This window comes from Copadichromis virginalis, linkage group LG6 (genome assembly GCF_057382275.1).
Source record: "Copadichromis virginalis isolate Kocher_CV1m ecotype Utaka linkage group LG6, C_Virginalis_male_GT1.1, whole genome shotgun sequence".
NCBI classification, from domain to species: Eukaryota; Metazoa; Chordata; class Actinopteri; order Cichliformes; family Cichlidae; genus Copadichromis; species Copadichromis virginalis.
In genome coordinates this window covers 15,970,739-16,259,096 of record NC_140623.1, presented here as the reverse complement: position 1 = coordinate 16,259,096, position 288,358 = coordinate 15,970,739, and the positions used below count along the sequence as shown (strand labels likewise).

General features: G+C 41.3%; 4 protein-coding genes and 2 long non-coding RNA genes across 18 annotated transcripts; 4 read left to right on the top strand and 2 right to left on the bottom strand.

The window, feature by feature from the left end:
- The first annotated feature begins 82,141 nt into the window (after nt 1–82,141).
- fat1a (FAT atypical cadherin 1a) lies at nt 82,142–162,839 on the top strand. 8 transcript variants are annotated; one of them, XR_014920846.1, is made up of 31 exons: nt 83,681–84,179; nt 85,652–88,941; nt 101,590–101,904; nt 116,341–116,402; nt 121,534–121,863; nt 122,729–122,945; nt 124,164–124,232; nt 124,812–124,951; nt 133,706–133,981; nt 134,179–134,389; nt 134,857–138,930; nt 139,524–139,720; nt 139,842–139,995; nt 141,365–141,598; nt 146,072–146,458; nt 147,383–147,597; nt 148,971–149,108; nt 149,307–149,450; nt 150,673–150,870; nt 151,477–152,067; nt 153,697–153,919; nt 154,009–154,140; nt 154,235–154,392; nt 155,092–155,560; nt 156,095–156,248; nt 156,432–156,542; nt 156,691–157,334; nt 158,061–158,198; nt 158,519–158,581; nt 160,075–160,110; nt 161,270–161,299. XR_014920846.1 is itself a non-coding variant. In XM_085458930.1 (30 exons), exons 2-30 carry the CDS (start codon nt 85,680–85,682, stop codon nt 161,941–161,943), a joined length of 13,953 nt encoding a protein of 4,650 aa, XP_085315056.1. In that variant the 5' UTR covers nt 82,142–82,562; nt 85,652–85,679; the 3' UTR covers nt 161,944–162,839. The 8 variants fall into 8 exon arrangements, 7 of the variants coding, with proteins under 7 accessions (XP_085315056.1, XP_085315062.1, XP_085315061.1 ...); XM_085458930.1 differs by lacking the exons at nt 83,681–84,179; nt 158,519–158,581 and adding an exon at nt 82,142–82,562 and having other exon boundaries at nt 161,270–162,839; XM_085458936.1 differs by lacking the exons at nt 160,075–160,110; nt 161,270–161,299 and adding an exon at nt 159,602–159,661.
- Nucleotides 162,840–167,860: 5,021 nt separating this feature from the next.
- Nucleotides 167,861–168,857, top strand: LOC146707543 (uncharacterized). Its single transcript, XR_014920845.1, has 3 exons — nt 167,861–168,004; nt 168,088–168,222; nt 168,303–168,857. It is a non-coding gene; the product is annotated as an uncharacterized LOC146707543 (long non-coding RNA).
- Nucleotides 168,858–183,282: 14,425 nt separating this feature from the next.
- mtnr1aa (melatonin receptor 1A a) lies at nt 183,283–244,443 on the top strand. Of its 2 annotated transcripts, XM_085458928.1 has the most exons (3): nt 183,749–183,808; nt 203,291–203,365; nt 242,888–244,443. In XM_085458928.1, the coding sequence occupies exons 2-3, from the start codon at nt 203,353–203,355 to the stop codon at nt 243,754–243,756; spliced, it is 882 nt and encodes a 293-aa protein (XP_085315054.1). In that variant the 5' UTR covers nt 183,749–183,808; nt 203,291–203,352; the 3' UTR covers nt 243,757–244,443. The 2 variants fall into 2 exon arrangements, with proteins under 2 accessions (XP_085315053.1, XP_085315054.1); XM_085458927.1 differs by lacking the exon at nt 203,291–203,365 and having other exon boundaries at nt 183,283–183,808.
- A 10,126-nt stretch (nt 244,444–254,569) lies between these two features.
- Nucleotides 254,570–257,038, top strand: LOC146707541 (uncharacterized). Its single transcript, XR_014920844.1, has 2 exons — nt 254,570–255,940; nt 256,244–257,038. It is a non-coding gene; the product is annotated as an uncharacterized LOC146707541 (long non-coding RNA).
- A 1,941-nt stretch (nt 257,039–258,979) lies between these two features.
- LOC146707540 (E3 SUMO-protein ligase ZBED1-like) lies at nt 258,980–261,672 on the bottom strand. Its single transcript, XM_085458926.1, has 3 exons — nt 260,325–261,672; nt 259,896–260,148; nt 258,980–259,728 (listed from the first exon to the last, which is right to left on the bottom strand). Exons 1-3 carry the CDS (start codon nt 261,440–261,442, stop codon nt 259,312–259,314), a joined length of 1,788 nt encoding a protein of 595 aa, XP_085315052.1. The 5' UTR covers nt 261,443–261,672; the 3' UTR covers nt 258,980–259,311.
- A 5,262-nt stretch (nt 261,673–266,934) lies between these two features.
- On the bottom strand, nt 266,935–272,686 carry LOC146707539 (uncharacterized). Of its 5 annotated transcripts, none has more exons than XM_085458922.1 (6): nt 272,386–272,686; nt 271,886–271,946; nt 271,726–271,774; nt 268,574–268,729; nt 268,278–268,370; nt 266,935–267,351 (listed from the first exon to the last, which is right to left on the bottom strand). In XM_085458922.1, the coding sequence occupies exons 4-6, from the start codon at nt 268,643–268,645 to the stop codon at nt 267,037–267,039; spliced, it is 480 nt and encodes a 159-aa protein (XP_085315048.1). In that variant the 5' UTR covers nt 268,646–268,729; nt 271,726–271,774; nt 271,886–271,946; nt 272,386–272,686; the 3' UTR covers nt 266,935–267,036. The 5 variants fall into 5 exon arrangements, with proteins under 5 accessions (XP_085315048.1, XP_085315050.1, XP_085315049.1 ...); XM_085458924.1 differs by having other exon boundaries at nt 271,730–271,774; XM_085458923.1 differs by lacking the exon at nt 272,386–272,686 and having other exon boundaries at nt 271,886–272,206.
- Between the last annotated feature and the right edge of the window lie 15,672 nt (nt 272,687–288,358).

Sequence of the window (288,358 nt, the reverse complement as noted above, 5' to 3'; positions counted from 1 at the left end):
TGCAGTAATAAAAACCACTGAGTCTTATTTCTGATGAATACTTTCACTATCAAGAAGCAGCAATAAGAAACCTAATTTTGGCATTAGCTCTACATCTGTAAAGAAAGTCACAATTAAACAGTGGAGCTGATCAGTGAGAGAAAGGGATGCCAGATTGCATGCATTGTCCTATAGAACCTTTGTAAAATAAGTGCTTAACTTCTTGAATATCTTTTCAAATTACAATGTTTAAAAAAATCAATCACAGAAATGAACCTTTTCCGTTTCTCTCATTTGCTTTGTTTTCTTAATTAGACTGAAAAGAATCAGAATTGCAGGTTTACTTTAATCTAACACAGATAGATTTAACATGTCTGAGTCTTGGTGTTACTTTATATAGTGTACTTTAGGACTGATAATCAACACCTTTGTTAAATCTGAATTAAACTGAGGTAGTCACCTTAACTTTCTCCATATAATTTGTATGCTGATGACCATCCTTGTTAATGAACCACAGCTGTCAATGGTTTTTTTTAGACTGCTGATGACTACAGCCTTATTGAATGCAATCAATTACTCTCCAAGCGTGTCGATACATTAATCAGGCTTTAGAAGGCCTATTAGTACTCATCAGAGGCCACTGCCTCGTCTTTACCCCATCCAATCAGAGAGAGAGACTGTGAAGCCAGCAGGCTTTCACTGAGCAGTTAGTTTGTCTTTTTCTTTAATAGTTTTTTTTAATAGCACTTCTCTTGTTTGCACAGAGATCAAAGAATGTGCACCAAAACCTTGTTTTGTTTCTTTCTTCTCTTTGTTCTGAGACCATTGTCTTTTTTTTTTTTTGTTGTTCTTTTGTTCGCTCGTTGCGATAAGTGTTTACATGTAGTTATTAATTATCGTTTGAAGGGATATAGCCTTCTTAGTTGTCGCTGTTAATAGTTCATTCATATTAGGGACAATACTTAAGTCATGACTGTCTTTGCTGTGTACTGTCTTTTTTCTTACTATTGTTCCATGTGCTCATTTCTTGTTCTTATTTTTCCTTATCCAGCAAAGTCAAAATCTGCAAAGGGTAAAATATGAAAAAAGACCCAGATTAAATGGCTAATTACAAATAAATCGCTTAAATTTACATGCTGATAAACCATAGAGGCCTATTGTATTTTTAATAGAGTTACCAGTGTAAAAATAGCACTAATAGTTCTTATGTAATTCTGTGATTATGTGGAAATTGAAGTTTCGAGCTGAAACACCCCAGCATGAAAAAACAGCAACAACTACAAAAGTTTTTCTGTGCTTATTTGAGAGAATTAGAAAAAAACTGATTTAATTGTCTGCTTTCACTAAACAAATACATTTTCAAATCACTCTCTGTGTTGAATGTGCCTCCTTTTGTTACTTTACTGGTATATTTCGACTGTGCTTTGCAAAATGACGTGTTTTTAATAGACTGATACTTAGGCAAAAGGTGACATTGAGGATTGTAGACAGAGGCGCTGAAGTTTTTAACAGTCTAAGTATAAAAGTGTCACGACTGTGTTCACACAGGATTCAGACTTGAGATTCTTCTTTGAATTGAAACACAGTGTTGATTTACACTGATAACAAAACACATTTTAAAACCTTTCCCATGTTTTTTTCATTCTGGAAAGCCATTTAATGAAGTTAGAAAGATGTGCTCTGGTACAAATTCTTATAATTAGGTAATGTATCTTTGTTAGTAAAATGACTATTGTTGGTTGTATATAAATCCATTACTCTATTTTTCACTAAAAGCAGTCCCACCATTCATCAGTGATTGTTTCTGTTCCTGTACTTCTACTCCAATCAAGCCTAACAGTTATATACTGTATGCATGCAAAGTGTGGAGGTTTGGAAAATTACATACATTGGAATAAAATGCCTATTTCATTAAGTACACTCTAAAAACGACAGCCTGTAATAATAGTCTAGGGGGAGCTGGAAAGATTGTCATTCACAGTATTGCAGTTTAAAAGAGGATTATTTGGTATTCAGGGAGGTTGATAGAAGCTAAGAAACCAAACGAGTGAATATTGTATAACTTCCTGTCCAGCCTACATGATAAAGAAGAATATGTTTTCCACAGATCTTGCAGGTTAAGCAGATATAGGATGATTGTGGCTTATCGCTTGCCCACACAAAAATGTGACTGATTGAAAGGAACTGAAAGATCAGCCCCAGCAAAAATGACAAAATGTGCTCACACGGATTGCAGTGAGACATTTGTATATAAATTAAAGAAGAGCTTACACTGGAAAGTGCTGTCTATACTGTCTATCAAAAGTGCATAAAAAATGAATAACACTAGAATAGCTATGTTTTCTTTTATAACATATAAGGACTTGGATGGAACAGTAACACCAATAACAGTGTTTTCTGTCTTAATGTAAAGTGTAAGCATAATGAAACTAAGAGAAATGTGTCTCCCAAAGTATAATTTAAAAAGCAATAGGATAAGTCAAAAATTATATATAAATAAATAGCTACGTCCTTACTGAAAGTATATACCATGTGATTTCATTTTAATGAACACAGAGTTTGGTATCTTTACAGGGTAATTGAAATATTTTAGACACAAATTACAGCATGGGGAATATTTCTATGTGTCTTAAATAATATGTCTAAATCTAAGCCCACATATCAGTTTGTCAGCACCTTCCTAAATTGCTAATTTACACTCCTCAGACAGCCACAGTTAAGTTTTGTTTAACCAGAAAAATGACTTGGCCACAGTTAATTTAGACATTATGTCGTAGCTTTAGTTCAATAGCTGGATAAAGCTGGAAAAACATGGTTTGGATTACTTTTTTATTGACATTAAAGAAACTTCATCATCATGGTCAAAGTACTCTCCAAGGAACCGTTGTGGTCATAGCTGAAAGAAACCGCAGCTGTTGAAACAGCCAATGTTAGAAATTGGCCTTTTAGCATGTCCTACTGTTTGTCTCTGCCCAGTCTATCTAGGGTTTCTCTTTGCAAGCATTATGATCAACTTTGAAAACTACTTTTGTGTGTTGAGTCATTTATTCTTCTGAGTGGGATGACAGCAAATGATTTACTGAAATTTTCAGTTTCCTTCAGAGTCAGGACTCGGTGATTTGGTCTGCCGTGAACAGAAAGGCAGTCACTGTCAGCAAGCTAACTACACTCGAAGTGTCAGCATGATAGAGTGGGTTCCCAGTGAGACCAGAAAAATGAAAAGTCGATAATAGGGCCAGAATTACATTTTTCAACCATCTGTCTGGTGCATTTTATTTAAAGTACAGTCAACATGGTGTGTTTTGTTTTCCTCAGTTTGCTTTTTTCCCTCCTGACTGTTTCTTTTCTGTTCAAATTCACGGTTCACTTCTTGCACCCTAACTTAAAACTGATTGGGCTGCTAATCTTCTCCACTTTAGGAATTAGAAATTAAAATTTATTCCAAGCAAATGTAATTTGTAAAATAAAAAAGAATTATATTTATTTCAGTTTTGTGTCTGTTGGAATGAAGCCCACATATTTCAATCAGAATGTAGTTTTTACTCATTTAGAAGTCTTTGTTTATACTGCATTCAGCAGTATGGCGGGACTTGGAGAGCGACAGGTGCAAATCTTACTAAACAAATGGATTGGGAGCTCTGCGCTGGGCTCAGCCCTGATTATGTCCCATAATCCAAATCAGCTGATGCTTTGGATTCAGAGGCATAGCTCTACTGTTCTTCATGAGCAAATCCACAAAGTGGGGGATACAAAGAAGATTTATTAGAGTCTGTTTTGGGTTAATCTATTCACAGGTACACTAAAGTCATTAGCTAATCATTAGAAAGGACCTCTCAGCTACTGAACGGGTTTCCTCATGTGCTGACATCACATGAAGGTCTCTTGGACAAAAAAGTTATAACAACAAGCTGCTTAAGTAGATATTAGCTGTTACTCTAGGCCTAGGTTTCTGTTGCTTCATTTATTTCCGCAAACATTAACAAATTTTTTACTGAATAAGTATTTGAACATCATCACAGCTTTATTTCAGCCACACAGACTAATTACTCACAATAACCTGGAAAACTGTCACAACTGTTTCCAAATCAAAATCCTAGCATCTTCAACTCTTGCACCTCCAGCACTGTTTCCTATCTTTTTGTCAGTGCCACTACATCATAGCAGATCTCTCACTATCACCTTTTAAACTTTCCCTTTCACTCTTTCTGATATCCTTCTGTCACAAATCACCCCTGGACATTCATCTCCACCTGCTCCACCCTACCTGCACTCTCTTCTTGAGCTCTCCTCTGCATTGTCCATTTCTTTGGATGGTTGACCTGAGGTATTTAAACTCATCTACCTTCACTGTCTCTACTCTTTGCATGCTCATCTTTCCATCTCACACACATGTATTCTGTCTTGCTTCTCTGGACTTTGAGAAGCAGAGCCCTAGTCTCTCCAGGGCATACCATCACCTCTCCAGACTCTCTTCCACCTGCTCCCTACTCTCACAATGTCATCTGCAAACATTATAGTCCATGGAGGCTCCTGCCTGACCTCATCTGTCAGCCTGCCTATCACCACTGCAAGAAAGTAGGTGGCTCAGAGCTGATCCCTGATGTAATCCCACACCCACCTCAAACTAATCTGCCACTACTACCACAGACCTCACGACCATCATTGTCCTCATATATGTCCTGCAGTAGCCTTACATACTTTTTGGCCACTTCTTACTTCCTCATGCAGTACCAGAGTTCCTCTCTTGTCATCCTATCCTTTATATGCTTCCTTTTGCCTACAAAGACACAGTGCAACTCTTCCTGACTTCCCCTCACTCTTCAGGACTGTGTTAAACAGAATGGTCCAAAAGGCCACTCCCCTCTCTCCATCTCCATACCACCACAGATGCGTCACCTGGATCAATTGCATTTCCACTCGTCTTTATCTTCATAGCTGCCCTCACTTTTTCCTTTCTCATCTGCATTTCCTAATTTACTAACTTCCTTCCGCCTTTTCTCTCTCACACTCTCTTTACTTGTTAGTTCATTTCCATCTCCAGCCTTAATCACCCTAACATGCTGCACTTCCTTTCCAGCTCAATCTGTCTGCCTAACTAATCGATACAAGTCCTTTTCTCCTTTTACTACAAGCCTTTTCCTTTGCCTGTGTCACCTCTCTTTGCTACTCCTATCTAATTTCTTCATCTCCATAACTATTCTACTTTTTCTTTAATGGTTTTATAACAGAAAATGCAGTTTAAAGTAACCGTATGTATCGTCACTGCTGTCAGTCTCATGCTGACAGACAGACTGGCTATTGTTCAGGCTGCCACAACAGCCTGTAAGCAGCAAGGTGGAGTATATTGCATATTGTAATCTGTCAAGCAAATACACAGAAACTGAATATTTTACTATTACTGTTCAAATCTGTCAATCTGTCATTTCAAGATTAAGATTTTTATCCTTATCTAATGTAGCAGATTGTTTAATTTGTTGTCTGCTCCACAATGCATAGTCTTCACATGCATCAGTGTAGAGAAACGGAGGGAGGGAGGCTGATGTTTGGGTTTCTTACCAGTTTTGCAATCTCAATTCTCATTATAGTGGAATTAACAAAACTTGTCTATTGTCTGGTACGTGAGATGAGTTTTAGGGAGACTGAATGTGCAATGAAAATAAATTTTTTATATATTTAGAGTTTCCTAAATACTCCCCCTGCATAGCAGTTGTTAAATAATAGCTTAGGCTTAACTGTTCAGAGCCTTTTTAGAGGTTTTAGAATTTTGCACACATGTGGGGGCAGTTAATGATTAGTGTCAAAAGAGTTTAGGTCTTTTAAATAAATAAATAAATGGATTTTAAAAAGGATAAAATACAGTCTGTGTTGTGCTCCATAATGGACTTCTGTGGAAAACACATTGATTTGTTCAAGTACAGCTAACCCTTTGTCCCATTTGTACAGAGATCGAAGCTAAATTTGGTGACGTTATAGTAAATGTTACACTGAACTCATAAAGCACGCGTGAGATTTTTCATAATATTTTTACCTTACACGTATTAGCTATACTATTTGCCAGGGAACTGTTTAGCTTCATACGTTGGCTCATAACCAGATGGGAGGTTTGCATGTCTAACCTAAAAATAAGTAGTTGTGACAATACCAGGAATAAATAAGCATGTGACTTTAAGGTCCAGGTGACCAGGATTCAAAATTGTGTGAGATTTTTAGTAGATACACCTATAAAGCTCCTATATTACCTCATTTTCTACATATTGCATCAGCAAATATTGGTATCCACATGCCCACCCGCCTTCCCGGTGGGATGATAACAATACCCCATCAGCCTTTTACCGCTGAGGGCTAAAGAAGTGATCACAGGGTGAAACAGTACTTGTTTAAATGAATCAAAATCTTTCTTTGAGTCAGCAGGGTGTTTAACTGCGCTGTATTTGGATTCAGCTCACTTGAAATATGAATTTACAAGGTTATTTACCATCTATACATTTCCACACTCTAAAAGCACTGAAAACCTTAATAACCTGGACGCTCTTTCAAAGAAAAAAAACAGGCTGATGATCCTCTGTCGCAGACCTCGTGTGATGGATTCGGTTGAATAAAATAAACCCCCCAACAAAGCAAAACACTGTTAACAGTTGCTTTGCTCCAATTGGAAAGCTCCACTAAAGGTGCTCTATCTGCAGTGACAGCTGTTTGGAGTTTCATTTGTCATCATCCATCTGATCCTGTTTGCCTTCTAATTAGGAGAGTACAGAGCTTTACTGTGTGCGAGAAAACAGAAGCAAAGAACAGAGCCCAGCGAGCTTCTCTCTGTTCTTTTCTGCAGAAAAATAGACTGGGGAGCTGTTTGTGTCAGGTCCCAGCATCACAGCCATTGTCTGATTAGCCATCAGGTCTGATAAATAACTCTCGCCATTCAAATATTCTCCAACTAAATGGTTGCTGAGCAGGTTGGTCATGGACATGGAAGAATAACTGTCCATTAGTTGAAGTATCCATGCACGTATGAAGAGCTCCATTTTAAAATGCATTGGTTTCTTAATGCACTGAACCATGAATTCACAAATCTGTATTCAAAATACACAGATGTGTAAGACCTGCGCCGAAATTGAATAAAATGAATATATGAATATATTACAAAACCGTTACCGAATTAAAATAAAATCCAAAGTCTTGTATATATGAACTATATGGATCTGCAATGACTCAGTGTAACTGCACTGCACAATAACACATGTACTGCTGTATATGCAGTTTATAAGTGTTCCCTATCTGTTGTGTAAAGCTTATATTTGGATCAGTGTGTTGTTACTGCATCTTCTCTCCAATCACCACAGGTTTTCCTGCTGTTTTGTTGCAGCTGTCCCCCCCTCAGTGTTTAGCGTAATAGTGGGCAATGATATTGGTTCCCTGCCGTTTCAACTGACCTCTCTGTCTGTCAGACACTTCACACCTGACTGCCAACTGAAATCCCCAGATTATGGCCTGCAGATCCCAGCTGTGTCTTGAAATGCTCCATTGAACATAAGGTGGGGGTGGGGGGGGGGGGGGGGGGGTGTTTAGAGGAGTATGGTGTCGTTGTAACCAATCTCTGCCTTTTCGCACACCCCCACTGAGATTGTAATGGACTGATGGTTCAACTAAAGAAAAATTACATTGCAGGGGTATCTAAATAAAAAGAAAACTGTGCAAGTTCAAGACAAAACCTGTAGGCAGTGTCTTTCCAATCGTAGACCTTCCCCCACAGTTTAAGAAAATGCTTTCTTCCACCTGAAAGTCATTCAGATGAAGGCTAGTTTAGGTAAAGTCCTTAAACAGATGGTGTGACATAAAATGTGCCATCCAGTGCAGTGCTATAAATTTAAACATTGCAGATGAAGCTCTGCACATAACATACTGGAAATACTGATAGACACTGTATAGATCTCCAGATTCCACATTGCTGAAAACACATTTACTTTGGAGCTCTAATGAACCTGAGGGTCAAGACTTGGCATGAGCTCCTTTATTCTTCAGCACAGCCTGAACTCAAGCTTTCTTCGACTTTTTTTTAGTAGTAGAATAGTTCTCCAGACTTCTTGAAGGACTTTCAAATCTCTTCTTTGGAGGTTGACTGCCTTTTGTTCTCTTCTCTGTTCAAATGGTTTGACACTGCTTCAGTAATATTGATTTCTGGATTTCTTATAAACGTGACTTTTAGAAATCGTGTATCTGCTGTAGATAATGGTTTTTAGACCTGCCACTTTTTCTTTTGTATGTCCATTTGTCCACTTTAGTCAGATTTTTTTAAGGGCATACTGTACACCATGCAGAGATATGCCAGGTTTCCTGCTGATAGTGCTTTTGAAATCGCCTTATTGCTGCAAATTACGCTTTTATCCTTGTCAAACTGTGATCTTTGGCATTTTCCACAGATTCAGTTAAAGAAATGAGAGCAAAGTTTGTGTTTTTGTGGTAGGCTGTTAATAACATAAGAAGAAACTAAACATACAATTTAAAATTGGTTAATTGCTAAGTTGTCTTTTATATGTAGAATCAGCACTGGTGCCTCACAGGAAGGTGTTGAGTGGCTTAACAAAAAAAGGTTCCTATGGAAATGGTGTCGGGTATATAGACTGGGCTGAAAGTGATTGACAAAGCAGCCAAGTCCAAAGCCTCTGAACTTTTGATCAAGAACACTCTAAATATTTACAAGAATTTTTGGCTCCTTAGACGCTAAATATAAAGAAAGGGGTGGCTGAAGACCTTTGGATAGTGTTATAAAATAAATATATATTCTTAGTGCTTATTTTCTGAGTGTATTGTTTTATGTATTTTAATAATGAAGGCTTGTAAAGCAGGCCGCTTTTGACTCACAAACTAAGTGCTCAGCCAGACTGAAAAACAGTTAGTGTAGAGCTGTACAAGCATATAAATAAAAACAGGGATCAAGACAGAAAAAACAGGAACTAGTAACATATAAAAAGTTGTTTGTATCAAGGCTGTGTGTGACATGTAAAGTACCAAAACAACACCTATATGAGACACTTTTTTAGCTTCTAATGTTAGAGATTCTGCAACTGGCTTTGGGCTGTGCAGGGCTCTCTCTTCCAGAAGATGATTGAATAAAGAATTATAAATGTTTTGACCACTCTGAGTCGGGTTTTCTCTGTTCTATCATGGCGATCAAAGAACCGGGTTTAATAATAGTACTATAGGTAAATGTGTAATAGTAATCACAGTACTGCGGTCTCCAAAGTGTCCATTTTCATACATTTCATACATTTCTAACAGATTTGTCCCAGTGATCAGTGTATATGTGAGAGGGTGCTATTATGATTACTTTTTATTCCATAAGTGGAGCTAGATTAATGCCTCACTCCTGAATTAAATCCAATGTATTATTGTAACAGGAACAATTAAAGTTGAGAGAGCTTGCCACTCTGTGCCGTGTCCATATGTGACCAGGTGGGAATGCAACCATGTTAGCTTTCTCTTCGTCGTCTGTATGCTGTACACTGTGAACCGCTAACACTTCTTCTCTAATAATCAATATTTTTGTACCTCAGCAGTCAAACCTACTTAGTTTTCTCTTCTCTGTCTTAAATACTTTCCCTGACTTTTCCTGCTTGCTTTCCTGCCAGCCAGCTGCCAACTGGAGGCCAGAATTTTGAACAAGTACAACTACTTTAAACAACACCTGCCTGGAGTCCAAGTCTTCCTTTGGGTCCAATTACCTGTTGTTAGTTGACCTAAAGTGTGGCAGTGTTCCAAAGCAGGCAGTAATTGTGGTATCTACATTGTATCCTTAGCTTCGCCAACTAGTAAGCTTGATAGCAGGGAGTAATTAGATTTAAGCCAGTAAGGGGATTAAAGCCAAATTACCTAATCCTATATAAAACAATTTATCAAATACTCATTACAATAACACTGATTTCCTGCAAGAATAAACACAAATTACTGAAATATTTTAAATTGAAATAATAAATAGCATTGCATCTGCAATAACCATGAATTCAGCAGATGACTTACCTGACAACCTGAAAGATTGCTCCTCCTAATGCCACAAAAATGTACTATTTGATTTCTAGCAAATACACATCTGTAAAGGAAATGAGCATAAGCACACATAAGCTGGCGATATATATAATGGGCCAGCTGTTAATGCTGACATCTTGATTTGATTGAGACAGGATGCCTGACAAACTGCCAGATTCAGCTGAGTAGCTAATAATGATCAGTCAGATTTGCTCATGTGTTTGCTTTGTTGTAATTAATCAGAAGTATGTTGCGGTATTTGGAGAAGAATAAAGTCTGTGTTTAATAGAGAGCAGGAAAACGTTGAATCGCTTATACAAACATGAGGCCTGAGCAGAGGAGGGAAAAGTGCACGAGCAAGTGGAACAAATAGTATCATAAGCAATGTCTTATATCTTCATGTGAATGTTTTTGAGTCTCTGACATTTTTGTGCAATTATCATTGGATTTTATCTACTTTGGTGCCTTTGCTCATGTTTCCTAGCAGAATGTAAAGTGTCTATACTGAGGTGGATACATACATACTCATCACCACATACAGCACAAGTTCTCAATATGAGTGACTCCATTATAGCAAAAAAGGAAGTATTACAACCAATTAGTTTCCACTTTAGGGGGAAGGTAGGTAGAATGTAGAATGTAGCTGCTGTCTTTTGGAGGGGTTTCAGTGACTGTTGGTGAGGTTTAGGAAAGGATGAGCCCTTTCTGATATATTCCAATGCAAACGTCTGCCTGCAAAAATTCTCTACTTCATTTTTTTCTTCTGTTGTTACTATGGCGAAACTGAAGCTCTGAGACAATTTGGTGTCAGCTTCAGCTACTCAAGGACTTCCATTACAAGACTACCTTCCACATAGGGCTGTTCGATATAACGATATATACCGGATGACGATATAAAAATGTCTATCGTTTAATTTTACGCTATCATTTATTTCGTGGTGTCGCAAAATAAACTGTTTTTTCATTTTTTCATCGTTTTGATGGTCACTGTAGTGGCTGTATTAATTTCTTAAAGTTCTCTCTTTCTCTTATATTTAATATAACCACACTACAGACGGACAAGCGCCTGTATTTATGCGTTGACGGTGAAACCATCACGTCACGTCTCCGCTTGTTTATGTTCCACATAAACCTTTCACAATAAAGCTCAAGATCCTGTTGAGATTTTTTCAAAATAAACTGAATCACGTGAAAGATGCAGAGTTTTTTCGGATGAGAAGCAAAAAAGAGCCGCCAGGTGCTAAAAAATAAACCTTAGACTCAAACGTTAGAACAGGCTTTTCCCCGCAGCACGCTGTGTAATAAATAGTCACAAAGAAAACGGCGGCCGTTACAACTTATGTCTAAAAATGTATAGTTTCATGCATCGGTTAAAACACTCGACTCCAGCTACACGACGCCCAGCTGGAAACACTTCCAGCAAGACGAGCTGCCCGAGATTCACAGAATTTACAAAAAAAAAAAGTTACATTTTTGTGATTTATATCGTTATCGGACGATAGATGTCTTATATCGGGATATGAGATTTTGGTCACATCGTACAGCCCTACTTCCACACCAAAAACCTTAAGGGGGATACCCAGTGGCTTAAAATGTGATGCCAAGGGTTCCCTGGCCAAGCGTAAATATGCAATGAGTTGGCTGTGAGATCACCCTCCCTGATCCCCAAAAATCCACCCTATAACCCAGAATTTATGGAATCTACAGGAAACACCTTATTATGCTGGAGGAGCAGGTCTGTAAAGCAGTTGTTATTGCTGTTGTAATTCAAAAGTGTGCAAGAAAGTTAGCGTGCTATCCACATCCAAGGTGTTCGGAGAGACACAGCATCCCGAAGTAGTTCCTTCAGTCGGAGGAAAACAGCAATAACAAGCCTCAGATGAAAGCAGAGATTAAGGAAGGAGAGGCTGCAGCACAGGCTCTCTCTTCAGATAATTCAGCTCTAATCTATGCTTTGCAGGCGCGCAGTTTGCACCAAGAAGGTGAGCCAAGCACCTCTACAAAGATTTACTCGCAACGCTCAGCCTGTGTTATCGTGCCAGCTGAAGCCCTGGACACACGGTAGCACACACAAACACAACATTACACAGATGACTTCAGGCCTGTCTCATAAAGTTCAATCACAGCGTTCTGATATTCTCCGCATTTGATCCAGAAAAAAAAGGTATTCCTTTGTGATTTTCTCTTTTTCGTAGCAAAACCAAGGAAATGATAATTAAACTCAACAAACTTCTTTCTTAGGGTTAGGACCATTTGCTTGATCAAAATAAATCAAACAGATGGCAGAAAATGAAAAACATGACTAATGAGCCTTAACGTGCATTCTGAACACTTCTGAGTTATACACAACTGATTAGGAGCATTTGTTTAGAGAAGACAGAGTCTAAAGTGAAACAATACTTTTTATCTATTAAAGGTAGTGGCTTTTCATCTCTGGAAAAGTCCAGTTAAAACCTGAATTTTTACTAACTAGTAAGTGCGTATATTGACAAAATTTGACAAAGATTTTGACTCTTTATGCAAATTAATAATGACAAATATTTAATATTTGTTCATTTAATCCAAATCATTTAGTCTTATGTATGTAGCAGCGAACCCAAGCAGGATGTGTGTCCCTGTGAGTGTAGCAGGCCTGTGCACTGATGGATGTATTGTAGTATATTGTGAAAAACTGCTAGAGGTATTACTTTATTCGAATTGATAAGGAAACTACAGCCTACGTTCAAGTCGGTGGGGACAGAGTGTTTCTTGCTGAAAAGATTAATTCTTGGGTTGAATATCACTTTTTTTAAATGACTTATATGCGCCCACACAGATGTTTTCATTTAGGCTGATTAAACCACTGCTCATGCAAAGCTACAAGTCAACAGAGCGTCATACCACACACTATGCACTATATTCTCTGGGCTGCACTTTGTTTCTGCAGGCACTAACCACAAGGGTGTTTCCAGGATTTTCTAAATGGAGTGGCACAGGATTGACCAAAAATAAGGCAGCGGGTGTCTGCAGGAAATCACAATATCTGATCAGAAAATAATGTAGTAGAAAATTGGTATAGAAAACACAGGGTGCAATGCTTAGATTGAGTGACTGGCTCGGGTATATAGCAGATCAGGGGTGTCCAACTCCAGGCGTCAAGGGCTGGTGTCCTGCAGGTTTTAGATGTGTCCTTGATCAAGCACAGCTGATTTAAATGGGTAAATGACCTCCTCAACATGTCTCTAAATTCTCCAGAGGCCTGGTAATGAACTAATCGTTTGACTCAGGTGTGTTGACACAGGGTGATATCTAAAACCTGCAGGACACCGGCCCTCGAGGCCTGGAGTTGGACACCCCTGCAGTAGATGTATTAAAAAAATTTGTATTGTATTGAAAAACTAGTTTGTGAAGTGGATAAATGAGCATTTGGATCCTTAATTTAACTAAAAGTCATAATCCTACTTATGAAATATAGTGAAAGTATCAAACGTAAGAGTACTGTGACACTTTTGTAATCATGTATATTATATTATTGTGATTATTGACTCATTAATGTTCATATCACTTTAAAATTATCACTAGAGATGTTTTAATTACTTAGATAATACTAGTTAAATCAAACAAAAAAATACACAGTAATATATTAGTTTAAATCTGCAGAGTAAGAAACTACAGCTTTAAAATCTACTTTATCTTTTATTTCATTATATTTTATCTTGTAAAGCACTCTGAATCAATGTGATGTTTGAAAGGTGCTATATAAACTTACTTGCCTTGCCTATTTGTGGAGTACAATACAAGGTGTTTTCACTATAGTAGTAATAATAACGGTAATGGTTAATCCACCAGTATGAAATCATATTTGTAATGCTAATTCTTGTTGTTATCCATGATTTCGTTTGTTTTACAAAAAATCTGAAAAAAACAGCAACGCCGTTGTAATAAGATGCCAAATTACAGTCATTTACTTGCATTCCTTGACAGAAAAATTGGTGGTGTGCACTGGAAAACACAAGTAGATCAGTCGACATCTTTAAGTTGAAGCTGTTAAAAAAAGTGTGGAAAAAAGCTGTGGGATAAAAAGCATTCCTGTGATAGTAACTACATCACTACCACTTGAAATTTTTGAAGCTCTTTGTAGTTTCATTGCCTTGGTCCTAAAGGGACTGTGACTGAAGGAGAGTCCTAAAAATAGAACTGAATGCTGCACACTCAAATACCTGTAATAGCATGGGGTGTGGTGGTACTAACAAGCATAGTAATGATGTAGGTAATACCAGATGCAATAAAACCATGAATGCACGGTTCAAAGGAGGGTCTCATCAGGTTAATAATGAAATACACATGTATGTGGGTGGATGATGCACTTTTATTAATAAAACTGCAGCTCTTAAGTGCTGTTAGCTCGAGTCACTGCCCCCTAACACTCCTAACACTATCTGGAATAAATCACGTCAGACTATCTTCACTTATTTTCTATTAAGCAATAAGAATATCACAAAATCGATAAAGTGATAAAAAGTGTGACTAAAGCTGCATTGAAATGAGGTTCAGGTTTTTAAACATACACTAATTCTGTGACTCGATGCTACTTGGGCAGCTTGTTTCAAAGCCTTTCAACACCTTTAGTTTAAAGCACCCTGAGGATCTGAGGCTGCACGCTGGCTCAAAGAGAATTAAAAATATAGTTTAGGGCCATGTAATCATATTTTAAATGCAAGCGCTATCATCTTGAAATCGGTGCCGAACAGGTAACCAGTGAAAATGAAAAGATGCCCGTATTTCATCTTTGTTATTCTTAAGGACCTAGCGGGTTCATTTGGCAACATGATAGAGAAATGTTGCTGATGCCACTAAAGCACAGGACGGCAGTATGCAAATAAGAAAATAAGGAAGACACACACAAGAAGGATTTGCTTAAAAACAGCTACCTTCATGTCATCAAAGTCATATGCTCTGGACCCATCTGTCATATCAGCACAATAAAGACTAAAATGTGCTTCAGTGTACGCCACTTATTTTTTAATCTATGACTTTATTACAGGATCATTGTCTTTTAAACAACTAACCGAATCCATTTTGTTCAGCAAAGTTGTTTTTTTGTGTGTTTTTTTTAAAGTTCCCCACAAGTCAGCATTTCCTTCACCATTTTTCCTACCAATTGGTTCTCTAAAAACCTCCAGCACATTCTTATGTTCCAACTCAGCAGGATAAGCTATAAAACTGCAGTTCATTTGTCTCCTCCGCAGATGGAGTATGTAGATGGCTACTGCCTCTTTCTGTGCTTTAGTGCTGTGGGCTGTGCTGTGGTATATGGTCGTGCTACTCAGCCTTCTTCTTCTCTGCACAGTTAGCCAGCTCTCAGCTGGCAAACTCCCCTTCAACTTTATTTTCCCCACACAGGAAAGAGGCATATGCCAAATGGACCATACACGGCGTGCTTGTGTGTGGGCGTGTGTGTGTGTATGTGTGTGTCCTTGATAAATGTTCTAGTCACTAAAAAGCTATTGAGATGTCTAGTTTGAAAGTTTATGTTTCAAACTATGATTTGTGATGAAATGGTGAAATAGTGAACAATAGACACCGGTGCAAACTCTTAAACAGTGTAACCATCTCCGTCACTGTCATGAGCAGATGTTCTAATGCCCCTGTGCAGAAGGCGCTGGGACTTTTGTCAGTTTAACTCCAGCACCGGGGCTGTTTGTGATAATCGCTGATAACGAGAATGTGCCATGAATTGTATCACCATCACATTTAAGCTTCGGTGCACCAGAAAACCTGCCTAGACTCTGAGCTCATGCATTTCGCACTGCCAGTTACTGTTCAGGGATGAAAATACTGATAATTTGCTTCACTATTTTGGTACAAATTGGAAATTTCCTGGAAAAGTAGCCCAGAGAGCCAGTCATTCATGCAGTTATGGTTTCATGCTGACTCAGTGAACTACTGCCAAAGAGCAAGAGGGCATAAAAAACAAGAAAAGAAAAAGGTTTTGCCCGCGCACGTCACTCCAATTCTGTAGATGACTCGCCCTGCAGCCACGATTGAATCCACCTAAGGCACGTAGCTCATGCTGGCTGTCTGACTGCTTTGGCTTGTTAACTTGGGTGCAAAAATTAAAAGCAAGAGGTTCTGTGAGCATCACAAACAGAGGGCACAGGGGGGTCATAGCCTGTTGTTCTTTTTTTATCCAGGACTGTAATACGGAGTTTGGAGGTGAACTTCACAAAGTAAATTCTACTAAGCTACCTTTACCTTTCTGTTGAGGTTTGACTTGTGTGTATGTGTGTGTGTGTCTGTGTGCACATTGTCTTTAGTTTTAATGAGCAAATGTTTGCAGACTTTTATCTGTGCACAGCCTCACACGGCGACTAGCTTGTCTGCAGAGTCCCGTTCCAACCGACAGAGTTTAGCAAACTTGTTTTTTAGTCTACACAGTTGATGTCAGGCTCGTTTTAATAAAGTTCAGGATGGATCGCGATGGCAGGTAGTAAACACGACTCAGCTACTGGCCTGAGAAGCGTGCCTGGACATGGAAGTAAGAAAATAAAGAGAACGGGTGCCTTAAACTGAACCTCAGTATCTGCTCCTTTTGAAATGTGTTTTCCAGTCCACTGCACTGGAATGTTCTCTGGACAGGGTGTTTTAGGTGACTTGTACTGTGCTATTATAGGATGTGTTCGAGCACATGTCCTCCTTTTTCAAGCGGGCAGGCTTGATCACAGTCTGGCGAAACTGTGGCACGAGACAGGCATCGTGAAAAAAGCCAAATAAGGCAAACCGAATCATACAATAGAAACACTGAAAAGTCAGATTGTGAGCAAAAAGAAAAAGAGCAGTGGCACAAAATGTGAGGAGCAGGCCGAAGCGCTCTCGCAGCACAGAATGTTAAGCACGATGTGTGCACACGCCAGGGAGGAAAGGGGGAGGGGTGGGGGGGGAAACCGTGCTCCGGCACAGTACAAGCCAACCGCTTCGAGCATGTCTGCGACCATACTAAACTATCGTTTTCTGTTGCCGAAGCCAAACGCTGACCTTTTAATAACACCACTCAGTTTGCAGTGGCACAGACCTCCCTGGAGAGGGATATTTACATTTTTATACCCGCGTGTCACATTTAGAGATGGATGTTTAGAGCCGCGTATTCACTGAATAAATCCTTCAGATGTCAACATACTCAAGGACAGGGATTCCCTGAAGTTATGAGCCATCCTTCTGAAGTGATGTTTACAGCTCTCTTGAGAAAAGCACCAGCTTTTTCCCTTTGCTCAATAGACTTGTAATTTAAACATAAAATCCAATCTGTACATTCTGAGGAGACATATTCATTATAGATTTGTTTGACTTTGAAAATATTTGCTTGGACTGGCAGCCGTTCAAAGGGACACTTTCAGCAAGCATCTTTGAGAGGCTGTCCTTTCTTTCAGGGATAGTTTTGCAGGTGATTCTAGATCAAGCTTAGCTCAACAAACTGAAACCATGTGACTTCCAGTATTAACCCTTATGCTGCTTCATTCAAAAAAATTATATTTATTTATATTAATGCCCAACATGTTGACTTTAAGTAATTTTCCATGTAAATTACTTGAAGCATTTGACTTTTACCTTAATGTTAGCGCCCATATTGAGTAATACATTAAGTAAAATGGCATATGAAAGCGTTTATGTTCTCAATACAACAATGTGACAATGATGCCAGAGCTCGCACTGCATGGATATATCTTAAAATCTCAAGAATCCAAAGACTTCAACCAAATCTGCTCTAATTAAATGATTAACGATAAAGGGTCACAAAAATTATGACGAAACGTCCGAATTTTAAAAGGAATAGATTAGTCATCAGGAGACATAAGTACCTTCTTTGTTTGAGCTCTATATAACATTATTGTTCAATGGAACATTATATGACTTCACAATGACACAAAAAGATTATTATGCAACATTATTTCCATCTTTACAATGGTGACATTTTCACAAATGACCTATAAAAACAATGCAGATATATAACAGCAAAGAAACCTTTTTAGTGTGTGCATATGGAACTATTAGAGGACGTGCATAAGCAGTCTCCATCTTCTAGATCCATAATCTAATAGAAAACATACAGAAACAAACAGGGAAACACAAAAGCTGCTCAATGTGAACTGAAATAATGAGCAAAACAGAACTCGTTAATAGTTACTCTAAATGCTCCGTGAGATGTGTCTCGTGCCCTCCTGGGAAACAGAACCAGAGTTGCCTTAGATATATTATGCACAGAGCTGTTTGTTCCTGAGTCCTTGTACCTTTTCAGATCTCTGGGTGCTGATGAGCTCGGATATGTGCCTGCAGTCAGAACATAATCCAGGTCAAATAACGAGACAGATAAAATGAATCACTGGACCGAAAGGTGTTGGGGCAACTTTGATGACTTTTTATTTTCCTTTCACTACGACCCGCGAGGGCCCCAGTTGTCAGGATTTTAAGGACATTTGATTGACTGCTGATTAGAAGTGTTTTTATTGCAGAGGGCCAACTTCCTGTTACCTTAAATATATATATTTTCCCATTATGGTTGCATTCTGCAAGGCCATCTAACTAAAGAATGTGTTTACAACCTCGCGGGTGAGACGATCTTTGTTTAATTGTCAGTTTTCATTTTATGTAACTCGTGATTTATATTCTATGCTGAAACTGTTTATCTACAGTCCTTGTTATTTCTTATTAAATTATTACTTGTCTGCTCTTGAAAACTAAGGAGCAGCTTGTTTTTAAGCCTGCAGAAATGACACCATTTGCAGTGTTACTGGTCAGCCCTTCGGTATGAACGCCACGTCTGACCTTGACGTCACTGAGCAGTCTTTTTGTTGAATCACTTTAGGCATTACAGCCTCCGTAATGTAAGGTGTTTTACCTTGGTGTGGACAGGCGATGATGACATTCACACGCTTTATTGCACCATAAACAACTTCTACTTATAACAAGTCTCCCCAGAGGATGCTATGGTCCAAATTAGAATATAAAAGAGCTCAAATAGGATCTCAAAAACTTAATTTAAGTGACTTTAATAAAAGTGGTCACATTCAGGTGAGACACAGAGAGCAGCCAAAGCCTGCTAAAAGATTTTCATAGCAACTGAAAACATGCCTGCACATCCAGCGATTGATTCAAAGGGTATATTTCTGCATTATGCTAAAAACTGATCAACCTATTTATTAAGACGTCTCATTATGTGTTTAATTTAATGATGATGGTCTTTATAGCTATGTTAATTAGACCAAGTCTCATCATGATTAAATATTCATTTCTTGGAAATGGTGTAATCAGTTCTTTCCAGAGTGAATGGCATGCATTAAAGTTTCACATCTAGCTCAGCTCAAGCTGTGGAATACCACCATACCTATTTTAGCCTTTTCTTAAGGGAATAGAATGAGTAGCTGTTTTGCTCCTGTGAGCAGCCATTAAGTGATTGAGCCTTGAGAAACAAAGAGAAAACAGATTGTGTCACACACTTTCTGCTGTGATCACACACACACACACACACACACACACACACACACACACACACACACACACACACACACACACACACACACACATTAAATTGCTAAAAGTTATATAGAGCGCACATAAAGCTACTTCTGGCTGCTCCTGGCACCACAACATGTAGCTCCACATGTTTAAACTTTTGTGGGATGAAGCTGTGGGATCTATCGCTTGATCGGCAAACGTGTAAACCACTACACTTTTCAAACAGGGAAAAGAGCAAAAACTCACATGGCTCTGTGAGACAGAGCCTTAGTATTCTGTTTATATTAAGGCTAGTTCACTAGCAAGAACACTAGCCATGTTTACACTGTGTATCGATTAGTTAAACACACAGATCGAATCAGTACCTCACCTTACAGTAGTATGTAAGCTTGCGAACATTTCATTTCAAATTCAGTTAATGAATTAATTTCACCAATTTGGCAGGCAAACTGCTCTTTTGATTACATCATCCCTCAATGTGTGTGGGAGATAAAGTGAGAACACAAGGAGAAGGAGGCTAGCTGACATAAGAGAAATCCTTGGTTCCATAGCATCAGTCTTAAGTGATGTCAAACTGTGCCACGTGTAGAAATCTAGCATTTATACATCACACTGCTTGATGAAAGACTTCACTGTGGAGTACACTTGTGTTTCATCCCTTGAAGCTCCTCCAGAAGGCTTCTCTGTCCTCATCTCCTAAAAGCGCAGTTCAGGAAATGGGGGGGGAAAAGGAGCCATCGTTTGAAATGGGTACAGGAAAAAATAAGTTAGCATAATGAAATCCACCAAGTGAAACAAAGTGTTAGTCATTAATGATCCGATTTATTTATTTCTCAGCAGAAATAGCGTCTCGGGAGGACCAGAGTCACCAGTGCTGAAGGGATGGGAGAGGTAGCCAACCTGGATGTTTCCATTAAAGTGTCAAATAAAGCTTTGCAAAACTTGAATCAAGGCTTTTACTATTAACAAGGAAAAGTAGTTAAATGTTTTGCATTTAACTTCAGCCTTTCAGAACAGAATGTCCTGTTTGAAAAACATGCGATAGTCGTGCTTTATTCTTCTTCAGTAAACGTCCTTTTAATGTTCATTTCTTCTGCCTGTAACCTATTATCGTCACTTTTGAGAAGGCTTGGATGTTTTTGGTATGAACACTCGTGCTTGGGTGGATTTGTTTATATGTGTGGGTGCTTATGGAGCAATAGGTGGACAACTGCCGACTGCATTCAAAAGCAATTAAAATAGTTTGCTATTTGTCACGATCAAGGTTTTTCATTTGGACTTTCGTGCATACCTTTGCAAATATTCACAGGGATATTGATCTTTTCTGATCCTTTCTCAGCGGAAAATTGAATTCTACCAAACGTATTTATTTAGTTCCCGGTTACATCACACCTGGTTGGCCAAAGCCCCCTACAAATATCCCGAATGCTGAATTCATTCTCAAGTGCCTCTGTACTTGAACCATTATGTGAACCACAATACACTTCTTAAAAGGAGATTCTGTACTCCGCAATGGTTGGATAGTCAGGGCAGAAGCCAAATGGACATAGAGCCAAATTGTCTGTGGTGCTCTGGAAAGAGAAAAAGGTGGTATTGTTGTTCACTCTCGCCTCCCCCAGCAGGGAGGCTTTGGGTTTGTTCCTGGTAGATGCGCTTGATGCTGTGCTTTTCTCTTCACACTCGGCTATGGTCGAGAGCTTAAATACAAACAGGAGGTTTTGCAGGAAAGAAAAACATGGCCTCTCTCCATCTTTAGCCACGGGCATTCACATAACTAAACCTTTTAAATGGATTTCTATAACCACTTAGCTGTTCAAGAATTTTTACCAACTATGAATAAGATTTAATTGTTGTTGTTCTGCCAGTGCAAGTTTTTGAAGGAGCTGTGTTTATCTTATGATAACACTTACATTAATATTAATGTTAAACTGTATTTGAAATTCTCTTATATTCTGCTTTGATTTCTTTTTTGTCTCAATTACTTGATACTTTGTGGTATTGTAGGCACACAGTAGAGCTATGCTGGATTTTGCAGCACATTTGGCAACACAAGGCAATTTAATTCCAGTTCAGTTTATTTTGCTTTGCCCATATTGAGGCTTCTTACATGGAACTGTAAATTCAAAACAAAGCAGCAGGTCTTTTCATAAGGTGAGGTGATTACAAGGAGAAATTAATCTATTAAGTGAATGTATATAGTGCTACTGCTACCATGATCAATAATTAATTTCCAGTTTTGTCTATGATATGTTTGAACCCCAGCCCAAGATTTCTAAATCGATTTTTTTTTTTAAATAATTGCTACCACTTAAATCCTCCTTGTAATTAAAATAGCTCAGACTGGATGCCCCCTTATCTGGAGGTCTTTCTGGTCTGGAATTATTATAGAGTCTTTACCTTATGATAGTGGTTTCCAACCCCCGGGCCACGGACCGGTACTGGTCCGTGAGTCGTTTGGTACCGGGCCGCGAGAGTTGAGGCTCAGGTGTGAAATTTATGGTTTTCAAGCATTTTATCGTTAACTCGGTTTCCCTGGGTCTATTCACGTGTTGTAGTTGTGTGTCTTATTTTGAAAGAAATATTTACGTGTTACTATAGCGATCAAAGAGCATTAAGGGGCAGAGAGGAGAATGTTGTTGCCACATTTCAGGAGGACACTGCTAATAAAGTTACACAATTACACAGTGAATTCACGTTCATTATTATATTTACAAAATACCACAGTTTTTGTCTTGGTCGTATCATTTTATTTTGTTGTATTTATGTTGTTTTTGTTATATTTAAACCTTAAAGGCTGTTCCGTGAAAATATTGTCTGACATTAAAACGGTCCGTGGCGCAAAAAAGGCTGGGTACCACTGCCTTACGATATAAAGCAACTTGAGGTGACTGCTGTTGTGATTTGGTGCTACATAAACAAAACTGAATTGAATTGAAAATGCCAGCTTACATGTTTGCAATGACAAAGAAAACATCCTAATATTGAACAAGTATAATGTTTGTCTTACCATCATCCTAGTTGGTGTTGGAAATCCTCGGTCACACAGTGTGGCTGCTGGCAGGTTGCTAGTTTTTTTTCCTTCTCTCTCATTTCTACTATGTTTAGTTTAGCTGTGTTTCACAGTTGGTTATTCCACATCACTTCCTGTTTTATTTTGGTACCATTTGTTGCCTATGCATTGTGTTTAATTTTACTTCCCTTGTCTTGTTATTCTGATTTAGCTTAGGTGTGTTTAGTTCCCCAGCTGTGTCTAATTTCCTGTTAGCCTGTTAGGGTGTGCGTCTGTATTAAAAGCTTCAGCTTCTTTTAGCTCTCTGTTGTGTTGTATTGTTTATTATCCACCATCCACTGTTGTTCTCACCCATGTGTTTTCACTGTCCTCATCCTTGCATGACACCATCAAAATAAAAGCTTCGCCTTACCTTTGAAACCAGCATGTTTCAAAAGGTGCAACTTTTACTTTGAAAGTGCAAAGTCTCCATTTCTGGTCACACAGTTCATGGTTTCACTACTGCTTAACAATTAATTGTTGAGCTTTTGTAGACAACTTATCATCTTCCATGTCCCCGTGGCACCAATTTCACTTAGCAACAGCTAGCAACTACTCTGCAATTCGAGTTAATCAAATGCTGTGGGAATACACATTTTTCCCTGGTAACTGGTGGGTAACAGGGGATCGCTGACCAGTCTCTAGGCTTGCATAACTGGGCCCCATCTCAAGCATGCCAATATTTTACAAACAGAGATAGAAATTAAAAATCTGTTCATTGTCATATAAATGACATTGTCAATGTCATTTATATTGATACAATAAGTACTGTAGCCACATCAGAAAGAAAGAAATTTTAGCAGGCTGATGGGAGGAAAAGGGAAAGAATAAACATAAATTACTGCCCCTTACATCACTGCTAGTCTCTTTTTGTGCCTGCACCCCATAAATGTGTTAAAACTTGCTACTGAGCACATGAGATTACATTAGCTTATCAGGTATTTGATCACAAACCACAAGGCGAAATAAAATTTTGGGGACATGAACATTTAACTATGGTTCTTTGGCAATCCATCCAGTAGTTGAGACATTTCCTCCCAAACCGCAAAACCCACTCTGCTGGTGTTGCCAGAAACTGGGAGATCATCATAATAAAATGTCCATCCTTAAAGAATCACGAGTCTGTATAAAACTGATCATCAGGCTCACTAAAACTATTTTAATTCAAAAACTGTAAAATATATTCATATATGTTGTTCCATATAGACATCAAAGGGTGTTACAATCACATCCTGCACATCCCACACAAAACTGGAGAGGCAGGTCCGGCCGTGACAGTTCTTTAAGCAGTGATCCATGATAGGCATGTAATGGTTTGCAGGTTGAGAGAGAAAGGGGGACCTTCTGGGCGCTCTGTGACCTGAACACGTCTTTCTGATAAACCGTCATGGGGCACTGCTGAAAAATTCGACACAGGTGAGGGATGCTGGTGAGATGGTCTCGCTATTATCATCCATCACCAACAAGCTGTTTTGCAGTATGTATTTGTTTGACACCCATGAATTTATTCTCTGTGGATGAAAACATACACTAGTCTGTTCCACAGATATTGTGTTACAATCTCACTCGCTGTAATAACAATCATAAATGAGCCATTTCAGAAAATATAGTAAGCTTGTAGCCATATACTGTGTTCTTATAAAAACCAGCAATAACACTTGGAAATGTGTTGAGATCGAGTAAGATCAGAAAGTAATGAGCAGAAGGAAAGAAGAGGAAAAACAACCAAACTAAATGTACTCGTGTGACATTTAAACACAATTTGTGATTACATAATAAAACATAACAAGATCACCAAACTATGATGGTGTATTTCCAAAAGCACTTTAAACTGAAAGTCCCTCTGATACCAGACAGCCACCGTGAGCAGTTACTTTGCAGAAAATCTTAGGAGATATTATGTTGTAAATAACTCAAGAGAAGAAAAACTGATTAAACCTGAAAATTTGCACACCTGAAGCAAAAATATCATCAAACAACAGTCTCTGTCTTTGAGGATGTTTTGCTTAAATTTTTGATTAACCATTAAAGACACACCTTTCTTTAGCTTTTTTGATTCAATATTTGCCTTGAAGCAGATGATGTATTTTACGCATCCCATAATGTTTTCCTAAATCGAACTAAACAGTTCTGGTTCCTCAAACTATTAAGACTAAAATGAAAAATATTGCTATTATCTCCTCATCCAGCAAGATACGTTTGTAGAGCGCTACCCTGAAAAATCACGATGAAATGTGGCACATACATAAAATACTTTAATACGTCCTCCACTAATGCAAACATTAGAATTTGGAATTCTGGGAGAAATTACAGTGGGATTGTTGCCACGTGCGGATTTGCAGTTACTCACTGTCGATGGGAGAAACAAGTTGTAGATAAATTGCTCGTTTGTGTAGAGCGAAAACACGTGTGCCTAATAAAGCGTCAGACATTGTCTAATACATGTGTGTTTCTGTTAATCAGACTGTAAGTTCATAATGAGAAAGAGAAAGAGAGCATGGTGAAAAAAGTGTGCCAAGCTGGATTAGATGATAAGAAACAGAGACTGTGGTTGAACTCACAACCTTCAGCTTCTGAAAGATTTAAGGAGCATGAATGAACCAAAGCCAAACAGCAACATATTAAAAACCCAAGCTTCCATGTCCCACATGAGCCAGTGGTCACTGTGCCACAGAGGGCGGCAGCTACACGATAGTGAGACACAGGCCAACCAATCCACAAATGATAGTTTCATTTAAATATCATTTGTGGATTAGTTGGCCTGTGGTTGGGAGTTGTGACGTGAGAAAACAGCCCTCTGTCATGTCTGTGAGAGAAGCACTGCACCATGAAATAGTTTGTTACTGTAGAGTGAACGAACATGTCAGTAACATTACTGTAGTCATTCCAGAATACAGCTCTATGCTGCTTGATCGTGAAAAGCATCCCATGCAGGAAGAAATGAGCAGAGACTTTAAACTACACCGCTGAAGCAGAGGTGAGGGACAACTGTCTCTCCATTCAAAGTCAGTGTCACACTATCAACAGAACAAGTGGGATATTTCAGAAACTGTACAAAATTTCAAAAACACATTTCAAACATAGCGATTTTGATTTCCATGAATCGGACGCTCTCATGACTCAGCGAGTGACACAACTGACAGCCCCAGCCAATCGACAGCATGCAGTCTGGCAACGTCAAGTTTTAGTGCTCGCTCAGATCGCTTTGGAACCACGCCCGAGCAGGTAGTATTTTAGCACCCAGTACCAGGTACTATGACCTAATGGAAAACCCTGAAAACAGTGTAGGACCCTCGTGAATCGATCCGAGCAGGTACTGGTAATGGAAACTGGCCTTAACATGTCAAAATGGCCCCTGACAATAACATACACTGGTCTAACTGATTTGCATTTAAGTCATTTTGTGCATTTTTTCCTCATGTATCTCCCACTTTGCTTTCAATTTAAGAAATGTTAGTGGTGGTGTTTTATGGCATACAAACAGAAAAAGGTGCAGATGAAAATCAGGCACAAAGGGTGAAATCTGTGTTCTGTGTTGTTCCCCAGAGCAGAACTGCTTATCTCATGCACCGAGTAACTAGTGTAAAACTAATGAGACATCAAGCTAAGTCACTTTGGCTATTTTTGCAAGGTCAGAGCAACAGAGCCAATACTGAGGGGGGCCATACCTAGACGTAAGTGCAGGGATTGAGGCTGCTCAAAAAGCAAACATAACTGCTACTCTTCACTGATTGATGAATCGCTGTCATCTATCCATCCATGTAATAATGGTGATTATAGTTATTCCGGTCTGGATGTTGCTGTGTGGCTGTCTGTTGACGTACAGCGATTTTGAGATGTACTTAAAAGCTATATATTATAATTATGGCCTTGTATTGCTGTGTATCCTAAGTAAGCTAATTAGCTTTAGGCCAAAAAAAAGCCGGGACATGCCCAGGGCATATTCCAGTGATGACGTGCATTACTTATGTTTCATAATGTCTCCTGTCCTTGTACATGGACACAAAAACAGCACTCCAAAGGTCTGCCAGCCAGGATAACATGATGAATATTACATGGCTTGTTTGGAGAAGCCTTTTAGGAGTTAATTGTTCCAGGAAAAACTAATATGTCTGCTTAAATCTGAGGCTTCCAATGTCTTTTAGGATATTCAGAGCACGCACAAGCCCTTTGCTATTGTATTAATAATTATCTTACTTCACAGAGTTCTTACTGTCTCAATTTGCTGTGCAACAATGTTGACTTACTATCTCTTAAACAAAGCAAACATTAATTTTACTCTGTAAAGCTGGGGACATGTATGCTGCGGCTGATAAGTAAGCATTAATAAACAATTTTTTTTGCTTTTTTTTAAGTAACTGTTGAAGCGTACGAGCCGGGGTAACTACTTTAAATGAAAATATGTAACTAACGAGGGCTGGTGTTCATGATTTTATGAAGTGACAGTTAATGTGGATCCAAGAGAGTCCAACAAACTTACATAAAACAAGCCAACAACAGAAAGCAACTGACACAGAAAATGGAACAAATTTTTAACAGTTCAGAAGATGGCCCACTTTAACTGCAATATTTCCTCCCCAGAAGGAACATTAGATTTGTTGATATTTTATTAAACCTGACACCTCTGCAGTATTGTTACAGAGATGTACTATTTCTCCATGAAGGGTTCTCTGGGTATCAAGCATAAAAACAAACTGGAGTTGATGTGAGTCATCTGTGTTAAGTGCAATACAAATTTCTCAGAAAATGACCCACATGGGTATAAAAGAGTGGGACTGCTGCACCATGTTGGCCTACTCTCACCCCCCCTACAGAGCTCCCACTCACCAGCACTACACTTTGGGGGTCATAACACACAGGTCTTGGTGTGAGATTAACAGATGCACTACATGTCAGGGTACCTACCACAATGGTGCTTACACGGAGATGATGTACAGCTTGCAATCACCAGTTTGTTTTAAATTATTCTCATTCTGTGAACATGGATAGTAAGGACAGCTTTAAATGCACAGATCTGACACTACTCTAAAGCTTTCATTACTTCTGCATTTTTCATGATTTCATCTTAAGAAATTAGAACAAATGCTTTTGCATCAGCCTGCTAGTAACAAATTGCCTAAAGATACAGTTTAAAATTTGATTTGCCAAGTTGCATAGGTTTTCTGAAGTTGTTTGTTATGTGTAGACACAGCACTGAAATGACAACATTTTTGGCTCCTGAGAAATAAAATATGAATAAACACATCTCAGTAGCCTTTGGCGACTGTATTTTCAAATACATAAGAGAATCATCGGTGTTAGTAATCACTACTTTTGTGTCCCGGGCAATAAAAATGGTGCTTATTTAATTATGTCTCTTATTCATAGTGGGAGGTTTTCTTACTATTAAACAGCCTTCTTGCAAATATAATACCTTTCATGTATTTAGATTTTATTTATAGGGAATTCTTGGGTGAATTTTGATAACCCCTCCACTGCAGAACACAGCCAAAAATGCATTCTTTTTGCAGTCACCTCCAGGTTAATTACACATTGAGAAGAAGCCATCTCCCCTGACTGCCACTCTCTGTACATTCTCCTGCCAAAAGCAGCTGCAGGTGGGCCAACCAATGAACAGAAACAAATCCGGCCTTTGTAGGTTACATTAATTGCATCCCACTCGAACACAACATACAAACACCAGGTGCTGCAACCAGATGGATTTGTGAATGCCGTCTCACAACCCTGACTTCACACTAAAATTCAAAAGTGCCCTCAGTCATAATCATTTGCCACTCTCTTTTTATCATGATGAATTTTCGGTTGGCCGGACACCAAGCGATTATGCTATGGTGTGGCTACTGCAGAAACAAAGGCAATTACAGCCCTATTCGGTTCTGTGGCATGCATTTGCACTAATTTGATTTTCGCTAATTATGCTTTTATAAAAAAGTTTTGTGAAGTTGTACTGCGAAATGTTTTGTTCTTTTTTTTCTTTATCTGGAAATCTACTGAACCTTGTCTGCCTCCTGTGTGTTCGACCTCCGGGTCATGTCTCATTTTTGATGTGATGCCCCCCACACTCCCATGAGCACCTCTGCTGTAAATCTTGTGCTTGGGGGGGGAGGGGTCACCATACCAGAACAGGCAGGTCTGCGGGCAGTAAGAGAGGCGTGCATGAAAAGAACTCACCGTGGAAGGTTTCTATCACTACACTGTCAGCTCTTATCGTTTCTCCCTTTGATGAGAGGAGAGTGGGGGGAGATAATGTCTGAAGGTCAGCTTTCAGCAGAGAGCGGGAGCCTGATAAGGACTGAGAGTATACGAGGTAATAGGAACCCTCCAGTACTGACTGAAAACCAATAGTCTACCCGTGTCACTCAAAGAGAAACAGAACGGCTTTTTGAAAACGCCACTAAAGAAACCTGATGTTATGATATATTTCTTAATAAGACATCGAGCGGGTCAGTGTTCATGACTCTACCATATTTCACCAGAAAATATCTTGATGATCCCCAAGACTTTTGGGAAAATACCCTGTGGACCGACAAGACAAAAGTTAAACTTTTTGCAAGGTGTGTGTCCCATCACATCTCGCATAAAAGTAACACAGCATTTCATACCAAGGAACAACATACCAACAGTGCATATGATGGATGTCCAGCCATCTGTTTGTGACCTCAGGCTGAAGCGCACTTGGGTTCTGCAGCAGGTCAATGATCCAAAACACTCCAACAAGTCCACCTTTACATTTTGTCAGAGTGGCCTCGTCAAAGTCCTGACCTGAATCTGATAGAGCTGCTGTGGCATTACCTTAAAAAGGTGATCATACTTGAAAATCCTCCAACCCTGCAACATTCCTCCACAGCACATGATCTATCGTGGTACAGTACCAAGCTCAGCTTGTTATAGCCCAGCAGTCTACAAACAGTCCAACTTTTCCACCTCTCTTAGTTTCTCTGTTTTATAAGGTAAATTTGGCCAAATGACAAATCAATCCATGCAGAGGTTTTTACTTATGTCTCTTGCAATAAAACAAGCTTCTTTATTACTTATTATTAATCTCTAGCTCTCTTCCACATTATGTCTTTTGTCCTGTCTTCCTCCCCTCACCCCAACTGATCGTGACAGATGGCCGCCCCTCCCTTAGCCTGGTTCTGCTGGAGGTTTCTTCCTGTTAAACGGGAGTTTTTCCTTGCCACTGTCGCCAAAGTGCTTGTCATATAATTGTTGGGTTTTCTGTGTATGTATTATTGAAGGGTCTACCTTACAATAAAAGCACTTTGAGGTGACTGTTGTTGTGATTTGGAACTATATAAATAAAACAGATTTGCTTTTGATAGCTTTTCATTCCTTCCTTCCAAATGTATATTTCAGCCCACAAGTAGCCCCTAAAACCTGAATGGTGCCTGTTCAAGGTGATGATGGATGAAAAGTGAGATACAGCTTGGAAGGGTTTCCAGTCCATCACAGGGCTGCCAAAAAGCCAAACGTTAACTCTCACATTCATGTCACATGCTGCTGTGATTCAGATTTTGTCATTTTGCTTCTGTACAGCATCACAGTGGATTTTAAATCAAATTATCAAGATGTGATTGAAATGCAGGCGTTCGGAGTTAATTCAAAGGATATGAGAAAACTTGAGGAGCAACCCCCACTGTTTTATACATATTCCCCCATTTTCAGAGGTTCACAAGTAATTGGACAATTGACTGACAAGCAGTTTCATAACCAGGTGTTCCTTAATTATTTCATGAGAGATTAAACTGATAAAAGCCTTAGACTTCAAGTGCTGAACTTGCATTTGGTAGCTTTTCACTAAAACTCTTAATATGAGGTTCAAAGAGATCTTGATGTAAGTGAAGGAAAACCAAAGTAAAGACTTTAGGAGTGCCCGAATCAACAATCTGGTACATGCACTGGCAGCTCAGGAACCCCAAAAATCCCAAAAGGCAACAATTTTGATAAGCTAGCCATATTACTGTCAAAGTCTATGACTAACACGCATATTTATGAATAGAACAAGGTGCATACCACTGGTTACAAGCAAGAACAAGAAGACCACATTAAAATTTGCCAGGAGATATCTGAAACAGCCTGCGCAGTTCTGGAAACAGATGAAACCAAGATTAACTTGTATTAACTTGTACCAGAACGATGAGAGGAGAAAAGCATGCAGAAGCAGAGAAACAACTCATGATCCAAAGCATACCACATTATATTTCAAACATGGTGGAGGCAATGTTATGATGCAGGCATGTACAGCTGCCAGTGGAACCAGGTCACTAGTGCTTATTGATGATGTGTCTGCTGATAGAAGTAGCAGGAAGAATTCTGAAGTATACTGGGTAAATGCTGCATAACGATTGGACAGTGCAAATGGATAATGACACAAAAGTATGCATATAAATGTTATTTATACAGCACATTTAAAACCAAAGTATTTTACAGTAAAAATAAACAAGATAAAACATAGTTCCTAATATTCCAAAATTCCACAATATACTGCAAAAACAGCCCAAGAGTTTCTTAAGGAAAAGAAATGTAATATTGTTCAATAACCAAGCCAATCGCCTGACCTCAACTCGATAGAGCAGCTTTTTAATTACTGAAGAAAACATTGAGTGTACAAAGACATACAAACAAGAAGAAACTGAAAGTGGCTGCAGTAAAAACCGAGCAGAGCATCTCAAGAAATTTATTCTGAATCCCATGAGTTCTAGACTTCGGACAGCCATTGAATACACAGGACTTTCATCCAAGTGTTAGAAGCAACTCATGTTTCAACTTACATTTCCAGTTATGCCCCTTTTTCTAATTACTTTTAGCCCTCTGAAAATGGGGGAATATATTTCAAAATATGCGTAATTCCTAAACAGGTAATGCAATACATTTATTAAAGCCCTTGATTTAGAACCAAAAGTCTGCACTTCAATCACCTCTTGATTGCTTAATTTACTCCACTGTGGTGCTGCACAGAGATAAAACGCCAAAAAGGTTTATTGTTAGGTTTAGTTTTAAGTTAGTCACGAATCGATTTTTTCTGTTAATACCCACAGAAAACATTTTTGTATCATCCTACGCCTTTGTCACTGTCAATAGTTAGGATGGACGATACCGTTACAGGTGCAGTGTATTGTCGAATAAGTAATTAAATTCCTCTCTTCTTTAAAACACGTACAGCCTACACATAATGACAAATCCACCGGAACCAATGGGTCGTTTGAAAGAAAATAAGCCACTTATTCTCTAGTTATTGTATCCATATTCAAAGATGTGGGCTGTTCTCCAGTGATAACAGATATTGGTGGAATAATATTATCTCTCCCCTTTGTATTTGAATTTAAATGTATTTGAATCACAATGGAAAGTATGAAATCCTGTTTCCAAAAGATATAAAGTGCATTTCAAAACATTCAGATTTGTGTTTGTTAGCTTCATCTAATTTATGCACGTATTTCAGTGAGTGATTGAACTTTTTTAAATGGTTGGCTTCAATTCGTCTGTCACTCACTTTTTGTATTTTCAATAACACATTTTTTTTTTATCAGTCATGTCTTTTTTTTTCCTTTTACAGTGCCTCAAATTCTTTCAAGCCAAACAATTGTGAATTTAATTAAGTTCTTGTTATCATACTGCTTTTAATGTTGTCTTTGAGGTTTTGCACTATTTTTATTGGAGGAATAGCCTGCTGCGAAAGCTGATGATCACTAGGCTAAGCTTGCATAGTGTTAAACTTACCCATCAAAGCCTACTCAGTGTAAAAAGATGGGCTCTAGGGTCACTTTTAAAGCATAATAACAACTTTCTAAGAGAATCAAGCTTTAGTGTTAAGTGTATGGAGGGATATTGCATCTATAGGACAACAAAATAAATACAATGTATATTTAAAGGAAAGGTTTAGTGCACTTTCTGTTGAACTGTTTGCATTGCAGTACTTGGAAGTTCCTGGTCTCAACTCAGAATCGAGTTCAATCCAGTTCTGTCGTTCAGATCCATCCATTATCAGTGTTGACTGGTTGCTGTCCTGAACTGAGCTGCATGAGTACGAGAACAAAGGGGAAATGTTACATGCAAAATGGTGTACAGAAGTAAACAAACAGGTAGTCATTGGTTATGTGCAGAGATAATAATGAGTATAAGGATAAGGTGTAAGAGAGCCAGCCTATTCATTTATGGTCTTTTGGGAAGAAATGGCGGCTTCATATGGACGTGTGTACGGATGCAGAACAAGAGCTGTGACATAGATTGAATCCAAAATTTCAGGATGTCAAGGGCTATTTTTAGTCGCAGCTGCCAACATCACAATTCTTGTGATAAGGCACGTGAGTGACATTGACTTGACCATTCAGACTGAGGTAGCATTGCAAAAAACAAGACCTGAAGTCTTGTCTTTAAAAAAGAAAAACTCTGGGACTGTTTCACCTAGCACCATTTATGTGACTGCATCTAACACAGTCTTCAGTAAATGCATAACTTCACTCGTTTTTTATTTGTTTTCTGCTGTAAATGTTCTAAGCCTGTCTACAAAAAAGTGAACGTGGACGAGAGAAAAAGAAGCTGTCTGGAAGGGGATGTCAGCCAAATCTGCTGTAATAAAAGTCTAAACCACATAGACTGTATCTGCAAACCATTGTTCAAAAGAACACAAGACGCAATATGTAATTTCTTAACACTTACATCACTTAATCAGCTTTCAGCAAATACCGTCAAACCTTTATAGCCACTTATAAATAAAAAATACTGTTAAGTGTGAGAGATGGTGAAAAAAAAAAAACTAGTTAGAAATTGCTATCTATCTACAGTTCTGGTCAAAGGTTTTCATCCACTCATCGTGGGCACGAATGTAATGGTAATTTTTGAGATTTTAATGATTTCCAGGGTGGAATTAAATGTCTCTTAGCAAGTTGCATCTCATGCTTTTGGTAGCCATCAACAAGTGTCTGGCATTATTCTGGCTGGATTTTTCAATGCTTATCTTGGCACAACTGGTAGAGTTCATTTTAAATTTGCTAGTTTTCTGCCATAAACCTAGCTTTTAAACATATTCATAAAATCCCTAAATTACCATTACGTTCATTCCATCATGACTGTATGAAAATTTCTGACCATAACTGTATCTCTGCACCAAAACTCTTCTAACAACTTTTGGCCTTCAGTCAAAGAGAATTAGAAAATATCAGCCAAACTACCAAGAGTATATTTTGTATATATAGTAGCGCTTTCTATTTTTTTAGGTGTCTACGTGCATGAACTATCTAATAAAGATCAAATATATCAAGCAATGTTAAACGCAATACTGAATTTGTGAGTGGGTACGAGGGAGTGTGGTGAACAATTCCTATTTTTTGGGGAGTTTTTTGGGTTCTGTTTTCTTATTGTTGTTTTTTAGGTATTGTTTTTGTTGGCTTGTTTGTTTGCTTATGATACAGTATAACAAGACACATCACTTATGTAAAATGTTTCTGTGGTCGCCAGCTAAGTTAGTTGAATTAAACCCAGTCACCTTTAGCTGCTGCTTGTTTGCGGTCTTTGTGCATTCAGTGTTAAATTTAATAACAAAAAATCATGCTGTGTTGAGTTGAGATCAGGTGACTGGTTTAGTTATTGAAGATTATCCCATTTATTTTCCTTGAGAAACTCTTGGGTTGCTTTTGCAGTATGCTTTGGGTCAGTATTCATTTGTACTGTGAAGCACCATCAGATCAGTTATGCAGCACTGAATTTGAGGAGGGAGAATTCATCCTGCTGCTTCTATCAGACATCATATCATCAATAAACTATGGTGACCTTATTCCTCTGATAGTCATACATGCTATAACATTGCCTCCACCATGTTTGACTGATAATGTGGTATGCTTGGGATCATTGTTCACCAAGAAGATGTGCCAACATAACATATGATTGACTTAAACCTTTAAAGATGCCTTACATTATTGACACCAGCCCCCAAAATTCAGAATGTGTATGTGTATGCTTCTGTGTAGGTGTGGGCTTTAAATCCTATATGTGGACATATTTTATTCCACCCAAATAAAGTCCATACTGATGCTGCTACATGTGTTCCAGCTGTGGACAACAAAAGTGATTGCCTGCGAAGGTTACATTTAACCAACACTAAAACTTCAAAGAAAAAAGGCAGGCAGGAAACAAGCAGCTATCTGTGAGGCAGTCAGCGCAATGAGTTTCTAACTATGTAGCCAGCTTTTTTTATGAGCTGGAGTGAAAAATAGAGTAGGAAGAGGGAGGTAAAAAGCACCAGCACTTGGACAGACTGAAGGAAATAAATGAGAAAGTAGAGCAAAGAACGAAGGTACACACGAAGAAGAGAACCCGATAATGCCTTATCTCACTGCAGTCAAGGGTACTTTGACCACGAAAACACATACACTGCAAATAATCCCAGCTGGTGACTTTTAAAGTTTCAGTTCTTATCCATGAAACTTTATTTTACAGTCTATGTTATTTACATAGACATTCTTGAAACTGACCTTGCAGTTTTGGCTGTGAGCTCTGTGATGAAATTGGAATTGATTTTATCGATCTGCGGTCCATATGCATCTTGGTTTCACTCTGTTGGAGTTAATATGGACTGCGTTGCAGTTTCTGATTCAGACTGCAGAGCATTTTGCAGGTAATGATCATAATATAGATCTACTGATGAGCATGGGGCTTACAGTAAATGGCCTGTATTTGTATAGCGCTTTACTAGTCCCTAAGGACCCCAAAGTGCTTTACACAACCAGTCATCCACCCATTCACACACTGGTGATGGCAAGCTACATTGTAGCCACAGCCACCCTGGGGCGCACTGACAGAGGCGAGGCTGCCGGACACTGGCTCCACCGGGCCCTCTGACCACCACCAGTGGTCCCCAAGGACACAACGACAGAGACTGTCCAAGCCGGGGCTCAAACCAGCAACCTTCCAATTACAAGCCGAACTCCCAACTTTTGAGCCACGATCGCCCCAGTAATTGAAGACATTACCCTTTCAGTGGTTTAATATGCTGTGCAACAAAAATCTTGTTCCCCTTTTTATAAGGCGATGCTTGTAATGCGATGTGGCTTGTGCAGCAACGTTAGTCTAACAGAGAAACTTTGAAGACATTTCAGCTTGTATCCATATGTGTTATTACATAGGAGAAGCATGTTCATCATTCTCCTCGCTATTAAAAAACGCACTATTTGATCATCAGCAAGACTGACCATCTCTTCTACTTTTCTTAAAGCCTTCACCTCTTCTAAAAACAGAGGTTTGCCCAGTTTGCTGGTCTGGAGCATTCAGGTGTGTGTTAGTTAACACAACTCTACAATCTTCCCAAGAGTGGAAGCCCCAGCAAATTCATCCCAAGGTCAGGCCATGCAAAGCTAAAAGAAAGCATAAAACTGCAAGAGGAACAAACTCGAAGTGCCTCAGTTCAGTCCAGATAATACTTTCCGTGTTCGTGAGTTCGCTAGAGTCCATTCTGGTATCCTCAGGTGGGAGTGATGTAAATTTTGAATTTATCTTAGTCTAACAGGAATGTCTACTTAGCCGCCAGGTCTCCAGCTGTCTATGTCTATGTCTGCAATAGAGTATAATCTAGGCCTAGCATGTATGCGATATAGTTTTAAAAAGGCTGAATGAGTATGGCTGGTTTGGAGAAGTTGCCAGGAGACACGCAGCAACACAGCATAGATTTGCAAAGTTGCAACGTAAAAGTAAACCACAAGACTTCTTTTAGACATTCAAGACCAAACTGGAGATGTTGGCCGTAATGCACTGCACTAAATTCGGTCAAAACAAAACACAGCATATCAGCACAAACACCTCAAACCAACTGTTAACCACAGTGGTGGAGAAGTGATGATTTGGGCTTGTTTTACAGCCACAGGACCTGGCTACCTTGTAGTCATTAAGTCAAATAGGAAATCTTCTGCATATAGAAGCATTTTACAATCAAATGTCAGTTTATCTGTCCAATAGCTAAAGTTTAGCTGATACAGGGCCTTGCAACTGGACAATGACTCCAAGCACAGCAGCAGACCTGCAGCAGAATGATTGAAAAAGAAGAAAATCAAGGTGCTGCAACAGCCCAGTCAAAGTCCAAGCCTAACTGACTGAAATGATGTGAAGGAACTTTAAGAGAGCTGTGCATAAATGAATGCCTAGAAACCTCAATGAACTGAAGCAATGTTGTAAAGAAGAAAGGAACAAAATTCCTCCACAACAATGTGAGAGACTGTAAAAGTCACAAAGAAAACAATTACTTCAAGTTATTGCCCCTAAAGGTGGTTCTACAAGTCACTGAATCATGGGACGCACTTAGCTTTTCACAGGACTGCACAGAGTCCCTCTTTTTTCACATGAATGTGAGTCCAGGAGACATATGTATGAATGAAGGAATCACAATTGATTGTTCTCTTCACAGACCATCTATCCATCTTTAATGAGACTTAAATGAATCAGCTGTAATGAAGATCCCACTTTACTGAAGAGCCATTCTTTCTCTACTTCTGTACTCCTTGAATTTAAATGAATTTACGGCCCAATATTCAGCCCAGCTAGTCTTGTACATTATTGAGGAAAACTGAGGGGGGGAATGAATGAAAAAAAGAACAAAATTTTACTCCCTAATTAAAGTCTGGTTTGTTCTGAAATCTGAGTGTTATCTATTATTAATTTTCAAAAGATCTGTAGGATTTTTATACAGTATTTTAACTGCATGTCACAGAAGAGCTTCTAAAAATAGATTTTTATTTTTTATATACATTAAAGTGAATATTTCCCATATTACCATAGCCCTCATGCCTGACTAGGTCTTTGCTTTGGTGCCCAGGAATGCTTCACAAATCAGTTGAATCTGTCTGTTCATCTGCCTGTATGCCCCTACCCAAACCGTTTGCATGTCCTCACACCCACACACTCACTTTTTTTCCATCAGCTATGAGATACCAAGATCACATATAAGAGGCTCTCTGCACCCCCTCATCCCTAATAACAGCTTGCTCTGTCTCCACTTGATTCGAGTAGTCGGTGGCTGGCAGCGAGGATATTTTCTCTCAGACTGGGCTCGTGCCAGAGAATCTTTGCGGTGGGTATACCAGGCAGCCCATTAGGTCACATATTTATTACTTATGACAGACCATGAAGAGAAGAGAGACAGAAAGAGATGAAATACTTAAAAGTTCAAATTTCAAAAGTTCAAACACAGTAAAAAAGGGAAAAAACCTCAAGCGTGCTGCATCTCTTCCCGGATAAACATTTCTGCTTTCTTACCAGGATGATCTGCGTGTGATTCAGCGACATCAAACCCAGTAAGATCAGTACAGGTCACGGCAAAGTTCTGCATCAAATGACATTTATGTTCCACATTGCACATTTTGCGCGCAGACACTCGCTTATTTATACATCCTGCGACACGCAGAGCAACATTAGCTTTTACAGGGAGCCGCGTCTCTGCCCATCTGCTGAAAACCGCTTCCAGCTGTTCAAAATACCAATGATGCAGGCAGCGAGTGTGAATTAAAAACAGTAAAGTTCTTGATCTTAAAAAAATCAAGAGAAATGCTTTTTTTAAAAAATGCAAAAAGAAGTCTTCCCTAAAGCTGAGAGGATCCTCGGAGGTGGTAATCATTTTTTGAGGTTTCGTCAGTTGTAACACTATCCCATTGTTAACAGAAAAGGATTCATTTGAGCTTCTTTTAAGATGATGTTGAACTTTGGGCCCGCTGCGTGCTATCAGTAGTTTACAAGGCTACAATGGCTTCAACCCACACAACTCATTATTTTTAATTAGCCTTTCCTCTTTTGGTCATTAGAGCTGACCTTTGCCAATGCCCGTGTCAGCAACTGTTTGTGCTGCCAATAATATGACATCCATGGTTTCATAATCACAGCAGTGGCCTGTTTTGATGTAATAGGCCCAGCCTTTAACTTTTGTTATAAGATATAATGGTTCATAGTAATCTGACTGAAAACTACTGTGGACTGCTATCAGGGTAAATTTGGTTTGCCACCTATAACTTAACTTTTAATGTGTAGTCCAGGATATCCCCCAAGAGTACTTATACTAATATAAATTCTAATTTGCTCTATATGTTGCATGTTTCATGTTTTTAAAATATTAAAATGTGGTACAATGTACGTATCATTTTAACTTGTTCATCCAGCTGTCCACTCACACAAACCAAACATTACATCTACTTGTGAAGATTACATCCATGGACTACAACAATATAAACATGAATAGTAGTGATTAGAGGAATTTTGCGGTGGGTATACCAGGTATACAAGCCAAAAACTGGTTGAAGTACCATTGTTTTTAATTCCAATATATTTGGTGTCCATTACCACAAATGATATGTCAAGAGTGTCAGAGGTTGTCTGGAACAAATACGCAGCAGCAGAGATTATAGTGCAATCAGTGTAATGACAAGGTTTATTTTCCCCAAAGTTTTGTTTGGTCTGTTGTATGACATTGACTCATGCAATGGGACGATGACCCCAAGAAGAACTGTAAATCTACACTGAATAGCTGAATTAGAAAAGAGTCAAAGGTATAGGAGTAGATGTTTGAATGATAAAGCAGTACAGATAGAGGTTAGGATAAACAACCTTTGAATTTGTGAAGTTTGATTTGACCACAATAGAAAATTTGCTATGTAAGTTTGAAACATCAAAAACTTCTCAGTTGATATTTATTTTCAAAAAAAAGAAAGAAAAATAGAGAACACAACACATAGTGAAAAATGGCATTTTGACAAATGTTTTGCTGTTCTAATTTGTCCTCAGACATGGTGCTATACAGTGGACTCGACAGCTTCCTGTCGAGCCACTTGGCCATTTGATACACCAGTGAGGAGTTCAAACATTCCTAAATGTTTATGGAGGCAGAGAGGAAATGTGAAGAACTCATTAGGTTTAAACCCAGGGCAGGGAGCAAGGGAGAGAAAAAGAAGAAAAGAACAGGAGAAAGTGGAGGAGGAATGGGGGGGCAGGGAGGGGGGACAGACTTTATAGTTTCCCTGTGACAGGAAAAAATGATCCAAGAGGGAGTGGGAATGGAGAAGCAGGCAGTGAAACTTCCTAGGGGGGAGAGAGATGATTATGGTAAATGATAGACAGCTGCAGGGGTTGGATGAGCTGAAATGATAAACGATACATAATCCGAGGCACATGAAAATCATGGGGCCAATTGATTGACAGATGGGCCAATTGGTGGCGGACGAGTGGGGAAGGCAAGCTACAAGTCATGACTAAGTCAGAGTCCATCATTACGGTTCCAGATTTATTTGTCAGAGATAAATCTGTGTGCTCAGTATGACAGACAGAGTGGGCTGTGTGCAGCTCTCAGAGTGGATAGAGATGGAGGGCACTGACTCGGAAATGTCCACACAGGAGTCTAATTCATAGGTGTAAGTGGGAATTATAGTGATAAACACTTTCCTTGGCGGCCTGTGCCTCTTTTATCAGTAAAGCGGGCCTTTAAGACACATATAATACAGCCATTTCAAATAGTGCTAAAACAAAGATTACTTGTACTAAACACAGACCTGTTTTAGAGATGAAGTGCCTTTTAAGTCATGTAATACAATAAGTGAATGTTATTACAGCCGCTGAATAAAACTAAACATATCATACTTCTAGGGATTAATGGAAGCACTTCAGGTCTGATGTTCCCGATAAAGCCTTTATTAACACAGTGACTCTAAATGTTTTTCATATTAAACTGGGCCAACAGATGCAAGGTGTGCACTTCACACTCCATTCACACGTCCCAGCGTTTTAAGCTTTTATTTTGAATCCATTCACTAAAGGTTTGCACATTAAAAAAAGAAACATTCAATTTGCAGTGGGATGCTGGGGAATTAATCACAAGCTACAGCAATGTCAGCTATATACTTACTCACCACTTTATTAGGTATGCCTGTTCAGCTGCTTGTTAACACAAATATCTAATCAGCCAATCACATGGCAGCAAACCAATTCATTTAGGCATATAGACATGGTCAAGACGATCCCTTGAAGTTCAAACTGAGCATCAGAATGGAGAAGAAAGGCGTGGTTGTTAGCATAACAATGGCTGGTCTGAGTATTTCAGAAAACTCAAAGGTCTAACCCAGTACTAGCAAGTTGTGCCTAATAGCGTTTCCAGTGAGTGTACATACACATAAACAATCCATTCATTGACAGTAGTATACTAGTGATTGTTCCAAGGATGCTTTCTTTGTCAGTATGCCTGATTACTTTGGGGTTGCTTTTTGATGTTCTTAATTTATGTATTTGGCAAGCTGGAAGTGCATTACATGCTGAATGCATCAGTGATATATTCATTAATTACATTTTACAAAATATCTTTTTCTGCCCTACAGTTATTATTGCAGCATTGCTACCATTTCAACATTAGGTTTAAGCTCACAGTGTTTGTCAGAGATCATGGTCTGATTTAAAAGTCCTCACACACAGCATGCTTATTCAAATTTAATCAAAACACAAATCTTTCCCTAACATTAACCTGGTGTGAAAGTTGTGTGCCATCCATTCCAATCACTGCCTGAAAACTCCAATTCACCTCATAAATATGAAGCTGCTTTTTGTTTAAAGGAAATGTTGCCTATGAACATTACACAGCCAGAATTTACACTGCGATCGCAGCTGTGATCAAGAGAGCAGTTTAGATATGAGTATAATTGTAATCATCAATTGTAACTGAGGCAGTGGTCATTTTATTTCTATGGTTCATTTAAACACTATTTAAAATGATTTATGCTTTTTGGTTTCGTCTCTCTAATGGGGGTTGGAATTTTTTTTTTCACATGTTGGAAATGTTTAACAGTGTGTTGCTGTGAGCTGTTAATACGGACCTTATGAAATGGATTACATGTCCAATGACAAAGTGTGCTTAAAAGGTACCTGTCGTTTACCTCTGTTTTTTCCAAGAGTAGGTCCTGGCTTCAATAGTCTGCAAATAGTGGCACACTATTGATCAACAGATGCTCGAACACATTAACAAATGCAGTAAGGCACCAACAAAGACAGCCAAGACAAAGCAGACTGCTACTCAGTGGTTTTAAAATACTAATAACGCTTTAAAAACAGCTTTGATGTTCATAGGAATGTAGAAACAGAGCACAGGTTCATATGAGGTTCAGAAGAAAATGAAGTCTGAAGAGGCTAAAGCTCCTGCAACACTTGTTTTTTGCTTGACCGATTTTACAGATAACACTCTAATTCACATATGCGTGCTAATTATTGGCCTTATAATGCATCACCATCCAGTCATGCATTATAAAGCCAATAATTGTCCTTGGACATGAGAAATGCCCAGCAGAAAATGTGTGTGATAGTATAGTGGAATGAGGATAAGGCCTATGTGGCCCAGACGCGAACAGGGAACTGTTGGAAGGCTACTATACATGTAACCCCAGTGAAAGTGGTCACATCTAGACTAACAAACAAACAACTAGTTGCTCTGTGAGTCTATGGAATGGGAAAAACAACATCTGGGCAATCAACACCCAAGCACTGCCGGTCATCAAATACCCTGCTGGGATAATAAGCTTGCCAAAGGAGGAGATAGAAGCCACTGACTGAGGCAGAAGCACTTCAGGACAAGCTTATCATGGGTTTCACCCCAAAGCAGCAGCCTGAGACTTTATGCTATACAGAAGAAGGGAGGCCAAGGATTTGTGAGTGTTAGAACCACTGTCCAGGAAGAAACAACAAAGATCTGTGAGTACATCAGGAAGATGGCCACAACTGATCGTGTGCTTACTGAATCTCTCAGGCAGCAAAAATCCAAGAAAAACCAAGGAGCAAAAAGAGGAACTGTGCACGGCACATACCACCGGCAGATGGAAGGAGAAAAAAATCCTACCAATGGCTGGACAAAGCTGGACTGAAAAACAGCACTAATCATGGCAGCACATGAACATCAATAGACAATATCAGTAGAGACTGTGGTCTACCACACCAGGAAAGACCCAAGGTGGAGGCTGTGCAAAGATGCCCCTGAGGCAATCCAGCAGAGTGCATGATGCTAGCAAGTAGGGCATACAAGGAACACCATAGTCAAGTGGCTGGCATAGTAAACAGGAACATCAGGGCTAAATATTGCAGTATGACCAAGCTAAGATTCTTTGGGACTTCTAAATATATACGGAAAAACTGTGGTTGGAAAAGCAGAGGAAGAAGGCCATTGTATTACATGCAGCTATACCAAGTGATAGCAACAACAGAAGGAACATAAGAAGCTTAACAAATACCAAAGGCTGAGAGAGGATCTACAGAAGATGTGGAAGGTAAAGGGAACAGGGGTCGCTGTGATCCCAGCAGATCCCAGGAACGAAATCTGAGATGTCTGTCCAGAAGAGCGAAGTCCTAGGAACAGCAAAGACTTTGTGCAGAACTCTCAAGTTCCCAGGCCTCTGATAGAGGACCAGAACTTGAAGGATAAACTGTCCGCAGGATGAGTGGGGTTTTATACACAAACGATAGATAGATAGATACATACATACATACATACATAGACATAAATTTAAAAAAAAATGCTAAGCTCAAGGATTAACACAGTGAATAAAACTGAAAATAACTATAACTTCTTTACAAGAAAATGGGACAGAGAGCCTTTAACTTGTAATTTTTAATTAACTACCTCCTGTGAATGATGAATGTGTGTCTTGCTTTTCAACCTACGGCTTACAAAAGTTTTAATGTTGAACATATTGTGAAAACTCTGTAAGAACAAAAGAAGGATTAACAAGAAAAACATTGCTATTGTTTAATATCCTAAATATTTGTCTGCAATATAATCTTTCAATTAATCCTTATGACCTGGGATTATAAGGTGGTTATAGATCACTCCAAACCACAAAAATAAATCAATGTGCTTGCCAACTGTGCTCCAGGAAACTAATCCAGCATTGTTAGTACTTTACTCCAGAACTTAAAATAATTAAAATACTTGTTTAAAAACGTGCATATATATTAATTTTAATAAGCCTTGTTACCATAAGAATTTATATTCCTGTCCACCAACACTGGTGGTAATACAAATAAAGAGACCGACAATGTCCTTATGTTGATAAAAACTACTGCTGCTCCTGCTATACTATCAGTGCTGTACTGTGGTACAGTAGTGGAAATGGGCCTTTCCTTGCTTTTTTAGGTGCTGAGTAAACCTTTAACCCTTCCCGTAGTGTGAAAGCAGCTGTGGTCACTGCTGTACAAACAAAACACCCAAAGTCATTAATCAAGCGAAGCATAGTGTAGCAGTGTGATGTCACTGATCATAAATGCGCTTCCTACTATGTTACTGGGTAACACCATAGTCATGCATAGTTAACATGCAAAAGAATAATCCATACTTGTGATGTCAGAGCATTAATTAAGCTACTGATACTGGGAAGTGTGGAATCTCTTTGAGTAAGACATCAAACATCTACACAAAAAAAAAATCCATTGTACTCCTGATTTTTTTTTTTTTAAAGGCTATTGCCTCTGTAAGTAATAGCCTCACCTCTTCAAATTGTCCCTGCCCAAAAGGTGAGGCCCGATTCTTATCAGAGAAGAGAAGAAACTCTAAAGCCTTTCTTACGGGTGACTTGTACTGTTATTTGATTTCTGTGGAAGACTAAATGAACTGTGAAGGTGAGGTAAGAAAAGAGAAGGATTGACACCTTTCTGACCATGGAGATGTGTTTACACTACCCCCCAGCCCCCACTCGTCCAATTCCCCCTCCCCTACCTCCCCGTACATAAGTCAGCAACTGGGCAGGCCACGCAACACACACCCGAGCACGCGCACACTCCTTAGCAGATGGAGACTTCATTATTCTAGAGGAGAAGCAAGGCTTTGTTTCGAGCACAAGCACAGCAATTTCAGGTTACAGTGTAGAGCTGGCAGTCAATTTCCAACAGTAAGTCAGTACACGCCATGCAGGCTCCCTTTTGTGACATAGATGTGATCAATAGAATGCAAAATTATTATTTTATAGTGGGGGTTTTTTGTTAGTTTGTTTTGTCATTTTGGAAGAAAATGAAACATTTGCATGTGATAGAAACATATCATAGCTTTCTCTGCTTGCAGTGGTATTGTTTGCTAAAAAGAAATCACAAAACGGCTTGAAAAGCATGTATTTGTGTATTTCCCAGCCTATCCACAGCTACACTATCACGTACAGCTGACAGTCCCTTGGCAGGTGGAGTAGCATGCAGCTCTGGGATTCTGTTGAGATGTTGTTAACTGGAAATCGGTGCCTATGTAACGGAGCGGAAAGGCTGATTTATTTCCAAGATGTTTTGTGTTTTTAAAGGGAAGGAGACCTTCCTAAAAACGGGCAGAGCAGTGGAGCCGCCAAGGGAAACACACAATTTAAACTGTAAGATTAAAAATAAAATTTATTATATTTAAATAGTTAAAAATGTAAGATAAATTAAAACAACCTTGGCCAAGGGATAACACAATAAAAATCAATAAAACACAACATTAAAAGTCCAGTGGAATCCACCACAGCATAAAAGTCCCAGGGAGTTAAGAAATCCAGCGAAGTAAAAGGGAAACCCAGCGGAGTCCTCTCCTTCCTTTCCGCATTCGCGTCTTGATATGCTAGAGAAAGGGAGGAGCGGCAGTCACTATTCTTCCGGCAGTTTTTATTCAATAAAAGGGGATAAGTCAAAGACTTACCCCGGGTGGGCAGAGCTCTCAACTCCGCCCGCCGCTTCTTAAAAACTGCAAAGGCCACACAGCCGTCCCGTGCCTTCCGCTGGTGCTGTCTCCGCTCTCCCCGCTGGTACTGTCACTCTCTGCACTGATGCCCTGTGCGCTGGTACTGTCCGTTCTTCGTGGAACGCCAAGCTCCAACCCTCTTATGTGTCACTCAGCACTCTGTAAATTACACTCCCTTTCCTCTCAGGTGTGTCCAATTAGTAAAAATGGGGAAAGGCGGAGTCTCTCCAGGACAATTTGCCGGCAACTAAAACATGCAAACTAAATAAAACACTGCACAAAAATATAACCAATGCATGCAATATAAAAAATAAATATGTACACTTCACATTAAAATACAGCACAGCAAAACAACATCCGTCCTTCCCTGGATGACATCCCCCCACACTGAAATATTAGCAGTCCCTGCTAATGCTCCATCTCCCTATAACGCTCTGGTGGAATCCCACGCGTGGCCCTAATGGACCGTCTAAGGGACATACCTGAATCACTCTGGTGAGGTGACACACAGTCAGTAAGGGGTAAAAATCCATAAAACACTGGCGCTGGGAAATCCGAAGGGCCTGTGGTCGGCTCCTCCGTAGGAGGGGTAAAGTCTGTTTGAGGAGCAATGCACACTTTTAAGGCATTCCTATGTAAAGTTTGTATATTACCCCCCTTTTCTGGTTTGACCTTATACACTAAGCCCGTATCTCCCACCTGTTCCAACACCACATATGGCTCAGGAGACCACCAGGAGCACAGTTTTCCTTTGCCCTGTCTGTTTCGGTCACGTACCCAGACTCTCTCTCCGGGCAACAATGGGAGGGTACAGCCTCTTTTCTCATACTGGCTTCTGTGTTGGGAGGCCGCACTATACATCCTCTGCCCAGCCAAACGGTAAGCTAGGGAGAGTTTCTGATGATGAGAATACACCCACTCACTTACATCCTGCCTCGCCTGCTGGGGGGCCACGCCTAACACCACGTCCACAGGAAGTCGCAAGTGTCGACCAAACATCAAATAGGCAGGCGCATAACCTGTGGAACTATGGATAGTATTATTATAAGCATGAACGAGTTCCGGCAGATTTCCTACCCACTGGCTCTGCCTAACTGATTCTAGGAAGCGGAGCATGTTCAATAGGGTCTGATTGAAACGTTCTACACTACCATTCCCTGCAGGGTGGTAAGGTGTCGTACGGCTTTTGGCTATACCATAGGTATCACAAAGCTGTTTCATTAATGCAGATTCGAAATTAGACCCACGGTCGGAGTGGAGTCGGCCTGGGCAACCAAACGGCTGTATCACATACTTCCACAAAGCCTTTACTGTAGTCTCTGCTGTTTGGTTTATTGTAGGGATAGCCCAAGCGAACCGCGTAAACAGATCAGTCACCACAAGTATGTTTTGATAAGTGTCAGTTGGTCGGCCTAAGGACAGAAAATCCATGCCTACAACCTCCAAAGGGTATGAGACTGAAATAGGGTGCAGTGGAGCCCTAGGTGCTACCCTCTCCTTTTGTAGACTACAGGGGACACAACCCAGATGAAACTGACGTACCTGCGCTTCCATATTAACCCAGTAGAACCGCTGCCGTATCCGAGAGAGGGTTCGATCTACCCCCGCATGGGCAGCAGCCTCATGGATCTTCCGCCACACCTCATGGCACCTGGAACTAGGACACACAACTTGATGACGAGTCTCCTGGGTATATTCGTCCGACACTTTACGGCACAATACTCCGTCTTTAATGAAAAGTCTTTTTTGCTGCTGTAGGAGTCGCCGCACACCATGCGACAATGCCTGACGTTCTGACTTTGTAGGTGCGACCTGAGCTTCCAGAAGTTGTTTTACCACTTGAATATCCGGATCGTGAACTTGTGCTTCTGCCCAGTCACTCCCCTCTACCTCACAGGTCAATTCAATGGCTGCTGAAGTGACTCCACGCTCTGATCCAGCCCCCTCCAGGTGCTCTGCTGGGACAGTGGGGAGTCGAGAAAGGGCATCAGCATTAATATTGCTCTTACCCGAACGATACTTGATCTCGTAGTCGAAAGAGGCCAGCTGGGCAACCCAACGTTGTTCTACTGCGCCCAAGCGAGCAGTCTGTAAATGGGCCACAGGGTTATTATCAGTATACACAACGAATCGTGCACCAGTCAGATAGTCTTTAAACTTTTCGGTAACCGCCCACTTAAGGGCTAACAGCTCCAACTTGAAAGAACTATAGTTTGCGTCATTCCGTTCCGTGTGGTGTAAACTTCTGCTGGCGTACGCTATTACCCTTTCTTGGCCCTCTTGAACCTGCGCCAGAACGGCTCCCAGCCCGCGGCCACTGGCATCTGTATACACAATAAAGGGAAGAGAGTAATCTGCGTATGCCAAAACAGGTGCCTGCGTTAAAGCTGCTTTGAGGGCCTCAAATGCCGTTTGACATTCTGGGGACCACTGTACTTTACGACAGTCTGTTCTCTTGTTCACAGGGACCCCTGTCAATAATGCATTTAAAGGGCGTGCGATTTGAGCAAAACCGGACACAAAACGTCTGTAGTAACCAGCCAGGCCCAAAAAGGATCTGACCTGTCTGATGGTATCAGGGACCGGCCAATCCATCACCGCAGAAATCTTATCCGGGTCTGGTCTTACACCATACTTATCCACTACATGCCCCAGAAATTTCACCTCTTGTTGCAGGAACTCGCACTTGTTCGGCTGTAACTTCAACCCGTGACGCCACAGCCTCTGAAACACTTCATCTAGATGCTGTAAATGAGACGAAAAGTCAGGTGAATAAATGATAATGTCGTCTAAGTACACCAATAAAGACTCGGCAATCTGTCCACTCAAACAGTGCTGCATCAGGCGCTGAAATGTAGCGGGTGCATTGCACAGACCAAACGGCATCCGCTCGAACTCAAACAACCCAACTGGGGTCGTAAAAGCAGTCTTTTCTCTGTCCGTCGGGTCCATTTGGACCTGCCAGTATCCACTGGCTAAGTCCAGGGTGGAAAACCACTTCGCTCGAGTAAGGCTTGTCAATGTCTCTTCTATTCGTGGCAAGGGGAAAGCATCTTTATGCGTCACCGCATTCAATTTTCTGTAGTCCACACAGAACCTCCAGGCGCCATCCTTTTTTCTCACCAAAACAATGGGTGCAGCCCATGGGCTACAGCTTTCCCGGATAACTCCCTTTGCCATCATATCTACCAAGAGACTCCTCATTTCCTTATACATTGCGGGGGGCAAAGGACGATACCTCTCTCTAATGGGAGCTGCATCACCTGTGGGGATACAATGATGCACCAGGTCAGTCCTCCCGAAATCTTCGTCATCTTTAGAGAACACCTTCTCCCATTTAAGCAATAGAGCACGTAGCTCGCCCTGTTGCAGTTCAGACAGGTCAGGTCTTTCAATCAGTTTATTCATCTCCCCAGGTAATCTCTCCTCCTCCGTGGGGGCGCCACTATCGACCAGGGCCACCTCCACCACACCGTCCGTCCCAAGGGACAGGCTCAGGTCCTGTGAGCCATGTACGTCAGCTTCATCCACGCAGGATAGCTTTCCCAGTTTCTGGTAGCGACCTATAAAAAGAGGATAGGGGTGTGGGTTACAAATCCTCACTGGCACTCTCCCAGCCCTTACCATGACAAGGGTTCTCGCCACCCCCACATCAGGGGTTTCAGGCAGTGCCTCCACCAAGGCACAATAATCTGTTCCTTGCGGACCCGTCTGAGTCCGGCCCCACACCATTATTTCACTCCTCGGGGGAACTTTAATTTTGCGTCGGCCAGCTAGCCGTACATACCCCACCATTCCGTCCTCCACTGTACTTGCTTCTATCCGTCTGCATGTTGCGAAGGCAGTCCTCCAGGCCTGTTGATTCGTTAACTGCTGTGGGGCAGGAGTAGTCTTTTCTGGCCACTTAAATACATTCCAACAGGCAGTCACAACATTCATACCAATAATCAATGGGTGAGTGCAATGGTCATCTTTTACCACCACAACCCCGCATGTCCAGGACAGCATAGGTGGTATAGGGAATTTCCAGACCATTGGCGGCTCTCAGCCTAAAGGCGGTTGGAGTTTTCTCAAGCCTAGCCTGGGAAAAATGCTCATTAAACAGACTCTCCTGTATCAAAGTCACTTGTGACCCGGTATCCAACAAGCCTTGAAGCTCCACCCCTTCGATCACTATCTTCACTGTTGGACACTGCCCAATAAATGTTTCTGTGGCCCTTAATTCCTTAGGTGAACCAAAAAAAACCCGCCCCTCGGACCTCAGCAGCAGGGTCGTCTAGTTTAAACTTGGCTGGGAAGACATGGAGGTCTGGCAAAACCTAGCTATATGTCCTGCTTGTTTGCACCTCCGACAGATAGGCCGACCTTGTGCATCCCAGCTAGCATTTGATTGTCGCGGTCTTCTCCTAAACTGAGGTGCAGGCGGAAGAGTAGCTACAGCTGGCTGAGTGGAGCCTCTAATTTCCCTTACTAGCTCTTGTGCCAATCCTTTAATTTGTGCCTTAACATCCTCCAGTATCTCCTGTTTTAACACCTGCCTCCAATCTTCTTTCTGTTCAACCTTAAAAGGAGCATGAGACTTATTTACAGACAGGCAGGTTACCTCAGACTGGGGCTGTACATGTTCTGAGTCTAGGAGCAGTGCCTCCTGGCGTATGGCAGCAAAATCTTGGTCTGGATTACGCCGCACATAGACCTTCAGTGCCTGACTTACAGGGCCCTCCCGCAATCCTAGCAACAATTGATCTCGCAGGGCTGCATCAGAGGGGACATTATCTGGATCATGCTTTCGCAACCTACAGTATAATTCTCTTAACCGCAAGATAAATGAAGATACGGTTTCACTTGAGTTCTGAGTGCAACTAAAAAACTGTGACCTAAGAACTGGGGTGGGGACACGATCACCATATAAAGAGTCTAAAAAAGAAAAGATTTTTTGTACTTGGTCTCTTTCACTGGTTTCAAGAACACTGACCTGACGTTTAGCCTCACCTGCTAGCGCTCCCAACACAATAGCAACTTTCCTCACTTCAGGCAAGTCCTGAGATCCCAGCAGCCCCCGCATCTGCTCCTTCCACTCCTGATATTGCACATCCTGATCAGGCCCTTTAAACTTCCGCAGCCACGGGGCTCCGGGATACACAGGCATCATCATATTTGCTATTCCCCTGGCTAACCCAACTGCTCTTGGCTCCGTATTCTGTCGACAACGCCAATTATGTAACGGAGTGGAAAGGCTGATTTATTTCCAAGATGTTTTGTGTTTTTAAAGGGAAGGAGACCTTCCTAAAAACGGGCAGAGCAGTGGAGCCGCCAAGGGAAACACACAATTTAAACTGTAAGATTAAAAATAAAATTTATTATATTTAAATAGTTAAAAATGTAAGATAAATTAAAACAACCTTGGCCAAGGGATAACACAATAAAAATCAATAAAACACAACATTAAAAGTCCAGTGGAATCCACCACAGCATAAAAGTCCCAGGGAGTTAAGAAATCCAGCGAAGTAAAAGGGAAACCCAGCGGAGTCCTCTCCTTCCTTTCCGCATTCGCGTCTTGATATGCTAGAGAAAGGGAGGAGCGGCAGTCACTATTCTTCCGGCAGTTTTTATTCAATAAAAGGGGATAAGTCAAAGACTTACCCCGGGTGGGCAGAGCTCTCAACTCCGCCCGCCGCTTCTTAAAAACTGCAAAGGCCACACAGCCGTCCCGTGCCTTCCGCTGGTGCTGTCTCCGCTCTCCCCGCTGGTACTGTCACTCTCTGCACTGATGCCCTGTGCGCTGGTACTGTCCGTTCTTCGTGGAACGCCAAGCTCCAACCCTCTTATGTGTCACTCAGCACTCTGTAAATTACACTCCCTTTCCTCTCAGGTGTGTCCAATTAGTAAAAATGGGGAAAGGCGGAGTCTCTCCAGGACAATTTGCCGGCAACTAAAACATGCAAACTAAATAAAACACTGCACAAAAATATAACCAATGCATGCAATATAAAAAATAAATATGTACACTTCACATTAAAATACAGCACAGCAAAACAACATCCGTCCTTCCCTGGATGACACCTACAAGCAAGAAACAGCAAGGAAATAGATTTGCTCCTCGTTCAGCACACCGGGATATACAGCGCTGGTGGCTGTGTGTGACCATATAGATCATATTTTAGTAGAGCCATACAGGTTCTGTTGCAGCGCCTCAGTGTAGCCAGACCTGAATTCAGACGTTCAGTATTCAGGAGCAGCTTAGAAATGCAGTGGCGCAGGTGTAAATTAGGTGTAATTATCAGTTAGTTCAGCACAACGTCAGGAATAAATTAACTACTATATAATATAAGCTTTTATCATGCAATGTAATGAGCATGGGTGCGATCAAACCTGTGATTAAGCATTAATGTGTTGTCTGTAATTCTCAAAATTAAGGGAAAAAAAATCTTCAAAGTGTAGTTTGTCATTCATTTACTTTGACGTGAACAAGGAAACCTTTGGTGAGATCTAAAAAGATCTAAGCTCAAAAAGGAGAGAACTCCTCGCATTCATCACGCGCATCAGCATTGTTTACATGTTCTCACCCTCTGCATGTCGGAATCTGCACCAGCCGCCTCCACGAGCCTACAAAGGAATGAATGTGGAGGGAATAATGCATAATAATATCCCTTTCTCAGCATATTCATAATCATTCAAATACAGCCAGTCGTGGCATGGCAAGAAGAGACAAGCATATTTATGAATTACAGGCAAATTTAAACCCAAAGTGCATTAAAATACTAAACATGAAACCAAGCGTTAAAGGGATAGAGCAACAAAAAAGAAAAACGGAGCAAATTATCAAAAGCGAAGGGTTAAGAAGACAGCGAGGAGCACAAATAGATTTTATTTTTAGTTAAGATTCAAAGCTCCGTGAAGGCATCTTCATTATTTTTCCATGAACTTGGAGTAGTAAATAAAACTCCTCTTCATCTCCTTTGGTACTAAAAATGCTTATTTCAGCTTGACGTTTCGCTGGAGGCATATAAGAATATTCATTTGTTCAATTCACTTGAGATAAAAGGCAATGGGGTTGTTGACATTGCTGTAGAGCAGTTGCAAATGCAATATAAATATACTGTATGTATAGTAAGTATCATTGAAAAGCATGTGACAGTAGTTATACATCAGAGAGGAGCCCACAGGTTTTACACTCAATGACACCATACTGACCAAAATCCACCTTAAGTGAATCATACAGGGGAATGTCAATGTCTCTGTTAAACTGACTGAGATGCACAAGGGACATTTCCACATAGCGGCTGTATGACTCTGGCTCCTGTAAGTAATATAGTGGTGGTGATAAAGGCCAGAGACACCTGCCAGTAGAAACTTCCACACAACATATTTCTATCAGAGCCAAACAGCAGGAAACCTTCAGAGCTAAATGTTCCCCCTGAAAGTCTCACTTTAAGTCTGAAGTGAGGCAGTTTTTGCGCTGACGGCAAGTCTGATCCATTTACCCTTGGTATATTTTTAAGATTAGATTGCCAGAGTGTGGAAGCTACGCTAAAAATAATCCTGCTTTCTAGCCCAGTGATAAAATATGAAGCTGCTTTTTACCCAGTACACAAGGCATGGTCCCTACCCTCAGTAACCCTAACTAGGTATAAGAGGGAACGCGGATTGATGGATGGATGAACAAACAAAGAACACACAGCTAAACAGATGAAGACCAGAAATAGTTATGTTGGAGTTGACAGACAGAAGGATAGATACAGGTGGATATATATGAGTGGCTGGCTGGCTGGATAGACAGATGAATAGAAGGACGGATTGATGGGCAAGTAATGGAGGCATGGATGAATAGACAGAGGAATGAAGGGACAGTTGTACAAATAGATGAATGGGTGGATGGAAGGTGAACTGATGAATGAGTTAGTGAATGGAAGGATGGACCAATATAAATGGACTGGCAGACAGATGATGGACAGATTCGTGAGAGGTGCCTGTACAGGTGAATGAATAAATTGATGCAGTAATCCAATCTCAAATATCACTGTGGCTTTTTGCAGCAGGGATGCAGTGCCACGGGTGTGTGTACTGGGTGTGTTTAGCCCTCTCGAGAACCACTGTATCTTAACAAACCTCCCTTCAGAGGCAAACAAGTGATTATGCAGCTAACTAAGCTTACAGGCAGGATGAAGAAGAAGAGTCTCTGAGGATGTGCGTCTCAACACACAGAGCAAAGCTTTTGCGGTTTCAACACGAACGACACAAATGGAAGAGGGTTTTGTTATAATAGAACAGCGTAATAAAAGCTCGGAGAAAACGGCCACGCACATTTTTCTGATCACATTATTTTTAACAGATATGCTGGCGCACTTTTGTATAATACTGCCCGCTGAAGTATTTTGGATCTTCTGGGCTTTTTTTCTTATTTTTTTAAAAAATTTTTGCAATGGTAATAAACAAAAAAACAACAACCGATAACTATACACCGCAGTGTTGTTATCTATTTCTTCACATTTACTAGTGCAAGATAGATGCAGTGAGCTTAATGGTTCAGTGGAAGTAGAGATTCAAAGAGGTCACCAGCAATGCCCTCTGATTGTTTTTCAACCTCCTTCGCAGCATACACATGCCAACAAGCCACGCCAGCTGCTCTCTGCCAGGACTACTCGGGGATTCTTTTGTGTGAGAGTGTGTGCGTGTGTGTATATCTATAAGTGTGTGGGCAATGTGTGTAGTTTACTACTACATTCAAGGTAAACAACTGTATTTGATCTTAGCTTGATGTTGTAATATGCAGAATCTTTCCAGAATGGGATTGGTTTTAACAGCAAAAGCCTTAAAACTGTGTATGAGTGTGTATGTGCATAAAGAGTCTACTGTGTGTGTTGCTGAAAAGCAACAATACATAAATCTTCTCATCCTAATTGGCTCTTTTACAAAAGGAAATTGGATAGTCTTGAAAACTGTTCGCAAAAGTAGTTGTTGAAATAAATTTACTACTCATGGAAAAAAAAAAAGTCCGTCTGAATAACTGTGTGTTTTTTTTTTTCGTTTTAATAAATTAAATGTTTCCAAGATGTGCAGCAACAAATATGTGACATATTGTTATACTAATAACAACAGCTAATAATTCCAAATGTTGCAAGGCAGCTGGCTAGTTCTGCGGATGAATAATATAAACAGACTGTCAAAGTCAACATGCATTAGGACTGTCCTTTGATGTTGTGCCCTTCAGCTGTGATTCTGTGGTCCCCGCGGCTCAGCCACAATCATAATTCATTACATTTTTTTTTTGTAAGTTGAACATGTTTTTGATCATATGATATTTATAACTTGTGAGTTGAAAGCACTGAAAATAAATTTCACCTTGCCTCCTTTTGAGTTTAAAAAGCCAAGATGAAATAGTCCTTTTGATTTAAAAGAGAAAAACACTTTAGTAAACAAACTCTGGCTATTTAATGGCAAGATCATATTCCAATAAAATCCAGAAATAAATTGATTTTACTAAGTCAGAAGGTTTTAGTCCCCTGTGCAACAGAGTCCTCACACACTGTTTCACTGGGTGGTATATTCCTAAATTAAGCTGAAGATCAGTTTTCCACAAACAACCTACAAACACCATAAAGAACTGGTGCTGACTGGTAAGTAAGCATCTATGAATGAAAATAGTCTTCAACAAGCTTCATCTGATTTGCTAAAAAACTACTTACATGTACACTTTTTGGTCTGTTTTTAAAACTTTGTCTTTTAAGTAAAAGAATACGCTTCTTACATCTGTGCCCACAAAGCAAACTGACTGACCTGGTTGGGTTAAAAAGAGAGTGTCCTGTTTAAATGGCAGTTTTGGTCATTGCACAGGTGTCTCATGAAACAATATTTTGTATGCAAATCTGAATTTCAAATGCACATCCAAGTCTTTTTTTGGATTTAAAAAGACTGTCTTACCACAGTAATGTATTCAGAACATTGTGTAGCCTTGACAGAGATATGCAGTGTTTCACATTCTGTGCTCATGGTCTTATTGGCTTAAAGGGGACCCATTATGCTCATTCTTGGACACTACTACAGTAGCCGTGTATGATTCACAGTTCATAAAATCCTTTGTTTATCCCATCCAGGTCTTATGGAGCCGCTGACTCCAATCTCCATTTGCAAGCTCTTTTTGCTGGGGTCTCATAGATCCACCCTGCCCATCAAAAGTCCACTTTTTATTCTGATTGAATGTCTCTAATCTGGCTTCTGTAAACAGGATCTGGTGGTTGTAGGCATTAGCTGCTCTGCTTGTTCTTGATGATGTTCTAAAAGTAGATTGAAAACCTATTTAAAAACACTAAAACACAGCAACTCCAGTACATTTTCAACCTGAATGAAGGATCCTATAGGCAAAACTGGGGTGCTTGAATGTGAGTTAAGCAAATATGGCCTCATTAGCTTGTTACACTTAAATACATTTACACAATGTTGCTAATGAAATGCATTAATACAAGACAAATTTCAGAGATATGTTACCTACAGTTGACTGGCCGTTTTTAACACCTCAGTATTGCTCTTCTTATCAATGGAATATTTATTTTAGCATTAACCTAGTTAATATTGTGATCATTGATTTATTTATTTTAGGGCATTCGGAGCCTTTTTAAACTTGCATATACTGACCTTATTATTTGAAACTTGCAAAATTATGATCGAAATTAATACAGTTTTTCTTTGAAAACTGTTAGGGAGTTTTTATTGTTTTATTTGCTTATGCTTCAAAAGTTATGTTATACATATTTCACCAGACAGTTTTCTGTAGAAACAGGAAGCTGACCCTGTGACACTGACAAGAGACCAGCACAGAAATACATATCCGCAGAAGTTGACTTGCATTATATTATTCTTAGAAATTGACCTGCAACACACATACTTTGTGACACACACACACACACAGCTTGCATGCAGACAGACATCAGGACCTGCGTGACAGGAAATGTGATTATATTTGCATATTGACGATGTAACCTATAAAAATAAACGAATACTGCAGTTCGGTGTGATTTGCTCTGAGCTTTTCACCCGTGCAGCACGTTAACCTACACAAGTGTCTCATTGTTGTTTATTCACCTGACTGTTTGTTAACTGTATATCTCTGACAAAAACACAATGACAAACTACTACTGCACAATCCCATAATGGCCTTTAGCCAGAGAGCAACTCCTTGGGGAGATTAAGAATTAAGTTGCTATCAATATTCTGGCTGTGGGGTGCACTTGACAATCAAATATGATTACTGCTGCTCAGATTTAGAATCACTGTCCCACCCCTCTCATTTTTCCCATCATCCCCTGGCACCACCATCAACCCCATGCACTCAATACATATTATGTCCCTTAAGTCATAAACCACCAAGGCTAATTTAATGTCTCTGCATGGCGGTTTAAGATCAGGTCTATCAAGTCAAGTTGTAAAATAATGGCCTAAAGGAAAGTCCTGATGTGCATTCCCGTAAAAGATATGAATGTCCAGCTGATATATCTGTGGGATGTAAGATTATAGTACACGCATACACATGTAGGTAACCATGACCGGCACAATTACAGCAGCAATCAAGTGCAATGGGGTGTAACACTGCGCTTCTCATAGTGTAATAGTGTACAGGATGCAGGATGCACCAAATGGCCAATGCTTAATTTTCTCTAATAATAACCAGCACGTGTGGGTCATAGTCCCAACCAGTCTGACTAAGCATGCATGCATGCATGCACACACATGCTCACATGCAAACACATGCACAAATACAGAACATACACTGAACAGCTGTCTTACGGTTTCACACTCCCTCCAGGCTTGTAGACTGATACATGTAAGCAGAATGTAGCCTTACTCAGAAAGCAAACACCATTATCTAGATGTGGAAAGTCTGATGTTTTCACACTCTTAACCTTAATCTTTTAATGTTTCTTTTAAGCATGATGTCAGCATCACTTTCAAGATGTATTACTAACACTGTCTAAACAATGGATATGAGGCTTGACACATTTTGTAAGAAACTGTGAGTATGTTTAGGTTAGTTTTTAGGGTTGATAAAACTAATTCTATCCTTTCATCTCACAAACCGGGTTTCACTGTGAGTTTACATTTTGGTGACAAAGAAGGATAAAATTAAAACCTTATGCTACATAAATGCTTTGCAAAAAAGAAGTGTTAAGGTTTTTTTTTTTTTTTGGGGGGGGGGGGTTAAATTTCTGACAGAAAAGAACACAAATTAGAATTTAGCATCTTGATTTTGCTGGAAGAGAAACTCAAACCTGTCAATCAAACTAAAGTAAATCAAATCCCACATCACCACATGATGTGTGGAATCAAATTCAATCAAGCTTTACAGCACACCGAATGGATTTTTTTCCATAGATCCTTATTAATCTCCTTTAATTAAAATTTTTCTATCATGCATTTGGGTTTTTTTTTTACCTTTTTCTTCCATCTACTGTGTAGTCTTTTTGTGTCTGTAAGGCCAACATCCACACCAAAGGTAGGTCACTGCTGGTGAACTGTGTGAAAACTCCTTGTTTGTAGCCCATGCTTTGCTTTCCGTTTCATATCTAGGTCACTATGTAACACACTGGCATAATGCCCACGTCAAAGAACGACTGAGCAGCTGCCACAACTAAATCCAGATGCAGCCAGCTGCCTCAGAGTCGGCTTTTACCTTGCTAGCATTGACTCTAAAATGTCTCAGCTATGTGAAATGTTCTCTTATTAACTGGAAGAGCAACAAATAAAAATAAGTCAAAAGTTGATATTTTCTCGACTGAGATGTGCCCACAACAACAAATCTTTTTATGTTAAGTATTAGCACTACGCACAGCTAATGTAGCTAACATTAACTAATGTTGCTTCTTGACTACTCTCTGGGCTATTATATATATATATATTTTTTAATACTGCTGAATTTCTAATAAAGGAGTTCTTATTAATTTAAGTTTTTGTTACTTTTGTAAGACATCAAAACAATCTTGAAAAGTGACACAAACAGGCTAAGGCTATGGTAAACTAGATACTTTAGCCTTTTAGCTAATTTTCCACTCACTGTCCCGAATTGCCAAAACCCAGTGCACTGTTGATAGTTTTTCTAATTTTTTAATAGCTTTTCACAAGCATATTATAGTTTTTCATTTCATTTTTACCAATTATAATAGATATAACTTCTCAGGCAGGCCCATATGGCGCTAAAATACTCAGTTTTAGCTCCTGTTTCAGAGCACAGACAGATGGTGATTAGATGCGGGGCTGCAATGCACAATATAACATGATATAATAATATTACTAATAGCATTAGGGATCAAGCAGGAAAAATGTGGTGTTTTGAATTCTGAAACTGTATGATTTTCTTTAATTCATCTTTTTATCTGCACCTATTCCTTCAGTATTCTTGCTAATGGTTCTGCTATTAATGATAACTAGCAAGCCCACTGAGCTGATACTGCTGTATTCTTTATAGGATAGCTTTAAAGAGCTGATCAAGGGATCAGAGCACCGAGTACACATTAGAATGAATTGATAATTAATTACGTTTGTTTGTCATTGCCATGAATGTACTTGTTGAATTTGGTAGCTGCAGCTGTGGGGGTATCCGATTTCCCCAGAGTGTCCATGTGGTGCAGCCAGGCTGAGAAAAGAGTGAGTGTCTGGTGGCTGCGGCGCAGACAGACCCGGCCTGCTGACCTTTGAGCCAGTTGCTGATTCTGCGGGTGGCGGCATGAGGCCTGTCACCTCAGGGTACAACTGCTCAGAAGTTTTGGGGGGATGAAGTTGTCATAAATCCACCAGGGGCCAGATTGGGTGGTCTGTAGGCTCAGCTAAACAGCATTTACATTTGTTTGCAGTAGAAGCTTAATGAACTGAAAGCAATGACAGGAAAAGTACAGAGCATTTTTGTTCATTAAACATAGCTGCTGCGATAGCAAATAGATTGGCAGACTAAAGTCCAGTGGCCTCCAGGGAACTCACTTGAACAAACTGCATACGTTCTCATTTCATTTTTTTCTGTCATTATCTGAAGTTCAATGAACCAATATATTTTATATCAACTCTGGATTTCATTATTAGGGGTTAGTGGTGGAAAAACAAATAACACTCAGCTGTGCAGGTTTTGGAGGTTTTGCCTTTTTCAAGCTCATTGTTTTGCTTTTAGTGCATGGTTGGGTCACAATGTTATCATCAAATCCATTTTTCAGCAGCAACAGGCAGCTATTTTCAGTAAACAAGCTCCTATAAAGCCAAACTACAAGGTGGACAAGTAAGGCTGGAAGCTTGGTGCAGAAGGAGACATTAATCATATGTACAGTCATACAAATCATACAGCACACTGTGTACATCTAGAACATCTGCATTCTATCAAAGTGAAGAAAGACGGTCAGTTTGAGACCACCAAGGCAGACATTCAATATTGCAGGTTTTGCTCTATACCCTCCATAAATACCTGTTATTCGGAAAATCAATGTAGTTCATTTGTCTCGTTCTACTCTTAGAATGGTCCCAGCACCAAAATGCTACTTAGCAACTTAAGGGATCAATAGAAAATAAAAGCCTGACAAGGATTTATGGTGGAAGCACCATTTTCAGAATAAATGAGCCACAGGAAGGAAAAAAAATTAAAATGAACCGTGTGCCTTTTGTTCACAGATGTGACCAGTGTATGGGAAATATATCAGCTTCTGGTGACAATATAATTATATTGTGGCAAGCAAATAATTTATTTTTCTCATATCAGTGGAAACTCTAAGTTGTAATTTCAGATTCTTACCACTGAGATGGCTGAAGTGGTGTTTCTAATTATATGACTTTTATTTATATATATATATATATATATATATATATATATATATACTTTAGCTGATGTAATCTTAATAAACACTGATAAGAAAAAAATCAGTTCTCAGCATCCACAGCAGTTTACGTAAAAGGCACATTACTGGTGTGGAGTACAGCAAGATTTAGTGCTACTTATTTAGGGTGAGTGGGCTACTACGGTTTATTGCTGATAGAACAGCTGATGACCTCACCTTTTAGGGTGCTATTATTTCCCACAATGGGGGCTAGTAGACAAATATGTGGCTAGAAGCCAAACCTATTAATGGTTTCTGGACATTTTAACTTTTATTGTGCATAAATACTAACCTACTGAGAGTTTTAGTGGTATATGGTTACAGTCCTTTAAAAACCTGTTAAATCAAACCCCAGGTTGCATTGATGGTCTTGATTTACAAAAAAAAAAATGTAATTCCTTGTTCTATTTGGAAGGTTTTATTGAAAGTAAAAACTTATCCAAGGAAGCTTATCTAATTCAGGGTTGCAAAAGGACGGGGAACCTACCCAGCTATCATAGAGTTAGAGTTAGAGTTGAGGTATATCCAGCACAAGTCGTTATTACGGTTTAAGTTAACGCTATAATATTCTTCTTTTCCATACTGTATGTTGCTCTTGACAGTTTAACTTTACATTAAAATATTTCTGAAGAAACAAATGGAGTTTTTATTATTCAGTATTCACCAGATGTTAAACCAACTTTGATTGGCAATGACAGTGGTTGTTGGTTAAAAACACGCATCTATATTTTCCTTCTAAATGTGTTCCACATCATTTGATCAACAGTGAGCCAATTAATCAACTTTCTGAGGTCAAATATTTAGGTCTAAAGTGGGGATTTTAACTGACATTATATATATATATAAATATATATATATATATATATATATATATATATATATATAAAGATGTGTCATAATTTCAGCTAATGACATATCTGCTTTGCAAAAATGGATGACCATCAGTTAGAAAGGTTATAAAAGTATGTAATCGAACTAAAGTTTATGCAGGTTGTCCAACTGTCATGGCTGAGAAATGTGAACCTGAACTGTTTTATCTTAAAGGCCCTTTAAGGTGGAAAAACACAAAGAATTTGAATTAATGCTACGTCATTTATCTTCTTCAGAACTGCATTTGATGTGCAGTTATCAATTCATACTGCGTCTGCTCCTATCAAATAAAAATTAATTACCCTCCCACCATAAGTAATCTGCTGAGTTTGCGCTTCACAGTGCAAACGTGAAAATAAATAAATAAACATATCAAATTTATTGTGGCTCCGGAGGGAACCACCAGGCAAAATCTGAGAATGATTTAAGCGATGTCATTTGAGTCCGTTTAGCAATGAAAAACATCTGGGTGTGTGCAGTTGGGAATGAGTGAGATTACCAGTCCTTTATTAATGCATTTTATTAAATAGTCCCAGAGACGTGTAGCATTTAAATGTGCTGTTTTTGTATAAGGAACCCAAAGAAACATAATACCATATGGCCAAACATCGTGCCCTGATGTCATCACAGAAGCGTTCCCCTCCATTTGACTTATGGGTCACAACATCAGCATCTGCGAAATGAATAAATGTATAAATATGCTTTATGCGCAAAAGTGCGCATCATGTGACATGGCTTGGTGAATGAGACCCAGCTATGTCTGTAGTCTTTAGAAAAAACTGAAGACATTAATATGCCGGGGATGTTAAGAGGTTGAAGGCTGGACTGTATGTCTCTCTAGCCAGGGGCAGTTTTCAGGCTGGAACAAAATGATGATGATAATATTGTTCCAGGTCATCCCCGGAGTTGTGTAAAATATTTCTGTCCTATCTAATGCATTTTTGATTCTCCGGTATCAGCCATGTCCACGGGCTCGTTAGTCACTGGTGCCCGGTTTACTTTATATTGTCAGGCTGTGATGAAATGTGATGAAATGAAAGAAGGGAATATTCACTTTAATTTCACTGACTTTGAAAAGATGGAGCAATTTTCATGATTTCTTTACTGCTTATGATAAAATAGTCATATTATTCTTTATCAATATTTTACTTCCTTCTGATGATTTTCCATGCTTTTTGCAAAGAGATTAAGATTCACATGCTGCACACATTATTTTAAGATTATTATTCCTTTAGGCTGAGCACATAGACGTTATTGCATTGTGTACTAATGACCGTGTGGGTGAAATAAAATCCATTCATTAATTCTGACAGTTTAATACAACATATATAACTGCAATGATTCTGGACCGCACTACATTATGTGTGCACCCCATTATCCGAGTATAAAGATGACTTCTTGTCTCCCTCTTTTTGGTTCGGATCTCCTCAGTTTGTCTTCAGTCTCAGAGGAGTTGGGAGATAACTCGGACTGATCAAAGAATTTGAAAGAATCATTCTGTAGTCTGTGGGCCTTTAGCTCCATGGAGAGTCACAGCCTGATTGGATTTTCCACTTTCAGGAGCAATCCTATGTAATGTCACTGACACCTCACTAAAGCAACACTGTCATAGTGCGTTATCTGGTTCAATATTCTCCTATTGGCATTTTCCTGTCTGTGAAGATTGCGGAGCATACCAAGAAAATGAGACAAGTGATGGAATATTCTCCTTGTTATTTCCAGCTGGTAAGAAAGGAAGGAGAAGAAGGAGGAAAAGAAAAGTGTTTTTTAACCTTGACAGAAATACGAATTGGCCTTTCTCTGCAGGGAACCGACTGTAACGGCATTTTGATACAGGGAACATTACTGAGAGCCATATAAAACAGTTAAATCCACAAATACAACAGCTCTTCATCAGTTATCCTCAGAGGCTAAGCATGTAGACTCACTGACTCATGGGAGAACTGCCTGTTCGGTTAGTTTGTGTATTTGTGCTTAAAGTAGAATATTATACAGTTGACTGCAGGTTCATGAGTATTTGGACAGTGGTGTAATGGCTGTAATCTTACTTTTGTATGTCTGTGGATTTTAACTTGTAACTGTAATTCAAGGGGTTTAACAAACAACTGCATGAGCTGTTTAGGAATTATAGTCATATTGCTACATAGTCCCTGTTATCAGTGGATCAAATTGGACAATTGATTGACAAGCAGTTTCGTGGCAGGTGGATTGCTCCACGACAAATTAAGCAGATAAAAGCTCTTAAGTCAGTTTGAAGTGTTGGACATGCATTGGCAGCATTTCATGGACCTCTCAATATGAGGCCCAAAGTCAAACCTATGAAAGAGATAGAAATCTCTAAGAGCAAAACACCAAAACAATAATCTAGTACATAAAAAAAAAAATTACATTTTTTAGCACAGCAACACCAAAAGGCCAAAAAGACCACAAAAGTAAACTAAAGTGGATGATCGCAGAATTATTTCTGTGTTTAAGAAAAACTGCTTCATAACATTTAAGTCAAGGAGGTGCATATCATTTTTAAAGTTAACAATCAAGAGATGGGTTTCATCCAATTAGTAAAACCAAGCCTTAATTTTCCATAATGATCATAGCATATGCGTGTATATATTTCTGCCTTTGTTAATATATATATATATATATATATATATATATATATATATATATATATATATATAAACCACCCAGCACGCCCCTGCGGGCGGTTTATCCTTCAAGCTCGGGTCCTCTACCAGAGGCCTGGGAGCTTGAGGGTCCTGCGCAGTATCTTAGCTGTTCCCAGGACTGCGCTCTTCTGGACAGAGATCTCCGATGTTATTCCCGGGATCTGCTGGAGCCACTCACCTAGCTTGGGAGTCACCGCACCTAGTGCTCCGATTACCACGGGGACCACCGTTACCTTCACCCTCCACATCCTCTCGAGCTCTTCTCTGAGCCCTTGGTATTTCTCCAGCTTCTCGTGTTCCTTCTTCCTGATATTGCTGTCATTCGGAACCGCTACATCGATCACTACGGCCGTCTTCTTCTGTTTGTCTACCACCACTATGTTGGTTAGCCACCACCATTTTGTCCGTCTGTATCTGGAAGTCCCACAGGATCTTAGCTCGTTCATTCTCCACCACCCTTGGGGGCATCTCCCATTTTGACCTCGGGACTTACTGTCATGGTCCTGGGCCATGTTGGCCCAGTGTTCTTAGTTTCCTTGTATGTTTATGTTTTATTCCACGCTTCCCCTGCCCATCATGTCTAAGTTCTCCCCGTGCTCTCTCTTCCCCCTGTGTGCCCTCTATGTATTTATGAGCCCTCGTCCCCTTTCGTGTTTATTCCATGTCTCCCCTGCCTGTTACGTTGGTGTTCTACTCGTGCTCTCTCTCCTCCTGTACTTCCTGTTTCACCTCTCCCGTCAGTGTTCAGTTCACCCCGCCCTGTCTCGTTATGATTATCAGTGTCACCTGTGTTCCCCGTGTGTTCCCACTTCCCTCGTTAACCCTCTGTGTATTTCTGTCTGCGTCTCCCTCTGTTCAGTGTGACGTCGTCCCTCATGCCGTGTGTGGATCTCCCTGTGTCTCTCTAGTTTGTGGTTTCCCAGTTTAGTTTAGTTTGTATATTTGTTCTGCCAGCGAATAAAGCTGAGTTTTGAGTTCATTCCCTCGTGCCTGCGAGTCCTGCATTTTGGGTCCTACTCCTGCCTGCCGCACGGCGATTCATGACAGTACGACGTCACCAGATATGGACCCAGCAGCACTCAACCCACCAGAAGAACTGCGTCTGGACATAATCTACTCCGTGGAAAGACTCCTGCATCTGTGGCTCGAACATGAGGGGAAGGAATTTCGCCGTGCTGTGGAAACCAAACTACAGCGCTTGTTCTCTGGTCTTCCCTGGCTACTCAGTGCGCTCCACCCACTCGAACAGGATTTAATCCGCAACGAGCTCCACCTTCATCCCCCAGCTGCTACTACCCACCTGCCTGAAGGGCCGGATGTGGAGCCGCTCGGCCCGTCAGAGCCATCATCAAAAAAGAAACGGCATTCACGCCGCCGACGCGCCACCCCACAGCCGGACATTCGGCCTTCTAATTCACCTTCTGTGCTGCCAGAAGCTCAGTTAGCTCCCTCGCCGCCACCCGCAGCTCAGTTAGCTCCCTCGCCGCCACCCGCAGCTCAGTTAGCTCCCTCGCCGCCACCCGCAGCTCAGTTAGCTCCCTCGCCGCCACCCGCAGCTCAGTCTCCTGTGTCCCTGCTAGCTCAGCCATTAACTCCACCACAAGCTCCATTTTCACCTCTACCATCGCTTCAGTCATCAGTTCGGTCTGCCACTCAGTCGCCCTTAGCTCCATCATCCACACTACCACCTGTTTCTCTTCCACCACAACCGTCACTACACCCAGCCACTCAGGCTGCTACTCAGTCAGTCATTCAACCCATAGCCCTGCCATTAATATGCTCTGTAGCTGAGCCACTAGCCGCCCGACCCGCAGCCACTTCAGCCACTCCTCCACCCGTCACACCTCCACTACAACCATCACTGCAGTCTCTAGCGCAGTCACCTGCAGCTCTGCTTTCCCCAGTGCAGTCTCCAGTGTCCCCAGTGCAGTCTCCAGTGTCCCCAGTGCAGTCTCCTGCAGCCCTGCTGTCCCCAGTGCAGCCTCCTTTAGCACAGTCACCCACTCAACCACCAGCACCACAACCGTCACTACCTCTAGTTCATTCCCCTGTGAAGTCATTAACTCCACCACCTACTCCACTCTCACCACCACCGTTACTACAGACATCAGTTCAGTCCCCTGTGCAGTCATTTACTTCTCCACCGTTAGCAGCTCAGGTCCCCGTGTGTCCAGCAGCTCAGGTCCCCGTGTGTCCAGCAGCTCAGGTCCCCGTGTGTCCAGCAGCTCAGGTCCCCGTGTGTCCAGCAGCTCAGCTCCCGCTCTCACCCGTGTCTCCAGTAACTCAGTTAGCTGCCCAGCAGCCACTCTCCGCTCAGTCTCCTGTGTCGCCAGTTTTGCTCATTCACTCCATGCAGAGAGGTAACTGGATTTCTACTCAGGGTACTTTCCATGGTTTAGCCGCCGTTGGCACAGTTTGCCACTCCAGGGCTTCCCCAGAGGCTAGGTCTCAGTCACCAGCTGATTCCGGACCCCTGAAGTGTAAGCAGCCCCCTAAGAACTGCACCATGTTCGCATTGCCTGGGCAGAGTCAGTGCTCAGTGCAGCGCCAGTTGTCCTCATGTCGGCCGAAGGACTTCATGCCTGTTGGCGTTGTTTTGGTCTCCGCTGGAGGGTCCGAGGGGCCCGTCCAGCCTCCCGTCTCCGCTGGAGGGTCCGAGGGGCCCGTCCAGCCTCCCGTCTCCGCTGGAGGGTCCGAGGGGCCCGTTCAGCCTCCTGTCTCCGCTGGAGGGTCCGAGGGGCCCGTTCAGCCTCCTGTCTCCGCTGGAGGGTCCGAGGGGCCCGTTCAGCCTCACGCCGCATCTGCTGGAGGGCCCGAGGAGCCTGTCCAGCCGCCATCTGCGACCGCCTCGTCATTGCCTGGCCCGGCCTCAGCCTCTGCAACCTCGCCTGGCCCGGCCTCAGCCTCTGCAACCTCGCCTGGCCCGGCCTCAGCCTCTGCAACCTCGCCTGGCCCGGCCTCAGCCTCTGCAACCTCGCCTGGCCCGGCCTCAGCCTCTGCAGCCTCCTCAGAGCCTTCGCCTGCTGCAGCCTCCTCAGAGCCTTCGCCTGCTGCAGCCTCCTCAGAGCCTTCGCCTGCTGCAGCCTCCTCAGAGCCTTCGTCTGCTGCAGCCTCCTCAGCCTGTGCTTCGCCTGGTCCCGCCTTGACTGGTCCCGTGCCCACCGGGCCTCGGCCAGTACGCCTGACACTGGAGAGCCGCCGCCGCTGCCTTCCGCGCGGCCGGCCCCCGGACCGCCTTCGCCTGAGTGGCCGCCGTCGCCTTCCGCGCGGCCGGCCCCCGGACCAGCGCTGTCATCGTCGCCGCCGCCTCCCGCGCGGTCGGCCTCCTGAACTGCTCCGTCGTCTCCTTCACCGCCGCCGTTGCCTTGCGCACGGCCGGCCTCCTGAACTGTTTCCACGTCGCCGCCGTTGCCTTGCGCACGGCCGGCCTCCTGAACTGTTTCCACGTCGCCGCCGTTGCCTTGCGCACGGCCGGCCTCCTGAACTGTTTCCACGTCTCCGCCGTTGCCTTGCGCACGGCCGGCCCCCTGAACTGCTCTGTGTTTGGGTTATTTTCTTGGGCTCCGGTGTTTGCTGTGCTCTTCTTTTTTTTTCTGTTCCGGGCCCTCCGTCCTGGGCCCCCGCCGCCCGCCCTGGGTTGTTTTCTGTTTGGTTTTGTTTTTCTGTGTTTGGGCTGTCTGGAGCCAGCCCTTGAGGGGGGGGTACTGTCATGGTCCTGGGCCATGTTGGCCCAGTGTTCTTAGTTTCCTTGTATGTTTGTATTTTATTCCATGCTTCCCCTGCCCTTTATGTCTAAGTTCTCCCCGTGCTCTCTCTTCCCCCTGTGTGCCCTCTATGTATTTATGAGCCCTCGTCCCCTTTCGTGTTTATTCCATGTCTCCCCTGCCTGTTACGTTGGTGTTCTACTCGTGCTCTCTCTCCTCCTGTACTTCCTGTTTCACCTCTCCCGTCAGTGTTCAGTTCACCCCGCCCTGTCTCGTTATGATTATCAGTGTCACCTGTGTTCCCCGTGTGTTCCCACTTCCCTCGTTAACCCTCTGTGTATTTCTGTCTGCGTCTCCCTCTGTTCAGTGTGACGTCGTCCCTCATGCCGTGTGTGGATCTCCCTGTGTCTCTCTAGTTTGTGGTTTCCCAGTTTAGTTTAGTTTGTATATTTGTTCTACCAGCGAATAAAGCTGAGTTTTGAGTTCATTCCCTCGTGCCTGCGAGTCCTGCATTTTGGGTCCTACTCCTGCCTGCCGCACGGCGATTCATGACACTTCCAGGTTATACTCGGCACAGATGTTCCTGTACACTATGCCGGCCACTTGGTTATGGCGTTCCATGTATGCCTTGCCTGCTAGCATCTTGCACCCTGCTGTTATGTGCTGGATTGTCTCTGGGGCATCTTTACACAGCCTGCACCTGGGGTCTTGCCTGGTGTGATAGACCCCAGCCTCTATGGATCTTGTACTCAGAGCTTGTTCTTGTGCTGCCATGATTAGTGCCTCTGTGCTGTCTTTCAGTCCAGCTTTGTCCAGCCACTGGTAGGATTTCTGGATATCAGCCACCTCCTCTATCTGCCGGTGGTACATACCGTGCAGGGGCCTGTCCTTCCATGATGGTTCCTCGTCTCCCTCCTCTTTCTTGGGTTTCTGCTGCCTGAGGTATTCACTGAGCACTCGGTCAGTTGGGGCCATCTTCCCAATGTATTCTTGGATGTTCGTTGTCTCATCCTGGACTGTGGTGCTGACACTCACCAGTCCCCGGCCCCCTTCCTTCCGCTTAGCCTATATATATATATATATATATATATATATATATATATATATATATATATATATATATATATATATATATATATGCTAAGCGGAATTTTATATATATATATATGCTAAGCGGAATTTTATATATATATATATGCTAAGCGGAATTTTATATATATATATATGCTAAGCGGAATTTTATATATATATATATATATATATATATATATATATATATATATATATATATATATATATATATATATATATATATATATATCATTACATATGTTATAGAAAACTTGGCAAACTATGTCAATAGAGAAACACTTTGGGGTGGAGAATGGACAAACTACCAGATCATCTTTTGTCTCCAAAGCAGATGGTACTGTAAATAAGTTGTATTTTTCTCTTTCCTGAATTTGTTCATCTGAAATGTACTGCAAGTTTAATGAAAATAATAATGAAAATATTGAATTCTGCAATCTCAGAGGGCAACATCTCTTTGCTGTAGCTATGAGTGCACTTCTTGTGGGCGATTTTAGAATACAGTGAACATGGCTTTTTCATTTCCCAAGGAACATCACTGAAACTTATCAATGGAGGACAAAAGTGACTTTGTTTATATTTCAACCACACCAACAACAAAGTAAGTTCTTCATGTGTGATTGAATGGTATTTTTACTTCATTGCAGCACTGTGCAAAAGTCTTGAGCCACACTTCATTTCTTTATATTTTGCTAAGTGGGAAATGTGCAAACGTACTGGGAAATACAGCATATCAGGCAAAAGCAGACTCTGTACAACTTTAAAGAGCTTTAAACGCTATATATAATATAATTATATTGTGGCAAGCAAATAATTTATTTTTCTCATATCAGTGGAAACTCTAAGTTGTAATTTCAGATTCTTACCACTGAGATGGCTGAAGTGGTGTGGCAATTTCACAAAATGAGCATAATTTCTTATAATGTTATTTTTTTCCCCCTAAAAAAAAAGAATCACTTTTTCCAATCCTAATACGATGTCACAACAGTGCTGCATTTTGCAAAAAATCTGAAAGTGGAGCAGAGTGGTACAAAGTAAGGATAACTGATGATTTCAGTAATACATTCTATACATATAGTTGAAAGAAAAAGTTTGAAAACCCTAAGGAATTTTCCCGTCTGCCTCGATTAATCATAGTATGCAGTCTGACTTCCATCTATATACGCAACAACCTCCAGATGTTTCCTGTAGCTCTTTGTGAGACTTGAATGATGATTAGGAGAAATTGTGGACCGTTTTTTCCTACAAAACTGTATTAGCTCATCAATATTGCTGGGATGTCTTGATTGAACAGCTCTTTAGGTCATGACATTAAATCTCAATTTAAGGTCAAGGTTTAAAGCTCTTCTTCCCGTTTGCTAGTAAGAAGAGCAGTGACAATTTCACACATGCTTGGTGGAGTTAATGGACATTAAAATGTGACTTGGGTCACCAAGACTAATTGTATAGGTAATGTAAACAGTCTCTTCCAAACATTTTTTCACAGAATATTGTTTCAAAAATGCGATGGACCAATGTTTGTTTGTATGTTGTTCTGAGACCAATGGTTTCCATCATGGTATCTTCTCTTAGGACAATTCTCACAGTGAACACATGCACACAACACAAATGTTTTGCTAAGTAGAGAGATTTCTGCAGGTTTTGTACATTTGACATGACTTTGGGTTTTTCTGTTTGTCTCTTCAAAGACTGGATGTTGTGCTCCTAGAGTGAACTCTGCAGGGTGCCAGCTCCCAGAGAGAGTAACAATACCCCTAATTTTACTACATTTGTAAACAATTTGCCATATTATGGACAAAACCCAGGCCTTTAGAAATGATTTTCAGTTTTTCTAACTTTCAGCTTCTCTATAATGCTTCACATCTGAGACAGAGTTGTGTTTCCTATTTTCAAGCATGGTGCACTTGCACAGAGCCCCACATACACGCCGAGGACAAAATTAGCAATGCTCAGACCCCTGCATATACAAAGACAGGAAGGCATGACACCTGTGGAAGTGTCCTGTGAACAAGGCATGGTTTACACCCACCTCACAGATTCATCTCTTTAACCCTCTCAGGCTCAAATTAGGTTTATGTTGCTAATGCACAAAAGAATACCTGCAGTGGTACTTCTGAGTAAAAAACTCATAAAATATGCATGTGGAGTAATCAGGTTGTTAGCTTTTAACTGTTGCAAATCTGCAACGCCTGCCTTGAGAGGGTTAATTGGCACACCTAACTCCGAGTTAAGTTTGGAAAAGTTTTTACCTCAGAGGATAGTTACTTTGTCTCGTTTGCACAGACAGTAATAACTCACCGTGTTCATTGAAGTGAAAGTGCTCAGACCACATTTTGTGGCACACATACATTATTTAAACAGTACAGAAAAACAGAAGTTACAAAGTTTCTCAAGCTGCAGATATATTTTTTTTTCTTTTTAATTAATTCATGAAACTATTTTGTAATAACGGTTTCTTGTACATTTTGCAGTTTAGCTTCATTTCTCCTATTCTAATGAGACTTTGTGGACTCACAGTAGGCTACAGCTCCTGTACTCAGGAGAAACAGCACAGAACAGCCTGTTCCCAGGTGCAGTCATATCAAGGCTCACACAGGACAGCAATGTTTGAACACCCTAATCCTCAGCCTTCATTCTTCCCAAACTTCAATAGCTGCCGCTGTTGCCACTTCCCCCACAACAACTGCCTCTGTAATGTTTTGCACACAAACTCAAAGAGGGCCCCGACTGGAAGAAAAATTCGTTAGACCTTCAAAGGGGAGTCAAACCTGCTTGATGATAAAACACTGTTTTGACCTATCTCTTTGAAGAGTGTTTCAGTACATGAACTGTACCAAAATCCTGCGCACACAGACTTTGTACAAACTCTCCTGTCCATGCGCAGAAACACGCACACGGCTACATGGCCTTACATACAGAACGACAGAGAGAAGATGGATAGCAGGAGCGAGTATAGTCCATTTTGTGGGAACCCTTCAGATCAATCCAAAAAGGAAAGGGCAGGGTTCTCGCCCCATCAGAATAACAGAGTCCGTTGACCTTTTTAAATGACTGAAAGATACGCTAAGGTAAAGTAAACAGTGGTTTGCTTGCAGCATCATGGCAAGCCGTATTGATCCCGCTTCTCAGAAAAGGTCATGCACATGAGAGGTGATTGTTATTAGATAAGCAAAAAACAGACTGTGAACTTTTCAGTTTTGCACGCACAAAGACAGACAATCCATGTAATTTTGTTAGCTCGGTATTATTTCAGCGCTGGAAGTTTGTTCATGCACAGAGCTGTGTTATGTGTGGCGCAGCACTTTAGCTTGGCTTTGGTTGGACATCTGTGCTGAATCAGCAGCCGAGCCGTGTGTGGCAGGTCATTAGCTAACGAGGGCCAGTCTAATGTCTGTTAAATAGCTAATAACTGCAGTTAGAGGGAAGGCAGCCAGAAGGCTTGCCTTGGATGTACTTTCAGCAGTCTCCATGAGAACCTTTTTTAAGTCTATCATTTTTTATAGTCCCTTTGGTGATCGGGTCAGGGTTTCATAAAATAAAATAAAATAAAATAAATAGTTGAGGGGGGTCTGAAAGTTCCTTTTCAAAAAAAAAAAAAACTGTCAGCATCTTTCATCTATCTATATGGCATCTATCTACCCCCCTGCCTGCTTCTCTCTTTCATCTTGTCTTTTCTTTTCAGAAGTGGAGCTCAAAAACCATAAATAATTCATGAGTGCGAAATTGTTCAATAGACATGTTAAGGTACCCAGAGTTACGCTGTATCTTCTATTCAGCAGACGCCCTCAGGTCTTGCTCGGTCTTTGTACTAAAATGCAATTGGTGATCCTGTCTCAGGTGTATACGTCTATGCATACTTTTCAGTCATGTGACCTGCACAGTGTCCGGGACGGCAAAAAGACAGTTAAAACATATCAAACACTGGGAACTCCACATGTTGGGATTTGTGAAAAAATTCCAAGTTTGGGGACTTTCAATACACAGCTCCCACTACAGAATTTTATTTATTAAAAACTCCAAAATTCCCGCCAGAATTATATGCTTTCTTGGCAGTTCTGAACAGACTAAGCGAATGGTTCACAACTGCCTGAATAGATCTAATAAAAAAAAAACCTAGCATGCAGCAGAAGAAAGCCTCACTTCCCAGTCTGGTTAAGTGTTCTTATAATGGGAAATCAGTGTGTACAAACTCCTTGTATACAAAGCATCAAGAACTCGTATTCAATTACCTTGGGCTTCTATTACTTATTTTAACTTTAGGCGTGCTTATTATGTCAACTATTGCTCCAAAAAGAAGATAATTTGATTTCCAAGTATCTCTCTCTCTATCACACATCGGTTTGGTACTTGTCCTTATTACTAAATTTTCATTTTCAGACTTTCACTGCCAAAATGATGGCAACTGCATCAACTTGAGTGCGAAGCATCTGTTCAAAAAGATGCATTAGCTATCACAGATCCTGAGTTTTATCATGTGTTTGACATAAGACTCATTGTCACACCACATGTGAGCAGCTGTCCCCGTCAGCTGGATCTGAGCATAATCTTGATACAAGCCGTGGGAGGGCCACCGTATATCTTCATATACGATTGTGCATTTCAGCAATGTTAAGGATTTTGGTTTTCATCATCATATTATGACTCAAAGAACTTCTGCATTTGAAGAGGTCGAATTTCATTATTTTCCAGGCTTTAAAATTCTATTTGTTTTACCAACAAATCAAGAGCTTCAGATTAAAACTGGACTTTAAAAGCGACAAGTCATTTCTGCAACAGGTGTCAAAATATCAGCAAGTCTTGTATGTGAAGTCATTCTTCGAAGGACCAGAGGGTGGAAATTGATGTCTCAAAAATAACCCTGAGCACTGCAAGCAGGCACATTTTGCCCCATTATATTTAATTGAATGACAGACAGCAAAAAAAAAGGGCTTTCACTCACAGAGGAGCAGACAGCTGCTTCCACGGCGACAAAGACATTTATGAAAATGGATTGATTTATTCTTTGCAGGTCTTTTTATTCTTTTAAATGTTTACTACATATGGAATATTGATTTAGATGGAACGGGATGTGATAATGAGCCTCTGTGTTGGGCTTCGACTGTGCACATTTGCCTCTTCTCGATTGCTCTGTGCCGCGTGAGATCACCAAACTGCCACTAAGACAGATAGAAGCCCATCAAACATTGATGGATGCCACTCTCTGCCTCGTTCTCCACAGCTTTGCATCTCTGGTCTGGCACTGATTGTAATCTCTTGGCCTTGCAGAGGGGACTTAAACACAGAAATGTATCCCATTTAGAACAAACTGAGCAGCTGATTCATATAAAGTGTTATCCTTTTAAAGCACCCCCCCCCCCCCACACACACACACACACACACACACACACACACACACACAGAGGAACATATTGCCTTATTATAATAGCAGCACAGCTAGGGCTAACTCTCTGTACATATCCTAAGGGCAGAATATTTGCCACAGAAGCACTTTACAATTTTCCTCCTGTGAGTCAGTGAGGACAGGCAGAACTGATGTCAATCTCACACTGTCAGTTTCAAGCACATAATACACCGTGAGCATACATCTTTCATGTCCCCTGAATGTTTGTAATTCTGAGGAGCAGGAGAAGCGAGCATGAAATAGCATTTTGCCTCTGTGGAAATCAAAAACCAACCACAAGTTAATGTAAAAATAACTGAATAACTGTGATGGTTCGCTTAACCCTGCCCCACTTAGCTACTGCTGCCACACCTGTCTAATCCCCGATCTCGCATGCAGAATGATAACGGGAACAGATTTGCCCATGAAACATTTATCAAAAATGGCTGGTTGATTTCAGGCCAGCAGCGGGGAGAATTATTCTTTTTGGCGGGCAGATTCATGATGATTTGCTCTCTAACTCGTTCACTTCCTATCTGCATAAGCAGTGTTAAGCTGTAAGCTGAGTATCACCAGTAAGTCAAGTGAGGCGGCGGTCCCTCGTTTAGTGATGGCCACGAGCTGGAGGGCCCTTCTCTGAGTCTCTCCTTAACTCACTAACCGTACTTGGTCACTCACCAGGTGACTCCTTCAGCGCTGCTGTCTCATTAAAGTCTTGTTCAGCAGGCGTATATGCTCAATCCCAATTAGTTTCCAGCTAATCCACTTACAGCACGTCACCACATGTGCCACTGACTCACTGGCCTTCGTTGGGGAGAAAAACAGCTTTTAAAGTCTGATGAGACAAAGAGACTTGAAAGACATTCAAAGCTCTTCTTTGGATGCAGGCTGCCGTTTTTGTTCTGTTCTCTGTCAAAGATGATCCCACACTGCTTCAATAATCTTGAGGTTCAAGCTCTGGGGAGGCCAATCCACAACTGATTGTGTGTTTTTTCTATCCAAGTATGCTTTTACTCCATTGGCAGTGTGTTTGGAATTATTAATGAAGTTGTTGCCACACAGATACTTCCCAAATGGTTTTACACAGTGGATCAAAGTCTGACAGTACTGACAGTACTCTATATTTATGATTTGATTAATTCTGAAAAGATCCCCAACATCACACATGACAGACCCTCCACAGTGTTTTACAGATGGCTGTACAGACTCACTGTTGTACCTCTCTCTTGATTTAATCCGGACTTACTAATGACACTTTGGAACAAAAACTTTCAAATTTGGATTCATCACTCCACCGGACCTGTTGCTGCTGATTTTCAATCCAGTTCTTGTGTAAATATGCATACCTCAGCCTTTTTCCCAGTTTCCCTTGCTTAAGAATAGTTTTTTGACAGCCAACCTTCCACTGAGACCATTTCTGATGAGGCTTGAACTGCCAGTTGATCAGGTCCAGTGTCAAGTCTGTGCTCTACAGGAGTCTTCATATTTCTTAACGACATGACTTTCAGATACTGTTTGCCACAGATCGTTTTTTAGGCCTGTCCCATTTCCTCAATGTTCTGGCTCTACGACTCCACCCTCCCATTTCTGATGAGACTTCAGCTGATGGGCTAGATGCCTCGCTCAGGTCCTGTGTCTGGTCTTTGTGGATTATTGTCTTGTTTCTTAAAGAAAGCATGGAGAACTGTTGCTCAAGGCTGGTTGAATTTAATTACACTAAAGTCTGACTCTTTGGAAGGAAAATACAAATAAATGATAAGTGGATAAATACTATTGCATTAGATTATATATAGGACAAACACAGGCTACTCCAATGTACCCTAGGAAGGTGATAATTGTTTGCTAGCTAGCTGTCTACTTTTTTTTTCATTACAATTGTAGCTGTGTTTAACAAATGCTAACACTTGCTAAGGTAACAATAGATCTTGGGTGCCGACATCACCTTCCAAAATCCCAGCAGGAGCCCGAAAGGCTTCATTCCAAACCGCATGCCACATTCCGGGCATATTTTAGGTGGATGTACCATTCCTAAAATGTCTTTCCCAACTGAATAGTTTGAAAGTGTAAAAGTGACCCACAGTTTTGGGTTATATGCAACAAGGAACTGGTGATTCACAGATTTTAGCAACAAAACCTGTAATTACACGTTTAATTTGTACCCGCTGCGAAAAAGGATACGGTCTGAACATGGTGGGTTGCCTGTTTGCCACAGATGTGATTACTCAAAATAGTGTCTGCAGGCATAGACCAGGCACAGATTTTTGGCTCTGACTGTGCCAAGGCATACACACATTATTCCAGCACTTAGTCACACAAATGTTCTCTGTTTGGTACACAAGATGGGAGAAACAAGAACGGGAGAAACTTTGGTCGTTATATTGTTAAATATGGTCCTTTTATTTGCTCCCGGTAGTGATTTGACATCCCCCAAAACGTGGGATTATAAAGCAGCATGAGGACCTTAGAGCATTTCCTAAGCTGTATAAATCTGAGACACGATATGGCTCTTATTAGATAAGCAAATGTGTATGTAAATACATAATACATGACTGCCGGTGTCTTGTGGTGCCTAAATGAGTGTAAGCAGTAAGCACTTAATGGTTTTGTTTTATTTGCAATTTTCTGTTTTATGAACACCAGCTTGTTCAAGAGAAAATGGGGGCTGAGTGACAGTAAAAGGCAGCATCATCCTCAGGGGTTCAAAGCACTCCCAATCCTCTGTATCACTGTCTGAAAGCCCTTAGCTACAAATGAACACATAACATTTGGTGTCTGTTGTTTTGAGTGGCTTGTTGACGTGTGAAACTGTCCTTGTGAAGCCGAATATTTCTGACTTGGGCATCTGCTTCTTGCTGATACATACAAACTCCCAACTTTTACAGCAATGAGAAATTATCTGGTCTCCCAGGGCAGGAGATGAGTAATGTGTGTTAACATAAAGCGGAGCCCCGCATCGTTTTAATGTGCAACAGCAACACGAAGACGGAGGTTTCTCTACCAACACGAGCCTCCATTACAAGGCCTTACTAATCCATCCATGCAAATCCATGTCCAAAATGCGCCTTTTGTGTATAATCCCGACACAATTTCTGTGGGATTAGGATTTAGCAAGGAAAGGGGGGCAAAAAAACTGACTGGTGGAATGCAGTACATCAAAAATATCAGTGAGTTGTGTTCAGTTTGTTTATCCCTCGCTGCTTTTACATGTTACACCACATCAAAGACCTGGCGCCTTGGAGGAGGACATCTGCTTCAGACGTATTTCGACCAACTTCTGTTTGTTACTGTGCGGCTTGTCTGTGTGATAAATAACGTGTGCGCCGCAGAACCCGAGTGGTGTCCTGCGTTTACAGATTATTTTACTGACTGTATCGCAAGAGTTTACCCTACTTCAGCCCCCGCTCCGCCAATTCACTGCCTTCTTTAGTACCCTTCAAAGATTTTATCTTCAAAGCCATCTGTACTATAGTCGGTCAAAAAGCACACCCAAACTCGGCCTCTCTGGAGGAGAGGAGGTGAGGGGTTTTCAATAAAAAAAAAAAAAGATGTTTCTGTGCATCTAAATGCAGCTTTGTCTTCAATTCGTCACCAAACTCACTACAGCCTGTACATACTTATAGTTATAGAATATTCACAACATACTTCATACCGTGTACATTATAACATACCATAATAGACCCATTTCTGTAATATACTCACATATCTATATTATTGCTAATATATATTGTAATATATCTATATCACTAAAGCACTTCTGGATGGATGCAAACTGCATTTCGTTGCCCTGTACCTGTGCATGTGCAATGACAATAAAGTTGAATTCTATTCTATTCTATTCTAAACAGTTGATTGTTTTTTGTGATAGACTTAAAGTGACCATTTGATATGGCATTTGCACTTTTTCTTAGTTTTCTGTTATGAATAGCTTTCTTTAAAATCTGCTGTTACTGCAGCCAATTAGCTTAGCTTAGCTTAGCTTAGCTTAGCATAAAGGTATGACTGTCTCTCAGCATCCAAATAGCCCCTTTAGTGAAAATTAGGTTTTTCTACTTTCCTGTGGTTTTCAAGCTGATGTTACTGATATTTACAGCTGGAGTTTGGAAGCAGACTGATAGTATGACAAAAATGTAAGAAAATATTTTTGAAAGCACTTTTATTCATTCTCTTGTGGTGAGTTGGTTAAGCATGTAAAGACTCCTAACCACCTGTAAAACCACAACAGCATTTTTGTTTTTTATACAAAAACCTAGAGCCTATTACTTAAGAAAGATGTAAAGATTCTTGCAAGCTAATTGATGTGTTTTCAGAAAGCCAGACTAGCTGTTAACATCTTTCTGAGGGGTATAATACAAACAGATTAATGGATTTGCTTTTTTGAGTATAAAGTTAGGATTAGCTTTTCATCCAGGCTAAATCATCACAGTGATTCATGCCGAATTTATAACCTAGGTGGGAGCAGGTTATGTTCAGAGTTTCCGTTTGAAGGTGGAATCACCACATTTTCACTAATTTCACGTATTATGCTTGTTTTACTGCATGGTACACTAAATCCTAAAATTAATTGTTTTCTGCAATATTGTTCGCTTGTTTTATTTGCAAAAGTGTTGCATTTTACTCTAAAAGTTTTTGGTTGTTTATGGATTTTTTAACATTTTATTATCCTTTTCTCAAATTGTCTCCAGTTGGAGTTGGTGGCACTCGTAGGGATCATTTTGTGTGGAAAAAGAGTTGTGTGATGCTTTTTGTGAGTCTGCACAGAGGCTGAAACAGAAACCCCAGCAAAGCAGAAAAAATTTGATAACTACCAGCATGAAAAGTGTTACCTCTGACTTACCTCAGACAGTTTTCTCAAGCCAGCTAACGCAGTGAAAGCCCAGTTGTGCTGAATTTCATTCATAGTATACTCCTCAGGTCTTTATGCTAAGCTACGCATGATGCTCATGGAAGATTTTCACTGTACATTTCTTCAATTACAACCAAAGATATATTATAACAAACTAACATTATTAAGATGTTTAGAATTGTTCTTCATTAAAATAACACATTGTTTTGATATGAAATACAGTTATTTTAAAACTCAGTCTGAATCATAGGAGTGGTTCATTGTGTTCTGTGAGGATTTATAGCAAATCAGTCACATCAGACAGAAGGCAAGACCATCCAAACCCAACCCAACCATCAGCATCGCTCTGGCTTTCAGCTATGTTCTCAGTGCAGATGTGGCAGATAGCCTGTTTACAATACACCTAGAATATGATCCACCTGGTGACAACTCAAGGAATGACCATCTTCTTTGGATTATGACCCAGTGGATAACAAAAAGCTGCAAAGTGCAACACAGTCTGAAGTTTATAAGCAGGAAAAGCCAGCCTGTTGATTTCCCCAAGGACACGGTACAGCTCTTCCTGGTAGCCATGCATGAGGAAAGAGGCACACTAATCTATTTCACACTTTCCATTTTATTTTTCACTTGCATGTTCTCCTGAAGCAACGACGCCAATAAATAATGCAGTAATGTTAACTCCCCAAACAGGTTGCCCCAGAAATAGCACAGTGTATTCTTGTGTCATTTTAGGTTATTAAGGAAGCTTCTACAACCAGTGGGCTTTGCTGAGATAATCTCCTGCTTTGCTTGAGGCAGCAGAAGACTTTATTTTCAGACCAAAGCCGTTTGTCTCTCGCTTCAGGGGAAATGTCAATTGTTTATTATTACTATTTCCCCTCATATCTCATGTAGTACTTTTTAAACTCCTTACATCACCATGTAACACAGCAAAGCTTAATAGGGGAGTTACTGCTCTTTGTGCATTAATAATGCAGTCTCTTGTTGCACAGAGGGTCATCTTAAGTACACCGGCACCAGCTGTGGGAGGGTCAATGCCTTTACTGGAGAACACGCTGGCAGGATTGATATTGAATTATTCTAATCTGTTTTACAGTTAAGCTGCGCCTCAGGATCCAGATTCTACACCGATTGGGTGGCAAGAGAAACAGATACCTGGGTGCTCTATTGCTGCAGGCGCACTACAAATCATCTGTATCTCTTCCTGATCTCGATCCAGTTTCAAGTTGCAGGGAACCACAGCTTAGGACATTAGTCACAGGAAAAGAAGAAGTAACTCGCTCAGCAAGCTACAGTGCGCCTGCTCCTAGCTCCTCTGAGACACGGGGAGAATCTGCGGCAGATTAGTGTGGTTTTAAAAGGAAATGGAGCCTGCAGTGTGCTACTCTGGAGAAAATATGTGGAATTTGGTGAAATCTGTCATAGTGAGGCATTGAGACAGAAGACTGTGTCTTTCATGCCGGTAGGGCACAGGATGCAGAGGCGCGAGTCACTCATCAAGCTTTCATACTGTATGCAGAGTGGCAAAGAAAGAAAGAACAAAAGTGCAGCGTCATTCCTTTGTGTACTTTAAAGCTAGTACTGTTTTTGGTGTATTTAAACAGATTAGCTTTATTAGGCCGTGTCATTTTTAAGTACTTAAAACTTGATACGTTCACTTTTTATATTTGTGTCATATTAAAATTCTGAAAGTTGTTATAAGCCTGAATTGGAACATAAATTGGATAAAAACGAGATGGATGAATGGATGCAAACATTCTAGGACACACTATTTATGACACAGGTTAGGATACTATACTATCTAATACAACATAAATTAGTCATAAATCATAATAATGTCCTATCGTTTGCATGAACAGGAAAATTAGCTAAAGAGGATAAAACCTTTATATATACCACACTGTAAACATGTTTGTTTCTGCATTTTATCACGAAGATTGTTGGAGATTGATTCTTTGAAACTGGTTCCTCAAGTGGTCTTGAGAAGAAGTGTGGAGTTTGGGATTTCAGCAGCCCATTCCTGCATGTGTCAAACATATAGTTAGCAAAGAATAAACAGCATACCTCTGCTGTACAGAGCTTTCAGCTACAGAGATAACAACCCTTTAAAAAAAACTTCAATCTATAATCTGCTCAGTTTTAAAAGTTAATCCCTTACATTAGCCTACTCATGTGCTTACTTGTGTGGGCTGCGCATAATTTTGTGTGGCTGTTTTTTCAAACATTCGTATGTTTACATTTGCATTTGTCTCATTTTTTACTTCCCAAGGCTCCTAATACCTGAACAATCGGATCAACTTCCTTGAAGCACAGGTGCGCGTGTCCTCTGCTGCATACTATCTGTACCGTCCAGTTACCCATAACGCCTCACTCTGCTTATGTTTGCGAAGATGTTTGTGTGTCTGGAGAGGCACAATCCCCTCCCTGCATGCCTACTGACTTCCAGTTTATCTAAAAGTCTCTATGTGTTTGTTATTTTGTTAGGGTTAAGGGTTAGAGAGCTCCACCAGTGCTAACACTGCATCTATAAGGTCTATAAGGCACGAATACCTGCCCCCAAGCAAGCCGGACTGCAAACAGTTTTGTGAGATCAAAGCAGAGGAACCAGGCCTGGACATCACCTGACCTGAATTCAATTAAAGCTTTACAGGCAGATGAGAGGGGAGGCTAAACGAGATGGGGCTGTTTCACAACATTGTTTCAGACAAAACCGATGGAGAGAGAGAGGAAAGACAAGCAGAAGGAAGTCAGATGACACTTGCTCTTTGGGGAGAAATCTCAATCTTTTTTCCTCCATTCTCTCTCTTTCTCTCTGTACACTGGCAGACACACACTAGGCCCATAGGTCTCATTCGTTTACTCAGCCTGTGGGCATATGCGACTTTAATGAGCCGGTGCTGAATGGACATTAGGCAGAGATTCTCATGCTGGACCGCTCTCTGCTCGGGCATTTTTTTTTTTTTTGGCAGCCACTTCACAGCATGGTGTCGAGTTCAGTTGTTAACCACATGTTCAGAGACATTTGCCTCGTTTTAAACGCGTGTTCGCGAAGGTCACGAGAACACAATTAATAAACAGGACGAGCTGAGGAGGTGGACGCTCACACTGTGGACAGAATAAACACCGCAACGCTCCGCTGTGCATGCACTGAATAGGAGAGGAGTCCATGACGTCAGAGCTGAAGGTGGCAAGGTCAGGTCCTGGGTGCCCTCGCGGAGAGCTGATGTCCTTACTGGAAAAACTCTCCAACAAATTCAGAGTGCATTTGTCGCAGAGGAAATGCTTCAAATGCTATGTTTGTTTGTTTTTTATTGTAAGGAACTGTGCTCGATCAGGAAATCTGCAACAGACAATTTGAATTAAATCATTACGCTAAGTTGGATTTATGTGCGTAACAAATAACTAGATAAGCACAGAGCCCAAAACAAACAAACTGAGAATCACACAGACATCACTTTCACCGTCAGCTGTTGTTGGTGTGTGATCCCCCCACCCCACTCTCGTCTAGCTCGTACCGCTACTTTTCCGAAGGGGAGAGCAGCAGGCAAGAAAATCGCCAGTCATTTCTCTTCTCGTGCGCTCTTCTATAAGATTCCGATTTTTCCCGATATCACCTGAAGGCATCAGCAGCATGCCGGCACCTGAACCGTTGTGGAGTGGAGCAGCGAGGCAAACCATAGCCCATAGCTTTTTTCTTTTCTTTTCTCCTGCAATAAGCCACCATGTGTGATGCCTCCGAGCATATCGGAGCTGAAGGCAATAAAACTGTGAGAATAAGCTGAAGAGGAGAAAAGTAGCGGATTGCCATCAGCAGAAGCTCCCTCCCGCCTCATCTGAGAGATCCTCGCAAACGAGATTTAGAAAGAAAAAAAGGAAAAAAAACGAACAGATTTATGTGAAGGGAAGTTTGGGAACGACAACCAGCGCTGGTTAAGCTGGTCTGGTGAGTAGTCTCGAATCGTATTTCAAGAGCATGGCACATGGTTTGATTTGATTTTTTTTTTCTTTCAATCGACTCTTGAAACTTTGGACTGAACTCAAAGCACTTTTCTTTTAGTAAGCGCTAAAAAAGTGAGTATTTTGTCTGACTTGTGCCAAAAAAAGAACCAAACGCGCAATTACGCACGCTCACAATCGCGCGCATTGGGTAGTAGTAGTAAGTAGGTTGCATGTTGACAAGTTGTCAAGCTCCATGCAGCACAGGCTTTTTTTTTTCCTGCAGGCGCACCAGCTGGAGCTCTGCAGTCCGGGCAAGAGCAGTGAGACAGCGCCATCAATCGCATGGCAGCCACACTCCTCTGTGCGTAAAGTGCAGCTTTGGTCTGAGAGGAGCAACGTGTGTGATGATGAGAGGGGTGGTGGTGGCGGGGGTGGGGGTGATAGGATCAGCGCCTTCGTAGCCAGTGTACCAACACTATCAGTCACCCTGCTCTAATGCCCAAACACAGACCCCGGGACGCACTGCTGGCCACTTTATTTCCAGCCGTACCAGGGATATTAAAAAAAAACAATAACACTAGTGAGAGTAATGAGAAGATCATCTCAAGAACTGATGTTTAAAATGCAATAACACACGCGAGGATTATTATTATTATTTATTTATTTATATTTTTTGCATTTGCACGTTTTATTAGCTCATTTGTCATCATCTGGGAATACCTGAACTGAGATTTCATTACCAAAATAAGGTTTGTCCACATTCTTACGCTGACAGCTGGATTATGATATAAAGGCTAAGTCAGATTCTACAGCAGAAAGTGAATATGAAACATTTGTTTGTTAATCATTAGCCAGAAGGCCATGCGCAAAATAACCTGTAACCTAATAAGGCTTGGTCCTTTATAAGGATGTCTCCCACCTCAAAAAAAAAAAAAAAAAGGAAAAAAAAGGGGGTGGGGGGCATTAATTTGTCTTGCTGTAAATAAAAGGAGAATACAGAAACGAGGGGGTGGGATCCATTAGGACTCACACCTCATGAGCCCAGTAGCCTTAATGCTTCCAAACAGCAATTTGGGATAAATTATATAATTATACTGGGATTTGATTTTCTACTCGTGTAGCCACAATCAGAACACCGTGGAAAGTGAACGTTTGGGGGTTGGAAAGTTTTGAATAATTTTAGCTGAAAGGAATAAGAATACTACAAAAAAGGGGGGGCAGGTTACCTTGGGGCTGAAGTGGTAGCTGCTGAATGAAAATTAAAGCGATTCCGCGGAAAGGACCAGGGTTCAGCCTTTCTGGAAATATTTCATATGAGAATACAAGGCGAACCGCATTAAATCAAATCAAATCAAAAGGGTCGCGGGTTCAGAGCGGAAAAGGTCCTATCCTGCTGCCAGCCCGGTAAGTAGATCCGGACGTGCGCAGCGCGGAGAGATACCAGGCAAGTGGAGTGTGGGAGAGAAAGGAAAGGAAAGCAGTGAGGGAAAAGAGTGAGCTTGCCTGCTGGTGGCAGATGGGGTAACGGAGAGGAGAAAAGTCCACGTAATACCATGCCGAGATTTGGACTACATAAACTACATGCAAAACCTCCAAATCTCCGAATTTAATATTAAAAGAGGTACGTAAGTTGTTGTGTTTTTACTCAGTGGGCTTTTTTTGATGGTCAGCGATGTTTAAGCGTCTGCATCTCTGTAACGTGGAAAAAAAAAGTTAGGTCTGCTATTGTGAGGTGCGAAAGAAAAGCAACCGCTGGCTACTTTGGGTGATTCTTTGGAGAACTTTTCGATACAAAGTGAATGTCGAACGTCGTTTTTGATGACGTACGCACACACTTTGTGCTGTTTTGTGTTGGGAATACGTATCTTTTTTCCTACTAACCCCCCAGCAAATCTCTGCTAAGTGCACGTCTGCCATCGTTTCGAAGTGAATGGCTGTAGTTGGGGGATGGGGTTAGACGTGAAATAGTCTCGAGGCACCTAACTCATTTTTTTTGAAACATTTGAACTTTTTTTTTTTTTCAAAATGAAAAACGGCTCGCTGCCGAGAGCATTCAGAGAAACGGAATTTAAACAAATGGATACTCTTCTGTATCGTAAAGAAAAAGGGGAAAAAAGAGCCAGAATTTTAAGTTTTAGTTACAGTTTCTTTTTTTTTTTGCAGCAGTTGTCTGCAAGCAGATGGTTCTTTTGTACCTGCGGGTTATAGTTTTAGATTAAAGGTGATTGGGGCTCAAACCCTGTCATTTATTAACCCCGCATAAAACATTAATAATTAAACTAGTGGGGCTGTTTTGTCACGCCAAAAGTAAATATATACCGGTATATATATATTTGTTTTTTTACAACGTGCGCACACATAGCAGCGTCTTGCTTTTTATTTGTCTTTGTGGACTCCCACACGGAGCCGGGGACGTTGTAAAGCAGTTGTAAACGAATGAATGCGCAATTTGAAAGCACTTTCTCAGTCATCTGGCCTTCGAGTTTAATTCTGATTGTACTTCGACGAGATTATACAGAGATTATTTTATTTACCACACACCTTTGCCATCATCATCTTTTTTTTGCTGCATTTCTGCACGAGTGAAAGTCCAGCATCATTTTGTAGTTACGAGATTGTTCGTAGTGCTCGTGTAGTAATATGTTAATGAGTATAATCAGATTTCTATATGTCTAATGTGCAACCCAAAAATGTAAATTATAGCACTGCAGTTTTCAAAGAAGCCCGAGCTTTTTTCTTTTTTCTTTAGCTCATTATGAGGAGGTTTTGTGACATTTGCGTGTTCAGAAGGGCACCCATGGAAGGCATCTGGCATTGTCACCTGACTGACTGATCTGCTTCATCTTATTTCCACATGAAACCTGTTTAGTCTTTGTCACACTTATCATCACTTGTCATGATATTTAAAGGAGTCTGGGAAAAAAATTGTGCCACAAATAATGTTGTTTTCAGCATTATAGCGGTTTTCCAGCCTACTTAGATGAAGACTGATGGTTGAAAATAAAAACTTCCCCTTAAATGTTATTGTAGGATCCCAATGAAATGTTTCTGCAGGATTATCGGTCTAAAATCCTTTTTTTCTCTCCCTCTCAGGTGGTTCGGTGAAGATCACGGTACGATAATGGGGAAGCACTGGGTTCCACTGCTTGTGCTGCTCCAGCAGCTCCTCTGTGGCTGTGCAGGGAACCAAAGGATGGCGAGGGCCACCTCCATGCAGTTCACACATTCTCTTTACAATGCCACCATATATGAGAACTCTGCTGCTAAGACTTACTTAGAAAGTCACACCAAAATGGGAATCTTTATCACAGACCCAGAGTGGGACATACGGTACAAAATCATCTCTGGAGACAATGAGAACCTATTCAAAGCAGAGGACTATCTGCTGGGAGATTTCAGTTTTTTGCGAATAAGGACCAAAGGAGGCAGCACTGCCATTCTGAACCGGGAGGTTAAAGACCACTACGTGCTGACTATTAAAGCTTCTGAGAGAAACACCAATTTGGAGTGTCGCACTCGAGTGAAGGTACAGGTACTGGACACCAATGACCTCAGGCCTCTCTTCTCACCCACGTCCTATAGCATCGCTCTGCCAGAGAACACGGCAATCCGCACAAGCGTGGCCAAAGTCACGGCAACTGATGCAGACATCGGTACAAATGGAGAATACTACTATAGTTTCCGGGAATGGACAGACATGTTTGCAGTACATCCAACCAGCGGTGTGGTGACACTGACGGGCAAACTAGATTACTCTGAGACGAAGCTGTACGAGTTGGAGATCCTTGCCGTGGACAGAGGGATGAAGCTGTACGGGAGCAGTGGTTTCAGTAGCATGGCCAGACTTACAGTCAGGGTGGAGCAGGCCAATGAGCACGCACCTGTAATTACTGCAGTAACCTTGGCCCCCTCTGATGCAGACCATGACCCCACTTATGCCATTGTGACAGTGGAGGACAAAGATCAAGGACCAAATGGAGAAATAGCATCACTGAGCATTGTGGCTGGTGACCCTCTTCAACAGTTCAAGGCTGTAAGAACCAACCCCGGGAGCAGGGAGTATAAAATAAAAGCAGTCAAAGATGTCGACTGGGATAGCCAACCTTTTGGATACAACCTCACTTTACAGGCAAAGGACAAAGGCAGCCCCCCTCAATTTTCATCAGCTAAATTGGTACATGTCACTTCTCCACAGTTCAAAGTGGGCCCTGCTGTATTTGAAAAGGCCATTTACAGAGTCAATCTGAGTGAATTCGCCCCCCTTCACACACCTGTCACTATGGTAACAGCTGTGCCAAAGTATCCACAACTAAAATATGCTTTTAGGCACAAATCTGACAAGAACAGATTCACCATCAATCCAGATACTGGCTTAATCAGCACCGCAGGGCCAATCAATGCTGATATTTCCTCACAATTTCAGTTGGATGTGATTACAAGTGACAAAAAAGCAACAACCAAAGTGATTGTTGATGTGATTGATGTAAATAACAATGCACCTGAATTCCAGCAGACATCTTACAAAGCCAGTGTTGATGAGAATGTACCCATAGGGACTAGTGTGGTGACTGTTAAAGCCACTGATCTAGACAAAGGGGAGAATGGCTATGTGACCTACAGCATTACCAATGTGAATCCTCAGCCGTTTGTCATTGACTACTTCTCTGGTGTCATCAGTACCTCGGAGGTCCTAGATTATGAGCTCATGCCCAGGATTTACAATCTTAAAGTCAGAGCATCAGACTGGGGATCCCCATTCCGGAGAGAGGTGGAAGCATCAGTCATTATAACGTTAAACAACCTGAATGACAATAAGCCTTTGTTTGAAAATGTGGACTGTGAAGTGACTGTGCCGAGAGATCACGGCGTGGGAGAGCAGATAACAACAGCATCTGCCATTGATGCTGATGAACTGCAGCTAGTACGGTACAATATTAAAGCTGGGAATGATCTTGACCTGTTTGAGCTGAACCCAAACTCTGGCATGCTTTCACTGAAGCACTCGCTGAGCGAGGGAGAGGCAGCTAAGGTCTCGTTTCATAGTTTACAAATCGTTGCATCTGATGGCGAACATGAGACTCAGCCAATGATTATGAACATAACTGTCATCACGGCGCGCAAGCCCGTCCAGTTAAAGTGCGTGGAAACCGGAGTCGCTACTATGCTGGCTGAAAAGCTGCTTCAGGGCAGCAAAATCCACACGCAGAATGAGCCGGATGACAACTTCATGGACTTTCACTCAGTCAACCGGTACACTCCTCAGTTCTCAGAGTCTTTTCCAAGTGTTATTGAAGTCAAAGAAGATCTCCCTGTCGGGGCCCGGATTGTCCATTTAAATGCCACAGACTCAGATAGTGGCTTTAATGGGAAGCTAGTGTATGTTATTTCAGGAGGAGATGCAGAAAGCCACTTCATAGTAGATATGGAAACTGGTTGGCTTTTGGTTTACTCTCCTCTTGACCGGGAAACAGCAGATCACTACACCCTCAACATTACAGTTTATGATCTCGGGATACCACAGAAATCCTCATCGCGTCTCTTGGATGTTAAAATCTTAGACACCAATGACAATAGCCCCCAGTTTTTGCAAGAATCTTATTCTGTTGAAATAACTGAGAGTACACCTGTTGGGACTGAAATCATCCAGGTGGATTCAACAGATAAGGATCGAGGTGACAATGGAATCGTCAAGTACTCAATTTTGGGAGGCACAGATCATTTTGCAATCAATGAAAATACCGGTGTGGTGACAGTGACAAAGCCACTGGATCGCGAGCTCCATCCATTTTATGTCTTGAAGATTGCGGCACGTGACCAGGCAGGAAATGAGCCTCAGCTGGTGTCCACAGTTCCCCTCAAAATCACCTTGGAAGATGTGAATGATAATCCACCCAAATTCTTCCCTCCTAATTACCGTGTAAAAGTGAGGGAGGACCTTCCAATCGGTACAGTAATCATGTGGCTGGAGGCTCATGACCCCGATATTGGGCCTTCCAGTCAGGTACGATACAGCCTTATTGATAATGGAGACGGGAATTTCGAAGTAGACAAACTCAGCGGTGCGCTGCGAATTGTTCATAATCTAGATTATGAGACAAAACAGGTGTATAATCTTACTGCAAAAGCTAAAGACAAAGGGAAGCCCATATCTTTGTCATCAACCTGCTTTATCGAGGTGGACGTGGTGGACGTGAATGAGAATCTTTACAGGCCTATGTTCCGATCGTTTGTGGAAAAGGGATTTATAAAAGAGGATGCGGTCATTGGGACTTCAGTGATGAGTGTAACAGCTGAAGATGAAGACAGAGGCCGAGATGGAGAGATTCGATACTCCATCCGAGATGGGTCTGGCCTGGGGGTATTCTCCATTGATGAGGAAACTGGTGAGTCTCTTTATTCGCTAGATCTATGTGAAGCTTGTGTTGAAAGACCTGCATAAGGAAAGTATTATGCAGCTACAGTTTATTCAGTCATGTTCCACTGTGTGGAATAATGAACTAAGGGAGTCTTCTAAGAGACGGGTGAAGTTCCCTTTTTCAGTCATTTTTCTTCTTTTGGAGATTTTATGGCAGGAACAGATGGACTAGCTCTCTCTTAGACCTGTGTGGACATTCAGAAGTAGGTGCTGGTGTACAAGGAACACACATGGATTCATAATAAAATGGGTTGCATTTGGAAAACGGTCAAATCTGTTTGACCCAAATCTAAAATGTTAAGCATATATATTTTCAGTATAGTACCAATGGCACGGATTTGCTTGTGGATTTCCTATCATGCTGCAGAAAATATGTTAATACACTCTCAGCTGCCCAGAATGAGTCCAACAGCTGACTCAAATTAGCACAAAATAAGCAGTCTGGGATTCTTGGAGTTCCTACCCCAAACACAGCAATCACCTGGGTTGGATGTTTGTGCCTGGCTTCTCTGCATTCCTTTTAAAAGTTAGTAACAACATTTTTGACTTGCTTAATGTGACTTAAATCCCCATTTGAAATTACATTTCTCTCTGCACTTTACATATTTAATGACTAAATGAGGCAGTGAAACGTAATGCATAATGCAGCGATTTTCCTTGGCACATGTAACCTCAAAAGTTTATAGGTTTCTTAAGAAAGCTGGAAACGTGATCTATCAGTCTGCTGCTGACTTTTACTGTTGAGAAAGAGGTTTATATCTTTAGGTTAATGTTTAGTAAGAATTAGATATATGTGAAGTATTCAGTGAGCTGACAGGAAGTCTCCACAGTGAACCTGTTGGGAAATACCTTCGTCTGCCTCGTAAATTTAGCATGAGAAGATGAGCCGTTATGAAGGATGCAACCTTCAGGGCAGTTTGTCAGTTGCTGTGTTTGCGATTGTTTCTGAGGTAGTGGTTGGATGTCTCATTTTAATAAGATTTTTGCTTTATGAAGACAGATGCTGGGATATTTAAAGCTTGAACTAGTGACTGTGCACTTTCATGGATGCATGAAGGAGTTTTCATTGAGTTACTTCCTGTTTTGGTACTTCTATATTAAATGAATTTGGATGCATATCATGGATTTTAAATGGGTTAATGCCTTACCAGCTTTTCACCAGAGTGTACGGTCTGTGAGAATATTTAACAAATATAGCAAGAAAAGTCATTCATGAGCATGCATACATTCTCTAATACCAATTACTTGGACATTTGTTTAGTGATTTCATGCTGTAAGAAAAAACATTGCACAATGATCAGGCCATCAGTCATTAGTACATCCAAATTACTCCTCTCCTATTGTAATAATGGTCATATAAAGGCAGTTTTGTGGGAATTTTGCAGGATCGTTTATATGATTTGAACTTTTTTTAGGTGTAAAATGTCATCACTTTATCATTATTCAGTTCGACATATGCATTGAATTTCATCACATTTATTGTATGAATTTTCTGAATATAGCAAAAAAAGTTTTTGTGAAGTTAAGGTAACATCAACTTTTAACCACCAGCTTTTAATCATTTCAGTACATTGAATTTAAATCTAAAACTTTGCGTCCATGAGTTGAGTCATGTTCTGAAACTTCAGAGATCACAGTGACCTTGACCTTTAACTGCTGGCATCTAATCTGTTCATTGCTGAGTCCAAGGCAGTTTTTGTGCCAAATCTGAAAGAAATCCCTCCATCCATCCCACCGAAAAGGCCCTACACCTTAGTACTGTGATACTACTAATATTACTGTTGATGGCGCCGCATGCAGACCTGTGACTGGCGTCTACGTCTGCCTTTAAAATCCCATGTAGGGCACAGATTCTGGGAGCCTGGTTTGATCTTCTACTTAATCCCTGAGGCCTATATTAAGTGATTATCAGGAGGTGCAATGATAGGATTGTCCTGGGCTGGGTCCTGTTATTATGGATTACATCTGAGGTCAGTAGACAACTAAATAGAGCCAAGGTGGTAATGCCGCTCCTATGATTTCACTAGATGAAGGGTGTGGTGTGCTAAAGCTACCATATGCGTTTAAAATATTGTGCCTCCAAAAGGAAAATATAAGCACGGGTGCGTCCCCACTATATACTCTTCTGCAGCTGCATGTTGTGAATTTTAACCAGGCTGTTTTAAAATCGTTTAAAATTAGAAAACAAGTGAAAAAGTGGTGTGGGGAAAACTGCCAGGAGCCGCACACCTCTAGTTTTGAAATTTGTTTTTCTCAGTGGGAAGTAGTGAAGGCAGAAGTGTTTTTGCGTTTTACTTGATGCTTGTGTTGCTGAACTTGGGCATGTTTGTTAAGAGTACATCAATCACAGTCTTGATCTGCATTGCATTGTTTTGCTCGTTCCATCACCACATGTGTAAAACCCAATGATTTTTTCTTATAGTAACATCCACAGGAAGACTGTTATGTGGGTCACATAGTGTTGCTGTGTAAAGCATAGCACTCTGTAGTGGTTGAGCTAGTCGACAGTGAGTGACTCTTGAAGAGTAGGAGTATCTAACAAATCCAAACAAAGGATGTATTGAGACTTTGAGAGTGACATTCATAAACCATCCAAGGAACAAACAAATTATTTGTTTCAGGCACAGATAAAGTAAAAAAAAAAAAGCTGTCCATTGTTGCTGTTTATTGAACACCATCTTGTCCTCATTTACATCAACTCAAAGTAGGAGGAAACCTCCCATGCAAGCCACGTCGTCTTCTTCTATTATGGTTGCTTTCCGTTGGACTGAGGGAGTCCATGGCAACTGTTTGTCCAGACATTCTCTGTGTTATTAAAAGCTCTGTGGTCACTGGATGAGTGCCATCTTAATTTAAACATACCCTCATGAAGGCTCATTCCTGGGTCTTTTCCCATTCTGCACAACAAATCCATTGCTCATCAGTTTAACTGGAAACTTTGCTGATAGTGACGTGATTTTTAACTAGAAAGGACTAAGAGCAAAATAACTCAGCTTTAGGGCTGTGGGATATGACCAAAATCTCATATACATATAGACATTTATCGTCCTGACAACGGTATCACAAAAATTTTACATTTTCTGTAAATTCTGTGAATCTCGGGCAGCTTGACTTGCGTGAAGTGTTTTCAGCTGTTGGAGTTTTCTTGAAAAAGGTGGCTAGCTACTGTTTTACATGTTGTGGCTCCAGAGGCCAGCTGGTATTACAATTTTGTGGCAAATGGCTCATGCAGTGACTTATTTTTTTATGTATTTTACAGGTTTGTCTTTAAAAAGGCTTTGCAGTTAGTACTCTAAAAAGACTGAAAGCAATTTGAAGAGAGGCTGCCACTCCTGAGCTTTAATTCCTCAGCTGATAATATGGCTGTGGAGAAATCCACTGGGGAAGTGCGTGTGTGTCATAGGAATTTGTTAGGATTATACCTCTTCAAATTTCACACTCATCACAAATTGATGAGTTTCCAAATAAGCCTGTGCCTTTTATAGAGCAAACCTAGATGGCACTTCTGTCCTTAAGAAAGGCTAACAATCATTATAATCTTCATACAAGCAGCTGTAGAAACAGTTACATACTGTTGAGGTGAAAAGACATATAAATTCATATGAGGTCAACTTCCAGTCCTAGTTCAAACAGACTAGCAATAAAGCTATGCTTATCTTGATGAACCTGTGCAAGTCTCCACTCCTCCAAGCACACCTGACTCAACCTGACACACCTAGGCAAGGGTTTTTTTTTATTGCCAGTGAGTAATCGTCTTAATTTTCCTCTGTCTGCAACAATCGAAGAAGAAGGCAGTTTCAGAAAAGACAGAGGTAAATGAGTAATGAGCAATCTTCACAGGAGTCCTTTTCCAGCACCTTTAATGAACCACTGTGTAACTGAGTCTCATGCTGTGGGATTCAGTATTTATTGGTGAAAGTCTTTATGATGGTTTGAATGTAAGAGTTTGGAAGAAGTGACTAGCACAACTTTGGAATCTGCAGTCACTTCTGTGAGCGCTAAGTCGACATCTGTGACATTTGTGCTATTTTGAAAACTCAGGGTTATGGTAGGCGTTTTGACTTCTGATAACTTAGGCCCTGGAGGGTAAAGGTTACCAAACAGGGTGAATAAAGTAGCCTGAGACAATTGAATTGAGTTAGTCTAATACGGAGAAAATTGTAACCTTTCAGAATAGAGCTACTGATTCTGGCATTGGGAGCGACAGGCTACCTGTGGAAAACAGGGGGTTTTAAAAACACCCCTGCATTTTCATAACTTTGGCATTGCCCGGCTTAATGATGACTGCTAGCTTAATTAATGTTTACATTTACTGAACTCTTACTCAGAGCCGGCTCCAGACTGATTGACAGTATGCCGAAGAAGTTGTTCTTGTGCCTGCTTTTTGTTAAAACGGAGGCAATGACTTTAGTTCAGCAAAGTTTTCTGTTTTTTAATAGCTTATGCAGCAGGGAGGGATTATGTACCAGGTCAAGTCTAAATAATTGAAAAGGAACATGCTTGCAACAGGCTAAGACGGCTATAGTTAAAGCTATACTAAGAACCCTATATAATAATCACTATTTATCTCCTGTAGATAGCCAGTGTCTTTAGTGGTAGTATGTATTTTGGGCCATGTATTTTGGGAATATAGATGGAAGATGGAAGTGAACATTTTGATAGGGTAATATAGTTAATAATAACAAAAATTTAAATATTTTACTCCTTTCATTTAAAGTGGACTCTGTCACTGTATGCAGGCATGTAAGAGTTAAACTTTCTTTAAACATAACGCCTTTTTTTGTGCATTGTCAATGTGTTAGTAAACCAAACCATAACCCAAAAGGAACTGTGATTGAAGAGTGTGTCTTTGGTGGCTTTGATGAAGCTCTAGACAGGCCTTACCTTGAAAATCTACTCCAAGGAAGATGTGTCTCTGCTTGAAGTTAAATTGTGCAATGTACAAGTTAACCGAAGCAGTGTGTTGAGTCTACATGAGGCGCAGATGCTGATTGTATAATGTATGCATTGCCCTTTCTTGTTGGATAAAATATGCATTGCCCTTTCACTTGAAGCTGTTTGCAGCCTGTACTGTGAAAGGGTTCTTTGTGAAGGCAAATGAAACAGTTTGATGCATAATGACAAAGTCCTGTTCCATTAGCACAAAAAGTTGCCAGCGCTTCACTTCTTTTTCCATCATGATAAAATAAACAGGTCCTTAACCAGAATAAAAAGATCTACTCTTGTACGTGTTTATGCTCTGGATTTTGGCTTCTAGTTTAGTTTTAAAAGTGCAAACTGTTACCCTCTCACACCTTTAAAAAAAAAAAACTTTTTAAAGCCTATATGTTTGAGATAAAAGTTAGACTGCTAAGTGGCACATGATCCCAAATAGTCTTTGCTTGAGTGCTGTTACTCTGGAGATGGGACCAAGAATGTGCAGCGGGACAAAGTTGATTGTAGGTTACTAAATGAAAAACACACTTTCCCTCGTTAAAAGTATGTTGTTCTCTCAGTCCATTAAATCTTTTTAAAGAAACCTTGAGCTGCCTTGCGCACAGGACATGCTTCATTGTGTGTTTATTCATGTCACGCTAAGACTCGTGAATTAGATCTTTACTTTAGACCTTTTGATGTATTTTAGTTTTCACATTTTTCACTTTGTCTTTAAATAGTGGCCCCCATGGTATACTTTGAAGTCCAGCACAACACCAGTATTGCATTTGTTCAATTTAATAAAAAGTAATGGATTTCCTTGTATGGGTATAGCTACTTTAAAGTCACAGATGCTGAACACAACCACTGTTCCAAAGATCAGTGTAAAGCATAAAGGACTACGAAAACGAGCGATATTTTGAAGCCGTTTGCATCCTTCCTGCAGACACATGTGAACATTTTCAGCATCAGGCTTGCTGTGCTAAATTATTCAAATGCTCTTAGACTTTTTTAAGTTTTAGTATCTGTTTTAGGCCTTTATAGCCAATTTGATTCTACCTGACAAGACCGACCATTAGGGCTGCACGATTAATCGTTAGAAAATTGCGATCTCGATTCATACTTATGTGCGATCTCATTTCCAAATGACAACGATTTTTAAAAAAAGGAAAAAAAAGATGACGATTGTACCGCATTTTGATCCGGGACGTGATCTGCATGAAAACAAGCTCTCACTCTTCCTGCTCAACAAATGACAAGGGCGGAGCCTTATACCACGTGATACAGAAGCTGTGCCGTGTGATGCTAAAATTAGCAGGGAAAAAACAACGGAGAGCACGTCAGGGATGACGAGAAAGTGACAGGAGAAAATCCGTCCCGGTCTCCACCCAAACATCAATAACGGGAACCTTATACAGCACTTCCCTATACACGTCGAACTCCCGCAGGCACAAAGAAATTACGGAGGCTATCACTTATCACCTGACCAAAGATATGGCTCCCATCAACACTGAGCAAAACGAGGGATTTAGGAAAATGATCAACACCCTAGACAAACGCTACACAGTGCCGTCCCGCAACTATTTTTCTATTGTTGCACTACCTGCTCTATACACGCAGTGTCAAGCAACGGTGGAGACGGAATTTCAAGCAGTACAACATTTTGCGGCAACAACAAAACGTGAGACATTTGTTGTTTTTATGTTTATTTATTGTTTTTATGTTCAGTCTCAACTCTTACGAAGTTGATGTGCAGTTAATAAGTGCAATAAATATTTATACTGGAAAAGAAAATCGTGAGAGAATCGTGATCTCAATTCTAAGCAAGAAAATCGTGATTCTCATTTTATGCAAAATCGTGCAGCCCTACCGACCATTGATATACTTGAGTTTAGGGAATTGGGGCTTACAACAGGACTTTAACATTCTCAATAAAGTTTGTAAGGTCATTTTTTGGTCTGACAATTTATTTGACTATTACATATAATTATAGTGCTGACTATCATTTTTGTATTGATTGCCAGCACAGAAATGAGAAGAAATATATAACTGTAGGAGCTGCAGGCGTGAATCATCAGTCATTCTTTGAGGTGTAGTTACCAACACACAGATGCAGCCTTGCGAAGGGCGGCTGTTAAAAGGTATATGGATAGGAGGATGTGCTCATGTTTCACTCTAACAGCTATCCAAATAGGGCAGGGAGCCTTGTAGGAAAGGAAATAAAGGCTTGGTTCATGCAGTATTAGTACATTGTCTCTCTCAGATTTCCCATTATCACTGCAGAGTTGTTCCAAGCTAAAGATCCAGACATTTAGAAGGAAATGCAAGGAGACAGTGGCATAACTTTGTTGTTGTTAAAACCATAAGAAGGCACTGATTTTTCTTTTTAGGTTAGGTTATGTAAAATGAAAATATGGGAAACTAGTTGCTGTGATAGCATATACAATGATAATCTGGGTAGAAATAGATAAATACACCTCCACAGATGTAGATGTAGAGCCTCGTGATGTATAGAAATGAATGGAGATGGTGTCATTGTTATCAGAGGAACAGGCAGATAGCTAGTAGGTATAGTAGCTGATCCTAAACAATACTGTGATATTGAATCAAGGAATATTGCTCTGAGGTCTTTTTGAAAGGCCTTTGAAATAACAATGTTCCCACTAACAATGAAAGCTTTATATCATCTGCTACATCCCAAAAGCTATCTCAGCTGGAATTAATAGACATTTTTTTTAAATGGGAAGAGAAAAATCAATTCAGGTACATATTGCAGATATATAACAAAAGTATCAAAAGATTTTCCCCATCTTAAACATACAACTGAATGATTTTCATGTTTTCTTGATGATTTTTCTTTAGACAATGTTTTCTTTTTTTCTATTTTTACGTCTAAAGAAGTTCTGAAGTCATACCGTCTCCTATATAAAACCATATCCGTCTAACAAACTTCTCCTTAAGCCAGCTGTGGGCAGGAATTTTTCGAGTTCTACAAGTAATTGCACCTTCAGTGATGCATGAAGTAAAATGAATCGGTTCCTCAATAGGTTGTATTAGTTTGTCTGGTATGTTGAATGAGATAAAAAGCATATATTATTTATGTGATGATGTGACACCCTGATAAGCTGTGAGACCTTTCGCAATTATGATGACTGAGAATCTTTGTGAGTCATGTCTGCTTATAACAATGTTATGTAAATGTATTTTATGTGTGCAATTATTGGAAAGATTAGCATGTCAAAGTTTTAACCACAGTCGCTTATTTCTTATTGAATTTAACTATGAACTGCAAGAAAAGTTAGTATTATTATAGTATACATGATAAAATTGTGATAAAATAGTTTAGTAGGTAATAGGTTACATCTTACTATGCAGTAATAATAGAATAGGTAATTTTAGTAAACCACAACTATGAACTATAAGTCAAACTAAACTCTGACTTACAGAACTTTGACGTTTTTCATATTTCAGGCATTTTTAGCATTAAGGCTTAGCATCCTTAAAACAGATCTTGACTACAGATGTCTGGGAACTTTGGGATGATCTGATATCAAGAGAAAGCTTAGTTTGGGACTCTTTTATTACTCTAGACCCAACAAGGAGGTAGTGGAATTTGAAGCATTTTGCCAGGACTGTGGAAAGAGAAGGGATGGTGGGGGTAGGGGGCACTGTGAAAGTTTATGTAAGCTTGGGAGCTCAAGGCCTGAGAAGGCTGAGGAATGTGGGGTAGAGGTGAGACAAATTAATGTATCTAGTTCAAAGCAAACCCCGACTTTTCAGCTGCAGAATAAACGAGGAAGTGGTTCCTGTTTGCTGTTCACAACAAACATTTCAGGTCGTTGATGGTCAAATGCAAACTACAAGAGTCAGGTCAAACATGTGCGAAGAAATCAGCAGTTTCCAACAGCTTTTCCAAAGCAGATTACTCCCCTCTTCATTCAGTGGCTAACTCTGTCTTTTCAGAGAATTCTTATTGAATAGATTCATCGGGTATCTGCACAGGATGTTGATTTAGCAGTGATTTCGATACACAAAATACCCGCTGGTCTCGATAGCTGAAAGTCTTTTGGCTGTCTCAACACTCGACCACACTGCCACTGTGCTCAGATAGCTTTGAAGAACAAAGCCAGAGGGAAGAGAAAAGAGCAAGGGGAAAAAAAGCGGAAAGCAAATCTGGCAGAGGCTGTTGCACAGTCTGTTTTCTTTCTTGTGGCCCAAGGGCAGGTTTTACTTCTGCCTTACTGGGTATGTCAGGTATATGGAATGGGTGTGGCGACTAAATTCTTCAGATTCATTTTTCATGTGCTTTGTTTGAAGCTTTTCACCCAAGGCCATAGCAGAGAACTTTCTTTATCTGCTGTTTCAGAAATTAAAGGTCAAGCCTAGTCAGTTTTCTTTTTAAATAAATACGAAGAAAAACTGTTTACTGTTGCAGTAACTGTAAAAGTGTGGCCTCTAACCCTTGCAGGATCCTCTTTAAAGTTTGTTTATCTTCTAAATATGATGTTAGATTGTGTTTGCTGGTAACTACAAGGTGAAGATCTGGGAGCAAAATGTATGACCCGGGTGAAAGTGGAATTGCTCTGTTACTTTTTTGTCTGCCACTTGTATAGATAGGCAATCACCCATGGGCATCTCTTTGGCTCAAGTACAAAAGATGGCTCATAGTTTCCCAATTGTCTGTTCTTTTCTCTGCTGCTTTGTCTTTTGATGTTCATGTGCATGTGCAAACATGACCTTTCCTCTGCCACACCTCCTCTCCTCACACCAACCTCTTTTTCATTTTACTCTTTAACATTTGCTTTGTAATGTTTTCCTTTCTATTACTGTCCTTAGCAGATGTCTAAAGCATGCATCCCACTATGCTTTGGCGTTTCTGCTCAGGATGCCTCACATAAGTGTTCGCATTTCTTATTTATGGCAAACATTTGCAATTTCCTGCATGTTTTCTTCAAGTAGCGGTGCATTGACATTTCTGAGCTTTAGTGCTCTTATAAATTAGTCATTTATGGTATTTTAATAAATTATGTACTAATTTATTATAATCATTTTACATCTGTTTTTAGGGTATTGTTTAATTTTTCAAAAAGTTTCCCTCCTCTGTGTTGTCAGCTTTAAGTCATTATATATGCTACAATGGGCTCATCTACTTTGCATTCTAGATTTGCTGCCCAAAGTTGTCTTTGCCTGGATTCTCAGCTTTGGGAGCTACCTATTTTCCCTTGCCTGAATACCCCTTCTTATTACAAGCCTTAAGCTGAGAGAGCTGTAATGATGACTAATGACAAGAGAGGATCCCAGAAGGAAAAGGCAGGGAAGCTAAAGTAAAGCGGGGCGTGAGAATAAATTAGCTGTACACCCCCAAACTCCCCGCCCATGGTAAATTTGAGAGTTTTTGTGACAAGTCATTTTGGGTATTATCTCTATTTGGAGGTATCTTATATTACCCAAGGTAAGAAATATGTCTGCTCTCAGTAACACTTACTTCACCAGCACACTGTGTGTGAAGAAAGGCAACAGCAGCACAGAGAGAGCCTATTTAAACTACTTCATAGCGCTGGGTGATGTTTACTTTAAGTTATAATGTGTACATTGAAGGCTTTCAGTAGAAAGCAACATTAGTGTGGTGTTAGTGAGATGTGGGAGGGGATTAATGATCAAGGCTCTGGCCTCAACATCTTGATGGGCATCCGGCAACGACCAAACCGTTTGAACCTTTGAAATTTGCATTTATGATTATATGGAGGCTTCTTATCGGGACCACCAGGAAGTGTAGTCCAAAATGAGTAACCAACCTGATAATGATACAGCCATGATTCACTTTTATTAGCTTCATATAACTGAATCAGAGAAGAACGATAAATCCTCATTGACGTTATCAAGGTTATTGCAAATAATACAGAGACTTAAATAGCTGCTGGTATAAAGGTTTCCATTGTTTGAAAAACATTCTGGTATTCTTTTGCCCTTCAAATATGGTGCTTGTTGATAATAATGGGAGTTCACATGTGCAAGATATCCAGATAATTTACTGTTGCAACATTATTGGCAGGCAGTGATTCATTCCCTGTGCTCTTTGTTTTGGATTTACGGTTCTTAAGAATGTTTGATGTTGATGAAGGAACAGAAAGGTGAAAAAATATCACAATGTAGCCTCAGGATGCATTTACATTGTGTGACTAACCAAAGTGTCTGCTATTAAATGGAATTCACAATGTTTGGAGTAAAGTGATTTGTTTGATTATAAGCGAGTAATCTAAAAAGATGCATTATGCTCACAAAGAACTGCATTACAAAAAACTAATGGTGAAAACTAATGGAAAATAAATTGAAAGCAAAAGCAGTAAGAAAATGGAAAAATTAGTTACACAATCGTTATTTGTAAATGCGGTCATGTTGCACTCGAGAGTCCGGTCATATGTTGGTGTATTAAGCAGGTGTTGTCAAAGATGCATTTAGATCCAGTCTCTGAGGCCACTTTCGGAGGTGCTATTGGCCACGCTTGGCTGCATTCTTCCAGGGGCATTATGTGTCCTGGGTCACACTTAGGACCACCTACTCACCTCGCTACCCTGATGTGCCCACCGCTGGCAAAAAAAAGTTGGATACCATTCATTGTATTAATTGCACAAGTCATTTTAAAGCACTTTTAAATGACTGTAGACTACCTGTGTGTTTTATTTTGTTCAGGTCGTGAGAATTATATGAACAGATTGAGTCGGTGTAGATTTAAATTTGAGGTTATTGTGGAAAACAGGTCAGTTCTGTTAGCCTGCTCAGCTATGTGGGCCTCTGGCATATGGGGCTGGCAAACAGAAATAATGTGGGCTACGTGTTTAATTGCGTATAATCCTAGGAAGTCAGATCTCACAAGGAGTTGACATATTTACAGCTAACTACTTGAGATAACCCAGGACATATGTTAATGCCAGGTGGAAACAGGGTCCATAATCTGTATTTCTTTTCACCAGTAAACTAACACTTAGTCACAAGCACATGTCCTCTCCCCCAAACTGAGACACCTGCCCATACTGAAAGGCTCACACAATAACTTATCCTTTGTTACGGTACATACTGAGAACTTGTGAAGTCAGATGGGGATGAAAAGCTCTGAAGTATATTCACTCATTTAAATGTTGCTGCTAGCATTTTCAGCAAGAACTTTCACACTGCCACTCTGTTTCAGGCATGTTAACATATTAAAACACATGAGGATTTATTGAGTCAAGCAGTTCATTGTTCAAAACATAAGAGATGCACTGTTTATGAACCCAGTGTTACGAAACTAGCTACATAGCATATACACTGTTAGCGTTTTCACAGTGCAGAATCTGTCGATCTGCCATTCTTCAATTAACAGTTGTAAACATGTATAACTCATACATGTCTCAAAGCTCTTTTGTGTTTGCTCAGCTGAAGGTTACAGCCTCCACATGGCAATGAAATGTAAACAGGAGAGCGCTGACTGTTGTAAATATGCCATCCTGACATGTGTCAGGCAGAGTCCTTTCAATCAGCCCTTACATTTGGCTGTTCAGGGGCAGCTGGTGTTTACGCTCCTGTTCTGTTCATCACCCCAAATCGCTTTCAGAGATCACTGATAGCGCCGACAGCAATGTGAGATTCAGGGTCATGTGTTGCATATAAAAATGTTCTGCAACATAATGAAGACTTACCAGTTTCCGTCTTTTTATTTTTGCAGGTATTATCCGAACGCAGGAACTGCTGGATCGTGAAACAACATCGCACTACTGGTTAACAGTCTACGCGATGGATCGCGGTGTGGTGCCCCTCTCTGCTTTTGTGGAGATCTACATTGAGGTGCAGGATGTCAACGACAACGCACCTCAAACCTCTGAGCCTGTCTACTACCCCTCTGTTATGGAGAACTCCGCTAAAGATGTGTCAATCATCCAGATCAATGCAGTCGATCCGGACGCCAAAGCCAGCGATAAACTCACCTACAAGATCACCAGCGGGAATCCCCAGGGTTTCTTTGCTATTAACACCAAGACAGGTAAGATTGCTTTTGCTGGGATAGAAATTCGAGCCACTACAGATTGCATTATTAGAGCAGGAGATCCCTGCTGTTGAGTCATGAGCTTATATTGTGTTTCAGAACAAATTATAACCCTGAATTACAGCTGCTAGCAGACTACTACAAGCGCATCAGCTCATAGGGTAAAAAATATAGACAGCAGCACTGTCTTACCTGGATTACAGTGAGATGATTTTCCTGTAAACGGTGGAGACCCTGAATGATAAGTGATGAACAGGAAATAGCCTAAAACGCCACGTGCATTTTCCTCATCTAAACACGTCTGCTTTAAAGGCCAACTATAAATGTAGCAAACACAAAGTATTAACTTATCCTTTGATTTTGAGACATACTGTGGTGTACTGCCGACAAGGTGGCGAGCTTCTGTGAGGTGTCCTGTTTCCTTTCTTGTGAAAAGGAAGAGCAGTGTGAACACACTCACCCAGAACAGGAGTGGGTTGAGCCTACTGGGGTTTTTCCACTCTAACACTCTAAAGTGTGTACTCATATGGCACTCTGGAAATGGTGTGATGATTAATATTTCATTGGGCTCTTTTAAAGTTGCCCGAGCAGGCTATGTTTAGTTGAATAGCACAAAATATACTTGTAATAGGTGCAAAGTGAAGCTCATGTACAGACAGGGCTCTTCTCTAAATCTGCATTTTTATTGATATTAATCAGACTCTGAATTCAAACACTCAGAAAGTGCGATCTAGGTTTGTGCTAATATGTTGATGCTGCCTTTAAAAAATGTCAAATTAATCAACTGACATCAGTGTAAAGTTTTAGTAATGGGATGGTTACTTCTGGATGTCTTGGAGAAAATGCTTTTTCTTTCTTGCTTAGTCTGCACACAAGTGTGCTATTGATCATTGCATGCTAATGATCATTAGACTGAAAGAGGAACGGATAGGGCAGCAGTTGCTCCAGTTTGTCCTCACTGACGTGTGTGGTCTTGTTTCCCAAGGTAGCCACATCAACAAACTGGAGGTATTTTTGTTGGAAGTGGCAATGTGAGTTTTCTGACCAAATAAGGATTCATCATGTAGCGTGCCTCCCAAACAAGCCTCACAGCAATATGCCGGGCACTCCCCGCTGCACAGGAAGAGAATGAAAAAATAAATGATGCAACAAAAGGATAACTTACGAACATATGGTCAGTGTTTTGTCTGCATGCATGACAGAAATCAGCTTACACCCGCTGATAAAAAGTCTGGGACGGTGAAATAGAAGTGCTGGGAGGCTGAATATTTATCTTGCAACAAAGTCTAACACTGTTTTTATAGTAGATTTTAGACAGTAGAGAATTTTTTTTTAAAATCTGTTATGCCTTTGATATATTTTAACAAGGCAGCATGTTTTATTTATTTATTTCTTCCTCACTGAAGATGACCTTTCTTGATTCAAGCTTCGATATATTTTGGTTTCTGGATTTGTATAAATGCTCATGGTAAAACTTGCAGTGCATCACTTATTTAGCAGTTGAAAAAAGTGTTCTTAGCCCACATATCTGAACTAAATATTTCCTGCTCCGAGGATTACAGCGTGTTTATGAAGCTTATGGCCAAATCCACTGTGGACTAGGGCTGCCACAAACGATTATTTTGATAGTCGACTAGTCACCGATTATTTTTGCGATTAGTCGACTAATCAGATCATCATCCATTGGACGTAAAACTACAGCTTATTGCACCAGCAGCATCTGCTCTTATATAACTATCATTAGCTTACAGCTTTAAGCTTTTAAGGTCTGTGCTAACTAAAAATAAAGACAAGATGATAGTTTATTAAATTTTAATGAAATTTGCAGATTGTTTCGGTAAAGTTTAATAAACTCCTTGCTATCTAAAATATAACAGGACACCGGAGTATATTCTGGAGCATCTCACACTTCTGATAATCAGCTGTCTGCTTGACGTTTATTCAGCTGTGTAAAAACTATAACTTTAATCTCAGACAAACTGATTTACTCAGGAACAAATAAAATACAAAAAAAAAAAGCCAAACAATAACATTTTAAGTTCTCTAAGTGACTCATATATATTTAACCTGAGTAGCGAAAGACGGCGGTGGGTTTGAAAACGATTTGCGGGGAGTCCGGTGTTCTCACGGCGCTAGTGAGCCTAGCCCCCGGCTCGCTAACGAGCTAGTGGGTAACAGATGTCTCCGAAAACGTCGGAGCGCTTTTGAAAATATGTGGTGTCCTGATAAACTGAGCAGATATTTGAGGTTTACACAGCTACATTCTCGCCTGAAAATATGTTAAACGTTTAATTTGTGACCCAGAAAGAATAATAAGAGTAATATTAAAACTAACTAGCTGCCGCCATTGTTGGAAAGTGCGCTGGGCCGCGCTATGAATTCTGGGACACAGCTGCTCCTTCTTCTTCTTCTTCTTCTTCGGGGTTTAGCGGTAGCTGACATCCTTGTACATGCAATGCTGCCATCTTCTGTTTCAGTCCGTTATTACACTCTTAAATCCTGCCACTTATTCCTGCGTCTTTTGTGATCTTACAAAGCTTCAAACGACGCGTCGACTATTAAATCAGTCGTCGACGATTTTGATAGTCGACGTTAGGGCTGAACGATATATCGCATTTGCGATAATATCGCGACATGATCAAGTGCAATTTTCTAACCGCAAAGGCTGCGATTATACTGCGATTATAAGGCTGTCCAAATTACTACCATATCCCAGAATTCATAGCGCGGCCCAGCCAAACTCCAGTTTCCAGCAATGGCGGCCGCTACTAAGTTTTAAAATTACTCATACTAATCTTTCTGGGTCACAAAATAAACTTTTAACATATTTTCAGGCGAGAAAGTAGTTGTGTAAACATCAAATATCTGCTCGGTTTATCAAGATATCCCATATTTGCAAAAGTGCTTCGACGTTTTCAGAAGCGTCTGCTACCCACCAGCTCGACAGCTAGCCGGGAGCTCGAGGATTACTGATGCGGCCGAGAACGGCACAACTCCCTGCACATCATTTTCAGATCACCGCGGAGTTTCGCTGCTCGGGTTAAACGTAATATATAAGTCACTTAGACAACCTAAAAATGTTATTGTTGGGCTTTTTTCAGTGTTTTGTTTGTTCGTGAGTAAATCGGTTTGGCTGAGATTAAAGTTATTAGATTAGATAAAATAAAACTTTATTAATCCCCCGGGTGGGTTCCTCCTTGGTTTTCACACAGCTGACTAAACGTCAAACAGAAAACTTATTAAACAGAAGTATGAGACAGTCGAGAATTTACACCAGTGTCTGGTTATATTTTAGATAGCAAGAAGCAGACGGCCGAGTTTATTAAACTCCACCGAGACAGCGGTGACGCTAATCAGAACTAGCCTTCTGATTAGCTAATCAGAAGGCTAGACCGTCCAATTTCACGCCTTTAAACTTTAAAGGCGTGTTTGTGTGTGTGTTTATACAATTGCTATTATGTTTGCACTTTATGTGTAATGTTACTGACTGCAGAGATCAGTAAGATGTGTGTATTTTTTATTTATTAGTTTTATTTATTTAATATTATTTTTTAATTGAATGACTGTCTAGTAGTTCACAGATGTCGAAAAACTGAGTGTGGTAAAGCCACTGATTTTTTTTTATGTATATTTCTGCAATCTGCACATTGTACTGACTTTCATTTTAATGTTTACACCAGGGTTCCTTGTCAGCACTTTATGCTCAGATGTTTGTAAGCTAAAAATAAACTATTGTGTATGTTCAAATATACTGTTGTGATTGAAGAAGTTAAATAAAAATGTCAGTCATCAATTCATGCATCACCTCATGTCATCATAACAGAGGTCTGTCTTCCAGGAAAGAACAGTTTAAAATTAATGTAATATAGTATTGGCCATACTATATGATGTATTGCTTGTCTTTGTTTAATAATACAGAAGACAAAGACCTTAAAAAATAATCGCATATCGCATCGCAATCGCAATATTGGGGCAAAAAATCGCAATTAGATTATTTTCCATAATCGTTCAGCCCTAGTCGACGTAATCGTGACTAGTCGACAAATCGTGGCAGCCCTACTGTGGACACAACGTTTTTTACAGTATAATTTGCAGTATCATTTTGTGGTTCGTTCTTGTGACTGTCAGAAGAGCTCCTGAAGAAGAAAAAAATGGTTACACTGAAGCAAAAGGATGAGACCCGTTCATGCATATCAAAGCATGTTAAAACTTTTATCAGTGGGACACCAGAGCTCTGTGCGTCAGGTTCAACACAGAGTGGTTTGGACACGGAAAACCTTGAATCACTGCTCTGTGTCTCTGATTTACTTCGTCCTCTCTGTATTTGAAGATGGCAGCACTCAGTGGAAGTGGCGCGGTAGGTGGGCAGTGAGAACATGAGAAAACAGGGAGCCCAGTATAGCTGAGTACTAGAGAGGAAAGCCGTTTTCCCACATGAATCGGATTTTTGTGACATTGTTCAGAGTTGCTTGTTCTCACATGTAGAAACAGGAGGCTGTCTGCATCAGGCGTGCTCTTGCTACTAGAAATCCTCCGTGGTTTAGGCTGAGGTGGCACCCGGTCAGAGTCTGCAAGAGGCAGGACACGTGATGCACACTCAGTTGCCATGAATTCTCCCGAGAATTACCTGCACTATTTATACATTTATACATTATCCAGACATTGCACTAGGGAGCTTGTGATGTGAGGTCCTTTCTTTGTCCGGTTTAACTGATTTGGACATTTGCATTCTCACTTGCAACTGCTCCAAGTAATGTCAGAAAAGCTCAGAGCTGTAGTGCATGTGTGAAAATGACTTGACTCATATAGAGTGCAATTTTAAGTGAAAGACTAGAATAACCGGGCATTCTTTGTAGAAAACCTGGAGCTGTTTTATTTATTTATGCCTGTGGTATTAAACAAAGATCCAAAATAGCCTGATATCGCTCTATATTATCAACTCAGTATGACATTCTAACCGCATATTACAGGTTTTTGAAAATGTTTAAATTTATGCATGCACGTCTCTGTAATTACATGTTCTAAACTTGCATTGGAAGCATAGGCCCTGTCTTGGCACATCTACAAAGCTCTACAAAGGGGAGGGAGAAAGGAAAAGACGTTAAGGCTTGTGTTTTTTGTGTGGGTTTCCAAACTTCATAGGCATGTGTTCCAAGCTAACTATCTAGCCTTCTATCATGGGCTAGGCCTTACGCTGCTTCCAAGCAGCCCTGTCGGATTCAAGCAAATATGATGGCCTCACTTGACGCCTTGTATGGCGTTGGTTGTCCTTTTTTCACACAGACCCACACTGGCTCAGCAAAGCTCAGGATGAAAGGCTTAGGTCTACTTTATTTCTGCCAAGTAAACAAGTCCTGCTGTTTTGGACAATCCCTGACTTTAGTTTGTCATTAAAGTGCAAGGCCAGCTCTTCTCTATAGCAGACAGTATTGCAGTCCCAACATCTGAAAGCTAAGAACTTAACCGCCTGACACAGGCTCACTTTTGAAAGGATTGAAAAAGAGAGAAAGCAGAAACGAGGCAGATCTGCATGGGGAGAAAATTGTGTCAGTCAGCTGGTTGTGAATTATGTCTTCTGTCTATGTCTAAATCAGTATGAGATCAGTGAATTTAAATAATGCTGTGCGGGTCTAAAATATTGAAAAGACGAACCAGCGCTCAGTTGTGTGGTGGCACAGATCTCATCCCTCCCACGGACATGACCACAGTTGTTCCAGGCTCTCCAGGCTTTATTTGGCAGCTAAGAAGAATTGAATTTCCAGGATGAAGACTGTGGGCTTGGAGTGCGCAGATCGCAGCAGAACGTGAGACACATACGTGTGCGCACACATGTTGTTTGTGTAGAATTCCACTTGGTTGTATTACACAGTCAAGCTGTTTATTACGTGGTTGTACATCTAGCATCGTGATAGTTTGTCTACGTATACTGCACTTGAGACAGCCAGCCCACTTGCTGTCTACTTTTATTTTCTCTGCTCAAAGGATTTGTCAGTACTGTGAGCTAGTTCATCAGAGGTTGTTGACACGAGTTGCCCACCTATTCTGTGGGAGAGTAAGCAGCGTTCATTACCTGGTGAATCACTCTCTCTCTTCTCTGAAATGCTGCTGCTGTGCTCTGACTTAGTGGACTTTGAACGAGGGTCTTATGCCAGAACATGCATTTGTTAGAAAAGGGCAGCCAAGCAGAACTTGTAGTCAGAACACACACTGCATGCTCATAAACACACACACAGGAAGATTTACATGTCTAAGCAGAGGAAAGAGTGCCGGAGTAAAGATTGCTATGATAGCCATCTTATCTTGCTGAATGCTCATTACTCCACTTCCTGTTGTACCCATGCAGCCTTTCTTTGTGTAGCCTTGGTACTTTCTAACACGTCCTTAATTGCCCTAGTGTTGTCATCGACATTTTAGAGTAGATTATTATCGGTGTGTGCTAACAGATAGAAAGGCTGCTATCTTGATATTTCTGGTTAATGTTGTAATTTCGATTAGTTAACACAAAGATTTTCTGACTGGGAGCCGAAAAATAAATGCGATTAAGAGGTGAGGGGTGTGTGGGACATAGGAGTTTTAACCTCAAACTAAGTGTGTGAGTGCAGACGGGTGAGAAGAGAGTCCCGGGGAGCAGGACTCTCACATGCCTTTGGGAGGCCTGCTTGGTAGGCACAGGGAGTGTGACAGAGAGCTGAAGCCAGCAGCCAGAGATCACGCGCTGCAAAAAGCTGACCGCATGAAAGAGCGCGCTGGAGAAAAAGGCAGCTTGCAGGCAGCCCTTAAAAATCCTTCCACGGGGTGACCGACAGAAGCTTTGTGAGTTTTACTGCTCTTGTTGACCAAAGACTGCCTTTGAGTTATCAGCTGCACTAAACAAGTTGAAACCTTTAAAGAAAGTACACTGGTGTAAAGAAATGAACGAGATTTATGACACATGAAAAACAGAGAGCTTTGTAGTGAAAATGAAGGGAAAAAGTTTTAACCTTATGATTTTGTTTTCATAATCATTTGAAGTCAAAGAATTAATATATATGAGATTTATGGTCATCACGCTTAAACTTCAATCTATGATAATGGCATCTTATGCCTTGATTATACTCCGTTGCGGATACGGACAGCTGGAGACCCGCTGGCCAAATAGCGATTTCTGTTGTAATTCTTTGAAGTCCGCTTGAAGTCTGCTGCCTGGGGCACATGCATAGTTGGTGCATTGTAATGTAAATTCTCCATGGACAAGTCTGCACAGTCACAAAAAAACAGGCAGGCACATGGATGTACACATGAACCCCTGCACTCCACCGTCTGATGATGAAATTCACATCACTTGGACCTGAGTGGACTCGTGGATGCAGAAAGTAGAATTGAGGCTTAACAAAATTTGCCACCAGACGGTGGAAGCAACAGCTGACTGACAGCTAATATAATATGGCTACCTATGCATGACTGTTTTTACCCTTCATCCCAGTTGTTAAACCCCAATGAAGAGCGATACGCCCAGGTGAATTCTCATTATTGAAATTGTATTGAACAGTTCCAGCCCTTTTCTTCTTCTGAAGCTAGAAGCTCATTGCTAACAACTGAAAGATATACTATAGGTGATGCTTTGGCAAGCTTGGATGCCATGGACCCAGGGGATGAACTAAAAGGTCAGGGAAACAGTCGCTGAGATTTGCTGCTGTGTATCACTCACTTTTTGTGCCACTCATGTCAACTTTCAATAACGCCTGGGATGAGAAGAGAAAACACACATGATGTTATCTATTGTACTTTTTATATTTTACATTTATATTTATTATTTATCTTGCACCAAGGGAGTGGCACTCCAATTTCGTTGTACTCTGTACAATGATAATAAAGGCTATTCTATTCTTTTCTATTCTATTCTATTCTATTCTATTCCATTTTTTTCTATTCTATTCTATTCTGTGGTTTACCAAAGGCCCAACCACTATCAGGGGAAGTGAGATAGGAAATGGTTACTTCCAACAACTTCCTGATTATTTCCTGCGATTCGAGGTCAAACAATTGTCACTGCTTTCAAAGGACAATATGAGAAACAAATCGTGAAAAAGGAGATTTTCCACCTAAAGTGTTTTGGTGAGCTAAGATTTAGATATTTAAAATAAATCCAAACTGGAACCTTTGTGGTATATCTCTGTTCTCACTGTGAAAGTCATTGTCTTTTTTTTTGGCAAATAGTATCAAATGCCATAACCTTGGATTTTCAGAGAAAACAGATTTGAAAATGAAATTGGAAGAAAATTGACTTTGTATGGAAATTTTTGTGAAAGTAGAGCAGAAATGGATGGATGAAAACACCCGAAGAGAACTGCGATTGACTTGGTGCAAAGTGAATAAACAAACTAATGAATGCCAGATGAGCAACCCCATGACCTAAATGCAAGGGAAAAAAAAACATGTCGCTGTAAAATGAAGCACACTAACTATGACAACCACCCGTGTCATTAACACAGATCAGGTGATATCTTTGATTTAATCTTTGAGTGATTTGGGTTTGCAGAAGGCAGCTGAGTAGATAAAATGCTATTCCTGACATTACAGTCGCACAGTCAGCTTAATGTGCATTGTTTTGGTTTGTTGAGTTTGCTTCATTTATATCACATATTTCTTAAGTTAACTGTATAGATGTGGAAGTAAACTTGTAAAAAGCTTAGACATGTGTTACCTCGGGAAGCTCCTGTCCTGTCATAAGGTGATGTGATATAGGACTGCTTTACTTTCTCCCTACATGCATTCACTATCTCAGCTGTGATGTTAAACTGTACCAGCATCATCTTCACTGTTGGTGTGTTATCAGTGTTTTTGTTCAGAAAAACTGAACCTGGTCAGGCTGAATCTGGCTATACTTTATATTCGAACATGTTCTGCTGAACACAGTGTGCGTGTGTCTGTTGTTTGGTCGTAAATGTGAATAAAATGGTCGAGCTGTTAAGTCCTGTACTGCTAGCATCACCTTTATCCTGCTGCCGTCCTCTTTCCTCCTGTGACCTGTGTTTTCTATGCCGAAAACAGTCTTAAGAATCTTTTCATGACAGCAACCTCAGATGCTTCCTTTACTTAAAAGCATTCCTCCAAAGGCAGGGAAAAAATATTTGCCGGTGAGGTTTACCTCAGCCAGTTTGCTTTACAGGTTAAGTCATTGTGATTGGTGGCTACCGGCCCGAGCGGTTACCTGTATGTGTTCTGCCTTGCAGATCTAATTCTTATTAGCCTGAACATTGATTATGTCTATACATTTCACAATTGACCTGTCTTAGTTTCTCTGTTGCATCCTTGACAAAAATTTGGAAACCTTAACCGCCAAATTTTACACAATATGTTTTCAGATTAGAACTACGCCCTGCTGCTAAAAGGTGCTGAGAAATCGCAATCCACACCCTCTTAATCAATTTGACTAAATTAAACAAAGCTCTTATGTTTGTGTCAGTGTGCTTTCATTAGCTTACGTGGCTTCTCTTGGTTGTATTTGTTAAATTCTATCTGGTGAGGAGATTTGTTGAACTATAGCTGCTTTTAAGGAGCATGCCTCGAGAAGAGAATTTTCAAGATATCTTATTCGGCAGCATTTTCCAGACTTTTCTATTAAAAGTGAACAAGGAGTTCCTGTTTTGATGTAACCTTCCTTTATAAACTCACAGTCTGGTTTTGGTTTTTAGTATCAGTGTACCAGATCAATCTTCTTAACAACAACTTCTGGAGTGTATTTCTGTCACGCAAGAGAAACTAGTGCAACCCTAAATGAAAGAAAAACACGGTACACACACCAACAGTGAGCTAAAATGAAATAAGTGAGCATAAATTAGGCAAAAAGCACACAATGTTTTGTTTTTAAAATTAGTTTTTTCCCCTTTGCTTTGTTGGAAAGATGAGGGTCTCGTTAGGGAGGCAGCCACTGTGATGGTAAGGGAAACAATAATGTGCTACATGCCTTATGTGCACAAACGAAATTAGTAATGGCAGCAGGGGCGTGCATGCCTCATTGGCACTGTCAGTCAGACATCGACAAACAAAAGGAGACCAAAATCATAACAACAAAAAGTTTATTAATAGAACTTCTAGGCATTTGTGACATGGCGGTGTCATATTACGCTCTTACCCTTTTTTATCCTTGGCTAGCTCTTTTTTTTCTCTTTCGGCCAGAGCTCAGCGTCAGTTCATCAGCGATACTAAATGTCTCCAGCCACTGCAGACACCCAGCACATTCCTGATTGTCTGGAGTCACGGCTAAATGGATGTCACATAAATATGTGTGTCACTCTCAAGACTGCTAATCTCAACAGCAATTAACCACCCTAACAATGCCCTGGACTCCTTTACTCCCTTCAGGCCACCATTTTGGAGCAGTGGTTGTAGAGCTCAAGGCCATGGTTGAGAGTGCCACTGCTGCCTTTCTGTTGTTTTTCTACCCCTCTCAAAACAGCATGGCTATAATTACTGTCGGCCCAGCTCAGCCCACGCCTGAGGATGGCTTTTCTGTGTGTAAGTGTGTATGAGAGTGTGTGTGTGTTGTGACAAAGGCTGCGGGTTGAACGTGCAGACGTCGTTGGTCAGCTCTGGCTTACTAACTAACCATTTTACAGTTCTTTAACATTTAAGTAGTGACAGAGTGGAGGTTTGTGGAGGTAAGGCCTGCATACAGGGACCACTCCTGGCAAACAGGTTGAGATTTACTGAACATTCAAAGAATTATTTTCTGCAAGTGATATCAGCAGCAGAGTATTAGAGTGGGCGGCAAGTCCCTCGGTCAGAGATCTGCCGGCACGCTGGCAGCATGTCAGACATAAATGGAACAGAAGCAAACAAAAGCTTTTTAAACCACAACACAACTTGCATCAAACAGCTTTTCTCGTCCGCACCAGATGCTACATATTTTTCACATTTAATGTTTGATTCCACTCTCAGACCTCAGAAAGAGCGCTGGTTTCACGCTCCATCAAAATTCTAAAATACTTAGACCTTAAACATTTGAGAAAGACCTGAAGTTTTTGGCTTAACCCAAAGCTTCAAGTCTGTCCACTTCATTGATTTACCAGATTTGTCTGGTATTGTGACACGGGAAAGTGGTTTCTAAACTGGTCCAGTGAACCGTGGAAGGATGAACAATTAGCCATTTAGCTTCCCGGGCGGGGCTAGCATTGTTGTTGAGCTGTTTTCAAGCTGTGTGCTAGAACTAAGGAGGAGTAATACAATAGAAGAAGACAAAGTAAAAGAAACAATGCTGACTGTATGCAGCACCAACGGCACTGTAGTTTGGTTTTTGTGCTTTGCTTTGCTCTTAAACCCTGCTTCGCCAGCTCCTCTGCATGGCTACACATTATCGACTTAAAGTTAGATATAGCTAGTCCACTGTGATTGATCAGGAAAACCAAACACCCTCACACACAGAAATCTGTTACATTTAAGACCAAGTATTAACAGCTCAGGAAACTCGAGATGAGCTTGTAGTTTAAACACTTTCATTAAGATGCATTGCCCTGAAACCGCCTTTGTATTGGAGAGCTGAATTCACTGATTACTCCATTAGCATTAAAAGTAAAGCATCTGCTTTGAGAGCAAATAGTTTCTTTAAAGTCATTTTACTGAAGAAAAAAAATGTAAAAGCATCTTTTCAATGTGACAGTTTTCTGATTTGCCTTTTGTTGACACTAAATTGAATGACTTTGAATTTGTGGCTCACACTGAGGTCTGAAAAACACGAGCATTTAATCAATTAACTGAAAAAAGATTGAATGTTAATAAAAATAATCATTAGGTAAAATCCTACGCACCAGAAAATCTTTGTAAAAGGGCACGAGGTCATACTAAATGATTAAGGGGATTTGTTTACTGTGTGAAAAGGCTTTTTCAATGCAACCTGCTACTGAATGTGTCACCCTGCAGTTCCAGCTTAGTTCAGAAAAGATTGACATTACAGATCATATAAGTTCTTTGTTTTATGTTGAGGTCGACAGAGTCTTTACCACGTGAACCATTTTAGCTCATTTTTTAAACAAAACTTCCATCCCCTCTTATTTTTTCAAAGCAGATTTGGCAGTGCTGCCGGAAAAAAAAGGAAGGGATTATAATAGAACAAAAATATGCACCATTTTTGAAAATGCGCTCGTACAAAAAAGGAAACCAGCAACGGTGCTAAATTTGTGTCATTAAGTTATCATCTTGTGTGCCCGCTGCTGCTGAGTCAATGTTTGTGAGACGGTAGCTCTGGACGGTCTCTACAAAGCAGGACTGAAACTCGGAGTGGGATTGGGATGAAGGCCAGGTCCTTGTTCTTTTCATTGTATTTGGTTTTGCTTTGTTTGTTGCGGCACCGACACATACGTTTACATCACAGGCTGGATTTTTTTGATACCTTGCTCTGGTTCGATCAGGCAGCTGATTTGCAGAGAAATTATAACTTACACATCCAGACGTAATGTGGTTAATGATGCCATCTGTATTCAGCGGTACAATACATACTTAGAGAGAATAGTTACCTAACTCAAGCACGCAGGGGAGCTTAAAAACATTACCATCCATCATCTTCGGCCTCGCCGAAGCACATGAATAATTAGTCAGCGTGGCCTGCTTTGATGATAATAATCTTACAGCATGCAAACCCATCTAACCCATGCTGATTCTGTGCTCTTTTGCAGAAGTCATGCAAGAGTAATCCCAGCAGCTCATATAAATTTACCAAACTTAATTTGTTTTGTCAGTGCTAGTGATGTCATATCTTACACTGGTGAGCAGGGGGGGGGGGGTTAAAAGAGGTGTTAATTTAGAGCCCTCATTCATATGTGCATGTTCAAGATTTTGCTTTAAAGTAAAATCTAAATTGGTTGCCCATTAATATGTATCCACTCCCTGACCAGATATCAGTAGACGTATATCTCTACAGCTCACTGTGAAGATTAAATAAAGCCTAAGAAGAAGAGGATAAAAAGAGGGAGCAGGAGCAGCACTCACTTATATCCACGAATCGCAGAGCTAGGGAGGGCTATTTCAGGAGCTGTAAGTTGTGGCCTGCTATTCTTGTTGCAGGCATATGTGCCATTGATGGGTTTGGGTTTCGGAAATCCTTTGCTTTATGCTAATCAGGCGCAGTGTGGCAAGCAGGCAGCTATGGTGCGGTCGAAGTTGGCATGTCTACTCTATACTCAGTGTCCTTACAAAGTTGCAATTACATTGGGAGTGAGAACAGAATGCTGCCTATAATGTAGCAATACCCTTCCCCCCTTCTTCCTCTTCTCTTTGCTTCTCTTGTTTGTGAACTTGATTGAAAATTGGATTCGTCAGGAACTCAAGATTCCAGCTTGTTTTATTTTTACTTTTGTCAAAGCTCGGCGTAACAAGGTTTCCCTCGTGTGATTGATGTCACACATCATCAATCGTCCTACTTAAACTGAGTGATAGTGCTCGACAAAACTGTTGAAAGGCTTTAAATAGCAGTAGGATCTCACTTTTGCCTCTTGTATAAAAGTGCTCAGACCTGCGGGTGATGTCTTACTGGCTGTCTATTATTCAGCTTGTGGAAAAACTAAAAGTAGGGTGTCAAGCCTGTGCTGCTGTTGGGGTACTATTTTCAGGTCAATGTGATATTTCCCATACACAAGACAGTATACTGGGCTGTCTGGCAACAGGATAGGCCAGGAACAAGGAAGACCACAGGGAAAGCACTTATCCAGACGCAGTCTTTACTCACGGGTGACTGATGACATATCACCAGGGTTCAGAGTATGTCACCCAACAATGAGTGGCAGGATTGTTTTTTTCTTTGGTCAGTCAAACATTTGCTTTGCTGAGAACTTTGGCGTGTTTATAATTTAAAAAGCAGACATTGAGACCAATCTGGCTGATTAGCATGCGGCACATTTTGGACACGGCTCTGTTCATGGTTATTGGTTAAGAATATATATATATATATATATATATATATATATATATATATATATATATATATATATATATATATATATATATATATATAACTAAACACTTGCAATAACAGTAGTGATAATGATATTATCCAGACAGAATTTGAAGGGTTTTTTTTGTCTTTTTCTGACAAATGAATTAAACTCAATATGTTATCATAACTCCAAACAATATGAAGTTACACTCAGATCACAATGAAAAGTCCGCCAGATCAACTGGTTAACTTTACTTACTTTACTTCTGCTGTCATCATTAAGTTCCAGTGTTGAGCGCCAACCAAATAATTGCAGGTGTTCGATTATTTGTGTGCACACTGCCATGCTGCTTTTTAAATGTCACAGTTGTGGTCTTATCTTATCTATGGCATAATCTTTAATTTTGTATTTAAAAAAAAAAAGTGGCAAAATCTGAGCAATGCTTGTTTTCCCTTAATTTTATCGTTATGTCGTTTATGTATTTTTATGTATAATTAATGCTGTTTTTGCCGATTGTCTTTTCCAGGTTTGGTTACAACAACTTCCAGGAAACTCGACAGAGAGCAGCAGGACGAGCACATCCTCGAGGTGAGCACTGCATTTCAGCTCATTTTCAATTCTAAAGAAACCGTCTTTAATTCATGTGAAAATGAATGAGCAGCATGATAATTAGAAACCTTTAAGGTCAACGTGCTCCAGTTTAAAGAAAAAAAAATCACACTAGAGAGCTGGGCATTTTCCCTTCTCTGTGGTTTGGCATTTGCAGTCAACTTTGGCTGCCTGCCACATGTTGCCAACAAAAACGATCTTTTTGGATATGCAAGAGAGCTCTTTCAGAATAATTTCTCCTTGTAGTGATTTCCGGACGGGGTAGGAGGGAGAGGTAGGAGGCGTGTGGGAGATCCTGGTGACTGTTGCTTTGTTCCTTCCCACTGTTCCATCTCGTGGATGGAGCGAGCTGGAACAGGAAGCTGCTGTCAGACCAACAGGCCGACGTCTAAACTTGCGGGTTTTAATTGAGCGCGGCTCCATGCGCTCCCTCCCTCGCGCTCTCTCACCACAGAGCCGAGGCTGATAATAGCTCTTTTAATTGTGTTTCCGGTGGTGGCAGGGAGCAGATCTGACGCCTTTTAATTATTGTTAGAAGTTACACAATTCAGTGAGCTCTGGGTGACATTTAATGTGCTGGTGTATCTGGTGCCTAAGCAGTGTCGTATTTCATACTCCGATTGTACACTACACTGCACTAATTGCATTACATGACTGAGAGTAAATGATAGGGATAAAAGTGGGGGAATAAGGGAGGACTGTATTCCTTTAGGGAGCTGGCGAGTGAACTGAATGTAAGAGAAAAAAAATGCTTTGCACTATATTTGTTGAATGTGGGTGGACTATATGTTATCAAGGTCGAAAACACACAACTCCTGCAGCCATTGTTTTCCGGTAAAAGCTAAATTGCTGCTTCCAACATTTGGGTTTTGGAATTAGGAAGTTCGAGAACCTGTCTGGTGCAAAAAACAAACAAACCCAGAGCCGTGTAACTATAGCAACTTAAGAAGTTTGTGCATGTTGGTTGCAGGTTATTATGAATTCAGCAGGAAGCTCTTTATTGGTGCAGCAGCACAAACCCTTAAACCCTACAATTTGGCATCCGGGCGCAAGCAGAGCAAATCAAATTGAAGTCCTAACTAGTGAAGTTTTTTTGTGCTAGCCTGTTGTAGGAGAAGAAACCAAACATGTGGGACCATGTGGAACATGTGGAGCAATTAGGGTGGGGGCTGTGTCAGCATTGTTTGCTCCAAATGCCAAGAAGAGTTGGAGGGAGCACAGGGGGCCTTCAGCTTTTATGATGAGATGGATGGGGGTTGGTTGTTGTCGTGTGCCTGTGTGTGAAAGAGAGACAGAGAGAGAGAGAGAACTAAAAGCAGAAAGGCAGTGGGGGAATTTGAGAAAAGGCAAAGCTGCTCTTGATAGATCTGAGTGTGGGCTCTAGCGGCAGGATCACAGGCCTTCATCCTAGGAAGGAGGGGGTGGGTAAATAGCAAAAGTGGGACATGCCAGGACATGCCGAGGATTTAGGCCTGGGACTGTAGAGAGCACATTATAATGTAAAAGCAGAGGTGAATGGACTGCTTTCATCAGTTGTTTGTGGCATGTTTAACAAAGTTGTCAAACATGCCACAAACAACTGATGCAAAAAAACTTGTCCTGATTAATCTGTAAATGTATTAAATGTCAATGAAAGAACAAAAACAAAATTCACATCATATATTTTCAAAATACATTATTTATAAATAACCAGCTATTGTGGTGTTAAAATAGGTAATTTAAAGCTTAAATCCATCTTAAAGCAACAACGTGTAACATTAGTTGAGCAGTGGCAGTCACTGGGGTTCCATCTTCAAGGTGGCAAACTTACTAATACAGGACACGTCAGTGGCTCATCTCCATACAAAACAATAATCGTGGTACGTGTGGGTCAGCCAATTAGAACCTTAATCGTTTACATATGATCGCTTCACTTTTTGCCGTTTACTCTCTTCAGGAAATTAAATCCAGGCCACAAACTGTCAAAATGGACTGCCTTGGTCTATGATAAAAGTCACTAAGCTGTTTTCACATATGAGCTCCAGAAACCGTCGGGAGAATCAGCTCCAGACATTTTCTTAAGTTATGTTTTCTCAGATGTAGCACACAGCAGGAGATGGTTTTGTTCATTCCCATTCTCACTAATGGAACCATTTGGTTTTGGTGATGGTGGTGCCTGAGCAAAGAGTGCACAAAGGAGGTCAGATGACAGCCACTCACCAGCTGTGGATAGCTGGTACCTGCTTTATTCTCAAATCAGAGATCACACAAAATCCGAGAACACACAGCCTTGGGGGAAGAATAGGCAGATATGTAAAAAACTGTTTAATGTCAGATGTCTCCTCTCCTTTTTTGGCTCCATCTAAGCTAGAGCAGAGTTCTTTTCTATCCACCAACACAACTTGGAAAAGGAATAGCTGACCCGGTTGTAATAACCTTTAACTTAGCAGCCCGGCTCGCTTGCCCCTCGTGTGCTTTCTTGCACAGTGCTTACTCATGACTTTCTGCAAGATGGAGCTTGTTACACCAGATTCGTGCTGCAGCAGCTTGTGCCCCCTATAGCTGTAATCTGCTGAAGTCTGCTCTGAGTGTCTTTGGCAATTAGGTTTTCTCAGAAGATTGTATCACCCAAGTTACAAACTGTCAGAAGAGGCGTTAATGGGGTCGGGAGTGAGAATTTAAGGAAATGCTGATCTTTCTGCGATTTAAAGGATTTATTTAAATACTTCTAAGATGAAGACAATATACATCTTGTTTTCTACTTACTTTATTTTTATTTATGTAGCGCCAAAACGATGTGACCCTACTACAATACATAAAGAACCCCAAGAATCAAACAACCCTTTATGAGCGAGCATTTGGCAACAGTGGGGAGGAAGAACTTGCTTTTAACAGGAAGAAAGCTCCAGTAGCACCAGTCTCAGGGAGGGCAGATATCTGCTGCGATCGGTTGGGGGTGACGGGAGGAAGACAGGACAAAAGACACAGTAAAAGAGTGAGATTTAGAGAGAAGAGAGAACTTTAACTCATTGTGTACCGGTACATTGTCTTCTATGAATGCTTCAGTTTTTCAAGTTGCAGCTTCACAGCAGTGCTGGATTTGTGCTGTGAACAGACTGCCCCCGGTCTAACGTCTCAGTCTTTTGTCTGCTCGCCTAATTATCAGACAAAGGCTTTTCATGTAAATTTCCCAAAGAGATGCACATTGTGATGGATAGCTGGGTAGCTATAGCTATAGGGTAGCACTTCATTTGACTATTTGAAATGGCACTTAACATAAACAAAGCGCCTTGTTTATGTTTATCCATCACACTCTGGTATTCACGCTCTGGTATCTTGTCATCCACTTTCATAAGTTCTGCTCATTTCAGTAGCATGGACAGCTGCAGACAGTGAGGGGAAAACAAAAACACATTTCTTTAGTAATTGAGTCTATGGTACCAAATGGTATGTCTCTGACCCTGGACTCCTGACTGCTCTTAGTAAAGTACTTAGCAGATGGTTTTAAATGACTGTGACATTTGTTCTGCCCTTCTACAGCGTTTTGCAGCTTGAAGACAGAAATGGTCACTTCTCCTCCAGTGCTCAGATGCAAAGCTCTCAAGCCCATTTTCTGGGACTTTCTAAAAATTGTGCTTGTTTAGGTCAGCCTGTTGCTGTTTGTTTTCGATTAAGCTCCTCAGACTGTGCGCATTAACGTCCAAAGTCATACTGATGTGTTAAGTCACGGCAGAAGTGACAAAGCCTTAGTGTGCCACCAGTAACACTTGATGCAGGGACTTAAATTAGAGCCATGTTAATGATGTAGTTGTTTAACACTGACTTTTATACTGAATGCTTCTGGGGTTTAATAAAACCTCCTGCCTTTAGTTGAGAGTATTTAGACTTAATGTTTATTAGCAGTTCAGAATCTTTGTGTGCATACTTGACACACAGCAGCAGAGTCGGTGCGGCGGGTGCTACCAGACTGAATAGGTGCAGCTAATTAAAAATAATTTTTATCTCACAAGCCAATCTTACCATGATTACAAGGACACATATGAATTTTTTTTTTTTTTTTTTTTTAAGAAATCATGTTTATCTAAACCTAGTAACTCCACACAATAATTTCAAAAATGTTTCTCTGAAGTAATTTACGACCGGAGTGTTGGACTAACCCATCTCCAGCAATAGAAGAATGCCAAACAACTTGTTCCTGCTGGATAATTGGTTTCCTTTTTAGAATAGACTTTCTGACAGCGAATCACAGGGGGAATTGGTTTTAAAAGAATAGTTTGGTTTCTTTGAAATGTGGTTGTATGGGGGTATGTATTGGTAGTCAGCAGATGGTTGTCGCTACACCCACCCTAGTTTGGAGAAACAGACAGGAGTCCATGCACTCAGGCTGTACTGCTGTAGGCGAGGTTAGCAGAAACATATTTTAGCCACTTAGCCACAAATCAGTATGCATTTATCTTGTTTTTCACATTACTACTTTGCTGTCAACTGTCCTTTCCAGCTGGAAACTAAAGCGGCTGTAATCAGAGCCACCAGACTCAGCAGAACATGCGTATTTGTGATGCGCTGTGGTATGACTGAGGTATTTCAATACGCCACTTTGGGTCTAAAATAACCTTTTAAAGCACCGAAATCACAGAAAAACTCAAACATAACGGCTCAAGACAGGAGCAGACCAGCAACTGATTGTTTTGATTGTATTTGATCATAATAATATTTATTTTCTAGTGGTGAAAATTTGAAAACTATTTTTTAGGTCACTGCTGTTTGCTTCTCTAAACTGCAGGCTACTTTAGACGATTCACTGACTAAAAGTACCTCATAAAAGTCCACCTCAAAGAAACCAAAGTATCCCTTTAGTTCACTCACTAAAAAGGAAGTGGAAGAAAAGGATAATAAAATGAAAAAGCATGCCTCTTTCTTTTTTCTTTGTTAATTATTTGGGGCTGCAGTATGATTGTTTTGTAACAGAGTGTCTTAATCTTTACAAATTCCCAGGATACTTACTGTTCTGTTATTGATGCTGATATAATTCACTGCCTTCAGTTTGGGCTGTTGTGACTTGAAGAGATAAGCTCTGTTGAGGGTGATTTAAAGTTCACCTCATCAAATTATACTTTTTCTTTCCTTTCAGGTAACCATCACCGACCACGGCGTTCCTCCAAAATCCACCACTGTTCGCATCATCGTGCAGGTCCTCGACGAGAATGACAACAGGCCGTTGTTCCTGGAGAAAATCTACAAGATCCAACTCCCTGAGCGGGAGAGGCCTGAGAATGAGAGAGCCATGAAGAGGTACCCGGTGTATCGGGTGATTGCGTCAGACCGTGATGACGGACCTAATGCTGAGATCTCATACAGCATCGAGGATGGAGATGAACATGGAAAATTCTTCATCGAGCCCAAGACGGGCCTGGTGTCGTCCAAGAAGTTCTCCTCTGCAGGAGAATACGACATACTTACAGTGAGTATCTATAATCGCAGGCTACCTCTCCGTCCTCAGCTTCAGAGTCTCTCAGCGAGCACTGCGCTTTTACAACAGATGCTTGTTTGTTGCTTTATTGTTGTGCTCTCCTCATCCCCTCAAGTTTTATTTGTCTCCACGGTTCTTTAGTTGTTGTTTTGCGTCTTTGTGTTTAAAGCTGCAGTGTAGTATCTGTAAGAGACACTGAATGCTAATTGGTGCACACACTGCTGGATTTAACTCTTCTTAAAGAAAAAATAATTTATATATGCAATTTTTGGGAGCTTGTTCCATACACTAGCAATAACAGTGAGAAGATATTCTTAGGATTTATGTTTTCTTTTCTTTTTTTTGCTGTGATTCAACAGCTGTGTTTGTAAAGATCCAAATTTTTCAGCCACTGATGTGACATCGAACTTTGGCTGTTGACAGTTTTATCAGTGTCAGAGCATTATGACAGTTGTTTTGTTGAAGAGTATCTTAAGATTTGGTTGAAAAAAAGTGTTATGTGTTTGAAAATGAACGCTGCCTGTCAATCTTCCGCCTGCAAGGTAAACAAAAAAAACCCAAAACAGGATCTTCATGAACACTGTTAGCTGTAAACATTTCATTTGGTAGTGATACTAATTTTCTAATATGCAGACTCAAGTCTCCAAAAGTTGCTCACTGTAGCTTTATAGTACAAAACACAGAATCACCAAAGAAGTCCAGACACAAGGCGTTGCTTATCCTGATGCAGACATCTCAGTGAACTTTGAAGGGTTTCAGGGAGATGAACTCCTCTGGAGCTACACAGAAAGTAATTTGGAGGAAAACCATCACATAACAGTTTGTAACACAGACTTCGATTGTCTGCCTCTCTTAGATTAAAGCTGTCGACAATGGACGACCTCAGAAATCCTCCACTTGTCGTCTGCACATTGAGTGGATTCCCAAACCACAACTGCCAGCCGACGCAGCTTACCTGGCTTTTGAGGAGTCCCCCTTCACCTTTTCTGTCATGGAAAGCGATCCTGTGGCACACATGGTGGGCGTCGTGGCCACTGAATCCTCCGATGTTCCCGTGTGGTTTGAAATCACAGGTAGGGTCTCCTTTACATTCATATTTCATGTTGAGTGCATGCATGCTGTATAAATGCTCAATTACTGCTTTATAGATAGAGAAACACTTTAGTACTAACACAGTGTATGTGTGTAGTGTGGCTGAGCGGATGATTAGAAACAGTAACTTTAAATAGAGATATTTTATAGTGCATTAAGGCTTTAAGTTGTTTCTTATATAAGATTGCATTTGATAACTCATTTGAGCAGCCGGCATTAATCCTTTCGTAGCGATGTTAGCTGTCTTACACACCCAAAATGCAAATAAATAAACTTTTTAAAAATCTTTCTCTATATTTTTCTCCATATTAAAGACACTTTTCCATTAAATGTACACCATATAAAGATGCAAACATCAGGTACATTATGACAGAGAATTCCGGTGTAAATGGTCAGTCATAATAGCGAATAATGCCCGATGTCCTCTTTGATTGCTACTTTGTCTTAGCAACGTAGCAGTGACTGACATTTTGGCTTTCAGCACAAGTTCTGTCTGCCCACTTTTTAACATATGGAAAATGATGTTAGTAGGCATGCAGAAATGAGCAAAACAAGCACATAAACCCCCCCATTTGGACTGTAAATAATCTCAAACAAACAAGCAAAAAGAAAGGTGAATACAAATGTTTCAGCTGAAGATTAGAGATCTTATGTAAGCTCCGTGGCAGCTGTGGTTTCTTAATCAGCCTAAATATGCCTAAAAGGTGTTAGAGCCTGTATTTCTTTAAAGCAGTTTACTCGCCAGTGTGAAAACTTGAGGCCATTTTTCTCCGTTTTATTGCTCGTGCAGTTACAGCTCCCTGTCTTTTGTAAAGCTGTTGGTTGAAATAACCGAATTGCATCATGAATCAGTCGGCCATAATCGATAAATATTGATACTCCTCCTAGCTTCTTTTGTGTGAGGCGGCTGACATGTAGTATATTTCCTTACAGTTTTAATTAGCAGCTGTGTTTTGAAGTGTTAAAACATGATTCATCTTTGTTTGCTTTTGTTTTTTGTATTGTAGGCACTGTGTGCATGAGAAGATTTAAAAAGGCTGTGTTTGGAAATGCCTGCCTCTTCTCCCTTCCTCCCAGCCTGTCTTTCCTCTAATCAATGTCTGACTGACACATCTCTTTTTCTTCTCTTCTTTCTCCGTGCTCTTTCACTGCTTTCCCTTTTTTCTCTGGAATGTTCTGTTTGGTTGGATATTTGCAAGACGGCATAGAGGATACTGAGATGTTTTACATCCTTCAGATGGCTTGTGACCACAACTGTACAGCAGAAGGTATCTGCTGAGATCTCCTAATAGGCTGTGCTATATTAAGAGATCATCCTGCATTGTCTGTTGGTGCTGCCCGTTGGCTGTGGTTGACTTGTGTTGTGTTATGGGATTCATGTTGTGCCACATTTTTCCACTAAAACCTGTGACCTGATTAAAAGTCTCACAGGGGTTAGGAAACCCTCCTCCTCATTCTGTGTGTGAATTAGAGCTTCAATTTGTAGCAAGGTTCACCATTACAGTTCAGAAGTCTTTTTTATAAATGTCTGTCGTGTTGTTATCCAATCATCACTTTGCCTTTTTGTACCCATACTTTCAGCGTTTTGGTTAATTGCATGAAATGGCTATTATGTGGGGAATGTTTAGCTAGAACAGGAAATCTGCATCGATAGCTAATGACATCAGCGTAAGCGTATCTGTTCATTATCTTCGACTCCAGCAGAGCAGAAAATTGATGTTTATGTGTCCATCTCTGTGCCCCCATCTAGTGTTTATATAACCTTGCTACATGCACAGAACTAAGCAGTGATATGTCTCTAATCTTCAGTCTTTCCATGTTTGTGCAAAAAACATGTTCTTCCACAGGTGGTAATTATGACAGCCGCTTTGACGTGGGCAAGGCCAGCGGAACCTTGATTGTAGCGCGGCCCCTGGACGCAGAGCAGAAATCAAATTACAACCTGACAGTGGAAGCCACGGATGGGACACGAACTGTCAGCACCCAGGTAATTGAAACACTAATGAAGCGGTTGGAGGCTGATGAGGCAGTTGTCATGATTCTGTTTTCCTCATGGGAAATTGTAAAGAGGAGGGTAATGAGTGAAGCGGGCGCTAAACTGTCTTGTTTGTTGGGATATGTTGATGTCCTCTCATTGCATTCAGCTGAGCAGGAAAAAGGGCGTTTTGTATGTGTGAACCTCATTATATACCTAAATGACTTGAGACACAAAACCAATGAGACGATATGGGATGTGTTGTGGCGAAGCTGTGAGGTTTTTCCATTATATGGCGCTGCCTGTGTTTATGCATGAGGATTTTTTACTTTTTTGTTTATCAGATATGAAGACAGATGTTTCAACAACAGCAAGAACAAACATTTTAGTAAAGTGGGCTTTAGTCACTTAGCAAGAGTTGAATAAAGGGGATCGATACCCTTCTGCTAACTGCTTACTTAGGGTCTTATGTGGGAATATTATATTTGCTCAGTGAATTTTTAATTTTCTTTTGTTGGCAACTAGTAACTCTGTGACTCCCTTTAATACAGAGGTGAGTGTAGGTGAACTTTTAACCTTTTGCCCGAGCAGCCAGATGTTTTTGTTGCTTCTTTGCTGCTGAAAAGCTTCTGCTAACCATATCCTGGTTGTAAATTTGTATTTCCTGGGGGTTATCTTTTTGGGTTATATATATATATGTACATCCCAAAAAGACAAAAAAAAACTTGAGAAAGAAAGTTTTTGTAATCCACTTTAAAGTCGTCATAGGGGTAGGCGGCATTCCTCTTCTTCCTCTGTTCTCCCCCTTCACAGTTGCGCACTGAGCACCAGGAATCTTCCATTGTCTCATTCCTGATGCGGAGCTGCTGTGATGATGGTGCTGTCTAGCCAAAGTCTTTTTTTTTGTCTTTATTTTTTTTCAAGTGTGCATTCTTGAGCCCGCTCAACTCCTCCCCTCTGCTGTGTCTCTCCCTGAACCTGTGGACCTTCTCTTTCTTTTTTCCGAGAGGAACAAATTGCCTCGGCCTTTTCTGAATGGAATGAATAACTAAATATGCAACAGATACAGTATGCTGCTCCCTGGCTGATACCAAAGCTGAGCTGCCATGATAAAAGCTTTTGAGCATGCAAGTTGTCTTTGTGCAGACGGTCATGCCTTGTCCATGAGATTTTGAACATTTTTACATGGTAGTTTGGGTCATGTGTGATGGCAGCATTCATGATGTTTTGTCCTTTGTCCTCAAAGGGGAGCATCAGAGGACTGTAGCTGGAAAAGAATCTATTTGTTGTCACTCTGTATGAATAAAGCCTTTCATCATCTGGCTACTGTGCTCCACTGAGCCTTGGATGAAGCGCTTCTTTCACTGGCATTTTGCAGCTCATCCACGGAAGCAGCACGTCCTTTAGTTTAGTGCAAAACCTTAAAAAACACTCACAAAGTTGCTGTTTTCTGCATCCGCCTGCAAAGCACTTTCTTAAAAGCCCTGGCAACAGACACTTATTTAAAAGCCTCTCAGTGATATTGTATGCAGTGACATTTTAAGTCAATTAATCACATTCAAAGGTTAACCTATTCAAAAGGTCTAATTCTCAGTGTAGCCTGATTTTCAGCAGGACCTTCTGTACTTGCAGCCCTTTTACAAGTGTAGGGGATGGATTCATTTATGCTTTATATAGAAAACCACACAAAATCTCAGTTTTTGTATATAATTGTACGAATTCCAAGCATCTAGACTTTTGCTAATGCCATGACATTTTTTAAAAGCATATTGCATAAAAGTATATCAGAAAAATATTGTATTCATCAGCTTTTAGTGTTTTTAAGTCGTGCAGTAAAAACTGAACTCTTGGAATGGAAGTCCAGTATATAGTCTCATTTTAATGTGCCGTCCTTCACAAAATCTGAAAAATTTCATGTGCAGCTCGCAGAATATTGAGTGATGATGACTTTGAAGGATGCTCAGCTGTATGATTTATTCCATATTAGCCATGAGTTTCTTTATTTGAAACAGGTTAAAGGAGCATCACTTGTATATCAGAACACACATTTTCTCATTGGCTGCAGGTTTTAAATGTGTTTATTTATGTGACTTATTTGCTGTCTTGCATATGAGTGTTGTGTATGATATTGTATACCCAGCTGGCCACTGTACGTCAGCTGTTTTCTGTTGAGGGATAGGATTTACAGAATGTGTGCGCTCCATAAACCACATTTGTAGGTGGGTCAGCTGCTTTAGATATGCTGACAGGCAAACGGTGACTGAAAGAGGTATACAGACTGTCTGTAAAGAATATTGTTACCAGAGTTTGGCTGTATACTAAAAATAGTTGGATCCATATATGTTTCCAGACTGATGCTTTTTTTTAAAAATGTGTATAGAGACATATTAAGTTACAGTGATATTATGAATATGAGAGTAAAGTGGAGACTCTCTTTTTAATTTGAGAGATTGAACAAAAGTACTGCATTAACTGCATTAACTGCCATTTTTTGCACAGTTTATCAGGGATTTGTGTTTTTAGAAATGTAATTTCAAAGATGTGGGCTACTCGATTATGTAGGGTCAGAATTTGACCCTATGAATTTGGAAGCTGTTGCAGTAAAACATCAACATGTGGTTAAAGGAGCACTGCTTGAGCTGCAGAATCCAAGCAAATTTATCTTAGAGAGAGCAGAAACATTACAAATTGCTAAATCATCAGAATACGGTGGTAGAGTGGAGTTGGCTAAATCAAAAGATCCTGGACATTCATAAAGACAACAGTGGTGGATGATCGTAGGATACTTTTGCATGATAAAGAAAAATTCATTCACACTTCCACCAACAGCAGAACACACTCCATATGGTAGCTATGTTTTTATTTGAGTCCACGATAACGAGGTAGTGTAAGCTTAAGAATAGGCAGCAGCTGTACTTTCTGCCCATTCATTTATTTTTTCAAATGCAGCAAAGTGGTTTAATGGTTTAACCTGATCTCAATCTCATCAAACCAGATTTACTTGCTGAAAACTAAACTAAAGGCAGGAATAGCAAAGAACAAACAATTCATTTGATATCTTAAAAAGCAGGGAAAATATCGAAAATTGAACCAACAGTCCAAAAATATAGATCACAGTGAAAACGAGCAATTATTTTTACTGAATGTTTCTCACACAAAAAGAAGAACAAAAAAACCCCCAAATCATTATAAACAAGACTTGTGTTTGCCTCCGTGTTTTTTTTTTATATTATTGCTATTAAAAAGAACCGCAGGTCCTTGGGATAGGATCAAGTTTTGACATGAGTTAATGAATGAATGCCGGTTGACTGTCCCGTATTATTGGGAATGTTGTAAAGGCCCTGAAGATTTGGAACACTGTGTGATCTGAGTGTTTTGGCTACCACCTTGTTTTGTCATGGCATTCACGCCATTTGCTCTGGCGTCAGGGGATAGTTCTCTTTCACTGTCAGCTCTACTCTTACTGGGAAATGAATGGTTTTTGTAGCTGTTTTATATAATCGTGTTCGATTTTTAAAATAATGTGTCAGGCTACAGTGAAATGTATGAATTTACGCCTGAAGGCAGGTTTGCTTGCTTTTGATGGCCTAGTAATGTAAATCCCCCGGCTAATCATCCCGATTGTACAATGTTGGGATTAAACAGTAATGAATTTGCTCACCTCTGTGCTCGCAACAGTAAAATCAGTCCAAGAAGACAGGATTTCAGCAGGAAAACGTGCAAATGAGTTGTTAATTGTTGAGTATGACTTTGTTTTCTTTGGGGATAATATGTTGCTTATTTCCAAAACAACTCCCACAGAATTTCACTGCAAATTAGATCTGCTCACACACACACACACACACACACACACACACACACACACACACACACACACACACAGCACCTTATGAAACCTCAAAAGTCGGACTTACCGGTATATATTCCTCAAATCAAAGTCATGTGGAAGCTGTGCTGCCAGACGTGCTGGCCTATTTTCTTTCTCCTAGGAATGTTTTTTTCCTTTTCTTTTTGTTCTCCATCTTTTTCTAGCCCCCTTTTGTCTTTCTTTCTGTTTTTTTCAGGTTTTTTTTTCCAGAAATCTTTATCTTTCTTGGCTATGCCTTCAGAGATGATGATAATTCTGTTTGGGTAGAATAAAGTGCAAACAGGAGTGCTGGACCTGTGTGGATAGTGGCCTCTGTTAATCCTGTTTTGGGAACATGTTTGAGTACTCGGTGCCAGCGGCCCCCCTTTGCCCAGAACCTGCCACCTGGCAGGGGGGCTTCCTCTCCTACGCATGGCACAGGAGGACAATGAGCACAATGAAAAGCCCCCCCGTGTCCTGTTCTGAATACCTCACAAAAAAGGTGTTTTGTAATTCAGGCGGCACTGTTTTAAATACGCTTTTGTTCTTGTACATCTTTTTTTTTCAAATTAAAATGACATGATGAAAATTGAAAATGATTTTTAATCCAGCCCACTGGGGACTCCAGTGGTAATATCAGTATGAGGGCCTCTGGTTTGTGGGAGGTCTTTGGAAAACAGTGGGCCAGTCTGTCGTTCTTTCCATATGACCGTTGTAGATCTATGAAGGCGTCGCTGAAGTATCAGCTGATGTAGACGAGGGGTGCCGCATTCCAGCTCGGGCACCTCATAGCCAGGAGCTGCGCCAACAAGGCAGCCTCGGCATGCAGCCCAGTCCCCCCACCCCGTCTCCAGCTATATGGCATCCTCCTTTGGCCGTGCAGAAGTACCTCAAGCTGTTCTGCTCACAATCTGTTCCTGGTCTCCTGTTTCTTCTGTTATCTCAGTCCACATTACAAAGACTCTCTTTATGTCTCACTCGACTGTTGAGTTTATTTACTCATGCTTTTTTTTCTCATAGATTTTTTTTTACCTTATTAAGTATCAAAGCTCATTATTGTATCACTTTTTTCACTCATTTTTTTTCAGTCACATCTTTTATTTGTATTTTTCCCCCCTTCCGCAACCTGGTTTCTAAATTTGACCATTTCCCTTAGCCGCCTTTAGATTTTCACTGTCACTTATCTTCTTTACCATCATCTTACTTAGAGCAGGGCGATATGGCCAAAAATATTTATCACGATATATATTTGAAAATTTGCGATAACGATATAACCGACGATATAATTGATGCGAGACAAAATACAACTCCACAACATTACTAGCGCAAAAAGACAACCTTCCATTTATTTTCACTTAAACAAGAAGCTGGTTTTTATGTACATTAAAAGCTTTATAAAAATGTAACAGTGCAAATGCAAATTCCTTGCTGAAAGTTTAACCAAAAGGCATTTCCAGTAGAAATGTGCTGACATATCCTGAGCATAACCATGTATAATATCCACTGAAGTTAAAAAGAGGTGCTTTGCAACATTAAACTGCAGTGTGCAGTACGCATTTTTCGGACCATAAGGTGCACGGGATTATAAGGCACATTAAGCGAAACAAAGCAGTCAGATAAATCAAACTTTATTAAACTCATTCTTCTTGCTTCCTCCACTTCTGTACCATTGATTCATTAATGTTGAATTCTCTGGCAGCTGCTCTATTCCCATGTTGTTGCAGTATATTAATGACTAACCTCGCATTGTGGATGGATTATCTCAGTTGTTCTCCTGACTGAAGTTTGGTCCGTTTACAGCATCCTGCCATGCGATTGCATTTGTCTCTAACCATGAAGAACCTTCACGTTAACTTTTATAAGTGGAAAAGTGTTAGCGTTCGTCCTCCAGCTTCACTGTTTATGTTATGCTAACATAGCTGTGTCGCTAGCGATCACGTAGCACATCATTATATACCAGCTAGCCCAACTTCAGTAACCCTACAAACATCACTGCTGTTTAGTTTCCTGTCTTCATTTATGTTGGAAGTGATAGCAGAGCTGTACGTTTGATTTTTTCCAGAAATCTCTCAGTCAGAACATGCTATATCATGCTTAGGTAACTAGCGAAACTAGCGAGCTAACTTCCGCTAGCTTCCTGCTAACTTCTAACTCCGTTAAATGTAATAACTTTTGTTTTCATGGATGCCTGGAAGTTAAACTTTATAGTTACACCTGGTAAAGCAGCAATGCTGATCGTTTTATTAAAGATGAAAGAATTTAGACAGTTTTTAACTCTAAGTGATGCTGCAGTGTTGTTTGACCTGAAGCATACGGAGTTTAGGACCCAGATTACTCCCAGATTTAAGAGCATCTTAGTCCGACAAATATGACAATAACAACGGCCGCTTGCATGTTCTGCAAAAAATGTGCTTTGTTGTGTATCTGACGGACAAACACCAAACCAGTTCCACATCACGGAAGTTGCACCGTTTTTACAAACCAATTCTGGTTCATCTGTTTCACTCAACAATCGGCCATGTGCGTATGAAAACAAAGGCACCGCGCATGCGCGTTTTACTCCCATTCTATCGCGAAATTTCATTTTCCTATCGTTGCCTAACATTATACCGGTATTACCGTGAACGGTATAATATGGCCCAGCCCTAATCTTACTGTCACAGCACTTTTTCCTCTTTAGTATCTCCATCTATCACGCCTGTGTCTCAGTCCCAATCGTGTTCCTTCTCAGCTTTCCCAGGGGAAGCCATATACAAAGACTACAAAGTTCCCTTGTACACCAGCGTTTCTGCTGCGGTCAGGCTGTATCGTGATACGTTTGTGATGTTTGGGGGCAAAGTCCCTTTGAAGTGCTGTGGCGCTTTCTTGCAAAGGGAGAAGGAGAGGGAAGTTTGTGCGCATATAGGGGTGTGAGGTGGGTGTGAATAGCTTTTTGTGGGCATTTTAAATGGTATAGATTTGTACACTGTGTATAGATGCAGATACCACTGACCAGATTCCATCCTTTCTCCTTCTCGACGGCGCTATCAGTTCTCGCCACCTTACTCACTCTTCACAAGGCGTGTTATCTGACGCTGGCCAGATTGAGACACATTGGGCAGCCTCTTTGTGTGCATGTACGTGTGGAAGTGTGCAACTTAGGAGCCTCTCCTGGTGTGTGTGCGTGAGTACGTGCAAGCGTTTGCGTCAGAGTATGTAAAAGGTGGATTAGAAGGCATCTGCAATCTTATTCTATATGATGTCTGTGTTTACATGAGAACACATGTTTACAGTGAGATAGTTTGTCATGTTGCTGAGCATGCAACATGCACCACAGGCCTAGATTGATACGTTTTTTTTTTAGATTTGATGTCGCATTAAAAATGATTTTTATTTATTTTTTACCTTCGTTTTTATTAACAGTGTGATATGGATTGCCTATGACACATGACTTGTGGCAAGATTACTGCACTAACAAACAGCAAGCAGCCCAATGCTCCCCCTGCAAGATGACATCTGTGAGCCTCAGCAGCATTGCCAGCATCACAGCACAGAGCAGATTGTAAATGTTATCAGTCCTGTCAGGTTGAGTCTATATTTGTCTCTGATATAGGCTCACAGTGCTTAGCAAACAGTATTATGACAACAGACAACAGCGGGCAGTTGTTTTGACCAGAGATCTGACAAACCCCAGTCAGTTGTGAGCCGTTACCTGGTCAGAGCTTTTGTGATTTAAGCCCCCTTCAGTCTTCCTGCACCAAACAGGTCAGCATCGACTGCTTTCCTTACGGGACATCACCCCCTGGTGTCTGGTATGCAGGTGTCTAATCTGGGCTGATCCCTTTGTTCACCATGTTTGGCAACGGTAGAAGTCCCTCGCTGGTCTGGGAAACAGAGATCGCATTCCAGCAGCTCTCCATAATCCTCTGTCGGAAGTCCAGTAGACGAGTGGCTGGTGTTGATAAAACACGCTCCCAGTGGAATTTTACAGTTTGGGATGTTAGATTCTTTGTTGTTTGTGCGTGTGTTGGGGGAAAAGCACAGTAAACTACACTTTGCACATTATCCAAAGAAAGAAGCGTGCATGTGCAAAAATTAGTTTCATAAAGCGTAGCCTTTGAAAATATTAGGAGGGGTAGCAATATTAGCACAAAAGTAACACTCAGCATATCCTCAAAGTTATATTTGTTTCAGACTTTCTAATACGGAAGCATAGTGGGATCACTGGACTTACTTCAGCACTCCCCGATCATTTGATTTCTCACACATGCACTCTCTCTTTCATGAACTGCTCATGTGTGTAGCTCAGAATTCATTTAGATTAATTGCGGTTATTCAGCATTGATTGACTGTTAGCAGTATCAAGTGGCCATTCAGATAAATTATTGCTTTTGCCATCGCATGGATCGATCGAGTCTGTGTCAACACACTACTGCTTATTTTTGCCGAGATCAGGAAAGTGATTTGAAAATAATATAGTGTATATGTGTGAATGTGTGCAGACCAAAGTGAGAGAAATGGTTAAAATAAAGATAAAAGTGTTACTTGCATATCTTTGGACCATAGTACTGAGCAGTGTTGAAGCATGCACCAGAGCTGTGATATCTAATCATTTACCAGAAGCTTTATTGTTTGGAAATCATTATTTGGTTCTAGACAATCAAATACATTTACAAGCACACAATCGTTTCACCACTGATCAGTTGGTTATTGAAATATAATTTTGAATATGTAAACTTATCCCTGACCCTTGTCATTTGGTTGCTTTAGAAATATCCTCTTGGTGCTTTTTATTGAGTAATGGCTCACAGCACTTTTTGACAAAACCTAAAAAGCCTTACATAACAGCCACTAAAATATTTTTGCATGTATCCTTTGTGATATGAATTAAGTCAAGTGTATAAATGTAACTTTGCATGCAATTTATTTTTCTCCTGTAGGTGCTTATCCGTGTCATTGACACCAACAACCACCGGCCGGAGTTTTCTGAGAATGTTTATGTCGTGAATGTCCCTGAAGACAAACCAGCGGGGAGTGAGGTCCTGCAGATCAGTGCTGTGGACAGGGACGAGAAGAACAAACTGACCTTTACTCTCCTGAGCAGCACTGATCCGTTCAGCCTGAGGAAGTTCCGACTAGACCCAGGAACCGGCACCCTGTATACCACTGAGCGACTGGATCATGAGACCATGCATCGTCACATCCTGACTGTCATGGTATGAATTGGTAGAAACAGACTGAACTTTGTTGAATTCCGAGAAGTTCTAGCATATTGTTTAACAGAGTTCATGTTCAAATTGATTTCACTGTTTTAAAGTTAAACATTCAAGAAATTAGTGTAAGGTTGAACACTAATCGCTGCTCTTTCTCCTCCCCCTGTGTGTCCTCTTTCATAAAAAAATGACCTTTATAGGTTCGAGATCAGGACATTCCTGTTAAGAGGAACCTTGTGCGCGTTATTGTCAATGTGGACGACACCAATGACAATGCACCCTGGTTCATAGGCACACCATACTCCGGTCGAGTGTTTGAATCTGCTGCCGTAGGCACGGCGGTGCTCCAGGTTACAGCTCTTGACAAAGACAAGGGCTCTAATGCAGAGGTTGTCTACCACATTGAATCAGGTGAATGCACGCTACGTTACAATGCTACTCTTTTTAACCCCCATTTTTTTCCCCTCATAGCAAAAATCTTTCATTGCAAAACATTGCAAATGAAATCATCTCATAAAAATGTATGAGTCATCAGTACAGCTGCCCTCTGGATATGAATGAAATACTCTGAGAATATTGAATATTTTGTTTAGGGGATCTTCAAATATGTGGGAGATGGGCACATCCCACTGATAATCTCTCCTACAATAATCTGTTATGTGAAAACAAGAGACATGCTTCAGTTAGACTTTGCGTTTGTATATGTGCATATTTGAAGTAGCTGAGATGGGAATATGATGCATTGTTGCTCCTTCTGTTTTCAGCCAGTTTTATGACTTAGATTGATAAACTGCTAGTACAATCCAGTGCTCATTAAACACATCTTTCCAGTACAACATACAGAAAAATCTATTCTTCTTTTGTCTTTTCTCTCACAGGAAATGTTGCCAACTCATTTGCTATTGACCCTGTCCTCGGGACAATTACAGTAGCCAAAGAGCTTGATCGCAACAGCAAGACAACATTTGAACTCACTGTTAAGGCATCAGATAACGGAGTACCTCCGCTGTCAAATACAACCACCGTACACGTTCTGGTAACGGTTTCTGACAATGCAGTCCCCAGATTTACCGGAGAGGCGTTTTCTGCAGAAGTGAGCGAATCAGCCCTTCCTGGAAGTTTCGTGACCTCGGTCACAGCCGTCAGCCAGTCGTCTGTTTTCTATCAAATAAAAGGGGGCAACATCAACAATGCGTTTGATATAAATCCAAACTCGGGAGTGGTTGTAACACAAAAATCTTTAGATTATGAAACCATCGCTGAATACAAGCTTATCATACAGGGCACCAACATGGCTGGACTTGCCAGCAACACAACACTTACGATTCATCTAAAGGATGAAAACGACAACGCTCCAGTCTTTGACCAGAGGGAATTTCAGGGTGTAATCAGCGAGTCGGCCCTCATCAATAGTGTTGTACTGACCCGTGAAAACACACCTTTTGTCATTCACGCCACTGATGCCGATTCTGACCAGAATGCTATGCTCATCTATCAAATTGTTGAACCATTTGCACATAACTATTTCGCCATTGACTCGAGCACTGGAGCCATCCGAATTACATCACCTTTGGATTACGAACAGAGGAGTGTTTTCCGCTTCACAGTCCAGGTCCATGATCTAGGAATGCCACGGCTGTTTGCAGAGACCACAGCCAATGTGACCATTGAAGTAATTGATGTTAATGATTGCGCACCAGTTTTAAGCCAAGAGCAGTATGAGGCAACTGTTGTAGTGCCAACATACAAAGGGGTAGAAGTCATTCAAGTCAGTGCTACAGATGCAGACTCTGGGCCTAACTCCAAACTTCTCTTCTCCATCTCTGAGGGAAATATTGGTGATAAATTTAAAATGGATCCCATCACTGGAATAATCTCCATTCAGAATGTCACACAGCTTCGGAGCAGATATGAGTTAAAGGTCAGGGTTTCTGATGGTAGATTTGCCAGTGTTGCTGTAGTGAAGATCAGTGTACAGGAAAACAAGGAGAGCAAGCTGAAGTTCACCCGGGAATCTTACAAAGCCTACATCCGAGAAAATTCCTCTGAGAAGAACACTCTAGCGGTCATTGCTGCTGTTGGGAATCAGGTGAATGAGCCTTTGTTCTATAAAATATTAAACCCTGACAGCAGATTTGAAATCAGCCGCACATCTGGAGTCGTTTCAACCACCGGAATCCCATTTGATCGTGAAGTACAGGACACATTTGATGTAGTTGTTGAGGTCACAAGAGAAGACAAATCTGAAGATAAGGCTCATGTTTTAGTAACTGTGACTGTGGAGGACGAAAATGACAACACACCTATGTTCATGAACCTTCCCTATCACGCCCTGGTTCAGATGGATGCAGAGGAAGGCCAGGTCATTCGGCAGGTGACGGCAGTGGATAAAGACTTCGGCCCGAATGCAAACATCCAGTATCAGCTGAAGGAGCAGCATGATCACTTTCAAATTAGCCCATCTGGTGAAATCTCACTTAAAAAGAAATTTGAGAAAGAAGCCCTTAACACAAACTTTGTTATTGTTGTTATGGCAAAGGACAGTGGACAACCAGCTCTGTCAGCAGAAATAGAAGTGCCAGTAAGAGTTGTGAACAAAGCAATGCCTGTGTTTGAGAAACCGTTTTACAGCATTGAAGTCCCTGAGAACATTCAGTTGCGCTCCCCTGTGCTTCACGTACAGGCCAACGATTCTGAAGGCCCTCGTATTGTGTACACCATCTCTGAGGGAGATCCTTTCAAACAGTTCTCAATTGATTTCAACACAGGCGTCATTCATGTGATTCAGCCTTTGGACTTTGAGATGCATCCTGCCTATAAATTAAATGTAAGAGCCACAGACTCTCTAACTGGAGCACACTCCGAGGTCTTTGTTGATATCATTCTGGAAGATGTCAATGACAACGCTCCTGTGTTCCTGTCAAAGACCTACTATGCCAATATTTCGGAAGCCTCTGTTATCGGCACATCTGTTTTGCAAGTTGATGCCAAAGATTCCGATACTGGTAATAACCAAGAAGTATTTTTTCAGTTGGTTGAGGAACGGGGGAAGAGTTCTGATTATTTTACCATTGACCGCAACACAGGAATCATTTCTACAGCTCAAGTTCTCGATCATGAAGAGATCCAGCAACACAAGCTGAGAGTGCGTGTGGTTGATGGAGGAGTTCCAGCACTTTCTAGTGACATCATCGTGACAATAGATGTTACTGATCTGAACGACAACGCTCCAGTTTTTACCGAGCATACTTACAGAACTACCATCAGCGAACTGGCGCCACGTGGGCACTTTGTCAGTCAAGTCCAAGCATCTGATCCTGACAGCTCAGACACAAATAAGTTGGAGTTTTCGATAATATCTGGAAATGAAGATCAGAACTTTGCCATTAACAAACACACCGGTGACATCACCATTTCCAACCACCGCAGGCCACATATGCAACCTCTTTACAATCTTAATGTATCGGTGTCGGATGGTGTATTCAGAAGCTCAGCCCTAGTCACCGTAAAAGTTATTGGTGCCAACTTCCACAGCCCCACCTTTTCTCAGGTGGACTATTTGGCAGAGCTTGTTGAGAATTCCCCTGTTGGTACCTTGGTAGCAGAGGCAAAGGCAACCGATGACGATGAAGGCATTTATGGGCAAATAACATATCAGATTATCAATGACTTTGCAAAGGACAAGTTTTCTATTAATGAAAATGGAGAGATTTTCACTTTGGAGAGCCTCGATCGTGAAAATACAGAAGAGAAGGTTATTCCTATTTCTCTCATGGCTAGAGATGGTGGTGCAAAAGTAGGCTTCAGTGTTGTCAATGTAATTCTTACTGATGCCAATGATAATGCCCCACAATTCAGGGCAGCTGAGTACAAAGCCACCATTGCATCAGACGTCCCAAGAGGAACCTCTGTGGTTAAAGTTGCTGCTTCAGACACGGATGAAGGAAGCAATGCTGACATCGAATATTCAATTGAGGCAGATGCTGAAAATGTTGAGGAAAACTTTGAAATCCACCCAACCTCTGGGATCATTGTAACCAAAGAAAGCCTCATTGGCCTTGAAAATGATATGTATGCGTTTTTTGTGAGGGCAAAGGATACCGGAAACCCACCCAAATATTCTGTTGTACAGGTTTACATCAAGATTGTTGCACCAGAGACGCCAATTCCCAAATTTGCCGAACCACATTATCGTTACACAATATCTGAAGACCTTCCTATTGGCACAGAGATAGATGTGATTCAGGCTGTGAGTGAGCAACCAGTTCTTTACAGCCTAGTAAAGGGCAACAATCCTGAGAGCAATGAAGGTGAAATGTTTGTTGTAGATCGAGATAGTGGAGCGCTGAAGCTTCAGAAGAACCTCGATCATGAGACAACCAAATGGTACCAGCTCACTCTGGTTGCCCAAACCAACTATGAAAATTATGAGATAGTTACATCTGTAAATGTAAACATCCAGGTGAAGGATGTGAATGATAACACACCAGTCTTTGAGGCAAACCCTTATGAGGCTGTCGTTGTGGAAAACCTTCCAAGTGGGACCCAGGTTATCCAGGTCAAAGCCATCGACCAAGACTCTGGAACCAACGGCCGGATCATTTACAGCCTTGACCCCAAACAGAACTCGCCCGAGATCCCTGAGCTGTTTGCAGTCAATAGTGAGACTGGATGGGTGACCACCTTAAAAGAGCTTGACCGTGAAAAGACTGACAAATACAAAATTTCCATCTTAGCAACGGACCAAGGGGAGAAAGTCCAACTAATTACTGGAACCACAGTGGAGGTAACAGTTGGTGATGTTAATGACAACCCACCCCGCTTCACTGCGGAGATCTACAAAGGCACAGTCAGCGAAGACGACCCTCCTCCGAGTGGAGTGATCGCTATCCTCAGCACCACAGATGATGATTCTGAAGACATTAATAAACAAGTCGACTTCTTCATCACAGGTGGGCATTTATTATTTTGTGAAACTGATAATTAGTAAGCCAGGAGTTTACTCTCTACTCTTTTGTGTAGCAGTTTTTCATAAACAGAGCTTAGGGGGGGATTATGGATTCATGCCACTTAATATCATGATAATATCTCATCTTTGAGACATTACACAGTCCCGTTATCTGTTAGGAGTTATTGCTAATCTGCTCAAGCTCTAAACAAATATTTAGGTCATTATACTACAGAAATGTATAATTATCTGAATAGTGCTTTGAAATAGACTGGGCAAAAGTACTTCCTGTGGTGCTAATTAGAAACTGTGAATATGTATGTGAAGTCAAGAGGAATCAGAAACCAGCATGATAATTAGCCAATGTATATTTTCCTCTCCTTAGTTTGCAGATTGCTTGCCTACCAATAATAATATTTGGTGTAAAAATTGGAAATTATTCTGTGAAAGAGCAGAGAATATTTCGATTATGATTGCAGGAATAATTAACTGAGGATAAATCACGTAGCCTTGTTTCTTTTTAACAAGTTAGGTTGCTTTCTGCTTCTTGGTTGCTGTTCATGCTAAAGTGGAATATTTGTCTTTAACCCCAAATAGGAGGAGACCCACTAGGCCAATTTGCCATTGAACATATTCAGAATGAATGGAAGGTCTCTGTCAGGAAGCCCCTGGACCGTGAAGAAAAGGACAATTACCTCCTTAACATTACTGCCAGTGATGGCATCTTCACTGCCAAAGCTGTTGTAGAGGTCAAGGTGCTGGATGCCAATGACAACAGCCCAGTATGCGAAAAGGTAAAGTCCTCTTTGCTCTGGTTCTGCTCTTAATTTCAGTTTGCTGTCTTGTGAGTTTTCTTGGTTTTCACTTTGATTTCTTCCCCTCTTCCGTTTTCCTCCTCCTGTACCTGCCTTCCAGTCTGTGTACAGTGAAAGCGTCCCAGAGGACTCCCCTGCAGGCAGGCTTATTTTGCAGGTTTCTGCCACAGACGCTGACATCCGCTCAAACGCCCAAATCTCTTATGAGCTCCAGGGAGTTGGATCGGAATTGTTCATCATTGACTTTGTCACAGGTGTGTATCTGTGGGGTAAAAGACATTTGCTTAACTACTGCTCTGTGGAAAAAAGAGAGCGTTGATCGTGCGGTGTTCTAAACTCGGTGGAAAAGCATGTGCTCTGTTTATATTTTATGTGAGTAATTTGTCTCTTCTTTCTTTATGAGTCCATCTGTGTCCGCAGTCATTGAGTTAGATTGCTTTCCAGCTGTGTTGAATGCATTTATGATTATTATGGGAACAGTATGCAGGACACTCATGCTAAAGCCACTCATGAAACACGCTTAGCCCTCTGCTTGGAACAACACGATTTGAAAGACAGCTCAGCGTGACAGTAGTTTTATGTTTTACATGAGAGTTGTCGGGGAAAAAAGTTATTGTTTGTGTGTCTGCGTGTGCGAGTTTCAGTGGATGCAAATTACTGTATTGTCAGCATTGGAAGAAGCAAGATGGTTTTCTTGTGCCCTGTTGTTATTTACTTATTCAAGAGCCAAGAACATTTCCCTGCAGGGCAACTGATAGACCCACAGTGGCACTAAAGTACACAGTTGCAATACTTAAGATTGAATTTATGGCCACTATACTTCTTTCCTGCAAATAATTTCTTCTGGGAGACCCTCTAAATCAGAGATTCACTCTGACTGCTGTGTTGAAAAAAGAAACCACAAAAGAGGAAAAAAGAAAAACCACAGTGCAGGTTAACCAAAGAAGTATGCAAACAAAACCACTTGGTTTGAACAGCTATACAGCACATCTGCTGTTTCACAGAATCCTTGAGTATTCTGCCTTAACATGTGGAGGCTGACACCAGAGCAGACAATAAGGCAACAATGTCATCCCGCTGTCTTTTGGCAGCCCTCAATTTCGAGTTTTCCAGCAGCAGGGCTACTGTTATGCAGCGGGAGTGTGATTTATTTATTTTTTTTCAGTGCAGACAAGTAGGATTATTGCTGATGAGACCCGCCAAGAGGCTCTGGAGTTTTCCAGAGCAGTTGTGGTAATGTTGGCTGCTTGGTATCCCAAGACACTTCCAGGCTGCTTTTAGCTGCCAACTCTGATGTTTTCCTTCATCATCCCGCTCCCTTCGCTATCCTCTTCGTCCTCTCTTGCTTCAATTACTTATTTATTCTCCTCTCTACGCGCTTGAAAGCCTTCAGTTGTTCGGATGGTTTTCACTTGGTTAGTAAACAGTAGACAAGAGGGTTACATTTCTTTAAAATGCCTCAGGTTTGTCCACTCATACATAAACTTAGCATTTTGATTGATTTTTTTCTCTTTTTTTCTTGTACACATTTGACTTTTATGTTGTTCTGACACCGACTCTTCCCCAAGAGCCCGTGTCTGCACTTTTGCATTTCTTCTCAAAACCTTCCTGTCTTACCTTCAGGGGAGCTGAAGACCTCGCAGCCCCTGGACCGAGAAGAGAAAGACGAGTACAGGTTTAAAGTGCGTGTGGTGGACGGAGGAGGGCGATACTGTGAATCTGACATTCATATTATTGTGGAAGACGTCAATGACAACCCACCGCAGTTCTCAACTGACCCCTACAGCATCACCGTCTTTGAAAACACAGAGACGGGCACTTTTGTGGCAAAGCTGTCAGCGAACGATTTGGATACTGGTGAGTTTTATTCTCTGGCACATTCTAGGTAGAGGGCAGCTGTTATTTACAGTGAGGTGGAAAATCATAAGAACGATCTTGCGCAACTGTAAAATTGATGCAAGTCTTTATTGATAGAGATGTGCAGCAATAAAGCGATAATTACCCATAGACAAATTTCATTTGAACACAGCAACTATCAGACACTGCTGCTGTAAGTGCCGAACTTTATTGCACATATGAAAGCCATAATTTGACAGATTTAACACTGAAACAGCAGGTCCTTAAGTTTAGACCGTGATTAGTTTGTCATTACACCACTTTGCTGGACCAAAGGATGACGTATAAAAACCCAGCAACTCATGAAGCTAATTTTAGCATCCTGTATTGGTTGATATTTTAAAACTAAAACCCCTGAAAAGGCTGTTTGATATGAAAAAAGTCCCAAGCCAAAAAAATTCACCATTTTCATTTCTACTGATCTATGAAGAAGACGCGGGTCATCACTTCCTGTCGCTTCACACTTGGAGAGATTTAAAAAAATAATTGAAAAAAAAAGAAAAGAAAAGAGAAGCAGCCTTTAAACTCCGAGTTGCTGAGTATCAGTCTTTTCACACTCCTTGCCTCACACACGTTCATGCAAGACTTCAGATCCTTCTATTCTTTCTCATACAGAATTAAGGGAAGAATACATTATATTGAGAATGCTTTAAAAAAAACCTTCATAACAAATCTCTCTGATTAAACCAGCCTATTGGACCAGAACTCAGTAATAAAATGTGTTTTAGGCAAACATTTAAGCTTCCAAAAATGCAATAATCTCAGGAAGCTGGTAAAATGTGCTTAAAATGCAATTAATGGCAACATATTGCATTGCTCACGATCACAATAAAAAAGCATATGCACATGTGATACGGGACTGTGCTTCTGAAATACCCTTTAATGGGTTGGAATAAGCAGTGCTGACTTGCTATGAACAGGTTATTATCTCACCATTGTGGAACAGCATCGCACTAAATGGCAAGAGGGAGGGATAACAAATGTGAATTTTCATGAATGATCAACCCCTCAAATTAAAAGCTCTATTACACTCTAATGAAATTCTTCTCTCTTCAAGTCGAATTCTCAAAAGAGATGATTGCAATTTTCCATTCGCCTGGTGCAAAGCCACAGGGCCACATATTTATCTCAGGCGTCTCCTCCTTTCAGCAAACATTGCCAATCACTAAGAGGCTCACACTCGGGTAGGCCGGAGAGCTTGAAGCGTGCAGTTTAAGTCTTTTTTTCTTTCTCAGGAAACTAGTGGACCTTCCGTTCCAGATTGCACCTTGGGTTTAATGAAGCAGAACACTCTAACTTGAAAAACCATTTCAGCCTGTTAGCTGACTATCGCCACCGTCTCTTTTTGTTTCCCTCCCCTTTTTTTGGTGGGGGGCCGGAGTGACAGCTTGACAGAATGAAAAGGATGCTAAAACTGACTCCCTCAAGGAGAAATGTTAAATGAAAGAAAAGAGAGGGGAAAAAAGCTGCCATTAAGACATTTTTCCCTGGAGGCTTTGATGGCAAAAAATTAACTTTGCATTTGGTACATCTGGGCTAAGGGTACTTGAAGGAAGGGTGGAGGAAAGAACAGTGCTCCCTGCAGTTTAGCCGGGAGCAATAATTATTTAGACATACACTGCATGAGCACAGAGAGGCATTTGATCAATATTTCTCCTGCATATGGGTGTTTCACACATTTCTTTCCTCTCTGTGTGTCGGCCTAGTATATTTGATTTAGTTGCAAGCTTGAAGCACAGCTGGCAAATCCCAACCAGACACACAGGGTGTACAAAAAAAATAGGCTTCATAGCTGACCCAATTCACTCCAGCTTCAGTCAACTGTCTTTGTGGCCGACGCTTAAAATGCAAAGCCTAATGTAACCCTCTTCCCACGAGGAAAGAGTTGCTTTATCTTTTTATATTTTTCACTGAGTGGACTCATTCTTGGCATTTGCTGCTATGTGCCATGGCCTTCGTGATCGCTGTGCGATGTTTGATATTTACCCACATTGCCAAGCCACTATTCGACCCACTGTTACAATCTCTGAGAGGCCGCACTTATCAGTGTGGGATGATTATGAAGCAGACAAAGATTAAGACCCAGACTGATGCCCTTGATCTGTGATAAACTTTGGAATTTCTTCTCTGATTTTGCTTTGTCCTTTTATCACTCTACCTTGGTCAGAGTGTGTCTCTCTCTTTGCTCTCTGCATTGCCCCGTCAGTTGTTTCAGTGTGGGGGCATTTAATTATATTCTGCTTTGCCCACCTTGTTGCTGTGTAAGATTCAGACACGTTCTTCAAGTTTGTTACTAAAATCATTTAGAAAAATAAGAAAATTCCAGGGCAAAGCTAAGGAAACACACAAACACACACAAAACAGCTCAAGTTGAGTCAGATGATTTGTATTTATTAAGCACATTTAAAAACAAGAGTTGACCCAAAGTGCTTTCTAGTCAAGACAGATGAATTTAACAGTCCCGTTGTATGTGAATACAAATAGATGAATACAAGATTTTAAAAAAGATAAATAAAACATGGCACATAAATGAATAAAAGCACATTAAAATGAAGCAAATAGACAAAATTAAGTGCAAATCACACTAAATGGTTGTCTTTCTGACTATATTAGTTCTGAATGTCTGGACCTGTTCAGCATGTGACAGCTGTGATGCTGCAAAATGGCAGGATTGCTCAGCAACCTTGATTTTATATAGGAATATAGCCAGAACACAGCTAGATGACAAACAGAACTGAAATCCTTGTTGTAAAAGAAAATAAGTCGTGGTCATCAGCACAGAGTCACTCAGACTGATTGTAACATGTTGGCACATGTTTGCGTTTCTAAATTAGACACAAATTATTTGCAAGCCTTCACTAGCTTATCTGAGAGTGACTGCATTTGTTTGGAGACAGGTTGCTTACCTGTAAGATCAAATGTGGTCACCTGGAGCTGACCTCCTTCCAACTGGTTGCTGAACATGAAAAAAATCAGTGTAATCACCAGGCAAACACGGATTTCTTTCCGAGTTGCACAGAAGTCTATTTTGCTCTGCCACGACTGAGCCGTAAAACAGATTTATGTGGGTAAAAGTCAGCATTAATGATAACACAAGAAGCAAAATAAAGTCTAAAAATAGAAAGGTAGTGCATGTAATATAAGAAAGTTCACCCGTGATTTAATATACAAATTATACATTTGGTTTGGTTTGGCTTTGGTCAGTGAGCTATATCCAAGCTGCTGTGCAACACATAAACATGCACATCTGTTTAACTGGCCTCAGTAAACAAAACACAGAAAGCACAAACTTCTTGGTCTCTCTGTAAAACAGAGCGGTCATAATACTTGTTAGATATTTACTTTCAAATGCTTGAAATAGCACCAACAGCTCAAACCCCAATCGCGAGCTCCAGCTTTCTGACTCGAGTTAGCAACAATGAGGCCTGTTGCACAGCAGTCAGCCACAGCTGCCTGTTAGCACACCTGTGAACCTGCATGTGCTAACCATTTGAAAACAGGTTAGCAGTATAAAGAGCAAACTCCAACCGTACAGTTATTATGAAGGCTTAGTGACCACACCAGCTTTTTGCTCTGGGCTATAAGCATGTTTGTTGGCTCACTTTTGGAGCCAGACTCATGAGACCATTCAAGGAACGTTTCAGTTTTTACCATTGAAGTGTTGCCTCTCTTTTCACCCTGCTTGTTGCTACTTGTTCACGAGGCCACTAATTAATAAGTTCCACTTCTGGTTTCATATGAAACATTTCTGCTGTGTGACCCACATAAACCCACGATCATAAACATCGGCGGATACAACAAGATAGCCAATAATAATTTAACACAGTTCACTTAACCACTGTAAAGCAATTGTCCTAAAGATGATCAGAGCAGATGAAGGTGATGAGAAATTATATAAGCAGGGTTCCCCTTGGCACTCGCTCCAGCATGGTAATGAGATCAGAGGATGGGGGCACTTACCTGATAAATGGGAATATAATAGCATATTCAAAATGGGGGCCACCTGCAGTAAAGCATTACGATTATTATTGTGATCCGTCTCTGTCTTGTTTCTGGGACCGTCTTGCTTGTGGGAGGACATGAGTTATGACTACTGCATGGATTAGAGATTCAGAGCTCCTGTTTATCAGAGGCTGTGTGAAAGATGGATGTTTTAGAAGGGCATAAGAACGTGACATTTAACTATTCAACAATCAATACGTCTATGTAGAAATCAATATGCTTGTTTATGTCCTCCATTTAAGAGTGTTTCTCTTTATGTGACCATCAGTTTTATGGTGCGTAGCATTTGGCTCATCAGCTCAGATGTGTGGAAGTGAAAGCAGCATGAGCTCAAAGGAGTTGTAACTGAGAAGTGTTGTATGATGACTAATAGGAGTGATTGCCATTGTAATGCAATTTTTAAAAAAAGCATCATCTTTTTTGTCACCCCAGGCCTGAATAGCAACATCCTCTACTCACTGGTTGAGTCCGCTGATGGATTTTTCTCAGTTGACGAGTCCACTGGTGTAATAACCCTGGAGCGTCCCTTGGACCGCGAAGTGCAGTCAGTATATGAGCTGAAGGCCCGTGCCAGTGACCAGGGCTCGCCGCGTCTGTCCTCGCTCTGCCAGGTGGTGATCTCCGTCCTGGACATCAACGACAATCCGCCGGTGTTTGAGCACCGTGAATACACAGCCACTATGTCTGAGGATGTGGCCGTGGGTACTCAGGCGCTCAGAGTGCACGCAGCCAGCCGAGACGCCGACGCCAACGGCGAGATCACTTACAGCATCATCAGCGGGAACGAGCATGGCATGTTCAGCGTGGACCCAAAGACTGGTATGTGGTAGTTTTTTTTTATATTTGTTTTTTGAATTCCTGCACCGGCGTTGTAGGCTTGAAAATGAAATCATCTTTGTTGCAACGTGACAGATGTTGTTGCATTTAACCCTTTAATTCAGTCCCAAACCCCTGGGCTGGTCCATGAGTCGTTTGGTACCGGGCTGCCAGAGTTGAGGCTCGGCTGTGAAATTTATGGTTTTTGGGGTTTTTATTGTTTTTAGCATTAACTTGGTTTTCCTGGGTCTTTCCTGTGTGTTGTGAATAAATCTTCTGTTTACTGGTTTTATTTTGTTGTATTTATCCACGACACCTTAAAGACCGGTCCGTGAAAATGTTGTTGGACATAAACCGGTCTGTGGTGCAAAAAAGGTTGGGGACCGCTGCTTTAATTGTCCTGGGATTGCAATGGCCCATTTGCCAAATGGGTCATTTTGACCATAGGACAGAAGAGTTAAATAGATTTTGCATTTTCTTCCTAACCTTTGTAAATAATTTTGCTGTGGATTTAATATACAAAAAAACCCTTGGTTTGTTTCCAAATGGGCTGTGATTGGCTAGTTTCATGATTACAGTGAAACACCAAAGTAAGAAAATCCCTGGTTATGTTTTAACTCAGTGTAGCTGAACAGGATTTAGTTTTTGAATGCCAACTCAGTGCCAGTGATGGATGATGTTTTGACTTAAGGTGTATTTAAGCTGAAAATGTTTGCATGTGAAAGTATAAACCCACTTTAAAAAATGACAACATGCAACAAAAAAAAGAACTTACCTGCTAGATCCTCTCTACATGTGCAATATTAAACATTAAAACACTGTGGTTGCTGCGAGACAAATATGTGTTTTGTAATATTTAGATGATAAACAAAAATACATTTCGGAGTCTTTTTAACAGCTAGATACATTTCTGGTTTTGTGCCTCAGGTGACGTCTTCGTGATTGAGCCGCTGGACTATGAGGCCTCTCATGAATACTACATTACAATAGAGGCTACAGATGGCGGTTCGCCACCGCTCAGCGACATGGCTACTGTGAACATCAACCTGACAGATGTCAACGACAACAGACCCGTCTTTAGCCAGGACGTCTATACGGCCGTCATCAGCGAGGACGCCGAGCTGGGAAAGACTGTGATGGCGGTAAGAGCGCACGCACTGTCTTTGGTATACAGCAGGTGCTCGTTGTGGGGAAACAACTGTAAAGGTACACACAGGGTGAGAGACATTTTTCATCTCTCGCTCTGGACTTTCCTCCAGCAAAATCTGTCATCTTGTTCACCTTCTCACTCTGTTGCTCATTTTCTCCCTCGCAGCCTTTCTCTTCTCTGCCCATTACTCACTGAATACTATCATATATCTGTGGCAAATCACCATCTGGTGGAACGGCTAAATTAGGACCAATGCTCTTCATGCTCACTGCATCCCTGTTCTCGTGCACTATCTGACACACATGCTCGGCGAGTTTAATTAAAAGCATTTGACTCATTAAGCCCTTATCCTAGATAAGCCATTTGCTGCCTTTTGCAAGTTAAATTCTCACTCCCATCGATTTCTGTCTACCTCTGCTGCTCACCCATTCTTTCTCCCCTCATAAAAGATCTCTGCTTGTGGCCATTTATCTGTGTGTAATGTACCTGAATATAAATTATCCATCAGAGAATTTTAATGCCTGCCATTGTGTCATTCTTGTAAATCTTTACTGTCTGCTGATTTCCCCGGAGATGTGACGCTTGGTCGGTTTTAAGACTTAAGCATGTGTTGATCTTTTTGTGTGTGCGAGTGTAGCAGTGGTGTGAATGGAAGATGTGTAAGTTTGTATGCCCTAGTGTTACATCAGTGGAGACTACAGCTAGCTTCTGTTTTTTAGATTACACAGCACTCTCCCATTAAATATGCTAAAACATGAATGAAAATCACAGCAACTAATCGAATCATTTCAGTGATTTGCTTGAAAGCCCCTTATTTTAAATGTAAACAATGTAAACTCTTTAACAATAAATAAACTAATATAATGTTTACCAAACAGGTTAGCACACCGGTTAATTGTTCATTAGGAGTATCTAATCTTTAGATTTTATTCAAATATTGATAAAACCTGATCATTGGACACCTTTTTTCTACATGTAGACTTGGCCTTTCTGAACTCCCAGGCCAGCGATTGAAACAACTGCAATTGAGTGCAGAGGACACCGCTGATTGACATTTGACCCTGTAGTACATGCATTAGAGTTTTATCTGATTATTCTCATCTGATTATTGCTGATCATTCTTTGAAAATGAGTTTTATTTCACCTCTTTCTGCCACTTTCAACCACTTCAAGACACTGTAGTGTTTGAGCACAGAAAGAAATGCAAATATAATTATCATGTTTTTTTAATGCAGCGGGTAATTGTTTAAAGCTGATTGAGAAACAAGGTTTTCAGAGGTCATGTTAGAATATCATGTACAAGCAGCCTCTTTTCAAGGGCTGTTGATTGATCGATTGTGGTGTTCATGTTTGATTGATTCAAAGGTGATGGCTGAGGATTTTGACGGACCTTCATACAACCACGTGCGGTACTCCATTGTGGCCGGTAACCAAGGCAGCCCATTCACCATTGATCCGGTCAGAGGGGAGCTTAAAGTTGCTCGCCAGCTGGACAGAGAGAGAGTAAGAGAAACCGCAGATACAATGCTGACTGTTCATACACAGTTTAATCCACCTAGGAACTAATTGCAGTCTATGCAGAATCCAATCAAAAGTCATGTCAGGTCTAATAAGGAAGCTTGTTTACCGATTTCTGCTTTATTGCATGCAAAAGCAGCTTCGTCTGTCTATGGTAATTCTCCCTCTCTTTCTTTCTCTCAGACATCGGGGTATACTCTAACAGTGGTAGCTTCAGACAATGGGGCACCCCCTCTTTCCAGCAGCGCCATGATCAACATTGACATCTCCGACATCAACGATAACCCTCCCCTTTTCTCCCAGGCCAACTACAGCCTCATCATCCAGGTGAGAGGGGGAAAGGGGTCAATGCGGATAACTGATTAGAGTTGGAAAGGAAGAAAAAGAGGAGGAGGCGTGGTGGGAGGGGAAGAGGGGTGCAGTGGACACAGAGAGAGGGATTAACAGGGAGTAATAATAGAAGACTGCACGACTAGAATGTCAAGAAGCAAGTTGGAGGATGGAGCAAGAACAGAGGTGAGGAGGGGGATAAAGAGGAGGGTGAGGGAATTGAAAGACACAGGCTGCATTTTAAGTATAAACTGGCAGATGGGGATGGAAGAAAGGGAGGAGTGATGGACAGTGGGAATATGGAAGATACTAAGCTAATAAAGCACGACTGACTGAACTGAGGGAGGTGCCTGTAATTCAGTTTTTGAGATTAAAAAGGAGAAGATTCAAAAGACAGGGGAAAAGAAGACTCATTTCTAGTTTTTCTCTCTATTTAGAAGCCTAAAAAAGATAAATTTGGGAGATATCATGAAGAGGCAAAATATATATTCCAAACAGATCAAGCACTTCAGGATAGGATCTTTATTTTACTTATACCGGAGCCTTGATCAAAGTATGGTACAAAATCCCACAAAAACAGAACAAGAAAAAAAAACCTAGTGTGCAGATACTGTATGAACAATAAAAAGATCCGTAGTTTTTTGCCTATTTTTTTCCCTCAAGAAGAAAAAGTCTAGTTTTCACTCAGGGCTTGAAAGAGTCAACAGAAAGACAGATTTGAAGCTCATTCAAGGACAGAAAACAAGAATTCTGCCTATAAAACTGTCATCTTCCTTTTTATTGTTACTCATGAGAAGCCTACCCGCAAGTTTGTGGACAGGCTCTTAGACCGGGACGATTGCCAGATAAATAAAAATAGAGCTAAGCGTCTACAGCCTCAAATCTTTAGTTAAGCCCAGCAGTACTTGGAGCTAAACGCTAGCATGTATAGTGTAATGTTTAAAATGTTTATCGCCACAGCTGCGAAAGTTAGCTGGTGGCTTTGGAGCTGAGGTTGGTGGGAACTGTTTGGCTGTAAACCAAAAGCATTTTTCAGATACAAGTTTTGACTTTGTGAAGGCGGTCAGAAGGATTTATGGACGCCGAGTCAGCTTCAGTGTTGCAGCACAGTTGCGTTTTCTGAGCAAATATCTAACACGTTTGAAGTTAAACATCACAGCTTCGCCATAACCACGTCTTCTCAGCACAGTGTTAAACACACCTCTGCTGCTTCCCACAGGAGAACCGTCCAACAGGCACGAGTGTTCTTCAGCTCACTGTAACCGATCGGGACGCTTCTCACAACGGGCCACCTTTCACGTTTGCCATCGTCGCTGGGAACGACGGCGACGTTTTCCACATCAATCAGCAGGGAGCTCTAGTGGCCATGGGGGTGCTGAATAGAAAACATAAAGAAAACTACCTACTGCAAGCACAGGTGAGTCGAGGAGTCCAAGGAGAAACCGGAGTTGAGAGGTTGTATCGATTTAACCATCGAGCCACAACAATCTGATCTATCTGTCTTCTCTCTTTTTCCTCTCTGTACCTTTACTGTCACGCTCCCACATTTTGCCAACTACTCAGTGTTCCACCCTGCATCTCCTTCCTTTAAAGCTTTTAAATGTATTCTAAATTCAGCTTTTATAGGGTGGTGTAAGGTGCATAAGGCAGCAGCATCAGAGTGCATCTCACAGGAGAATAGATTTTTTTTGATTTAGCTCGATCACGTGTCACGTCAGAGGAAGGAACAGAGAAGAAATGTGTGGGCAGAAAGGACATGAAATGTGTGATGTCTTGTTACACACAAGATGCACACTCAGATGTGAGTCATCGTTGTTTTTCTCTCACAGAGCTGATGACCATCTCTGTGAAAGTGTGAATGCTAAAATGTATGATGTTGATGGCTTTAAAATGGGTTACACCTACAGTATGGAGATGCAGTGAGATTAGGGATGTGAGCAGCACAAGAGCTTGATTGCCCTCTGCTGTTGGAATAAAGATTAAACTCGGATGCTCTCTCTGTTTTTTTCTTTCTCATACTCAGGTGTCAGACAGTGGCAAGCCACAGCTCTTGTCCACCACCTTCATCAGCGTGCGTATAATTGAAGAAAGCGTCTACCCTCCCGCCGTTCTTCCTCTCGACATTTTTGTGTCGACCGCCGGCGATGAATACCCCGGAGGAGTCCTGGGCAAGATTCACGCCACCGACCAAGACATCTACGACACTCTCACCTACAGCCTCGCTCCTTCATCCTCCTCGGATGAGAGCAGCGGCTTGTTTTCTGTGTCGCCCTCTGACGGCAAAATTATCGCCCTGGGTCCTCTCGATGTGGGGCACTACCCTCTTAACGTGACGGTGACTGACGGACGCTTCACCACGCCGGCTGACGTCACCGTGCATGTCAGACAAGCAGCTCGTCAGGCCTTGGATAACTCCATCGATGTGCGCTTTGCGAATATCGCGCCCGAGGAGTTTATTGGGGACTACTGGCGCAACTTCCAGCGAGCGTTGAGAAACATTGCCGGAGTTAGGAGGAGCGAGGTTCAGTTAGTCAGCCTGCAGCCTTCTGAGCAAGGAGATCTGGATGTTCTGTTGACTCTAGAGAGAGCTGGCAGTCCCTATCAATCTCAGGAGGTAAGACTAGGAAGTAGTCTAACATATTTGCACCGATAACAGTTAATCTGTCATATATGCCCTCGGCTCGATAGATTTTTTTTCCATTGCGGCTATGTTGACACAGAATGGGAGGTAAACACAGGTGATACCATTAATGAGGTACAAGTGACAGGTAACACCTGTGTTTACATACTGTTTCGTGTCAAAATGGTTACTCTAAAAAGGCGCTACTACTTGAAACCGAATCCAAATGATATTAAAAAAAGGGACTTCTAGATCGACACATTAGATCTTGATGAATGCAATATGCTCAAGTTTAAACACTGTGTAAGTTACTGGGATCAAAAGGGCTGATTGAGCTTTCAAGAATGTTGTGCTACTTTTGAAAGACTGACTCAAGAATCCAGAAATTCAGTATTTCGTCAGGTCAAGTCCGTTGTACTCGAAGCTTTTGGGTTCTTCTTTTACAGTGAGAATTAATGATCAAACACGCCTTTCTTTCAAACAGCTCCTTGAGAAGTTTGAACTAACTGTGACTTGTTTTAAAAATGACTAACATGTATCCAATTTTTTTGCTAATTAATGTTGCCAGTTAGGCAGGTGATAGTCACAAGTTCAGCCCCGGCCTTTAACCCTTTAAAACCGGTCGGAGCGGGCAAGCTCCGTTTTGCGTAACTATGTTTAAATCCCGGTAGCTCTGCAACCACGTAAGCTAGCGCAATCATTTTTTTTGCATATGAAACCGTCAGCTTGTTCTCGGTCACGGTTTCCTTCCACATATAGCTTTGCAAAAACTGCATAAAAAGCGCTTGCAGCAACAAAAACATAATATTCCAGAAACACGCTTTGCCGATCCGATCAGCTGATCTTAACACTTCCTACGTTGGAATAGACGTCAGCGCGAACCATCACATGTCCGCCATGACCTGCCCGAAACCGGAAGTGACGTCATTTTTGCGAAAATGTAGTTTTTTACCTTCAGGGCCTATACAAGCATATACTGGTGTTTTTAAAGGTTATGTTTGACTTTATGACTTTCTGTGTCGTTTCTGAGATGCTTAGGACTCATATTGCACTGCTGGAAATAGTTTATTTTGATGCACATGCTGTTTTTTTGCAAATTTGCACTATAAGATTTATTTTCGTTTTTCCTGCAGTGTATAAAAATTGGTGTATTTAAAAAAAATAAAACTATGAAGACACTCAAAATAAATTTCCTGTGGTGGGAAACTATTTTGTGCAACTTTTTTGTATTTACAGTTTTGAGGGATAAGCCTCTTAAATTTCTCTAACTAGAAATATATGTTAAAAAAAACAAAAACATTTTCAATTTTTTTGTAGTTTATTGCACTTTTTTGCAATTTATGTAATTACTATGCACTTAATGAATACATATTATTAAAATTTGGGCTATAATGGTTGTATTGATGTATATCAACTTGAAATGCTCCCAAAAATGGCTCCACAGCATGTAAAAATATAATATAAGCTCTGGCACACTTGGTTCTATGGTAGGTCTTAAAGGGTTAAATGACTTCAGCTATTAATCACATATCAGAACTGATTAATTTTCCATTGACTAGTGAATAATTAGAGCACTCATTTGAACAGTTTATCGAGTGTTTTGTTTTTTCCAATTTTCCTCAGGTTGTCTTCCGGAAGCTGAACTCCTCTGCGGCTGTGATTGAGGAGATGACGGGCATCCGCATCGTGCGGGTGGCGCAGAAGCTGTGCGCGGGCCTGGACTGTCCATTACACTTCTGTGATGAGGTCATCTCCCTGGATAAAAACGCCATGTCCACTTACAGCACGGCCCGCCTCAGCTTCGTCACCCCACGATACCAGAGAACCGCGACCTGCCAGTGCGAAGGTTCCTGATTACACCTCATGCACCTACGTATTTGCTCATATATGGTTTGGTAGATTTCCTAATCTTACCTGCGCTATTTTGGCATTTAGGTGGCAGATGCCCCGTGTTGAACAACCTGTGTGAGAACAACCCCTGTCCTGAGGGTATGGAGTGTGTGGCAGATCCCAGAGACACTGAGTACAGTTGTGTGTGTCCTGAAGGCAAAAAAAGCAAATGCTCCGGTAAGACTATCTGTGATTTGGATATTCTGTCTAACATTTTCTGCATTTACACTGCTGTTATGTCTTACTTGTACATTTGTTCATCCTGTGCCAGATGGCCACTCGCTCACATTCAGTGGAAATGGTTATGTGAAATACCATCTGATGGAGAATGAGAACAAGGAGCTGATGAAGCTATCCTTGCGACTCCGAACTTTCTCCAGCCACGCTACCGTCATGTATGCTAAAGGCACAGACTACAGCATCCTTGAGGTGTGTGCAAACCTATTTTCCAGCCCCATATTTCACTCATGGGTGTTTTTCCCCCTTCTGTCATTTTTAAAACTGAATGGAAAACCTTGCTAATCTTGAATAAGCCTTTGCATTTCTTAGCCCATCTCTGTATTACTGCTCAGCATTTCCATATCAGAAGGGTCTAAAAAACCCATGACTGACCCGACTTCTCTCGAGACCAGCCAGCCATGTGTACCAACCAAGTATGCTGAAGGGTTCAAGAAAGCCATTTTAAACCTTCTTTCACATGAGGGACTATGGGAATGTGGTGGTGGGTTGAAAAACACACACACAAGAGCTATTTTAGTAGTGGGAGGGAAACAGAAAGCAGTTTTCCACACATTCCTTTTTCGAGTCTGTCTGGTATAGCCGTCAACATGCCAGACTTCAGAGGAAGAACTGGGCTGGCTTAGACACAGATTTAGTTTAACAGGCTGCGAGCTGTTTTTTTTGGGTTTTTTTTCAGAGGCTTGAGCAGAAGTTTAATTGTTTTATAAAGCTGTTGTTTTTCTGTAAAGCTCTTCGAAAGCCAGTAAAGTGGAAGTGTCCTGTGTGAAAAACTGATTTAAAACAGTGACTCAGTGGCTTTTGAGTCTCAGTGTTGAGATGAATGACCTGGTGTGATATGTGCAGGATGTGTAGCATATTCTAAAGCTATATTTTCTGTCCATGAAACAGATCGTGAACGGCCGTCTGCAATACAAGTTTGACTGTGGCAGCGGCCCCGGGCTGGTGTCGGTCCACAGCGCTCAGGTTAGCGATGGCGAGTGGCACTCCGTTTCCCTGGAGGTGGACGGTAATTATGCTAAACTCGTGCTGGACCGGGTGCACGCTGCCTCCGGCACAGCCCCGGGCACTCTGCGGACCCTCAATCTTGACAACAGCATTTACTTTGGGGGTCACGTACGCCAGCACGCCTCCCCTCGCCACGGACGCAGCCTGCCTGTCACCAACGGGCTGCGTGGCTGCATGGAGGCCATCACCCTGAATGGCCAGGAGCTGCCTCTGAACACAAGGGCTCGCTGGGCCCACGCTGTGCTGGAGGACATCGTGGACGTGGCTCCAGGCTGCGCGCTCACACCTGCCGAGAGCTGTTCTAGCAACCCCTGCACTAATGGAGGGAGCTGCACCTCGCTGCCTAATGGAGGTAGGTGGAGTCCTGCTTGGCTCATTGCACTCACTTATTTTCCAGTCCTTGTGCATTTCCTTGAGTCTGGTTTTCATTGAGAAGTTTATCTGATTATGTATCGCTGCCTTTCAGACATATTAAATTCCATTTACCGGCATCCAAGGAATAGCACAGATTTTCAAATTAAGACGCGAACCGTGATTTTAATCTGGAGCAGCTGTTAGGTCTGTTACCTGTCCTAATTCAGATGTTCTCTGCTTAATAAGGAAAAATCTACTAAATACTAAAATCATGTTTTAGTGTAAATGCTTCATTCTGATGTACGCCTGTTGATGTGGATTCAACACTTCTGCATCTGTTTCACAATAAAAACCTGCCAGTGGTTCAGGGGCATAATTACAGTCTTGCCATTACTAGAAGGCTTTTGGTAAAACATCTGCAGGATGTTTTAAAATCACACCAGCCTATTTTAGAAAAAAGAAATAGATTTATGATGACAAAAAACGTCAGTTTGTTATTTTGCTCATTGACCTGTTTTTCTAAACTCTTCAGGCTACTTCTGCAAATGCCCCACTTCGTTCATGGGCACACACTGTGAGATCCCCATAAGTCCTTGTGCCTCCAACCCCTGCCTGTATGGTGGCACCTGTGTGACCCGAGGAGGTGAATTCTACTGCCAGTGCAGAGGGCAGTACTCAGGACCGAGGTACTGCACTGTTTTATGTTTAATCTTGATAATATGAACATTGTGCGCAACATACGGGATGATGTTACTGGCTTGCTTCACATCAGCTAATGCAATTTTAATATTAGTTGTTACTGTAGGATTTGTGCACATCTAATTTGGAATTTGAGGCTTCATGCTGGAGTAATCTTGTTGTGAATGCAGGTGCCAGTTGGGGCCGTACTGCAGAGACAACCCTTGTAAAAACAGCGGAAAGTGTATCGACAGCTTGGACGGTCCCGTATGTGAGTGTGAAGCAGGCTTCCAGGGAGACAGGTATGTCAGTGTGGAGCTCAAATAAGCAGTAACACCAGTTATTTGAATTCTCCTAGTAGGTAGATCTTGTGTTTTGCAACAACTGTTAGAAAAAGCGTCTTTTTTGCCCACAAACAAACCTCAGTTGAAATTCATACATGTTGTCCAGGTGCCTGAGTGATGTTGATGAGTGCATCAAGAACCCGTGTGCCAACGGAGGACAGTGCCAGAATACGTACGGCTCATATAAGTGCAACTGCTCGCAGGGTTTCAGTGGAGCAGTGTGTGAACTCCAGGACGTTCACAGCAATAATTTGGTCTCCAACTCCTGGAACATCGGTTTGGAGGAGGTGATAGGCATTGTTGTCTTTGTGTCTAGTATCTTCATACTGGTCCTCCTCTTTATTATCATCCGCAAGAAGGCCTGCCGCAGAAGGTCAAAGAGCGAAGATGACGACAAACATCCTGGAGGTTCGAACGTGCCTCACTCCTTCCTCCAGAGACCTTACTTTGATGCCAAATTCAACAAAAACATCTACTCAGACATCCCTCCTCAGGTGCCCGTGCGGCCTATCTCCTACACTCCCAGTATTCCAAGCGACTCAAGAAATAACTTGGATAGGAATTCATTCGAGGGCTCCACCATACCAGAGCATCCCGAATTCAGCACCTTCAACCCAGATTCTGTGCACGGGCACCGCAAAACCGTGGCCGTGTGCAGCGTAGCGCCCAATCTCCCTCCTCCCCCTCCATCCAACTCTGTCTCAGACAGCGACTCCATCCAGAAGCCAAACTGGGATTATGATTACGATGGTAAGTTTGATTCCAGCTGTTTTTTCCCAGGAGTTGCACTGAGCTTCAAATGAGTATGATTAGTGTCTCATTATGCTTAAAACATGGGTTATTTAGCAAGTTTCGGATTCCTTAAGTCTCCAGAGTTGTTGAGTAGTAAAAGTAAACTAGACTTGGTCACTTAACGTCTAAATGGTGATATTTGACTTTGTATAAAGCTGCCGCACATGTTCCAGTCAGCACTGGCTATTTTCACTCCTGTGAATGCATCGCTGACTGTCTGTAGATGCATGTGAAACTGGACGTCTGTGGAAAAAAACCCGATATCTGGATTCTCATGAATTCATCAGCTTGTGTTAAATACACTAGCAGAGCATTCAGCACTGGTGCACTGCCAAGTAAACAATTTTTATCAAATATCTGTAAAACTATAAAAATCCTTCTGGCAAAAAGCATAAAGGCCAGCGTATATGAGCACAAAGTTATTTTGGAAATCCAAACTACTTATTATAAAGTATAAAGTATAAATATTATAAAGTCATTAGTTTGATTCTTTTAAAACTACACTTACTACATTCAGTGTAAAACTTGAGCGAGAAGGAAAAACTCTCTTTTCACAGTAAGAAACCTCCAGCAGGTCCAGACTCAAACACACAACAAGAACAACAAACGACAACAAAAATCTGCCAGGGGCATGTTCTATATTTAAAATGTGTGACTAAGATCATACTTCGCCTTCTGTTCCAGCTAAAGTTGTGGATTTGGATCCGTGCCTGACCAAGAAGCCTGTGGAGGACAGTGCCTGTCACCCCTACAACACCAGAGGCAGCATGTCTGAGGTCCAGTCCCTCAGCTCCTTCCAGTCTGAGTCTTGTGATGATAACGGTATGCTGCCATGTTTAATTTGCTCCTCTGTAGCATTTAGAGAAAAAAAAGAAAAACTAACAAGACAGCGCAGTTTGAACGTTTCTGGCACATGAATCTATGAGATGCATTGTTTTGGTTTTCTGTTTGTTGCTTTTTGTTCCTTTTCTCTGATCGGCCTGCAGGATTTTGCAACATTTGCCTTTGTCTTGTTGATTTGAGCGCTAACACTTTTCTCTCTGCATGTACAGAATGGATGACCCAGTAGTGGCTCTAAGGGTCATTTGTCCTGTTTCTTTTGTTTTTGTTTTTTCTCTTTCTTTTTTGCTGCGGGGCTTCAGCTCCCATATGGATCAAATCAGTCCACAGATCCAGAACAAGGTTTTAAATAGGGGTTCCGGCCTGTAAGTCCTCGATCACTACCGGTACAGACAGAAGTAATCACTGCAACTCGTGTTGTGCTATTCTCTGGGGATTATTCACACACACAAAAATAAATACAAATTTGACCTTGTTTCCTGTTCTTCTGGCCCCAAGTTCACCTGTGTTTAGCTTCAAAAGGAGTTTGATGACTTACTTAAACGGCAGTTATATTCTGTTTGTTCACACATCTGCGCTTTGTTTTATTTTATTTTTTATTTACAAGCATGCCTTTTTCTTCCTTTTGTCCCTCCTTTTTTGTTTCCTCATATTTTCAAAAAATAGCTCCAAACGGATGTTTCAAGCAAACATCAAGGAACATATCAAAAGGGTATACAAGCACATTTTATGTTCTCCCATTTCTTTCCCATGTCATACTTAATTACTTTTCATCATTGCTTAGATATCACGCCGGGCACTGTGCTGCTCATAAGTCATCAAACCCTTCATCCGCGCCTTCGAAAGTGACAGCAAATCCAAATTTGAATTAGAAACGGAGCGTGTGCAAAATAGGTAATTTCTGCTTTCCTGCTGAATGTGTGTGAGTGTTTTCCACACGCACACACATTCAGCTTTTCTCTTAGCTGGAAATGGGTTTCGATCTCTGGGGAATTTCACTGATTCTTCCATCTGTACTGTCAGTGGCACCCAGTAGCATCTCAGTTTGTTGTTGTTGTTGTGTGTTATCCTGCACAAACAAAACTAGACCCTCCTATCCTCTCCCCCACTACACACAAACACCACCGCTACCATCGCTCTATTCCCACCATTGTGCTGTGCCGAACCATTAACACCGCCCTCATTCCCCCAAACATTCAGCATCAATGCATAAAAAAGCAAACGAGGACGACGTTTGTGGGACATGTTGCTTGTGTTGGCCTCTCTCCCACCCCTGTGCATTCCATATGTGTTTTTATTTGTCTTTGATAAATGATAAAGAGCGTTTGTACTAATGCTAAGATCTCTTCCACCCACTCTCCCCCCTGTCCCCTGCCTCTCACAAGCCTCCATTGTGACAGTTATCCACCTTGTCAACTCTGCTGTTGACACGGTGGAAGGAGAAGGTACTCTTCCAGCTTCCATCTGCCGCTGGTTTTTGTCCTCTGTGTTGGGATGTGAAGTGTAGGCTGTTAGAGCTGCCATTATCTTCCACTGACAAAACCTCACCGACTAGAACGTCTCCTTTTTTTGTGATTCAGAAGCTAATTAAAAAGATATGCACAAATCAAATTAAACAAGCAGCTCAAGTGTTGCGTCCTCGATTCAGCGCTGAGCTCTTGTGCACCTCGAGAAGTCGGTCTAAGAAAATGGCAGAGCTGTTGTGCACTCACTGAACTGTCGCTGCCTCAGTCATTATTTGCCCTTCAGTGTTCGCTGTCCTCATTTCATTCATGTTCCAAGGCCGATGTTCTTTCCACGTAGATTTTAATGCGACTTGTTCTTTCTCTTTTTCTCCCCCTTCTCGCCTCATGTAAAGAGTCTTTTTTGGCTCATGATCTCAAGAACCCAAGAGGTGACTTGTGTTTTTTTTCTTCTTTGCTTGCCTGGTGTTGCCCTGATCCCATCCTCTGCAGTTTAACCACTAACCCTGAACCCTAATGAGGAGAGTTTAACCTCCTCTCTAACGTGGCTCTGGAGCTTTGTGGCCTGATAAGGTGTTATTGTTTGCATTGTAAGGTTATATATATGTTTCTACTCCTTCAACCCCCCTGAAAAAATCCTTTGCATGACATACATGAGTATATGTTATATGATCAAAAGTGTTGCTCAGTAACTAACTGGAAGTATTCACAGTTTTTTATGTTTGTCTGTCTGTGTTACTGTTGTGTGAGCTTTCTGAAAGCCATGGCATCTGTTTTAAAACAGGTTTTTTTTTTAGCTTTGAAATAAGAGGAAAATCACACAGTCGGACTTGAGACTTGGGGCTGTAATGTACACGTGGGTGAGCCGTAATAATTAGGATTATTTAAATCATATCTTTTAATTTAATTACAAGATTTAATAGAAACGCTCAGAAGCAGGGCTGACTCTTTGGGAATCGCTCCCATAGACAGGCGAAAAGATGGCTGTACCCTCGGTGATGTCATCCAGATTCAACTGAAAACAAATAATGGAGTCAGAACACCATCCTCCCGTACACTTCAGACAGCCTTCAGAGGGGATGCAGGTTTTTAGGCACTTCCACATTGGCTTCATTTTTATGTTCAGCTCTGTATTTTGCTGCTTTGTCAGCTATACACCCATGACACAGTGATAATGCCCTCCTGGCCACTTGGAGTTAGTTCATTGCCCTCAGTGATCTTTGATTAGATAAATGTATGCATGCATCCCTGAGATCAGGATGACTCACCAGCAACAGTTTAAAGTTGTAAAGGAAGAAAAAGAAATCACATTATAATCTTATAACAAAAGATAACTAAACAAAAACACAGGGAGACAGACTATTTTTGTTGTGTATTTTATTGTGTCTGTTAACTTGTGAATCATGTCTGCTGAGTGTGTCTGATCACAGAGCGTTGTGCAGTTTGTTTAAGCTCATTGTGGTGCGTGACTTTGACCTGTGTTCCTCCTGCATGGTGTGGGTTTTTAACATTAACCTGAGAGCATCTGTGCAGCTTTTGCGAGAGAGCAGTGATATAATGTGTGTGCTGTGGTCTCTCCTCCTCAAACAGGATATCACTGGGACACATCTGATTGGATGCCAAGTGTTCAACTTCCTGGAATCCAGGAGTTTCCACAGTATGAGGTTGTGGAGTCACCCGCCCCTCTGTACAGCGACCCGAGTGCCATCGACACCGACTATTATCCCGGCGGCTTTGACATTGAGAGCGATTTCCCTCCGCCGCCAGAGGACTTCCCTGTAAACGACGACCTCCCGCCGCCACCATTGCCAGAGTACAGCGACCGCTGCGACACCCTGCGGCCCCTCGGCAGAGACTTGGACCCGCCTATGACCGGTCCGGGCAGCTCAGGCGCCATCCGCCAGCGCCCAGCCCTGCCCGAGCTTTACAGCCTTAACCAGTACCTGCCGCAGCACTCCTTCCCAAGTGACGGCGGCGATACCGAGGGCCTGGGCACCACTTCAGCCTCCGCCACCCCAGCCTCCACCTTGGGTAACAGCGGTTACAGAGGAGGCTACCCTTTAGGTTGCAGTCGGGACTTTGACTCCTCTGCTCTGGACAACATGTCCATGTCTCTGTACACGTCCACAGCCTCTTGCTCGGACATGTCGGCGTGCTGCGAGGAGTCCGAGGTGATGATAAGCGACTACGAGAGCGGTGACGAGGGCCACTTTGAGCGGCTGTCCATCCCGGCGCTGGACTCCCAGCAGCACACTGAAGTCTGACACTGGATCCAAACAAAAGTGCCTAAACCCACAGCTACACCTTATGTTCGCCCCTGACCACCACAGACACTAAACACGCACAGAATCTGGACCCACACACACACAGACACACACTGACACATAAACACAGGGGTTTGTTGAGACCGGCTGAGAAGGCCGTTCAGCTGAGAAGATCTGAAGAAGTTATAGGAAACTCTCTGTAGCCGCTTTGCATCTGCTCAGCCCAGCCCAGCCCCCCCCCCTCGCTTTAAGTAGCTGCCATCATACACAGGAAGTGGATTGTGCTAAGGATCGACATCTCAACGTGCAACAGGAAAAACATCACGACAAAAAAAAAGAAAGTAAATGTCTTTGTTTCTATAAACAAAACCAAGCAAGATGTTTTTATACAAGTCTTCATTTTCAGTGTAAATTTAAATGTACAGTTTTGATTTCAAAGTTTACTAGGTTTTGTAGATATTCTATGCTTTTATTTTCAACAAAAAAAGTTAAATGGTGTGACATTATCAGCCTTACTGTGCGTACATTCATTAAGAAAAAAAAGAAGTGTTTAAAAAGAGAGATAAAGAGAAGAGCGTGACTTTTCTGAACACAGTGTACTCGTAAAGTTTGTTGTCTCTTGCTCATTTCAAAAAGGGTCTTCAATGAACGACTGCATATTCTTGTGTTGTTTATTTTTTATTTGTTTGTTTGTACATTTTGACTTTGGAACCTCTTTATTTTTCCACCAAGAAAATGGGACCCAATATATTTATAGTGCAGAGTTATCCATGGACACGTGACTTTTTCAGGTGTCTGTGTGTGTCTGAGCAATGCTATGGTCTTGTTAAGGTTTTTATTGAATACTGCCACAAGCTCACGCTTTCCTACTGGCAATAAATTATTCCTAAAAAATACTCTGATGTCTGCGTCTGCCTTATTTTCTCAGCGTGTTTACAAGGTAACTACGATGCATCACTCTGTTACAGTACTGGGGATATAAATGTATTTAGAAAGGGGAACTCTTACAAACCGCTCTACACTTTATATCTTAGTTGTTTGGATGGATGATTTCAAACAAAACTTAAACGATCACTCAGCAGAAAAATTAATCTGAAACAGTTCAATCATTCAAATCAATTTTTTTGCAACTTTTTTTTGGCAAACATGATTACATTTGTGTGCCGTGGCAACCGCCCGTGCACACTTGATGATTTTCTTGGTCTCGTGAGAGCTAGTACAGCTAGCGGAGCGTTTACCCCGGTGATGCTGGGTTGGATTAGTGAAATTTTAAATGGGTAATATATAAATAGATATATATATATATATGTGTATATACAGACACAAGGAGGAGATAAGAAGTACAAAAATACAAGTTACAGATGTCTTAAGAAACTATACAAATTATAGCTACAAATGGGCCTGAATGATAGATATAAATAGGCTGAACATGGTACAAACTGAATGAACCTTAGATATTAGGATGGATTGTTCCTCCTTCATCCAATAAATATCTCCTTGAGTATTTGTTAAACTCTTCACAGACTAATGATGAATTAAACTGATCTTATAATCACAGGCAGTTCAGCTCTTTCCCAGAACTGAACTGGGAAAGAGGGCTTTTACTTATGCTGCCCCTTTCACATGGAACATGATGCAAAAAGACTGGAAGATAGCAGATCTTATTTCATTAAATGCTTTTAAGTCCAAATTGAGAGAGCCAGAGAAAAATGTTTTTTAAAATGTAATTGTTACTTATAACATGTATGTAACTTTGTCATTTTAACATGTTGTCGCCTCTTGGCCAGGACTCCCTTGAAAAAGAGGTTTTTAATCTCAATGGGACTTTTCCTGGTAAAATAAAGGTTAATAATACAGGCAGTCCAACACTAAAACTTAAAAGCTGGCTTTAGGCCTTAAACTCTTGACTGCGTTGCGTCACCTCCCTCCTCCTGTCTCCCAGCAGCTGTTTGTATCAATAAACCCCAGCTGCCTCGCATGAGGCTGATAAAATAACATGACCCTGATACCTCCAGCGCTGGCCGGTCACTGCAGGCAGCCTGTGCTTTGTGAGGGCTTTTTTCCCCACTGTTTGGCTTTCTCTGCAAAGTGCTGACCTGGTCACAACTCACACAGGATTGACTGTGCTCCCTCCTGGGCCCTGTGGTGGAAGAATGACCTTTTAACCTTCGGTGAGGACAGCAGAGCGACGCCACATCGGCTGTAATGGGCTGACTCCTGTCAAGACACATCCTCTTCTCTGCCATCGCTTTATGAATCACATCGTGCCACCAGAATCAGACTGTTTGTATGAGAGCAATGTGACACTGCGCAGCCCCTGCCTGATTGTAGAAAAACTTCACTTTTTGCTTTATTCTCAGGACCACAGCAAACACCACACTTATACTGAGATTCATTATACAGTCTAAAAACAAAACTAATCAAAGTGCACCCTCTATCAGCTGTAAGGCTTTACAAGACGTAAGAAAAGGTTTGTGGGTTTCCACTTGTGCGCAACTTTGAGCATGTAGTATCAGCTGACAACCACAAGATGGCAGCATATGGTAATTGATGAAAGCTACAGGAAGCAAAGAAGATGGTTTGTACGCCAAAAAGCAGTGAAGCAGTCCACAGGCAGAGCTCAGTGGTTCCTTCTTGCTGGATGAAGGAACACAAACCAGCCAAACTGGCATCAGCTGGTATGAAAACTTTCACCCTGCGTGATTTCCCCTTCACAGCTCAGTTTGCCATTGATAACTCTCCACCATCCTTGAAGGACATGTTTAGACTTTTACAAGTCTGATGAGCGCACTTGTGCATGAGAGTACTGTACGTATTCATTGTGCAGAATTAGACTAAAAATGCTCTTCAAACCTCAGTCGAGGCCTCTTGAGACATAAAGATGTTGGAATACAGTTACATTAAGTTGTGATTTTATCCAAAATGAAGAAAAAACATCATATAATTATAAATAAAGTGACAAAAGCAGTTCATTTACAGCAGTGCCATTTTCACTCGGTCCACAGAAGTATTTAACCTTGTGCTGTGTTCTTGATTAGCTTTGTAATAAGCTGGACCTGGCATTTTTAGGATTATACATCATTATAATCCTGTTCCATATGTCATGACATTCATAATGTAGGGGGAATTAAACAGTTTAAAATCGTGTAATCAAAGTTTATGAAAGCAAGAGCAGATTTCCATCAATCACAAGTCAAATTACAGTTCAGTTTTTGCACAGGAAGCGATTGTGGAAGAAAGGGATTGACATTTACTCGTGTGGTGTGTAAACATGTCGCACAGTCCTGAAACTCTGGGGGGAAAAACAGCCCCCAAGTGGGCCTGAAAATCTGCCCAGTCATTCGTGAGAAATGAAATCAAAGTCTGAGACCGTGTCCTTTTCTCAGACACAAAATTGCCTGATCTACTCAGAGACTCAGTTCCTATCATTCTACTGTTGGGTTCTAATTGCCAATATTTCTTATTGAACCATTCATCGGCTAGACAGAAACGTGAATGAGCTGTAAATGTGTCTGAAAGTGTTCCTACGACCCGAATCCTTGCTGTTAGTTTAGGAGGTGCACTCAGCTTTGCTTTCATTAAAAAGATTTGTATGAATTACTGCTGTTTTATCCCCCACCCCACTGTACTAAAAACGACACCCTATATGAGAGTGAGATGCATTCTAGTGAAAAAATTAAAAAATCCAGTTAAAACCACTGTGCAGTCACTGGAGAGCAACCAGGAAACTGGATTTAGAGCTTTGTTATGGTGCTGAGAAAATACCACTACCACTCAGCTATGTAAACGCTTTAGAAGCATGTTATATGGCGGTCTTATCACAACCAGTTCACAAGTAAACAAGTCTTGACTCACTTCTGTTTTTTGCCAGGAAAATAAGAAGTAGATGCAGGAAATACAGTATATGAGGCAAAAACAGAGTTTGCACAACTATGACAAACCTCTTATTCTTCAACACAGCCTCAACTCTCCTAGTCAAGCTTTCTTCTCATTTCTTTAAGTAGGCTTAAGTAGGCTTTCTCCAGGAAGAACTTTCAAAGCTCTTCTTTCGATGTTGGCTGCCTTTTCCTTTATTCTCTGCCAAGATGATGATTGTTAATCAGACACTTTCCGAATGGTAATGCATGACGGATCGAATGCATCAATATCATTTGTTGGATTACGGGAAATGTAGGATTTAGCTGTGCTAAAACCTGACCCATACAGAAAAGTAACAAACATAATGATGATGGGAGCCTCTCTCATCAGCTTCCATTCTGTTCCTTATTTTTTTCTTTACTTTATAGAAGTGCAACACTTAATCACCCTGACCTCGAGTTTATTACAGAACATTAAAAAGTTCCACAAAAACAGCCCCCATAAATTTTTCAATAACAATGCTAATCACAAAAACAACATAATGACTAACCCATAAAACTTCGCTCCAGGGGGCTGATTAATTAAATAAACAACAGACAACAAAAACGCTAATTGTCTGGCTTCATTCCTGTTAAATACTCAGTCACTGTATTGTTATGTGTAAGTGCACAATCGCACTCTGTGAGAAAGCTTGCGTGTGAATGTGCGTGAGAGGGAGAGAGAGAGAGAGACAAACACACACACACACACTCGCAGAGACCACTGACCCCAATAATCCTCTTTCTCCCAGCATACACATCTCTTTCCTGGGTGGAGCTCCGCAGTTGTCATGGCAACCGGCTGAGAGGAGGAGGAGGAGGGGGGAACGAGAGCAGATAAAAGCAAACACTCTTGTTTCTCTGTGGGATGTAGTCATGACCAGTGAAGCGGCAGAGACATGCCGGGCCTGTGTCGAGACCGCACTCATTACATTACTTATGTCTCCTCTCCTTCATTTTGCTGACAGCTCTCTCAAATGAGTGACTCGGGCAGCAGTGTGTGTGTGTGTTTGTCTGTGTGTGTCTGTGCACGCCTGTCTGTACAGAGGGGGGGTCCTCTTGGCACCCTCCTGTCCTCATCACGGGTGCATCTGCCCTATCCCTCCCCCACACGTGGTACTTCTCTCCCACTCTCATCTTTCTCCTTTCACCCTTCCCCATCTCTCCCAACCAACTCACGACAGCTCTCTCGAACCTGTTTCTCTGTTTTGGGACGATGAGACCACGCCACTGATCACCTTCCCGTTCCCTCGCTGTTTTTACTCCCTTTTAAAAACTTCTTTAATTGTGCTGTTAAAGTTAAAAAGCTCCCCAGACATTGCATTTTAAGAACATTGCAATAATTCCTTTTTTTTCTTGCTTCAGTTCATTTGATCATTTAAAACTCAAAGGTGCTCCTTTGGCACCGAATACAACCAGTGCCTCTGAGTCATCTTCATACCCCTGATGATCTCTGAAGACTAATCAAATGTTCAAACAGTAGGTACACACGATAGAACGATCCCACTGACTCATCTTAAAGGCCATTCTAATAAAAGTAAATGTGTTTCCTAAAACAAATTCCCTGCCTAAACAAAACACAGTTCCCCTGCAGATATGTCCTCCTCCCTTCTAAATGTCTGCTCATTATTTGCCTTGGGTGGGCTTGCTCCTCAGCCACCAATATTACTTATTTGTACACCACTTCAATTATACATTAGATAAAAGTCTCCTTGCTCTGGATAATTACTGGTTCGCAGTGGGAGACAGTGATTCAGGGGCTCGAACAAAATAGAGGGAGATAAACACAAAAGCGCTTAGCAGCTGATTTGTAGGAAGAAACTGATTTATAGGCATGAATTATTTCTTTAGAATCTCTATAAGTAGAAATGATCATGTTTGGCATCACCTTTTGTGATCTCTACATTTGTTTTCTTCTGAAAATGATGTATCTTTAGTTTTTACTACTGACTCATTCCTGTTAATACTAATTTGAGTACCTGTAGTATGATTGACAGTATATGTCATGGTCCGCAGCCCGGCGTCCGGGGTGCTGCTGGGATGTCCACGCCCACGAGCGTGGCTGCTAACCCCACACCTGCATCCCATCCCAGGCGATCACCAGGTGGACTATTTAATCCTGCCCTACCTGCTGCTCCACGCCAGTCCGTAGTCGCCTCTCAGCGGTAACGTACGCCTGCGGAAAAGAACTCGTATGACAAAACTCTCCATCGGACCTAACACTGTTTTTCTTTCCCTGTGTACCCAGATCACAACTCGGCGTGTTTTTTGAGCCACCTGCCTGTCCACCTGTCCGCCTGAGATTCGGTTCACATTCAGCTTCGCCGTCTCGACCCCTTTTGGAGCTCCACCCCCCTCTGGTTCACTCGGCCCGGCTATCACCGTGAGACGCACACTCCACCTTCCCTCGTATGCTGCCTTTTTTCCGCACCCCAGTAATCTGTCTCTCTTTTTGTTTTACAGCCTCTCACAGCCCCGCTCTCGGCGTTCCCTGTGCGGTCCCTCGGTTTCGTCTGGTTTCACCCGTTGTTTTTCTGGCTACCCTCACGGGACACCTTTAGTTTCAATAAAAAATTACTTTCTTTATTCGCTCATTCCCTAGTGTGTGTGTTCTGCTACTGGGTCCTGCCTGCGCTCGGAACTTCGGTTCATGACAGTACGGACTGGCCAGTATGGACCCAGCAGATCCACTCCGCTCCGCTATTAATAAACAGGGCGCTATCCTCGGTCGCCACGATCAGCAGCTCCAGTCTCTCCAAGACCGTTGTCAAGAGCTCAGTGACACTCAGAATAAATTACAAACTAGGCCGTCCGACCCCGTGCACCGCGGCGTGTCGCCTCCGCCGCTGGAACCCTTCCACGGGGAGCTAGACCTGTGTGGGGGGTTCCTTTTCCAGTGCTCCTTGTTTTTCAGTCGCACGCCTGACGCGTTCCCCACGGATACTGCTAAGATCTCCCACTTCGTGGGATTGTTACGGGGGCGTGCTCTAGCATGGGCTGAAGCCTACTTAAGTTCTCACCCCATTCGTGATTGCGATTACGATGACTTCCTGGAGGAGTTCCAGGCTACGTTTTCCCCTCCGGTATCGGAGGACGATGCCGCGCAGAAGTTGCTGGGGCTCCGTCAGGGGCGGCGCAGTATTGCGGAGTACCTAGTTGAATTCCGTACTCGAGCGGTCGCCGTGGGTTGGCCCGATTCGGCTCTTCGTGGGGTTTTTTTACGGTCGTTAAATGACCAGATGAAGGACCAACTGGCTTTTCACGAGGAGACCAGATCCTTTGATGAATTGGCCTCCCTCTCCCGTCGGATTGACAGACGCTTGCGGGAGAGGGATGCCGAGCGGCGGTCTAAGCCTATGGGCTCCGTATTGCGCCCCGGGTTTCGCGTTTCTCCGCCCCCGCCCCCAGCTGCGTGTGCGCGCTCTCCGTCGCCGCCCCCGCCTGAACCCATGCAGATCGGACGCTCTCGGCTTTCTCCGGAGGAGAGGGAACGCCGATTTCGGGCTGGAGAATGTCTGTACTGTGGGAGGCCCGGTCACCGCATCGCTGTTTGCCCGGTCCGCCCAAACGACCCGGCCCACCGGTGAGTCCGGGGATACGGGTGGGCAGCACTCTAAGCACTACTAGACCCCGATTGTTACTGTCCGTTACTATCGTGACTTCTAATCAGACTTTTACATGCCCCGCGTTAGTGGACTCCGGGGCGGAACAGAACCTTATGGATGAGAAGCTGGCTAAGAGGCTAGCTGTGTCTCTTACTCCACTCGAACCGCCCATCCCTGCGTCTACATTAAACAACCAAGTGTTTGCATACATAACTCACCAAACCGCGCCTGTACGGTTAATCACATCAGGTAACCACCAAGAGCAGCTGTCCTTTTTCACTTTTCCTGCTCCTGACACCCCGCTTATCCTAGGCTACCCCTGGTTACAGAGACATAACCCACACATAGATTGGGCCGGAAAAAGTATCGCGAGCTGGAGTGTGTTTTGTCTGGCGAACTGCCTGAGGTCAGCCGTTCCCTCCGCCTCAACGGAACGGAGGCCCGCCCCGCCACCCGCGCCGGACCTCTCTTCCGTGCCCCCCGACTATCACGATCTCCAGCAGGTGTTCAGTAAAGATGAGGCGCTCTCACTCCCGCCTCACCGTCCATATGACTGTGCTATCGATCTGCTCCCGGGAGCTTCGCTGCCCTCTAGCAGATTATACAACCTGTCTCGCCCCGAAAGAGAAACCATGGAGAATTACATCCAGGAGTCGCTAACTGCAGGACGTATTAGGCCGTCATCCTCTCCCGTGGCTGCAGGTTTTTTCTTCGTGGGAAAGAAAGACGGGACGCTCCGCCCGTGCATCGATTACAGGGGGCTGAATGACGTCACCGTCAAAAACAAATATCCCCTCCCACTCATTAGTTCTATTTTTAACTCACTCCAGGGAGCTACGGTCTTCACCAAACTAGATCTGCGGAACGCCTACCACCTGGTACGGATACGTGAAGGCGACGAGTGGAAGACCGCCTTCAATACCCCACTAGGGCATTTTGAATATCTAGTGATGCCGTTCGGGTTAACGAACGCCCCGGCGGTTTTTCAAGCCCTAGTCAACGACGTGTTACGGGATTTCCTGAACATGTTTGTTTTTGTTTACCTGGATGATATTTTGATTTTCTCCAAGACGCTCGAGGACCATCGCATCCATGTGAGGAGCGTGCTACAACGGCTGCTCGAAAATAGATTGTACGTAAAAGCGGAAAAGTGTGAGTTCCACGCCTCATCCATTTCCTTCTTGGGCTACATCCTCGCGGGTGGGCAGGTGAAGACCGACCCGGTGAAGATCAAAGCCATATTGGAATGGCCGGTTCCGGAGACACGAAAGAAGCTTCAGAGCTTCTTGGGGTTTGCGAATTTTTATCGCCGTTTCATTCGAAACTACAGCCAGGTGGCCGCGCCTCTCACCCAACTCACCTCACCCAAGGCGTCCTTCACATGGTCCCCTGAGGCCCACGCAGCCTTCGCTAAATTGAAGCGATTATTCACGTCCACACCCATTCTGACCCATCCTGACTCTTCTAAACAGTTTGTTGTTGAGGTCGACGCATCTGACGCGGGAGTCGGGGCGGTTCTTTCCCAGCGGTCTGGGCCCCTGAACAAACTCCGGCCGTGCGCCTTTTTCTCACGCCGACTCACCCCCGCAGAAAGGAATTACGACATCGGCGACAGGGAACTCCTAGCGGTAAAACTCTCATTGGAGGAATGGCGTCACTGGCTGGAGGGGACCGAACAGTCCTTCGTTATATGGACGGATCATAAAAATCTACTGTACCTCAGAACCGCCAAGAGGTTAAATCCCCGTCAAGCTCGCTGGTCCCTATTCTTCGCCCGTTTCAACTTCACACTCTCCTATCGTCCCGGGTCACGAAACATCAAACCCGATGCGCTCTCCCGTCTGTATTCCCCCGACAGCGAGGTGCCCCCCCCCGCCACCATCCTGCCTGCCTCCTGCGTGGTGGGTGCTCTCACCTGGGAGATTGAGGAGACCATTCGTCAAGCGCTCCCAGGGGACCCTGACCCAGGGACCGGACCGCCGGGACGGCGCTTCGTTCCCGCCGCCGCCCGGGGAGCGGTCATCCACTGGATCCACACAGCACGATTCGCGTGCCACCCGGGCGTGAGCAGAACGGCGCGCCTCCTCAGCAGACACTTCTGGTGGAAATCGCTACTACGGGACGTGAGGGACTACGTGTCTGCCTGTGCCGTCTGCGCTCGTAATAAACCATCCACGAAACATCCCATGGGCCAGCTCCACCCACTCACTACTCCCCACCGGCCCTGGTCTCACATCTCGCTCGACTTTGTTACCGGTCTCCCCACCTCTTCTGGAAAATGTGTCATCCTCACCGTTGTGGATCGGTTTTCTAAGGCCGCCCACTTTGTCCCGCTAGCCAAGCTGCCCTCGGCTGCTGAGACTGCCCAAGCGTTAGTCACGGAAGTCTTCAGGCTCCACGGAATTCCCCTGGACATTGTCTCCGATCGCGGTCCCCAGTTCACCTCACAAGTGTGGAGGACCTTCTGCTCCATTCTCGGCGCCAAGGTCAGTTTGAGTTCCGGTTTCCACCCGCAATCCAATGGGCAAACTGAACGCCTTAATCAGGAGCTGGAGACTATGCTGAGGTGCGTAGCCAGTCAAAACCCCTCCTCCTGGGTTACTTACCTGCCCTGGGTGGAGTACGCCCACAATACTCACACCTCGTCCTCCACCGGCTTCTCTCCTTTCGAAGCGTCCCTCGGGTATCAGCCTCCGCTCTTCCCGGAAGAGGACCTGTCCCTCTCCGTCCCGTCGGCCCCTCATCACCTCCGGCGCTGCCAACGTGTGTGGCGCTGCGCTCGCCGCGCCCTCCTGCGCGCAAAGGAACGACAGGCGCACTACGCCGATCGTCGCCGCACCCCAGCCCCTGACTACCAGCCGGGACAGAAGGTTTGGTTGGCTGCTGGGAACATCCCGCTCCGGGGCACGTCCCGCAAACTGGCTCCCCGTTTCATCGGGCCGTACGAAGTGGACCGAGTCATCAACCCGGTGGCAGTCAGGCTCCGGCTTCCGGCCTCTCGGCGTGTGCATCCCACGTTCCATGTTTCTCAACTTAAGCCGGTCCGCCTCAGCCCCCTGTGCCCTCCTTCCGAGCCCCCTCCTCCCGCCCGGCTCGTCGGCGGCCATCCGGCCTATGCGGTCCGGCGGATCCTGGATGCGCGCCGGCGCGGGCGCGGCTGGCAGTATCTTGTGGATTGGGAGGGATACGGCCCCGAGGACCGCCTCTGGGTCCCGCGCTCCTTCATTCTGGACCCTCGTCTCATCTCTGCTTTCCGTGCTTCTCTCCGCAGGCGGGGTCCCGGCCGGTCGCCTGGGGGCGACCCTTGAGGGGGGGGTACTGTCATGGTCCGCGGCCCGGCGTCCGGGGTGCTGCTGGGATGTCCACGCCCACGAGCGTGGCTGCTAACCCCACACCTGCATCCCATCCCAGGCGATCACCAGGTGGACTATTTAATCCTGCCCTACCTGCTGCTCCACGCCAGTCCGTAGTCGCCTCTCAGCGGTAACGTACGCCTGCGGAAAAGAACTCGTATGACAAAACTCTCCATCGGACCTAACACTGTTTTTCTTTCCCTGTGTACCCAGATCACAACTCGGCGTGTTTTTTGAGCCACCTGCCTGTCCACCTGTCCGCCTGAGATTCGGTTCACATTCAGCTTCGCCGTCTCGACCCCTTTTGGAGCTCCACCCCCCTCTGGTTCACTCGGCCCGGCTATCACCGTGAGACGCACACTCCACCTTCCCTCGTATGCTGCCTTTTTTCCGCACCCCAGTAATCTGTCTCTCTTTTTGTTTTACAGCCTCTCACAGCCCCGCTCTCGGCGTTCCCTGTGCGGTCCCTCGGTTTCGTCTGGTTTCACCCGTTGTTTTTCTGGCTACCCTCACGGGACACCTTTAGTTTCAATAAAAAATTACTTTCTTTATTCGCTCATTCCCTAGTGTGTGTGTTCTGCTACTGGGTCCTGCCTGCGCTCGGAACTTCGGTTCATGACAGTATATGTCGCTTCACTCCAGTAGAAAGGCAGAACTAGGCTGTTTGTATAGTAACGCTAGGGGTTGAATCTTTGGACCTATTTTATACAGAAGCTACATAAATACCTTTATCCTACCAAAACTCTAGATCAGTGTGCACATACTCCACTATGCCACCCCACACACAACATGCTGTGATGCTGTGTCATTATACCAACTCTGCACCCTGGACAGGCAAACCTGTCACACAATAAAGAAAGACTCACACAGGTGCCAGTTGCCCTGAACTTCAGTGTGCAAATTCTATTCATCACTATAACCACACCAGAGACTGATAAAAAGCTAATAAATATATTAAAGGACCATGTTCAGTTTGAAATCCGTGTTTTTATGCGTGGCCTCTGCTTGAAGCAACTGTTGTTGGGATTTGGAAAGTATTTAAGTAAAAGTGAATTGAAATGAACTGAATCACTAGATTATAATTTGGCTATTGTTGTGAGACTGAACATAAATAGTTTGCCCGTCTCTCTGTGTTGGCCCTGTATCCTGTTTCTCTGTTCATTATTCTTCTGATTGGCTGTTGCTTGTGAAAAGAAAGTTTGAAAAGCAGATGTGCGGGGATTCTGTGCCAGATGTGTCTGCCTGAAATAACCACATGGTTTCATTCTTTTAAACTTTGGGTGTACTCTATGTGATACCCCTGAGTTTAGATCAGAGGACTGAAGCTGCTGTGGGATCAATGTAAAATTTTGTTTTTATTGTAAGTTACTTTGATTTTAACATACAGTTTATTTAGGACTACAGCAAGTTGACACAAACACTCCTGGGATGGGAAAAGACCCTGGTTAGTACTAACCATCACATGTCACAAATCTCCAGTCTCTAAATGTGCAGGTTGCTGAGTTCCACCCTTTACCCAGATTATGACACCAATGCACATTATAAAGGTTTTTAGATCTCTACAGAGATGCTTATTTGGGTTCAAGTCTTGACTTGCATACACAGAGTGGACCTGAAGCCACTCCTTTGTTGTCTCAGCTCTGTGCTTAGGATTGTTATCCTGTTGGAAGATGACCCTTCGCTGCAGTCCGATGTCCACAGTGCTCTGGAGCAGGTTATCATCAAGGACTGTAGATTCAGCTTTCCTTTGACCTTGACTAGTTTCCTAGATCCTGCTGCTGAAAAACACCCTCACAGCATGATGCTGCCACCACCATGCTTCACTGTAGGGATGGTATTGGCATTCAAGCCAAAGAGTTCAATCTTTTTTTTGTTTCCTATGGTCTGAAACTCTTTCAGGTGCCTTTTGGCAAAGTCCATTTGGGCTGTCATGCACCTTTTACTGGGGAATGGCTCGAGCTTGGCCACTCTACCATACAGGCCTGATTGGTGGAGTGCTTCAAAAATGGTTGTCCTTCTAGAAGTGAAGTGAAGCTCAGTCAGAGTGACCATCAGGTTCTTGGACACATCCATGACTATGGCCCTTCTACTCCAACTGCTCAGATTGGCCGGGTGGCCAACTCTAAGAAGAGTCCTGGTGGTTCCAAACTTGGATGATAGAGGCCATTATGTTCACTCAAACCTTCAATGTAATAGACGTTTTTTTCTGTACAATTTCCCAGATCGCTTCCTCAATACAATCAAGTCTTTGGGGTCTACAGACAATTCCTTGGACTTCATGGCTTGGTTTGTGCTCTGACATGCTGACTGAATTTACCACAGGTGGACTCCAATCAAGTTCTAGAAACATCTGACAGATGATCACAGGATGTACCGGAGCCCAGTCTCGAGTGTCTCAGTAAAGGCTGTGAAATCATGTTATATTTTTGTTTTTTATGTCTAATAAATTTGCAAGAGTTTCAAGCACATATTTTTAAATTGTTTTTATGGGCCACTGTGTGTAGAATTTTGAGATAAAAAAATGAATTGAATCCATTTGATTAAATGCTGTAAGATGATAAACGGGGAACAAGTTAAACAGTGAGAATACTTTGTGGATGCACTGTATTTTTACCTGCTCCCTTATTTCCCAAGGTAAATAAATCACTGCAGTGGATGGCTCAGCATGGTTGCCATAGATTTTATGCCAGCTGCCATTCCTGAAACAAACCTCCCATTTTCACTGGCCTTGGTGCCAGCCTGTTCAGAGAGGTCATTCTGTTATGTTAGTAGAAAAACAAATACTTTGTGAGATTATAAGTAAAAAATCTAGAAATTTAACAAGTCAAAGTGTGAAATTACTTTTAGTGTGCTAAGCTAGGTTAATAATAATAATAATAATAATAATGGATTGGATTTATATAGCGCTTTTCAAGGCACCCAAAGCGCTTTACAATGCCGCTATTCATTCACTCTCGCATTCACACACTGGTGGATTAGGTTAGCCAGTTTCTTTATTTAAATTCTAAATTGAAAGAGCAATTGGTTCCTGCTAAGGGTGGGTTGCAGACTTAGGTTGTGTGATGTCCTACATAACCAAAAATATGCCTCCTATTTCTTCTTCTTCTTCTTCATAGAAAAAAAAAGTGTATTAGTATCATATTCTGCAGTCAGTGTATGAGGTAGGTGGCAGTGTGCCTGAAAGACCCACCCAAAACCCAGAAACTTGTGCTGTTTCAACAAAAAAGTCCAAAAAACGAGGCTTTATCTTCTTTTGAAAAGGGATTAATGTATGCACAATCACAGCAGTGTCCTTGTGGATTTGTCCTTAGAGAAAAATGTTTGGAGAAGATAAAAAAATAATTGTGTAAAGCCGAGATTGCTGTAAGCCTGCTCAATGAGATCATCACATAAAATAAGAGGGTGGTTAAGGACTCCCAAAACTCCTGACTTGCATTGAGTGGAAATGAGTCTAACTTTAGAGACTAACAGATCAGACTTAACCCTCTGGGCTTGTTGATACCCTTTCAGCTTGTTCGTGGCCAAAAGTGGCCACCAAAAGATTAGGTCTGCAATTTTTCATTATTTTTATGGGTTTTTTTGCCATTTTTTCTGCATAAAGCTTTTAACTAACTTCAGTTCTTTTCATAAATATAAAATAGTTATTACTTTTTACATTTTAACCCTTTAAACACCAGTTTGTTTGTCCATTGCACTAGCTGGAAGACAACCTCAAAATCTCGCAATTTTATATAATTGCATTGCTACTGAAATTTCTTGTATTATTAATAGTAGAGTCTGGGGCATGTAATTGATTCACATCAACGTTGATTATAATGCATTGTTATTTTTGTGCAGAGAGAGCAAAAACATAAAAACTCCCTCTCAGCTTGTTCGTGTCCAAAAATGGCCACCCGTTGTTTACGTTTACGAAATGCTATCAAATATTAAATATGCTATATTAAGAAAATATTCCACTTTTTTTGACTTGATTTTTTTAGATTAGCATCAGTGCTGTTCATGAAAATCAAAATTTCATTCAAATTCAGAATTTTAACCCTTTAAATACCAGTTAGATCACATAATCCTAGGAACTCGTAAATGGAAAAAATCATAAAACCTCAATTTTTTTCCAAATAAAACATGCCATCTGATTTATTTTCTAACCATGGTGGAGGTTAGATGTATAGCAATAATTAACAGTATCAATGAGTTTTATGCATCTGTGTTCTTTTGTGCAGTAACAGAAAAACAAAAAAACTCCCTCTCAGCTTGTTCGTGGCCAAAAATGGCCACCCCCTCTTTATGTTTACAAAATACTATAAAATTAATATATATTAAAACATTTTTCTACTTTCATTGACTTGATTTTTTAAATTAGCACTGCTCCTAGTCATGAAAGCCAAAATATAATTCAAATTCAGATATCAAAACTCTTGAATACCAGTCAGATTATGTATTATTATAGTAAAAATAGTAATAAAGTATAGTAATAGTAATAAAGTTCACATTTTTAGCATATGAATGATGAAACCTAATATTTCTTTTTATCATCATTGCAGGTCAGTAACTGTAACAATGATTTATTTATTTTTTTATTTTTACTTTTTTTTTGGGGGGGGGGGGGGGGGCGCTGGCTTTTGCACCTTCTTCTCATTTTGTTGGTGGGGTGTGGGTCACACTCTGGTTCAGACTACTGTATCTTGAGATCAGTGGCAGAAGTGGCTGAGAATAAGGGACATGGGTGTCTTGCAGTTGTTGAGGTCACCAGCATGTGTCCCAGCTCTCCCAGGATCACTCTTCATCTGTAGGTTGTAGAGGACTCCCCCACTTCAGTGAGGTTGTTCCGGCCGGACAAAGACATCGTTTCCCAAGACATCCAGGAGATTGGAGAAAAGAGCCAGCAGCCATCAGTTAGTTTTCCTTCTACAACTCGAGGTGCCAACATCCTCTCTAAGTTATCCAAGCAATATTTGTGCCTATTGTAGTCCAGGATTGCTTCTTGCTTTCACGCATCCTTTATTCCCCATCACTGACTGCTGGTTCCTTGTGTGTTGCTGTCAAAAGAAGCACATTCCTCCGTTGCTTTGGCATGTGGGATATCGCCGTGGTAGTTTTGGTGAAGCCAAAGACAGACAACAAAATCTTCCTCTGTTGCAACTGGAGGAGCTGGGGAGGAAGCTCTGGGTTGTTTCCCCTGTGCCAGTTTTCATCTGAGGCGTTCCTCTGCCAAGGTGCCCGAAGGAAAGACGTTGTCCTCGGAGCTCCTCCGTCAGTTGGAGTCTGAACCCCATGCCTTTTTTTACTTCCTGAGAACTTCCAGTGTTGTCATCCAACGTGCTATGTATTGCTTTATTCTGGTTTAGGCTCACATCTCCACTTCATCCTCTAATCCTCACACCTTCGCCTCCCGTGCAGGTTTGTAAGGGTGCACAGCAGCTAAAAGATCTCCTTTGTTATAAAAAAGTCACTCTGTATGCAGGGAACTGCATACAGGGTGACCCCTGGTATGATACCAGTGGGTACTGGATTGTAGAGCAGTCTCTCTTCAGTGGTGGGACCCACATGGTTTTCCTTTCATGAGGGATCCAATCAGTCGCCGGCTCCTCGGTCTCAGAAAATGCTCCTTTGTTCTTTTCCATCAGCTGCTCGGCCTCCACCTCCATGCCCCCCCCAACCCCAATCCTCCCCCAAAGAAGAGGATTCAGGCCCTGGCTAGTACTCATCATCAGTGGTGATGCAGTCAGCCTCTTTGGAGATTGTCCCCTCATCTTCTGGAGAGGAAGTTTCTTCATCTTGGGCAGATGTATTTTCTTCAAGGGCAGAGGACTGCTTGCTGTCTTTGCTCTCTGTCCAGATCATATAGACAGTGCTTGAAGCAGTGATGACCTTCTTGCCATATAGTCAGAATAAATGATCTGGAAGCTGTTAGGCTGACTTACAGCAGTAGCTCTGTCTGCACCTGCATAAACTCCAGGACACGTTTACAAACAGTGTTTGTTGTTGTTTGTGCTGCAGCTGCAGGTTTGAACTCTGCAAAATGTCCTGTGATTGGGTTTTTTTGTTTTGTTTTTGTTTTTGTTTCTAGAGTTAATATTTTGGGCATGGTATCTTTTTATGAAAAATATAAGAGTAAAAGTGCTTTTAACATGTGCTTCAAAGCTACGTTTGACTGGGAACCTCAAAGCTCAATAACCTGCATCCACAGAAATTCACTGCAGCCTATGTAATGTTTGATGCGTCATTATTTATTCCAGTCCATCTTGCAAATACATGTTTGTGCTGCAATGCCATGCACAAACACAAACTATTAGATCCTTAAGATCAAACCTATGTCAAAATTGTTTCATTATTTTGGTCCATTGGAGTGTGGTAGGCCATCAAAGGCTGCTACTAGGAACTCGGAATATTACATGAAATCGCTTGCTTGGCCAAAAATGGGTAAATGATGTAATTTGGTAAAAAACATTAAAAACTACATTTTTCATGTGTTGAGTTTAGAATGAAAGCAATTTTACCTAAATCGCATGATATAGTACTGTCAATAACAAGGAATCAAAAAGGTGGTTATAATGGGTTACAATTGGCCAAAAATGGCCACGATAGAGTCAAGAGGAACAATTTGGTGTATAGTGAATATTATTGACATTATTAAGGAGCTGATTTGAAAATTAAAAAATCTGAAAAAAATACACACCTTAGGGAAGTTTCATTCCATTTGCATTAACATAACGAAAATGGTTGAAAAAAGAAAAGTGAAGTGGCCACAAATGGCCAGGATAGAGCAAATCAAAAAAAAAACTTTGGTAACTTTCAGCAAAACAGAGCAATACTTTCTCCAGCTATGAAGCAGTCAGTTCAAAGTAAGAGCTTTCATGCTGTTTTCACTTGTTCTACTAATGCATTTGAAGCTTCTTTTATCATCAGCAAAGTGACACACAAAGAGCCAGTCCTTCATCTCTCCCCACCTCCCCGTTCCCCTTTTCCCCTTTACTGTTTCTTACTGTATGCTTCTTTATCTCACTAACTGCTCTAATTATTCAAAATCACTCTTTGCCGCTTCTTTTCTTCCTCCCTTCGCTCTGTTCTGATGTACAACAGGGATTTCTGTAATGTTGCTCGGCATGAAGAATAAGCTGACCTAAAATGTAATATTGAGACAAATGGGGAGAGATAATGAATGGGTTCTGAATGAACACCAATCACAAATAATTGATAATAATGAGTTGTTTGTATTTTAGAATGATAAATGAGGATGGAGGATAAAGGAAGAGTGCAAAAGCCAGTGCAGTATTATGATGGGGCATAATCTTGTCGAGTCGTGGTATATTTATGATGGGTGGATAGTGAAGAATAACTTTGGCCTTGTCAACATAAAAGCAAACCTGAGGCCACAATGAACCGACTGATTTAAAATGATGCAAAGATGGGGATTAAAAAAAAAATGCATTGAGCTGACTGTTTCGTGATGACAGCAGGATGCACACATGGTTTTGTAAAGCCAAATAGGTCAGAGCTTTGTAGAATCTCAACAGGCCTACTTTGCAAATACTTTACAGTGGGATTTTTTTTCCTTTTGAAAATCCAAAAACTATAATCCCTCAACTATAAAAGCTATGGTCAAGTTTTCTTTGTGTCTCCTGTCACCCTGTTTGCCCGTGTGTGAGCTTCTCTATGGTAGCTTCCTGTTTTATTTTGGTAATAACGTCATCTATGCTTCTCTTTTTGCTTTGTGTCCTTTTACCTCCATGATCAACTGCCCCACCTTGTTTTCAGTTACTTTTCTGTGTATTTCCAGTCCTCCCTTTTCCCATCATGTTGGTCAGCCTGTCCCTCAACATCACTGTGGTGGGAGCACACAGCTGCTGTGTGTCTTTATTATTGCTTTGGTGGGATTCCTGTTTTTAAAAAAAATATTGTTTTTGTTAATAAAGTTACCTTTTGTTGATCACTATGACCGTACCAGACGACAGATGAATTCAGACACTTTGCTGTGGTAGTCCGGATTGAGTACAAGTTCAGGTTGTTTGCTTCATTTATCCTGCAGACGTCTAAAACTGATTGAAACTACCCGTGACAAACTCAAGGGAGAGAGATACAGTCTAGACAAAAGTAGGGAAAAAAGTTGTTCAGCAGCACAGTGAATCAATTTATTGTGAAATGGAAGGCCCATTCCAGAAAGTGAAAACTTTTATTTTGTTAACTCTGACAAGAGAGGGAACTCAGAAAGAGAGTTAACTTAAAGTCTGAGACAGTTACCCGGGTAACCTAACCTATTTCATTGTCAGGTTTTCTTCACCAAACCCTGAGTTTCCCTCTGATTCCATCAGTCAGCTGCTCATTCACAGTTGATATCAAAGCACAAGCAGGACCACTAATTCGCACAAATAGGTCTTTAAAAAACAGGAAATCCTGGTTATTAGCATGTTCTCAGTTGCCAATATAAGGACGGAGACAGTGAGAAGTGTGCATTATGGGCTTTTTATCAGTTTAGATAAAAACCTAAATGCTACATTGTTCTAAATCTGTGACTCTGTGGGCATTAGGGTAGCTGTCAGGTTGTCAGACAGTTCCTCTCCACTCAAACATTCATTATGCATTACTGAACTACTGTACTCTCCATGCTGTAGTCAGTCACGGTTGGTAAAGCCATATTAAATGCAGTTTGATGTAAAGTTTGGAATCCAGGCTGCAGATGTCACGGATGCGTCTGGACCGCATTTTTGTGCTAAAATATGTTCCCGTGTTAATTACAGTTAATATTCAAAGGCAAAATCTGGAAGGATTCCAGCATCTGTTAAAGAAACTTCAGGGTGGGTAAATGATGACTGACTCGTCCAAACTGACATGCTTTTATATTAATCGGTCCCCTTGGATTAAAATGGAGGCTGTGCTATTCATTTATCAGCTGCCACAGTGAATCAGGGAATGGCATCACGAGTTTGTTTCTCTACTCATGCACTTAACTCAGGATGAGCATGCTCAGAGTTGACTGAACCTACTGTGATCAGATTTTCTGGGACTAAAAACTTAATGTTTTCCACCCCAGATTTAACTCCAACTCAGAGTTTAGTATTAAACTCTGAGTTTGCTTGACTTTCTTTCTGGAACACGGCCCAGGACTCTTTATAGAGTTGGCCATCTGGTTAAACCAGGCGACCATCTCGGCAGAGTTCCATTAATCAGGCCTTTGAAAGACACACGGCAGCCTGCATTTAAAGTGTCCAGGCGAAATATGAGAGCAGGAGAAAAAAAAACTGTGAGGATGAAGAGTATGAAGAGTAAAATTTAACAGGGGGTTCTTGTGGTGCTATCGATTAATCTGCTTTTATTTTCTTAATTAGGCAGTCAAATCAATAGAGAAAACGTCAGAAACAAAATCTCAGATGTCTTACTTTGCTTGACTTTGACTCTAAAACAGGGGTGGGCAACTCCAGGCCCCGAGGGCCGGTGTCCTGCAGGTTTTAGATCTCACCTTGGGTCAACACACCTGAATCACATGATTAGAGAACTTCAGGACATGTTGAGGAGCTAATTTAGCCATTTAAATCAGCTGTGTTGGTTCAAGGACACATCTAAAACCTGCAGGGACACCGCCCCCGAGGCCCGGAGTTGCCCACCCCTGCTCTAAAACCTGATATATTCAACTTAAATTACAATTTTATATTTTAATAAGTTTTATAAAGCTGTGTCTTTCTACTTGAAATGTCCCCCAAAACATTAATAGATTATCCGAAAAGTTGCAGATTTGTTCTGTGGCTCCTGATGAACCCTTTCTCTCTGCTGTACATCATACTGAAAAATCAACAGTGAGCAACAAGACTATGAATGTGCGTGTTTTTTTAACACATCCCTTAAATATCCTCAAAATCAAAAACAAATATTTTTATTTATGTTTACTATTATTATTACTACTCTGACAACCCTTTTTTAATGAGATGGCTCATGAAAAGGTACTAGGGCGTGCTTGTGTGTTTGGAACGGGGTTGACCCACTTATTTTCAACATCATTAACAAACAATAGCATAATTGCTACTCTTTGTATAGAAAGCCGGCACTCTCTCAAACTATAGATGAGCGTGGACGCCAGGGGCAATCAGTATGTATGATCTAACATAATACAAACAGAGAGAGGGATTACTGCCTGCAGTGTCTGTGTTATACTATTTTATATTAATTCACTGAATTACAATCGTGTGTAAGTATTTACAGATTTTACAAAAATAAGAAGCATTATGGGAAATCTACATTTTGGATACATTAAACACTTTAAATCCAGTGCACTTGAGCATTCACGGAAAAAGTAGTGATTTTTCTGAAAGAGATCCTGGTAATATGAATGATTCTTCAAAAATAATCATGAATGGCTTCCCGAGATAAAACCAGCGAGCGACCGCAAAGGCATGAAGGAACTCGCTCGATAACTAGGACGCTTCCTTAGCCGTGGAGTTGCTCTTTCACTGCTCGACCACGGAGCGACAGCATTTCTCCCTCGAAATAAAAGCGCCCTCTGCGAACTGTTTGGTCACATGCTGCGATGGTTTGAAGTGGCGGCTTCATGTCACACATGCGTACCGACAAAGTGAATGGCACACGGGCGCAGAAGTGACACCGAGGCGACCAAAGAGAGGGGGAGGCTGCCAGAGCTGGGCGGAGCTCACTTTGGCGGTGAGGAGAAAGAAGAAGAGCAAGAAGAAGGAGCAACAGCGGCGCGTGGAGGGGATGAAGATGAACCCCGCGGGAGGTTATAGGATCCCACCAGCAGCAGCAACGACTCCGAGACCCGGGCTCTAGGAGTGCAGGGTGAATTTGGCTCAGTTGAGAAAGTTCGGCGACTGTAGCTGTACAATGGTTATGAATGGGTCTCACCTGAACAGCTCCTTACCAGACCCCGCTGACACCGTCCTGAACCGCCCGCCGTGGGTTGCCACAACTTTGGGGTGTTTCCTCATCTTCACTACGGTCGTTGACATCCTGGGCAACCTCCTGGTCATCTTCTCCGTTTATCGGAACAAAAAGCTCAGGAACGCAGGTGAGCCCGGGGAAAGTATGCGCGCGAGGCGCCAGAGCGGCGCGCGCCTGATTACTCAGCTAGGTTTGGGGAGAAAATAAAATAAAGCGAAACAAAAACTCTGGTTGACTCTAATTTGCAAAGTGACAACGATAACAGTTTTAGCTGAAAATACGTGCTTATTAATTACAGCTCGTTTCCAAGTGTGTTATTGTTTTGTTTATAGCCACTAAATTATTTTAAGTGACAGAAACGTGTCGTTTTGTTTTGCGATTTTAACGGTTGTCATTTTCTTTTTTTGGTTTTGTTTGTTTTACCAGCGAGCTGATAATTAGAAATCCGAGCAAGCGTAAAGATGCTTCCGCTCGCGACAAGCTTGTCGCACAGCAGGCTAAAGACACAATCCATGTTTTTCTTCTTTACCCCCACTTGTATTACTGACATCAGTATTTTTGCTTTGATATTTATTCATTACAGAGGCCAGTTGTACCAAATAGTCACACACATCAACTCGCCATAGCCTACTTTTGGAGCTGATATGATTTATGATTTATGATTTACTGTCAAGTACGCGTCAGCTAAGCAGCCTCTGAGGAGAGCGAAGCGGAGAGAAACATTATAGCGATTATTGACAGTGTGAAGCGACGGGGAATGCCCATCACCCAGAACTGCTCGCACTAATGCTTCCCAGGCTTCTCCTTTATCGCCGTTATTCCAGCCATATTTAACTCAGTTTAATAAACGATACTATCAGCCAAAATGTTATGATATTACCAGTCCGATGATGGAACTTTTGTCATATATGCGTGGGCTTTTTATATACACGATCGACCAGTAATACAATTATGATTTCGGCTGAGGATTAAATTGTGCGCCCCCGAGTTTGAAGGAGATTGACACAGCGGTGTTTGCCTTGCTCAGCGGAGGTGGTAAAACGCTCATAATTTAATAGTCGGAGGACAGAGCGCTGCTGAGAAAACCCAAGAGGCTCCTGTCATGCTCAGGTCTGCGCGCATTAGCTGGCAGCTACGCGTACCAAGGTTGTCATCATTTGGAGGCTGTAGTTGGGTGATTTGCTAAACACACCCCTGACATTACAATTCCGCGTACTGCAGAAATGTTAGGGTCAGAATAGATTTCCATCATGTGGATCGAGACCGCCGGGAAGACCCTATGGGATGTACAAGGATATACAGGCTCTCCTTACTTTGAGAAAGCGCGCAGAACCCTCTGCTACAGCTGGATTAGAGCTGCTCACAACACAGTCGTTCTGAGGTGGATTTAGTCTCTCAGGCTGAAAATACATCTGTGCGATTTTGTAAGCCTCTCTGCTGCATGATATGTGGGACAAAGTGCGAGACAAGAGAGGAGATAAATTTAGGAAACAGCATCTTTTGAAGTTGCTCCATTAATTACAGCTAATTGCATGTAAGGAGGTCATAATGAACTTGCAGGAATTCGACCAAGCATGCGGCTGATTTATGTCGCTTCAAAGCTTTAATGTTGCACACCAGCTTGAATGATCCATATGTTTCAGCTATGTTTTCCGTTTTCCATCCGTCGTCCCTCCTCTAAGAAAAGTCTGACATGTGAATCTCCAGAGGAAGTTAGAGGAAGGATCATCAGCTTAATTGCGCTTCGCAAATCCTTCCCATGAATGCAAACAAGGCCTCTGGAAGCTAGTGACGTGGTTCCCCAAAGTTCATGCCTCCGAAGCCCCTTTGCTACTTTTCCATTCAACTTTCAAAGACGTGCATGACTAACTTAAGCTGCTTTCAATTTTATGTTCAAAGCCCATTGGCAAATTGTGTGCAAATTGGCAGACATATTGATTCAGACAAAAGCTTTTGCAGTCATACTTTAATCAGAATTTTTGTTATCGGACCTTATCTGTGGGAATTTGAATCAGAAATGATTGTATGACCACATATTCTACTGACCACTCTTAGGAAAGTGCTTTAATATCTCTCTCTCTCTCTCTCTCTCTCTCTCTCTCTCTCTCTCTCTCTCTCTCTCTCTCTCCATATATATATATATATATAGATAGATAGATAGATAGATAGATAAGTGGGAATTATTTTTTCTATGGCACAAACTAAATGTTGTTAGAAACTGCGCATCAGGGCGATAAATTAAATAACAAGTAATGAAATATACTCAGTGGAGAACCTGGCAGGCAATGCTGTCACATATTGCAGGCAGCAGCAGGACTGCTGCCTCTGCATGGCCAAACCCTCCGTCAGCGCATGAAATGGCCAGAGCGTGAGAGAACGTGAAGCCAGCAACACATGGTGAGCGCTTTGAGCTGCGTGGCTGGATGCAGAATCAATGCTGTGAGCTCTACTCAATGCCAATAAATCATCTTAACTGTACCTGTTTTCCAGTAGATGAAGGAAATTCTGAACAGGAAAATAAATAATGGCAACAAGGAAGGGTCTCAAATGACATTTTTGGCAGATTCTCACAAAAGTGGAACATTAGCTCATGGAATATAATCTGTGATGGTTTTTATGTTGCTTTTTCTTTATAAGAACAAAAACAAAAACTTGACGCTGTGCCATGCAGTTCCTTTCCTTCCTAAATAATGTGGCACAAGACTCAGGGCTTCTCCTCAGTTTTTGAAGACGAGCCATGTACATTTTTTTATTTTTACAAAAGACAATGAGCTGGTTTGGCATTCTGTGAAAATGGGTTCATACCCAAAGTTTTAAGCATAATGGAACAGTGGAAATAGAGCAGACCTCGTTGCCTCAGAGCGGCATCATGTGTTTTTAGTAAGCAGCTTCTTGAGTTTGTGAATGGAAATAAAAGATAAGTGTAGGGTTAGTTCTCAAAGGTGTCATTTATGTCCCAGTGTTTTCATACTGATCTCAAGACATAACAACAAGCTCAGCAAAACAGGCAAGTTAAGACGGTGATTTACTACTGTACCGTTCACAGTCTGAAGTGAGAAGTGTACAGATATCTTGGTGTGCTGGGATGTGCTGCTGCATAATAAACCAAAGAGCTCCACATTGGAGCAGGGCTGTCTGTGTTGGAGTGTGACGTAGTGTTTATCCTTTTTCAGCGTTGCGTGACTTGGCCGCGTGCCCGCAGAATGTTATTTCTGATCGTTTATTACCCCTTGAGTATCTGTTACAGTGTTATTGGTCTCAGTGTAATGAATATTTCCAGGAATTATGCAGAATTAGGGGTATTTGCAATTTCCTCAAATGAAAATGAATGTTTTAGGTTTCTAAATATCCGTGGGCTTTGTCGGGAGATTCTAAATTGGCTCATCACTGTGGAGCTTAATAAAGAGATCATCCCCTTCTGTAGATGGTATACAGTAGATGTTGATTTCGCAGCTTCCTGTTTTGCTTTCATCAGAGCTAAAGCCATTTGAAACACTTGTTTTATGAGAAGCTGAAGTCTTTTATGCCTAGCTTTACTGGGGCTGCACAAATCTCTGTACGATTACACTGAGGAATAACAACTGTCTTCTGTTTAACTTGATATTTAAGAAGAAAGTTAATGAAATCATTTGCACATTCCTTTTGTATATTGTTGGTCCGAAAAGTCCAAAAAGTTGTTTCATATTTAATATCTCTTTTTCTGATACACAGTAAGGATGTCAGATAACCTGGCATCATTTTCGACAGTATCTCTCGTAAAAACCACGTAAACAATCTATAAAAAGTTTGAAAATTCTTATCTCAAACTGAAAAATTGGTCTATGCCTTCAAGGGTGATTAGACTACTGCAACACTCTATTTGTTGGATTGTCCACCTCATCAGTGGGACAACTTCGGCTTTGAAGATATTCCACTTGAACATACTTTCTTAGTACTGAAGTCAGTTTGGCTCACACTGGCTCTCCCCCCCCAACACATCTCTGACTTGCTCTGTGTCTATAATCCAACTAGACTTCTCAGGTCATCAGGTGCAGCTCTTTTAACAGTTCTCAGAATTAAATCTAAGTGTGCTGAGGGGGCTTTCACTCACTATGGTCCTGTTCCTTGGAACAAACTGCCTGCTGACTTAAGGTTAGTTACATCCGTGCATACATTTATAAACAGGCTCAAAAGGTTTCTGTTCACACAGGTGTACACTCAACAGCTGATTATGTATGTGTGTGTGTGTTAACTTATATTTTAATTCTTTGTAAAGTTTTAATTTCCTATCTTAAGATTTTCTTTCCATAAAGTTCAGACATCCTCAGCATGACTCATCTTCTCATTTCATGCTGTGCTTTGGAACCATCTGCACCACCTCCTGCTTGAATAGCTGTGGTTATTATTTACTGTACATTCTGTAGCTACTAGAGGTGGGAATCACCAAACATGCCATGATACGATATTATCACAATACTTAACACACGATACGATATTATTGCAATTTTTTAAAAATATTCTGCGATATTCAGATTCTGTACATAAAGGTAAACTTTATCAATATTCATTTTATCTAATATCAAAGTCTCACACTCAGTCTTTCTCTCATTTCAGTCAGTTTTATTGTTGACAAACTTGAACGGTTTGTATTACAGTCTAGTCCAACTTAACTGAATGCAACCATCTGGTACAATTATAGCTATTCTGAACTATGCAATTTATGAAAACTATGCAGCCCCTTCAGCAACTGAAGAATTTGAAAGTAAATTAAAACAAAATATAATTTTACATTAAATAAAAAAGTTTTAAACTTAATTAAAATAAAACATGTCTTAAATTAAAATAAGTAAACTCATGTTTATTGCTGCCAAAAAAAAAGTTAAACACATTTGGACAGTGAAGGAATGTCAGGATTCTTGCTCAGAAAAAGGATCAGCATGCTCTGAAGTCAGAGCACAAAAACCTTTTTTGTAACAAAATATCGATTTCTGCTGTCCCTGTATCGATACATTATTAGCAAACAAAATATCACAATACTACACAGTATCGATTTTTTCCCCCACCCCTAGTAGCTAGCTACACATTCTCTGCATGACCAAACACAGCCAGGCTAAAAAAAACCTTGATGTGTAAAAATCTAGATGTTGAGTTCAAAAAACTGAAAAGATGTGCCTGCAAAGAGTCCAGGCATTGTACAGCCACACTGCATAATGCATCCACTCCCAGCAGCAGTAGACTATCGATATCGGTTGCTTGTATCATGTGTTCCCACCTCTGATGACAAGGCTGCCTCTTTGCAAACCCTGCTCAGCCCCTTTTGGCTTACACAGTTTCAGTTTCACCCACAGTCACTGAGGGACAGAATCTAGGAAAACGTTCAACTGTGGCTAGGAAGTTAAGCCGTTCATATGCTGCTGGGTCCACACATTGTTTTGCTCCCTACTAACTCATCATCTAATGTTTTATCATAGAAACTGTATGTTCAAATAGGAAACATTTTCAAGCAAAGTACTGTGAACTCCTTGTTTCAGTAATAAAAGTTTTTAGTTCACATTACTAAAAGACTAAAGATTATCTCACCAGAAAGTTGGTTTATGAAAGCTTTTAATGTGAAGTAGTTGCCTTAGGATATTGTGCTTGTAATAGCATTAGTGTAACGTATTACTGCTCTGTAAGAACACTAAACAGGGTGGCTGATCATCAAGAGAAAATTAAAAAGCATTGCTGCTGGATAGATGGAAAAACAAACTAAACCACACAAGCAGTAAACCACCACATCGCTTCTTGTTTAGTGACTACTTACCTACAGGGTAGTGATTACTTACCTGAACAGTAAGGTAAACACAATTATTGAACATTCAGTATGCTTACCATTAAAAGTGTCTGATTTTTGTGAAAATGTACTTTAAATCCCAAACATGTATGGAGGGAATCTCTGAAGTTTCACTTTTATCTGTCAGAGATTTCATGGTCTTTGAAGAGCAAAGCAGATGTCAAGTGGGCTTCTTAGTTTTAGTTATTAAAAGAGCCATAATAACTTGAAAGATCAGAGACTACGTGTGCTCCCAAGTCCTTGACATAAGAGGTATTTTATATCTTTTGCCAAGATGTAATCAGATTATATCTTATGAAAATAAACATGTTAGTCATTCACATCCTCCATGCTGCTCATATTAAATTAAATATTTGTCGTGAATTTAATACCTTCTCGCATGTTGTTAGGTTTGTAGCTTGAACCCATCCGCTGGAACGTTGAAGACAATATAATTACACTGCTAAGCAAGACACAAATAGGCAAAGTTCTTCATGGTACTCGTGCACGGGAGAGAACCGGACAGAGCGCCGTTCCTTCGCTTGACCCCAGTAGCTCTCGTCCGTTCTCCCATACACTGTCCTTTTATTGAGGTTACATGAATATGCATAAGTTCATTAACATATGACGTCTACATACAAACAAAGAGTACCTTGCCTGTGTGTGTGTGTGTGTGTGTGTGTGTGTGTGTGTGTGTGTGTGTGGACTGCTGATCAAAGGGTCAAACATCCTTGGTCAGGAAGAGGGTAGCCTCCCCCTCACCCTAGATGGTTCATCCTAGATAACACGGTGAGGAAGTCCTGCAGTTCATCTAAACAAAGAGCACTTAGACTAGAACAGACGCAACTACGTTAATCCTACCATAAAATAATAAGACACGGTATGACCTCTCATGCTCCCAAAGTGCTGTCTAATACACACAAAGTTTGCAGACTATCAAGGATCAAAACCTCTACCAATCTACAACTAATTACAAAACTCTAAGCATATATAAGTAAATATTTCTAAGCATAAATGACAATCAACAATACAAACTCTAACACATGTTCATTTCACAGATCGTTATCATTTGAAGAAAACCATGAACTAATGCAAATACTGCCTGTTTAGTTAAGGCCCATATTTGGCTGATAATCGGCTGATGGTGTAGAAGCCAGAGCTGCTTGCTGGGTTTGTTAGTTTCTGTGGTGATGGCTGTGATAAGCATCGGCACGGCACGCTACGGCGGAAAGTTTCAGCAGGTAAAAAACGCAGATAAACCAGAGACACGTAACAGAGGGCAGGCTGCGACTTTGCAGTTAATTTATAGTTTTCCCAAGCTGAATAAGTGAACATTGAGTGGGAGAGGATAAAGATCTGCTCCTTTTACTCACCAGGCACTTAACTTGCAGGTATAGATTAGTTAATGTCCCTCCTGTCGGCCAAGACACGGAAATAAAGGAGCGCCTGCCAGCGCGCCCTGGGGCTGCTTTACACTTGATGACTTCAGAACTGACTGCTCCTTTTACCGTAATCCTCCCGCGTGTCCTGAAACATGTAAAATACTTTATATGTTTTTTACTAAATTAAGCAGATCTACTTCGTACAGATTTCACACCAGAGAGCTTTTGCGCCTCTCATAAGGATTTAAACTCAAACATTAGATCACACGCAGATCTAATTAGGCAGCAGATATGTGCATGGGCTCTGGTTCCAGTGCTGGGATTGTGGGGATCATTGTTTGTGTTGCCAACCTTGTCTGGCTTGTTTGCTGCAGCTTTTTGTTGTTAGTGAGTGAGAGAGGAGTTCAACAGTGCATGATGGTAGAGTTAATGATGAGGAGTAAGGGCTGGTGCGAGGCTTTTGCGCAAACTGGACGTGCGGTGAAAGAGAAGGAGGTAGATGTTAGTTTGCTGCTGGTGTGGGTTGGTTAATGCTCTCGTAACATTATTAGCAACAATCATGGGAAAATTGCTCTGTGACTCCTTTTTTTCTGTTTCAGTGTGACTGGATTATTTCAGTCTTAGTAGGTGCCACATTGTCCTGCTGGGCTTAAGCCTCCTTCCAGGCTCTGAGAAAGAAAACTTGACCCAGCAAGAACTCATATGACTTAGTCTGCTTTTTACGGGGGCCAGCATCTGCATGATTTAATCATTTTCTAATATGTCCTGGATTGCCTGACTGCACAAGCCCTGCCAGGAGAAATCCATTCGGAACATACAAGAAATGCATTTGCTGCGTGATCAGGACATCAGCTTTTGTCCCCCCGCCCCCTTATTTTTCTTTAAGAAAGCTGTGGGGTTTTTTTTCTCTCTTTACTGGTTTACATTCTGCACAGCATTTCACATTCTCCTCACCAGGTTTTTGTGCCTGAGTCTCATCTGAGTCTCCCATCACTGTCTTTGTACTCCACCGTCACCACCTCCTCCTCCCATGCGTACTCACCCTCAAACACGCACAGTACACTCATTTTTTTTCTTTTCACTTAAATTTCACCTTCCAGGCTTCATATTCCATGACACCCTGTCTGTTTGCATCACTTTGATCCAACACCCCCACCGTTCTCTAAGGACGCTATGTTGTCAGACCCCGTACCTGTAGAGGAATTCTGCCAATAGCACTTTGCATCAAGCCAGTCAGGCAACAAGACGGTTATCACACAAACCCTGCAGATACCAGATTATGTAATGGCCAATGTTGTTATTGACGCGGTCGAATTTAACAAAAAATGGGCGTCCGGTGTGTGATCTCCTCTGTCGCACTCTGTACGCATATACTCACAGGGGAAAGCACGTTTTAGCTTCAAAAGCAACAAATAATGAGTCTATAAATACATATAGAAGAGAGCTTATTCTCAGTCATCCACTCCACCCACCATTCACTGTTCCAGCTCTCCCTCTCTCCCTCTTTCCATGCTTCCCTGTGCTATTTTTAATCATTTACAATATTATACAGTGAAAAACGTCTCTCTGCTTGATAGAAGCCCAGCATGACACACATGGGAAGCTCGGGGCAGTGAGAAAGAAGTAAAATCTAATGCTCATCCAACGGGAACTCTGCATAACACATGCCATACTGTAGAGTGCCTACAGTAGAGCCTTAACTGTTTGATTACACACACACATTTGAGGTCCAGCAGGTTAGAAATGCAAGCTGGTATCAGGAAGGGTGCCAGTTTGAATCCCAGCTGAGAGAATCAGCAGAGGCGGAACAGGGAAACGAGAGGCACTCTTATCTGTGCTCAAGGTGCCCTTGAATGAAGAACTTGGTCGAACGTTACTAGTCAGTGGACAACAGTGGAGGACTGTGGTTGAACTCAGCAGCTTCCAGCTGTGAATGCGTCAGACTGTATGACCATTAAAATAGAAAAAAAAGGAAATCTGCAAGCTCAGCTTTTCTCGCATAAAATGTTTTTAAAAAAAAGGACAAATGCAGAAACTGACCCCATTATCAACGCCACGCTCTCGTCTTGCTCCCTTTTATCATTAAGGGCGCAGTTTACCCACTGGAGTAACGAGCAAAACAGCTCAATCAAAACGCCTCATCAGTCTCTGTGAGCCAACAGAGTGATTCACTTGAATGACATGTTATGATGATTATTATGGCAGACACATGAATGCCATTTGATGCAGCCCTGTGAACACTGTCCCATTCAGATGTAGCAGAACAGTGTCTCGGTTCAGCAGCCTGGTTTATCACTCAGATGATAGCATCTTCTTGCATGCACACTGCAGATAAAGAGTTCAACAGTGCACACACACCTACACACACACACACACACACACCTACACACCTACACACCTACACACACACACACACACCTACACACACACACACACACACACACACACACACACACACCTACACACCTACACACACACACACACACCTACACACACACACACATACACACACACCTACACACACACACACACACACACACACCTAAACACACACACACACACACCTACACACACACACACACCTAAACACACACACACATACACACACACCTACCTAAACACACACACACATACACACACACCTACACACACCTACACACACACACCTAAACACACACACACACACACACACACACACACACACACACACACACACACACACATATAATTTTAGTAACATCAAAACAAAGAAGTGACAGAGTTAATTCTAAAAATAATCCTGAGGTTAGCGGGTAGATGCTGTCAGATTAAATTAGTAACACCGTTCAAACAAAGCCTCGTCTAAAATAGAAAAAAACCCCAAAAAACAGGTTTGATATTTTCACTTAATTTTAAAGTAGAAGTGCCACCATTTACAGAGCACGTAGAAACTGGCAGAAAGTGTGTGCTACTTGGAAGACAGTTCAAGAAGATTTTCTTGTAAGCCACACAGAAACAGAGTCGCTTTTATGACCACTGGAATCTGTGTTTTATAAGACATTCATGAAGACGGCCGTTTGTTCTTTTTTATTCTGAAGCAGAGGAGATTCATCCTGACTGTTCTCACAAGCACTCTGAGAACATTTGCTTTTGCCTGACAGACACAAACATAGTGGAAGTATTAATGTTTCCAAGAAAGGGACTCTTTCGCAATCCTAAAAAAACAAAACAAAGAATGAGATGTGACTGATATAGATGTAGGTCACTGTAAAGTCCCTTGAAGCTCACAGCCCATCAGATACTGGATGCTATGAACTTACAGGAATCTCATAAATGAAGTTATTAAAGCTGTAGCAATGCACCAGTGTATCGATGGCCCTGCTCATGTGTCATATTAGTTTTTGACAACATAAATATTTAGAGATACCGGCATAAAGAGCTTAATGATTGTAATCACTGCGCTTTTCAACATGAGTATTGGTATTTAGACTGAGAAACCATAATTTTTGACTACCTGCTGATCATTATCTTAATAATGGGTCAAATGACTGTGTGTAAAAAGTGAAAAACTAGCCACAGAGATTCATAACCCAAATCAGCAGATCACCCCAGCTGTACTGAGCAGCTGAAACCACTTTGTTCTGTTTTAAACCAGTTTGTTTGGTTTAGTTCACTCTTGTTTTTTTGTTTTTTTTTTACACATTAACATACATAGAGCTAGAAGACTTTGAAAATGCCAAGTTCTTTCACATTTGGATTTCTTTGCTGCAGTTTGTCCTGACCTGTCAGCCATCATGTAGCGCATGGTCAAACAGCTCCATAGGTTTTTGCACAGTGACATAATCTTTGTACTTTTGCTTCTGTACACCACCACAGTGGATTTGAAATCAAACAGTCAAGATGTGATTGGGTTTCTGACTTTCAGTTTTAAATGAAGTGATTTAACAAAAGTTGTGCATCAACTCTTCAGCAATTACAGCCATTTTATACATCGTTGCCCATTTTCAGAGGCTCAGGAGGAATTAGGCAACTGAATGACAAGCCTTTTAATTGCAGAGTGAGTCCTGTTACCTTGTTATTTCATGACAAATGAAGCTTATAAAAGGCTGGGAGTTGATTCTGAGTGTTGAAGCTTGTCACCGGAACTCTCAATATAAGGTCCGGAAAACACGAAGGAAGGAAAAATTGAAGGAAAAACCAACATTAACCTACCAGAGACACAGCAAAAATAATTAGGAATGGCCAAACAACAATCTGGTCCAGTCTTTAAAAAATAAATACACTGACCAGGTCAGCAACACCAAAACGCATGAAAGACCATAGACCATAGAAGTGGTCTCTGCTCAGATTCAGCCAAATGCTGCAAAACCGATCAGACAGTGCAAAAGGATAATGACCCAAAGCAAACTGCAAAAGCAACCCATGAGTTTTTTAAGGCAAAGAAAAGAGATATTCTGCAATGAGGAAGTCAGTCACCTGATTTCAACTCAACAGATGCTTGATGCTTCAAGATGGCGCCGAGTATGGCAGCCTCGTCGCGAGCTCCCCCAAGCAACGGCTTTCTTCTGTGTTTAATTTTACTTTTCCTTTATTTTTTCACGAGCAGCACTTGTCTCCTTGTGTACGACCGACAAACCTTACTGGACATAAAAGACGGTCTTTCTTATAACTTTCCGGAGTTCAAGTTTTGCAACACGGACGCTCCGTTTGCAGACCCCCCATTCATCTCACCTGAGACGCCTTTGTTCTCTGGCCCTGGAGGCCGCAAACGCCGACGCAGAGGGAGAAGATCTGGCGTTCTGGTTCGACAGACCACCGTTACCCAGTTTATTACTGGCTAATATGCAGTCTCTGGAGAACAAGCTGTGCGAGCTTCGGGCACGGATCTCATTCCAGCGAGAGATGCGGGACTGCTGCGTGATCTGCCTCACAGAAACCTGGCTATCGGACAAAGTACCGGACTCCGCAATACAACTGCCGGGGTTCTCTGTGCATCGCGCGGACAGTTCACAGGATCTTACTGGGAAAAGCAGAGGCGGTGGTGTGTGTTTCATGATCAACAACAGCTGGTGTGATTATGCGAACGTGCACCCGGTCAAATCCTTCTGCTCACCGGACCTGGAGTACCTGATGATTAAGTGCCGGCCATTCTGGCTACCGAGGGAATTTACAGCAGTGATTATTACGGCTGTTTACATTCCCCCACAAGCCGACACTGACCGTGCACTCAGGGAACTGTACAGCGCGATCAGCAGCGAGGAAACCGCACACCCAGAGGCAGCGTTTATCACAGCCGGAGACTTTAATAAGGGAAACCTGAAGAAAGTCTCACCAAAACTCCATCAACACATCCTTTTCAACACACGTGGAAACCGGCAACTCGACCACTGTTACACCTCTTTCCGGGATGCGTACAAAGCCCTCCCCCGCGCCCCATTCGGCCAATCAGATCACTGCTCCATCCTGCTCCTGCCCGCCTACAGGCAGAAGCTGAAACAGGAAGCTCCAACCCGGAGGGCGGTGCACTGTTGGACGGACCAATCGGAGTCTGCGCTGCGGGACTGTTTTGATCACGCGGACTGGGAAATGTTTCACGTGGCCGCCAGAGACATTGATGAATACACAGACTCAGTCTGTGGATTTATCAGGAAATGCGTGGAAGATGTCGTCCCATCCAGAACAGTCAAATCCTTCCCAAATCAAAAACCCTGGATTAACGGAGATGTTCGCGCGGCACGGAACACCGCCTTTGCCTCCGCGAACACATCGGACTACAAACACGCACATTACCAACTCCGGAAGACGATCAAAGCAGCCAAACGTGAGTACAGGGACAGGGTGGAACAACAGTTTGACAACCCTCGGAGTATGTGGCAGGGACTAAACACGATCACAGACTTTAGAGGGAAAACCAGCACACCGCAGACCACGGCCTCTCTGTGTGAGGATCTAAACGTATTCTACGCTAGATTCGACACAGCGAACACCATGAGACCGGACAGTGTGCGCACCGCGGATGACGTCAGTGCGCACACTGTGTCTGAGGAGGATGTGCGGAGGTGCTTCAGGAAGGTGAACGCACGCAAAGCTACTGGTCCGGACGGGATTCCCGGCCGCGTCCTCAGGTCATGCGCGGCTCAGCTGGCTGGAGTGTTCACGCACATCTTCAACCTTTCCCTCTCTCTGTCTGTAGTCCCAGCCTGCTTCAAAATGGCCACCATCGTCCCTGTACCCAAATCCTCCACCATCTCCTCATTGAACGACTGGCGACCTGTAGCCCTGACCCCCATCGTAAGCAAATGCTTCGAGAAGCTGGTCAGGGACTTCATCTGCTCTGTACTACCCGACTCACTGGACCCTCTACAGTTTGCATACTGCCACAACAGGTCCACTGATGATGCCATAGCCCTGACACTACACACTGCCCTGTCACACCTGGAGAAGAGAGACACGTATGTGAGGATGCTGTTTGTAGATTACAGCTCAGCATTCAATACCATCGTTCCCTCGAAGCTGGACAGGAAACTGCAGGATCTAGGACTGAGCAGCTCCCTCTGCAGCTGGATCCTTAGCTTCCTGTCTGACAGACGCCAGGTGGTCAGACTGGGCAGCATCACCTCATCCCCCATCACACTGAACACTGGTGCTCCACAGGGGTGTGTACTGAGCCCTCTCCTGTACTCACTCTACACCTACGACTGCACAGCCACTAACAGCTCCAACATCATTGTGAAGTTTGCGGACGACACTACAGTGGTGGGTCTTATCACCAACGGTGATGAGACGGCTTACAGGGAGGAGGTCAGCGCCCTGACCCACTGGTGTCAAGACAACCATCTCACCCTCAACGTCGCAAAGACAAAGGAGTTGATAGTGGACTTCCGGAGGTGCAGAGAAGTACACACCCCCATCACCATCAACGGCGCTGCTGTGGAGAGAGTGAGCAGCTTCCGGTTCCTTGGCGTACACCTGGCTGAGGATCTTACGTGGTCAGTACACATAAACAAAACAGTGAAGAAGACGCAGCAGCGCCTCTTCTTTCTCAGGAGACTGAAAAGATTCGGTATGAGCCCCCGCATCCTCAGGACCTTCTATCGCTGTGCCATTGAGAGCATCCTCACTGGATGCATCACCACCTGGTATGGCAACAGCACCGCCTACAACTGCAAAGCTCTCCAGAGAGTAGTGCGGTGCTCTGAACGGATAATTGGAGGTGAGCTTCCCTCCCTCCAAGACATCTACAGGAAGCGGTGCCTGAGGAAAGTGGGGAGGATCATCAAGGACTCCAGTCACCCCAGCCATAAACTGTTCAGACTACTTCCATCAGGAAGGAGGTTCTGCAGCATCCGGTCCCGTACCAGCAGACTGAGAGACAGCTTTTTCCATCAGGCCATCAGACTGCTGAACACGTCATAGACACCTCAGCTTCACTACTGGAACTTTAACATTATGCACTCCACACTGTATATAAATGCCACTTGTTTTGCACATATTCAACTCTGTATATTTTATATATTTTATTATTATTATTATTATTTTATTTTATTTTTTTACTATTTAATTTGTAAAAATGTGTATACACACACACACACACACACACACACACGTAGGAAAATATTTAGTATACACATCCAGAAATGCATACACTATTATATATTGTACATATATTTATTAGTTTCAGGTTGGCCATTCTTGTATTTTGCTCGTTTGTGTTGTTGTGTTTGCACATCTCTGTTGCTTGTGGGGCTCGCACACAAGAATTTCACTCGCATGTGCTGTGCCAGTGTGCCTGCACATGTGATGTGACAATAAAAAGTGATTTGATTTGATTTTGATTTGATTTGAGATCATGCTTTTCAGTTTCTGAACAATAAACTGAAGGCAGAAAGACTCAAAAACAAGCAGGAAATTGGCTGCAAGTAACGGCCTTGCAAAAATATCTCAAGGCAGGAAACAATATTTGGTAGTTAAATATATGTCCTCTTCCAAAGTCTTATGGAGCTAACTATATATGAGCATAAGCTAAGACTGTCTGTTCATATATCCATTAAGGTTACCAGAAACACATGCTCTGTTAGCTCAATGATCCACTTATTTAATACTTGAGGTTGCGTAATCATATTTTGCTATCCAAATACCACTGCTGTCATTGTCTGAGTAAGCACCCACTCAAGGGATTTAATTAATTATATTCACCAATGAATATTACTGTTTTTAGATCTCTAGCACTATAATGGATCTTTGTAATGAAACCAGAGTTGAACTTAGTTTCTCTTTTCTCTTTATATAACTGACACGAGGACTTGAATCCATCTCAGTGACACCTATACCTTGTTTTGCCTACAGAATTACGAGTGATTTTGGAATGGCCCTGTTCCCATAATTATAGCAGTGCAGAGGTGGACGCTAATTCTCAAGAGACAGATTATGACACATTCTTTGTGGCCCGTCACGTTCACAGAGTAATTAGTTGAGTCGTCCGCTTCCCTCTAATGAGCAGGAGCTTAGTGTGTGAGATTTCTTGGTCACAGTATGCTTTCCTTTAATGACCCATAAACATGCTCTCTGTGATTATTATCTAAATTAGTGTATTTTGTCACACATTCACACATTGCTTGGGTTCATTCCAGCGTACTTTGGGCGTTGTCCAAAAGCAATAGGGAATTACGCAGTAGGAAGTTGGATGTTCACACTGCTAGTGCACGCTGACCCAATCTAAGCCTCACTTTCTCTGGGAATATGAGAATGAACTCATATGGCCTGTTGAGGTATGAAGAAATGATCTAATACATTTTATGGAAAAACGTTGTGCAGCAATGAAATTGAGAATGCAAATAGATGTGTGCGATATAATAGCGGGTTATGTTTATTAAGGGAGCATTTGCTGGCTTTGCAGTCAACATAATATCTTATGAGTTGTAATTTCATGTAGAAGCAATTCAGTGCCAGATTAGAAAGTTTACTTTTGCTGTGGAAGCTGTTCACCAATTATGGCTGAATGAGATGGGGAAGGTAGAACGGAGACGCAAAAATGGCACGTAGGAAGTGTATTACAGATTTGATTTTCTCTGTTTGTGTGTAGGTGTTAATAACGAATGACATTCGGACAGTTATAGAGATTAACCTGTGGTCCTCCCATTATCCTGTGCAGCCAGGATCACCCTGTTTATCTGGACTAAGTGCTAATGAGGGGATGGTGTTTTTGCAGCTACTATAGCTGTGCACAGCGAGAGCATGTTAATGATGAGGTCAGTAAGGTTGTGATTTGAGAATTTGGTTCCATTTAGAGCTAGTGCCAAGTCGCCTTGTTCATGAGAATCGTTTAGCATTGAGTGTTATCGGCTCCTCTGTCAAGGCCTGTGCGAAATGAGGGATTTTGGTTCACTTGTGGGGGAGACTTCAAAACAGGAGAAGCATAAACACGGTCCCAAAGATAAGTGTGTTGGAAAACAATGTCTCACTTAAGCATGCAGCAGGCAAAAAGCAATATCCAATCCAAAATCCTATTTCCGGACACCCAGTGAATTGAGATTCAAAGATCACTTGTCTGTTAGGTTGTTAGTTTCTTGACTTTATACCAGCGGTCCCCAACCCCCAGGCCACGGACCGGTCCATGAGTCGTTTGGAACCCGGCCGTGAGAGTTGAGGCTCAGGTGTGAAATTTATGGTTTTCAGGGTTTTTATTCGTTAACTTTGTCTTTTCCTGTGATGTATTTGTGTTTTTTTTAAATAAGTATTTACGCATAACCATAGTGACCAGAGAGCATTAAGTGGCAGACAGGAGGATGTTTGTCTCTGTCGTATCATTTTATTTTGTTGTATTTATCCGCGACACCTTAAAGGCCGGTCCGTGAAAGTATTGCCTGATTTAAACCGGTTGAGTACCGCTGCTTTATACAGCAGCCAGTTGATTTGAGTTTTTGTTTGTTTGTTTTTTTGCCATGTGTCACTGGAAGGCAGCCTAGCAACAGACCAGACCCAAAAACCAAAGATGATAAAATTTATCTTACTATTTATCTGACTATGACTCTGTTAAGTCATAGTGGACTTGCAAGAACTAACATCTTTTTTTCACATTACTCAGGAGTAGTTTGTCTCTTGATTATTGTGAGAAATATAAGGTATATATTGGAAGGTAGAGAGCTTGTAAGACAGAGAAAACCCTAACAATTAAGACGACGCCCTATGAGCAATCACTTGTTGACAGTGGGAAGGAAAAACTCTCTTTTAAGAAAGCTCCAGGCTCAGGGAGTGGCAGCCATCTCTTGAGACTGGACTAAAGAAACACTGTGGAACTATAGTCATGTATCACTGTAGCTGGCATAACAGATTCATTCTTTTTAATTGATTGTAGATTAGTCTTATGCACCACACGTGTACTTTGCAGTATTTTCATTAACTATTCAGCACTGAGACAGAGAGCAGAGAAAGAGATACTCTCACACTGAGCTGAAATTAAGAGTTCACAAACTTATAGTAAACAACAAAATTTGCAATCCTTTGTATTTGTTAAGCAACTTTATTTTGCTGTCTTTATATGGCAGCAAATCACAATATGAGTCATCACTTTGTTCCAGTTACTGGAGACCGAAAAATAATTCATACAGTGATACCACACAGAAGGGAAGCAGAGGTAGATTCTTGTCTTACTAACAGATTCATTATTTGAACTGTGGAACATAAAAATAAGTAATGATTCTTTTTGTTTTATATGTTTTATATATACGATATAAAACATCCAATTTAATTAGAGTTTTGTCTCAGCTCAGCTCTCTCGTGTCGAACTAAGTGCATGTGGACGACTTAACAATAGACCATGAAATTATTCCTGATTTTAGGGTCATTTAGGAAATGTTTAAAAAAAAAACCTGGACTACATTTGATGGAAAAGAGATTTTTGCCATGTAGATTTTGGCACATACTTTTCGTCTCTGATGGGAAAGTTACACAAACTTGAGATGTGTAGTTGGTAAACATCCGTAAAGGGAGGGTGATAATGTTGCCAGAGATGATGAGCTGCTTTTCTGCTGAGGGTGAAAAAAATATGTAGAGAGTTGTCCATCAAATTGTTGTAAAAGCAGAATATGAGACTCAGTTATCCTCATCTTTTCTTATCAGCTTTCACGTGCAGGAGTCAGTTATCCTGTGCTTAGTGTCGACCCTAAATGAGTAAAGGATCATTCATTTATTATCTTTGTTGATTAATTCCACGTATACGTTTGCTGATGTGGTTCAAACCGTAGTCATGAAAGTTGAGGTGAACATTAGGAATTAAACATCTGTGTCTATGCATAGATTTCTCACTTGCTGAGGTCTGATCTGCATGTGTTCATTATTGAGGGGCTGAAATGTTGTGTAGTCAACACACATATTGTCCAGGCTGCCGAGGTGAGCCGTGTGGTGTTGGAGGAAAGGAGGACCCAAAATGCAGGCGATGACTGATGATTCGAGTGATGTTTATTTACAGGGGGGTGTAGTGGCAAGCAGGCAGTGAGGGATGACAGGGAATTAAAGAAACCTAAACTGGAAAAACGAAATAACAAACCTGAGAACATACGAACCGGGGAGAGAGGCAGAGAGACACAGACAAACCAGCAACAGGCAGGAGAACACACAGGGCTTAAATACACACAGCAGTAATCAGGGGATGAGAGACAGGAAGGCAACACACCTGGGAGAAGTCAGAGCTGATGGGACGGGGGAAACGTAACCTGAACACACTCACATGAGACGGGGACCTTCAGAATAAAACAGGAAACTCAGACACAGAGAACCAGACAAGACACTGAACTAAACAGACAGATTCACAAGCAGACAGTGTGACGCCATAGACAGACAGAGGGAACACGGAAGTGGGACCAGGGCAGGCACAGAACCGAAACCTAACAAATGGCAAATCATAACGGAATACATAATCAGAATAAACAAAAGCATAAAGAAACACAAAACACTGAGTCGGCAAACTCAGGACCGTGACACATATATGTACTGCATACATATATATACATGCATTTTTTAAATAAATATTTTAGCCACTTAGGGATGATACACAGTGTTTCAAGCTGATGTAAGAGTGATGTTTACTCTTTTTCAGCTCTCTATAACTGTAAGCTGAATGATGCTACAACAAGGAGGCTCAAGGGAACTGCAGAATCATGTGATGACTCTTTGTGGATTTCTCTTTCCACTCAAATGCTTTTACATTACACATTATCTTAACAGTTGTTACTATGAAAAGACAGTGAATGGTGCAGCTGTTAACACTGTAAAAACCAAATAACATTTTAAAGCTATTTTCTCTCATCATATAGACTAAATAATTATTTCCATTGAGAGATTATATTATTTATTTGCTTATTTATAGTCAAAAGCACTAGGGCCATTTTTCCAAATATTTTAAAGGAATGATGTGTTCTGGTGGTACTAATTGTGTTTTGGTTCTTCTTTCTATCACCAGCTTGTTGTGGCTGAATAATTGTGTGTGTGTGAAACACACAGACTGGATGAGAGAGGGTTTAGATGACAAGCATGGGTGAGTGATTGATGTTTGTCTCCCAGCTGCTCTGTGTGTTTAAACACAATGCTTATTTTTCTTATGTATTTACTGTTGGTTCGCAAAGCATCCTTCCACACACAGATACAGTTTCTGTGTGCATATGTTCCTGAGATTGTATACACACATAGACCCACACACAGACATTGCTAAGTATGATGGGAAAGGTTGAACAGGACAAAAGGTTGTGGGACACTTGAATATGGAAAATAATAATGACTTAAAAAAAATGACAGTGGCTTTTGATACTGGGATTAGTGAGAAGATGACCCTTTGACTGCTCTGTATATGTCTTAACTTTTACATTAAGTAAGTATTAGTAAGGCTATTAAAAGTTATTAACCGTAGCAATAACCTAGTTAATCTTTCCAAAGCCTTAAACTTCGTAGTATGTAAGTCTGCAAACAAGGTCAAAAGATGGGGTTCATAAAATGCAGGAAGAATGGCATAAGGAGATTACGTTACGCAGTTTCAGGTCAATTGGGGTCAGATGGAATGATGGAAATAACTGCTGCACAAACTAATCATATATAATACAGCTCAACAGATGCTGAAGCTCTGGTCTGACCTCGATTTTCCATGGGAACAGGCATGATATATCAAAATATACAAAAGATTTTTTTTGCTGTAGGACAGTTACATAACTCATTACGCTACCATTCCATCACCTAAAGCTGTCATGCAGTCTTGTTTATTGCATATTTTTCTGATGGGAGGCATAACATAAGACAACATACTTTGGATTTTCACTTTTCCCAGTTTTAACTTCTTGCCTTTTATCCAGTGCTGCGTTTAGTTTCAGCAATGGGTTAACAGAAAGCAGTCAGTGTAATCTTTGAATCTCTGAGGCTTCAAATGCTATGTTTTTGGTGCTGCAAACAGGACTTGTTAGAGCTTTTTGCTGACCAGACACACTGGACCCACTACAGTTCGCTTACCGTCCAAATCGTTCCACAGACGATGCCATCTCTCATCTCCTCCACACATCACTCACTCACTTGGACACTAGAAGGGGGAATTATGTTAAAATGCTCTTCATAGACTACAGCTCTGCATTTAACACCATAATTCCCTCCACACTCACCACCAAGCTGGAGCATCTGGGACTCAGCTCATCTATGTGTCAGTGGATCTCCAACTTCTTAACTGGCAGACCACAGGCAGTAAGGATGGGCGGACATGTCTCAGCCTCCACCACTCTCAGCACTGGAGCCCCCCAGGGGTGTGTTCTGAGCCCCCTGCTGTACTCTTTGTACACATATGACTGTGTGGCCACTACCAGCTCCACCACCATCATCAAGTTTGCTGACGACACCGTCGTGGTGGGCCTGATCTCTGATAACAATGAGACGGCCTACCTGAAGGAGATTAGGAATCTGGAGAACTGGTGCCAGAGGAACAACCTCCTTCTAAACGTCAGTAAGACAAAGGAGCTGATAGTGGACTTCAGCACTAAGCAGGAGAGGAACTACCAGACCCCCGTCATCAACGAGTGCCCAGTGGAGAGAGTGGACAGCTTCAAATACCTCGGAGTTCACATCACGCAGGACCTGTCATGGTCCTGTCACATCAACACCGTGGTGAAAAAGGCCCGACAGCGTCTCTACCACCTCAGACGCTTGAGAGACTTCCAACTGCCCTCCAAGGTGCACCATAGAGAGCATCCTGGCGGGAAACATCTTAACCTGGTTCGGGAACAGCACCATGCAGGACAGACGAGCTCTACAGAGGGTTGTGCGATCAGCTGAGCGCACCATCCGCTCCGAGCTCCCTGACCTGCACTCAATCTACAGCAGGCGGTGCTGGACCAAGGCCAGGAAGATCGTGAAGGACCTCAGCCATCCCAACAACAGACTGTTCTCTCTGCTGAGGTCAGGAAAGCGATTCCGCTCCCTGAAGACCAACACAGAGAGACTGAGGAGGAGCTTCTTCCCGCAGGCGATACGGTCTCTCAATCACACCACCACACAGTACTGACCCACACATATGGTTCTTACACACACACTGGACTTTCTGGACTTTGTTTTTGCACAACACTGGTCACTATATTCTTCATTTCCGGTTAATACTTGTACAGCTGCTGTTATTGTGTATATATTTATTTCTATTTAGATTTCTTCATACATTCTTATATAGTTCTATATTGTGTATTGTGTATTTTGTTGTACAGTTATTTTATTTTCAACTTTAATTTATATATTTTATCTTATTCTTCCCAGTTAAATTTACCCTTCATTCTAATTTGTGTTGTACAGTTATTTCATTTTTAATCTTAATTGTGTGGATGCTTTAAGCATCCACACTATTGAGTTCCTGTTTCTCTTTATTCTTTATACTTTATTATTGTGTGGATGCTTTAAGCATCCACACTATTGAGTTCCTCTTGGGACTTCCGTACACTTTTTGGCACTTAACTACTTCCGCAATTTTCAGCCGATTTTCACCGTTCAAATTTTAAACTATTCTGCTATTTCTGCTAATGTGTGCTATGTCTTTTGGTATTTTTCACTATTATACTTTTTAAAATATTAAGCTTAATTTGTCCCATTGAAATGAATGGGAAACTTCTGCAATTCTGCTAAAATTTGCTTGTTTCTGAAACTTAACTACTTCCTCATATTTTCACGTAGAACAAGCATTCAAACTTTAAAATGTTCACAAATTATTGGGCTATTCATGTGTGATTCAGCTTTTTCAAATCTTTTACCGTTTTACTTTTATGCCTCTTAAAGTTTTGAGTTGCACAATTGTGATTTTTCACAAAATACATGCGTTGTTATGGTTGCTATGCTCTTGGCTTCCAGTGTGCCACTGAAGCTTTTGCAGTCTTCTCTTCATGTCCGAACAACTGTTTGCTACTTGCTCAATTTTCACTCAACTTCCACAAATTATACATCAAAACGTAGGTATTTTTGCTGGCTTTCAGGAAATGTCACTATCATTGTTGTGGGATTTATAGAATTTTGGCAAATCTCCTCAGACCAACACAAACTCTCAAAACTCTGCATAGAAAGTCAATGGAGAGCTTGTTCAAAATCATCGCTGGATTTCTGTAATGAGAGGCATATTTGAATCGTCATATCTCCTTAACGAAGCGACTTTAAGACATGAGGCTTGTCCCGGTATATCTTCAGACACTCCTGACGCTCACAATTCAAGAATTTCTTTCTCACCTATTACCGTTCTGAAATGAGTTGGACTTGTTTGAGGGTAGGAAATTCGTCCGTCGCACAGATTTCTTCAGATTTCAAACTCTGGAAATGAACCACTTTTTTCTCTCGTCATAACTTTTTGTTGGATTTCCACAGAGACCTGAAAATTTCCATGACTGTTCACCAAAGCCTGCTGTCTCTTACGGTGAAAGAATGATATCAATGCTCCAAATAGATTTCGAGTTACAAAGCGTTGTTTGAGGGCAAGTCAAGGCAGTTTTTGCTTCACTCTACTCAGTTATGGTGCATTACAAGTCAAATATCTTTAATAATTCATATTTTAATGATAAATTGTTAACACTGGAAGATTCCCCCATCTCTTCTGAACAAAACGGTGTAAGAATGACCGCTCTAGCCCCTACGGTTAGGAAATTATGGTCATTTGTTTGAGGGGAGTCGTCACTATGAGAAATAGACTGCAATAATCCTGTGCCTCTCTGTGCTGCCTGTGTAAACAGATGCACCTGTTTTGGCGGGAAAACGTAAACAGCCACTCTGATTGGTGGATTCAAATTCAGCAGCTCCCAGGCTGACCTAGAAACTTACTTCTCTCTCCCTGTGTGTGTGTGTGTGTGTGTGTGTGTGTGTGTGTGTGTGTGTGTGTGTGTGTGTGTGCGTGTGAGAGAGAGAGAGAGAAAGGCTTTTAATGGGATGATCTCATTCTAAGATTTAAATTCAATATATTTAGACTGGTTGACTGAATTGGATCTTGTGTGTGTGTCTCTCTGTGCATGTGTGTTTCCTTCTGTGTACATATTTCTGATTGTGTGGCTGTTATATATTTTTTTTGCTGATTTTTTTCATTTAACAAGTATATTTGAGGGACTCTCAGCATGTTCAGCATTTTTTCAGCTGTCCATTTTGCTTTTCCAATTTTTCTGTGTAACTTATTACTATTGTGCTAAATCAAACTATTTCTGCTATTTTATAAGATTTGTGCTTAATATACTATTTCTGCTTTTAATAGGATTTGTGCTTAATATAGTATTTCTGCTTTTTATAGGATTTGTGCTTAATATACTATTTCTGCTTTTTATAGGATTTGTGCTTAATATAGTATTTCTGCTTTTTATAGGATTTGTGCTTAATATAGTATTTCTGCTAAATGTAGTATTTATGCTTAACCCTTTAAGACCTACCATAGAACCAAGTCCGCCAGAGCTTATATTATATTTTTACATGCTGTGGAGCCATTTTTGGGAGCATTTCAAGTTGCTATACATCAATACAACCATTATAGCCCAGATTTTAATAATATGTATTCATTAAGTGCATAGTAATTACATAAATTGCAAAAAAGTGCAATAAACTACAAAAAAATTGAAAATCGTTTTTGATTTTTTAACATATATTTGTAGTTAGAGAAATTTAAGAGTCTTATCCCTCAAAACTGTAAATACAAAAAAGTTGCACAAAATACTTTCCCACCACAGGAAATTTATTTTGAGTGTCTTCATAGTTTTATTTTTGAAATACACCAATTTTTATACACTGCAGGAAAAATGAAAATAAATATTATACTGCAAATTTGCAAAATAACAGCATATGCATCAAAATAAACTATTTCCAGCAGTGCAATATGAGTCCTAAGAATCCCAGAAACGACACAGAAAGTCATAAAGTCAAAGATAACTTTTAAAAAGAGCAGTATAGGCCCTGAGGCCCTGATCGCAAAAAAGACTACATTTCCGCGAAAATGACGTCACTTCCGGTTTCGGGCAGGTAATGGCGGAAATGCAAAAGTTCGCGCTGACGTCTATTCCAACGTAGGAAGTGTTTTGAACAGCTGATCAGATCGGTAAAGCGTGTTTCTGGAATATTATGTTTTTGTTCCTGCAAGCGCTTTTTATGCAGTTTTTGCAAAGCTTTATGTGGAAGGAAACCGTGACCTAGGACAAGCTGATGGCATCAGATGTAAGTACAACTCCTCCGGTTTCATATGCAAAAAAAATTTTTGCGCTAGCTTACGTGGTTGCAGTGCTACTGGGATTTAAAAATAGTTACGCATAACAGAGCGTTCCCGCTCCGATCGGCTCTAAAGGGTTAATCATACTATTTCTATATATTTCTGCCAGGCAGCCAATCCTCTGTGCGAACTCAGACACATATCACATATCAGGGCCTGCACGGCTTCCCAGCCAGCCAATCATGTCTGAGGTCTTCCGTTTCCTCTCTCGTCATATCTCAGCGACGGTTGTACAAAGAGCAATGAAAATCGCAGTCAAAGTACACCAAAGTCCGCTGATTCACCCAGCACAAGAAATATGCCTCTAGTCCACCTAGTTTTTGAGTTACACAACGTTTTGTAACTCCAAAAAACGGCGTTTTTCGCCTCTCACCGCAATCTAATTCTGACTCCTCATCACCCTGTTTTTCAAGACGGCTCCTCTCTTTCCCAGTGGCGCAGTTGGTAATGACACGGGTCTGCAAGCCAAAGATCGTGGGTTCGATTCCACCTTGGTCAACATGTTTTTTTCCCTACAAATTAATACACTGTCACAGACCAGTAATTCATATTCATCATTTATTACAATTCTGCAAACTGTTATGATTTTACCAGCTTTTCTAATATGGACCTCACATTCTTAACACTCCATGGCACAAATACTCTTCCCTTTAGGCTCTGTGTATGTGTGTGTGTATCAATATTTCTCCCATTTTAAAGTATTACTCCTCTATAATTGTATTTCTGTTAAATCAAAGTACTTTTACTACATCTTAGTACTTCTGCTCAATCATAGTATTTCTGCTACTTTTTGGTACTTGTGCTAAATACAGTATTTCTGCTAAATCATACTATTTCTACTATATTATATTTTTCTTTCTAAATATAGCATTTCTGCTATATAATTGTATTTATGCTATGTTATAATATTTGTGCTAAACCAGAGTATTTGTGCTGAAACATAGTATTTCTGCCAAATGATAGTATTTCTGTCAAATTATAGTATTTGTGCTAAAACATAGTATTAATTTAAAATTACAATATTCATAGTTCATCACAGTGTCTCTGGTAAATCACAATATTTCTGCTAAGTTCTGCTATGCTATTGTATTTCTGCCAAGTATTATGTTTCCTCTAAGATATTGCAGTTCTGCTAAGTTATTACATTTTAGCAAACTTCTTTTGCTTCTGCAAAGTTTTTACAATTTCTGCAACTTTTCAGCTTTTTCAGCTAGTTTTTGCAGACAGCTTCAGCTTAAAGCATCCACACTGCATTTTCGCAGGAAATGCAAATTTTTCTAGTTGTGTGGATGCTTTAAGCATCCACACTATTGAGTTCCTCTTGGGACTTCCGTACACTTTTTGGCACTTAACTACTTCCACAATTTTCAGCCGATTTTCACCGTTCAAATTTTAAAATATTCTGCTATTTCTGCTAATTCCTGCTATGTCTTTTGGTATTTTTCACTATTATACTTTTTAAAATATTAAGCTTAATTTGTCCCATTGAAATGAATGGGAAACTTCTGCAATTCTGCTAAAATTTGCTTGTTTCTGAAACTTAACTACTTCCTCATATTTTCACGTAGAACAACCATTCAAACTTTAAAATGTTCTCAAATTATTGGGCTATTCAGGTATGATTCAGCTTTTTCAAATCTTTTACCGTTTTACCTTTATGCCTCTTAAAGTTTTCAGTTGCAAAATTTTGATTTTTCACAAAATACATGCGTTGTTATGGTTGCTGTGCACTTGGCTTCCAGTGTGCCACTGAAGGTTTTGCAGTCTTCTCTTCATGTCCGAACAACTTCTTGCTACTTGCTCAATCTTCACTCAACTTCCACAAATTATACATCAAAACGTAGGTATTTTTGATGGGTTTCCGAAAATGTCACTATCATTGTTGTGGGATTTATAGAATTTTGGCAAATCTCCTCAGACCAACACAAAGTCGCAAAACTCTCCATAGAAAGTCAATGGAGAGCTTGTTCAAAATCACCGCTTGATTTCTGTAATGAGAGGCATATTCGAATCGTCATATCTCCTTAACGAAGCAAAGTTAAGACATAAGGCTTGTCCCAGTATATCTTCAGACACTCCTGACGCTCACAATTCAAGAATTATTTTCTCACCTATTACCGTTCTGAAATGAGTTAGACTTGTTTGAGGGTAGGAACTTCGTCCTTCGCTCAGATTTCTTCAGATTTCAAACTCTGGAAATGAACCACTTTTTTCTCTCGTCATATCTTTTTAATGGATTTCCACAGAGACCTGAAAATTTCCATGATTGTTCACCAAAGCCTGCTGTCTCTTACGGTGAAAGAATGATATTGATACTCCAAATAGATTTAGAGTTAGAAAGCGTTGTTTGAGGGCAAGTCAAGGCAGTTTTTGCTTTGCTCTACTCAGTTATGGTGCATTAGAAGTCAATTATCTTTAATAATTCATATTTTAATGATAAATTGTCAACACTTTAAGATTCCCCCATCTCTTCTGAACAAAACGGTGTAAGAATGACTGCTCTAGCCCCTACGGTTAGGAAATTATGGTCATTTATTTGAGGGGAGTCGTCATTATGAGAAATAGACTGCAAAAATCCTGTGTCTCTCTCTGTGCTGCGTGCACCTGTTTTGGCGGGAAAAAGTGCACAGGCTCTCTGATTGGTGGATTCAAATTCAGCAGCTCCAAGGCTGCTTGACTGAGCTAGAAACTTACTTCTCTGTGTGTGTGTGTGTGTGTGTGTGTGTGTGTGAGTGAGTGTGTGAGAGAGAGAGAGAGAGAGAGAGAGAGCCTTTTTATGGGATGATCTCATTGTAAGATTCAAATTCAATATATTTAGACTGGTTGACTGAATTGGATCTTGTGTGTGTCTCTCTCTGTGCATGTGTGTTTCCATATGTGTCCATATTTGTGATTGTGTGGCTGTTATATTTTTTTTTGCCAATTTTTTTCATTTAACAAGTATATTTGAGGGACCCTTAGCATGTTCAGCATTTTTTCAGCTGTCCATTTTGCTTTTCCAATTTTTCTGTTTAACTTATTACTATTGTGCTAAATCATACTGTTTCTGCTATTTCATAAGATTTGTGCTTAATATACTATTTCTGCTTTTAATAGGATTTGTGCTTAATATAGTATTTCTGCTTTTTATAGGATTTGTGCTTAATATAGTATTTCTGCTTTTTATAGAATTTGTGCTTAATATAGTATTTCTGCTTTTTATAGGATTTGTGCTTAATATAGTATTTCTGCTAAATTATAGGATTTCTGCTTTTTATAGTATTTGTGCTAAAACATAGTATTTCTACTAAATGTAGTATTTATGCTTAATCATAGTATTTCTATATATTTCTGCCAGGTCCCCAGGCAGCCAATCCTCTGTGAGGACTTAGACATTCAAATTTTCAAATCAGGGCCTGCACGGTTTCCCAGCCAATCATATATGTGTCCTGAGGCATTCAAATTTGCATATTGGGGCCTTCATGGCTTCTAAGCCAGCCAATCATATCTGAGGGCTGAGGAATTCAAATCCACAAATCAGGGCCTGCACGGTTTCCCAGCCAATCATATATGTGTCCTGAGGCATTCAAATTTGCATATTGGGGCCTTCATGGCTTCTAAGCCAGCCAATCATATCTGAGGGCTGAGGAATTCAAATCCACAAATCAGGGCCTGCACGGCTTCCCAGGCAGCCAATCATATATGTGGCCTCAGGCATTCAAATTTGCATATTGGGGGAATTCGTGGCTTCTAAGTCAACAAGTCATCCATGTCGTATATCTCTAAAAATTCACATTTTAATGATAAATTGTTAACACTGGAAGATTCCCCCATCTCTTCTGAACAAAACGGTGTAAGAATGACCGCTCTAGCCCCTACGGTTAGGAAATTATGGTCATTTGTTTGAGGGGAGTCCTCACTATGAGAAATAGGCTGCAATAATCCTGTGCCTCTCTGTGCTGCGTGTGTAAAAAGATGCACCTGTTTTGGCGGGAAAAAGTACACAGGCTCTCTGATTGGTGGATTCAAATTCAGCAGCTCCCAGGCTGACCTAGAAACTTACTTCTCTCTCCCTGTGCATTTTTTTGCTGATTTTTTCATTTAACAAGTATATTTGAGGGACCCTCAGCATGTTCAGCATTTTTTCAGCTGTCCATTTTGCTTTTCCAATTTTTCTATTTAACTTATTACTATTGTGCTAAATAATACTGTTTCTGCTATTTCATAAGATTTGTGCTTAATATAGTATTTCTGCTTTTTATAGGATTTGTGCTTAATATAGTATTTCTGCTTTTTATAGAATTTGTGCTTAATATAGTATTTCTGCTTTTTATATGATTTGTGCTTAATATGGTATTTCTGCTAAATTATAGTATTTCTGCTTTTTATAGTATTTGTGCTAAAACATAGTATTTCTACTAAATGTAGTATTTATGCTTAATCATACTATTTCTATATATTTCTGCCAGGTCCCCAGGCAGCCAATCCTCTGTGAGGACTGAGACATTCAAATTTTCAAATCAGGGCCTGCACGGTTTCCCAGCCAATCATATAAGTGTCCTGAGGCATTCAAATTTGCATATTGGGGCCTTCATGGCTTCTAAGCCAGCCAATCATATCTGAGGGCTGAGGAATTCAAATCCACAAATCAGGGCCTGCACAGCTTCCCAGCCAGCCAATCATATATGTGGCCTCAGGCATTCAAATTTGCATATTGGGGAATTCGTGGCTTCTAAGTCAACAAGTCATCCATGTCATATATCTCTAAAAATTCATATTTTAATGATAAATTGTCAACACTTGAAGATTCCCCCATCTCTTCTGAACAAAACGGTGTAAGAATGACCGTTCTAGCCCCTACGGTTAGGAAATTATGGTCATTTGTTTGAGGGGAGTCGTCACTATGAGAAATAGACTGCAATAATCCAGTGTCTCTCTCTGTGCTGCGTGTGTAAACAGAAGCACCCGTTTTGGTGGGGAAAAGTGCACAGCCTCTCTGATTGGTGGATTCAAATTCAGCAGCTCCCAGGCTGACCTAGAAACTTACTTCTCTCTCCCTGTGTGTGTGTGTGTGTGTCTGTGTGTGACAGGGAGAGAGAGAGAGAGAGAGAGAGAGAGAGAGAGACTTTTAATGGGATGATCTCATTGTAAGATTCAAATTCAATATATTTAGACTGGGTGACTGAATTTGATCTTGTGTGTGTGTCTCTCTGTGCATGTGTGTTTCCTTATGTGTAGATATTTGTGATTGTGTGGCTGTTATAGATTTTTTTGCTGATTTTTTTCATTTAACAAGTATAGTTGAGGGACCTTCAGCACGTTCAGCATTTTTTCAGCTGTCCATTTTGCTTTTTCAATTTTTCTGTTTAAGTTATTACTATTGTGCTAAATCATACTATTTCTGCTATTTCATAAGATTTCTGCTTAATATACTAGTTCTGCTTTTTATAGGATTTGTGCTTAATATACTATTTCTGCTTTTTTATAGGATTTGTGCTTAATATACTATTTCTGCTTTTTATAGGATTTATGCTTAATCATACTATTTCTATATATTTCTGCCAGGTCCCCAGGCAGCCAATCCTCTGTGAGGACTCAGACATTCAAGTATACAGATCACAGCCTGCACGGCTTCCCAGCCAGCCAATCATATCTGAGGTCTCCCGTTTCCTCTCTCGTCATATCTCAGCGACAGATGTACAGAGAGCAATGAAAATCGCAGTCAAAGTACGCCAAAGTCCGCTGATTCAGCCAGTAGAAGAATTATGCTTCTAGTCCACCTAGTTTTTGAGTTACACACTGTTTTGTAACTCCAAAAATGGCATTTTTCGCCTCTCACCGCGATCTAATTCTGACTCCTCATCAGCCTGTTTTTCAAAACGCCTGCTCTCTTTCCCAGTGGCGCAGTTGGTAATGACACGGGTCTGCAAGCCAAAGATCGTGGGTTCGATTCCACCTTGGTCAACATGTTTTTTTTCCCTACAAATTAATACACTGTCACAGACCAGTAATTCATATTCATCATTTATTACAATTCTGCAAACTTTTATGATTTTACCAGCTTTTCTAATATAGACCTCACATTCTTGTTAACACTCCATGGCACAAATACTCTTCCCTTTACGCTCTGTGTATGTGTGTGTGTGTGTGTGTATCAATATTTCTCCCATTTTAAAGTATTACTCCTCCATAATTGTATTTCTGTTAATTCAAAGTACTTTTATTACATCTTAGTACTTCTGCTCAATCATAGTATTTCTGCTAAATGATAGTATTTCTGCTACTTTGTGGTACTTGTGCTAAACACAGTATTTCTGCTAAATCATACTATTTCTACTATATTATATTTTTCTTTCTAAATATAGCATTTCTGCTATATAATAGTATTTCTGCTATGTTATAATATTTGTGCTAAACCAGAGTATTTGTGCTGAAACATAGTATTTCTGCCAAATGATAGTATTTCTGTCAAATTATAGTATTTGTGCTAAAAAATAGTATTAATTTAAAATTACAATATTCATAGTTCATCACAGTGTCTCTGGTAAATCACAGTATTTGTGCTATGTTGTACTATTTTTCTAAATCATAGTGTTTCTGTAATGTTTAAGTATTTTTGGCTAAATATATTCTTTCTGTTATCTTATACTATTTCTCCTAAATTCTTGTATTTTTGAGAAGTTATGTTTCTGGCAAGTTACAATATTTCTGCTAAGTTCTGCTATGCTATTGTATTTCTGCCAAGTATTATGTTTCCTCTAAGATATTGCAGTTCTGCTAAATTATTACATTTTAGCAATGTTCCTTTGCTTCTGCAAAGTTTTTACAATTTCTGCAACTTTTCAGCTTTTTCAGCTACTTTTTGCATACAGCTTCAGCTTTAAGCATCCACACTGCATTTTCGCAGGAAATGCAAATTTTTCTAGTTTATATTTTATTCCTTCCTAGTTAAATTTATCCTTTTTAATTTTTCATATTTATTTCCTATCTTATTCATAGCCTTTTCCTTTTTTGTTTTCTTTAGGTCACGAGCAGTTGTCCAAGCATTTCACTACATATCGTACTGTGTATGACTGTGTACGTGACAAATAAAATTTGAATTTGATTTGATTTGATTTGATTTGAAAAGAGCTGCTAGAAAAGTGGACAGATAAAACAGCAATGCATCCTGACAAAACCAAAATAATGAGCTAAGAAGCTAAACTAACTGCAGACTTGTAGTGTTTCTCAGTTTGGACTCTGGTGCCATTAGTGCACTGCCATGTACTACATCATGTTTGCTATATAAGCATAAAGCCTTAATTTTAATAGGGTATCACTGCCTCAGTTCAAAGACAGTAAGCTGTATACTTATCTGAAGTTTGACCTTGACATTTACAGCTTGTTGAGCATCTGAACAAACATCTTTTTATAACTCCCACAAGCACCAAACAAGCCAGTGTGAGCACTTTCATGCAGTCAAAATACCAAATGTAAGAGCTGAAGTTTTAACACGAGTGATCGTTTTCTGTGCGCTCACGACTGCAAATGACTTGCTTTACTGATATTGATCAGGGAAGCTGAACATGAAAGTCATCAGACACGTCAGTGCTGTTTGGTTGCATCAAGGCTGTGAAAACAGCCTTTGAAGTAATGGTTTAAAAAACCCCACTAGATTCATGGTTTCTAATAGGCTACCAAGAGACGAGATCCTGAAATCGTTCAGCAGCAGCAGCTGTGAGAAAGGGGAGCAAACAGCACATACACGCGGAGACAAACACACACAAACGCAGCCCAGCATCAGCTGTTCAGGATGATAAGCTCTGAACTTCCACCATGTATGACACTGCCTTCACAACAACTGTAAAATGCATTTAATAGGGAGCTAAAATAACTTCATCTCCAGGCATAAATATTCACCACAGACTCGTACTGTACTTTATTAATCACACAGGAAAAAACGATTATAGTGGTTAGAATTAATACAATTATAATGTAAAAAATATAAAGTGATTAACTGCAACTGCAGGTCATGCTTCCTACTTTGTATGCAGCTTTCCCAAATTTTACAGTGTTCATACAAATGTGTGTCCTTGGATGTAAGTTTAGGTTTCCTTAATTGTTTCCTTGAAATATAAACTACAACTGAAAAATACTCCCTTTGTTTAAAACTCCTGGTTTATGTATGGCACTTGGCAGTGCACCTATTCAGTTATAAATCTTTTCAGTATTTGTGATTTTGTTTACAGCTCATTTAGAATTTTTATATCCCTGTGAAGCTTTAAAACAATAACTATGTGGATTTACCTGAAGTTGTGCATGACCCCAATAACCTTGAAGCCTGATGAGTGTGCTCATTTCATAATGAGTGGCAGTAACTCCTCATTAAATACTTGCTTTCTAGGGACCTAAATGACATAAATGGGATCAATCCAATCTTCTGACAGGATCAAGCTGCTCGAAAATTGCAAATGGGAATCCAAGGCACCTTGTAATTGCTTGTGTGCATGTGTATGTGGGTGGGTGTGAATAGGTAAGAATTTTCAAAGGAGATTTTGTGCAGACTTCTGACACTTACGTTTTTCAGTTCTTATGGTTGCACTATATAGTTTTTGGAGTATACGCTGCTTCACAAAGTGGCATGTTTGCAGATACTTATGAGACAGGAGTTCAAAGGCATAGGCAAAGGGTGAAGTCGTCTTAACTGATGTTAGCCATTTCTTAAAGCTTTTTTTCCTGCTTGTAGGGTTAAATGAACTCCACTATGTATATGAGAGCCTGTTCAGTCATAACGTCATTTCTCCAAAACTGACTATAAAATTATGTCAAGTAGCCCTCTATAAAAGGGACTGAATAGTACTAAACTCTTAAAAGGATGTTACCCCTGCCTCAAAACAAGAAAGCCCAACTTATAACCACTCTAATAATAATGATTATATGTGCCATATTCCAAACTAAAATTAATAACATCCTAACTTTTCTTACAAGTAAGATTATTTTTTCTAGGCTTGTACTAATGTACAAAATATGAATTGGTTAATTAAAGCTTCCCAATTGATTGTGACAGGACACTGTCATTGCTACATTAGAGGAGTGCCAGGGTTGCACTTCACAGAACCAGTAAACACAGCTAACATCCATCTTCAGCCCAGTTTCCCCACATAACAAGAAAGATGCTTGCCATGAAAGTGTTTTACTTCCTCAGAGGGAGAATATACACTTGTTTGTTTACTCATAGTAATTTATATCATCTGCATAATGTTTAGTAGACAAATTAATATCACGTGGTAAGCTGTCACATGTCTGGAAAACCTCTATTTAAGAATTCTCTTCTATAAAAAGCAATTAGTTTGCTATTAGCAAATAGCAATTAGCTTGCTATTAGCATGCTATACAAATAGCAGTTAGCTTGCTATTGTTAGGATTTTTGCAAAAGCCTGAAGTCACGTCAAGACCAAAGCAAGGTCTACCACACAGACAGATTGATTGTGAAGCAAAATTTGCTTAAAATTTCCTTTACATTTTCTGGTAAGACTCCGGCTTCATGCCAAAATCCAAAGATTGGTGTGAATATGAGTATGAATGATTGCCTCTAGGTGCCCTGTGATAGACTGCCTATCTGTCCAGGTTCTTTCCCACTTTTCACCTCTTGCACCTAGAATAGACTCCAGCCTGTTATTGACTAAGATATTAGTGTAACTGCATTAACTTTAGTGTCACACAGTAATATAACACGTCATACTAAATAAAGTAATCACACTAAAGTACCAACTTTGTTGTCACTTACAAAAGCTCGATCTTCATGGGCGGACAGAAAAATGTGCACTTGCACTACAATCAATAGTGGAGCAGTCTTTAACTTTTGAGCAGTTAGGGTATGAACATTATTTTAATTTTAATTAAGCTAAACTGCAAACTGCACCCAGGTGCGCTGGTAACAGATCATCGACACAATGCAAACATTAGCAAAGACAACATTCTAACACAAAGCAAGCAGCAAAGGACACAGAATGATCTTCAAAAGGCAACAAAAGCAGTGATGAGCAGTCGGCTTGTAGCCAAAATTTCTACCCCCACCTGTTTCTGCTTCTCTATGGGGTGGTTTTCAACTTTCTACTTTCCAGCTTTGTATTTGCACTTAACACAAAGCTAAAATAAACCTTGTGTATGTGTCTATTAAGAATTTGTATTAGTTTGTGGTACTGTATCCTTGTGTTGACATTGTCAGCTAGTATTGTATTTGATAGCATACGTCAGGATGTGTTGTACAGAGAAAGATAATGCATTACTCGTTTTCAGTATTTATGTTTATTCGGAATTATGTTGGTGAATCTATGCAGAGCTTCGGATAAGTTGCCAGCATCTGTACCTGTGCTGGCTGCGTGGATGGTGACACGTGGTCACATTCATAGCCACATGCTCAGAGAAGCACACACACCTGTGTATTTGCATTTTAACATCAATGCATACATTGCTTTATAGCTATTCTCTGCTTCAACATTCTCCATTCACAGTGCCCTTGAAATTAGATGTCAGGTCCCATGAGGATAACAACTGAATCAAATGTAACATACAATAAGAACGTTAGGCTTCAGTTCTTTATTTTAGCTATCAAAACAGGCTCCATCTAATAGTCTAAAGCCCTGAGGCTCTTTTCATCACCTCTTGACTCGGAAGAGTTTTGGAGGAGAGTCGAATGTTTCAGCACCCTCCATGTGACCATCTGCAGACAGTACTTCTGTTCATCTATACAGTAGCCTTCTGTCTGCAGAGCTGGATGTGTACACTCCTTACATAAGTGACAGGACTTCTGTTCTCCTTTTTTTTTAAACAAATGTTCACTTTGAGGAAATAGAGCTTTATCTGGAAAGTGATGGATAGATTACATTCTGTTTCTGCTCCCAGTTGAGTTGCAGGTGATGAGCATATGAAAGACTGCAGATTTTAGGAGAGATGGGCACTTAACTGGTTTTTGGATTTCACTGTGAGTGAGTGTCTGAGAGATTCAGGGTCAGTTAAGCAGTGGCCACTGTTGCACTGTGTTCAAATCTTTTCCATGTGTCCTGGTTGAACTTTATGTCTGTTTCCCTCTATCTGGGTCAACCCATCAGCCCCCTGCCGTGCTCTGGTTTGCCTTTCAGACAGCTACTCTATTAGACTGAAATCACCTGTGAAATACTGAGGTATGACTGAGGGGGGGTTAAAAGGTTTTATGTGGGTGGGATAAGTGAGGACAGTTTGAAAAATCCCTTTTCCGCCAGATAATTTGTCTGCATTGTGTGTTCACAAAGTGTTCTTTGTTCATCTGAATGGAAAGAAAACAGATTCATACAGTCCTTACTCACATTTCTGCTTTTCCACTGACTGCATCAGTGATTTCCATCCACTGTTTGCTCTTCCTGTCGTGTGGAACCAACTAGCGAATGCTCTAGCGATGTTCGGGTGAGTCATTCTTTCACTTTTGGAGTGTTTTCTAGTGTGAAAAAAACAGGTTTCTTAAATAATTTGCAAAGTGTTGCACTTGGTGGAGGTGTGATCTCTTGTAGCCTAACTACTTCCACATTATTTATTTAGCTCCTTTTATAGGTTTTAAGTCATCATCAGAGGCGATTTAGCGATTTTTATCATGCAAAAAGTGTTATTGGTGTTGTTGTGGACAGCATAATATGGCTCAGTTCTCGTCTGCATTTTTGTAGCCTGCAGAAATCTCTATGCACTGGACAAGAGTTTTGGTAGCATTCTAGTTTCTGTTTGTAGTCCATTTGTAATCCACGCTTTATTAACCAGTCATTTATTGTCAGGGTTCAAACAGTATCTTAAGCCATCAAAATAGAACAGTGTTCATTTTGATGGGTTACAGTGAGGCAACCACCAGGCCACCATGATGGCTTCCTAGAGCATCTTAACCCATCAAAAAGAAATGTGCTGTTAAACCTCAGCTGTTAATATTGCTCAGTCCAACTGCCAATTCCTGTTGTGGACAGCATAATTTTGCTCAATTCTTGCTCTTCGACTTTTAGAGTTTGTTCTGGACTCTTTATTTATGAAATTTTATATTCAATTTTCGTACAGTGTCAGTTAGTCTTGAGTTCTCTATTGCATTAGTGTTCTTAGTTGTTATTTTATCTTTGTTTCCCGTCGTGTCCAGTTTATCTGTCTTTTCTCGGTATCCTGCCATTAGTTTCCCCGTGTTTGTTTACCTCCTTCCTCCCCAGTCATGTCCCATGTCTGTCTGGTCTGTCTGTGTTCTGTCTCCATGAGTATGTTTGTTGTCCTGTCCTGTTGTTTTCTCCCTTCCTGTTTCCATGTTCATCTCCTTGAGTTTCATCCCTTTGTTTCCCCAGACTGTCAAGTCTCCATGTCTGTTTAGCCCCAGTCCCAATGCCAAGTTCACGTGTGAGCCTCGGTGTGTGTGTGTGTGTGTGTGTGTGTGTTATTTGCTGTTTTATTTTGATAGTCTTGTGTTTTATGTGTGTAATGTACATTTCTGCTTGCCCATTCACATTAGTTGTGATTTAGTTCAGCTGTGTGCCCATGTGTTTCCACTTCTCTTAATCAACTTCTTGTGTACATATTGTCTGCATCTCCCTCTGTTCGGTGTTGCATTTTTTACTTCATTGTGTGTATGACTTCTGTCTATCCAGCTAATTGTCAATCAGTAGTTGGTCAGCTAGTTCCTTCTATGCTCTGTTTTGAAGTTTGTTTTCGTTGCATTTTGTGCCAGCAACAAAGCTAAATAGTTTTGAGTTTAATTTCTGTCTATTGAGTCCTGCATTCGAGGTCCACTTCTTTTTTTTTTCCTTTTTTTTTCTTTCTTTTTTTCTTCTTTTTCTTTATAGGGGCTCGTGTCAAACTAGCAAGTATTTCAGGCAGAGCTTCTGGTCACAGCTGTCAAAATAAAACACGTACGCAAGCGAGAGAATCTGCCCATTTAAGTCATAACACGGACCTGATGCTGTGAATTTCCATCAAAATTAGGCTCTTGTGATCTGATATCAATGAGACATTTCTCAAGGTCTTTTACGCCTACTTTCCAGGTGAAAAATACCACAATGAGCTCATATTTAGATTAAAACGTCACAAACGGTGAGGGGATGCCTGGATCTGTCTATCCATCGGATAGCGGCTGTAAAAGCAATTTTGGCAAATTCAGCTTTGTTTAGCTTAACTCATGTTTGTCATTCTGATTTCCCAAAGTGACATCAGGTCAAGACCTGAAAGTTCGTTGCACACATGCCATTCATTCATCTAAAGTATTAATTATCTAGGTCTTATTCTGACACATCAGTTCCAAAGACTGGTGTCTTACCCTTAATATCAGTTATTATAGTATATTATCAAAACTAAGTTAAATAACACATTTACTGATGTAATATAACCACTAAACAATGACAGCCAAATACCTTTTATCATTAATATTTAACTTAGCTAGCTGCCTTTCCTCTAAAGCCTTTATTATTTCTTTCTGATTCATAACATAGAAAAATTTTCCACATGCTTAAGAATTAATTCAATTCAATTCAATTCAATTTTATTTATATAGCGCCAAATCACAACAAAAGTCGCCTCAAGGCGCTTCATATTAGAAGATTGCTTTGGAGGTAGCAGTCTGACAGTCAGTAATGATACCTGATTTAGGTGCTTCTAGTTCCTCAGCTTCTCTGGCCTCTTTTAAACTTTTTAAGCTGTAGTTCTTTCAAGGTCTTTGAACTCTCCACTGCTGGTGTTATATTATTCCATCCTGCTGATGTGTTGGTAGTTGCGCCTCATTCCCTTTTGTCTCTGCATGTGTTCCAGAGTTGTAGAAACTTTGCTTAGCTGCCTCTCATTTCTCTCCTCTCAGATAAAGCTCCCCTAGGATGTATAAAGGCTTGCAGAGGTAAATATTCGTCCTATTGTCAGTTAAGAAGTCAATGCTGACATTGCCTCTGAATTTGACAATGCAGTGTCTTTTGGTCTTTTATTTTAAAACTCAAAACTCTGGATTTCCTGTCGTTTTCCTGGTAAGTTTTTGTGAATTGATCCAGCTTATGGCACAGAGGGCAACAGAGCTGGGAGAGAGAAGGATTGATTACAGGTAGAGAATGCTGCGCATCATTAATCAGCACAATGACAAGAAAATAGATAAGACTCATGTCCCAAACCTGCTGTCTTGCTTTCAGACAGTAATTATACAAATGACTGCAAATACACACATGGAGGAAGAGAATAAAACAACAGTAATAAGTCATATGGATGACTTACATACATGTAATACTCACTGAAGTTTGGCTTTGATGTTTCTTATAACTGTGAAAATACATGACTATTAACTGTTCAGTCTCTTCCTTCACTCTTTCTTTTCAAACCACAGCACGCTCCTTGATGTGAGCATTTTCCACCAGTGGAGAAAGCGATTTCAGCTTCTCCACATGAATAACAAAGTTGTCGTTTTGCTAATTAAAGTCACAGTGTTATGTGTCCCATAAATATCAATTACCGCCGATCAGCAAATACACATTCATTTGAATGGGTCCAGCATGCAGTTGCGAGTGTGCCTCCCACAGCAGGACACAAAGGGTTTAAACTAATACTCTGGCTAATGCTCATTGCACCTGAGGCCATACCTGGATGTTAAGGACTTTAAAAGGCACGCAGTGGGGCTTATATCTTCATCGCGGCATCATTTTTGAGAACAATAACAGGAATGAATTCTTGTCATTTTTCTGTCTGTGCCTTATGTTGTAACTTTATTGCAGTTTTTGTTTGATAACAGCATTTTGATTATTTTGTAAGTGATTTAAGTGTTAGTCACATGTTTAGTGAGGGCTGTTAATTATAGATTTAATTTCTGCTAAAAGGGAGCATTTAACAGTTATTTTCATTAGAAAACTGCGTTTCCCAGAATCCTTTGGGGTAGACGAAAGTTACTCTGGGTTTTAGCTAGCAAAGAAGTTTGGGAAGCCATTATATGTTGCTCTGATGTCGAGCAGTTTATTTGTTGTACATTCCCCTTTTTGAAGCCTTATATAAAGACTATCGTTTCTCCAATTGATGTCCGATCCATTTTTTGGCTAAGTGGATTCGCCACATCACCTTAAGCAGAAGTTGTGGGTCTGTTCGTGCAGTTATTGTTTTTGTGTATGGAGTTCCTTGTGAGATCGTAGCAGATGGCTGATGTTAAATATGAGTATGACGTTAGACAAAACCACTCTTTGCCTTACACCGTTGTGAATATTATTTATATTTAACTTGAGCTTTATAGTCTTGTGGGCTATACATTTGCCCCCACAAGCAAAGCACTCCCCTGTGGGGGAGACATGAATCCCTTGAGAGTTGCTTAAAAAAATCTGCCAAATAAAATATGCTCGACTACCTGCTGTTGTGAATAAAGGATCAGCCAAAATGAGCTACATTTTTCTGAATTCTGAATGTCTGATATGAGACAAGAAAAAGTAACAGTTGGATGTAGTCAGGTTTTGACCTCTGACATCTCCCTTGTTTGTTTAAGAGTGTTTTGCACGTCTGTGAATCACACTAAAAGTATGTGCATATGTCCTGCGAGATTATCAGCTCGGTAAGTGACGAAGGCTGGCCATCCTGGGAAGCAGCTGTATTGATAAAACCACTTTTGAAAGTTGCTCTTATAGAGTTTTTAATGAGTAAAAGCAAAGACAGGCACGAGATACAGGCTAAAATAGACTTTTTTCTTTGTATTTTTTTATTTCTTTGTTTCAGCTTTCCTTTCATGTGACATATTTATATTCTTGTGACAAAGATCAACAATAGGTTGGTTTATCTTGTCTAGCCAACAGCACAACAGCGCCAAATGAAGCCATTTTCTTGTAACCTTTGGCAGACACATGCTTTTATTCACTTTTACAATCAGAATCAGAATCAGAATCAGAATGGGTTTATTGCCAGATGTTGAGGTTTACAACATTAGGAAATTGCTGCGGTGCTTCAGTGCAGACAATAAGAATTAAAGTGCTATGTAGAAAGAAAGATATGTGCATGAGATATACATGAGATATATACATGAGAATAAGAATTATGAGTGCTACGTAGAAAGATATATACATGAGTGCAGGTGGTGATCAGTGCCAAACATGAAATGATGCAGTGACACAGCGTAGGGTCATGTGTTAGTGGCGGGGACAATCATGTGGTTATTGTTCATGTGTCCAACAGCAGAGGGGAAGAAACTGTTCTTGTGGCGAGAGGTTCTGGTGCGAATGGACCGGAGCCTCCTGCCTGAGGGGAGCAGGTCAAACAGACTGTGTCCAGGGTGAGAAGGGTCAGCTGAGATCCGGGCTGCACGCCGCAGTGTCCTGGAGGTGTACAGGTCCTGCAGAGATGGGAGTCTGCAGCCAATCACCTTCTCAGCAGAGCGCACAACACGCTGCAGTCTCTGTTTGTCCCTGATAGTGGCTCCAGCGTACCACACGGTGATGGAGGAGGTGAGGATGGACTCGATGATTGCAGTGTAGAATTGCATCATCGTCCATGTTGGCAGGTTGAATTTCTTCAGCTGCCTCAGGAAGTACATCCTCTGCTGGGCTTTCTTGATGACGGAGGTGATGGTGGGCTCCCACTTCAGGTCCTGGGTGATGGTGGTACCCAGGAAGCGGAATGAGTCCACAGAGGTGAAGGGGGTGTCAGTCAGGATGATGGGGGGGAGTGGGGCTGTGTGCTTCCTGAAGTCCACAATAATCTCCACTGTCTTCTGGGCATTCAGCACCAGGTTGTTGTGGCTGCACCAAGACACCAGACGTTCAACCTCCCTCCTGTAGGCAGACTCGTCCCCGTCCGAGATGAGCCCAATGACGGTGGTGTCATCTGCGAACTTGATTAGCTTGACAGACTGGTGGGTGGAGGTGCAGCAGTTGGTGTACAGGGAGAAGAGCAGAGGAGAAAGAACACAGCCCTGAGGAGAGCCGGTGCTGATGGTCCGGGAGTCCGAGACATTCTTTCCCAGCCTCACGTGCTGCTTCCTGTCCGTCAGGAAGTCAGTGATCCACCGGCAGATGGGATCAGGCACATTCATCTGGGAAAGCTTGCCTCGGAGATGGTCTGGAAGGATGGTGTTGAAGGCAGAGCTGAAGTCCGCAAACAGGATCCTGGCGTAGGTTCCTGGGGAGTCCAGATGCTGCAGGATGAAGTGTAGGGCCATGTTGATGGCGTCGTCTACAGACCTGTTGGCTCTATATGCAAACTGCAGGGGGTCCAGGAGGGGGGCCGTGAGGGTCTTGAGATGGGAGAGAACTAGGCGCTCAAATGACTTCATGACCACAGATGTCAGAGCCACGGGTCTGTAGTCATTTAGTCCAGTGATCCTAGGTTTCTTGGGGACAGGGATTATGGTAGAGGACTTGAAGCAGGCAGGCACATGACATGCCTGCAGTGAGGAGTTGAAGATGCCAGAAAACACTGGGGCCAGCTCGTTTGCACAGTGTCTGAGGGTGGCAGGAGACACACCGTCTGGGCCGGGAGCTTTCCGAGCATTCAGACTCCTAAACTGCTTCCTCACATCTGCTTCATGAATATGAAGAGTTGTGGTCGGAGGAGGTGGTGTGAAATCCTCTTTTGTGTGGGGTGAGGGGGCGGGTGTTGCAGGTGAACAGTTTGAAGGTGGTGATGGCTCTATGGAGGGGGGAGAGGTGGGGGAATGAGTGTCCAAAGTGCCTCTATTGTTGGGGTCGTTGGAGGTGTGAAGGCTGCCTGATGGCTCGTCAAAACGGCAGTAGAAGTTGTTAAGGGTGTTGGCTAAGAGCAAGTCATCAGTGGAGTGGGGGGTTTTAGGCTTGTAGTTTGTAATATTCCTAAAACCTTTCCACACAGAGGCCGAGTCATTCTCTGAGATCTGCTGCTGCATCTTCTCAGAGTGCTGATGTTTGGCAATGTCCACTTCTTTAGTGAACCTGTACTTGGCCTCTCTGTAGCAGTCCCTGTCTCCGCTTCTGAACACCTTACTCTTTTCCAGCCACAGCTTTTTGAGTTTAGGAGTAAACCAGGGTTTGTCATTGTTATAACTCACCCTGGTGCGTGATGGCACAATGCTGTCCTCACAGAAGTGGATATAGGAGGTGACAGTGTCCGTAAACTCGTCCAAGCTGTTAGAAGCAGCCTTCATTGTGTCCCAGTCTGTAGACTCCAAACACGTGCGAAGCTCCTCCACAGCCTCGTTGCTCCACAGTTTTTTAGTCCTCACGACAGGTTTGGAGAGCTTCAGCCTCTGTCTGTACGCGGGGATTAGGTGGATCATGACGTGGTCAGAAAGTCCGAGTGAAGCGCGGGGCACCGCGCGATAGGCCCCGCTGATCGTACTGTAACAGTGGTCTAATGTTCTCTCCTCTCTGGTCGGGCATTTAATATGCTGCTTATATTTTGGAAGCTCATGGCTCAGATTGGCTTTGTTAAAGTCCCCAAGAGCAATGATGAGAGAGTCCGGGAATGTCCGCTCCGTGTGGAGAATCTGCTCCGCGAGTGCGCACTGAGCTGCCTGCGCATCTGCGTCTGGCGGGATGTAAACAGCGGCCAGGATGAATGAAGCAAACTCCCGCGGAGAATAAAACGGTTTGCAGTGAATAAAAAGATATTCCAGAGAGGGAGAGCAGTGCTGAGCAATCACTGTTACATCTGTGCACCAGCCACTATTGATGTAGAAGCAGACACCTCCACCTTTGGTTTTACCGGAGAGAGCGGCCTGCCGGTCCGCGCGCAGCAGATGAAAGCCCTCCAGCTTGAGCGCGCAGTCCGGGATGTCCTCACTGAGCCACGACTCCGTAAAACATAAGACACAGGAGGAGGCAAAGTCATGATCACTGTAAGCACATTGTTTCCATCGCTGCTCGCTTTCATGTTGTTGAGTCATTCTTCCTCTGACCGATCTCTTTATGCCAATAGCTATACAACATGTATAGTTTGAGAAGGATGAGATTTGGGACGTTTCGAGGTCCACTTCTTGCCTGTCACTCGCCCCTCACTACATGACACTACCTGAATTTATAAGAAATGTAGCAATCGAGATGTCACCGAGCTTAAATTTGTATTACTGCAAGTTCAAAGAGATTTTAGTCACACTGGAAGTGTCTGAAAAATGATCTTCTGTAGGCTACTCTAATATTGCCCTACTTTGTTTTCTTTTTGGAATCGTGGGATGAAAAGTCAACCAAATGCAGATATGTTGTAGCTAAAGGTCTTGCTCACTAGGGAGCAGCTGGACTACTGTAAATCTTAGCAGCACCAGAAGCTACAAGAGCTGTGGCCACATGGTCCACCCAACCTACAACTCCTAGGGGGTTTTCCAAGTACAGTATCTTGTTCATAGTGACCTGATATTCATCAAGATCATAGTTGTGGAATAATAAATACTAGCACATCTGTGACTAAAGATGACAGCATGTTGGTTCACACAGATACAAGTGTTGCAAATTTAGTTCATTTTCATGCCCAGTCTGGCAAACAGGTTAATTTTTTTATATTCTGGATTTGCCACTAGTTCATGACACATGAAGACTATGTAATCAGATTGACAACATGACATTGGACAACTTGTCTTGGAGGCTTTATCTGGAAGACGTGACTGGACCTGTCAGGCTGTGTCAGGCCACCAGCTGTGGGGCCCTGGCTGACATCCAGTGTGACACCACCCGTGGTGTTTTGTCATCTCTGCTCCCTGAACAGGGAAAGTAAGTGTGGCAGACAGGTATTTTCACAACACATGAGCCTCAAAATTGTAGTGGTCGCTGTGGGAAAGAGGCCCAGCAATTTGAGATTGAGACTGCTTAGTTAGATGTTTGAGGTTTTGAGTTGATTGGGCAGTTCTCCCTAGATCTGAGATGTTGCTAAAGTGTCACTTAAGCCGCATCGCACCACTGAGACCCACCGGACATCCTAATTGTGCCACGGGAGAAAGGGAACTCATCGATCATTCCTTAAAAAAACGCAAAAGACAAAAAACATTGACATGTATTATGTGTTGCTGTCGAGAGAGGAAGAAAGGTCTGCTGTTTTAAATTTTTCCTGGACAAAGGACATTGTCTACTTACTCGAGAATATCGCTGAGGAATTTCCTACCCTGTGGGAAAGCTAAGGTAAACATTCTCGAATGCCGTGAGTCAGGAAATAACCTTGAATTAAAAACAGTCTGATAAAACCAAGGAAAAATGTGTTGCCATGGTCATTGAGGAAATTTTTGAACTTGCACTGCCTGTGTGTCAGTGTTAACTGCAGTGATTAACACTTTTATTCTGACATTTAAAAATAATCCTCAGGCTACTGCTTTGTAAAAACAGCGCTGGTGCTGGATGCAAAACAGAAATCAGGTTGGCAGTGCATCACGCTGCTTTCCACTCTGCTCTTTCTGTTTGGTACTCCTTTAGCAGAGAGGGCACTTGAGGTCACTTTGCAAATCCCTTCTTTCCTTTGCCACACCAGGGTAGGAATAAACCTCTTCTACCTAAAAACCTTGTCAAAAGGGCTTCTTTTTTCCTACTTTTCTCACAGCAGCTGAAAGCAAATACTTTATCACAGCAAAGGAGAAGACAACTGATACACTACTGACTGTTTTGTCTTATATAGTTTATTATTAATGCGCTTTGCTTTTTTGTTTTTCTGAACCAATCCTAGAGTCTTGAAATAGCATTGTAAAAGATGCGAGGGGATTAAAACGGCTGCGAGTCTCATCATTCACGGCTGTCAGCGGCTTCATTCATAAATACAATATTCACAAATGCAATAGTGACCCTGGGACATAATTACTCTGCTTCTTTAGAGGAGTGCCTCCATCTCTTCTCTGTTTCTACAGTTTTTTTTCAACATCTTTTTCTCTTGCGTTATTTTTAATGCAATTCAAGTAATTTTCCAACATCAAAGTTGTTGTTGTTTTTGTGTGCATTTTGTCACATTTCTGCGAGCAAAACCAGGAGCTGCCACTCTAAATCTGCCAGGACAGAGTACCATGATAATCCATTTCTTTTTTTACCCTGTCATAGTGACAGATGCAAGAAGTTTTAAGCTAACACACACACTAGAACACATGGGATCCTTTCTTTCATCTAGGTATCATCTTTATATAAGAGCTAGCAATCCAGTATTGGGATTGGCTATTTCACTACAGGTTACAGAATGCCTTCTCGTTAATTTGCATTGTACCATATTCCATAGTTGTGCCAAAAGTAAGTAAAGTGTTTGGCATACTTTGAATTGAAGAACATGCAAACTCCACAGACAAGCTGTGAGCCAACAGTGCCACCACCCCACCACTGTGTCACCTTACTTCAACACCCTCACGTGTATTTATTGTACGAATACGTTCTTCACACAGTATTACCTAAAGTAGACTAAAGGATGACGGCACAATTTTTTTCTTTGACCTCTCATTTATATTCTTATAAATGTCGATTGTTTTTGTCAGCTGCATTTCTTTAAAAAATGGCAACCAGCCAATCTAACATCACCCGGACTTCACTTCAGGTTTTTTAATCATCAAGAGATCAGAGAAGCGCTCGAATGCATTGTTCTTCTTTTTTACTGAACTTAATTGCTAGTAACAGAAGAAGGCATTTTTAACAATACAAAGCAAAAAGGGGCAAAAAAGGAGAAAAGAGCAAACAAAGAGAGGACAGAAACTAAGATGCCAGATGAACTAACAAACCTGTTGTTACAGATGTTTGCAAAATACATCAAACTACGTCTTTATCCAGGTAGATCATAGCAGGTGTCCATCCTATTATAAACAGAGGCAGTTTAAGATATGGGATGGCAGTCATGTCCATCTTTTCGACATGTTTAACTTTTGTAACCACTGAGCTATTGTAGGAGAGTTAGGTTTCACCCAGTTAATGGTAATCAGTTTTTCTTGCAATCATAAATAAAACATGTAAAATATAGCACATATATATGGTAAAGTTTGCACTTTTATAATGTTTGCAGTTCCAGGACATGTGGCTATGGTCCCTAACCACACTGCATTTTCTTCAGCAATTGTTATTACCCATATTTTTAACAATGCTTGTCCTTGGAGGAGCCCTGGAGAACCTCATTTTTACTTTCCAGTCAAATTATTTTCATGGCTGGCTCCCAACCCCCCTGTAACAGCCAAAACAAACATCCTAGTGTTGCGATGTCCAAGTGTCATCATCTATAGTTGTAACGCGCTCTAATTTCCCACTGACCTGTAACATGTAAGGTGTTTTCTTGATGTCATTAACAATTTGTAAATATGAGATAATTGATTTGCTTTATTGTTACAAGTCGGGATGCATGTATCATATGAGTCTCAATATGAGTTGGATTCCTTTGGATACTGTCCCTGCCTGTGTGTGTTTTAATGCAGTGTCTGATTTGTAGATATCTAGACAAGCCTTTTTTTTTTTCATTTAACATTTTTTGAATAACTCTGAGCTAACCACCTGTAACACCCTGTTGTAATCTACACAGTGCTGCAGTCCACATACTAATCTGACTCTGCAAGTCAAATAGGTATTTGTGCTGTTATACTTTCAGATAACCACGGTACTTATCTCATACCATTTTGGCTGCTGTGTTAGTTATATTGTTGCACAAATGGATAATGGAGCCTTTTTCATTCTTAAAAATCTCAATGTGGCAAGATGTATTTATGTAACACTACAAATAAGCTTTTGTATTGTTGTGGAGATTCTGTGGTCACCGAGTGTGAAGTGAAGAGTTTATTACCCCCTTTGCCACTGTTTCATAATTGCTTTTTATTTCTACTACAGAAGTATTAAGTTTGTCTGCTGGGAGATGCACATTATTAAGAACTAAGTGAGGCTGCACTAAACCGGACTCAGTTTTCAGCCAAATAAAAATACATCATACACTGTGCTGCCCCGTGTTCTCAGGAACTGCCATTCCTGTTTTCGCACTTTTGTGAGATTGAAATCTTTTGTGTGTTTGTTGGTCAGGAAAAACAACTTTGTTATACAAATAAAAAAGCTTTGTGTGAAAATACAGTCATTTATAATTGAAATTCAAAGTGCAAGATGTGTTTATATACACATTTATATGTTGTTTACATAAAATATATTTCTATACTTACATGATACATTAACAAATAAGTTATGATTCTCAGCTCATTTATTCTGACCTCAGTCACAACATCAGTCGACGAAATGCCTGGTTTGGTTGTGCAGTTTGGACAGAGTGACACATAATATACAGCTTGCATATTCAGACCGACTCCCCCTGCTGCTGACCTTCAGCACATACACATTATTTTATAAGGAGGCTCTTATGGGAGTAAAGTCGCTGCACTCTATAGCAAAATCTGTAACTGGGACATGGCTTGTAGTGACCATGGCTGTAGTATCTATGACAAAGAAGCACATAACTATCTATGGCAGTAGTGCATGACATGTTTAAAGTGGAACCTCACCTCCAAATTAAAATTACACATTTTTCTTCTTACGCGGAGTCCTGATTTTGTAGGTCTAAAGCTATTTCTCCATCGAGATTGTTTTAGTGAGTTTTTTATGACAGCTATGTAGCTAACATTACAGCTCAGCTGAAGGTCCTTTAATGCTTAGAAATGAAATACTTACTACACAGAGTTACTCAAAACAAGGTTTGTGGATTTTGTTTTATTTTTATAGTAACTTGATCGTGATTTCTGAATATATGAATGACATTGCTCGTGATTTTCTCGAAAAACTTCTGGATCTGGAAAAAGGCAGACATCTCTGCGACTGATGTCTTCAATGCTGAGCAGCTCCTACCTAAACAATTTAGATAAATAAGACTTCAGGCCAGAGAAAAAAAATCTGGAGAGAAATGTCACTTTAAATAACAAAATGCAGTCTTCTCCCATCATGTTACCGTAGGGCTAAAGGTAATTCTTCTTTTGGTCTGTTATTAATTGCTGTCTTTGTTGAATACTAAAATGTTTTTCTTGTAGTTGAAGATAAAAATGGGCAAATTAACAAACTCCAAACAGAGAGAAAAAGAGCTGCTGTTTTTTGTATTATTATTATTAAGACAGCCAAATTTATTGCTTCTTTCATTTGCATAACCCTTTTTAGCTTTCTAGCATAATGGTAAAAGGGTATTCTAATGATCAGTAAGCCTTTTTATATAACAAACATGCCTTAGGTAACACAGTGCTCTATTGGAACAAAGCAGTTTTGATGCTGAAAACAGGCCCCCGCACTCTGAATAAGATAAGATAAGAGATAAGATAGAACTTTATTAATCCCTCGGGTGGGTTCCTCTGGGAAATTCGATTTCCAAAAAAGCACAGCACCGACAGAAGTTACAGAGTTATACACACACACATATATATATAAATACAGAGACAATATAAATAAAATATACGAATAACACCCCAATAAAAAAATGTGTATAAAATGTAAATAAAAACACAATTTTCTTAAACAGATATTTAATTGAAAATAAATTGTAGAAAACATCTAGTGTTTAAACTGGGATTTTTACTGTTTCATTAAGACTATTTGCATTTTGAATTAGTTGGCTGCAACAAATCTCAAAAACATTGCAACAGGCTGGTAAAGTAACTGCTACTACAAATAAACAGCTGGAGGAACATTTCACAGCTAATTAGGTTCACTGGCAACTTGACTGGCTATAAAAACAGCCTCTTGGAGAGGCAAAGTTTCTCAGAAGTAAAGTTTTGAAAACAAAAAAACCCTACAAATTGTGAAAAAGTTTCAGAACATTTTCCCACAGCGTACAGTTATGAAACTTTGAATTTCTCATCATCTACATACATCTGGATAGTCTGGAGAAATCTCTGTGTGCAACCTACCAGGCCACAAATCAATAGTGAACGACTGTGATGTTCAGGGCCTCAGGCAGCACTGCATTACAAACAGACATAACTCTGTAATGAAAATCACTGCATGAGCTCAGGAACACTTCCAGAAATCGATGTCTGTGAACACAGTTCGCTGAGCCATCCTCAAATGCTGGTTAAAGCTCTTTTATGAACATGATCCAGAAACCCAACCATTTCTTCTGGGCCAAAGCTCATTTAAGAAAGACTGAGGCAAAGACTAAGGCCAGCAGAAGAAGTCTGAAATTACATGACATGAAATTACAATAACATGGCTTCATAGCAGACGGGTCCAGGTGCTGAACTGGCCTGCCTGCAGTCCAGAACTTTCACAAACTGAAAACATTTAGCCCAGTTTAAACAACTGATATGTTTTCGATGTTCTATTCTATAAAACTTTTAATTTGAATTTTACAAAGCGTCTACAAGCACCCAAATATGAAGCCTTATGTTGTGCTGTTCGCTAGCAGACGGTACACAGAGTCAACTCACTCAAGAGAAACGATGCTTATGAAAAAGTCCAGTTGATTAAAAGTTGATGAGTTCTTGGCTTAGACTTAATTCAGTGCTAATGCCCAATTATGGGCAATAACCGTGTAATTGGTCTTCCCTCTGACTTGGCCAGAGTTTATGTTGGTGTCTGCCAGAGAGTTCATCATTGTCTGCTAGGACCCACTGTAATGATCTAGTAGCTGATTAGGGTAAACAATCACATGCTGATTAGTACATGGTTATAATGAGTCTAAGGTTTTAGGCCTGTTTGAATTAATAACGTTAACTAGGATGGATAATTTGAGCTGATAGGAGGGTAGATCTTTCATATCACTGCAATGGCTTCAGGAGAAAAAAGTGACCACCCTTGTATGACCCAGTAGAATCCAGCTCTTCAATCCCTTTGGAAAATATGTAGAAAGACCTTGGTATAGCTGCTCAGAGACACTTTGCATTCAGCCTGTCTGAACTAAACTAACTGCTCAGAACAACTGGATAAAATCCAAATTCAGATGTTTCAGGGTAAGAGAGTCATTACTACGAAAATTAGCATTGACTTAGATTATTGAAAAAGTAATTTAGATGGTATGCCATGTCTGGGGATCAGTTCAAAAATCACCATATTCGCTTCTGAGATTATGCTGCGACACCGTAACATGTGGGAAAAGTCAAGCTGACATTAAATGAACTGTGTATCTTCTCAGTTTAGCAGACTGTGCCAAAATTCATTGCAAGCTACATTGGCAAAAAAAAAAAAATGCTCAGATGGGCTTCACTTCTGCCTAAGTCCTAATAGAAACTGGTTTAAAGTGTGGGATTGCAGAAATGGAAAAGGGACACTGCACCAGGCCATATCTCTCCTCGAGCCAAATGAAAACTCAGAGTGATGCGTCAATCACAGGACTAGTCACAGTGACAGAGTCAGTGAGTGAGAGAGTCCAACAGCCAAAAGAGCCACCTGCCTGTAAGCATTTCACCTTGTCAAGGTCAAGGCTGTTACAGTTTTTTCTGATTGCTTAAGCACATGTTATGTAACTATTGGCTAATTTAGCAAAACTCTACACACAAATAAAACAACCTGTCACCCAATTATCCAAACATTGTAGTTCTCTTGCAAAAGCAAACACAGCTAGATTAACTCTTCACACCTTTGTAAAAATGGTGTTTCCGTATCAAACAGTACACACAAGCCATCATCTACTAAGCACACAATGCGCCAACTGCACACTGATGGTATGAATACAAAACACATCTGGCTTTTGCTTTCTCTGTGCACAAGGTAGGCTATGTCAGTTTGAGCTCATACTTCTGTCATAGATCCATAAGCATAGAGGGATCCAAACTTCAAGTACTGGTGTTTATTCAAACACATCAAAACAAACACAAGTGTTTATTTCCAAGTATAGGATTATTTGCAATCGCCATAATGACTATATGGGTTACTTGGTCTGCAGTGAACATGCTTCCTCTGCCCCCAGCATCTGGTCATCTAGCAATTCTGTAAAGTAACAATTTCAGTATTTTTACATCAATGGTATTGGTGTGTTTCTCATTGGCATACGGCAGTGCTACAAATCTTTGTGCGAAGTGACTGTACTAACCGATTCTCATTTCAAGATGTCCTTATGGTACTTGCTACAGTGTAGCGGCTCGAGTTAGGCTGGACCCGTTGGCCAGCTACCCTCAGGGTCATTCCACGGTTGATTACATGGTCCACTATTGTAGCTCTGATGTCATCAGCAATTCTATTTCTTACTCTTCCTACCCTTCCTCTCCCCCCTCCTCATCTTCCTCTCCCCCCTCCTCGTCTTCCTCTTCCTCCTCCTTGTCCTTGTCGTCCTCTTCATCCTACTTCTTCACCTCCACGTCCTCTTCCTCGGCCTCCTCTACTTCTCACTCTTTCTGCTCCCTCCATTGTACTCCGCACACACAGCTTACCTGTATTATAGTGCTTAGGCTGATTGCAAAGTGAACTAATTATCTAAAAAAGTTTTCACATGTGAAAGTGTGCCAGACAGTTGGCAAATTAGTGTTAATGATAGTCATACATGTGTATACTTTTGCTAGGAGTGTGTTGGAAATTTGGTAATTGAGTGTTGTGCAGTGAATTGTGCCTACAGCTTTGCAAAGTGTGTGTTACAAAATTGCAAACTGAGTGCAAAGCAGTTTTTGTGCTTTTAGTTTTGCAAACTCAGTGAGTGGTTTTGCTATAAGTCTGAATAGTTTTAGAGATTGTGCTACAGGAATCACAGTTAGGGTTTAAGCATTCAGAAAAAACTGTAATACTGAGTGACTTGACTTTAAAACCCTGTAACAGGGTTGTTACAGTAAAGAGTAGCTGTAGAAGAGAGGGGGAGGCCACTAAAGTTGACGGTTAGCACGTTGTCTTTACACTTTCTCTGAACGTGGAAACATGTTTTCATTTGGTAGTACACACAGTTTTACTAACTGCACCCTTTTCCACACACACACACACACACACACACACACACACACACACACACACACACACACACACACACACACACACACACACACACACACACACGCTGTACTCAGTGGAATAAATAGGAACTGATCAAGTGTTTTGTTTTTTGTTCTGTTTTTTAAAAAAGTGAAAGGGGTCACTTTTTAGCCAACCTACAAAATTACAATCTCTCTCTGTTTTTTTTATCTTTCTGTTCTGATTATGTTCAATTTAACACTCTGTGGTATTTGCATGCTATCCTGTCCGGCACTGAGAGGTAGACAGACAAAGTTAGCTGCCAGCTGGTGAGCACTATGAAGCATTAAGCTGCTAAAAAGGCACTTATTTCCCTGAGGAGTGGGTGGAGGCTGAAACATGGCTAAAGGGAGGGTGAATATTGGACATTAACATGACTATTGATAATAATAGTGAGTGCTGGATGTGTTAAGTGTAAAGAAGAAACCATTTCTTTGAGATAGGGCCATGAAGGTTTGGATTTTTCCCCATTAGTAATAAACACTTTCATTTAGAAACTGGGTTTTGTGTTTACTTCTGTTATCTTTGTCTCATATTTTTGTTTGATGATCTGAAACCATTAAGTGTGACAAACATATAAAAAATGCCACTAAAGTGCTGTTTGTTTTGCATAACCTTTTTTTTATTGGTTTAGTGGATGAAGTGAAATGTGACATGCTGTTGAACCATATGAAAGAGACAAAACAATAGATACACTGGACAATATAACACAATAAAGTTTAATAATAATACAAATCTGGACTCTATAAAACATTACGTGATTAATTCTACATTTCTATAAATCAATTTTTAGGTGAATTAGACTTCAATAATTTTAGCTACTTGTGCCAAAACCCTGGCAACTGCTTGTATTTGTGATAGCTATTTATTTGTACTTTTTTGTGGCAACTTCTCAACAAAAATTGTTGCCTGTGTTACCATGAAATTGGTTCAAAATACTTCTTTTACTCGTTGAACAGGTCAAAACTCAGGTAATACAAGTCTAAGTAAACAGGGAAGATGTTGTGGGGCCGTTTGTTCACAACTGTGTACGAAGCAAATTAGTTGTCACTGTTAAAAAAAACAAAAAAAACAATCAGATGGATTTAATTCCATCACTGTGATCATCTCTCTTTGTCACTCTGTAAAACAGTCTAACCAGACCTTTAGCTAAACCTGGTTCCAATAATGGTAAACACATTTTCTCTTATGGACTGTTTGATTACTTAAATGTACAATGTGGAGGGTTTTAATCATGAACTATTTGTATATTGTTCACCATACTCACCCATGTTGTCGTACAGAAAAATACTACACGAAAGTCTACAGGTGCCTGTGGGGAAAAAAAGGAAAAAAAACTTTGTTTCTCAAGGTCCTCACAAAGATAGATGAACAAAAAGCGCACCACACACGTACATATATAGTAAAGCTCTCTTGCAGCCGTGGGATCTTGTGACAACAGCAGGTGCATTTAATTCCGTATAGAGGGCAGCCCAATGAGACATACAAAAGGACAAACTTAATTAATAGCCACATGCGATTCCTGGCAGTAGAATAGCATGGTTTATCGGAGATAACAGTGCCACTGAGCACCAATGTGCTTCTAATGCTTAGGTGAGACTGACAGGTCTGTCTACAGGTTTACAGGTTTGTGTCTGTAACTGGCTGCACAGAAGTCTGTGCAAACATTTAATTGCTTTGCGCACTGCAGTGATTACAGAGATACATGTGATGCACCTTAGCTTCTCTGCGACATAGAATCCGTCTTATCATTTGTGACAAGCTGTCAATACATCTGCAAATCCGGGCTTGTCCTATGTTCATAAGCAGAACACATTCCACTGAGACGAGTGAAAGCTAGGGAGAATGCCATGTGGCTTGATCTTAGGGTCCTCCAACATCGTCATCACAGGGGGTTCAAGCCAAAGTCCAGAGCTGTGTGCCTGCACACACAAGTGAGTGTGTTCCTGCAAGGTGTCATCAAATATTTATGCTTTTGTCTCTTTTGCTCATCATTGGAAAGAGGCTGAGAATTACAGTAATTTTCTGTCAGCTGTCATTTTGCAAAAGTGTGTCCCTCTTTAACAGGGTATATCATTTTCTCGTCATTTCTGGGGCAAAGAAAGCATTTGCATCCCATTGATTACTACCCAGTCTGCTGATCAGGGGTTTCAAACTTATTTTAGTTCATGGGCCATATACACCTCCAAATGTTTCCCTTCCTTTTACAGTTTTTTACAGACGCTAGGACACATTTCCCAATACTTAGGTCACGTTTGCAAAACTCCTCACACAGTGAGCACAACAGAAGTCTATGTGGGCTAAACTGAGGACCAGTTATCATTGTCTTGGCTCAAAATGCATTCAATGACCACATCTCTCAAATTTCATGAATCATCTTCTCACTCAGACACAACAACTGCCAAAAAGCTTTGTACGTACAGGACATTTTGCATGTGCTTACATACTGTTTTCAAAACTGTTAAACTCATGGTCAAAACAATAACACAATGCAAAACTTGAAAAGACAGCAAAATCCAACGGCAATATTTTATTGAAACATATTTTAAATCTAACAATGCAGTTTAACCAGCCACAGCTGATTCTCATTGTAGATGAACATCTACACAGTTGTTACTCCTTCAATTTTTCAACTCCTTCAATTCTGGCATGCCAGAAGATTCTTTCCTAGGTGTGTTGCCCTAGATGACATAAGATGTGATGTGGATGAGAACCTGTGGCCAAATGGAGAAGACCGAGTAGATTAGCATTACTATTGTATGTGTATCAGTGGATGGTGTGTATACAAATTCTTGTATTTTGGGATTACTTAGTGCAAAAAAATAAAAATACACAAACATAAATACATGATGTCTGATTCATTCCAGTAACATATATTGAAATTATAAAAACAGAGATGTGTCCTTGTTTTACACAGGAAAACACTGTGTAATGCTACATGTTGTTAGTGTTTTTTAGGTCATTGTTTTGTGGGTGACAAAGTGTGTTTGTCGGCTGTCAACCTTTGCTAGTGTTCTGGAGGAATGTGTTCATTTGAGACCTGAATGAAGTGTTTTGGTAGTTGTAGTGCATTTTGAATGTGAAATGAACTGCTTTGCCAGGCTGAGGGTCAGTTAGGAGAAATGTGTGAAGAGTTTTGCAAAAGTGACTTAAGTATTGAGAAATGTGTCCTAGCGTCTGTAAAAAACTGTAATACTGCTGGGTTTAAAGACTTTACTTTGGTGTGGTATGACAGGCCATCGGTACTGACTTGCCATACAACTTTCCTAATAGGAAATGGGGCTGGTAGCACTTTATAGTTAATTTTGAGCACTCAGAGCACTTTGCATTAATTCTCTTTCCCCCAGTCACACATACAGCGATTTTATCTGTATACGTTTTTTTATATATGTCTCTCACACACACACTCTCTTTTTTTTTTTTTTTTTTTTGCCTGTCCCGTTTGGCTCTTTTGCCATCAGAATTGTTGTCTAAAGGCAAAGAAAGATGCCCAACAGATTTACTTTACCAAATTGACCATCCCAGCCTTGCCATAATGGTCCATTTGATTCAACTTTTATTGTTTATTTTATTTTCACTTGAATACGGGACAGACTTGACTGGGGGAAAGAAGGGGAGAAAGAAAGAGGGAAAGAGAAACAGCTGAGAAGAGAGACGGGGGAGAAGGGCAAAAGACAAAAACCAACAGAACGGGCAGAGAAAAAAAAATGCATATATCAATCACCTGGATCACCTGCTGAGAAAGAAAAAAGAAAACAAGCAGAAGAGAACAAGAGTAATAGAATAAACAACATCACAATGATATATGGGAATATGACAGTAAATACTAAATATTAAACATTAATGTGCAGCACATAAGATCAACAGAACACAGTGTGCTTTGAGGTAGGAGCCAAAAAGGGTGTAGTTTGTGGGTGTGATCACCCGTGTGTACACCTGTGAGCATGGACGCGCTTGTTTTTTTTAAAAGGTTCCTTCATGTAATGATCTGCTAGAGGGTGTGGGGGGGCCACAGCCCCGTCCTCCAGGGCATGAAGCAGGTATGGAGGAGATCAAAACTCCAGACAATCAGAGGCCCCCAGAACACAAGAGACCAAGGAAGACCAACAGAGGGGCAGCCGCGCCACTGTCCCAGAAAGAGCTGAGGAGAGTCCCAGATGAGGGCTCACTCAGCAGCCGCAGAGCAGAAGCCAGGGGGAGTTGCAGTGACGCGCCCGTGAGCTCCGCCGGCAGCCAGCTGTGCCTGAGTGACCGAGCCCCAGGCCGAGAGGCCGGGGGCACCCCACCTCCGAAGTGGCCCGAGCGAGCCCCAGGCTCCAGGCCCCGATAAGCGGCCGCCAAGGAGTGAGCCGGTGTGTACCTGGACGCCCATCCCCGGACACAAAGAACCACCAACGCACCGATGTCTGAGGGAGTCCGCCACTGGCAGGGGAAGTGGTGGTGGGTGGAGATAGGCCTCCAAACCTTGGAGGGCCTGAGATGTCCCCAGAGAGGTGGCGTCTGATACCCAACCTGACATATAGACACAGACATACAGGCACACACAGACACAAACATCCATTCCCACCCTCATGCTCTCATATGCACTTACTCCACACTGAACCAAGGTGGAGACAGACATAAAGAGACGCTGTACACACAATCACACTCCCCAAGCGTACTCTACGAACCGGGTCTAGGTACCCTTGCCCCTGGAGGGGGAACTGCACCCAGACCCAGGTGGACACACACTCTCTGATGAATGTATCAGGGGCAACTTGGGGTTCAGTATCATGCCCAGCATCCTTCAGCCTCTGGTAATACAATTCTGTGTATGAAGTGGGGATCACATTTCGATTCATAGATGACCCTCTCTACCACTGGAACCACAGATGCTCCGAAACTAAGATATATATGAGGTGGCCCTGAGAGGTCAAATACACTTCACCTTATAAAAGAACCACTAGCAATTAAAAAAATGCTTCAAAAGCACACAAAACACAATAGAAATGATATACAGCTCAACAGAATGAGGAGAAAGATTTCACAAAAGAGGATGGAAGTGTTTTTACGGAGACAATAACGTGATGGAACAGCTGCACAAGTCACAACATAACAGCTGCATAGCTAATAGCAAACATGTATCTACAGTGTTATATGAATCATGTGATTCATATAATTACCTAGTATCTTTCTCTTCCTCACAAAAGCGATGAATGCTCCTTGTTTTAAGTGTGTCTTCCTGTGCAATCCTCTCACAGCTGTTCTGTCACGTTAATGTCTCCCAAAATACACTTCCGTCGTGTTTTGGGAGATGTTATTTTTTTCTCCTTCCGCTGTGTTTTATTCACATTGCTGTTTTTTCACCCCTTAGCTGTAAAAAACTGATATTGTTGTCACCTCACCAGGCGGGCGGCGTGGGCAAGCTCGTGAATGCGGTACTCGAGAAGGAGGTCACCTAGGATTTTAAAATTCATACCATAGGTGTTTTACTGGTGTTTTCTTAAGTTACAGTGCAATCAACTGTTCAGGGCCTACATAGAATGATACAATTTTAAACAACCACTCTCATGGCAACATCGATTCATACCAACTTCCTCAATTCTTCCTGATGCAAAATTATGCCCTATTCTTTGCAATTTTGACATTCTCAAAGTCATCCAGTGGGACAGACTTGGTCCTTTGGTGGCTGGGTGTTTCCTGCAGACTGTATCTTTATAATCCCCACTTTAGATCATGCTTACCTTCCATGCGCACTGTAGAGTCCTTCCTGACAATTAGAAATATGCATTATTTTCATTATTCACTAACATCAAAAGGTAACAGCTGAATGTACGCTGATGTTCACACATGCCAAATCATCGAGGGAAACTACTACTGTGTTTATGCATTCACACAAGCGCACATGTGCATATGCACACATACAATACCAAACTACAGATGGATTCCCTCTCAACATCCAGCCTTGAGGCACTTTTCCTCTGGCTTAAGTTACAAAATTGCAAGAGAAACAAATGGATGTCTCTAAAGTATTGTGTTAGTGGGGGGTCTTCTTTGTTTTAGCACATTTGATTACATCTATTTTAATTAAGGCCAGCTATCATAGCCAACACGCAATGGGCTCAGATTTTCAAAAGGATTGTCATTTCCACTGGGCAGATTTTGCCTTTAATGCTGTAAGAAATGAGGAGCCTTGCATCTTGTGTCAGATGATCACATAGAAGATCTTCTCAGTGATATTTATACAAATTGTAATTCTGTGTTCTTGCTCAATTTAAAAGATTCTGACTCAGGGGAAAGATGGGAATTAGCAGCAGAGCTTTATCCATGTCTTAAATGATCCAATCCAAAGTCCACAGGGGTGACATCAACAATACTTTATCAATGATGCGGTTTTCATGCCGTCATATTTGTTCTGTACTCGTTTCTTTCTTCATAATAAGTCACAAGACTCCCAGAAAGGTGGGGAAAACTAAACATGTTAAAGCGAGGAACATTTGGCAGTCTCTGGATATAATGACTCCATGTCTCCTTTAATTGAATGTTGAGTCTGTTCTCAGTTGGTCATCCATGTCTCTGCTGTTTGTGTTTTCGATAGGGAACATCTTTGTGGTGAGCCTGGCAGTGGCAGACCTTGTGGTGGCCATCTACCCATACCCTCTGGTCCTCACCTCCATCTTCCACAATGGCTGGAACCTGGGTTACGTCCACTGCCAAATCAGCGGCTTCCTCATGGGTGTCAGCGTCATCGGCTCCATCTTCAACATCACCGGCATCGCCATCAACCGATACTGTTATATCTGCCACAGCCTCAAATACGATAAACTGTACAGCGACAAAAACTCTGTCTGCTATGTGTTGTTAATCTGGGCGCTGACTGTTGTTGCCATCGTGCCCAACCTGTTTGTGGGCTCGCTTCAGTACGACCCGCGGGTTTATTCCTGCACATTTGTTCAGTCGGCTAGCTCCGCGTACACCATCGCCGTGGTCTTCTTCCACTTCATTTTACCCATCATGATTGTCACCTACTGCTACCTGCGCATTTGGATATTGGTCATACAGGTAAGGAGACGGGTCAAGCCAGACAATCGACCCAAGTTGACGCCACATGACGTTAGGAACTTTGTTACCATGTTTGTGGTGTTTGTGCTCTTTGCTGTGTGCTGGGCACCGCTAAACTTCATCGGACTGGCTGTAGCGATCAAACCGGAGGTTGTGATTCCCCTCATCCCTGAGTGGTTGTTCGTGGCCAGCTACTTCATGGCCTACTTTAACAGCTGCCTTAATGCCATTGTGTATGGCGTGCTGAACCAGAACTTCCGGCGCGAGTACAAGCGTATTGTAGTGTCAGTGTGCACGGCTCGCATCTTCTTCCAGGACAGCTCGAATGACGCAGGGGAGCGGCTCAAGAGTAAACCGTCACCGCTCATGACCAACAACAACCAGGTCAAAGTGGACTCTGTCTGAAACAGAACTCAGAGACATAAAACCAATATACTGAGAGTATGAGGAAGAAAAGGAAAAAAAGCTGAGTAAGAAAAATACCAAATATAAACCACAAACAGCTTCTGTCGGGAGTCATACGGTGCTATCTGATCTCTGAACAATCACAGCAAGAACAGGGGTGCGTAACATCTTTGTCTCTGATCAAGCACTTTTGTTTGACTTTGCAGTCCCTGTAGTACAAAACAATATATGATGTCTGTTTTGTTTTCATGTTTACAATGATGATATAAATGTATCATTAAATATATAAGTATTTATTTTGTATGAAATGCCATGTAAATACACAATATATCAGGTTCCGGTTTCAAAAGAACAAAAAGAACATTTTATGAGGCCACTAAAATAAGATTTCTACAAATCTCGGTTGAAAAGATACTCGCAAGTTTGTAAATGGAGTTAACCAATTTTAATAACCTCATTCGTGACACTGTAACACTAACTGAGTGCAAGCAGTGTGGCTTGCTGCTGTGTTAGTGTAACCTACAGTACCGTCCATTACATTAGGTGGAATATATTCTTTAGTAAAGACAATATCTCTCGCTCTCTCTCTGTCTCTACCACATTATGTGCTCATTATACTGTATGCATGGATATTGGAAATTATTCATATGCAAAATAAAATCTGATACTGACGGCGTTTTTGCATTAGCCCTGTGTTCAGTGTACTTACCGATGCTCGTTTTACTACAATTCTGGTTTATTGGGGGTGTTTTCTTCTTTCCTTTGGCCATCATGTGTTACAGTTATAAATGGCTTTAAACAGTAACTTTGTTTGCTGCAGTCTTAGCCTCTAACCCTCTCAAATGACCAGTTTGTTTCAGGACACTGCATTGGCCTGTAAATGATGTAGTTTGGTTTGTCCTCTATTCATATTTTTTTTTGCCAGTGTGACAGCTCTGCTACAAATCTGCCTGGGTAACTGGGATTTCACACACGGTGGAACACAGTCATCATTACCTGTAAAAGCATCCAATGGATATGATATGGCAAGGTTATGTAGCAAGTGCTTAGTTTTGTCTGCATTGTCTGAATGATATGAGTGGCGGTTAAACGTATAAGCTCATAAGGTTCTGTCTGCAAACAAATTTTTAGGTGAACTAATGAAAATTGTGCCCTTCACAGTGGGAAGAATTCTGCAATGCGTAAGAGGCCGGGACAGTTTAGGCTACTATGCATCAGCACTTGCATGCGTGTTGCATAGTGTGCGTGGGCTACCCGGTTAGTGGAGCACAAAGAAATAATGCACCGCAGAGGAGAGTGGCCCAACCATGCATTTGAAATCCACTTGGCTTACATAACAGCAGCTGACCATCATCCTCAAAGCAAGAGCTAAAAGAGCCAGCACCCACAGGACTCCCTGCCCCCTTCTCAATCCGTTTAATCCCAAGAGCTGTGTGCGGTAGGAAGGAATGAATGGGTTGGGGATGAACAAATGTAAAAATCCCAGGGATTTACACTGCCCCCAAACAGAGTCATACAGTAATCTGAGGCCAGTGATTTTTATAGCAAGGGATGCAACAAAATGGAAAAGGAAAATCAGGTGTTTCATGTCACTGATTTAGGCTTGTCTTTATTTACTGATTCAGTGTCCAAAAAAAGACCATAAAATGTGGTGTTTACTATGGCGAGGCCATGAAAAACTCAAACAGAGCACTCAAAGTTCTGCAGTCTGTCCAAACTTTAGATGGAAAAGAAAGTAAATCACTGCAAATTGATGTTGTCTGGGGAAAAAAATATGAATACATTGAACATGTCTTAAAAAAAAAAAAAAGACAGGAACAAAATAGAATAAGTCAAACTGGACAGAAAACAGTTCATCCAAAAATACACCAACAAAAACACAGCATATGTTCTTAATGTCTGTCTCTGCACATTTGGATTCAAGCCTACCTTGAAAAACCTTTGAAAGTCAAACCAGTTTTGCAAAAATGTTTACTATTGTAAGTGTGATTAAAACAAAATAGTAGTTAAGCCTTATACAGGGAGTGCAGAATTATTAGGCAAGTTGTATTTTTGAGGAATAATTTTATTATTGAACAACAACCATGTTCTCAATGAACCCAAAAAACTCATTAATATCAAAGCTGAATGTTTTTGGAAGTAGTTTTTAGTTTGTTTTTAGTTTTAGCTATTTTAGGTAGAGATGGACCGATCCGATATTACGTATCGGTATCGGTCCGATACTGACCTAAATTACTGGATCAGATATCGGAGAAAAATAAAAACTGTAATCCGATCCATTAAATATCACGAAAGCACCTCACAAAACTTGCAACACGCGTAACTCGCCTCAGAACGTTAGCACGTCGGAGCAGTATGCATCACGTGATAGAGCGGCTGTGGCATGCGGGACCTGTCGGTGGTCTGGGTAGCATGTGGAGCTTCGCTAGCAACCCGGCATTTCATCTCCGACAAAGTTATCCCCGAGAGAAGTAAAGCAAGTGTGTAAGTCCATTTCTGAATGTTTGTAAAGCATTCCTGCGTTAAGCTTAACAAGCCACTGCCTCTTCTTGCTGCTACTTCAATCATGAAACTGCTTAATGATCAGCTGATCGGCTTTTCTGTCGCGAGTCTGTGTCTCTAGTTTGCTTTTGGCCCACTTTGCACCAGAAAGAGGAAACCAGCGGCTGAACAACAGCAGCACGTTTAAGCTTGATCAGCTGTTGTTAGAATGTATTTAATATTACTTTCTACACCAGGATCTTTTTCTACATACTGTAGCTGACGCTGGTAACTGTGCAGGGGCGGATCTAGCAAAGTTTAGCCAGGGGGGCCGATAGGGCATTAACAGGGAAAAGGGGGCACAAAGACATACTTTTCTTTCTTATTCTCATTTAAAATGTCTAGCTTTTAATTATTTAATATTTATCTGAATCTTACACCCAAAGTTTTAATCTGATGTAAAATGTATAGAAGTCCATTACTGCATATAGTAACTGTTAAGTCTAATATACCCTAGTAAGCTATAGTACTTTTTCCTTTGGGAAGGTACCATCTGTGCAGTCTGCAATTTTGTTGAAGAAAGATGTTGAATCTATTTAATATTTCTTGAAAAATAATTGATTTCTGTGCATTTTTTTTCACACTGCATCAAATTAAGGTTGATTACGTCGATTAAGCATCATGAGGTGGAGCGTGAGGGGTGGTTCCCTATTTTTTATTTATTTATTTTTGTTGTTGCTGGGAGTTGGAACCCTATTAGTTAGGTTGCTTAATATTTATGCTAAATACTCTTTAAAATACCAGAATAGGGAGGATGGTGTAGGTTTAAGTTTATTAGATTGATCAGTATTGCTGAACTATGAAATATTTTTTTTTGCATACAGGTATAACAGAATAGCTTTAGTGTAGTTGTTGTTTTAAACTTGAGTATGAACTTATACAAAATGCAGCAAGATATTTAAAAAAAAAACAGTTTTGTTGATTAAAAAACACTATATCGGATTCATATCGGTATCGGCAGATATCCAAATTTATGATATCGGTATCGGTATCGGACATAAAAAAGTGGTATCGTGCCATCTCTAATTTTAGGGGGATATCTGTGTGTGCAGGTGACTATTACTGTGCATAATTATTAGGCAACTTAACAAAAAACAAATATATACCCATTTCAATTATTTATTTTCACCAGTGAAACCAATATAACATCTCCACATTCACAAATATACATTTCTGACATTCAAAAACAAAACAAAAACAAATCAGTGACCAATATAGCCACCTTTCTTTGCAAGGACACTCAAAAGCCTGCCATCCATGGATTCTGTCAGTGTTTTGATCTGTTCACCATCAACATTGCGTGCAGCAGCAACCACAGCCTCCCAGACACTGTTCAGAGAGGTGTACTGTTTTCCCTCCTTGTAAATCTCACATTTGATGATGGACCACAGGTTCTCAATGGGGTTCAGATCAGGTGAACAAGGAGGCCATGTCATTAGTTTTTCTTCTTTTATACCCTTTCTTGCCAGCCACGCTGTGGAGTACTTGGACGCGTGTGATGGAGCATTGTCCTGCATGAAAATCATGTTTTTCTTGAAGGATGCAGACTTCTTCCTGTACCACTGCTTGAAGAAGGTGTCTTCCAGAAACTGGCAGTAGGACTGGGAGTTGAGCTTGACTCCATCCTCAACCCGAAAAGGCCCCACAAGCTCATCTTTGATGATACCAGCCCAAACCAGTACTCCACCTCCACCTTGCTGGCGTCTGAGTCGGACTGGAGCTCTCTGCCCTTTACCAATCCAGCCACGGGCCCATCCATCTGGCCCATCAAGACTCACTCTCATTTCATCAGTCCATAAAACCTTAGAAAAACCAGTCTCGAGATTTTTCTTGGCCCAGTCTTGACGTTTCAGCTTGTGTGTCTTTTTCAGTGGTGGTCGTCTTTCAGCCTTTCTTACCTTGGCCATGTCTCTGAGTATTGCACACCTTGTGCTTTTGGGCACTCCAGTGATGTTGCAGCTCTGAAATATGGCCAAACTGGTGGCAAGTGGCATCTTGGCAGCTGCACGCTTGACTTTTCTCAGTTCATGGGCAGTTATTTTGCGCCTTGGTTTTTCCACACGCTTCTTGCGACCCTGTTGACTATTTTGAATGAAACGCTTGATTGTTTGATGATCACGCTTCAGAAGCTTTGCAATTTTGAGACTGCTGCATCCCTCTGCAAGATATCTCACTATTTTTGACTTTTCTGAGCCTGTCAAGTCCTTCTTTTGACCCATTTTGCCAAAGGAAAGGACGTTGCCTAATAATTATGCACACCTGATATAGGGTGTTGATGTCATTAGACCACACCCCTTCTCATTACATAGATGCACATCACCTAATATGCTTAATTGGTAGTAGGCTTTCGAGCCTATAAAGCTTGGAGTAAGACAACATGCATGAAGAGGATGAAGTGGACAAAATACTCATTTGCCTAATAATTCTGCACTCCCTGTAGACTTGAAGTCAATCATGTAAAGAAATATCCCAACATCCCATGTAAACTGTCGACTTGTTTGATATATTTGGATGAGCAAACATTTAAAACAGCCTAAAAATATGTAAGACACTCAAACAAGTAGAATTCAACAACACAAAATGCAACGGGATATTTAATGGAAAAAAGCAAATAAACCTGCATTTATCAGGCTTCAAAATAATATAAGCAATGTGGTGTGACACTTGTTGGCACCAGTTCTTAGGTACAGTTGTTTAAGTGCTCATTAACATATTTACCTAATCAGCTATTCACATGGTAGCAACTCAGTGCATTTAGACATGTTGAGACAACCTGCTGAAGTTCAAAGCTAGCATAAAAATGGAGAAGAAAGTTGATTTAGGTATTCAGAAGAGTACTTCTGAACCCATAAGTTCATGCTGAACCTTAAAGTAAATGAGCTACAGCAGCTGAAGAGCACAATATATGCCATTCCTGTCAGCTAAGAGCAGGAAACTGAGGGAAAAATGGACAACCAACTGAATCAATTAAACACCACATCTTGCATGAGTATTGTTGCGGACCATTTTCATCTTTTTAGGACCAAAGTTTACCCATCTTCTGATAGTGACTGCTTCAAGCAGAATAACAAACCATGTCAAAAAAGCTCAAATCTTCTTTAACTGGTTTCTTGAACATGATAATGAGTTCACTGTGCTCAAATGGCCTCTACAGTCACCAGATCTCAATCCAACAGAGCACCTTTAGGATGCGGTGGAACAAGAGGTTTGCATTGTAGATTTACAACTGACAAATTTTCAGCAACTGTGCCACAAAGAATTTAGGCAGTTTTGAAGGAAAAAGAGGGGCCCAACCCAGTGTTGCCCAACCCAGTGCTACTGGTCAGTAAGTCTCAATTCCAATAATTAAACCCTCCATACAGACTGAAGGGTACAACCTAAAGCCTCTAAAACCCAGAGTCCTGTATTTTCCTTGTTATTGAAAGGTGTGGTTATTATGTTGAAGAGCTATCCAAATTCTGCAGAAATAAATCACTCCCCGTAAATTTAATCATATACAAGTGGCTTAAATTTCAAACAGCTGTGTATTCTAGTATTATTCACACCAAGAGCAGAAATCGACAACAATCACAGATTTGTTACATCACCAGCAGGAAGCTCTTGCAGCTGTGTGTGCCAAAGTGGCACTCCTCTAAAAATCTGTTACAGTCCAAAAAGCAAAATGACAGTTTACAAACATATAAGCAAAGACTTTTAGAAGAACGCGCTCTGGACAGACCTGCTCGGCCACAGAAACAGTTTGTTTCAGACCAAAGACTAGAAAAGAACTTCCCACTGTGAGGCACGGTGGTGGAAATGTTATGGTATGCTGTTGCTTCACGGTCTCAGGGGCAGCCTCAGATGAAGTAAGACATTCATAAAACAATGATCCTTGGCACACTAACACACTAACAAAGTTTACGGACGAGTCACGTCCAAGTGTGGCACCAGTAGGCCCTGTATAAAAAAGGCTTGTCTAAACATTTCAAAGGTTTGTAAGCTATGCAAGGAGACCAGCACATGAGATATTTGATGAAGAGTGGATGCTATATTAGTTGGAGGCTCCAGGAAAGCAGGTAAGGGAAATGAATGTTTTTTCTTTCTTTTCATTGTTTTGTTATTTCAGTGGATTTATTGTTTAAAATGTCTTTTTTTTCCAACAGCAGAATATTTGACTCTTTATCATCTACTGCTTGGCACTTCTAAAAGTGTACAAAGGATTTATGTTTTTAGGAAACATTTGGAGAAATGTGCACACTCAGTCTCCTTCACTCAGTCAAAACTGCAAAGATTGGATTTCATTTTTGTCCATAGGGCAAAGTTGCAATAAGCTAATATGGGTAAGTAAATGTTGTTAGTGTGGCCAAAAACTTGGGCAGTTTTAATCTACTGTGAGCATGTTCATGATGGCACAATGTCGTGTGTCACAGCTGAGGATTTCTTTGCACTCACTTTTTACCTTTACTTCATGATGTTATATTAGAACTCTGCACTGACAGTCTGCCCCTGTATTTAAGGTGCACAACTCTGTAAAGGTTAAAAACAGCTAATAAAAAAAGTATACAAGTATATAAAAAGGAAGCGTGGCGCTGGTCACACTCATAAATAAGCCACAGCTGCCCTGGGGCGCACTGACAGAGGCTCATGACCCGATGCAGCATCCTCAGGCTTAGGTGCTGTCTGTAGTGGAGCCTGCAGGGTCTATTTGGTCACTGGGTTGCAGATGGACACCCAGAACCAGAACTCATCAACAATCATGGTCTTTGACATGAAAATTTGGTCAGTTTAACTTAAATTGAATTACAGTTTTATGTCATCATATCAAAGTTGCTTTGAGGTGCTTCTTATTTTGAGTTAAAGACCCAATAATACAAAAAATACTGAGAATTTCACTGAAAAAAGCCTCAAAGCAGACAACTCCCTGATCGATGACAGGGGTGTCAATCACAAGGCCCAGGGGTCAGGTGAGATTTCAATACAGCCCACTGGATCCCATTGGAAAATGTGAAGGAAGGCATAAGCTTTTGACTTTACTGTATTTTCATTTATAACTTTATAAGGTTTATAACCTTTCCTTTTGATAAAGATCTCCTCCATGTCTAAGTAAATCAACAATTAGATGACAGGAAGTTGCTTTTTCCCCCCACTATGTACAATATAAATTTTTGTAGTTCAACTTTTTTTTTATTTTTTAGAAAGTTTGGCCTAAGATCAAAGTGGGTTGTGTCTGGTCTTTGATGTAAAATGAGTTTGACATCCCTGCCCTATGATCAACCTATTGGCAGTCAGATTGAAGATTGAGGACTCTTTTCACAGGAGCCCTCCAGCAGAACCAGAGGGTGACTGTTCCTTGAACCCAGACTGGTTGCTGGTTCAGCAAGAGTGGGAGCTGATAGCTGCAGACTCTCCAAAAATAGAATAGGAGTCAAACTTTAACCCTGCACTCTGCGAGCATTGTTCTCTACTAGGATAAAATGGTGCTATAAAGGTGGTTAACATATGTTGGGGCCTGATAATTAAGGCCATTGTATCTGACTTTAAATCCAATCCAGGATTAAGCAGGGAGCCAATGAAGAGAACCCAATAACACAGAAGTGGATGTTTGCTCAGTGAAACTGTAGATGCACACATGCAAGTGGTCAGAACAGGACTTCAACACAGCTAAAAATAGCAGCAGCATTGGTAGAGCTCCAGAGGTCCACGAGGAGATGACCTTCAACGGAGCATCAGAACTTATTTTTAATCAGGTATTGTTATTTCTGTTCATCAGAGGAGTAGCAGAATGTTTGGATTGCACTTGTGCATTTAGTTCTTCTGCTTTTGCTTCTTTTTCTCTGTGGCCTGAATATCCTGTGGGGCTGCTGCTGAAGCCTGGTATATAAAACAATCCGCTCTGCATTCTGGTAATTCCACAACTTACCTTACAGCAAGAAGGCAAAAAGACATGCAGTTAGTAGGGTTAGGTTATTTGGATTTGAACCAAGGATCATTATTATTATCATTACTAGCAAAAACTTCCATTAAACTTGATATGGCACAGTTGAGAATTTTAAAGAAAACATTGAATAACTAACAATATGGAATATAGAAATGCAATAGGAATGGGTAACTTGGCAACAGCCCCATCCTGTATGTGGTATGGCTCATATAATAATAATAATAATAAATTTTATTTGAAAGTGCCTTTCAAAACACTCAAGGTCACGGTACACAGTAGAATAAAAGCAACATAAAAGCAAGCAGTTTACAGAATCATAAAAGCATAAAACATAAACAGATAAAATAGCAGAGTGGAGAGGTTATGTGGGATAAGCTATTTTGTACAAGTGGGTTTTGCAACAACAAAAATAAATAAATAAAAAATAGGGAACCACCCCTCACGCTCCACCTCATGATGCTTAATCGACGTAATCAACCTTAATTTGATGCAGTGTGAAAAAAAATGCACAGAAATCAATTATTTTTCAAGAAATATTAAATAGATTCAACATCTTTCTTCAACAAAATTGCAGACTGCACAGATGGTACCTTCCCAAAGGAAAAAGTACTATAGCTTACTAGGGTATATTAGACTTAATAGTTACTATATACAGTAATTGACTTCTATTCATTTTACATCAAATTAAAACTTTGGGTGTCAGATAATTATTTATTAAAAGCTAGACATTTTAAATGAGAATAAGAAAGAAAAGTATGTCTTTGTGCCCCCTTTTCCCTGGTAATGCCCTATCGGCCCCCCTGGCTAAACTTTGCTAGATCCGCCCCTGCACAGTTACCAGCCGTCAGCTACGTAGAAAAAGATCCTCGAGTAGAAAGTAATATTAAATACATTCTAACAATAGCTGATCAAGCTTAAACGTGCTGCTGTTGTTCAGCCGCTGGTTTCCTCTTTCTGGTGCAAAGTGGGCCAAAAGCAAACTAGAGACACAGACTCGCGACAGAAAAGCCGATCAGCTGATCATTAAGCAGTTTCATGATTGAAGTAGCAGCAAGAAGAGGCAGTCGCTTGTTAAGCTTAACGCAGGAATGCTTTACAAACATTCAGAGATGGACTTACACACTTGCTTTACTTCTCTCGGGATAACTTTGTCGGAGATGAAATGCCGAGTTGCTAGCGAAGCTCCAAATGCTATCCAGACCACCGACAGGTCCCGCATGCCACAGCCGCTCTATCACGTGATGCATACTGCTCCGACGTGCTAACGTTCTGAGGTGAGTTACGGCGTGTAGCAAGTTTTGTGAGGTGCTTTCGTGATATTTAATGGATCGGATTACATTTTTTATTTTTCTCCGATATCTGATCCAGTAATTTAGGTCAGTATCGGACCGATACCGATACGTAATATCGGATCAGTCCATCTCTACTATAAACATGAATGGCAGTGGCATGTGGGTTGAGAAAAGGACGGAGACGATTAATGTTGCGCAATTGAAACTATGCAGACCGAGTAACATTATTAATGTGTGAATTGAAAGATAAAGTACTGTCGAGGATGACACCCAAACTTTTCACAGAGGAAGAAATGAAGACCGGTGAGTTATCAATAGTAATAGAGAAACTGTTGGTTCTGGATAATGTTGATTTAGTGCCTATCAAGAGGAGTTCGGATTTATTACTATTGAGCTTGAGAAAATTAGAAGAGAACCATGAATTTAGTTCAGCTAAACAGAGGGTAAGGGAGGATGGGGGAAGAGCAGAATCAGGTTTAGTGGACAGATAAAGCTGGGTGTCATTGGCATACAGTGTTGGGAAGGTTACTTTTAAAATGTATTCCATTACAGAATACAGAATACATGCCCCAAAATGTATTCTGTAATGTATTCCGTTACGTTACTCAATGACAGTAACGTATTCTGAATACTTTGGATTACTTAATATATTATCATGCTTTTTACAACAACGTGAATGTACTATTGCTGTGTGATTTATTACTATTACTGAAGGTCCGCGACTCCGAACTGTAGTAAAGGGACCTCTGACTAATATGGCGGGGTCTCTGTCGGCTCGTAGCCGAAAAATAGCTTTACTTTGTTGTCTGGGTCAACTTTTCTTGCGAGAGACAGAGAGAGGCGTTGAAAGGCTGCTCCACCTTAGAACACATATGCATCAACACTACAATGAGCGGGTGGAGGGAGGTTTGGAGTCTTCTCCCACTCCCATTCTCTGCGGCCTGCTGGAGCGGGAGGGCTAGTAGGAGGAGTTGGCCGTCCGACTGCGGTCTGGGGTGTGGGGCCTCCCTGCTGCTGCGGAGTCGGGGTGGTCTGCCTCTCCCCACCGCAGGGAAAAGGGTAACACCACCTGGGTCTGGGTGCAATTCCCCCCTCCAGGGGCAAGGGTACCTAGACCCGGTTTGTAGAGTACGCTTGGGGAGTGTGATTGTGTGTACAGCGTCTCTTTATGTCTGTCTCCACGTTGGTTGAGTGTGGAGTGAGTGCATATGAGAGCATGAGGGTGGGAATGGATGTTTGTGTCTGTGGGTGCCCGTATGTCTGTGTCTATATGTCAGGTTGGGTATCAGACGCCACCTCTCTGGGGACACCTCAGGCCCTCCAAGGTTTGGAGGCCTATCTCCACCCACCACCACTTCCCCTGCCGGTGGCGGACTCCCTCAGGTGTCGGTGTGTTGGTGGTTCTTTGTGTCTGGGGGTGGGCGTCCGGGTACACACCGGCTCACTCCTTGGCGGCCGCTTGTCGGGGCCTGGGGCCTGGGGCTCGCTCGGGCCCCTTTGGAGGTGGGGTGCCCCCGGCCTCTCGGCCTGGGGCTCGGTCACTCAGGCACAGCTGGGGGCCGGCGGAGCTCACGGGCGCGTCACTGCAACTCCCCCTGACTTCTGCTCCGCGGCTGCTGGGCGAGCCCTCATCTGGGACTCTCCTCAGCTCTTACTGGAACAGTGGCGCGGCTGCCCCTCTGTTGGTCTTCCTTGGTCTCTTGTGTTCTGGGGGCCTCTGGATGTCTGGAGTTTTGATCTCCTCCATACCCGCTTCACACCCTGGAGGACGGGGCTGCGGCCCCCCCACACTCCCTAGCAGATCATTACACGGAGAAACCTTTGGAATGCAAGCATGCTGATCCACACAGGTATGCACACATGGGTATTCACAGACGCGGACTAAAGCTTTCTTGGCTGCTGCCTCAAAGCACACTGTGCGCTTGTAACCCTGGTTAACATAGCTAACAACAAATAAAAGCCTGTTAGTAAAAACAGTCATAAGAAATATATTACAGGTGATAAATAGTCAATAAATAGATCATAATGGTTAGAAAATTCATTAAAAACATCAGCAATGATATAATTCATGGTATAGGATTTCATTTGTGTTTAAAAACATGTTAAAAGGGTACAGAACTTGCTAATTCATGGTGTTTTATGTTAATTCAGGTAAAATGGCTAAAATATGTGTTGAGACTCTTATTGTGAAAGGGCACGCTGCAGCGTGACTCCTGTGATTAGCCACACCCAATCGGGTTGTTCCTTCTTTTTGATGCTCGAGAGGGAGAAATGCAGACAGTCCTTGCAGAGCTGCTGCTTAAATGAGTGAAAAAATAGTAAAAATAAGCCAAAAATCTACTTAAAGCCATTTTTGTACTCTGGAGAATGTATTTTTGTTTTTCCGACCTGTCCTTGCCTTGGTGACGTTGTGAACATAACCGAACGGGACTTGGTGAGTTCAGAAATTGTCTTTTATTTCATGCAAGAAATTTTTGTTGTATTATATTGCTCATTTCATGCAAATGGAGAGCCAAGGTAGCAGATTTATGTTGTTTTATGTTAAAAACGGTGGATTCGTGCTTAAACGACACACAGGCTGCAGTTCAAAGGCCTTTGACGGTGTTTCAGCGCGCCATATTGGCATCACCTCATTTACGGCTAAATAAGCTGGAAAAAACGGACTTTTACTGTTATTTAAGGGCTACCCGTGTGTTATTTTCGAATGTTTATGCACTTTATTTTGTTGTTATGGTAGGCCATTAAGGTTTGGATCGGGAAATGCTGAGCTAGAATCGGAGTTTGATCCGCTGAGCGAGAAACAAGATGGCGAGCCACCCACGGACCCATTGAACTGTACCGAGCAGGAAAAAGGAAAACGCCCCCTGCTGGACGTTGAGCTCTTTCGCTGATAAAACTGGTAGGATTAATCCATACACCTCTGCAAAAGAACAGCGGACTTTTCAAAGCACTGGATAATCATTCGGAGTAATTCCAGGACTAATAGTTAAAGGACACAAAGACAACTTTCTTTTGTTTATTTGTTTGTTTAAGGGATTTATTCAGCCTTTTGCTGAATTGTTTTCAGTTTTACATTTATTTATTTATTTTTGTAATTTATTTTGGTCAACCTTACATTTTAATGCTGTAATGGTGTTAATGGAAATGTAAATAATTTTGTTGGGTTAAAACAAAATAAGAACTGGTTGAGAATTTAAAGGTGAACCTAGACCAAGATTAAATTAAATCTTGGGCCTAAAGAACTGAACTTGATTTAAAATAACACAGTGTTAATGCAAATAGATCAAAGGATAAACTTGAACTTAGAACTTGAAATAAATAAAACAATAACCTAGGTTGAGAATAACATCCTTCTAAAGCCAAATAAAAGGTTTTGAGATAAATAGGATGAACTAACAGAACATACTGAACTAAAAGGGGGAAAAGAAAAACCTTGTTTTCGTAAATGTGTGATGTTGAATGTTTTATGTAATGTGTCTATAACTGTCTATTCTCTGTCTTCACAAAATAATAAGCCGGCAATTTAAACGTATTTACTGGTCTGTGGTCTTTATTACATGCTACGCTCATTACTGCTCTAGTAGTCGAACCTAACTGGTCCTAGAATACTGTAACGACTCCAGAAGTGTTACACGCTGTCTATCTTGCGTGCTGCACAATATCGTTTATTATTTAGTAAATATTGATATCTATGACTAGCTAGTTTATTGTGATGGTGCTTTGTTTTCTCTATTATTATGTTGCTCTTTGTTGTTTGCTGTCTCCTCTGTTTGTTTTTTTTGTTTGTTTTTTTTTTCTCCATACAGGTGACCCAGGAGTTCTTTTTTTTCTCTCTCTCTCTTCCCCCCCCCTCTCACCGTCTCTTCTCCCCTTTGGTTTTCTTTCTTTCTCTCCCCCTCTTTCTCTCATTCATTCCCCCTGTCCTATTTATAAAAAAAAAAAAAAAAAATGACAAAGGATGAACTGAAGCTCTGCCATCACGTAATGTCGCATACTGCTGTTTCTGATGTCATTTAAAAAAAAAAGAAAAAAAAAAAAAAAAAGAAAGGCTGCTCCAACGGAACTTATTGTTTTCGGAGGAAAACACGAACACAGTGTACAGTCGAGTCCTAATAGCTTACTTACAACTGGGCTCGTCAGGCACTCTTCTTGGCTGAAGTGGTTATTATTATATTTACATGCTTCCAGCTCCCGTTTTTCCTCGATGACAACTCGTACCTTTCCACTCCCCTTTTTCTCCCTCCTCGCGCTCACAGACCCATAACGTGTATGGCAGTCCATTCTCCCTGCAACACGGACTACACTGCCCATGAGGCTACATTCTTTAGAGCTATGCTTGTAGCATTCTGCCTGTTAGCTTAGCACAACAACAACAACAACAACGAAAAAGCGTCTCAGAGAGAGAGAGCGTCGCCCTGTAACCATGGCAACCGTAACGCTGCCGCCTGGAACAACAGAACGTAGCTGTCAAACAAAACCCAAACAGTCCTGACCCGCGACAAAATGAAACAGGAAAGTACCGCAGTGTAATCCATTTATTTCAACAAAGTAACTGTATTCTGAATACCACCTTTTTAAACGGTAACTGTAACGGAATACAGTTACTCATATTTTGTATTTTAAATACGTAACGGCGGTACATGTATTCCGTTACTCCCCAACACTGTTGGCATAACAGTGAAAATGTATATTGTATTTACGGAAAATATGTCCAAGCGGTAGAAGGTAGATAATGAAAAGAAGGGGCCCCAGGACAGATCCCTGGGGCACGCCAGTGGTCAGAGGGAAGGGCTGAGAAGTAAAGGATTTGAGTTGAATGAACTGAGTGCGATTCTGAGTGCGATCAGACAGGTATGATTTAAACCAGGCTAGTGGAGTATGGGAGAGACTGATAGAGGCTAGCCTACTGAGAAGTATAGAGTGAGAAATAGTGTCGAAAGCAGCACTCAGATCGAGGAGAATAAGAATGGAAAGTAAACCGGAGTCAGCTGCCATAAGAAGATCATTGGTTATTTTTACAAGTGCTGTTTCAGTGCTATGGGAGGGGCGAAAACCAGACTGGAACTGTTCATACAGATTATTATTAGTTAAATGTGAGGAGTTGTGTGGCAACTATTTTCTCAAGAATTTTTGAAAGGAATGGTAGATTGGAAATAGGCCGAAAATTCTCAAAATTATTGGGATATAGACCAGTTTTTTTTTTCAATATTGGGGTGATGGCGGCAATTTTGAGGGAAGCAGGAACAGTTCCAGTGGTAAGTGAAGAGCAGATGATAGCAGATATGAGGGGAAGCAAAGAAGGTAGACATGTCTTAACTAGTGCTGTCAAGAGATTAAAAAAAAATAGAGATTAATTAATTATGATTTTTAATTAATTGATCTAATTAATCTCTTTTTTAATCTCACCTAAAAATAGCTGAGGAAAGCCCTCAACTTATTGTGGCAGACCAAAAGACTGATATAACAAAGAAAGTGACTTTATAAAGTCATTTATTGTTTAACAAACGTTAAACAGATGCAACCATTTACATACTGTTGTATTCTTTTGTAAAATAAGTGGAAAAATAAATACAAATAAAATCAAATAAATTAAGTGCTGCAAGTTAGCACATCAGAGTTGCTCTTTTCTGAGCAATACAGCACTGAAATTCCTCTGCTTCAGATAATGAAAAATAAAACTGACATTGCAGTGCTGCAAGTTAGCACATCAAAGTATTCTTCCATCACAAAAAAAAGTGCTGAACATCAAGCAATCTATTCTAGTAGGCTACAAATGACACAGCAGCTATGCTGACCACATGTGTCTCATTTCTTCTTCCTCAGCCAGTCGCTAAGACACACCAGCCTGGTAACATTTTCTGGAAGCAAGGCTGCCCTTTTCTTTTGCACTATGTGGCCTGCAAGGCTAAAGAGTCTCTCACAGGGTACAGAGGTAGCTGGGGAGGCCAGGTACTTTTGTGCTAGGACTGACAGCTTTTCATAGACTCCTGAGTGAGCATACCACCACTGCAGGGGACAGTCATCAATACTGATGCTGGGTTCTGCTCTGTAGCGCTGCAGCTCTCCAGACTCAATTCCATCTTCTGAGTCAGAGTCAGACCCCAGAAGGAGTTCGCTCCTCCTCTTCTTCTGAGCTGGTCCATCATCCTCTGTGGAGGGCTGGAGACTATCTGCTCTTCTGGGCTCTGCTGCCTGGAGCATATTCTCCAGAATGGTCCACACCTGAATGAATGAATGAATGAATGAATGAATGAATGTGATTAAAACTAAGTGCTTTTTTTTTTTTTATTATTTAATCTTGTAAAGAACTTTGTGTTCCATATAATAAATAAAAGTTTGATTTGATAATGAATTGGACTCATTAGTCCAGCTTAACCTTATTGTCCTACCTGTTCCCTCTTTTCTCTTGGAAGACATTTCAAATCCTTAAACCGTGGATCCAATGCTGTGGCCACCTCGAACCATATCTCGTTGCCATTAGCTCGTCGTGCTGCCAGATCCTTCTGGAAGGCATTCTTGAACTTCACCACGTAGGCAGGATCATCATCAGTAATGTCCATGACACGGTACAGATGGCGAAAAGCAGGCAGCACTACAGAGCAAGAGACGTAGGCCTCACCACCCAGCAGCTCTGTCACATACCTGCAGAGGTGGAGAGGTTTGCTAAATAAACCTAGCTGGATTCATTTAAATCAAAGTGTAACTGATTTCCAATTTAATTGTCCTTAAAAGTTCCTTGTTATGTTCATTAATTTTGATTTTACACATGTAACAGTAGTTTATATAATTAAAATGGGAAGGTGTTTATTTGAACTTACTTGCATGGTTCAAGCAGGAGCTCCAGCCTCTGCAGTTTCGCCCACTCAGCTTCGGTTGGCAAGACCAACCTGTGGTTCTGTTGGTCCAACGTAGCCTGGACAGCCTCTCGGTTACATAGGAGGCGTGAGACCATTGCGAGAGTCGAGTTCCACCTGGTGGGTACATCCTGTATAAGTTGATCGCTCTTCTTTCCGAGTGCTACTTGTTGTTGGTTAAGTTCTGTGGTACTCGCAGGGCTTTGTTTAAAATGACCAACAATCTTGCGGCACTTTGCCAGTACACCGACAAAACCACTGCTATCGAGACATACCGTGATGGTCCTCTGGAGAATGTGAGCATTGCAGGCGATGTGCTCATATGGAAGTGCTCTCATAGCAGCCAGCATGTTTGCTGCGCTGTCTGTGCCAATGGTGGATATCTTGTTTTCAATACCCCAGTCATTTGCTACCTTGAGGAACTGTTCGGCGCATTTATCAGCAAAGTGCCTGGTTTCTGTTCTCATGACGGTCAGTGCAAATGAGTTGAGGTTCCACTCACTATCAATAAAGTGTCCAGTCACCCCAAAATAGCTGTGGTTGCCAGCTGAGGTCCAGTGATCTCCGGTTATAGCAACACAGTTGGGAGAATCCTCCGCCAAAATCTCAAGTTTGTTTTTCTTTTCGCCGTCGTACATTTTGCTGATTTTGGTCGTTACTGTAGTCTTGCACGGCGGCTTGTATGACGGGTCATTGGACGCAATTTGCAACACCTCTGTCAATCCTTCGTCCTCTACTATATTTATCGGCCTACAGTTCATCGCTATCCACTTGGCAATAACATTAGTCAGCCTGTCGGTCGCAGACTTGCTCATACGAGGGGTATTCTCTAGTTTTGTTTGGCGAAAAGCTTTGCTCTGGCTTGCTATATTGCTAACGTCTTCACTGCTAGCTGTTGCTGCACTCGCGGCTGGGTGCTTTGCGTTGAGGTGATAGGCCAAACTTGAGCTGCTTCGGTGGTAAGCAAACTCCTTCTTACACTCTAGGCAGACCACTTTACCTTTGTCAATGGTGCCGTCGGGGCGTTTATGAAATACAAATTTCCCGTTCATTGGGCCAACAACTCTCAGATGCGCCTCCATATCCACACTGTAAGCTAATCACCACTTCTCACCTTGACCTCACGACGTGACTCCACCCCCAACAAGTCAAGCACAAGGAGCCCAGCACATAAAAACGGATTTTATAACATAGCAACTCTCATACAAAATCAATGACGTCAAGAGATTAAAAATTAGATTAACGAGATTAAAAAACATAACGCGCTAAATAGCATTGTAATTAATTAATCGCAATTAACGCGATAATTTGACACCCCTAGTCTTAACCAAAACTGTAGGAATGGGGTCTAGCTGACAAGTAGAAGGTTTTGACTTACAGATGAAATCTGAAATATCAGTAACCGAGGGGAGCTGGAAAGCAGAAAAACAGTGTGATGGGAGATGAATTACACAGGAAGAGCTAAATGGAACCTCGGAAACCAGTTCTTGGTGTATTTTGTGAAGTTTCTCAATGAAAAATAACATTAAAGAATCACAAAAGGAGGACGAGTAAAGATGAGCAGGTCATCAGAATCAGAATCAGAATACTTTATTGATCCCTGGGGGGTCATCATCAGCAATTTAAGGCTATACTTTACCTGAAAGGAATGGGCGTCCACACCTGCTCACAAACTGGCCTCAGTCACATTCAATTCAATTCAATTCAATTCAATTTTATTTATATAGCGCCAAATCACAACAAAAGTTGCCTCAAGGCGCTTCATAGATACAGAGAAAAACCCAACAATCATCTGACCCCCTATAAGCAAGCACTTTGGTGACAGTGGGAAGGAAAAACTCCCTTTTAACAGGAAGAAACCTCCAGCAGAACCAGGCTCAGGGAGGGGCAGCCATCTGCTGCGACCGGTTGGGGTGAGAGAAGGAAGACAGGATAAAAGACATGCTGTGGAAGAGAGACAGAGGTTAATAACAGATATGATTCAATGCAGAGAGGTCTGTTAATACATAGTGAGTGAGAAAGGTGACTGGAAAGGAAAAACTCAATGCATCATGGGAATCCCCCGGCAGCCTACGTCTATTGCAGCATAACTAAGGGAGGAGTCACATGATTTGTATATACAAATAAACAGAAACTTTTTATACTTTTTATTTGAAATAAATATTTTAATCAGTCACAATATAAATGTTACAAATCTTGGTATCTAAGGTAGTTTCTAGGCTACGGTTTACCAAGATTTGAACCAATTTTCCAGGAGGAGTCTGGGAACAAACTTGCAGGCATATATTCGCTGTGATCATTATAGTATGATGATGACGATGACGACACCTGACTCCTGATTCTGACCTGCATAAACTGCCATGACAATGCCATGTTGTAAGAAAAGACTGTTAAAGGGGCTTGGATGATGCAAAAACTTCATGCAAAAGTGTCACAAAAGTTCTACAAAACATAGCTCTGGGTAAATTTTCATATCAGACTTTGACCACGCATCAGTCCTCCAACATTGGCAAAGAGTTAAGTATGCTGAACAGCATTACAATGACCCACTTAAAAGGCGTTTGTCTTCTTTGAAAAACTATAAGGAAGCCCTTTCACTTCATATTCTACTCTGTTTCTTGCTTCATTCACTCACTTTCTCTCCGTTTTTTCTCAGATCTCCCAGCTTTCATCCACTAATGGAAGTCATTTTCACATACCTTTTACCCCATTTCCCAGAAGGGCATGTCAGCTCTGGTTTCTGCTCGAGCACAAGAATGATATGGACCTCATCAGAGCGAAGAGAGGGGGGAGGAGGATGAACCGAGAATAATAATAGAAAAGTAGAGTTGGGATGCATGCTGGAGAAGATGTCAGAACCTGTAACATAATGTGGACATTAGCTTCTCTTTTTTTCCCTGAAATCCTAGGGGAAACAAACAAGCATTATGCATCTTGGCCAAAATGGTGATGAATATGTTCCTTCTGTTCTTCATCACTTTGTAGTACTAATGTAGTGGAACACTTTCCAGCACAGGCTTTCAGCAGTTTGAGCCAGCCTCTTTCACATGAAGTTTTTTCTTCCATAAAATTAAATTGTGAAGTTGTTGCATATTGTTGCAATGTACATTAAACATTAGATGCAGTCCTTCCCTACCTACTGTACTCTTTATGATTATGAAGGCACTGAGACCAGCTTCAGAAAACACATGCAAACAGACGAAACAGTGCAGGCAAAATTAAGAAAACATACTTTATTCTGTATTTTTTGCCACTTACATATGTGATTATGTATATGCAGCTTGTTTTGGTAGTGGCCTGTGTTTTGCAGTATTGTTTTTATTTCTTTAGTAAATGTTGTGGCTGTGTTGCTAAATTAATAAAGATGTTTTCCTGATTCATTTCTGATTTGTTTGACTTCATTTGTTTTCTCAGGGTTACCACAAAAGCAAAACATTCTGGATATCTTGTCATTTCTGAACAGCCCTTCAGCAGCATCCTCAGCTTGTTGCTGTTTGTGTTATTCTCAGTGCTAACTGATTATTTGGGCCACTTATCCTGGTTGGAGAAGTGGTTAAGAAAATGGACAGATGGATTGTTTTGTGACTGTACAGATGAAGCCAAAGAGCTTTTCAACAAACAATGCAAGGATTAATCAGACATTCTTGGCATAGTGAAGTACTTCTTTTGCATAAATTTGCATCATAGATATAACTGTTTTTTATTCACAACATTTTTACACCAACTAACCTGATGTGAATGTTTTTGGGCTGTAGGAGGAGGCTGGGAAGAACACAGGGAGAACATGCAAACTCCACACAGAAAGCCTCCAGATGGCCACGCCCAGGCCCTTCTTGCTCTTAGGTGATGGTGCTAACCACCCCACCATCGTGGCTGCGTGGGTTCTCTCACTCTGGCTGCACTCCGGCTTCCTCCCACAGTCCAACAAATTGAACGATAGCTTAACTGGTGCTGAGTGTGAGTGAGAATGGTGGTCTGCCACTCTGTCATGGCCCTGGGATGGGCTGGTGACCTGTCCAGGGTGTGCCTTGCCTCTTGCCATATGACTGCTGGGATAGGCTGAATTGGATAAGCAGAAAAAAATAGATGGACTGAGGGATGGATGATTTTGATGCTGTTCATTTGTAGATGCCCTCCAACAGTGGATGCCTTTCAATGGGTTATTTATGCATTTTATAAAACTAGTGCAACTTTGGGCAATGATTGATGTGATGAGATTCAATGGTTATGACTCCAGGACATCATCTGCTGAGAGGAAGAGAAGGCTTAAAAACCTCAGAAAAAGCTATACCTGAGGTCTGCTTCACTAAGCTGGATTATGAACCTGGTCAACTTAAGAGCTGCAGGACTCTTACACTTGATGAAATTCCTCATTTTATTCAGAAGATTTTACTTTTAGTGAGCTTGAAAAAGCTGCAAATATACAGCACAAACAAATGCTGAAGTTAACTGAAATAGCGCATAATACATGCTGTCATGTATTGTAGCTCGCCTTTGTCTCTCTTTCACTTGTGTCTCTTGTCACGTGAGTGAAAGAGATCCACCCACCCACTGGAAAACTTTCTCTGTGTTCCAAGTTATCTGAGTGTCACTCAAACATTCACAAGCGATATTGTTTCCAGATTGCTGGTCCAGTTCTTAATTGTTTCGATCTTCTGTTACCTGAATACTTGCCAACCTGCCTGTGAGACACTGGCCCAATTTCTGCTCTCGCTGCACAAGTGACACACGGACACAACTCGAACGCGCTTGCTCCTGCAAGGAGTTCATGACTCACAAAAGTCAGTTCAGTTAATGGTGTTGGAAAATAAGAACCTTCACTTCAAAGTGAATGTTCAAGCACTTCAAGAAAGCAAAAAAAAAAACCCAATTTTTTTTAAAATGTGGAAACTGTGTTGTCATGTGTGAAGGTGTTTTGTCTATTTGCATGCATTTTGTCTGTGTAGAGCTCTCAGCGCCTCCTTAAAATCCAATGAAGGGCAATAAAAAGAGACTTGGCAAATCAATGATATATAAGAAGCATGTGACCCAAATGTCTGCTGAAGCTTCTGCTCCATAAGTGAGAGGAAAAACAGCAGCAGACAAAAGCATCCATCTGTGCAGGAAGATAAGGTGACTGTGAAGTTACACAAATGAATACATGAAACAAAGGGTGAATTACATGTTTCCATTCTTTATTACATGACCTTGTTCTGCAGTGGTTTGCAGTGGCATGCTGGAAAAACAAAGAGAAGCTGTTTATCTCAAACCAATATGAACTCCTAACTTTTGATTTTTGATGACTGTGGATGCAACCATGCATTTATCAGCATTATTGGTACTAGGTCTATATGTTTGAACATATTATTGCCTCTGTTCACCACTGCCGTGGATTTTAAATCAAAAAATCAATATATTATTAAGGGGCAGGCTTTCAGCTATGATCCAACGTTTAGGAATTACAGTCATTTGTATAGTGCCTCATTTATATACACTCAAAAAAATCTGTTGTTGGATGAACACAATTTAATCATGGCACCCTTTTTGCACACAATTTAACCAAGTACAATAAACCCTTTTCGATCATGTCAAACCAACACATTTAGCATTTGGTGGTTTAATGTAATCAGATTACGTTGGATCAACATACTATACTTACATTGATTTGAAGTGATTTATTTAAGTATGTAGAGTGAAATTTGTTTTAATTCATTCTACACAATTTAAAAAGTTTAGGAAAACAGAATTAAATCTTGTTGTTTCAACAACTACTTTGTTAATCAAGGCAATGATTTCACTCATTTCAACCAAATTATTTCAATTAGATTTGTTTACATTTGTTACACATTTAGAAACCCACTACTTTACAAAAAAAGTCACAATCAGATTATGATAACATTATCTTTATTAACTGGATTTAGTGGACAATATAAAAGCTTACCATTTTTGTACACCTGCAAGCATATACTTCAAAAGGTAAAATGTTAGAATACTTATTTACATAGGTAATATGTTGGAACCAAAGCTTCCACAACTAAAAACGGATGCAAAATTTGCTCAATATATCGACTGCATTTTAAAAAATTAAACTAAAAGATAAAAATACATCTCCCACTTGGCAAGTTAAAACATGTGACAAAATCGAATTGTGTGAATTTGGAAAAATAAAATAAAATAATTAGAAATATTTTGGGGGCAATACAACAACAACAAAAAATTCCATAGGTGATGAAAATCTATATTTGTTTGGTGTATCTCATTGAAATAATTATTAGTTTGACCAATTTTTATATTTCTGTATTTATTTTTTTAATTTTGGTTGCAGTCCTCCACAGCTAGCAATATAGTTTTGCTGTGTTTTAAAACATGCTAGCAAGCAAAATGGAAACAATAATACAGTGAACTTAACAGGTGGCAGTGGTCTTAAACTTTACAGGACCTTGATACATAAACACAACATAGTACTTCTGTCAGTACTTCTGATCCATTTTGAGCCATCTATATAAGGACAAACAAAAATCATCTGCAGTGCTGTATAAAAGGTGAGTTGCCCAACAGAGAGAATCCAAAAACTTAAAAAAAAATGTTTTAAATGAAAGAAAAAAAATATAAACAACTCAAATATTAACATTATATATTGGAAATCACCATTGCACCAATGAACCATTCAAGACCTATCAGTCATTTTCAAGTGCTCTCACCCCATAAGCTTGTTTTTCAGAAACTGTACCTTTGAAGACAGCTTTTGTCCATCAAGATTTAAAAGTATCTTCTGGAGGACTTCAAAGGTGCATTTAAGTTCTGGTGGGTAGCTCAGGTTCAAACGGTATATGAGTCCAAACAACAGAGCACATGCTTGTGCAATGTTACCCAAATCAGTGTTAGCCTCCACACCCTCAATCAGGACACCAACGTCCTCTGGGTCATCTTCAGGTTCAGCACCCTCCTTCTGGATGACGTACACCCCCATCACAGTTTGCTCCATGCAGCTTTTTGCCTCGCTGTCCGTATCCTACATGAAAAAGTATAAGACAACAAAGTAAAATTTAAGAGATTGTTTAAACAACTGTTTCTATGCTGTTCATAAAATCCAAGTAGTCAAAGTAATAAACAGAAAATTACACCACTAAAGTAGTTGTTAGTAATTACTCCAATACATAAATTATAAAATACACCTCTCATGTCAAAAGAGGTGGCATAATTGACCTCTCACCGGGCCATTGTCCAATTACACATTATAGCAACCGTTACTGTGTCTGACAAACATTAACCTCAAGCAAGATGGAGAAGCGGTGTGCCCACCGATACGCCGAGAGATTGTGTCTGGAGGAGTTGTGTTCTTTCCATTCACAAAGTCAAAAACAACGTGAATGGATTAAACAGTGTGTATGGCCCCATTCCCAGGTAAATGTACCGAACATTATGAAGCATGTCTGCTCGCACATTCGGGTACCCATTGGTGTGCAGAGGAAACCATTTGTTTGTCGGACGTAGCAAGAGTAACTTAGGGGGACAGGACTCGAGAAAAGGCTAACTCAGCTGCTAAAATAAAACAGGTATAGAAGTGTTAGTACTAAACAGCTCAAAGTTCATAGACATTTCTATTTACAAATACTGATGACCATAACAATGAAAAAACAACAGGACTTGTTTTAATCCAAGTACAGATTCAAAAGCAATATAGTCTTGATGCATGTTAAATGCATTGTATGTTTGTGTATCAAGTTTAAGTAGGCATAAATTTCTTTCCTTCCAATACCAAATTCCAGAAATTCTTTATTGCAACGCTTAATACTGTTTGGTATTCAAGACATCCTTTCCCCAATACCAGGTGTCTTGTTGCTAATCTCAAAATTTTAATTTTAATGATTTGCATTTGAGGCAACGTCACAATTTGTATGAGAATGTTACAGACAACATGCTGTCACAATGGCTCACCAAGTACTCCTTTATTAACTTCTCATAGTCTTCGTTTAGGTGGATGCACAAAGACTTCAAGATGCATGCTCGTCTGGTATGGATGTTGTCATGCTGGAGAGGAGGAGGAGATAATATGAGCCAAAACCAGTCTGTTTTTCTTAAAGCTAGGGTAATCAGTTAACTTGCATAATTATTCTTTAGGTTAGAACCTGGCATGTACCACTTGTTAAACCGAAACAAAATTGACAACTTCATCTCCAAATAAAAGTTATTTTTGCTGCCTATGACAAAGTCTACTCAATCCTAATACAAACCTTGGAGATGGCAAGCATGAGACCTCTTATTTTCTTTCCACGTGTCCCTCCTTTGGTCAGAAAGATTTCCATTAAGCGTGGCGCGTATTGGTCAAGCTCGGCAAAGAAAGTAGATAGCAGAGGCTTTGTGGTGATTCGCAGAAACTCCTTCTCAATCTGCAATAGAGAACAAATACATTGATTAAAAACGCAACTGTATATTTCACTCACTTCACATCTAAGCTGACTAAAGCTGCTTTTAGAAGACCATGCAGACATCAGTGCTGTCTGTGTAGGACATGAATCAGTCTGTGTCAGATACTGAATTTGAAATTTCCACTAAAGTCACAAGTAAGAGGCAAGTGGAACTAGAGCAGGGCGATATGGCCAAAAATATTTATCACGATATATATTTGAAAATTTGCAATAACGATATAACTGACGATATAATTGATGCGTGACAAAATACAACTCCACAACATTACTAGCGCAAAAAGACAACCTATCATTTATTTTCACTTAAACAAGAAGCTGGTTTTTATGTACATTAAAGCTTTATAAAAATGTAACAGTGCAAATGCAAATTCCTTGCTGAAAGTTTAACCAAAAGGCATTTCCAGTAGAAATAGGCTGACATATACTGAGCATAACCATGTATAATATCCACTGAAGTTAAAAAGAGGTGCTTTGCAACATTAAACTGCAGTGTGCAGTACGTATTTTTCGGACCATAAGGTGCACGGGATTATAAGGCACATTAGCAGTCAGATAAATCAAACTTTATTAAACTCATTCTTCTTGCTTCCTCCACTTCTGTACCATTGATTCATTAATGTTGAATTCTCTGGCAGCGGCTCTATTCCCATGTTGCTGCAGTATATTAATGACTAACCTCGTATTGTGGATGGATTATCTCAGTTGTTCTCCTGACTGAAGTTTGGTCCGTTTACAGCATCCTGCCATGCGATTGCATTTGTCTCTAACCATGAGGAACCTTAACGTTAACTTTTATAAGTGGAAAAGTGTTAGTGTTCGTCCTCCAGCTTCACTGTTTATGTTATGCTAACATAGCTGTGTCGCTAGCGATCACGTAGCACATGATTATATACCAGCTAGCTCAACTTCAGTAACCCTACAAACGTCACTGCTGTTTAGTTTCCTGTCTTCATTTATGTTGGAAGTGATAGCAGAGCTGTACGTTTGATTTTTTTCAGAAATCTCTCAGTCAGAACATGCTATATCATGCTTAGGTAACTAGCGAAACTAGTGAGCTAACTTCCGCTAGCTTCCTGCTAGCTTCTAACTCCGTTAAATGTAATACATTTTGTTTTCATGGATGCCTGGAAGTTAAACTTCATAGTTACACCTGGTAAAGCAGCAACGCTGATCGTTTTTATTAAAGATGAAAGAATTTAGACAGTTTTTAACTCTCAGTGATGCTGCAGTTTTCGTTTGACCTGAAGCTTACGGAGTTTAGGACCCAGATTACTCCCAGATTTAAGGGCATCTTAGTCCGACGGCCGCTTGCATGTTCTGCAAAAAAATGTGCTTTGTCCTGTATCTGACAGACAAACACCAAACCAGTTCCACATCACTGAAGTTGCACCATTTTTACAAACCAATTCTGGTTCATCTGTTTCACTCAACAATCGGCCATGTGCGTATGAAAACAAAGGCACTGCGCATGCGTGTTTTACTCATATTCTATCGCGATATTTCATTTTCCTATCGTTGCCTAACATTATACCGGTATTACCGTGAACGGTATAATATGGCCCAGCCCTAAGTGGGACCAAGATCTAGGCCATTTGCTTTTTGAAGTTTGCAAAGACTGCTAAATTGCACCAGTGGTAGTTCACTCTTTGCAACACAGTATGCTGTTCTAAACAGATTTTTCAGGTTTATTTTTAGTATATTATTTGCAATTGGTGTTTGTTCTGGGAAAGATATTGCAGACTGAGCAATAATCCATTTCTAATGGGGGCCTTTCTTAAAATGACTGGTCCCAGTAACAAAGGCGCTTGTCGACTCAGAAATCGAGGGAAAACCAACAACACACCCGGCAGAACATTATGTTATTTACACGGGTGCACATAAGTGGTCCGCATGTGCGCATTCGCTGTCAAAATAAAAGACGCGCAACAGATAAGAAGTTGCAACGCACGTTTGCATCCATATAAAAGGCACTGTTTTTGTCCGCTAGAGTGGGATTTTCACGGCACATTCTGCACCACATCTGTGTGTTCATCATTTGTTTGAAGCCAGCTCACCTCCTGCAACCACTTTTGCGAGAATACGCGCTTCTTTTGTGGTTCGGACTCCTTCTGACATTTCTTTGGAGGTGGAGGAAAACCAAAGTAATTGCTTAAAGGAGCTTCTTCGACATATTTAAGAGTTCTAAACAAATATGTCCTCCTCCAGAAAATCTTATGTATGCAAACACGCGTTGCAACTTCTTATCTTGTGCGCGTTTTTTATTTTGACAGCAAATACGCACTTGCGGACCACTTATGTGCAGCCCCGGTTATATAGCTCGTCATGTTGCAGAAATTCTTTTGTCCATGAAACCATAAAGCTGCACTTTCTTTTTGCCTTATAGTCTGATTTGTCATAACTTTTCCGTTTTGTGGTAAGCTTTTCTTTGGCTGTCACTTCTTCACCCTGACCTGTCTTATTTGGCTAAGCAGAACTACAATTAATATCCTGCTGCTTTTACACACGCACTCACATAACACTCAGCGATTGTCTGCGCGATCAACCTCTCACATGTTTAAGCTGCGGGAGATTTCACTTGTCATGTTTGCATAGTAAGCTAACGATTGATAAGACGATGTCAGAGGAATTGGTGCACAAATTATCATCACTCACAGATCAGTGCTGTCGCTCTCTATACACAGGTCGCGCGATTGCAAAGTGAAAGCAAAAAACAAGCGCAAATTCAAACGCGATTTCAATATGTCACATATTGACAGTGGCTCACCGATGCCAATGACATAATTACCCAGCTACATTTCCGAAAGAATGCAGAAGCATTGACATATATTTTTCCTTCTTATGACAGCCCGACGGGCAGGGCAGAGATAGATTTTGGTAGCCCGACTGGAAAAATCGCTAGCCCTGGGACGTCGGGCTAGCCATTTTGCGAGCCCTGTACAGTGTTTCAATAATTGTACCTACTACTCTCCCTGATGGAACAACGCTTGCACTGCCACATACAAGTCACTGAAAGAAAAAAAGAAAAGCAGTTTTAAGGATAGTTTTATTGGCACCTTTTTTTCACTTTGATTAAATCATAAAACTATCATAAAAAATATATGATGGTAAAAGGCTTACCATGTATTAAAGAGGAGGCACAAACAATCAGAAAAAGGGGTCAGCTTTCTTTGTGGTGTTACTATGGTAAAGAAAACAGAAAAAATTATTTTATAAAAATTCCACAGTGGATTTTTTTTTACTTTGTTGCAAATGTATAAAAAAAATACAAATACATATAAATACCTCTTGCAATAAAAAATTCACAGATAAATATCCAATCTGTTGCCAAATGTAATAGCAGTGTTTCACACTATGCAATAAAGATGCTGGTAGTTGCGGTATAGGTCCGACAGGCAATTTTCATAACTATCCGCCATTGCCTTTTCCTCTGACCTCGTGTTTATGCTCTTTTTCCCAGATTACCGATTGGCACCGTCTAATACCAGATTTTCACTGTATTTGCTCCACTCCCGCTGTCTAATGACAACTTACACATTTGGAATTAAAAACATTGTTAAACAATTAATGGACAAAACAACTTCGTTTGACTAAGATATTTTGAGTTATTTATTACTTACCTGTATTGTGGAAGATTCCGCAGAGGGAAATGGCAGTCCACTGAACACATATAACTTCTCCGCGTTCCCGCCTCTTCACTTTTGGGAAGTTTGAGCATGCGCACTAGGCATCGGTTTTAGAGTTGTTGATTTAAAATAATTACATTTAATTGAACTGAAGAATGCAAATCTAGTTCATTAAACTTTTTGTTATTTTATGTTAAACCAACAACTGATAATGATTTAAAAACCTAAACTCAATATGTTCATGTTAAATAGACAAATGTCTATTGAATTAATCAAACAACTGCCTTAGTTGACTTTTTTGAGTGTAGGCTCAGATGTAGCTGATTTATTATCCACTGTGGTAATGTCATGGTGCTGGGTTGTTGACCCAGCGTTTTGTGTTTAGTGTGATTATTGTCTTCTGTTCTAGTTTATTCTGATTTTGGTATCCTGTGCCCTGTTCGTGTTGTGGATTTCCTGTTTTATTTTGAAGGTCTGTGTCTGTTGTCACTGTGTTCAGCTTGTATCCTCCAGTCGTCTTGTGTATTAAGATCAGCTGTGCTTCCCTCCTGTGTGTGATTACCTGGGTTCCTTGTGTGCGTGTGTGTGTATATAGTGGGTGTCGGTCTGTGCTCTTTGTCGGCTTGTCTGCGTTTCATGGTGTTCTGTTCCTTAGTCTGCGTCTCTGCCCTTCACCCCGTTTTACTATGATCTCACGTTTGTTATTTAGTTTCCCAGTTTAGGTTTGTTCAGTAGCTTCTCTCTTCTCATTTCCTGTTTTTGTCACTCTGCCACTTGTAAATAAACTCTCACTCATATCATCAGTCATTGCCTGCATTTTGCATCCTTTTCCTCCAACACCACACTGCTCGCCCCGGCGGCCGTGACAGGTAGGTATTTGAACAATGATGCTTTTTAAAAATTATTTTATACACTATGTGCCTGAGTGTATCCAGTTAGGGTGAATTACATGGTAGATAATTGTCCTTATCATCTCCAAGAAAATGATGTGCCTGAGAGATAATCAAAAAGTTAAATTACACATTTCCATCACAACTTCATGTGTGAGTTCATATAGTCTTTAAAAATGATTCGTTTGCATTAAATAAAAGGTTGAAAAATTAAATAAAAAATTACTTTTAAATTTGTAACAGGATTGACTTGCATACTTGCACTTTAGACACTTTATTTCAGTTGCTTTTTACTCTAATTAATCTAATTAACAACAACAACCCCTCAGGTCAGGGGTTCTCTCAGCTCAGGCTCCTGGTACACTCCTTTAAACAGGGGAGGCGTGATGAGCTGATGGAGCTTCAGTGTGTCTCAGCCTCCCCTCCAGCTGCGCCCAAGCCGCGCCCAAGCCACACCCTGCCACATTTTTATTTTTTTATTTATTTGTTAAATTAAAAAATCTATGTAAACTACGGTTATAATGGTAAAATGTGTAAGGGCTAACATGACCATGACTGTGGCATTGTAGGTCAGAACCAGCAGGGATGCATGCAGCCGCAAAATAATCTTATGTGCACATGATCCAAGTGCTGGTGATGACAATGAGAGATGCTATGAGTTACTGTGTTTGATTTGGACTTGTTTCTGTTGTGCAAGCATGTTTTAGAGTTTTTTTTGACGCTAGCATAAGGGACTTTGAAAAAGTGTTGTAAACTGTAATGTCTTCTCTGACAAAGAGAAAGATAAAAATAAATCTTCAAAGACATCTGATGCATAGCCAATATTTAATTTGGAACAGTATAAATACACATAATTCTGTCAGAATTTTAACGTCCAGCTTACCATTTTTGTTTCTTTTTTTTTTCTTGCAACATACCTACATAAATAATATTAGTCTATGACATTGTTTAAAAGAAAAAAAGTGTCTGTAACATGACGGCTGCTTAAATGTGTATTTGGTGTCTTCACTCGTGGCATCACTGATGACATTTACAAGAGCATAAAAGCAGGAACTGTTTTGTTTCCAGACCCTTTAACACCTGGTAAAGCGTAAATATATATCTCATTCATCTATTTCCTAATCACTTATCACCTAATCCAGCCCGATATCATGACAAAGCGTGTAATAGACACACCGGTCCACCGTGTCCATTTCACGCTTTGCCTCTCCAAAACGTGAAATGTACACACATGCAGAATTTGCAGCAACAGCAGAGGAAAATATTTTATTCCAAGCCAACGTGAAAATAATCACAGGAAAGCCTTTAAATAGACATTATTAACACATTTACATGTATATACATATTAGCCGCCTAGCTTAAACGTTTCTGATGATTAAGGATGCTGTAATGTACTCAATATGTTTTTTTGCTCACTACAGAATTTGTGGCTTTACATACATTTTCTCCTCCTGCTGCTAATGCAGTTTCTGCATGCGTGTCCATTTCACGTTTTGGAGAGGCAAAGCGTGAAATGGACACTGTGGACCAGGTTGTCCGTTACACACTTTAGGGTAGTTGGAGGGCTGAAGCCCATTCCAGCACAGATGGCACACATATGCACATTTATTGTATTTTAAAGAACCTGATTAATTTCAAACTGTTTTACATTAAAAGAGTATGGCAGATTGACAAGAACATCCTGTTTTGGAACAGCATGACACCAAATATTTTTCCACAATCTCTTGTGAAATGATGAAGGGAGGGGAAAATCAATCATAGCATCCACTGAAACACCCACTGAAGCCTCTGTTCCACTTGAGACAAGGAAAAACAAGGCAGATTAAAAAGTCAGCGGCCTGAAGTATAAACAGTCTGTACACCTTTCCACAAACATAAACTGCTACTTATGAAAGGAACAGTGTGTAGTGGACTGTAAAGACTTCTCCTAACCCCATGCCTGAGTGACTCAAGCCTAATATGGTGAAGTAAAGACGAAGAACAAGTTGGAAGATAGAATTTAAAATGGAGCAAAACAGCTTTAACATTTTTTTTTTCACAGAGCAAAGCAAATAATTATGTCTGTAATGAATCTTTTCATCCTAGTTTTGCTTCTGAAGTTTTATCTTCTGTTCCTTTTGCCAAAAGTGAGATCATCAACTAAAACACAACACTGTTCTTTGTGTCTCCTTTGAGGGTCTTGTTTTCACATTAGGTACAGTAAATCATACAGTGACATAGTGGCTGTGGTGTTCAGGATTAGGTTACATGATGATGCTTAGATTCACCTACCTACCAACTTTATGCTGTCTAATATAAAGAAGTATGAAAAGTATCTGCAAGTATCCAATGCAGGAAATGGAAATCAGCCAAGACATCCTGTGAAACATTGCTAACATTTTATTCTATGAAACAAATTGTATTCCACAACAGAAAAGCCAGCTGTTTCCAACAACTGTAATGTGTATTTTAGGATAAAGAGAGAGAGAGAGAGTACTTCTAGTGCCATCGCTCCCAAGATTGTCATCTGGCACAATGCTACGTTTTTCTTCTTCTTCAGCAACTAAAGATGGTCAAGATGGTTTTGCTCTTTTTGGTTTTTCAGAATTTAAAATATTAAATTTAACTAAGCACAGTTATGACTTTGTGCATAAACACAGTGTTAGCTTGCTTTAGTAGGAGGACGCATAAGGACATTGTACAACTGGGAAATTAACACACCGGACAAAGATGAATATTGTATTTGCTTGACTGCCTCTTTTGTGGTCATTGCTGTAATGTCTCTTCTGCACTGGCACCCAACTGGAAAATAAGCTCCACCTGCTGTTATCCTCAGTCCAAGTAAATCAGATTTAAGGGAACAAGGGGGAAAAAGGAAAAAATAACCCTCTGAGTTTGGTAACTACTGGGTACCTATAGGGTACAGTGCTAGAGAGAACCTAAAATCAGCATGAACTGGCGCTAACAACTTTTAAACAATAAAAATAACTACTTTATATTTGGCTGTTGTAATTTTTTTACACTTTTGTCCTACACTGGAACAAAGTGGAACCACACAAGCATCAGTGACTCAATGAAAAAAGAAAATGATCGCCTAAAGCTGCGACTTTGTGAACCACGTGGTGATCTGGATTTCTGTCTTTAACATCTTATTGCATTATTTACATTGAAGTGCAGTCACATTTAATTAAATGTAAGCAGCTATTTTTAGACCTTATGAAAGATGTGTAGGCATGCAAAGTTATCTGGGCCACATGTAATTTTGTGCATGTGCATATGTGTGTTTTACAATGATTTTCTGAAGCAGCAAGAAGCAAACAGTAGCAATACAGAGAATATATAGATATAATGTAAAAACCTAACTTTTGGTGAATGTCGTAACCTTCTTATTTAGATGGATAAGATGCCAACTGACGCTAGAACTAGCAGGTTTCTTTAGTGTGATATAATTTACAGCGCACATATCCATTTTATTTAATTGGCAGGTGAACAGGAATGAGGTTTTTTTTGTAACTCCATAATTTTGACATATTTTATCCAGTTCATGTGGACATCAGTCACTGGTAGATGTGAACCAGACACTGCAGACACTAAGGATGGTTGTATAGATATAGTAAATTATTACAGCAGATTTGATTAGTTTTGCAATATTTGTTAAAGTGAAATGCATTTGAGTTCAGGTGGCATCTCTCTGTATCAGCTGTTCTTACTGAATGTGTCTAAGCTTGCAGTTCACTAGCGTGCACTTCAGGCATACTGTTTGTGCATTTTATCGGCTGCATCCAGGAGTGTATTTTTGTAATGGTTGGTTGGAGCTGACGGTATCTTACCCCAGCGAAATCAATGAATGAGATAGTACAGTTGCTCTGATTAAACAGGTCAGTGATCATCGGCTGAGGGACTCACAGACTAAAATGAAAACTAACAAACATATTGGAATACCAAACCTACAAATAGTAGAAATGAGCAAAACCAGTGATTAACTGGGTGGTTGATTTTTGAGGGACTTCAGAATCAGGAAAAAACACATAACGCTTAAATGTTTATGCAGAATTTAGCAGTGGCAGTTAATATGCTCAAAGATGTCTTTTGTCGATAGACAAAATAACATATTAAGCACATATAAATATTGATGTTCTCTTCACTATCGGCACCAAAATTCTTATTACGTGGATATAAAGCAACTTTACATAAGATAATTTCACTTCATCAGAAAACTGAACATTTGAACATACTACTTCTACCATCTACATTCAACCTGGTCACTGAATCACGAGCTGGCATTGCATGTTTTCATAATTCACTGATGCAAACTCTATAGGATAAAGCAGTATGGATTATGGATTGAATTCATGAACTGTCCTTGACATGCTAATTTACTTCACCATCCATCCCAGTGCACATGAACTAGATATATAAAATACAGGAAATGTGGGTCCAGATTACGGTAAATTAAATTATAGCCATGCAACATGTATAGGAACTGTAGGGTGATCGAAACGTTTTTTTTTTAAATTGGTCCAAATGTTTGAAGTATGTGGCCTGAAATCAACTTTCTAATTTATGTTATATCATAATAAACTGTTGTATTTTCTCAAAATGACAAAGTGCTACAGCTGCTTATATAAATACAATTTCTACATTTTGCCATGTACATCACTGTAGCTAAGCTCTGTAAACTACTGTTTGGCTATTCTTTTTTTCTTATTATTATTAACTCACCACCCACTTTATTAGGTACACCTTTTTAAGTTGGACCCCTTTTCGCCTTCAGAACTGCCAAAGCTCACATTCAACATGATGGTGGAAACAGTGGGATGCTGGTCCATGTGTATATATATATATATATATATATATATATATGTATGTGCAGTGTTAGGAAGGTTACTTTTAAAATGTATTCCATTACAGATTACAGAATACATTCCCCAAAATGTATTCTGTAACATATTCCGTTACGTTACTCAATGAGAGTAACGTATTCTGAATACTTTGGATTACACAATATATTATCATGCTTTTTACAACTACATGAATGTACAATTGCTGTGTTACGTTCCCCCCGAAGGGGTCTAGGCATGTGAGAGAGGGGACCAGTAACAAATGAGTCCGGAATCAGAATGAAAAAGGAAAACAAACAGAGTTGTTCTGCATCAATAAAACTTTATTACAAAATGGTACAGGTTAACATTAACTTAAAGGGCCGGCAACGCCGTCTTACCAATAACGCCAAAGAAACAAAGAAAACGCTCGCAGCCACGAAAGGCAGGAGGACTACCAAACAAACACAATAAAAAAGGAGGCACTTCCCACACTTCCTACCCTACTCCCCACCACGGGGAGACACTCTCAGGGCCCACAAGCCCGTCTGCTCACTGGTCAGAAAGAGGCTGTCTGTCCAAAATCTAGCACAGAACCGCGTAGAGCCACCGAGGAAAAAGCCACCCTGCTCACAGCTCATCCCCAGTTTAAATAGCCTCAGAGGATGATTGCTGACTGGAGTCAGGTGGCAAACGAGGCTAATCAGCAGCAGCTGTGTCCTGGGGAGAGAGGAGAGTGAGAGAGAGAGAGAGAGGGGGGTAGGAGTGGCAAGAGGGGTGGAGGCGGGGAGAGTGGGCAAACACCCCACCCACACACTCCCACAGCCTCACAGAACGTAACATTCCCCCCCCCCCCCCCCTTACATTGAAGCCCTACCAAAACAACAACAACAACAACAACCTATTGCGAGCTGCGTGAGAGTGCATCAGCCACTATATTGTCAGTACCTTTCTTGTGTATGATCATCAGATTGTAATCCTGGGCCAGGAGTGCCCAGCGCATCAGTCGCTGGTTGTGATTGTACATCCGGTTCAGAAAAACAAGGGGGTTGTGGTCTGTGAACACGGTCACCGGGGAAGCGCTGGAGCCCACATACACTTCAAAGTGCTGCAGAGCTAGAAGCAGAGCTAAGGCTTCCTTCTCTATGGTAGAGTAGTTCAGTTGATGGGGTTTGAACTTTGCAGAGAAATAACAGACCGGATGGCACACACCTTCCTCATCATCCTGCAGCAGGACTGCCCCGGCTCCGGTGGCACTGGCATCGACCTCTAGCTTAAAGGGGCGAGAGAAGTTTGGAGCTGCCAATACAGGGGTGCTGCACAGAAGAGATTTTGCCGACTCAAAGGCATGCTGGCATTCAACTGACCATTCAAAAGGCACCTTTGGGCTACACAGTTTGGTTAGCGGGGTCACGACCACAGAAAAGTTCTTACAGAAACACCGGTAATATCCGGTCATCCCTAGGAACCGCCTTAGTTCCCGTCTGGTGGCTGGACTCGGGTAGTCCAGGATTGCAGCAACCTTCGCCTCCACTGGGCGGACCTGCCCAAACCCCACCTGCTTACCTAGGTAAGTGACGGTTGCCTTACCAAACTCACACTTAGCGAGATTGAGGGTCAACGAGGCCTCGGCTAGCCGCTGAAACACTGTCCTCAGAAGGGACATATGATCTGCCCATGTGTCTGTGTATAGCACCACGTCATCTAGATACACATTGCACTGGGGCACATCTCCCAACACCAACTGCATCAGTCGTTGAAAAGTAGCTGGGGCATTTTTCATGCCAAAGGCCATTACTGTGTATTGCATGAAGTGGTCAGGGGTGACAAATGCAGAAATCTCTGAAGCTCTGGGAGTGAGAGGCACCTGCCAGTAGCCTTTAAGGAGATCGAGTTTGGTGATGAATTTGGCAGGGCCGATGCTGTCAATGCAGTCTTCCATACGAGGAAGCGGAAAAGAGTCAGAGACCGTTACAGCGTTTACCTTCCGATAATCTGTGCAGAAACGGGGTGTGCCATCAGACTTAGGTGTTAGTAGACATGGGGAGCTCCAGGGGCTACAACTAGGTTGTGCCAAGCCGTTTTCTACTAAGTACTCAACTTCTTCTTTCATGACCTCACGTTTGGCGAAGGGGCAACGATATGCATGCTGCTTGATTGGGACTGCGTCTCCAACGTCAATGTCATGCTCACAAACGTGGGTACGCGAGGGTACGTCACTAAAAAGAGACAGGTAGGAGTGCAGCAAGTCAAGTACCTCTTTACACTGGGACGGAGGAAGGTGAGATAGGTTGGCCTCGGCCTTAGCTAAAAAAACAGAATTTGACAACCGCCCACATTGCTGTCCCTCAGAAAGGGTACCTAGATCATCATCACCCTTAACTTCAACACTTAGCAGGGCAACAGGGACTGAACCGGGGACAGCCGTCCCAGCAGTGTCTGATGATTCTGTCATGCTGGTGTCTCTGGTATGGTATGGTTTCAACATGTTGACATGGCATAGGCGAGTCTTCCTTCTGCGTTCTGGGGTGTTGAGAATATAGTTGGTGTCAGACACTTTTTTCACTATCACATAGGGGCCTGAGAAACGAGCCATGAGGGCAGAACTGGGCACGGGCAACAACACAAGAACTTTGTCCCCAGGCTGGAACTGTCTTTCCACTGCTTTTTGATCACATCGTTTTTTCATGTTTGCCTGGGATACACAGAGAGCCTCTTTTGCTAACAAAGTAGCCCGTTGCCACCTGTCCTTGCATGTTTTTACAAACTCCATCACAGTAGTTTTAGGCACACAACCACTGAGAAAACTCTCCTTCAACACCTTTAGCGGACCCCGCACGTCGTGTCCAAACACCAGGGTAGCTGGGCTGAACCCCAAAGACTCCTGCTTCACATCACGTATAGCGAACAATACAAAAGGGACCCCTTCATCCCAGCTTTTTCCGGTGTCGTGGCAATACTTACTCAACATCGCCTTGAGAGTTTGATGCCACCGCTCCAGTGCACCTTGTGACTCTGGGTGATAAGCACTAGACACAGAATGAGAAACTCCAAGGGACCGTAGAGTCAGATTAAAATCCCTGGACATGAAATTGGTACCCTGATCTGTCTGCACGGTTTTCGGGAGGCCAAAGGTGGTAAAGAATTTGACTAGTGCTTTGGTAATGCTTGCTGTCGTGATTTTCCGCAGAGGAATCGCCTCTGGGTATCGAGTGGACACACACATTATGGTTAACAAGAACTGATTCCCTGCCCGCGTCTTTGGTAAGGGGCCAACACAGTCTACCAGGATATGCTCAAAAGGTTCACCAACAGCAGGGATAGGACGTAGGGGGGCGGGGGGCACCGCCTGGTTCGGTTTACCCACAAGCTGGCAAGTGTGACAGGTGTTACAAAACTGCACTACATCTGCTTTCATTGCCGGCCAAAAGAAATGCTGCAGTATACGGTCATATGTTTTAGTGACACCCAAATGACCTGACCATGCGTGATCATGTGCTAACTGCAGCACATGCTACCGCAGACTGGTCGGAACCACCAACTGCCGCACTACGCTCCAGTCTTCTCCAGGCCTTGGGGTCCACTTGCGCATCAATATACCTTCCCAAACGAAAAATGTCTGCCTCTTGCTCCCCTCACCTCCCTTATCCTGAGCTGCTGCGGTAAAACACTGAACTAATGAAGGGTCTTCTTTCTGAGCCTTCACAAGTGCTTCCCGGGTGAGCAGAAAAGGAGCTCCAGACACAGGAGCTGGCTCAACCACACTGTGAGCTAACTCTAAGGCTCCATTATCTCCCTCATCGGTGCAGGGCATCACATCCTTCTCTAGAATAGAGCCGATCACTGAATCTGACAAATCAACCCCCCCACCTTGTTGCTGGGCACGTGAACGAGTCAGAACGCTCACCGGGAACACATCCGGGTGCTGCAGGCTGAGGGCATCTAACACAGGCTCTATAACAGGATTGTTGGTCACCTCAGGGGTAGGGTAAACTTTCCCACCCGCGATATCATTTCCCATTATAAAATCCACCCCATTAATCGGGAGAGAAGGCCGCACACCCACTGAGAAGAAACCACTCACCAGCTCACTCTGTACCCAGATACGATGGAGGGGAGCAGGCACAAAACTCATCCCAACACCTCTCACAATGATGCTAGAGTCACAGTCAGACTTCTCATTAAATTCAAGCACACTAGCTAGTATGAGGGACTGTGAGCCACCAGTATCACGCAGAATGGTCACTTCACGCTTATCCTCGGTCTTACCAGAAAGCGAAACTATCCCCGTAAAAATGAAAGGCTTAAAACACTCATCCGGGGTCTCAGGGGAAGGGGGCCTACTGACAGGAGGCATGGTTTTAATCAGCCCAACCCCTTTTGGTTTACGTGAAGACGAGACTGATTGTTTCCGTCTGTAAGCTTCACAATCTGCGATCAGGTGGCCAGACTTAAAACAGAAAAAACACTTTCGGTCTGCCTTGGGACGAAACACAAGTACCTCACTCTTTGGGTGCTGTGCAACTGACACCTCGCTAGCCTTCACTGGGGCATCGCGCCGGTCATACCTACTGACACTGGTTTTATGGACGAGCGCGAACTCATCAGCCAGCGTCGCAGCCTGCTGTAGCGAGGAAACCTTCTGTTCATTAATATATACCGCGATGTGCTCAGCAATGCAGTTCTTAAATTCCTCTATGAGCATTAGTTCCCGGATCGAAGCCAGGTCAGTGGCTTTGCAGGCCGCACACCACCGATCGAAAAGAACACCTTTTTCCCTGGCGAAATCAAGATAGGACTGACCCTGACCTCTTCTCAACCCCCGGAAACGCTGCCTATAGGCTTCTGGGACCAGCTCATAGGCCAGCAGGATAGCCCTTTTCAGCTTGTCATAGTCCAAGCTGTCCTCAGCTGACAACGAGGAACAAACTTCTTGAGCCTTACCCGCCAGCTTACATTGGAGCAAAATGGCCCATGAATCCCGTGGCCAGTGCAAGGCCGTGGCTATTTGTTCAAACGACTCGAAGTAGCTGTCGACCTCAGTGTCACGGAACATCGGAACCAGACGACTGTTTTTCCCTACGTCAAACGGGGTGTCCGCCTGACGAATGGAGGCGGTCGGAGGAAGGGAAACCTGCCGGAGTTCCAGCTGTCGCAACCTCACAGCTGTCTCTGCCTCCACCTCCACCTTCCTCAATTCGACCTCTCTGGCTCTAGCAAGCTCTGCGTCTAAACGCCTAAGCTCCAGCTCTTTCTTTAGCTGGAACTCCCTCTCACGGTCCTCCTTCTCTAACTGGAGACGAGCCAGGCGTACACGGAGCTTAGCATCCTGCTTCGAGCCTTCACTTGATTCAATGGAGAGGGGTTCGAAGTGAGGCAATGTCATGGGTTTGTCCACAGGCAGCCCCTGACCAACAGGTGTCGACACCAATGGACCTACAGCTTGAGCTGACGCCTGCGGAACAGGCTGAGACGCTGCACCATGCTCAAGTGGACTGGCAGATACTGGCAAGGCCACTATCCCTTTCTCCACCAAGCCAGCCACAAGAGCAGCTTTCAGCTCAGCCTTACGCAGAGCTGTGGAAACAGAAATGCTATAACCTGATGCCACCTCATGCAAATCCCTCTTCCTACAGGCGTCCAGTTGGACAAGCGAGGGGTTTTTATTAAACACGGCAATATCAAAGGTAGCCATCAACTCTAAAAACAAAAAACTACCTGAGGCTAACAATAACAACAAAGAAGCACCACCTCCAATACACAAATGAGAAAACAGGCGGGAAAAGTGTGGCCAGAGGTTAACCAATAAATAAAAGTACCGCCGACCCTCTCCCCAGACCTGCCTACTAAAATCTTAGCCTAGTTAGCTTCTGGAGTGTACCAGGCTCGAGGCAACTTTAAAGGCTAAGCATCAAGTGCACAAAGCACCGACAAGCCTACCCCCGACAGGGAACTAATCCCCACCCGGGATTACTCCGAAAATAATAAAGGAAAAATAAAAAATGAGTGCCTGAAGGAGGAGCTTACGCTCAGCTAGACACTCCCCTTTGCTAACTGGAGAGAGAGCGCAGCAGATACCATACAACTAAACAAGCCACCGGCAAACAACTCACTAAAACTCAATTGTTGTTCCTTCCATTCATATCCCGGACGAGCCCCCACATTGTTACGTTCCCCCTGAAGGGGTCTAGGCATGTGAGAGAGGGGACCAGTAACAAATGAGTCCGGAATCAGAATGAAAAAGGAAAACAAACAGAGTTGTTCTGCATCAATAAAACTTTATTACAAAATGGTACAGGTTAACATTAACTTAAAGGGCCGGCAACGCCGTCTTACCAATAACGCCAAAGAAACAAAGAAAACGCTCGCAGCCACGAAAGGCAGGAGGACTACCAAACAAACACAATAAAAAAGGAGGCACTTCCCACACTTCCTACCCTACTCCCCACCACGGGGAGACACTCTCAGGGCCCACAAGCCCGTCTGCTCACTGGTCAGAAAGAGGCTGTCTGTCCAAAATCTAGCACAGAACCGCGTAGAGCCACCGAGGAAAAAGCCACCCTGCTCACAGCTCATCCCCAGTTTAAATAGCCTCAGAGGATGATTGCTGACTGGAGTCAGGTGGCAAACGAGGCTAATCAGCAGCAGCTGTGTCCTGGGGAGAGAGGAGAGTGAGAGAGAGAGAGAGAGAGGGGGGTAGGAGTGGCAAGAGGGGTGGAGGCGGGGAGAGTGGGCAAACACCCCACCCACACACTCCCACAGCCTCACAGAACGTAACATGCTGTGATTTATTACTGTTACTGAAGGTCCGCGGCTCCGAACCGTAGTAAAAGGACCTCTGGCTAACACGTCGGGCTCGTAACCAAAAAATAGCTTTACTTTGTTGTCTGGGTCAACTTTTCTTGCGAGAGACAGAGAGAGGCGTTGAAAGGCTGCTCCAACGGAACTTATTGTTTTCGGAGGAAAACACGAACACAGCGCACAGTCGAGTCTTAATAGCTTACTTACAACTGGGCTCGTCAGGCTCTCTTCTTGGCTGAAGTGGTTATTATTATATTTACATGCTTCCAGCTCCCGTTTTTGCTTGATAACAACTCCTACTTTTCCACTCGCCTTTTTCTCCCTCCTCGCGTTCACAGACACATAACAGGTATGGCAGTCCATTCTCCCAGCAGCACGGACTACACTGCCCATGAGGCTACATTCTTTAGAGCTATACCTGTGGCATTCTGCCTATTATCTTAGCACAACAACAACAAAAAGGCGCTCTCTCACCCAGGAAACACGCAGAGAGAGAGAGCGTCACCCTGTAACCATGGCAACCGTTACAGTGGAACACCTAGATCAACAGAACGTAGCTGTCAAACAAAACCCAAACAGTCCTGACCCGCGACAAAATGAAACAGGAAAGTACCGCAGTGTAATCCATTTATTTCAACAAAGTAACTGTATTCTGAATACCACCTTTTTAAACGGTAACTGTAACGGAATACAGTTACTCATATTTTGTATTTTAAATACGTAACGGCGGTACATGTATTCCGTTACTCCCCAACACTGTGTATGTGTGTGTATATATATATATATATATATATATATATATATATATATATATGTATATGTATATGTGTGTGTGTGTGTGTATATATGTTTTGTTTTTGATTTCTAATAATTACATCAGTAATAATGACAGCACTGTCTCTCTCCGTTTGTCGACAGTCCACACTTTAAACAGACAGAAACTGCACAAATGCATTGGCGTCTCAGAGTAATTAAGGAAGTCTTGATGGTTTTTCAAAAGGCTAAATCACTGTAATAAAAATGTGTGGCCAGCTATTTTTAGCTCTTCATTACAACAAGGCATATTCAGACCATCCAATCTATCCCTTTGACAGACAGATGATGCCTTCTGAATGTGGAATTAGTGAGTGCCTCCACTAAGTCTTTGAGAGATTTTTTTTCTCTTTTACTTTTAATGACAGTTCCAATTAGGAAGTCCTCCTCGGGTCGTGCATAAAACAGAAAAAAGCAATGATGGATGGGTTTAGAGACAAAGAAAGAGAGGGAGTCCAGAAAGAGACACGCAAAGGCAGCCCCAGTAGGAGATGGCTGTCTGCTCTCTGTTTCATTTCACCGTAGGGGTCCCTTTTAGCAATGGACCGGGCACTGACACGTTCTCCTAATGAGGGAGCAAGACGTCTTTTGGACAAGCTAGGAAGCCATTAATAGTGTTAACTGGACTTGCTGGAGGAGAATATATCCTCCATGACTTGGCGTGTCTCTCTTTGTGGCAAACGTACGCATGCAACCACGCACTTATACCTTTTGTACCTCAAGGAGCACATTTTTCTCTTCTCTTTCAGAGGTTGAATTATTTTTGCACCTGCAAAGATAAAATTAACAGATGTGCAGTTATCTTCTTGCTTTGACTTAACAATGTCAAAAATGCCCTACTTGAAAATAGCTGAACAAAAGCTGGCGCATGAATGTGGAATAACAATTCAGCAGCTGAATTAAATATAACCAATTAAAAGCCATTATGCCTTCATTGTCAGCCATCATGGTATCCCTGGGAAGGATGTAGCTGTTCATTTCAGAAAGAATACAATTATTAGTGTATTTTTTTTTATTTAAATATTCCTAATACACATGAATTTATTATTATTATTATTATTATTATTATTACTGCTGTTTTTTTTTGTATGCTGGGTGACTTTAACGCTCTCTGTGTAACTTCTATAATTCATAGCATGACATGTATTGAGTGGAGTGACTACAGGACTACTCCTATAATATATTATAATAATATAATAATTATAACATTGACATTATTGTTTTATAATTAGCTGCTAACGACTACTACTACTACTACTACGACGACTACTACTACAACAATGACAATTATCATGTTTTCATTATTTTGATACCAAAAGCTGATAAATATGAGTTTTGGTGACATCCCCATGTGGGTTTTAATCCATGAGCCAGCTGTAGCCTTTCTGTGTACCTCTTTTCTTCCCGTGGGTTCCAGCTGCTCTGACAGTTGTTCTATGATGTAAACTCTCTTTCAATAATATCAGATCACAGGCTAAATTCATAGCAAACGAAATTAAAAAGTGTACCACATCACATGTTCACATCAATTACAGGACAACTGAGGAAAGTGACACAAACCATGTTAGGCAAAGACAAATGACTGAAAAGTCAAGGAAAGGAGGGTTGTAGCCCTCACATCACATACTGCACACTCTTGCACACGAGTCATTTCCCATGAGAGCAAAGCTGCCAAACGTAAAGTCACCTTGTCTCAACTTGGCTAAGGGTTAGGTGATAGACTGCTGTGTGATGGGCCTTCTATAGCTTGAACACCACATTGTTTCTGTCATGTCCACTACTAGCCAGTTATCTGTCATGCTCAAGAATAAAATGACTTCACTGTATGCTATCTCTTCCAGTCGCTCCATTACCTGATAGAGATCTAACTGTAAAGAATATGCCTTAAACAGTTCATCTTCAAGTTCGTTCCAAAGCTGAGCAAGCACATCAGTCACTTGAATTTCTTCTCAGGTCTCTCTGTTCATCCCTCATGCATCAATATGCCATTTCATCTCACTTAACTTGTCAGGATTTTAATAACTTTATCTTTTAAGCAATATTAATCTTATTTCCCCAAATCCCATTTTGATGAACAGGCAGTGTAAGAATCCCTGAATATAGTAATGGATCAGATGCTTGTCACTTTGGTAAAAAAGTCACAAGTAAAATACATAATAAATAAACCTGATTCCAATAAAGACTTATTTATTTGATTTATTTTACAGATACACTTAAAGAAAGTTACCATGTAATGTAGGAGCAGAGTAAAATGCTTTCCCCACCAAGTTCAGTCATTATACTGTATGTTAAAAAAAGAGAGAGAGTGTGATTTCAGAGAGTTTGGACTTTTTTATGTGTATTTAAAACAAATTATTAGTGATTACCCTGCTGAAGAAAGCAGATATATGGCTGTTGATAAAATTATTTGACACTATATTTGTGACAGTGGATTTAATATAAGGGCACCGGTGCTATAATTGCAGGGACCGATCATACAATCTGTATAGCTGTTAAAACAAACATACAAACAACAACAAAATCATGAAGAAAGTTCTGTGATTAGACACTCAAACATCCTTCCTTTTTTTTTTTTTTTTTTTTCTTTTTTTTTTTAAATGACATCAGAAACAGCAGTATGCGACATTACGTGATGGCAGAGCTTCAGTTCATCCTTTGTCATTT

Bases quoted from the DNA above. Each gene is read 5' to 3' on its own strand.
- fat1a (XM_085458930.1), top strand. From the start codon at position 85,680: ATGGGGAAGCACTGGGTTCCACTGCTTGTGCTGCTCCAGCAGCTCCTC. The intron at 121,864-122,728 runs GTGAGTATCTAT...TGCCTCTCTTAG, and splicing joins GAGAATACGACATACTTACA to ATTAAAGCTGTCGACAATGG. The intron at 149,109-149,306 runs GTAAGAGAAACC...TCTTTCTCTCAG, and splicing joins GCCAGCTGGACAGAGAGAGA to ACATCGGGGTATACTCTAAC.
- LOC146707540 (XM_085458926.1), bottom strand. From the start codon at position 261,442: ATGGAGGCGCATCTGAGAGTTGTTGGCCCAATGAACGGGAAATTTGTA. The intron at 260,149-260,324 runs GTAAGTTCAAAT...CCACCTCTGCAG, and splicing joins CTCCTGCTTGAACCATGCAA to GTATGTGACAGAGCTGCTGG. The intron at 259,729-259,895 runs GTAGGACAATAA...TCATTCATTCAG, and splicing joins CAAGAGAAAAGAGGGAACAG to GTGTGGACCATTCTGGAGAA.
- mtnr1aa (XM_085458927.1), top strand. From the start codon at position 183,625: ATGGTTATGAATGGGTCTCACCTGAACAGCTCCTTACCAGACCCCGCT. The intron at 183,809-242,887 runs GTGAGCCCGGGG...TGTTTTCGATAG, and splicing joins CAAAAAGCTCAGGAACGCAG to GGAACATCTTTGTGGTGAGC.
- LOC146707539 (XM_085458920.1), bottom strand. From the start codon at position 268,831: ATGTCTGCATGGTCTTCTAAAAGCAGCTTTAGTCAGCTTAGATGTGAA. The intron at 268,371-268,573 runs GTTTGTATTAGG...CCTCCTCTCCAG, and splicing joins TCATGCTTGCCATCTCCAAG to CATGACAACATCCATACCAG. The intron at 267,352-268,277 runs GTGAGCCATTGT...TTTTTCATGTAG, and splicing joins AGTTAATAAAGGAGTACTTG to GATACGGACAGCGAGGCAAA.